Source organism: Melanotaenia boesemani, chromosome 14, assembly GCF_017639745.1.
Source record: "Melanotaenia boesemani isolate fMelBoe1 chromosome 14, fMelBoe1.pri, whole genome shotgun sequence".
In the NCBI taxonomy this organism is placed as follows: domain Eukaryota; kingdom Metazoa; phylum Chordata; class Actinopteri; order Atheriniformes; family Melanotaeniidae; genus Melanotaenia; species Melanotaenia boesemani.
The window spans coordinates 27,334,311-27,622,668 of record NC_055695.1 but is presented as its reverse complement, the minus strand read 5'-3'; the positions used below and the strand labels follow the sequence as shown (position 1 = coordinate 27,622,668).

At 40.0% G+C, this 288,358-nt stretch overlaps 7 protein-coding genes and 1 long non-coding RNA gene across 12 annotated transcripts; 4 read left to right on the top strand and 4 right to left on the bottom strand.

The window, feature by feature from the left end:
• Positions 1-5,645: 5,645 nt before the first annotated feature.
• Positions 5,646-9,044, bottom strand: sgcb (sarcoglycan, beta (dystrophin-associated glycoprotein)). The gene is made up of 6 exons (XM_042007264.1): positions 8,995-9,044; positions 8,103-8,312; positions 7,840-8,025; positions 7,548-7,739; positions 6,926-7,057; positions 5,646-6,827 (listed from the first exon to the last, which is right to left on the bottom strand). The coding sequence occupies exons 1-6, from the start codon at positions 9,007-9,009 to the stop codon at positions 6,630-6,632; spliced, it is 933 nt and encodes a 310-aa protein (XP_041863198.1). The 5' UTR covers positions 9,010-9,044; the 3' UTR covers positions 5,646-6,629.
• An 801-nt stretch (positions 9,045-9,845) lies between these two features.
• Positions 9,846-17,109, top strand: spata18 (spermatogenesis associated 18). Its single transcript, XM_042006705.1, has 12 exons — positions 9,846-10,449; positions 12,357-12,462; positions 12,552-12,667; positions 12,775-12,893; positions 12,964-13,059; positions 13,157-13,282; positions 13,384-13,615; positions 15,142-15,300; positions 15,415-15,590; positions 15,843-15,966; positions 16,058-16,132; positions 16,424-17,109. The coding sequence occupies exons 1-12, from the start codon at positions 10,363-10,365 to the stop codon at positions 16,478-16,480; spliced, it is 1,473 nt and encodes a 490-aa protein (XP_041862639.1). The 5' UTR covers positions 9,846-10,362; the 3' UTR covers positions 16,481-17,109.
• A 12,565-nt stretch (positions 17,110-29,674) lies between these two features.
• Positions 29,675-43,765, bottom strand: usp46 (ubiquitin specific peptidase 46). The gene is made up of 9 exons (XM_042006706.1): positions 43,393-43,765; positions 40,972-41,052; positions 40,413-40,626; positions 36,242-36,480; positions 35,686-35,762; positions 35,492-35,575; positions 35,220-35,417; positions 33,037-33,115; positions 29,675-32,938 (listed from the first exon to the last, which is right to left on the bottom strand). The coding sequence occupies exons 1-9, from the start codon at positions 43,426-43,428 to the stop codon at positions 32,837-32,839; spliced, it is 1,110 nt and encodes a 369-aa protein (XP_041862640.1). The 5' UTR covers positions 43,429-43,765; the 3' UTR covers positions 29,675-32,836.
• An 18,559-nt stretch (positions 43,766-62,324) lies between these two features.
• rasl11b (RAS-like, family 11, member B) lies at positions 62,325-64,725 on the top strand. Its single transcript, XM_042006467.1, has 4 exons — positions 62,325-62,614; positions 62,733-62,789; positions 62,968-63,044; positions 63,505-64,725. The coding sequence occupies exons 1-4, from the start codon at positions 62,500-62,502 to the stop codon at positions 64,000-64,002; spliced, it is 747 nt and encodes a 248-aa protein (XP_041862401.1). The 5' UTR covers positions 62,325-62,499; the 3' UTR covers positions 64,003-64,725.
• A 696-nt stretch (positions 64,726-65,421) lies between these two features.
• On the bottom strand, positions 65,422-179,885 carry scfd2 (sec1 family domain containing 2). Its single transcript, XM_042006466.1, has 9 exons — positions 178,969-179,885; positions 178,628-178,796; positions 165,841-165,968; positions 156,671-156,846; positions 128,613-128,901; positions 86,930-87,075; positions 78,197-78,331; positions 71,157-71,276; positions 65,422-65,844 (listed from the first exon to the last, which is right to left on the bottom strand). The coding sequence occupies exons 1-9, from the start codon at positions 179,780-179,782 to the stop codon at positions 65,752-65,754; spliced, it is 2,070 nt and encodes a 689-aa protein (XP_041862400.1). The 5' UTR covers positions 179,783-179,885; the 3' UTR covers positions 65,422-65,751.
• A 319-nt stretch (positions 179,886-180,204) lies between these two features.
• fip1l1a (FIP1 like 1a (S. cerevisiae)) lies at positions 180,205-207,073 on the top strand. Of its 2 annotated transcripts, none has more exons than XM_042006800.1 (13): positions 180,205-180,335; positions 180,549-180,597; positions 181,906-181,964; positions 182,182-182,280; positions 182,404-182,513; positions 182,679-182,764; positions 186,263-186,362; positions 188,275-188,374; positions 192,271-192,325; positions 194,476-194,531; positions 195,119-195,284; positions 206,708-206,769; positions 206,912-207,073. In XM_042006800.1, exons 1-13 carry the CDS (start codon positions 180,269-180,271, stop codon positions 207,001-207,003), a joined length of 1,101 nt encoding a protein of 366 aa, XP_041862734.1. In that variant the 5' UTR covers positions 180,205-180,268; the 3' UTR covers positions 207,004-207,073. The 2 variants fall into 2 exon arrangements, with proteins under 2 accessions (XP_041862734.1, XP_041862733.1); XM_042006799.1 differs by having other exon boundaries at positions 206,909-207,073.
• Positions 207,074-207,207: 134 nt separating this feature from the next.
• On the bottom strand, positions 207,208-238,325 carry lnx1 (ligand of numb-protein X 1). 4 transcript variants are annotated; one of them, XM_042006926.1, is made up of 11 exons: positions 238,060-238,325; positions 232,091-232,606; positions 218,519-218,772; positions 215,952-216,107; positions 213,691-213,899; positions 213,194-213,610; positions 212,306-212,440; positions 210,223-210,400; positions 208,969-209,215; positions 208,372-208,530; positions 207,208-208,249 (listed from the first exon to the last, which is right to left on the bottom strand). In XM_042006926.1, exons 2-11 carry the CDS (start codon positions 232,498-232,500, stop codon positions 208,114-208,116), a joined length of 2,301 nt encoding a protein of 766 aa, XP_041862860.1. In that variant the 5' UTR covers positions 232,501-232,606; positions 238,060-238,325; the 3' UTR covers positions 207,208-208,113. The 4 variants fall into 4 exon arrangements, with proteins under 4 accessions (XP_041862860.1, XP_041862861.1, XP_041862862.1 ...); XM_042006927.1 differs by having other exon boundaries at positions 218,525-218,772; XM_042006928.1 differs by lacking the exons at positions 232,091-232,606; positions 238,060-238,325 and adding an exon at positions 227,544-227,684 and having other exon boundaries at positions 207,209-208,249.
• Positions 208,489-208,962, top strand: LOC121653443. The gene is made up of 3 exons (XR_006012789.1): positions 208,489-208,580; positions 208,687-208,706; positions 208,836-208,962. It is a non-coding gene; the product is annotated as an uncharacterized LOC121653443 (long non-coding RNA).
• Positions 238,326-288,358: the final 50,033 nt, after the last annotated feature.

Below are 288,358 nucleotides of genomic sequence, written 5' to 3'. Positions count from 1 at the left end.
CTGCTGCTGTCATAAGCCATCCGCCTTCTTAGACTGCGCATGCTGCAGTCACAATGCCACCTGTTTCCACTCAGCCTGACGTCCATCCCAATGTTGCGCAGAGTGATGTACATCAAAGGATGGAGGCTGGTCAACATATTGAAGCTCAGATCAAGAACCTTCAAGAGGAAACACAATGATTTAATATAGCTGATATAGAACTGGTAACTGGATATTTACAACTATAAAAATACAAAATGTATTCATTTATGTTAGTGCTGCACAATATAATAGCATATATATTGCGTTGTCTATATTCTACTTCTGCACCTGTTTCTCTAAATGCAAAAGCAGCCATCTTTAATAAACTTGTCATATTTTATGTATAAATGTCTTGATTTATTGATATTTGTACATTTTGATGTCACAATAATAATACATTTGTTATTTATTGGCACCCTTAATTTATACTTAATTAGAGATTACATCTCAAAATGTGATAGATTAACAAACACATGGCATCACAAAGTTTATTCTCTTCACCCTTTTGACAGGATAGATTATAATGAAAGAAAAAGAACTGCAAATCTGCATTGTCTACGTCATCTAAAAACATCCTAAGCAGCAAAAACCATTCTTACCCTGAGCTGGACTAAATCCTGGAACATCTGTGGATGGAGGTGTGTGATGAGGTTGTGCTGTAAGTCTAGCTCTTTTAGCTGTCGCAGGTGATGAAGCTGTTCTGGACGCACAGTTGAGATCCTGTTAAATGACAGCTGCAGGACCTGTAACGACTCGACAGCATCCAGACCTTGATGACAGAAAGCAAGAGTTGTAATCAGAACTGAACATCATGAAGAGGGACCAAGGTATATAACAAAAATAGATTTTGTACAGCTGGATTATTTAAAATAATTCAACAGTGCTTATTTAAAGCTATGAAGATAATTTGTCTGCAGTATCTTTAGTGCTGGGCTTCTATATGAATGAGGGGTTTCTATTTGTGATAGTAAACTGTGCAAAATGTCAAAATCTTTGAACAGCTTATCAGTCAGATCAATGAAATATTTATCATTTTTAATTTGATTAAATTTATTTTACTGTAAACATATTACTGGGCTATTTTTTTTTTTTTCTTCTGCCTCCTCTTTTCTATTAACCTGAGACTACACTGGTCTGAAATAAGGCAATGTGGGTCTGCTCTTCATTAAAGAGGCACTGGAGGTTTTGTGATCTGAATATCAAACACAATCAGGTCTATGACAGGTCCGGCTAAGTAAACTGACTGGCTCTACGTACTTTAAAAAACATAGTGAATACTTTTTTTAAAAAAAAATAACACTTGTTAAGACAAGCAGAGGGAGTTGTGCGAAACATGTTGATGCAGGGGAAAACCTAAACGTCACCGTGCACATTCACACCTTTCTTTGAGCCTTTGGAATGCCAATAAAAACTGGGACCGTCACTGGGTGTACAATGTCATTATCTGAGACGGTTCAATCATTTCTGCACAGACCAAAGTGCTAAAGATAAAGGGTATCAGTGGGAGAGTTTGTTTATATGAGAACATCATAGGCAGTGCTGTGCACACCTACTAGATTTACCCCACCATGGACCATGGAGACAACCTGAGGCCACATTTTTAGGCAGAACAATATGCTCTGGAGGAACTTATCATTTCTGAGTGACTCATAAACATTACTCAGTTACATTCCATACAGATTGTACAAGACACCCAACAAACTGTATAATCTTTCATCACCCTTACACACACACAAAAAGTTTAAAAAAAGGGAACAATCTTAAGTCATGTATGTGAACCTGAAGGACAAAGCAGGTTTTCGGGGTAATGAGGTCATTTCTGAAGTCCCCATTTAAGTTCTAATACACATTTAGCTTTTTCTTTGTTAGTGATATTTTCTTTGTTTTGAGTACTCTAGGCTCATGTCAGTTTAATATGTTAATAAACATGTACAACAGAAAGGTGTATATTCTGGGTAAACACCATATAACAGACATGTAATATAAATAATTAAATCATATTGGTTTATACAGGTAATAAAATGGTACGCACTGCTGTATTTTTTTTTGCTAGAAATGACTGTGTAAGTGTATAAGGGGTTGGGATATTTATTTATGTTAATGGCTAACGTGTTTGAGTTTGTTATTCCAAGGTGGAAGTCATGCATTCGGCGGCATTGGTCTGTTTGTTTGTTAGCAACATAACTCAAAACTTTATGGATGAATTTTAATGACATTCTCTGGAAATCTCAGACATGAAATAAGGTGATTAGAATTTGGGGATGAACGGATCATTGCCTGGATCTAGGAATTTTTAAATGTTTCTTTACTATGGGCAAATAAGGATAATTTTGCCATTGGAACTTAAAAGTAAAAAATAATGCCCTCAATCATTGGCAGAAAGAAATTACGATGGCTTGGCGGAGGTCTCCGCTCTCTGAGTGCTGGTAGGTCTACATATTTAATACATTACACATGTTGCTCAAAGCTTTGGAAAAGGACACAAGTACAACGTCAAATCCACTATAATTTAATTTTTACTCAGATTCCACACCTTTAAATCATTACTACTATTATTACTACTACTTCTACTAAAATTATTCTGCTTGGTCATCCAGCACAACCTATATCTTCTAAATGAAGTTAAGGTCTGAATTCTGTTAGAAAGTGTTGCTACCTGAACCACTCTTTCAAAACTTGAGCTTGATGAATCTTGGTATTGTCATACTGGAATATGCATGTGCCTTGGCCCAGTGGTTATCTGAAAATACTGAATGGTCCTTCAGCACCTTAAGTTAATCAGCTGACCTCATTTTAAGGGCAGACGACATTGTTGAAACTAGAGCTGATCAGCTGAAACAATATCAGGCTATAACACTGCCCCCAGAGGCCGTGTTGAGTGCTCTTCTTCCTGTGACACTCCCATAACTTTGGAAGAGTAAACCTAAACCCATCAAACCACAGTATTTTCACATCTTTTGTCTGTGTACTCCTCAGGCAAGTGAACCCCTTTTCTGGATTAGCTTCACTGATAAGTGAAAGGCCACACAGCTTTTTAATCCCCACACCTTGATTCTCTTTACATGGTGAGTGTAGAAATGCTTTCATTCTCACTGTTAGACAATTCTGTGAGACACTGATTTTCTTCAGATAGATTTCACCAAATTTTTAAGGGATTTCCAATGATCATCATTCCAGATCATTTTCCAACCACATTTCTTCCTTGAATTTTTATTTATGCTATATTTTATCAGGTAAAGTCCCATTGAGATTACAAAATCTCTTTTTTCAAGGTAGCCCTGGCCCTGGTCTTGGAGTTCATGATTCATAACTATCCTTTCAAGCTTTAATAACACTTTAGACAGTTCTTACAAAAATTTTAGGGGTTTCAGTAATCAATTTTAATCTAACCTCACTGCATCAGTCAAGGTTAAATATGTAACTGGCTTCTAAAACATTATATTTACTACAGTCCTTTTCAGTAGGAGGCTTTTACCTATTTTCTTAAACAAAACCAGGTGGTGATTTTCTGCACAAGACATGCCTTAATGCTGTACCTGTACATGCAAGCACAGCATTAAAACTGCACTTTGGGAGACTTTTACACTTTGGCCATCCTAACGAAGGCTAAAATCTGTCCATCTCGCATCCTGTCTCTTCTCTGAGATCTCTCCAGCCAGTAAAAGTCAGTCAGTTGACTCTTGTCTTATTTCTTGCTCTGCCACTTCTTCCCCTTACGGTCACCAATAATGTCCTCTTGTGTGTATTTGCTATCCAGTTGCTAACTTGTGATGCGGGACTATAGAAAAAAAACGCAGCTGTCGCATGATATCCTGTGGTAGCAAAGAGCCTCAGGATGCTGCTGGGCAATGACGGCTCCAGTAATGTGCATAACAAATGTCAGTTTTAAGTTGGAAACGTGTGTCTTATGACTTTAATGTCCTTGTTATATTGCATCACCATGCTTCAATAATCATGTGACTCTAGTTTGTAATGGTATCATACTGGTGAGGTTTATTCTGCCTAATGCGTACCTTTTGTAAAATCCCTACTTTAAAGCAATACTACATAACTTTCCAACATAAAAACTCTGTGTTTCTGACTTTCTTTTTTAGAAAGACTAACAATAATTATGCACATTCCTGTGGCCATAATTGCTCTGCAGGATCCTGAGGCTGAGAAAACACACTTCAGAATTTTTTTTTTTATTTTTTCCATCTTGGAGCATCATATGCACCATGGCTATTACAATAAGGAAACATAAGAAGAAATAATCAAGCAAGAGAGGAAAAGCAAAAGAGAAAGTGACAGAACAAGAAATTAGATGAGTCGACATAAGACTGACTTTTATGGTTGGAGAGATCTCAGGGAAGAGATAGAATGCAAGATGGCTGCCAAATTAACCATCATTGGGGGGTGCCAAATTGTGGAGATCTGACAAAATTCAGTAGTGACACTTTAAATGCCCTTCTAGAATACTGATGTACCTTTACCAAATTAAATGTTTAAATACTTCCACTACTGACTGAACAAGCAGACGACACTCTTAGTGAAGAAAAAGAAAAAAACTGGCTGATATGGAAATGTTTGGAATCTGTTAACTCACATCATGCACCAGCAGACAGTGAGAAAGTATAACTTTGTTTTCACATTTTTGAAAAGCGCTGACTAAAAGCAGTGGTCACTCATGCCCTGTGACAATGTCTGATTTATGGGTATATGACAACAGTAAATTATACCGACTCACCCTCTGGGAGCTGTTCTAGCTGATTCCTCTCAACAGACAGCAGCTGCAGGGTGGGGGCCCAAGTCAGGCATCCCTCTCTGCTCCAAGTTCCCAGGCGATGTCTGAGATATCGACCCACAACATTTCTCTCGATGCATAGAGAAAAGTGTGTAATGCTGTTGTTTCCCAGCCATATACTCCTGAGATTGTGATGTGGCCGGTGAATTATTATAGAGCTGAGGAGGTTATGAGACAAGTCTAGCTCAGAGACAGAGTCTTGAATGAGTTGTGGCACTGAGGACAAGCCAGATGAGGAGCAGTTGAGCAGTGAAGCTCTTTGACAGGTGCAGGCAGGTAAAGATAAGGAGCAATGGAGACCCGAGGATGCCAGGAGCAGCACAGTGGCCAAAAATGACACCTGGGGTAGTGCCATCACAAACTGCCCTGTAAAACACAAACAATCCAGAGTAAACATTAATAACAAGATCATTGTTTACTTCTACATCTTCATTTGACAGTAAATTGAGATTAAAATGACTTTGTTGTTAAACATCACTCACCTGTTTGTGGTCTTCAACAAACTGGTAGGAAAACTTGTGACTCTTCTACCTAGAGCGCACACTCCAGCATGATCTGATCAAAGTCTGAAGTGGATTTCGCTGCGTATAGCTTAACAAAGACTTGCCCACAGATGTCAGTATGTGATTCCTTCAATCATTTACATGTCTAGTTAACATCTTACTGATTGTATCCTTCTTGATATATGACTGATAAGTGATCTTTAAAGTTTATGGTGGAGAGACCATGCCCCGACTGCCTATTTTATTAGATGATAACGCTGCATAATGAGGCGAAGTCTTGTTTTTATGATTTTAAATAACTGTGTAAATGTGTGAGGCATTTATTACCCAAAGATAAGTTTTCACATGGTAACAAGTTTCTTTATTGAAACAAACATACCAGTGACATGTTGGACGAATTTTTAAGTGAGAATGATAGAAATGCACTTCCATGGAGGTGATCAAAAACACAGCTCTGTCAGAAAGGCATCAAGTCTGAGCTCCAAGAAACACAACAAACACTCTCAACATCAATATTGTCATATAACAGACAAGAAAATCCAAAGCAAAAGTCAAATATTGTTTACCTTATTGCACAAAATTCAAACCATTTCAACTCTCTACACTTAAAGAGATTTATGTGTAGCATTACTTGCACACTTACTGATTTACAGTACTGTATTTTATCACTGTAAAAGCTGCTTTTGCAACAAAATTTGAATAAATATATCATGATATATATCATCCCTTTAAATCCGTTGGCAATACATTTTATTCAGTCCAAGATGTGAAGAAACAGAACTGCTTTGCTTTAGCATAATGGTGGACCTAAAATGTATTTTATGTATAAGTTATCTCATATTCAGACATCAGTATTATTATGTTGCCTCTCACGTGTCAGTTACATTGACAGAAAATATACAGCTGCCAGAAACAGTCAACATCAAATAACATTTTATACAAGCCCTCTGTAAGGATTGTGTATTAGTGATAGTCAACCATAAGGCAAAAAAAACAAACAAAACTTTAGTTTCTAGTGTCTACATACAGGCAACATAAAACATTTTATCATTCTTAAGCATAACGGTCGTGTGCAATGGTGAGGCGGTGTGAATTTTAGATAATGGTTGGCAATTCTGCAGAGGAATAGAAGTACTTACAATTGATATCTTTGGCCAAGTGGCGATAATCTGTAACACAGTCTGTTTGGCACTCAGACAGTCCACCTGAATTTGATGTTTGCAAGCTGTTAAAGATATCCATAACTTTGCAACTACACACTATCCAAAATACACATATTTGCAAGTGGTTTGTCAGGTTTCAGTGCCTACAGCACCTCAGTCCTAGTGGGCTTTTTTACATGGGTTGTCTGACGTCTGGCAGCCCATGTTGGGGAATTTCACCAGCACACGGAACAGAGTCCCATCTTCACACATGCAGAGCTTGTACCTCTCCAGACCGTCATTTAAATACAAGTCTCCTGCAGATGGGATGCGCGTAGCATTGAACATGACAGATCCGTTAAGAACGATGCTGTTCTCCTGCAAGGAGGAAAAATTCACATCATCCACTTTCCAGCTCTGGTCTTGATTGGCTTTACATAGATGGAATGCTACATATTACTAGACTTCATACTTACAGCCCTGAGCTCAATGTCGCCGCCCATTTTGAACTCCACAGTCCGGCCCATGATGTTCACCCCCTCATTACCACGAATGATGGCCTTGCTGTCTCCCTTAATGTTCAGGTCAGATGATGCACTACTTGTGATCTAGAAGATCAGAGATTAAATATTTGATTTGAAAGTATGGCAAAGAGCTCACACAAAGGCTCGAGCTGTAACAATAACACTGACAAAAAAAAGTTAGTAATGATACAGAATGCCCCTTTATCATGATATGAAAGCCAGTCTCCTTCAGTAGCATTCCTAATCTTTAGCTAAGAGATCCCTCTGTAGAAATGAAAGTTTTTCAGCAAATTAAGAATATTCTGATATCTTTTTTTTAAAAAACAAACAAACAACAAAACATTTCGGTCTGCATCATAAACACTCGCTTAAGTTTAAACCTGACTTTTCACTCAAATCTAAACTTTCTCTTTTTTTAAATAGATGAGGCTCAAGGTAACAATGTACTTATTAATGAAATAGATTCCTTTTACTATTCTGGATCATCATGTGACAACAGCACCTTGTGAAACAGGCATTATTAATGAATCACCTTTTTGTTATAGCTATCAGAGTCAGATATTATAATACACACCCTTTCTGTGGAAGCCTTTTTAACACTCAGGACTTTGACTCCTTTGGGCAGATGGAACTCGTGGTTTTCAAAGTCTGTACTGAAGTAAGTGTTCTGTGTCCGAGGGTCTGTGAAGGATATGCCAACGTCACTGACGACTGAGGTCTTGTCTTTTTCTACACTCAGCTTGGTGGAGCCTTGCTGGAATACTACCTGTAACAACACACATGGCATAAAAGACAGAAGCTCCAAAAGAGTGTCCTTTCTTTAAAAAAAACACTAAACTCCATGAGGTAAAGTTTATATTCCTCACCGGGTTGTTGTTTCCAACTATGACTAGGTCCTGATCTTTACGGCCTCCTACTGTGCTCTTGTGCAGTGGGTGAACGATGCCCATGTCTGCTTTCTGCTTGAAGCGCAACAGGCCACTCTCGTGGAACTCCATACTGTCGCAGCCATTTGGGCCGATGCGGATCACTGTCCATATCACCAGTGTGATCTGAGTGAAAGTGGAGTTGAGTCACATTTTTTTAAACAGTGTATGTAGTTAAAAATAATCAGGTGTCAGCCACTTACAATGAGGTTAATTAAGGCAAGGAGGAAGAGGAGAACGATGATGCAAACAGCCATGTTTCCCTTGCGTCCTCTTAACCCTGTCTTATGAAGACGCTCCTCTTCAATGGGCACGTAGCCAGCTTTGAAGTTACTGTTGTGTTCCTTGTTAATGTTGCGTCTTTCTATGGCCTTCTCTCGCATGGACTTCTTAACAGGCCCATTGGAGCTTTCCTACAAAACAAAAACAAAACAAACTCTGAGGAACAACACTAAAACCGAGGGAATTAAACAGAAATAAACCCCACAATGAATCAGTATTTGATCCTACGTATAAATTAGAGATGATCTTTTCTGATACACTCAATTTAAAAGCTTTATTGCACACAGACTTGCTACTAATATCCACTGTAATCTCAGATCTGATCAAAATTAAATACAGAGGTAGGGTTTTCATGCTTCCTTGCTTTCGCTACCCATCTCCAGTTAGTGTTCACTGGCGCAACTAACTTTCAATGCTCTCTGCGTCGGAATGCACGCGACAGCCTGTCTGTGGCCACAACTAAAAATAAACTGCACCCATTTCAGCAGCAACTTGAAATACACTCCCATTCACATTTATATATGGTTCATTTATTATTTTTCATAGCATAATTCCTTCGTTGTCAAAGAGCAAGTCTGTAAAATTAATGACATTTTCTTTCCATACAACACCAAAGGCGAACGACGCGGAGGCCACTATTTAATAAGCTACACTGATATTATCATTCGAGAACAAAACACAGTACGTGTAAAATAATCATTTTAATCCAATCTTTATATTATTTAAAATGATATACATTTGTTATCTTAATATGAAATAGGGAAATGGCACTGTAAATTGCACGAATAAAAGCAAATAGAGTAGATAACGGACCTGCTCGGACGCCATGTTGACCCTCCCTCCTCAGCTGGCGGAGAGACGGGGACTGTACCACTCTGTTAGCTGGGGTGGAAACAAACCATAAACAAAAACTGGTTGTGTGGTATTATAGACAGAATGATCCATAGCTCTGAAATAAAAAGGTACATTTAGAAAAAAGATGGCTAAACGAATGTGTTTTATCAATAGTTGGACGGTAGATGGCGCCGCGGTTATTGAAAGAAAATTATGGTCCATTCCAAGTTCGGCCCTCGATGACAGAAAGGTCCAAATATAGAAGAACGCCTCCATTCATTTTCCATAGGTGTTGTGGTTTAGATTTACAAAGAAAAGTAAACAAACAAACAAACAAACAAATATATAAATAAAATACGTTTGGATAGAAGTATTCTTATTATTAATGTAGTATTTATAACATTAATTTACAGCTGTAATATTTCAAATGTAAAAAAAGAAATTTCCCAACCAACAATTACAGAAAATTTGAGTTATATCAAACACATTGCACATACAAACATTTCCAGACAATGTTCCTTATTGTTATTCTTTTTTTTTATTTATTTGTTTGATTTACTTTTTAACAATGGGTTTATTAATTGCATTATTGAATAATTCCTGAAAAATGTAAAAACTGCCCTGCAGATTGTTGAATGTGTTTTTTTATACATCTCAGTGCAAACCAAACCAGGAACCCAGTGTTAGGAAAATCCTTACGGTATTTATTTATTTATTGTCTGAAACACGTCATACTCATCAAGTACTAAATACTTGCAGCTTGATTATTTCCTTCTGTACACCGAAACTGAACTAAATGTCGGGAAATTACGGGCTGTATTATATCGTGTTACAATCCATTTTAAGCTATTGTTACTTGTTACATGCGCGTGCAAATAAGTTACTTCAATTATTAGTTTATTAGTAGCAATTGTGTGACTAATTAGGTTTAGCATGTCATACTGCATATTATAATCGGATTTAATTCCACAAAGCAGGGACAGAAAATCAGCAGCGTGTTCTCGGAGCTACTCTGCGTGCATCGGGTTTCGTTTGACGGTATGATATTACAATCGTAATTACATCAGAGGAAAACAGAACCTACAGAGGATCAAATGAGGGGGCAGTGCTCACGCATCCGTCGCCCTCACCAGTAACTGAGCTATAACACTCTTCCTTATGGGACGCGGATTGGCCCATTTTGTGTGGTTGGGTTGTCGGCTCGTCTCTTCGCTTAGTTGGTTCTGAGGCGGTGCTGTGTGTGTTATAGGTGCAGAAAGTTGCCAAGACAAGAATTTATTCTACGCCAGACCAAACACTCCTCCTGGACTATTTTAAATACCAAAGGATTAGTTATTTTGAACTGACATGGCGGACAATTTAAGGAGACTGACCAATACATCTTCCTTCAGCGTCTTGCAGGATAAGCTTGAGAGCTGGCTCAAAGACTACCATGTAAGTTCATCAATAAGTCATGATCGACCTAAATCTGACCAAACCACTTAACGTGCTCTCGGGTTGAAAAATTTATTTCACGGGTGTTATCCCATAATAACAATAATTGACATTTCGGTCATGATTGGAGATAATATCACCTTCTTTCGCTTAAAATGATGAGTTGCTTTGTTTACTCCTGGCGACTTGTTCTCTAACACCCACAAAAGCCACCGACTTTATTCAGTTAGTTCTATTTTGTTTTATTTCACATTTACAATTTTAGTTATTTAAAATGCATTTTTTAAAGACTGGAAACTATACAGCAAAGGAATGTATTTGCTCAGATTACATTGATTTCTAGTAAAGTTTGGTTGCCATGGACGCCGGTCGCCATGGCTACGATTGGTCTTGTCCAAAGATCTTTCGCTCTACCGTTAAGATGGTTCACTTCCAATTGCTTCCGGGAGAAATATGCTAAGATGGCTATCCGGAACTAGCGCGTTTCATAAAATATTTTTCTAAACTTCAAATAAAGGAAAATACTTGAACTTGCTCTGTGATAGAATGACTCAAATTTTAGACTAAAGATTTTTCTTCCGGTTAAAATAGCCTACTTAAAGGTTTTAATTACCCAATGCAGCATATGTACATAAAGTAAAGGGATTCAAATGCTCCTTCATACTAACATCCAAATGAATGAATGAATGAATGAACGAATGAATGAATGAATGAATGAATGAACGAATGAATCATGATATGTGCTACATATCCAAACAAATGAAAAGTTGACAAACAACAGGAAACATTATCTTCAGATTTTGAGATAATGGAGATTTCACAGTTGGTGTACAGGATTCCTTAAATTAGATTTAACATTTGTGAATCCTAGAATCTCTCTCTGTAAAGTCCAATTAATTGTATAAAGTTTTTTTTTATTTTTTTTATTACTATATAACAAGGTTTCTAGTAATATGAATGACAGTGAGGAGAGAAGAGGCAGAATCAGTTCGAGTTCTAGTGGAACTGAAAGACAATATGTTAAGGACTTGACCAGACATTGTATAGTGTAGCTTTTGGCTAAAATTGAACAGGCTGAAAGTTCTTTAGGTTGTCTTTGGATGCCAATTCATATTAGAGTAGACAGGAAAAGGGTAGAGGTTATATCTATTAAGGTAATCCTTAAAGCTCAAAAGCTGTCAGTGGCAGACGTTGAAGTTATATGTTTTTAGTATAAATCCACCATTGAAAACACACAAGAGTACGTATGTATGTATGTGTATGACAAATGGAAGATTAGTCAAAAGTTCCTAATATAGCCTAATAGAGTGTGAAGTCTAGGCAGTTACATTTTCCATGCTTTTTAGTATTCTATTTTTGAGTCCTATAGCTTTAACATTACATGCAAGAAGCCTAATAATGCAGTTGAATGTATGCACACTCATATAAGTTAACAGGTTTTTATTACAGCATGTGACTGTTGTTTCATTTCAGCCAAAATTGTCAGGACAAAATGTTAAGAAACCTGGATAAAGAGCCTACATACCACAGTAAAGTTAGATAAAATCTTATCCAGGTTTCTGAAAACATAAGATGTTCATATGTGCAACACAAGACTAAGACAGACTAAAGATCCATTAAATGGTCTATATATCATTACAGTTACTTTAGGTAAGGTCTGTTTTATATATTTGGTCAGCTACCGCTATTAGATAAATTATTACTTTTGGTTTAAGATAAATTAATTTGCCCTCATCTTTTTTTTCAAACGATCATAATAAAGGTTTTTGATGTTTTATCGTTTTTTTTCAGGTCTTCATGATAAACATTGAATATAGCAGTACCAAAACAGATACCAAAAAAGTCTAAATGACAAATTAAGTTAAATTTTTATGGTTCTGAATGTAGGAGTTTGTTTCTGTCCCCAGGTGATTTCCTGTGACCAGAATCTGAACAGGTGTTGTGAGCTCATTGAACTTACTGCCAAGATCCAGGGCCAACTGTTTGCCATTCTTAACCTAACTGCTGCTGAGGGTAACCTTCACACCTGCAGTTCAGGAGTCAGATTTTCTTTAAAGAGCAAACTTTTTGAAACAATCTTTATATATTTTGTTATGAATCAGGTGGGCACTATGCTGGAGTGGACACTCTTAAAACACGACTTCTACCGTGGCTTGGAAGCTGTTTCTCCATGGCGAGGCCCTCAGTTACTGATGACACCAGTCTACAGCTCATCCAGGTGCTACCATCTGTCATATCTATCTAATGTCTATTTCAACCAGTGTGATAATTAAATACATGGAGTGTTAAAGTTGGTATGTATCTCTCATCATTTCCTACCATCAGGATTCAGTAGAGAAAGACAGAAAGATCAGAGAGCTCTCTGTTTTCCATGAGAGTGACATGCAGAAGATGGAGACTCAGCTGTGCTCCACTCGCCTACAGCTGGATTCAGTCAGAGCAGAGTGAGTCTTATAATGAAAGCATGGAATTGTTGTATGGATAACTGAATCGATCAGCCATTTGTTTTAACAGACTTATGGGTGCTCAGAAAGAGCTGGATGAGACAAAGAGCAAATCAGCGACCACCCTGCTCGCCACCGAAGATGAAATCTTACAGCTGAAAGCAGAGTAGGTGGTAGTTATAAACCCTGTCATATTATATATTTTTTTTAAAGCATTGTGTGTGTTTTTTCTCACAGTTGCTGATGTGAACTTTGTGTTTTAGTCTGCGTTCGGCTCATGAACAGCTGGAGATGTATAAGAGGAATCTGGATGACTCTGAGCGACAGATGCGCTTGTTAAGAGATGAAGTGTCTTATCTGAACACAGAGAAGGCCATGCTGCAGGGGAGGTACAAGCAAACACACTCCAGCACTGTGTGCTCACACAAAGTCACTTTAGAGGTGTCTTACATAATTGATGTGGTTTTATGTTTTTGTGTCTGCTTTTCAGGTTGGTGAGGAGTCGCTCTCCGAGCCCTTTGCCAAGGCTCAGCCATTCGTCCAGCCCAGTGAGGAGTGAGTCGCCCACCAGAGCTCAACTCACCAACTCGTCCCGCCACGCACGCCTTGTCTCACGCTTCAGTGACCTGTACGCTGTGGAGCGTCTGGAGGCTCAGACCCTGCTTCGACGCTACATCACTGACTTGGAGATGGTTCAGAAAATTATTTTCATCGCTGTCGTGGTATGACTGAAGTTATCGTACTGCTGCTTGTGAATAAAAGTGTAGCAGAAGTGTGTGTAGATACTATGAGTAGGGCTGCAGTATGTGATTACTTTAAGATGTGCGGAGGTCTTGAGATGGAAAACACAAGGACATTTAATGAAAAACAAACAACACCATAACAAATAAAAACACCTCATGTAAAAAATACAAAATATTTCATTTAGTAAAAAATATACATCTTCCCTTTATGAAAAGGTGCTGGAAACATTCCTCAGAGGTTTTGCTCCATATTGACATGACAGCATCACGTAGTTGCTGCAGATTTGTTGGCTGCACATGCATGATGAGAATCTCCTGTTCCACCACATCCCAAAACTGCTCTATTGAATAGATCTGGTGACTGTGGAGCCCATTGGAGTCCAGTGAATTCATTGTCATGGTTTAGAAAGCAGTTGGAGATGATCTGAGCTTTGTGACATGGTGAATTATCCTGCTGGAAGTAGCATCAGAAGATGCTACACTGTGGTCATAAAGGGATGGACATGGTCATCAACGACACTCAGGTAGGCTGTGGTGGTTAAACCAGGCTATGTTGGTACTAAGGAGCCCAAAATGTGGATCCATGTTTTCATGTTGCTTATGACCCTACCATCTGAATGTGGCAGCTGAAATAGAGACTCATTTGAACAGGCAACATTTTTCCAATCTTCTGTGAGTTTGTGTGAACTGTAGCCTGTTTCCTGTTCTTAGGTGAGAGCAGGGGCAACTTTATCAGTCAAGAACTGCTATTATCTCCAAGCGACAGTTAGTTTCACAGCCAGTAGGAACAAACATGAATGACAAGAAAACAAACATATCAGGTCACAACAAGTCAGCAGGTGTGGTTTTCTGCTGCTTGGACGTGTTGTGTGTTCAGAGATGCTATCCTGCAGACCTTGGTTGGAACTAGTGTTAATTTGACTTCCTGTTGTTTTTCTATCATCTCCAACCAGTCTGCCCATTCTCCTCTGACCTCTGACATCAACAACACATTCTGGTCCAGACAACTGCTGCTCACTGATATTTTCTCTTCTTCAGACCATTCTCTGTAAACCCTAGAGATGGTTGTGTGTGAAAATCCCAGTAAATACTCAGACCAACAACCATGCTACGTTCAAAGTCACTTAAATCTCCTTTCTTCTTCATTCTGATGCTCAGTTTGAACTTCATCAAGTCGTCTTCACCATGTCTACATGACTAAATGTTGCTGTCATGTGATTGGCTGATTAGATATTTGTGTTAACAAGTGATTGAACAGCTGGGTCTGATAAAATAGTTGGTAAGTATCAAATGGCAGTTAATTTTCTGACAGTATTTCTCTGTTATAATTGTAGCAACAGTTATCTTTTGTTTTCAATTGATTCCATGATTTTTCTATTTTCCAGATCTTTCCATTTAAATGATCTTCTCTATTTATGAATAAAGTGTTGTGTGTGTGTTTCTTCTGAATGCTGGGTCTGTTCCTCAGTGCCATTGTACAAATGTGTGTGTTTTTACGGTTTTAGGAATCCTTCCAAACAGCAAAACTGGCCTACCGCCAGTTCAAGCTGCGAGTGAGAAAGACACTATCCTCTTCCCACTTTGGTCCGGAGAGTCTTGAGGATGCAGCCGTGGACTACATTGTCAGAAACTTGGACCTCTATGATGTTGAAGCCAGCGTCAATGTAGGACAAAACTAATCTTTTTATGGGACCTTTACAACATTTCTGAATCAGTAACTGTAGCTGGATACTTAGTAATGAAGAAGGCGGTTCTCACAGAGGATTTTATCTTTCCAGGATGTGATCAATGCCATGAATGTGAACCCTCGGATCTCCTTCCCACCAGAGGTGGACTTTGCCCTCATTAGTGCCTTGATCAGAGAGACATGCAGGGTGGCATTCGCCATGCAGACGCTGGATCAACCTCTTGACTTGGCCTTTGCAAGTGATGGAGAACTATTCAATGATAGCAAGTCAGTCCTGTGTTGATGCACATGAAAATCCTGTCAGAAGTCTCCAATATGTTTTCTTAACCAGGAGTTTATCTGCAAAATTGTGATGTTTGCTTTGATGTATCTGGAATTATAGTGTTTAAACAAATGAAGAGTTATTGTAGATCATTCTGTGCACTGCAGCTCATCACAGCAATACAATCCCTCTGCCAGTAGATGTCAGCCTCAGCAATCAAATGGCTCAGCCACCCTCAGCTTTCCTCTCTCTGACAGGTACCGTCGGAGCTACGACTCTGAGTTCTCAGCTCCTCTGGTGATGTACCATGTCTGGCCAGCTTTGGTTGAAGGAAACACTACAATTGTAAAAGGCGATGCCGTGACCAGAAGAGGAGCTCTGGTACTAATTTTATGCCAGAATGAATGCAAACATGCTTCTACAGAGACATGAGACACTCATGGATGTTGTGGTGATGTGTGTGTTTTTGCAGTGGAGCAGAAGCCGGAGCCGGAGCAGGAGTGTTAGCCCCGTACGCTCTCGATCTCTCAGCCCAAGCCGCAGTCTTGTAAGTCCTTATAATGTTTGAGTGCCCAACCAGACACAAACAAGAATGGACAAAATTTGGGGTTTTGTTGACTTATTTGTTTGCATTGCACACACACATATATATTTATATAATGTACATATATATTAAAACTCACCTTAATCACTTTTTAAAATGACCAACATGCATGCACACACTTGGCCCGAAGGGTATGTATTCCAAGATCATAATTTTAATTTAAGTGCACTTATATGAGAGTAAACATACTAAAGAGCTGCTGAATTAATGCACATAATCATTTATTTTGTTTAGGGATATAAAAGCAAAAGAAGCCTGTCTCCTGAACATCTCACAGCTAGCCACCTGTAAGCTTGGGTCTCATCATCAACACACCTGTGTCCACCTGTGCTTCACGTGCATGAAGGAAACTGAGATATTTTCCAGTCTTATTCAACTTCAGCTGTATTTGAATTCTTGTGCTTTCATCAAATAAAAAAATGAAATCCTTGATGATGTTATGGATCGAGGTTGTAGAGCAGTGTTACAGGACATAGATAGATGGACTTAGAAGAGCCATGCAGTTACTAACTGAGCAGACTGTGGAGCACACAGTATGGTGCTAACATGATAAGTGCTAACCTCACATCGTTCAGTGTTTCAGTGATAGATATTAATCAGTTCTTCTAGGGTTAGGGGTTGATGTGGTGTTTTATCACTTCTTATTTTTAACTTGTTAGTGGTGTTGTTTTTATCTAAATTATACCAGAACAACCTTTTTTGTCATGCAAACTTGTGAAATCAGGAATTAAATGTTCAGTTTTTTAAGCAAAAATATTTTCCAAAAGTTTATTTCTTACTGCATTCAGGAAAAGGACGAATAACTTTTTACTGCAGTTATGTTTAAATGTAATAAATAAGACAGAGCTATTTATATTATCTCATATTATCAGTGTCAATATTTTGGATTAAATACAACTACATGTACTTTTCCATTTATTTTAAAGGCTTATAAATAAAATTATGTTCTGATTTTTACTGTTTTCATTTGTGTTGTGTGGTGTGTATGTGCTAAAAAAAAATGTGCATTCTATGAGAATTTTTTTAACCAATAAAAACCACACCTGTAAATTCTTCTAACTCCAAAATGCTTTTTTAAACCATCTTTTTAATTCTTTAAAGCCTGACCCAAAAAACAATGGGGCAAAAAAAATCTAATTTTTATAAATATTAAGTCTTTATTTGGTTATTCATCAAAATGTAATATGATATTGTTGCTACTACTACTAATAATAATTAGTAATATGTTCTTTTTTTTACTATAAAGCAGAATATTGTAGTGCAAAAGGTCTCCAGGGGACAGAAAACAAGTATCAGATGGTCAGCAAAGGTTTTACCACAAAGTGCTGCAACAGGTCTCAGAAACTATATGCATAAAAAATGATATGCATGAAGTTAGAGTTAATGAGCTTCTTTTACTACGATGTACATCAGTGCAGCAATATAACGCAGCCTGAAAACCTTGTTTAAAAAGCTATTTCAAATCCTGAACATTTGTACAGAACATAAAACACCATAAAATATTCACCTCTGTGCACTTTTAAATGGCATTTATTTATGCCAAAAAAGAGAGCTATTTTAAAAAATGAAAACATTACATTAGTATTATAGTAATTATAACAATAGTATAGTATAAAAATATAATATGCATTATATAATAGTATAATGCATGTGAGCACATCTTTGCAGCTGACAAAACTCAGAGAGGGAGTCCCAGCATCAACATCTCAGCATTAACTGTTTTTGTGTTTTTGCCACATTGTTAGACCTCCTTAACTGCTGGTCTTGTCTAAACTAATCTGCTTTACCAGAGCGACCAATTAGACTGTCAGATCCTAAGATCATATCTATTATTTTAAATCAAGCATTTGCTTTGCTGAACAGAAACTAAGCAAACCTTCATGAACTCACAGTCCCCTTGAAGATTAAAACTAGTTTTAACAGGATCTCTCACTGCAGCCGGTGTACTATGGGGCCTAATTATTCATTTGCTCATTCAAAGGCACCAATATCAAGTTTTTAATTAGAGGTAAGGGGCTCAGATGATTAGTTATAAATCATATTCATCCATTGCTGGTTGAATTCAGCTATCTCAGGTGTAGGCATTAAAATCAAGTATATCTTTATAAAATGCAAAAAAGCCTTGGTTAACCCTTTCATCAGCACTCCTAAGAGATGTGGTGAGCATACATAGGAGAAAAAATAAATAAAAGTGAGAGTGGAAACCCATGTCATGGAAACTTCCACCATGTCTCTCCATCACATTCCCACACAATGAGCATCTTGTCAGATCTGCAACAGTTCATGGAGGTCTTTACTCCTGGGACACGGAACTGGTCCTGCTACTGAGATAATAGTGGGAAAAGCCTTTAGACTGTGTCAGTTGTCCTCCTGTGATGCCGAGGAGGGCGTTGTTTACTCAGGTGTGCTGTGTTGTGGTCCAGTGTGGTCATGGAGTAACCACAGGCTGTGACTGGCTAAAGAAGAGAGGATGTTGCAAACGGTTTTCTCTGTCCTGTTCAATACACTGCAGATTTTCAACGGCTCACACATGCTGTCACTTTATTTAATCTTTCAGAAGACACAGCAAGTGTTGACATCTTAATTTTGCCACCAAAAATGATGATACACTGTTTGCTTTGTGACCAGTGGACAAGATTTCAGCAAGTGCTACAGATGAAATCCTTATACTATAAACAGTTGTAACTGGAGCTTACGCTTACTAAACTGAGGATGAGATAAACTTTCCAGTTTGGTGGAAGACGGTGATGTTTCCTTTGGCTTTTCTTAATGGGCTCTGCACTGGCATTTCTTGAGCATGCTGAGTACCCAGCCTGCTCCTGAAGCCAAACCAGCGGGGGGTATTAATGAGGCTGTACATCACTGCACATGATGACACGGTTACGGGTGACTAGACAGCTGTGTGTAAATCAAAAGAGACAGAGAGTAGAATGAAGGAATGAAATTAAAGCTACACCTTCTAAATATGAGCCAATCACCCTTTAACAGAGAGGTCAGTGAGCCACTGCAAGTCCTCGAGGCCTCTATACTGCCAATTGAAGTCGGCTATCCGTGACCCAGAAAGGCCATTAAGCACATCTGGAATGAGGCAGAATGATGAGTTTGCAGAGGAGAACTTCACAATTTATGACAGCAGGGACAAAACAGTGGTCATGTGCAAGTTTGCCACATGGACAACCAAACCCCACCCTCTTTTTGCTCATTTTCAACCACACTGCAACACCCAAAGGCAATGTCCTTGGCACTGTCTGGTGTATGAGGTAATAGTGGTGGGTTTGCTGATGGATGCTGAGCAGTAAATAGGCGTGACTGCTGATCTTCCTCTCAGTCCCAGTGCACTCAGACATCAAGTGGCCAAATCCACTGCCAGAGGCAGTATGACAACTATCATATAAAAAAAGAGAAAAAACTTTAGATTTGGAGTCTCTTTTTCCCAAAGCAGACATTTGTTCAGTCTCCTTCCTGCTCTGTCATCTTTGCACATCTGGGGAACTATCACAAGCGAATATCAGGAAGTCAAATGATTTTCTCCAGTTTGTTGAAATAAAATTTATACAGAGAATGACACCATTGCTGATGAACTTGTAATTTCCTGGCATCAGCAGTGAAACAAGGATGTTGAACTATCTAAGTTATGGTTCTGAATACAGAAAACATTCACCTCTGTTCAGAGACTAACATGGTTCCCGTGAAATTGGTAAGACTGCTTTCACTGGGTTCCTTCTTTTATGATTTTAAAAGCACAGTAACACAAAAGCATGACGCTCAGTGAGGTGGTCTGGTTCAGGATTTTCCACGGAACAGTTTTTTAACAAGTCATTAAACCCCAGAGGTTGCTGTGACCTTTTCTGTTAGTAAAGGCTGGAGATCAACTAGATGTCAACGGCTTGACAAAGAGTGATCCATTTAAGTTTCAGAGGGACAGTCTCACAGTTCTTGAGTAAAGGTGTCAATCTGGGCTGTAATCACACAGTCTGCTTTGTGAGGAGGTACACTGCAGTGACGTTAACCTGCTCCTTATCCTTTCCCTGGCTGCTGGTATGCTCTGTATTAAAACACATCTGGATGTTGTGATTAATGTGAATTAAAGCCATCCATTTATACTACAGAGCTGTAGTGATGGGGTGGAGCATGCTGGATGCAGGTGTGAGCTGCAAAGGTTACTGCTCTGCTGGGGCTCTTTACACTCAGATTTGATACTCTCAAGGAAACAAGCAATCAAACCTGGCGCCAATCTTGCATCTGACTGGCCTTAGTGCTGAACAACCCCCACCCCACCCCGCCATGAACAGGGATGGAGGAAAGGAATGTTAGTAAGAGAGAGAGAGAGGACAAAAGACTAAAAGATGTAGTGAATGTGAGAGCGGCTGGAAGTTTTCTTGTGAACTGACCTCCTGGAGTCTTTGCAGCTTTTCTTACACTGACTATACATATCAGTCTTCCACAGATGTGAGAAGATGAAGAGCGATTTTTCAAAGCAAACAGAAATAATCTGCTATGGAGAGAAAATCAAATGCTGTTTAAATTCAGATGGGAAAGATCAACCAAACCAAATAAAAAGTGAGGTGACACTTTGTATCAGGAATAAATATCAAATTATGGATTTTAAATATGAAAAGGAGAGCTGCATGGTGGTGTGGTGATGAGGGCCATCGCCTCACAGCAAGAAGGGTCCTGGTTTGAACCTTGGCCAGGACCTTTCTGTGTGGAGTTTGCATGTTTGTCTCATGCATTCTCTCACAGTCCAAAACTATACATGTTAGGTTAATTGGTGTCTCTAAATCCTCTCTAGGAGTAAGTGTGAGTGGTTGTTTATCCTTCTGTGCTTGCCCTGACATTTCCAGGGTGTAACCTGCCACTGAATAGACTCTAGCCCCTCGTGAACCTGCATTGGAACAAAACAGGTATAGACATTAACTGGATGGATGGAAGGTGATCCATTTACATGCAGTAATCTAATAAGTTTTTATTGTCCTCACAATTTCTACCACTAGATGGCAGCTCAGCACTGTAGTCTATTACACAGTGACATGCAAATTAGTGGATGAAGCATTCAGATATTATATTTCATGGGTAAAAATTCAGAAATTAGTTTAACTTTGAGCAACATGTTAATATGCAGAAACAAACATTTACCCACAAATTTCAGTGTTGTCATATATTCCCAAGTTTTTTCTGTGTTGTAGCTGCTTGAAGTAGTGCTGGTTAGAATGGTAAAAATGGTAAATGGTCTATATTTATATAGTGCTTTTACTGTACCTGGAATGATACCCAAAGCGCTTTACATCAAACATCACATTCACCCATTCACACACACACTGATGGCGGAAGCTGCCACACAAGGCGTTCAACCATGACCCATCAGGAGCAATTTGGGGTTTGGTGTCTTGCTCAGGGACACCTCGTCATGAGCTCAACAGGCCGAGGATCGAACTGACAACCCTCAGGCTACAAGACAACCGCTTTACCCACTAGGTAGAGTATTAAATGCTCAACACCAAACAGAATACTACTTGGTGTTAGACATTAACTGGATGGATGAAAGGTGATGCATTTGTAACTGAACACTGTTTGGTGTTGTGCTTTTAATATTGCAATGTGGAAAGAAGCCAGTGTTTTATACTTTCAGAAAAAATGCAGGGTAATAAAAAGAACAGTAACCATGGAAATAATTAAACCAGAGATCTCCCACCATTGCAGTCTTTAAAGTATGCAGAATATTTTAGGAGATATAAACCTCTGACCTTCCTAATTGCACCAGTGGATCAAATATGCTCCTGATTTCCTGTAATATATATGCAGACTTATCTGCTCAGTCCCTCAGAATAAATCAGACCACTGTGGTATCAATTTCTGTGTAGTTTGTCCCTCTGTTTCCTTGTGTGAGTCACAGAGAGAGGCAGACTGGTGGAAGTATGACTGTCCTTCTACCTAAAACTAAGGACAAAATCCCTGCTCATGACTCTGGGCATCCATATCTTCATCCATTCAACTAAAATGGTTGAGTTCAGTAGAATAAAAACATAGGAAATGCAATAGCAGACATTATTTAGCTATGGATGCTTGAAAGAAGTTCTTCCTGTCTACAGAGAAGACATGAGAACAAGTGGGGTGATAAATTTGTCAGTAACTGCACCTTTGTTTTAAAAGAAAAGTGACAAAAGGATAGTTGGAGATCAAAGGATGCATCATTTATTTATTTGAACAAATCTATCTAATAACTGGCCATTGAGTATATGTGAAAATTCATTATAAAAATAATTGTTAAGCAAACAGCAAACACTGTTCCAGTATCCATACAAGACATGAATGGACACTATATTGTGTGTGTGTGTGTGTTCTAATTTCTGGCAGATTATCTACTTTGGCCTCATTCAGCATTTCATATACTCAGAAAAATAAATCAGTGTTTTCAGGATCAAAACATACTATTGTGAAAAAATCTGCATTAAAATATTTCCAATCTTAAAGATATCTTTGAACAATCAGTGTTTTTCTAAATTTTACTAACAATCATTCACAGAGTGACAATGTGCCATTACTGCTAGTCAGGAATAAAAAGAAATGTAATTCTAAATACCACAAGACTCAAAATGTGATGGAAAAAAGTGACTGACAGATTTTCAATTTATCCTTTTTATCCTAGTTGTGTGACTTCATTGCTTTCAGAACCATGTTCACCCACCATTCTCTGCACTCATTCATTTTGCACATAAGTGACAAACTTCCAGTATCACAACAAGTTAGCTGATGCTGAGTTTAAAGATCAGAACATTCAACAGCTTGAGTGGTTGTGTACTTTAGTAGGTAACAAATATCTCCCTGAAAATGTAAAACTTTTAACAACCCTGGTTTAAATGAGTAAATAAATAGTTGTGATGCTGTGTACAATCTAAAAAATAGAGAAATAATAAAACAGAATGAAAAATCTGTTTATTTGCAAATCTCATAAGCAATTTTTCATCCAATCAAACATAGAAGCATAAAATGCTCAAAGTGGGATAATTTACTGTTTCATGAAAAAATATTTACTTATCTTAAATTTGATGGCAACAATAAAACTAAAAAAGTTGCAACAGGGCAACAAAAGCCTGGAAAGTTAAGTTGTACTAAATAGCTGGAAGTACGTGTTGCAATAAATACCCGGTAAGTGACACAGTTGGCTAAGAAAGGCAGAGTCTCAGCGGTAAAGATGGGAAGATGTTCAGTAAAAAAAAAAAAAATCTAAAATTGTGACTCAGCTTAAGAATAAGTTTCCTCAACCTAAAACAGCAAAGACTTTGAATATTGTATCATTGACAGAACATTATATCAAGACAGAGAATGTGGAAACAGTTCTGTGTGTCTTTGATCTTTAGATCCTCACATTGAAAACAGTCATAATTTTACTATGAGCTCAGGAACACTTCCAGAAATCATTGTAAACCAAATTTACTGTGTGATCCACAAATGCAGGTTAAAGTTCTTCCATGAAAAGAAAAAGCCTCATGTAGATGTAAACCTAAAACTCTGGATCAAAGCTTGATAAAAAAATGAACTGGGCAAAATGGAAAACGAGTGATCTCCAATAAGAGAAAAGAGAACATCTGCCTTATTATCAGTGATCAGCTAGAAAGCCTGTTGGGATTAAAGTACATTAGTGCCTTTGGGACTGCAAACATGCACAACTGGAAATGCACCATCATTTGAAAAAGGTACATACAGGCTTTAGAGCAACATATTCTCTGATCTGCTGTATTTTTTCATTTTTTTATTTTTTTAGGGAAGGACTTGCGTATTTCAGCAAGACCATACGAAACCACATACTGCATCTATTAAAACATCATGGGTTCATAATTTGAGAGTCCAGGTGCTGGACTGGCCTTACCAGACCTGTAACCAAACAGCATTCCAACTTTTTTCAAAACTGGCATTGTGTTAAAGTGCCCTGGCCAGAACAAAAGAAGCATTTAATAATCCAGTATGTAAAATTGTTCACATAGCAGCAGTCAACACACTGATTTAACTGCTGTAGAATATACATTGATTTTCCAGATGACAGAGATGCAGCTGCGGTTTTCTGCTCTGCTTACACTTACTTTCTCATGAATACACAAAGAAACAGCTACTACGTTACTGGTCCCCACAATATTACAGCGATTTCTCATGTTTTCAGTCATTCTTACAGTGTTGTGTTGGCTTGTTTAGGACAACAGTACTGGACAAAAAACAAATAAATGCTTTGAAAAACAAACTTGCTTTAACCTTGGAATGAAAACAAAAGGAACACTTCATGCCACAAAATGGCCTTTCCTGATTTCTCCATTAACCCATTAAGCCCTGAGGCACTATGTAAACACAGGAACTGGTACACCCATAAGCTACATCAGGTCTAAATGGCTTAAGGCCACATTTCCTGTAAGTCTCATCACATACAGTAAAAGACAGTTTGCCACAGTTCTCAGGAAGACCTTTTATGTTAACAATTACTTTACAATACTCAAGCTGAATTAAGGAAATAGTTTGTTGATGTTGTCCTGCTCTTTGGAGTTTGTTTGACTAACACTCAGCTTGCTTTGGCATCAGATAATGGGTCTCCAGAAGTAAAGTCTTGCATCCCACTGTTTTTATATTAACTAAACAATAAGAAATTATATATAAAAAATAGGATATTTGTCCATTAGACTCTGCACCACTTTTCTTCTTATCCAACCCAGTCCACACTGTGATCAGCACCATCTGTTTTTTGTGTTCACACAAAAACAGGAGACTGACCAGATTTCAGTCTGCTGCTCCTGACACACTTACAGTCATCGAGCTGTGGATGAGAAAACTAGATCAATGCACAAGAGAGACAAGTGTTTGTTAGTGAATGACTAAGCATGTGGATCAGGACAGCATCTGGTACTCAATGAAAGCTTATATAAATGCTCCACTGCAACAGTTTTATTCCATGCTATACATTTGTTTTAACCAATATCTGTGTGGACAGAGAAGTTTTTCAGTGTGGTAATCCTTATTTCTGTTTTAGTGTGTCACACACTGATGAGCTGTGATGTCTACAATCTGTCTTCCCAAATGTTTAGTGCCTTGTGTGAGGGTTTCAAGGGAGAGTGGACAAAAAAGGCAAACAATGAGTTCAGCATTAGACAGTTGTTTACTTAGCAGCTAGAGGTCTATAAAGACTTTCTGGAAGTTATGACTCCTTGTCCTGCGAAGGAATTCAGCTATTTTTAGAGCACGAGTCTATTAATTTCTAGCTTTATTTTTAGCATTTTCCGATACAGCTGTCACCAAAATAGCCATGAGTAAGTACTAAACATTGTGCTGTGTGGCTACATTTGGTAGAATGTCACAAGAGTAGACTTTTGCATTTACTCTTCAGTTATTTTGAGCTGAAGTGTGATTAGGGGTAGATACTGGAATTTTTGTTATCTATAAGGGAAAGATATAAAATTAATGTTTCCAGATCAAATTAATAACTTTTTAAAACTTTAAGTCTGAACTGTCTTTACCAAAACATCTGCAGTCTTCACTTATAATGTCCACACACTGAACTATAATTTAATAGAGGTTTAGAGCTACAGCTGCATCACTCCAAAGGATCTTCATATTCATCCTAAAAATGCTTTTTTGTTTGCAAGCCTGGAGCTTTTTTCACTTGTGCTATGTGTCATCTTCATTTATTCTTTACCATTTACACATATACTGATAACAATACATCTTAATAGATGTGCTCCCTTTGCAATGACTCCAAAATTATTTAAACAGACCTTGTAGTTTCATTATGGGTCTACAGTTTTTGAGCACAGGCCCATAAAATAGCCTCATGGCTCAAAGGATTAATGGAATTAAGATAAAAGACATTGCACATAAGATTAAGCCACTAAAACTGAAAGATGTGTGTCCACAGTATAAATAGAACCAACTTACCGTCATCCAGCAGAACATTTGTTTCTCAGAATGAAAGAAACAAAAAACCTTCCCTAATCTTCTGTTTGATAACCTTGGTAAAAGATAATTGACTGAAGTAAACATTGTCTCATTGTTGTTCACATTGTTGTCTCTTTTTATTTTATTTTTTTTACACACCCAAACAGCTTTACCAGCTGTTCTGAAAAGGAGCTTGCATTTATTTCACTTATTGTGAACAGGCTAACCCTAACTTTAATCTAACCTCCATTCACACTTCAGCTCTAACCTGAACCTGAGAAGAAGGTCTCCATGAGGACAACTGGTGCCAACAAGGTCATTGATAATACCAGGAATGTTCCCAATGAGGTAAGAAAAAAATATAATACACACCCACACATATGCTCATATCTTCAGTTTCTGGGAAGATGCAGAAGTAGTGAGGACACTGTCCTTTTAGCTACAAACTGTGTGTGGTGCCTTTCTGTACAACTCTCTGTGGTAGGTGAAGTGTTTCTGAGAACTGCCTGGGATGTTTTCATAGAAACTGAATAAGAGGGTCAGAATCATGTCAGGGACCACCTGTGTGGTTTAGCTGTAGCTTCATTTCTAAATCTCATAACAATTAATAGGAGAAGACAAACAACCTCAGTCACCTTTCTTCCGAACACTCATGACAAGTGGTGGTTTGATCCCATTTTGTGATTGTCACTGAGGCCACCAAACCACCTACACATTTGTGTGTATCATCTGTATGATGAAAATATCCAATGTCCCCTATAATAAGTGGAGCCTTCAGTTTATATGCACAGTGCATCTCACACTAACACAGTATACATCATGTTCACCTCATTCCCAGTCAGTCAGCTCAGTTATTTTCTGTGATAGCTGAAGATAGCTATAGATGCTCTGATGCTTTTTCTCAGAGCTTGTCCTAATTCACTGTTTGGATAACTCACTCAAAACAGCTTCAGACTGAATGATTAAAGCAACAACTATAAATGCAAATATTATAGTTTATCAGGCCTTTCATTACAATAAATGCTGCCAAACTCTACCTCCACTGAATGATTTTATCCCATACTTAGTGCCACTTTACAGCCTGGCCATTGGCCAATGTCTCTGTGCTCAAACCTGTCGAACAGCTCTACAAAAAAAAAAGGTATTGGGTAGAAAACTTAAGTCATGTGATATCTGCATATTAGAGCAACACTGCTTTCTAAATTTTGAGAATTTTAAATAGTATAAAATACCTGTGCCATATATAAATTAAGGAATGTAATTTATGAAAAAGAAAATGGGTGTAAGTGGTATCAGGTCAGCTTCCTGGGAGGATTGTGAAGTATAAGTCAGAAAATCCACCTTTTCACAGAATGCTTTATCTGTTAAATGATGCACGAGCTAGAATACTTTGTGGCCGTTAGAGACTGGCCTTCCTACAGATACTAAAATCTAGTTGCAGAACCTTTGCCAACAATGACAACCTTTCTAGTTGCCTATAAAAGCTTCTTGGACCTATCTCCAAATAGCAGGTAGCCCTTTTCATAGTGAGATTTTTGACAGTCTTTCCCTTTTCAATCACTCTTTTGTGCTGTTGGATATGTTGCTTATTGTCCTACAACTCATAACTATTATTGTTTACTCTTGATAACACATTCAGTTGTGAAAAAACTTGGTAATATCCCCATTTATTCATTCATTCATTATATTAAATGTTTCCATTAAATATACCTCCACTGCAAAACTTTGCCATTATTTGTTTTTAATAATGATGATATAAAAATAAAACAAACAAACAGAAAAAAATAAATAAAGTACGTTTTAAATGAAGTTAATTCAAGTTTCCATTCAAAGAGGCAGCAAAGCAGCCCCACCAGCCAGTTCTCATGCAGTGCTTCGCAAGAACCTCTTGGTATCACAAAGCAATTCAGAGATGATTCTTTAACTACCATTATCAACACACTGGGTAAATGTAGGGAGAAAATATCTGAGCCATTAATGGACATGTTAAGAAGACTCTTTTAAACAAACCTGTTCAGTCTGCAAGGATATGGAAACAAAGCAAAGGTTGTGCCAAACCAGTCTCACAGTGAGGCTTTGTGACTTGTCATCATTCCCACTCCAGTGTATTTATAACCACTTTTGCATACGTTAAAAACATTTTCTTTCAGTGTCTACTACGGCCAGTACATCAGTGCACAGCGGCCAAAAGACTCCTAAAGAAACTACAGACTGTGACAAAACAGCAGTAGTTTAAGGAAAATAAGAAAATGTTGAAGCCCCTCTACCCTCATTTCATTGTCTGAAAACAAACTGATACACTTAAAGTTATTTTAGTGACTGATTTCTTCTGTATATTAACACTGTATAAGATTATAAGTTTCACTTAACACGCAGTAGAAACAAAGATTTTGCTTACATGTTCCAAGCTGTTTTAGCCATGTGCATGTACTCTTATGTGCATATCACAGCATGCTTGAGTGAAGGTTTGGTACAAAAGGCTGACCCTCAAACAAAATATCTGTTAATCCAATGTACAATATGCCTTTTTTTATTAACATTCTATTAGTCATGAGTCTGGATTGTGCAGTCGATGTGTCAAGCCAACGATGCAGATAATTGCCATAATTACATGTAATTAAAATCTTTTGTGATTCACTGGTGTCCCTTACAGTCCTGAAAAGCTGAAACAATATTGCCCATGTGACATAGAGGAACAATAGCTGAGGTGTTTCAGAATATTTGAATGTGTGTTGATTAGTTTCTCTTGTTTATATATTAAATGTTGCACAATTTAGGCACAACCTTTTTTCCCTTTATCTTTAATTGTAGAGCTGTAACAAACAGACATGACAGTCCGCTGCTGCTATCTCTTTAACAGCATGTCTTACAGTTTGGTAGAATAATATAAAAATGTCCATCTAAAAGTTTAGACACAGTTGTTAATTCTTTGTTCTTATTTTTTGTATTAAAATTTTGGGGAATTTATTGAGCAGAAGCTAAACAGGAAAGAGGTCACATACAACAATGTTCCCTAGACTGGGATGCAAACCTGTAGCCTTTGTATTGGGTGTATGCACTACCACTTGAGCTAAACATCACCCCAGTTGTCGCATTAACTTCAATGAAGACGTGTCTTCGAACTTTTAAATGTTATTGTATGTAAACAAAAGTCAATCATTTCCATGTGATTCTTGATGCTTATGCTGCCTTAATTTACCATCTTTCCTCAGCAGATGAGCATTGTGAAAAATGAACCTCAAACCAGATTTCAGTCTTTTCAATCACTGTGGGAACAGGAATGTCTTTCCAAAATGTAACTTCGATCCAAGACCACATTTCGAGTCCATGGGAAGTCAGAAAAAGTGAGGTAAACGCTAAAAACTAGTTAGTTTGACCTAAATATCTGTAAAATATCCACCTTTGTTATGTTGGAATGTGGAACAAAGTGCTGGACCTCTTAGCTGATTCTGCCATCTTTACACAAACAAACAGACTCTGAAGCTGGAGCCATTTTGTCTCCAGCAGCTTTGTTTATGGCCCATCCTTCAACTATCAGGGAAGAGCAAAAATAAAACCAAACCCTCCAGAAAGTCAGTTGATAGTCATTTTATTGAACAGAAAAAAAAAAAAAAATTTAACATGAGTGTGTTAGGCTGTGGTTCGTCATGTTAAAGCATTGAAGCTCATCACTAATAAAGTGCACTTGCAGTTAACCGCCAATCGGAGACCCCTATCCGTCTCCTCTTTCCCTCACAGAGACTCGGTCAGGTCCCACCTGCTGCAGGACTTTCTGCACCTGAGCTCCCCTCTGGTAGGACACCATCACAGCTAGAAACACAGGAGCAAGTGCAACCACTGAGCATCTCAGTGAGGGCGATTGCATAATTTTTTAATGGAAGATCAGTGCAGTTGAGTCTCTTCCTTCTCCCATTTCTCTCTATGCTTCTGTTACCGTTTCCTTATCTGGCGCAGGTGAGGAAGGAAAAAAAAAAAAAAAAAAAAAAGACGTGACAGATGGTGGTGTCTGCGCATTGCTCTGATTATGTAGTTATGATTGTAAGACAGCACAGTATTTCTTCAGAGATGTCAGCGTTTAGCTGAAATCTTTGACATGTGAGTCTTTACATTAAGATCTTCACTTTAAAAAAATATTTTCCTATTTCCAGTTTTGTTTTCCCCTCTACATAATATATATGTACAGTTTTATCTTTACAAAGAAAATAATCTGTGAAAAGACTGTTACTGATCAGTACTGGATCCAGTTTGGCACATTTCCCCAGAAAGTTCTTCCATTCACAGACAACAAAACAAGTGCATTCAACACCCCAAGTTTCCCAATTCATTTTCAGTGTTGCCTCTTGTGTGTACACACACACACACACGCGCGCTAACCCAACAAATAATCCTACTCCTACCTTTTTTTTTTTTTACAATGAGATGTGTTTGAAATGGTAATTTTCTCTGATGTGCAGCAAACAGGATCGTCACTCACATTAAAAACACGTTTGATGTTGAGCTATTCTACAGGGAAAAGCCAAAAAACAAAACAAAAAAAAAACAAAAACACAAGCAAAAAAACCCCTGTGGGCCAGGAGGAGACATACAGTACAAAGATATTGTATTAACAAGGATGCTTGAGTTTTAACTTTGTGGGATTTCATAGATTAAATGGGCTTCATATCACACACTTTACATCAAAGAAAAATACTAAGCTGTTGTTCAATGTGGGAACAGAAAACAAATTAATTAATAAAAATACAAAATTATGTATGGTTGAAAAAAAGTTAAAAATCACAGGGAAAAAAAAAACAACTAAAACCTCTTTCAGGTTTTACATATTAGGACATAAACAATCATTTCTTCCGTCTCGAGTCTTAAAATGTGGTAAATACAACGTTGGTGTGAAAAACTAAGCCCACCCCTACTATATGAGACGTTTGGCAATGCACAGCAGCGTGTTCGGTGAAAACCAAACATATCAGCACAAACACCTGATACCGACTGTTGAGCTCAGAGGTGAATGGAGGATGATTTGAGCTTGTTTTGCAGCCACAGAACCTGCACTGACATAAACTCCTCTGGAAATCAAATGTAGAGTCAAATGTAAAGCAATTTGTCCAACAGCTAAAATTAGGCTGAAACTTGATAATAAAACAGAAATGTTTTCCCAAAAATAGCAGCAAATCTACAACAGAATGACTGAAAAAGAAAAAAAAATTATGGTGTTGAAGTGACTCAAAGTCCAGACCTCAACCTGATTGGAATATTATGGTGGGACCTCAGGAAAGCTGCAATCATCAAAGAACTAAATCAACGTTGTAAAGAGGAGTGGGCCAAAATTCCTCCACAGTGCTGAGAAAGATTGATAAGGTTTTACAGAAAACAATTAACTCCAGTTATAGCAGCTAAATGAGGCTCTACAAGCTACTGAATCGTAGGTTAGACTTGGTTTTTCACACCGCTTTTTGCCGTAGTTTTCAGTGATACGGTGTAATATGCCATTTTAACTATTCCTAAACATTATCATTTCATAAATCACATCCTAATAAATCAAATTGTATAACAGTGAGAAGGTATGTGTTGAAGATGGGGTTAAACTGTGAGACCACAGCCACACATCACTGAGAGGACCAGCTGCTACTGACAATTAAATTAACATCTGGTAATCCAACAAAGAAATTTCACACTGGACAACTTCACAGCATATCGCCACATTTTTACTCACTTGTAGGATGTTTACTTCCTGCAACATATAAATCTCTTATCCTTTCATTTAACATGCATACTATAAAACCGAACAAAGTGATTTGCGTGACCTTTTAAACCGTGTATTTCATACACCATGTCCTTCATAATGGGAGCTTAGACAGCGTTTTACACACACCTTCATTATCGGTCAGTCAGCGTCAAAAAATAACTGTAATAAATATGTTTAGATTAATAAATAGGGGTTTTTCATTTGAATAAAAATATAAAGATTCAGCTGATTTAAGCGATCTTTTAGACAAGACTTCTCATGTGTAGTGTTAAAGACTTTGCACTCAGTTGGATAGTGTTAAAATTTCTGATTCTATCTGGTCAAACTAAGGTTTTACAGTTTAGGTAGTTCCTAGTGTGAGTTATCTTTAATTAAAAGTTCAGATATTGCTTCAAACCCTTTAAAAATGTATGAAATGTCTCGCCTGCATATTATACAGTGTTTGTCTCCATAATCTCATACATCCATCAGGGACATAAACACACCAAAAAACTAGAGATTAATGGGGGGGAAATAGCCCTAATGAATGGAATTATGACTGGGTGGCACATCATGGAAGTAGACCTTATAACATATAAATGATATAGTAAAAATGGTGACAACTGCCTGGATGTGCACCAGACCGTTGAGCTTATCCTGTTCCTGGCAGAGAATCACCTCTGTGGGCTTCTCCCAGCAGCAACGTCAAGCTCCTGCTTGAACCCGCCCCCTTTTTTTTGTTTCCATCATGCTGTTGAGCATTTTTGATTTTGTTTTAAAGTGCAGTCCAGATGCAGGTGACTAAAAGACAGGAGTCAAATTACACAGGAAAAGAAAGAGAGATGAAGCACAGATAAAAGCCAGACGTTCAAAGGATTGGCACATACGTCAGAGAGACGGCCGGAGGGGGGTGGGGGGCACAGGACAGGGTTGAGATGGAAGGAGTCCGAGTTTGTTTTGTTAAAAAGTAAAAAAAAAAAAAAACTATAATTTTCCCTTTTCAGTCTTCTCCCACATCACTCCCTGGACTGGTAGAAGAGGATGTATCCCGACTCAGAGTTCTTGGAAATGTCTGAGGTAAGCCCGTAAAACTCCTCGATGGCCTGGGCGTCGATTTTCTGCACAACAGAGGTCAGATTAGGTTTACTGATATTAGTGGAAGTAAAGGATGTACAAACAGATGAGTCAAAAAACCACAGCGGGCTGAGTGACCCACCTCCACAATGTCATCATCAAACAGCAGCCAGAAACCATGACTCTTCACGATGGTGATGTAATGACCTCTGTTTGGACCACTGGGGAAAACAAGAGACAAACAATGGCTCTATTGTACAAATCAAGAGAACACCCATGCTCTATGCTTCCTGTCAAAAGAAATGCAGAATCTAGTTTACATAAATACAACTACTGACCTCACGGCAGACGGTACTTTTGGTCTGGGAAATAAGGATCGCATTAGGCACTAAAAACATAGTTACATTATTTTTGCAGTTCTGAGCAAAAATGCAGCAACTCCTTGATAAGAATCAGGAAATTAAACAATCTTAAAAGTGAGTCTGAGCTCATCTTTGAGCTTGTTTGCGTGCATCTTGGGTGATCCGATCATCAGTAAACAGTGTTGCACCAAGAACAACCTGAGGATGCATTCAGATCCGATCAGTGGGGCCACATTTTGAGGAAACATTTATTTACATTTTTATTTATAATTTTACTATAAGTTTGACTCAAAAAAACATATGAAGCATGTTAATGTCTGAATAATGATGTAGTTCGGGTCACTGTTTATATTTGTGATTTTAGAGAAACATCAGCTGATGTCATGTTGATGCTGCTCTGTTGACAAGTGGCTGTGTGATGCAGACAGGACACTAAATTAAAACCCACCAAATTCATTTTGGCCAGTATTAATGAAGACTTATTCACCAGTTTGGCAGGTGATGAATGAAGTGGATTATTGTGATTATTTATCCTGGAGGTGCCATCATTACATTTACCATAAACACTGACCCATGATAATACATCCACTGAGTGTGTGCTTACTTTAGTGTGTGTGATGTTTCTTATAAGCTACTACTTGTACAAAGTGAAGCTGAATGAGGAATGAAATTACACAAAGCCACATGTAGAAGAAAAAAAACATGTGGTGGTGGCTGGATGGTGGAAAGAACAAGGTTGGTTACAAGGGAAGAAAGGAGGTGACACAAAAAGAGGACGCCAACTGAGGTTGGATCACAGGTGGTTTGTCAGGATGCAAACAGGGAAGTGCTGTACTGTCAGGTACATGGAGCTGTTCAACTGTGATCCTGGGTGCACGTTAGCACCAAACATGATACGCTATTTGTGTTATATTAGGCTAACCAGCTGCTGGTAGAGGTTTGTGTGTTACACCTAAACATAAGAAAAGTATAATTTCAAACACAGCAAACTGCACTTTTAATAGTATAAAGTGAGGAGTAATGGGACTGAACTCAACAGACAGAGAAGTTTTAGAGAATTAACTTTCCATTTCTAGTTAAATCAGGGTGGGGGAAAGTCATCTTTTAGATGCATCGCATGCATCCACATGGTATTCACCACTGGACAGCTGAGACTCTTGAGATGTGAATGATGTATACCATTCCAAGCTACAATCGTAATTCTACATTCAGTAAACACTTATTTTTGACCAGTCGCCAACACAATGTATCTTTGAATCCATACTGTACTTCAGTAACAGATGATACTGCAACCAAAACGCTTCTGTTACATCAGCAAAGGTCCAGTAAAAGTAGTTGGCCCATAATTTTTATCCACACAAACCTGTTTTAGGGGAAAACTGCGGGATTTTAAGGTATTAAATGCTAGTGTGGAAGTACCTCAGCTTATATGGGTTCACACCCGTCCTTCCAATTCAAATCCCACTTTGTTTGCTCGGAAAGGCCGGTTCATTTGGGAGGTGTGAATGCGCAAACTAACTCAGATGTAGATTTAAGAATGGAACTCTGGTCCACCTACAAACATAGATCTCAGTTTGCTTCAAGTGAACCAAATACAGGAAGCAGAATACAACGCAAAGGTCATTGTGGGTAAACACAACCAAAACAACTGCTCGAGTAGGAAGATAAACAGCTCTAGATGAGAGAAATGCAGCTCGGTCAGATGTAGAAGAACACGGTAAAAGTGCTGACAGAAATATGATCAACTTATGACAGCTACAATGTGATGCAGCGCCATGTTATATCGGATGTGGTGACAGAAGTTTTCCTGCATTAACCAACAGATGAACAAAAATTCTTCACTATTTAATACATAATCGCATCACAGCCATTTGAATTGTGATTGAATAGTTAAGTGTCGGATGATTCCCATCCCTAGAATCAAGAAGAATAGAAGTGTGAGCTGTTAAGCAGAATACTCTACCTTCCACAGTGGACCACCACCGCCACCAAGTCGTACATGCGATCCAGGTTGACTGCATCCCCAGACGTGTTAAACAGGCGCAGTTCGAGGGGGAAAACCACCCGGTAGGATAGCTTGGTGTAGCGATGCAGCTGCTCCATGTACTTAAACCTCTTGAGGTGGAGCGCCAGGATCATAGGAAGCTTCTTCACGCGCATCCTGCGGAGAAGCAAGCAAGCTTAGAAAAGTGTCACAAACATCCCAGCTGGGATGAAATTCTGCTGTTCACTGACCGTTTCTGTGCTTCTTGCTTGCTGCAGCATGTTTCACAGTAGTATTTGTATTCACTGCACAAAGTCTCTGTGTTACTGAAGTCCCTGGAGGAAAGAAGATGCCACAGGAGGCTCAGTTGTATACTCTTGCTCAGAACAAAGGGAATACATCAGCCTCTTTGGCTGTGACTCAATCTATAATGAGCTAAAACTACCTGAGACAGTGTGTTATTGATGTGTTCTGCTCCACATCCACAGAAAGATCCAGGAAGTCCTCATCTTTGCTGCTTACCTGTAAGACACCCAGATGTCATTTTCTTTGAGTCAGTGAGGAGAAGCCCGCTACGCTGCGGGAACATCCACCCGCCCACACCTACGCTTATGTGTGTAAACCCACTCCGCCAGTCTTTGAAATGCTTATTTAACAGAGAAGCTTTTGTCTTTGCACACTGCAGCGTCTTTGATGTTTACAGGGGTTGTTCAGGGCAACCCGTCCCACTCCCCGTCATTAGGAGTGCGAGGACAAAGGCTGCAGCAGCCCTGACGTACGCTGGGTGGTTAGAGCTGGCCCCTGCTGTCTCACTGGACTTTTCTTCTTTTTCTTTCTCTCTCTCTATAGTCCTCCTTTTTTTAGATTCAGGAGAGGTCTCTCATTTAGGCTGACAGGGACAGACTAAACAAACAATCACAAAAAAAAAAAAAAAGAAAAAACAATAGTCTAAATAACTTCAAACACACACATAAAATCCAACCCAGCTTAGCATCACACACCGTTTCACAGTTGAGGCAGCGCGTCTCATTGGTCAGTGTGCCTTGGAAGATGTCGTGAACCCATGTGGGCTCTGCCTTGTTCTCAATCTCGCTCTCAGCGGTGACAGCGGTGCCGTTGTTCTTGAGACGGCCGTTCTGCTTTTCCTGCTTCTTCTCCTCTTGCAGGATATCGGCCACCGTGTTCAGCAGGTAGTTGAGAAATTCGTGGGCGTCCTGTTGCATGTAGTTGTCAAACAGATCTGGAGATGAAGAAAATGAAGAGAACTCACATAGAAGTACAGCTGTTCTATTCTATTCTACAGAAATTTAGCAGATGCTTTTCTACAAAGCGACTTAGATCTGGGAGTAAGAACACAAGCGAGAAATCAAGCAGGGGACATCATAGTTAAGTGGTAGTCAGACTGCTGTGAGTCCAGTAGGACACAGGTACTGTCGTATAGTGCTTGAGGCAGTACGTTTTTTTCCCCTCCCTACAATAGTCATTTCTTTAATTACGAGATCACAAGTTCATCACACAAAATCATCTTGGGCGTAAGTGCACGCAGCTTCTTCAGGGCTGAGTTGTGCCAAAGAGTTGGACAAATCTTTAACTCATTTTGATGAGTAGAAGAGTGTGGAAATGCTCCTTAAACAACTGAGTCTTTAGCTTGTTCTTAAAAGTGGATAAGGACTCTGCGGATCGGACAGAGTTTGGTAGATAGTTCTACCACCGAGAAACAACGGAGGAAAAGAGTTTAGCTACTGATTTTGCACCATGTTGTGGTGGGAGCACTAGGTGTCTTTCGCGGGCAGAGCATAACTTTAGAGAGGGAGTGTAGCTCTGAATTAAGGAGTGGAGATAGACAGAAGCAGTTTGGCTTATTGTTTTGGAAGCAGGAAGCATAGCTTTGAATTTGATGAGCACTGTAACTGGAAGCCAGCGAAGAGCAATTAGCAGCAGAGTGACATGAGCTTATTTGGGCTGGTTGAAGACCAGATGTGTGGCTGCATTCTGGATCATCTGCAGAGGTTTAACTGAGCATGCAGGCAGGCCAGCCAGTAAGGAGTTGCAGCAGTCAATTCGTAAAATGACCAGAGCCTGGACCAGGAGCTGTGCCGTGTGTTCAGTCAGATAGGGTCTGATCCTCCTGATGTTGTACAGAGCAAATTGGCAAGACCAGGCAAACAATGCAACATGGTCCATAAAGATCAGCTGGTTGTCTACCATGACACCATGATTCCTGGTAGAAGACGTAGACACTAGAGTCATAGAGCTGAAATGCACGCTTATGTGTGGAGGTAAGGAAGGATTGGCTGGACAGACAATAAGCTCGGTCTTGGATAGATTTAGCTGAAGGTGGCGATCCTTCATCCATGTGGAGATATTAGCAAGGCATGCTGATATTCGCACTGAGACGGTTGTGTCATCAGGTGGGCAGGAAAGGAAAAGCTGAGTGTTGTCTGCAGTGGTAGGAGAAGCCATGAGAGCTAATGACTGCACTGAGTGAGGAGGTGTATAGGGAAAAGAGATAAGGGCCAAGCACAGAGTCCTGAGGGACCCCTGTTGTCAGCCCATGTGAGCTGGCCATTTCCCCTCGCCAGGATACTCTGAAGGATCTTCCTGTGAGGTAGGACACCACAAGAGGACAGATCCTGAGATGCCAAGCTCCAAGAGTGTGTAGAGGAGGATCTGATGGTTGACCTTGTCAAAGGCAGCAGACAGGTCCAGCAGTATAAGGATTGAGGATTGACCAGCGTATCTGGCAAGCCGTAGGGAATCAGTAACTGACAGGAGAGCAGTTTCAATAGAGCAGCTTTGCCTATAGCCAGATTGATATGGATCAAACAGGTTGTTGTCATGGAGAAACTCAGAGACCTGACTGAAGACAGCATGCTCTAGTAGTTTAGACATGAATGGAAGCAGCCGGTGGTTTCCAACCTGGGCTGGGTTGGGTGTGGGTTTCTTCAGCAGCGGGGTAACCCGAGCTTGCTTGAGGGAAAGACACCGGATTTAAGAGAGGAGTTGATAATATGGGTTACTGCAGATTTGATTGTAGGTAGAATGGTCTGCAGGATGTCGGTAGGAACAGGATCAAGAGGACAGGACGTGGGTTTTGAGTTGACTAGAAATTTAAAAACTTTGTCCTATTTAGAGAGCGTAAAGAGTAGAGTGAGGCCCCAAGATCCTGTCTTGGGTCGGGCTGAGTTGGTCAGGCTCAGTGAATTGGTTACTGATGGTAGCAACCTTTTCAGTGAAGCAGGAAGCAAACATTTCTGCAGTCAACACACTGGTTGGCTGAGCAGGTGGTGGAGATAGAAGAGAGTTAAATACCATGAACAGCTGTGTATTGGGAGTGTTGTGGAAATCATTTGATAGGGCAAAAAAACAAAACAAAAAAAAAAAAAAAAAAAAACTTTCACATGTCCAGTAAATATAAAACTACAGCCAGCCGCCACAGGGACTGGGAACTGAGGGAGAAAAGCCAGTTGGCTTATAGTTACAACAAAATAAGAGAAAATATTAACTTCTTTTCAGAAATTAAATGCAAGCACTGTAAAGTTACTGTATTATTTATTGTCAGACAGAACCAAGCTAAACCAGGTCCATCTATCTTAATTTCAAACTAAGAGTCCCAAATAGGAATCTACAAGTCCCAAGTGGAAAAAAAACATTTATAAGAAGTCCTGTTTCTGACTAAATAGAATAAATAGTTCACCCTCAAGCTTAACTTCAAAATCCAACATGGCCGATCCATGCAAAGGTGGCGATAGCTGCAGTTGGTTTTAATACCCTGTCAGGTTTCTCATGAAATAAGTCAGACTCAGTACGGTCTGGCTGTGAACGAATCGCTGCACCGTTTGTTTACCAAAAATAAGCTTACATAGCCAATAACAGCTGGTCCAGTCAGTGAGCAACAATAAGCAAGTCCTGCTGATTTTCTGTCTGTAACATCATCATCACCTTGGGTGTGATGTCATTCCCAGCTACGAGTACTGACGTCTGACATAAATTAAACATAGCACATCAGGTTAATGGCTACACTGTATATAAAAGTCTGTTAACACTGGATGCTATCTTTTTATCTGCATTAAATGGACATATGTGATCTGATTTTTATCTGTCACATGTGCAGACATGCACAGTCTCCTGGGAGATTTTCAAACTAGTCCTCCTCCTCAGGTCTGGGATCTAACTGGTCCACTCAGAATGGGGGAATTTCTCTCAGGTGATCTTTGGGATGCATGTCTCATATTGGCCAGCGTCCTTTTATTTACCAAAAAGCTCCATTAGTGGTAGACTCCAGGTGTATAAGCCCAGGGATGAAATGACACAGAAAGCTCACGTTTCATTTCAGCCATTTGTCTTATGGTTTTAATACAATAAGGCTGCAGAGAGGATTGCCTTTATGGAAACCCTCCATTGTTACATCACGTTTCACTGCTTCAACTGGTTGTGAAGCTCATCAGGTTACATCCAATGTAATTTAACTGTTCATTAGCCCTTAATGCTGCTAGGAAATTGAGAAAAAATATGAGATGTTACAGAAAAATCTATTTATCTGGTCATTCCAGGTTGCAGGTTTGTTAAATCCAGACTTTTAAGATAAATATTTGCATAAAAGCAGGTCATATACTGTACATTTATTTTTGCATGCTACTTTAATAATGCCCACATAAATTCAGACAGCATTTCCTATAATAGCCAGAGAACTGACAGTGTAAACAACTTTTGTTTTGACAGATCTGTATGTGAAAGATGGAAAATGAGAACTGGTGGTGGTGGGGAGCAGAAGACAGAAAGAAAAAGAGAGGGAAGGGAAAAAAAAGGTTCAGAGATGAGGCAGCTGACCAAAGCTGGCTCCCAACAGAGATGGCATTGTTCATTCGCATAAAGAGCTTCCTCAATATGGACAGCAGAGAACAGTCAGCCCTTCTGTCAGCCCCACTCTGAGTGACCTTACCACCAACATGCACCTGCCCTTCACCTCAAGCATTCACCGCATCAGAGTCAATGATGCTCTCAACACACAAAACAAACCTGCAAATCTCAGCTTGCTTGCGAGCAACAATGCAAATGACTAAATTTACTAACAGCTGCAGCAAGATCTTGCAACTAGTAACCCAAAGTATGTTTCAGTGCTTGTCTGTCTAATTCATTGCCATTTCCTATAATCAGATTGCGCCCTCTTACCGTTCTCCTTCCGAAGCCGGGAGATGAACTTCTTGGGCGGGATGACGCCCACTTTCTTCTTCTGTGTGGCGATGGAGTGAAACAGGTCAGCCAGGCATGTGAGCAGGTTCTCCTTCTTCTTCTGCTGGGCTTTGTAAGCCAGGACGTTCTCCCGGAAAGGCCGGCAGAAGTAGAGAGCCTGCAGCACTGAGTTGCAGTAACATGTGTTTCCAAACTGGGGTAGGAAGCGACACACAAACAAAGATTGGGACAAATAAAGAGAAACTATTAAAAATAAGAGCTAAAACAGAATATCTGGGAAAATATCAAGAGTTTTCTTGTTTTGATCCATTTGGGACTCATATTGTGGGGAGATGTGTGTATTTATGCCTCATTAAAAAAAGAAAATTAAAAAAGTAGAACATCCCTTGACTCACAAACAGCAGTGTTGCCTTCATTACCAGCTTTCCAGAAGCAGACATGACTCACCTCTGTCCCGTGGCTCTTTGTTTTGAAAATGATACCATAGTTGTTTGGCCATGACTGCTGTTTATGAACGAGAGGATTTAGTGCTACTCACATTGACCAATCCAAAGTAGTGTTCATTGATTGGGAATTGCTCCGGGCCGATGTCTTTCTCCAGAGCAGAGGCATTGGTGCCCTGAGAGAACAAAACATGAGAAATGCTGTCAAGATCATTGCTGCACCTTGTGTGGCACTTCAGTTATTTCTGTTGGAGCGAAGTTTGATTTAAGCACCTTCATGCAGTCAACAAGCACCTGTTGAGGCTTTAAAGCTGCAGCAGTGAGATGAGCCCCTTTTCTAACAGTGTATCTGACATAAAAATGCTTCTCTTTGCCAAATTTCAAAAGGCTCAGTTTCCCAAAGGATGTACAAAACACATCCTGTCAATACAGGAAATGGACACCGTCTAAAGAGGTAGAGCCATGTCAAAAGTCAGGAGTGTTTAGCTCCTGATTGCTGAGACAGAGCACTTATCTCTTGTCAGGGGCTTCTCACTTGTCTGAGCTCAAAGCTTTTCCAAAATGAACCACTGCTTTGTTGAGCGAACACAGGGGACAATTTAGATAGGGGAAGACTTTGACTTTTTAATGGCTGTCATTTCTGTCTGTCACAGCACAGTCTGAATACCCTTTTGTCTGATCAACTGCTTCTGGTCTGAGATACTGCAGATAGCTTAATAACTACTGCAGATTCAGGGAAATCATCACTGAAATGAACCTGATATCTGATCCAAATCTAGACATAACCTTTATAATGGGATGGATGGAAGATCCATGCAACTCCTGACTGACTCCTGATGCCACATTTCAGCATTTAGCCTCAATATCAGCAGCAAGTGGTGGCATTATTCTCACACCTTTGCTGTAACATTTGCTTTGCATTGTGATCTTTGCATGCAGAAAGCAATTTTGGTTGGATGTGGTGGCAAGTCCCAAACAATATATTGCATAAAAAGTGATTCCCTAATTATGTTTTTTAAATAAAAGAAGGGAAAAAACCCTTAAACTCTTGTAAGTTCAGTCATTTCTCTTTTACCCACTTTTCTCTTTTACTTTTACTCTTTTTGCCCAGTCCATGCACAAGTAGACTGCTCAAAGTTGGTGTCTAGCATAAAAATGCATCTCTGTATGCAAACATGCACATCATCTCTCTCTGTCAGAGGACCAAAATCCCACATGGATCCTGTCTTGCAAACTTGCACCCTCCTGCTTTGTGCAGGGACCAACCCATTAGCCATAATTATCATCAAAACTATACATGATGTGGTTTCCCACCAGTAGGAATGAGGCATGTTAGCTGAGTGGGCACTAACAGTGTTGCCCAGGACACATTAGGGTTCAAACTAATGAAACAATGTGTCCTTATGCAGCCCAGGATACTCAAAGGACAATCTGAAATATCACATCCTGATGTGTTTTGAGTGCATATGCTCAATTCTGAACCACCCTTGTTTCTTTCCATATTGTCAAAAAAGTGTGAATTAGGTGCAAAAAATATATTTAGATTTTTCCGAGCATACATACTGTGTCAAGACTTTTGTACAGTAGAGGTCATGTGTGACTGAAAACATCAATTACTGAAGATACAATGCATTAAAATGATGCAGAAGTTATTTGCATCATCGTAAAAGTGAATTAGGGTGCAGTTGTGACAACTGGCATACAAATCTCCTGCCTAGCAGTCATTTATATATCATAAGCTGAATACATTGTACTGGCAGAAAGGTGGATTTCTACTTAGCTTCAATCTTGTGCTGAAATATGTTCATGTTATTGTTTGTATTTTAAACAAGACAGCATGCCATGCAGCCAACTGAAGGCACTTTCCATACGATAAAGCAATAGCTGTCACAGATTTGTCTTTTTAGATATGAGACAGTATCAAGCAACAGTTAAACTGACATTTGTTTGAAAGGCTTCATTTTCACAAAATAGATGAAAAATGCATCACATATAACGTCATGCAGGGATACAGCACAAAGCCACAGTGCAGTAAAGCAGGCTTTGGACATCAGATTCTAAATAAAGCAAGGGCCACTGGCATTAAGTCTGTTCTTTCCCACTCTTCACTGCCCCTGAACACAACGTAAACACAGATTAGTGCAGATTCCTGCTCTCTGCAGCAGCACTGCATTATGCAACCAGGACAATCTGTCACGGGTAATGCTGCTGCTTCGGCCCCCTGTCAATCACAGGTGACAGCTATACAAATTGTCCATTGTGTCCTCTCGCTGGGTTGCAATGCGATGTGAAAGCTGATGGGGAGGAACAGCATAACACACTAATCTGACGGGCCTGTCTGAGCACAAAGACTGTTAAACTGGGAAGTGATCACCACTGGGCTCATTGTGCATCCCCATCATGTGGAGTCTGGGTGCAGGTGGGAGGCGACTCAACCGCGAACATCATCACACCTTGTTCAACACAGTGGCTGCAGGCAAATCAATTGCAAGGCGGATAAGCAGAGAGATACTCACCATATTACAAATGGAGGCGATGTTTCTGACAGTCATTTAGTTTACAGTGTCCCCCTTGCAGCCATCTTCATAAAATAAACAGAGCAAGGCGACGCTAAGAAATTAGTTAATTCGCAGACACGGCTGGAGGCCAGACTGCAACCCCAGGCGTCAGAGAGCAGGCAGAGACACACGGAGCACCATGCAGCCGGGCCAGCGCGGAGCCGAGGAGGGAGGGGGGTCACGCTGCGCTCAGTGTCGATACGGCTTCATCCTCGCGCACATGTTGAAAACAACACAATTAGAAACTGTCAGTGCATAAGAGAGATGAGGACAAACGAAGTTACAGGCAGCAGGTTGCTAGCAACGACCAGGAAACAATCCTGCTTTGAGGAAATGCTTTAGTCCCGCCTACTTGAGGAAGTATCAAGAGGTGATTGGTCCAGATTTACCAGTTTGATTGACAGAACAAGTTGGCCAATCACAAACCTGCACGGTGAAGTTTAATTGAGCTGCAACCAATCATTAAGAATTTGAAGCAATGCATCGAGGGAGATGTGGTTGAGTTTTGAGAAATAGTTTTCTTTTGGGACAGTGTAGGTTTAAGGGAAAGTGAATCCTGCCACTGTGATGAAAGAAATAAAACAAGGTAAAAAGATTAATTTTATATCAAAAGTTTGGCACAACAATTTTAAACTTATTTTACTTTCCTAGTTTTACCCAAAATAGGCTACAAAAGAGTATTTCTCACTTCAAAAAACAAAAAAACTAGAGGAAAACGTTTTAAAGAGATTTCATTTTTTGAAAATTAAAATGGCTGAGCATATAGTCAAAATGTTGAGAACAAAGTTAAAATACTATTAAAACTTAAATCTGTGTTCCTTAAAGGTGCAGCTTATAACCAAATCACAGGTCAATGACAAAAAAATTAGCAACTGTGTTTCTATCTGTATCCAATTACTTAACTAGAATTACTATGCTTGTATTCTCTTGGAATGAGCAATTTATATCTGCCATGGGTCCACATACAAAAAAGCTGTCTTATTTGTGACACCATTTTTACTACGGTGTCTCAAACGAGTATGAGTACACAACTCATACTTATATGAATCAAGAACCCTCTGAGCTTTTAAATTGCAGTACCAACTTTGTCCGATAGCTGCTAGAGCACCGTTTAGAATAACACTTTTAAAAGGACCATAGAAGACAGTAGACATGTGGTGCAGTCATTGCTGCACCCAAGGTCACCAAATCAACTCAGATTAAAATATGCTTCTCTAAAAGAAGTTTGGCCACTGATGGCCACCATCCATTCACAATTGTGCTTGGCCTTTGAATTTCTATGCCCATCTTTACCACTAGATGTCAGTAATTTGTACATGCTGTACCTTTAAAATTCACACCTGCAGGATAAAACTTGTTTGCCTGCCTTGTTCTACGTTGTGATAGAACAAATAGTCTCTGTATTGCATGCAGGTGTAACCACTTGTGGCGTAGTGGAGTGATGAGTGATATTGTCAAGAAATGGAGATGAAAGACTAAAGTTACTAATGCTTTATTTAAAATGGAGACTTTGACAGACATCGCTACCTGGGGTGTTAGGCCCCAGGAACTAGTAGGACGCGGGCTTGAGCCTGTTGAATCAGCAGAGACGTGGAGTGCAATTAAATGTTTAATACAAAAGAATCTTTAAAATTGAAATTATACAATTAAAATATTCAAGCTAAACACAATGACTAAAGCTAAGTAGCTAAACAATAAGACTAGTTGAGGCCACAAGGAGAGGGCAGCCTACAGGGGGAAGTGCCCAGGTGTGCCACCACTCAACTCGTGAAAACAAACGCCACCAACTTAAAATGTGGAGCCCTCATTTACCAAACACACCAAACCATGTACAAAGTGGGGATCCCCAACCACAAGTGCCTAGCTCATCCACCTTATGGCTCCCAGCAGTCTAAAAAAGGAAAACACTAGTTAAAACCACAACAAAATAAATAAATCCAACTTAAATCAACTTATACAGAAAAAGAAAACTACTATAAACTAAACAATTCTAACAAATGAAAACAAAACCAAATAACCAATACAAACAAAAAGCAGCAGAAAACAGCAGCAGGTAACCTGCAAGTAAAAAGCAACAAATTAGTGCAAATCCCAAAAGGTTGCTTTTATAAATATTGCCTGCCACCCTACTCACCACCCTTAGAGGCAAAACGAGACAAGCCAGGGAGCCAAAAGGCAGCCACCACCACCAACAGCAATTACAGGGAGCAGAGGGAGAAAAGAGGTCAACAGGTGCCTTATATGCTGCTGCTCTAATTAGGGGGAGGAGCCTGTTCTTGAGCTACATGCAGGAGGTCATGTGCTCACCACTACACACTCATCTTTTCTTCATTGGATATTTTAGCTTGCAGGGATGAAACTACTTCTTCCAAATTTGCGTGGTACCCTTTTCTAAACAGACACAACTTTTGTGTTTTGTGCTAAAATAATAATAATTCCCTTGTTTCTAAAATCTCTTCTGAAGTAATCCTTACCAGTGTCATCTGGTAAGTTATACAAGGGATTTTGTAGCCAAAATTGTAGGTCTATGCACTGACTTAATTTTATATCAATGGTTTTACATTAGCCTTACATTGCTGAGTTGATTCTGAATATTTCTATCTATCTATCTATCTATCTATCTATCTATCTATCTATCTATCTATCTATCTATCTATCTATCTATCTATCTATCTATCTATCTATCTATCTATCTACCTATCTATCTACCTACCTACCTACCTACCTACCTACCTACTATTTAGTTGTAGATTTGCTGCGGTTTAGGATCATTGTCCTGTTTCACAATTACAGCCAGGTTCGGGACTTTATTATCATTTCCACTGCTGTTTCCAAACAAGCAAATGTTCGTTATTAGTTCAAGTGCAGTAATATTAAATTTTTTTTAAAAAGAAGAGAGAGAAAGACACAAGATAGCACAATCAAATAATCAAATCAGTCATAAATAAAATAAATACAATGATAAATGCATAAAGACAAGGATATAAATGCATAATAATACATCTTACTAGTGGGGGGAAATAGATTGCGCTTGGGAGAATCTGTGTAGCCCTGCAGGTGATGCTTCTGTACCTCTATAGGGGGGATGAATGTGGTGGAAGGAGTTCTTGATTATTGAAGTTCTAAAGATGCAGTACCAAGCATAGCTTTAACATTTAGAACTATGGCCTCACCTTTAACTAAAAAAATTGGTATTCAAAGGAGTTCAGGGTCGACTCAATGGCTGCAAAACAAGCCCAAATCATCTTTTCCATCCCTCAGTGTATGTCTGGTTATACTATCATGAACTTTAACACCCTGTTGTGTGAAGAGTCTAAAAGCGGATTTATGCTTGCGTGGTGTCTGCGTGCAGTTCTTTTGATGGTTCACTTCAGTTCGGTAGGTATTTTCTGTTTTAAAACAACAATGGCATTCAGTATGGTTCAGTGTCTTTATTAGCTTTTGGAAGAAAACCAAGAAATAATTCTATCAGCCTCTCATCAGCTTGATCTACTGGTTATTGTTTTTAAAACCAGTGGTTACCACACAAATTCAGCGAGAATCCAGATATCCAGCAACTTGCAATCCCAAACGGACCAATAACAGTGAAGTACCTCCGCGTATTCGTCTCCGTAGCAGGGGTGCACCAGGTCTGGAGGAGGTGTGCATTGAGTCTCTGTGGAGGTACGCCAAGCCTGCAGCGTTACCATAAATCCGCCTTAAGATGTTATTATCATTATTATTTTGTTCTGATTTTTAAAATCTTAGAACTGAAAGAGGATATAATTCTCCTTTTACCATTAATATATTTATTCTTAATAAATACTTAATAAGTAAATTGAATCCAGTATATAAACAATTTAAATAAAATAATGATTGAAATGCTCAAACTCCATAAACCAGGGTCGTTATACTGCCCACAATTCAACTCTTTCAGCTCATCCTTACTACTCCCAGTTACTTCAATTTAGGGTTAATGAAGCTGGGGAAAAGCAGTCCTGATGACATCAGAAGGATGTTTTTATTTCCATTTTCTACTTTAAAGTTTAAAAGAATTTGCAGTATGTTCCTTTAATGCCTCCAGACAAGCCTCAGGACGAATGTGGGACCCAGGCCACCATTCTTCTGCTTGATGCCTTTCTGCATACTTAATTACAAACCATTTCATTTGCAGGTATTCTGCACTCTAACCACCAATTATCTGAGCAGTAGGAAGAGGGAGGACATTATAAGGTGAGTGTCCTCTCTGCAGGGCCCTGCAGGAATCCTGGGCCCTGAGGACGCTCTCATTCATGACCAGCTTTGTTTGTGCTTTCACAACATTCCTCTGACAATTATCCTCTTAGCATTTAAATGTGAACAAAAAAGAAGGTAAGAAGGAAAACAACAAATAATTATGATGGACAAACTTCAAAAGGAATGGGAAAGGAGAAAGGGATAAAAGTATTCACAGAAAAACAAATAAGAGAATAATTAGGTTGCCAGTTTGGGCTGTGGAGGAAGGGAGAGCCTCATTGTTGATCTGACAGCCAAGCTGCTTTTGGGAAAGTTACTTATTGGTGTGCCGTCATGTTTATTTATGAATACTTTAATGGGCAGAGAAACTATTACATGTAGCAGAAGCTCGAGGGCTCTTGACAAAAAACATTCCCAGACTTACTTTCTATTTCAGTCCAGTTGGTATTAATAGGATTGAAGGGGTGCAGATGCTCCCTTCCTGACTCACGCTGCTTTTATTATCAGTGACACTGCTTCTCATATGCGCACTCTGAATGAAAAGATAATGTAATCACTACAAAAACAGGTAAAAAAAAGGAAAATGCAGTACCTGTTCTAGATGGCTGATAAGGCCTAAGATATTAAGATAATGCACTTTTTGTGTTTATTTGGAGTTTTCTTCTTAATATTTGAATGAAATTGATGATGCATGTTTTCACCAGCTACCACATAAACCTTATTAGACCTTCTTTGCTCACCTCTTGTGAGACCAGGAGGACCATCTCAAATAATTTTGAACTGGACACAGAAAAATAAATACACAGGGAGGGCGGGAAGAGTCCTTAGCTCAGAAAATGCTTTCAGTAAATGGGGGTGGCTACACTACTAACAGCGTCGATGGCCTTCCTGTTGTTCAGCTGCTACAAAGACAGGCAAATGAATTATGCAAAAATTTCGTGCCGCAGAGAAAATAATCCCCCAGATTTGACTATATGATTCACAGCAGTCTTGTGATATTTGGCACAAACATAAGGGAGAGGAATATTTTATTCCGACTGCTCTGTAGGAGTTTTCTTGCCACAGAGAGGCAATTCCTCCCAACTGTATCAGTACTAATGTACTTCATGGTCCAGGGACTGGGAGTCTTGTGATAGCTGCAAGGAGTCAGTTTCTGAACAAATGCAATAACTCATTTATTGATGATGTGGTGACGGCTGGCTCATGCAATTATATCACAGTTTTTTATGCATTATGCATGTAGACCAGTGATGCTTTTTGCACCAATGACCTCTCTAGTATGTGTTCACCTTTCTAAAGAGATGTTTATGTGCTGTAATGTGCTTCTCAAAGCTGATATTTCTATCATCAAATCTCACCAAAAAACTGTCCCATTTTCACTTGCTGATGAAATTCAAGGATCCCTTTGTGTGTTGAGAACACCAACAATCCTTTGCACCCAGACATAGGATGGAAATATGTTGGAGTAATATGAACTCATTTAAAGTTTTTCAGCTGCAAGATGTTTCTGTCCCCCGTTTGTTAAGACTGGGGAACAAAATGTGGGTTAAAATAAATTTTCCAGGTTTAAATGAAAACTTGCAGGCTAGTTTGGCTGGTGAGCAAATCCATCCATCCATTATCTTGACCGCTTATTCCATTACGGGTCCCGAGTGAGTTGGAGCCTATCCCAGCATTTTAACAGGTGAGAGGCAGGGTACACCCTGGACAGGTCACCAGTCTGTCGCAGGGCCAACACAGATAGACAAACAACCATTCACACACACACACTCTCTCCTAGGGAGAATTTAGAATAACCAATTAACCTATCATGCATGTCTTTGGACGGTGGGAGGAAGCCGGAGAACCCGGAGAGAACCCACGCATACACGGGGAGAACATGCAAACTCCCCACAGAAAGGCCACCGCCCTCAAGGTTCGAACCTCCCCCGCCAAGATTTGAACCTGCGACCTTCTTGCAAACAGCAAAGCTGGCAAGTCCATCTTTGAACCTTTCAATTGCTGTGTAGTTCCTGTCAATTATATAATTATATATGGTGAGCATTTTTTTTTTGTCCTGGCAGAACTATCACTACATTTCCCATGAACACTATTCTGTGATGTTTCATGCATCCATTGGCTGAATGCTTACTTTAGCCTGGTGTCATTTATAAGCTACTGCCTGAAGGAAATGCATCTGAATGAGGAGGAGCCAACTTTACACTTATATAAAATTTAAGTGATGTGTAGAACAAAAAAACAAAAATATGGCTGTGGTTGGATGGTGGAAAGAAGGAGGTTGATTACAAGAAAAGAAAGGAGGTAGAGGAGAATATCAAAAATGAACAAGGAAGTCAAACAAAGAAAAGTAGGTGTATAATAGATAATGGCTTTTTGGTCATGAGTGACGTAATGTATTGTCATGACTGCTGCATCTACACAAAAAATAAATAAATAAATAAAATAAAATGATATAAACTATTTTATTTTTGGGACAAATAACATTTAAAGTGGAGACTGTGAAAGACTACAAAATGTCAAAAATCACCTGGATGTGCTGAAGACAGACTTCCAAGATGTGTATAAAAAAAGAGCATTAAATGAATGTGGTTTGGCATTTTTTATAAAAACAAAAATCATGTAAAGAAACATGATTGATTAAAATCAGGCTTATTTTCCCAGAAATAAATGTGTGAGTAGAAATTCTGATTGGCCTGTAACTTTAGGAATCTACCAACTTCAGAGGTAGGACAGTTTCTAAATCCTACCCTAAAGCTGGATTTATAGTTGCGTGGTGTTGGTGTAAGGTCGGTTACGGTGTTACTCTCGTAGGCTTCACTTAGGTCTGCAGAGGTTTGACGCACACTTGCTACAAAGCACAATTACGCAGAAGTACTCTCTTATGGTTGGTCCATTTGTGCTTACGTTTCCGGATTTCTGGAGTTCTCTCTCTGAATTTGTGCAGTAACTGGAAGAAAAACTGCAAAAGGACGTCGTAATGCTAACTCAAGTTGAGAGCACATTTCACCACCATCAGATACGCTGGCCCTACCGTACGCTGTAACCACGCGAGTATAAATTCAGCTTAAGAAGGATGTGACTTGGAAGGACCATCCTACTGTGATGCATCCTTTGAGAAGCATTTAGTCTTCTCATGTACTCAGATCTCTTCACTGACAATATCAGTCTCCTCTTTTAACATTCGTATCACACCACAGTGGGACTCTATTCAGTTTGTAGGTGTAACTTTTTTCCGGACAGAGTTTGCATTCACGCTGCACTTCTCAAACAAATCGGGCCTGTTAAATAATGTATTTCAGTATAATGTCACATTACAGGGACAGGGGAGTTGCATCAGATCCTATCAATCTTGTGTTGGTCATATTTCTTTCAGAACTTTTACAGATTTCTTCCACGTAGAAACGCAAGCCATTTCTCCCAGCCAGAGCCGCCTATCATCCCACATGTGGGTATGTTTTGGTTGTGTTTACCCACAATGTCGTGCGCTGAACTCACAATGCATTTTGCTTTGGATTCTGATTCCTATATTTAGTTCACTTGAAACTGACCGAGATTCGCATCTTTGATTCAAATCAGATTTGAGCATTCACAATACACCCAACAAAGTGGATTTTCCAAGCAAACAGACTAGGAATGCAGCCTTAGAGCTTTCCCTTTTACAGCCTTGATATAAAGTCAGAATCAACTTTGTATGGTAAGCATATAATGAAATGATAAATACTTTATTTATCCGAGCAGGAAAATGCAAAATTGTGTTATGATACATGCTGTGAAGGTATTTAATACATTTGGTGCACTTATGGAGGCGTCTGCTTGATTAATGCCTCTCAACTAATTACAAACTCTTTAAGTAAACATTTAGTTTTTTCCTTTAATTTGTTTTAAAGTATTTAGGTGATTGGCAGAATTTGTATCACCTCAGAGAAGATTTTTTTAATTCAACCCAACACTGCTGAACTTTGGCTGCCCTAATAAAGGCTGATTCAGCATCCGCCTTGAATCCTGTCCCATCTCCTGCCAGTAAAAGCCTGTCCAGTGTTGACTCTTGTATTATTTCTTGCACTGTCACTGTCTCTTTTTCTTTCCCTCACTTCCCGTGATAATGACCAGATCCATCTCTTTGCTGAATCAGCCATTGTTTGCTGTGTGCCTGTGCTGTGGTGCCATAAAGCGCAGCTGCCATGTGGTGCTTCAAGCTGGAAAACAAAGTTGTGAAGTGTGCTTTTTCAGCCTCGGGATGCTGCAGGACAGCAACATCTTAAGGAATGTGCATACTGAATGTCAATGTACCATCAAAACCAGTCAGAAGCAGATAGTTTAAAGATTGGAAACTCATGTAACGTTTCTTTAAATCAGTGTAACTTCAGAGGTCCAGTGCGCAGCATGGGCTCATACTTTTGCACCAGTTGCAATAAACCAAATCCACCCCATCTACCCCCAAACTAGAACAGCAGTGTATAAAAACTCTGAAGGATGTTTGGTCTGTCCCTTCTGAGCTACTGTAGCAACACAATGGAGGGAAGAGGAACGCAACCTGCAGTCTTTGGATATAAATGATTAATTTTGAAGTAATAAAAACACAAATATTTTTTATTTCAAAGTAATTTAATTTCAATAACAACACAATTATAAATATTATAGTTCATTTCTGCCAATAAATGTTACACATTGGACAATACACATTAACACTGCTTCCTGTATTATCATGAGAAGCAGATGGGTAAATGACATTACTTGTACTGCACTCCCACTTCAAGTCTGTGCGTGTTATATTATGGCAGGCAGGAAGAAAAACAATAAGGACTTGGCCCGAGAAGAGAGAAGAATGAAGACAGGAGGGGGGTGAATTAAAGGTTTAGCACACAGGCTTTGGCATATTATTGGATTTTGGTACAAACTGTTCCAAACAGTCTCAGTTTGCATGTACAGCACCCCTGCTTCTATAAACACAGGAGCAGAGCTCTGAGAGACCACAGCAGACTCACCGCAGTATGAGCACACTGGCATGTAGTCCATTTTCTATGTCATCAGTGATTGAACATGTGGAAATAATATAAATAAGTCATTTAATGCTGTAAAAGACTCAAGTAGGCACAAAAAATGTCATGCCTATGTGGTTTTTTATACAAATGTTTTAGCTGCTTGAGATGAAACTGGTTTGAGCTTCTTTATACACACTTTCATGTAGAAACATCTGATAATCCTAAGAGCTCCCAGATGATTAATAACACAGAAAAAACAAAGAACAATGTGTTTTCAATGTGGATTTCTTCTGAGATGTGATCCCAACTCTTGAGTACACGCTGTTTCTTTAAAAACACAGTGCAATACAAAGACTGTAAAACAGGGGTGTCCAAGTCCGGTCCTCTAGATCTACCATCCTGCAACTTTTAGATGCAACCCTTCTCCAACACACCTGAATCAAATGACTGGCTCGTTACCAGGCCTCTGCAGAGCTGAATGACATGCAGATGACATCTGATTCAAAAACATCTTCAGGATCCCACAAGGCCAGTTCCATGAGGACAAAATGTCCAAACAATAAAAGCTTTGTGGATACACCTAAACGCATATCTGTGGAAAAGATCCCCCCAAAACACACACACCAGTTACCAAATGAATGAATAATTTTTCATTGTCTTTTCCCTCATTTTTCTTTTTCTTTTTTTTTTCTCTGAGCTGCTCAGAAGCTTTTGGAGGTATCACCCTTGGCCTTGATCTTTGGTGAACCCGCACAATAACACAGTGCTGGCTGCACTTACAAGGCAATTTGACAAGTAGGTCACAACATCTGATTGTTGATTGATCCTCATACATTTACGAACATAAATTTTCACTTGCCTAAACATAATTGCATAATTAATTAGCTAAGCTGTTCTTCCAAAAGCTCTGGAAATAGAAGTTTCTGTTCCTAAACATTCTGGGGGAATAAACATGATTCAGCCTGCAGTTTGACATTTCTATCAAAAGCAAGAGCTAAAAAAAATAAACAAATAAAAATATAAAAATACTCCTTACAAAAGCAAAAACATCCTAAAAATACACCTTTCCAAATATACTTATCCAGGTGAGAAATGTTGTCCACAGCCTTTTCTGCTATCCCCAGCACCACAATCATTTACAGCCAGGGAAACAGCAACATCAATGCCTGCATTGTTCTCACAGCATAAAGCAGAGAGCAGGGGATCCTCTAACACAGGTGCCCTGCTTTTATACATGTCTGCATTTGAGTGGCTCATAATGAAATTATATTGGTGTATCACATCCAGATGAACAGGGTCACACATGGCATTTATGTAATGCTCACTCATCAGTGAATTTAAACAGAGAGCAGAGTGCCAGTGGATAATCGGGGTGGGTCAAGCTATGTAAAGTGCTGGCCTACTTTTTATGAACTTTTCACTAAGTTGACATACACACAGCTGACATTCACAGACGTGTTTGCAATAAGGTCACGGCTGAGTCTTGGTGAGAAAAGAGCTGGTATGATCCCTATTCATTTGGACAAAGACATTTTTTAAGGAAGCTTAAAAAAAAGACAAAAGCATTGATTAAGTATATTAAAAAAAAATCAGCATACCACTTGCAGCACAATGCACACATGAACATGTGTACATGTACTATATATCCCCCTACATATTTTCCACATCTCTTTAGCAGCTCCAGATTCCTGGGGTGCCCCTCATCCCCTCTGGAGGCTCAGGAGCATCTTGTCTTGATCACAGTCAATAACAATAGATCTGTTTGTATAACTGCATGTCTGCAGTGGGATGAAATGGCAGCAGAAAGCACTGGAGCTTGACCCACTTTCCAGTGTTGTGAACCGCATAAATTCATTCTGCCAGGTGCTTGGGAGGCTGGAGGTCTGCTTGGTGAACTTACTCCAACCCTTATTTCTCTTCACACAGCCTAAGTCAGTGTCTGTAATGTTACAGGAGAAGATTCAAGAAGAAAACAAAGGAATAACATGAGTACAGTAATGCGTGACTTGAAGATGCCGTTCAGGCATATTTGTGTAAGATGTGAAAATGTTGGAAGTTCAGCTACAGCTACAAGCTCTTTCTTAGATTGCTAAAAGCATATCTGTATGTATGCACATTTTATCCCAGACGAGGACAATCCACATGTAAATATAATAACTTTGGGGATATCAAAGTGCTGAATCAACATGAGATTATTAGAGTCAGTGGTGAATGCACAGTGTGATGGTTTGGCACCTGGTACCTATAGAGCCAAGGGTTCATGTTTTCCTTTAATTTATCACAATCTCTAGTTTCCAACTGTAATCTCTTACAGTAGCTACTAATGAAAAAAGTAATTGCATTACTATAGCAGGTTAATGGTCCTGGTTATGACCCTTGGGTTTTTTGGATCACAAGTGGACGGCTCCAAAGTGAGTCACAGTACACACACACAGCATCTGAATGAGTCTGTACATGCCTCTCAAGAGTATGAACAGTGCACGAAGAGTATGTCTGTTTGCAAAACAAAATGCTGCAAAACCAAATGCATCACTGTTTTGAACTGGTGTTAGACAGCAGTGCACTTCTGTGCTACGTTTACTGGATTTTAACTGCTCAGAAACTGTCAGTTGCACTCTCTCTCTCTCTCTCTATATATATATATATATATTCATTAGTTAGTGCATACATATATATATCATATATATATATATATATATATATGCACTAACTTTCAAAAAGTTTTGAAAAGTTTTTCATAAGTGCAATCAGCTTTGCAGCAATCTGCTGGGGCAGCGGCATCAGAACCAGAGACTTGAAAAGAATTAACAAACTGATCAAGAAAGCTGGTTCTGTGCTTGGAGTAACTCTGGAGCCGCTGGAGTTGATCATCAAAAAAAGAATTCTGTACAAGCTGACGAAGATAATGGAAGATCCTTCACACCCTCTACACAACGCCGTGACGAAACAACAGAGTGTGTTCAGTGGGAGGCTTGTTCAAGTCCGATGCAAGACAGAGAGATACAGAAGATCCTTCCTTCCAGCAGCTATCAGGCTGAAGAACAAAGCCCTTAATTAATTAATGTGATTGTTTAAAAAAAAAAAAAAAAAAAAAAAAAAAAAATACTACTACTACAATATTGAATTTCCCTTTGGGATTAATAAAGTATTTTTCATTCATTCATTTCATAAACCTTTGTGCTTGCTCCACAAAGCTCACAGCTCACTTTGTCTTTAAAGAAGCAAACTTTATTCATGGTAATATCTCACGTGGAGGTCAATAAACTGACAGCAACAACTTGCAGACTAAAAGAGATTAATTGATGTTATCTAGCTGCAAAAAAACAAACAAACAACAACAACAAAAAAAAAACAACAACAAGAAAAACAAACAAACTGTGAGCTAATTTTAAGTAAGGCTATTTGGGACAGATGCCAAATCAAAAATAATAAGGTAGCTTCAAAATGTCAGAAAATCACAGTTCAAGAAGCTGCGGTCCAACACAGCCTTAATGCTGCCACAGCTCACAGGTTTGTCCCCTGAGAGGTTTCTCCAGGTCTGTGTTGTCGCCTTCAGCACCTTGAGTACAAATACACAACCCCCAGCTATGGGAAAGTAATTAATGGGTGTTCTTACATATTTGCTCCACTTTTGTGTAAAAAATCTATTAGATGCATTTCCTTCTGTTCAAGTTGTCCGCTTGTGGTTAAATGATGGTAATGTTGGGTGTGGACAGGTTCTAAGTGACACTTGCCTCAAAGCTCGTTGATGTTTTAACATTCAGGTGTGATTTGTAAAGTTTAAGCTGTAAGCTGTAAGCTGGTTGGAGTTTTCAGGCATACATTTCAAACACATTAACACAATTTTTTAAAGAAGCCCCCTTGCTAAGATCTGCATGAGTTTATTGTACAAACTCAGCCTTAGTGTGCAGGAATCTCCTCCTCATATAGAAGATGCTGCACTCCTTTCTGATGCAGCTGCTGAAATATATTTCATAAAAGTTTTTTTTTTTTAATCTGCTGTTGCAAAGGAAAAAAAAAAATCCTTTGAGATAGATAATTCTGCTCACCTTGACATTCTATCCTACGTCAAACCAGGTGATGTGCACCACAAAGAATAATGTGTGAAGCATTAGGAAGGCACAGCTCCTTGTGTATGTATTCAGTGGTTTAATGAAGGGAAGGTGAACATCACATGATGCTGTAGAGCTCCTTGCTTCAGAATGTCTGACGCACGCCTTTCTTCCTTGTACATGGGGCGGCCACTTTTCACATCAAGAACAGTATGTACCCTTCAAGAACACTGACACGTATCCTCCATTATCGCCCGCGGCTCTTTAGCTCGTCTCTTTTCCCATTCTCAGTCTGTGGCATCCCTCTAGCTCTGCCATACCACAGCGGCAGATACACAGTGTGTTTCTGAAAGGCAAAAAGGAGTGTGTGCTGGAACAGCAGCCACCTGTGTGACGTTTACGAGAAGACCTGGGCCCTACTAAAAGTGGGGTGATAACCCTAAAGTGCAGATTATTCTTTAGACAGGCATAATCATGAGCAAATGCCTTCAGTTCCATCTGTCACCTCGGAAATTTACACAGAAGTTGAAAGCTATAATGTGCCTCTACCTACCATTACACACACTGATGAAAATGGCAGCTTCTCTTTTCTCTCACTATTGAGCGCCTTCACACAGAGAGTGACCCTGAGAATCCAGAGGATTCATCTCAGTCTGTGTCTGAGTCACACACATTCATGTGGAAATGCATTATGTTTTTGTGCGACATCCGTGAGCTGGCAGCATAATCACCGAGAAGCACGGGCGCCCTGTGGGCGTGCATATGAATGAAAGCGGGACGTTCTGTCAAGAGTGTCTGTTGTCAGACAGGGAACGTGTTTAAGCCCAGAGCGGATTGCTGCATGTGCCCAGGTTTGAGGGAAGAGCAGATTAATTCATAACAAACAAGTAAACTTCCCCATGAACAGAGAGCATGGCCTGAGCACAATTTATAAAAGAAAGTGAAGCATAGTCATGAAAAGAATTGCAGGTTAATTGAGGATCATGAATCTCAGGAAGAAGATGAATTTAGATAGATGTGCAATCACCTCTCTGCCACTCCAACACCACCTCTTTAAACCTTTTCTGAGTCAGAGTGGTCACTAGAGTAAAGCGACGAGAAGTATTCTCAGAAATTAATGAGGCTTGAGCCCTCTGAAGAAAACACTTCATCTCATCCAAACACTTCCCATGTTTCATTTCTCCACTCTCTAAACTGGACAAATGTGAAAAACATGCATAATTAACTAATCACAACAGGCCTGCTTGCAGGCGTAGAGCTCCTTTTGTTAACTTATTCTCCAGGTGACATTATTGCACCTTAATTGCCCTAAAATGGCATCTTAAACCACTGCTGCTGCATTTATACTCATCTCATCTACCTCTCTGCCTCTGCAATCTTTTAGAGTTTCCTTCTGGGTGCAAAATTTAAACCATCAGACTTGTGTTTGCATGTGTCTGATCCACCTGTATTTCAGTCCATTCATTTGTCCTGCGGGAGGCAGTGACAGTGCTGAGACCGTCTGTCAATTTTCATGCAAAGCTTTAATCAGTCTCTACAGGCAAAGACAAAAGATGGCAGATATACGAGAGAAAGCAGTGAAATAATGATCTGATTAAAGGTAAACAATTTACATTGATGGTTATGATGGAAGGTCAGTGGTGCTGCAGCTGTTTGAACAATATAGGTGTGTTAGTGAAGGCTTCGCCAGAGTAAATATTTACAGGATTATTATCTCTTTTTCATATTTAATTTCATGTAATCCATCACTGAATCAGGTTACTCATACACTATGCCATCTTTTTTTTTGGCTTGCTTATCCCTATTTATCACAGAGCTCTTGTTACTTGCGTGCTAATAAGCCAACAGGTCACCATGTCCTGTCAACTGTGGTAACACATCAGGGAAAAAGCCAGACTTGCGTGCGAGATTCCCATTTCATTTCCTCTTTATTACAAATAAGAGAAGAAAAAAAATTCCAACTCATACCTGACAAGTTATTACAGAGTGCTACTATGCATGGAGCTCTGCTAGTACTACATAATCACCAGTATGTGAAGCAGGAGTTGGCAATCAAACAGTTCAGAGATCCAGGCCTGCCCCTGAATCAGCCCCCAAGGAAGCTGTTTGTCTTCATCAAACCACTGCAGAGGCTGCACTTCGGACATGTGCCTCCAGCACAAGCCGCTCAGTTCAGGGTGAGCAGTAAACCAGGCTAGACGCACAAACGGAGGCCTCCAGGGGAAAGTCTGAATTACCGACAGAAGCCCACAAACCATAAATCTCAACCAATAAACGCTGTGTCCAAACTGGATCTGTCCAGATCAGAGTGTCCCTCTCTGCTTGTATGCCTCTGTCATACTCATGATTATTTAATTTTACTTCAACTCAAGACTTTATATGGAGAAATTACTTTATAAATCAAATTGTGAGTGGTAGTGATAATTATTCAGACTATAAAAAGATAGATGTTGTTCTGTATCAAAATGAAAGAATGACTCTTGCTTTTCCACAACCTTTAACCTTGTTTTTCCTCTGTTAAACCCCGAAAAAACATCCTGCAGGATAATCCTTCCTACACACTCCACACAAGTAAATGTAGAGATGGATAAAATGCAGAGGCTAGTTTCCCAATTGGTATTAATAAAGTAATTAATTAGTAAAAATTGTTATTATAACAGACAGTGTCCTCTATCAAAATATAAAGCAGCAAAAATACTGCCCTACTTCCTTACTTGCATCAAAACATACCTTTAATCTTCCACTTTGCAAGATTACAAACATACCAAATATGCAGTCATGAAGTGCAGTTTTACTGCTTGCTCAGTCAAAGGTTTTGCACGTGAGGAAAAAAAACCTTCTCAATCAGCAAAAGTAGGATAATCCCAGAGTTTAAAGTCTTACCTTAAATACACATACGGTCATATGAATGCCAGACAAAAACACCCCTATGCTGTGCTATTCCTGCACCACCTGATGTGTTTCTCTGCCTCTTCTACAAGCACACAGCCCAAAAAAAGGAAGAAAATGGGATGACGGGTGTTTGAGCATCAGTCTACAGAAAAAAAAGTGGAAGTCAGTTATCCAGTGTTTCACCAGAGCTCAACACTGGAATGAAAACAGTGGTAACCATGAAAGGGACAGAGGATAAAGATTCCTATATTTTCCACAGCGCTTTCTTACAGGTCTAAATGGTTAACTTCAATGCAAAAGCTTACAGCTGGCATTCCTTGAAAGGGAGGAGGTGGTGGGGGACTATTGTCATTCAAAGCCAATGCTGGAGCACACACAACTAGCTAAACGCATTACTGCCACCCCCTTGCTACCACTGCTACCATTCAGAGGCATGCAAATAAACATGAAGGTTTACATTTCAATAAGAAAAAAAACAATCTCTTTTCCTTTGTGCAGGTCAGAGCTGCTTGTGCCAGCAGGTGAGAGCAATTTCCATTGGTTAGTGAAAATGCAAATGTGTTGCAGATATAAACAAAAGTGCAGAGATCTATGACAGGATGCGTGTATCGATTTGCATTTCAGGGCTACAGAAAACAGGTAAATTCAAAATGCAGGCACAAAAAATTGCTACCATTTTGACAAAGTGCAGTTTGTTGGAGGGGTAATCAGGGGTTTCTTTGCATCACAGCCTTGAAATAATCAAATTGTAAAACTAGGGCTCAGTGCAAAATAATTGCATCCTAATAATCACCTTTGCAGACAATGATTAAAGGCAATGAGAATGATAAGCATCTATCATGATGCTGATAAACACATGACTGTGGCTCATGAGACTTTCCCCTCGGGGAAGTCTCTAAAGTGCCCAGTGTTTCTCTGATATCCCAAATCACCCTCCTTTGTGGGGCTCAGGACATACTTCTGAGACCCCCCCTTGTCCCTCTCCAGATTTCACCTGCCCCTTGCTCCCTTCTCTCCCCAATTAACTCGACATTCCTGTGTTTTTGTGAATCCCTTGAATTTCCCTTGACAATAACCCACACCCCAGCTGAGGAATTATCCCACATTTTACCCTCTCTAACCATCTATTGTCACCTCTGTGTGAGTGACACCTTCATCTCTCAGCTGGCCCTTGTTCTGCTCTCCTGTAGCTGTTATTGTTTTCACTCAAAGACATTGTGGTGATTTACCTGCAGCCATCTTTCACTGCCACTGAAGGCACAGATACACAAAGCAAGTGGAGTTTATTGGAGTTACTGTGCTGTTTTTCAGACATTAAACAAGTTATGTGTCACTGCATCTGTCACCTTTTAAAGTTAGTGTTGTCAACCTGTTGCTTTCACCACTGATGGATGTGTTACTCACATTTCTGCGTGTGCTGTTGTGCTCAGTTAGGATATCCTCCTTTTGTTATCTGTCATCATTAGCCTTCTCGCCTGGCTGCATGAGGAGGGAACAATCGTAAGGCCTTTTATCTTTCCTTGTTAGTATTACACTGAGGCGTGGGTTCAGATTCTTAAATGGTGACTCCTCACTCATATAATCTATTACAAAAGGCAGAAGCTTCAGCTTAATGTGAAAAAAGAAGCTCTGTGGGCAAACCACAGTGGCTCTAGTTAACATGTCATCAAATGCAAGAATGTGCAGTCTTTACTTACTATTAGCAAGAAAACAGGCCAAGACCATCTGGGTGGAGTTCAGTGTGTCAGCTGTGATGTGGTTAGAGAGATATCTGTGTGTCTGTGTGTGTGTGCATGCAGCACTCTGTGTCTGCATGTGAATCCCGGGTTCTAATTTCATATTTCAACACAGTCGCCTGTCATCAGCACTCTTATCAAAAATACATACCAGACCGTAATCACGAGAGGACTGGATGCCAAAATACCTCAGAGTACATGAGCACAAATGAAAGATAGGGGAGGGAGGGGGAGGTATGTGGGTAATGTGACAGAAGGGAAAGAAAGTGGGATGGAAAGATAAACAGCTGCTAAACCAATTTCTCAGGTAAAACAAACAAAACTCTAGTCACTTTGATATTAGCGTCCAAAAAAGCAGTTTTACCCTCCTGCTGCCATTAACACAGCTGTAATGTCTCTGTATTTTATTTTGTACTTGCATGCAGTTTCGTAAGATGATGTGTGTCTATGTGTGGAGAGGTGTACTGGCGAAAAAACAGCAGCCATTAACCCCCCTGTGTGGTCAGGTCACAAGTCAAGGGGCATGTCTGAACAGGTCACCAGCTGCAACACAACACTGGGAGGATGAACAGAATCCATCTGAACTTAAACTGTATATATTTAATGAGAAAACAACATGGGATGAGCTAAAATGAAGGAAGAAAAAGAAGAATTAAAATACTCACAGTGATGATAATATTTAAACAGATACAGTACAAGCAGGATAATTGAATTTAAGGGTAAAAGTGTATTTTTTTCAAGGGTAAGTGTATTTCCAAGAGTCCAATCTAATTGTAAATACTAAATAAATTATAATCTAAATAAAAAAAATAAATGATAAATAAATATTCACTCTCCAAAAGTAAGCGCGTTTTGTCTGAACAGTTTCAGGTCCCACCTGTTGCAACAGCATTTCTCCTCAAGATACCTCGCTGTATCCACGTGTAGGCGGGAGGAGCGCACGAGCAAACGGGGGAACTTAGCAACGTCCAATCAGATGTGAGCATGGCTCGAGCCCTATAAAGTCCGCCTGCGCTCCCTCAGCAGCAGCAGTCAGCCTGAACGCTGTCAGACGCTGGTAGTTTCAATCTCCGCTGACTCTTTCAGGAGTTAAACCGGGTTAGGTTCAGCCGCTTTATTGGACACTAGATTATTTTGTCTTTTTGTATTTGTTTTCTCTCCTAAACGGAACCGATAAAAGTGAAAACAATGCGACTCATCCAGAACATGACGACCATTGCGGAGTACACAGCATCTGAATACTCTGTTCTGAACCGGGTCATAAAAATAGCTGTTATTGGAGGCAGCGGAGTGGGGAAAACAGGTAAGAAAATAATTAAATACGCGTATAATAGTTCATTTAAGGCCTGCCAACATAGTTATATATATTTTCGACTATTAATGAATGCAATTATCTAATGTGTCGCGTTTGCTTATTTTAGCTCTTGTGGTGAGATTTCTAACGAAGCGCTTCATCGGAGACTATGAGAGAAATGCGGGTGAGTGTGATATATATATATATACAATACAATACAATACAATATATATATATATATATATATATATATATATATATATATATATATATATATATATATTGTGTGTGTATTGAATAAATTGAAATCTGTCTAGCAATTATACTTAGTGCTTAAGGTTTTTCTTTTTTTCTGTGTGCAGGTAATCTCTACTCCAGAGAGGTCCAGGTGGATGGAGAGCAAGTGACCATACAGGTTCAGGACACTCCTGGTGCAGAGGTGGGTATCCTTCTGTTTCACTTACAAAAATCCGTTTATAAAAAGGGATAATCCCATAGGCAAAAATAATATATAATTCACCAGCTGACTTAAAATAATCCAAGCCTTTCTTGTGGCTGTACCAAAACCAAATGTGTTGAAATTTTTCCCTCCCAAAGAAAGCCCTTCATTCTGGCTGGTAATCTCCCATTTAGGCTAATGGCTGTCTGGGGCCAGAGTAAATGATACCCTGATCTAGATCCAGACTTCTCAGTCACCCACACCTTTCTGTTCTGCAAGAGTAACCCTATAGCTCTCGTCTGCTTCAGTCAGCATTCCAGTCATTACAAAAGTTCAGCTGCGTTAAGTCAGAGGACTTTTAAACAAGCCTGAATTCAGTCTTTCTTTGTTAAGCTGAAGAACTGCTGAAGGAGGCTTCCTGATTAAGGTGCGATTTAATCATTCTGTTTTTCCTCCTTAGATGACTGATAACGGTATCAGTATTCCTGACCATGTGACCTGCTCCATCCAGTGGGCAGACGCTGTGGTGCTGGTGTACTCTGTGACAGATCGTCGCAGCTTCGACTTGATTGATCAGCTGCATCAGCTTGTTGTCCGTGCCGGCACTGCCAGTATGCCTCCTGTTATCCTGCTTGCCAATAAGGCAGACCTGCTGCACCTGAGGCGTGTCGACTCGCAGCAGGGACCTTTGCTTGCAGGAACGCTGGGCTGCTCCTTCTATGAAGTGTCTGCCAGCGAGGACTACAACCAGGTGCACGGGGCCTTCCACAGATTGTGCTGCCAGCTAGCCAAGCAGCCGCCTTCTCCGTCCAGCCCACCACACACCTCTGCCAGCTCTGCCCCAGAGAAAAGGCGCTCGCCCCTCATCCCACGGCCAAAGTCTCCCAACATGCAAGATCTGAAGAGGCGTTTCAAGCAGGCGCTGTCGGCAAAAGTGAGGACTGTCACCTCGGTGTGAAGCAGACCAGAAACTGGACCTGGTCACAGATAAAAGAAGACAGAGAAGATGAATGCTTCTTTGATAAAGTCCTGGATCAGTCTGACTGAAGAAGGGCAGGTGGAGATGAACAGTAGTAGCATCTTTACAGCTGGAGGCTATGAATCTTTGATGAGGTAACAGCCTTTTAGTGGGCAAGAGTCTGCCATGTCAGATAACTTGTAAAGAGAAGCAAGGACAAAGTTCATCATCGGTTTGAGAGGAAAAAAAAAACCTTATATCACAGAGAAAGTCGACTGAGGCTGAATGAACTGAAAACTCTGTATAAAAAAAGAAAAAAAGTGTAAATGAAGCTCTCCTGGCAACAGCAGCTCTGAAGGACAGCTTATTTTTAGCTGTGCAGCCCATTCTGGCAGCTCTTTATTCAGACTGGTACTACACAGCACTGCTAAATGCTGATATTATACCAACCACTTAAGCCAGAACTCTGTGGAGCTTCGTGCTCAGTCTTTATGTCAAAATCTGCAGTGAATATGTATATATATATTTTTTTTTATTTGCAGCTTTCAGAACCTTGACTGTGCATGATGTGATGGGGCGGGGGGTTTGCGTGGGGCAGCAGATGGAAGATGTAGCATGTGTTGGTTATGATCACTGATGCACTTTATGAAAAGTCCAAAGGGCCTATTATTTATTTGTTACAAATTCACATTGTGCACAATAAAATGATGACTTAAAGTGAAATGTCTTGATTTTGTTTTTCTGCACAAAATCAGATGAATTTAAAACTTGCTTTTTTGAACCTGTGTGACGTCCTTGACTAAATAACACTCCTGGGAAAGGGAATGACGCACACAGAAGGTGTTAGATCCATGGATAAGCCAGCCTTTATTAAAGGCGTCAATAAAAACACACAGCAGTGGATAGCATGAAAACAATTGAGTGATGATTGAGTGAATCTTGTGATCTGACCTAGCTAAAAGCAAACACATACACATACATACACACGTTCACATAGTTTCCTCAGCTAACCTCGTTTTCTTAGAGATTCTTCTAAAAATTGAAACACTGAAGATGAGGAGAAAATCATGTTAAGCACTTTTCTAATAAAACCTCACAGTATGTGTGTAATTACGTTAGAAATCTATTTGCAACTCACAACCTAATGAGTGAATCCCGAAGTAATTTCTTTCAGCCACTAAGAGCAGGATTCACTGGGTTGTAAGCCTGTTTGTCTAAATGAGGAGGACTTTTGTTATTCGGAATCACTCCAAGTTGTGGAGGTGGGTGAAATGACTGAGCTCTAGCTGAGTGATTCACAGCTAAAACAATGAAGGAAGTGGAGGTGGGAACTGAGAGTGAAGGTGAGCTGAATTTCTGGCCTCAGCAGACAGTGAAACAACTTGTTAATCGTTCTTTTTGTTTGTGTGATGATGTTAACACTTTTTGTGTATTAGCTGCAGCACGCCCTCCCATCTCCACACATATGGCAGAAAACCAGCTAATAAAGACATCACACGTGGGTGTCTGAAAGTAACGGACTTTATTGTTTTGTTTAACATTCTGTTTGAAATTTTACACTTTGCGCTCAGAAAAGGTGGCTTTTGTTGATGCACGGGACAGGAATGTTACTTCACCTCCTTGATCTTCCTCCCCTCGCTGATTTAAACACAATCTAATTTCTCAACTCGCACCTGATTGTCCCGACATTTGCCAAACATGTGCATCCGCATGCTCATGCTTGTGTTTTTCCCATGTGACAACCCTTTTTTAGACGCCGATATCAGGCGCTAGTCTTAGGGTGGAGAAGAGCAACATGGGGATATCTGTTGGTTTTAGTAAGCGGGTGGAGAGAACCAGCACCTGGAGGGGAGAAAACACAGTCATTATGGTTACAAGATGGCAGCGCATGCAACATAACACTTAAAATTTAAGCAGAAATGAATGTCACAGGTGAGTAATGTACAAATTGGTAGTTACAAGGAGAAGAACAGATATTAATTTTAATTCATTACTTCTGTTATAACAACATTTAAAAGCTGTTTATTTCCCTCATTTGGTGTTTTTCAGGTTTTAAAAGACACTTTTTGGTAGGTGGCACAAGCTCCAGTTAATATTATTCTGAACAAAAGTAAAAATAATGTGGATGCTTATTCAGATTTGGGACCAACATGACGAATTCCATCACATTTACATTTTAAGTTGACTGATTAAAAGAGCTTCAGAATACATCGTAACCACCTGTGAACTCAAGCTGGGTAGTTTGTTGTTTATGCAAAGAGGGAAGTTGCCACCACAGACACCTGACGAAGCTGCAGAGGATGAAGGATTTTCACTCCACAGTGAGATTTTTGCTCAACTGATCAATGAGCAAGTGGCAGAAATGTAATGCAAAGGAAGAGGAGCTTTATTCTTTCTAAATCTAAAATATTTTTCTGTCTTTTTATGTCTTCTTATAGGTGCTCCTGGTGATTGTTAGCTTTGTTTTTCTTGAGGATGCTGTGGGCGGTTTTCTGTTTCCTTACAGGTGTGGCAGCTGGTTGTCTGGTGAAGAAAACAGCAAAGTATGTCTTGCTTTGCTGTTTGTTTAAGATCTAAAAGTCTGGATTTCCACTGGGGTTATGCACATTCTTTAGCCCTTTTCACACATGAGACAGAGAACATTAACCTGTTAAAATGATGGTATTAAATCTAGCAATCACTCTCTTTAATGTTGAGGTTCCTCTCAGCTTTCTCATGAAGAAAGCCTCTGAAAGCATATGATCTGTCATGCGCTTTAGACTGGACAGCACGGCAAGTGAGACATAACATAAACACAGTCCTCATGGAGTCACAGTTTTCCCACATCATGTACTGTATTAATGAGCCGAGCAGGTGATGGATGGAAGCAACTGAAAGTATCACTTTTCTACATGTTTAAGCCTAACAGATAGTATTCTACTCATGACAACATAGTTATCAACTTCAGAAAAACAATCTTTTATTTGTCCAGAGGAAACTGTCTCTACCATCATCCTCTCTAGAGTTATGGTTTTCTCACAATTCTTTTGTTTGTCATGAAAATTCATACAAAGCTAGAAAACACAGAGCTTTGTGGTAGATGGAAACTGACATGTGGTTAAATGGAAAGCAGAAGCTTCATCTGCAGCTCAAATGCATTCAAACAGGTTTCTTTGATTCATTTGGCTCTTTACATTAATTTTACTGCAGCAGTTCACATTTGTGCTACACGGAGGCTCAAAAAGCATTGGGTTGCTTATTTAAACTTACAGAGGTAATGCTGTTCTTCCCTACCGTTATACAAAATTAAAACTAACTCTATGCATAATACATGTTGCTACTATCATACTGGAGAAACTACTTTATGTAAACAAATGAAATAATGTTGCAAAGCCTCCAGTTTTTAGTGTCTCTCCTCCAAGCTGTCTCTGAATATGTTCACCCTTTATCTAAAGTTTAATATCAGTGAATAAGACTTGGATTTATACGAGGATAAAAAGAAAAAAAGGTAATAATCATCCAAAGTTTTTTAAACACCTGAGTATGCATGGAAAAGGCTAAAGAATGCAAGTAATTGTTTTGTAAGACTGATCTGATAAGTGAAAACCAATCCTGGTGATGACCTCACATAATACCGTCAGTATGTAATGAAAAGGGAAACAGTGGCCATTTTAAGGAATCTCAAACATATTTAGCTTGATCTTCTTAGTTTTTTCTTTGTTTATTACATCTTTCCCTTCTTTAATTTAAAGTTTTTGTCAACATGTTTGTCCAAACTTTTATCTGAAATTGTACAGCTGACATCAGTGGCCGTTCCCACAATTAATCCAGAGTTCTTCTTCGTGATGATTTTGGGCAGTTGGCAAAAATCAATTGGTGAACAACGCACGCACGCACGCACGCACGCACACACACACATATATATATATATATATATATATATATAATATTAAGAATTAATATTTAAACAATAGTATTAAGTATTATAAGTTCTATTAAGTATTATATTAAGTAAGTTCAGTTTATAATAAACCAACTCTAAAGTTTATGTGCTTTAGTTTGGTAAACCCTGATTTGTGTTGTGTTTCAACAGTTATGCTGCAGTTCTTCTTCTTGATATTTTTTGGTGGTTGGCAAAAACTAATTGGTACATTGCTGCCACCAAGTGGTCTGGAGTGTAGACCAGACTGAGCCCTAGCTGTCAAAAATTGGTTCATCTGCTACCTTTTCCCAATCCCATGTGCCCCCCTGTCATGTGGCCCTGAGAACCTTTTGATCTTTTAAAGTCTGGGTCTGGTTCATGTGCCTCTGTGCGTTCAAGTCGCTTGATCAACGCACAGATGATGTCGCTTTTTTCCGATGCAATTACAGAACTGGAGCCTCCTGCTGTGGAGTTACACTTGCACGGAAATGTTGATCAACTCCAGTAAGATGTTAACTCAGTATATTTGGATATCTTAGATACTTTTGCCCTTGTCAGGATTAAACGCTGTAAACCAGCTACAGAGCCGTGACTCAACGAACACACTTGTGTACTCAGATGCATCAAGAGAAAATGGAAGGACAGTCTCTACGTGTCTTTAGAGATGTTAAAAAAATGCTTTAATTGAATATCAGGCTGCTGTAAAACTGCCAAGACCCACTTCTTTTCTAACTTTGTGTGAAAATATTAGCAAGCCTAGAATTCTTTTTAATTCTCTGAGCTCTCTTTTGAATCCTTATGATTCCTCTTCTCTGACTTCTTCTGTTTTACTCTGTGAAAGGATTTAAATCTTTTTTATTTTATTTTATAAGGGTTTTACCCTTATTTTGCACCCCTGATCTTGCCGTTTCAGCTGTATCTTCTGCTGTCCTAGAACATTTTGAACCTCTGACTGTCTCAGATTTCTGAAACAGTACTGTCCAGGTGATACTATTCCTTCCAGACTCTTGAAGGAGGTCTTTTGTGCTGTTTTGGTCCCTGGGTAGTCATTTTTGCTAATGCCTCTCTTCTCCTGGGTTGTGTTCCAGCTGCCTTTAAACATGCTGCTGTGCAACCTCTTCTTAAAAACAGCTTGGATCCTAACGTTCTCTCAAACTTTAGGTCAATTTCTAAGCTGCTTTTCTTTCTAAGATGTTAGAGAAAGTTGTTTATCTTCAGTTACAAGACCATCTAGAACTATATGACCTCCATGAGAGGTTTCAGTCTGGTTTTAAGTCATGTCACAGCCCTGAAACGTCCCTCTCAGGGTTTGCAATGATTTGATTTAACTGTTGATTCTGGAGCCTCTGCTGTTTTAATTCTCCTTGATCTCACTGCTGCTTTCGATAAGGTGGATCATGACATTTTATTACTACGTTTGGAGTTAATGGCACAGTACTCAAATTGTTTGAGTTCTATTTGAGAAATAGATTTTTTCTGTATATCTTGGGCAGTTCTCTTCCTCAGAGGCCTCACTTAATTACAGGGTACCTCAAGGCTCCATCCTAGACCTTTTCTTGTTTTCACTTTATTTACTTCCTCTGTGGTCTATTTGTAAAAAAAAACAAAAAAACAATGTGTCATTTCATTGTTATGCAGACAACATCCAGATTTATCTGCCTTTAAAATCTGCTGGAGATCAACGCAAAGAAAATCTACAGAATTGCTTACGGGGCATTGAAAAATGGATGGAGATGAATTTCCTCTGCAAAAATGAAACTAAAACAGAGGTCATTACTGACCTGTGTGCAGGATGCAGCAGTGCTGTTGGCTCTCTGGACTCATTTACCTGCCTTTTTATTAAAAATCTTGGGGTTGGTTTTTGATTTTAACCTTAAATTTGACAGGCAGGTCAGTGCAGTAGTCCAGTCTACTTTTTATCATTTGAGGCTTATCCGTGAAATCAAGCCTTATTTTCCTCGTGATGCCCTAGAAAAGATCATTCACACTTTCATCTTTTCTAAACTGGACTACTGCAACTAGTAGCCCCCTTTGTACTACCTTTTGTCTTTTATTGTTTATTTTATCGTTGTTTTTTTTATTTTGTATTGTTATTTTACCTGTGCAACACTTTGGGTACCCCTTGGTATGTGAAAAAGCTATATAAATAAAGATTGATTTGAGAACCACTGCCTTACACTCAATTCTGCCTATATTGATGTATACCTGCATTCAGGTATACAGCGTTGGTTGACACATTACTCTCATAGTCTTGAAGTCTGAATAAGAATGCAGCCCTCTTCCAGCATATAACAGAGGAGCTCTGTTTCTTTGCAGTGTTGATTTAACTCTAGGTCAGCATATAAAATTGGCAACAGTCCTGTTTGTAGTGGCAGACTGAGCATGTTTCAGAGGAACTTTGTCCAAGCGCAAGACCAAAACCCTGCACTTTCTTTTTAGCACAACTGCATACGAACATCTGGTCTGCAGACATCAGACACTGTGGATACATGCATTCACTTGTATACAGTATGTTGCACATATATGTATGGTTAGAGTGCATGTGGGCCAGCAGATTATTGTATAAGCTCTTCTTTATTCAGTTTGCCTGATTATACGTGGAAGGCTTTGATCGTTGCCAACCCTTTCATTGCCTCTGGCCTACTTCTCCAAGCCTTTTATTAAGACAAACCCACATTACCCAGCCCAGTGTCCCTTTCTGTCTTGCTTACAACCAGAGGAAACACATTCATCTGCATGTTTTGTCTGTCTGTGTGGACTGCATACATAATAAGCACTTAGACCACCCAAACATGCAGACAGGCTGGCAGATACAAAATCCCATATATGTGATCACAGCATTAATACGTGTAAAGATCAGATGACGCTCTCACCTTTACACCTGATCCGAGCCAGCTGTGTATGTGGGTCAGAGCTTATGTGCGATCATGCAGTCATGTTCTATGCCATTATTTTTTATGGCTAAAGAGATGATTCAGTTCAGTTGAATATTAGTTCAATTTAATTGTGTATGAATACTCATAATTGCTTTTTGGGGTTAAATTTCTACACTTTCACATTTCTAAAAGGAACATAGAAAAGTAGAGCTTTCATAAATTTGATATTTTCTTTGAACAACATTATGCCACTGCCCACTGTATGACAGGGAATCAAAGCCTAAATATATTGATCAGAAAAGTGGAAGAAATTTGCCATTATCTAAAAAAACAACAGCTAGATGAGCCTGGAAAGTTTAATTTTTCACCATACTCACCTGGGTTCCTGGTTTGTGTGTGTTAATGGTCTCTTTGATGAAACGAAGCTCTGAGGGTGTGATTCCACCGACCAGGAAGAGGAAGAGCAGAGGGTTGTCGCTCGGATGGGGACGGCTCACCTGGGAAGATGGGACACAAATCAGTCGTTTTATTTTCAGGCCATCAGGGTGGTGAGTAGTTGACTCTGCTTCCAGTTATGGACCACTCTCTTTTTTCTGTCCAGGAAACACTATAAATAAATTTCTCTCTATTCCATGGTGTGCTTCACTGTGTGCATTGTTGTTGAATCACTGCTCAGCTGGAGACCTGCGTTATTGTGATGCTGAGGACTCGACCAGTCTTTGTGCCTGCAAGCTAAGCTCAGATGGTGAAGACGCCTCACACTGGTGTCATGGTGGCTGACACGTGGACATGAAAGCAGGTGTGTGCACCTGCTTACACAACACATGCAGACACAAACAAATGTTCCTCATCCCGTGTGTGAAAACGCTCCCACAGATTCATACATTTGGTAAACTGTCATTGAAAGATGGCCTTTAACAGCAGGGTAAGTTCTAATGTTTCTGCTGAGCGTGATTGGCTTTTGAGAGATAAGGCAGGGCGGTTTTGGTTGGCGAGCGGCAGTCAGGACAAGCCTGTGAATGCTAACCGAGCAATCAGAGCCACAGGGGGTGGACCTGAGGAGAGAGTGGCTGTACACGTGAAGCGGCAGCAGGCTAGGGTGAGGCATGTCAGGGATGGTTCAACATGTGTTTCGGAAAAAAGGTGTGAACTAATGTTATTTAGTCTATTCTGCTCATGTTATGTTGAATACTAAGATGCACTCAGTGGCACATAGAATCATAAAAGACACAGCGATTCCATGTGAGGGCACATCACCACCTGTGTAGATCTAAAGACACGCTGTGTGAACCATGTGCACTGCCATGGGCTTTACAAGGAGGGAAGAGCTGTGAACTGAAATGTGCTGTGGACTCTGTTAATAAGAACAAACAGAGACGCTGCTGATTAGCAGGTCTGGTGGCAAAATCTTTTAATAAGAAACCTGCTTTCATCTAAGAGCCAGCAAGTTACTCGAACTACTGAAGCTTCAGTGTTCAGATTTTTCCTTTGACATCAGTTTCCTTTCACATTTTAAATACAATAAAACAAATAAGATAACAACCACAAATCTGCCAGGGGATTCAAACCAGTGAGGACTGTTGATTTGGAAATCTCATCAACCAGTGTTTTATCATGGAAAACATGTCAAATATGGAACATAAGACATTTTACCATTTCATTAAAAATATTAGCTTAATTCAAATAAAAATTTTGAGACATGACACAAAAAACTTGGGAAAAGGGGCAACAGAAGGCTGGAAAAGAAAAAAATGGTACTAAAAAAACAACAACAAAAGAAAAAGAAAAAGTGAAGAGACAAATAAAATACCCCAAAATAAACTATGAAATGAAAATACAAAAAAACTGATAAATTTATTTTGTTACAGATCAGTAATGTGATTGGGTATTAAAAAAAAACAACAACATTTAGAGGCAGAGCCTCAATTTGTTTACATTGGAATGATTTTCTTTTTCCTGTTTTTTAAAATCAGTATGTTACATGTAGGTTTTCCTTATAAAAAAGAAGAAGAAGAAGAAAAAAGTAAATTAAGAAAAACAAATTCATACTTGGCTCAACACTTACAGTATCCACCCATCTATTGTTTATACCCACTACCAAAATAGGGTCGTGGAGGAGCTGGAGTCTTCAAGCAACATGCAAGATACACACAGAAAGGCCCCTAGTGAAACTAGTAGATTTTTTTATTGTGTTCGTCTTTGACCAAATATTACTTAATATAAAAAATTATTACACTTAACATGTACATAAAGAGAACCTAATGAAGCAAATAGAGACAAATATTTTTAATTGAATTTAATTAAATGATCAAAAAATGTTCACATCAGGTAAAATTCTGCACAAATCTGCACAAACATCAGTGGAAGTGAATTATGTTGCAAACTGAGAACCTCAGAATGAGAGTTGCTGCTCAACAAAAATCTAATTTCTGCCCATACGATCACACTGACAACTAGAAGAGTGCAGAAAAGAAATGTGTGCCAGATAAAACATCATGTAGAACATGGTGTTGGTAGTTTCATGACATGGGACTGGCTAGCTGCATGGGGCCAGACTGGGTTCTTATCATTTATGGATAAATGGATCTTTTACCAAAAAAACTTGAATGAAAACACCAGGCAATCTGTCTACGAATCTCAAAAGTAAGCGGGTCATGCAGCAAGACACTGACTATAAGTACTCAAGTTATTATACTAAAGAATACCAGAAGTGAGCAGTCCATGGGAAGAAGCTGACATCACAGGTTGAAGTTGTTTTTCTTGTTGCATATCTTTGCATATCAAATACCTGCCACTCACAGATATGTAATATTGGATAATTATCTTCATAAATGGATGAAAAAATAGAATTAATTTGTCTGATTTCTTAAATGTGATTACCCATTTTGTTTTCAGGGGTGTGGAAATCAACTGATATCTGTTAGATACATTAGAATAGACTTCTGAGGAGACCCAACAATACAACATCCAGCATCCTTTAATATAATTTTAGTCCAGATCTGATTTATAACAAGCTCCTTTGGTTTCCTGTGTGTAAACATTAGCAGTCATGTTTGCTGACCCACATAACTCTGAATAACTAAAGGCAGACCTTCATGCCAAAAGCTACTATTATCTTCTGGAATAAGGCAGATATAGCTTTCTCAGGAAGATTTTCTTAGTTTGTCATGCTGCTCAGTGAAAAAACAAAATAAAAAACCAAACATAAGCAGGTCCTGATTTCCTGATGTGCAAAACTCCAACACTTTCGAACTATTTTTATTAATTTCTCATATCATCATAAGGAAATTGTGCCCAAGAAATTGAACTTTAATGGTGTTGGTTATAAAGAAGAACCGCCTGAATTCATCTGTCAGACGAGCAGGAGCCAGATCTTTTTGACAACTGGGACTTTATTTAAACAAAGACTAAACACAGCAGAGCAGAGCAGACACACACACACACACACACCTTGGTCAGACAGTTTGAAACGACAGTCTGGAGTGAAACTGTTCCTGCTTTCAGAGGGTCATAATCCAGACAGCAGGGTCCAGTGTGTGTTTAATGATATTAACTGTGTTCACGTGGGGCTTGTGGTTAAAAATAAATGTTTTATTGGGATGTTTTACTGCAAAAGAGGGAGTGCACTATGCTCCTACAGAACACCCCAAGTTTGGGTTTATGGGTTTAGTCTGCCTGAGTTGGTGGTTCGTGGGCCAAGTTTCTTAATTTGTGTGAAACCAGGCCATGGTTACACAACCTGTCTAATGCTCCCCCTCGGGTAATCATCAGTGTAGGAAGGCCCAGATGTGGGATAATCAGGCTGCAGTTACTGAGCTTCTCTGTGGTGGAAGCACTATATCCAGGAGTAAAACTACATGTACGCTGAAGGAAAAGCTTTTGGACAAAATAGCACCACAACCAATGCATTCAAGTGTTTGTGTCTGCTTTTCAGGCTTTTAAACCTTTGAAACGTTAATCTCCAGCAGACAGATCGAATATGACTGACTGAAAGGATTAACTGATTTTCAAGATGATTTAAATAAACGGTGTATTATTATTACAACTACAACTTAAATTCTTTGCAAATCCAAATTCATTGTTTTTTGTTTAAAGTAGTGTTGAAGGTGATGGAAACATTCTTCAGAGGTTTTGCTCCATATTAACATGACAGCATCACACAGTTGCTGCAGGTTTGTCGGCTGCATCCATGATGAGAATCTCCCGTTCCACCACATCCCAAAGCTGCTCTACTGGATTGAGATCTGGTGACTGTGGAGGCCGTTGGAGTCCAGTGAACTCATTGTCATGTTCTAGAAAACAGTTGGAGATGATTTGAGCTTTGTGACATGGTGCATTATCCTGCTGGAAGTAGCATCAGCAGATGCTACACTGTGGTTGTAAAAGGATGGATATGGTCAGCAACAATATTCAGGTAGGCTGTGGTGGTTAAACCAGGTCACGTTGGTACCAGGAAGCCCAAAGTGGGTCAAGAAAGTATCCTCCACAACATTACACCACCAGCAGCTGGAGGTGTTGATACAAGGCAGGATGGATCCATGTTTTCATGATGTTTCCATGAAATGTGAATGTGGAGCTGAAATGAAGACTCAGACCAGGAAAGTTTCTCCATCTTCTATTGTCCAGTGTTGGTGAGTCTGTGTGAATTGTAGCCTCACTTTCTTGTTCTTAGCTGACAGGAGGCAGCCGGTGTGGTCTGCATACTTTGGTTGGAACCAGTGCTTATTTGACTTCCTGTTGTCTTTCCATCATCTCCAACCAGTCTGCCCATTCTCCTCTGACCTCTGACATCAACAAGACATTCTGGTCCAGACAACTGCTGCTCACTGGACATTTTCTCTTCTTCAGACCATTCTCTGTAAACCCTAGAGGTGGTTGTGTGTGGTTGTTCTTAACATTACTTATGGATTTTCTATGACTGGTTATCAAAGTCAGGAGGTGTGACTCACTGATGAACATGACTGCAACCAGATCAGTGGAAATATGGACACTACTTAAGCAGTCTATAAAGTTCAACTAGTCTAAAATTTCAGGGCACGTCACCCATATGTGCCAGGGACAAGACCAATAATAACTGAGATGCAATGGTTGATAAAAGCTTCATGCTTGGTATAGAGAGGCCCCCAACACTTGTTTATAGCTAAAGATAAAAGGTTTTCACATAACTTGCTACCACTGTCACTAGTTAAAATATGAAACCAAAAGGTAATGGCACACCAGCTATTGAGGTTTTGGCAGAACCAAACTGTTCAGGGTGTGCTTTCTAATCAGACTCTTGTTGAGTTAAGTGTGCACTGGAGAAAGGACTTTGGCTGTGACTGTGGACTGCATAGTTGTCATGAGGAGTAAAATGATGTGGAACTTTTTTCCTTTGGTCTGAAGCCATGTGAGTCCATCCAGCAATGAAGCTTGAAAAGAAGCAGCTGGCGACTCCATGTGGAGACACGTGGCTGTTTGTTCTATAAACTGGAATTTTTGTGAAAACAGTCCAGGTGTGGTGCCTTTCACTCAGCATCTATTTACAGTTTTGTAAGAGAGTCTGGAGCCATGCCATGCTTCTTTATGAAAAAGGTAAAAATGTGCTGAAATTTATTGAAAAATGCAAACACAAAACAAAAATTTCAAAGATATTCCTTTTGTTCAATTATCAAGATGATCCCACACTGTTTCCTGCTAATATTGAGGTCTGGTTCAGGGTAGGATTTAGTCAGGATTCATAAAACCTGTTGCCACTGATTTTCAGTCCAGTTCTTGTGATTTGGAAAACTTATTTTTCTCTCTGTATTCCTTCTTTAAGAACAGCTTCTTGACAGCAACCCTTCCATGGCGACCATATCTGGTTGGCTTCAGCCAACAGTGGATGGATCAACTGAAGGACCAGGGTGTCATTTATTTACGTGATATATGCATGCAATGGGGCCTGAAAGTGGCGTACACCACTCCCCAGGCAAAAGTTGTAATCTTTTAAAACAAACATGATGGGAAAATGTGCAGACCTGTATGTAAACTCTGGCGATGCTTCACACTTCACAGCAAAGTTCAGTTATAGATCCACGTTATCATAAACATTCAAACCAGCAATGTTATCTGTACTGCAGCTTGTAGTTAGCCATAACTTTTCCATAAACATCTTTCAATATAAAACATATATAAAACAACTCAAATATCTAAAGAGTAACACTCCAAAGCTAGAGCAAAACAATGCATGCGCAGATAAAGGCTCACAGCGTGTTGCAGGAAGTTCACATTGGAAGCAGAGAAGAGAAGACAGCTAAGAATTCACTGCGAGGCAAAAGAGAAACATTTCTTTGGACTAATGAAGAAGTTGAGCTTCTTCTTCAAAAAATGCTTGACTATAAAGCATAACAAACGTGAGGACGGAGGGATTGGGAATTGGCACGCGTTCATCACATTGATGTCATATCCTTGAGTTGTATGGCTTCGCTGTACGCACATTACAGCAGAAGGCAGAGGACTCAAACCTATCCACTTTAGTACCTGGCTTCAGACATGGTCGGTTTCATGGAGGCTAATCCCTGGCTTCGAGGGGATGAAAGGGTGGTTTGCTAAAATACTTTTGGGGTTTTGCTGCAATCCGGCGTCGTGGGGACGGCCCCATAATCATCAAGGTTTGTAGCTTAAACCACTGATATTATCATTTTGCCAAGGTGGGAAGCAAACAGACTTTTACTATTTTTTAAGGTCCTCACTTTCAGATACTGTTGAGTTTGTTTTATCCCTGAAAAATGTGCATTTTTTTTCTGCCTGTTTATTTTCCTCATATTTTTTGCAGATGCACTATTCACCATGCTGAGATGTACCAGGTTTTCAGTAAATTCTTTTTGAGAATCACCTTGATGGCGCGAAAATATCATCTTGTGCCCTAAAAACTAAGGCTGTTAGTCACTTCGTTACTCAACGTACAATTTGAAATGGTTTCTTTGTTTTGTGTAGACACACAACACTATCCACGGCTTTATCATTGGTGGGTTTTTTTCTGTTTTACTTCATGATTCATAGGTTTGTTTTAAGTGGGTCAGTGTTATGTGTGACTGAAACGTCAGACACAAAAACTGGACTAAAAAAAAGTAAACAAGAAACCAATGACTAAAGAAAAGACCTTCAGAAAAGTCTGATTGTTTGGAAGCAGAACATAAAGAAATGAGAGGAGGATCACAACTTTTGGTGCCGTACAGATGCAGGTAATGTGATGCATGACATGTTTTGTGTAATGACACATATTACAGTCTCATAGGTTAGGTAATTTGTATGTACGGACGTGAAGTGCTTACTCGGAAAACTCAAATCAGGTCATGTTCAAGGAGTAGAAGAAGTGTCCTCTTCAGCACACAGCAGGTGGTTGGCAGAGATGACCTGATTACATAGAAACATTATCGGTGGGTAAACAATAACCCACCTTCATGAACATACTGAAACCGGTCTTCAGCAGGTCTGTGAGGCCTCCTGACATGTGTTCGATGTCGGGACATTCCCGTCGGTCCGGGTGGAAGACTTCCTCCAGGATCTGACGCAGGAAGGGATGGTAGGCAGCCTGTAAAACATAAATACTAAATGCATGAGCATGATAGTTAGCGTGACAACGCAGTTTTATTTACACCAACAGAAAAGCTAGATTTCACTCTTTCAATCTTTATTCTCTGCATGCTTGTGTGAATGAGGATATATTTGAGACACAGCAGAGTTACAAACTCATGCAAACAACTTATTGACATGAGTCACTTCAGGAAGAGGAGCTTAAACACGCCTGCAACCAGGGCAGAGGAATCCGGCTCCATTTAATGTAGCTATAAACAGCTGTAGTGGGTCACCAAGGAGATGAATCAACTAAAATACCAAAACTTTGCAGCATGACAAACACAAACTACCATTTTGTCCTTATCCAAAAACCTAGAACTTCTAAGATAACGCTGGCTTATTTAAATGTACAGATGTGCTCATCAGCTGTAGCTCTGTAGTATCATCTGTCTCTGTGTCTGTTGGAAATTTGGTTAACACATTAATGTCCCTCAGAGGGGTGTCCTTTAAAGCAGCTTTAGGAGCTGAATTTTGCTTTGCTATTAACATCAGTCATTACTAGCTATAAACTTTTCTTCACTGAAGAAATCACTGAGCTACTGAGGCTCTCCATGTACTTCCATGTTTTATATCACAAGGAAATCAGACTTTCTGAAATCAGAAATTCTGATTTCCAACTGGTCACTAAATGCAACATCAGTACAGTTGCCGTCTTTGCAACAAACACACACACACATTCATATATATATATATATATATATATGAAATATTAGCCTAGTATAAGCAACGGTTCTTAAAGACACACTACAGAACCTTTGCTTGCAATTTTCTCATTGATGTCTCCCCTATTGACGGGTAATTCAGCATCCATCTTACATCCTACCTGTACTGTGAGATTTCTCCAGCCGGTTTCCTCTCTTCCTTTGATAATGTCTTTTTGTGTTTCTTTGCTAAATCAGCCACGGTGTGTGTTCAAAACGGTCAGTGTGTTTATATTCACTTGCTAGCCCTTGATGTGGTGCGTAAAGCAAAACTCGGCTACATCGTCATCAGTGTTGGGCACGTTACTTTTAAAAATGATTAATTATAGTTACTAGTTACTTCTTGCAAAAAGTTTGCAACGAAGTTACAGCATTTTAAACGTACTTAATTACTCGGAAAAGTAACTACTCTGTTACTTTTTAAAAAACATGTTCAAATATGTTCCCTTCAATGGAATTTCAAATTCATCTGCATGTTCATTTATTCATAATAAAACCGAATCTGACTAATGATAGAAATAGAAATCTAATGGAATAAATTACTAACAGAAAAATCATGGACACTAATCTCCATCTCCTCCTCAGGAGAGAATCTTCACCTAATTCTAACTGCTTACAACCGGTGGAAAGATGCTTTACCAAAAAAAACAAAAAAAAAACAAATATGGGGAGAGCAAGAGATGCAAGACAGATGCTGAATTAGTTTTTTCATTAGGGGTGCAAAGTGTAAAAATCTGAAAAGGTCAGTAGTGCCGCTTTAAAATGATCTTTTCTTTAAAATCAGTTGCTTTTAAGTCTTAATTACACTAACTGCATTTTTTGCCTTAATGATCTGCACGGACTTCAAACCTTTCCATTCACACAATCTGCACTTCTTATGAAGAAGGTGTCAGCTGATCAACTTATTTTGTGCAAAAGAAGTGTCACGTAACATGGCAGCTCTTATGTGAACATGCCCAGATCTTGAAGATCTGGACTGGCAAAGGCATATAATTAGTGTTGCAGTACAGATAAACTCTAACTCAAGTTTTTGACACAAAGAAAGCCAAGCTCCATCGAATTCCCTTCACAGTATACCTCTAAGGACAACTACACACACATTGAGATCACTATATGACATAACGCGCTCCTCCAATGCAGACATCTGTCCCACTTTAAAGTAGTTTTGAGCTGCCTTGCTTTCACAAATGCAGCAATTCATTTCTTCGCCCACTCAGTCTGACAATGAAAAGCAGGAGTTTTTATAAAATACTTGTCCTTGACGGAGCTGAACTCCACAACCTGACCTGAAGCCTCATAAATGCCTTCAAAAATTCTTAAAAGGTTATCCATGGGGAACAAAAAAACTCAAGCAGCAACAAGGACTGGGTTTTTCTGCCCAGCCCCAAGACAAAATGTACCATTTATAGCCCTAAAAAGCTAGCGGATCAACAGTCTAAGGCAGGTTTGATTTATTTATCCATTTATTCCATGAGAGTCAGGTTTGCTGTCTAAAAGAACAATAAAGCCCCAGATAAGAATTGTCAGGGCATGATTTGAGTAATCTGAATAGAAGAACAGTTTATAAAGTATGTTCTAGTACTGAAACACTACATATCATTCCTAATCTACTGTAGATGAGGCAAAAATTAGAGACTAATCAAGGCTTGATGCCAAAATAAGAAGGAACAGCCAAATCTCATTTGGATGCTGTCAAAAGAAACATCTGACCACATCTAGTAAACTGTTGATTCATGCATTAAAAACACACACCTACACATATAATGTTGTCCAAATGCTAAAACACATAGATGTTTTTGCCCACATCCCTTCTATCTATCTATCACTGACAACCTCACAGCCTCCCACTCCTCTTATCCCGGAGGAGCAGCCAAATCAGGGTTGGGGAAATCCTGCGGTCCATGTTATGTAAACTAATATTTACCTCCATCAACATCACTCACCTCGATGGGTCAGTCTTAATCAACAAACCTCAGCGTAAACAAAGTAATGACTCATTTCATGCGCATACACATCAGCAATGAAGGTATAAACAACAACTTTAACCTACTGGCACACACCCTCCATTTTCATCTGATTTCCAAAAAAGCTAAAATCAGTCCCATTAAATCACCACCTCAAAACACCCACATGGTAAAAACAATATTAGAATTAGTCATAGGATAATGGCTGTGCTTGCATATGCTTTTGCACACACAAGCCTGCATATAAACACACACACTAAAATGTGACTATCAGGTTCCCCATACATGTTTTATTGATGCTGAGGTGGATGAACAAATTATTATGTTCCAAAACATCATAGTGACAGACTGAAAGATGCAAATGGAGCAGAGAAAACAGAGTGGAATGTCTTTGGGAGTAATCCAGTTAAAAAAATAATCAACTTGTACTCTGCATCTCATTTCAACCCCTAACACAATAGCTTGTTCTATTTTCAGGTTAAACACAAAAAATATTTCTCTGGTTGAAAGATGCTAATCGCTCATGTTGATTATTTAAAGGGCTCTTATTATCCCAATTTACAGGTTAATGGTTTTTTTTCAGGGTTATGCTTGAACTGGTTTATATGTTTTAATGTTTTAAAAGCACTTAAAAAACCAACTTTATACAAGACATCTGTGTTTTAGGTGACCAAGTTGAGCCCCACTTCTGAACTTTGTCAGATTTTGCACTGTGGTGCCCCCTAACAACAGTCAAGTAGGCATCCATCTAGCTTCCTACCTGTATTCTGGGCTCTCCCCAGCCAGTAAAAATCAGTCCGATGATGGCACTTGTCTTATCTCTTCGTTTGTTACTTTCTCTCTTTCTTCAGTAATGTTCTTTTGGGTTTCTTTGCGTGCAAATCCACCAGTGTGTTGGTATCTAGTTGCTGGCGTGTGACACGGTGCCGTAAAGCAAAACACAGCGGTAATGTGATGCTCCAACACAGAAGAAAAGATGTGAAGTGTGGTTTTTCTCAGCCACTGGAATGTGGAATGGCTTCAGGATTGTACACAATGAATGCCAGTGTGCCATCAAAATGGGTCAGATGCAGTTTTAAAGTGAAAAGTTATGTAGTGTTAGAAAAAAAAAAGGTTGGACTGCAAATGAAGGTAATTCAGTTGCAGTGTTTTCTTTGGAAGGTAACGTTTTTTTGGGATTTGAAACTTTACATGACACGTTGCAGTAAGTATTATCCAATGACCAGGAGAAGTTTAGCTTAGCTTAATTTTAGAACTACACAAGAACTGGAAGGGGTGAAAGCTATCCTGTTCGTGCCAAATGATCCTATCAGCACCTTTTAAGTTGAACATTTAAACTGGTTTAGTTGTCAAATGCTCCTCCAGTTGTTTTGGATTTGTGCAAATGACTTTTCTAGCCTTTTGTTGCCCCTCTTCCAACTATTCCTTTTAGATGTGTTGCTGCCATCAAAATCAAAATGAGCTCATATTTTCCATGCAATTTAAAAATGTTTAAACTTCTAATATGTTGTTTATGTTGTACTGGGAAAAAATATTTGTTTGAGATTTGCCAATAATTGTATTATTTTTGTATTTACATTTAACACAGTGCCCCAATGTTTTGGAGTAGGAGTTGTACTTTTATTTGTAAATTATGGAACATAATAAGGAGGAGAAAGCTGTTATGAGGAGAGAGAAAACAAGTCAATACTTCACATAGCTTCAGCAGAAATTCCTATCCAGGACGGAATACTCACGTATGTGTTTAGCCATGTACAGCAACCTGCTTAAGTGTGGACTTGAATGAATTGTTGTGCTGTTACTATAGGTTTTGGTTAGTTATGCAACATTCCAAACTTCGGGATTTTCCTCTGAAGACTTTAGTATATTGGATCAAACTATTTCTGTTACAGGCTTGATCACTCACATTTAATAGATGTAGTTTTTTTCTTGGATTTTCACCAGTTTTCTGCAGCACAACATGTTCTCAGGAAATTTGCAATTTTGATGTGGTTCTAAAACGAGGACTGCTGCTGTCTGTTAATATGATAAATTACACCTCAAAAAAACAAAGCATAGCTGAAGCTGACAGCAATAGTACAGGGTGCTCCTTTGTTTTAAAAATATTTCTGCTTGAGCCTTTTTCAACATTTACAACACGAGACAAATCATAGTTCAGCCTAAATGTACAAAGACATAAAAGCCTTCGACAAATAAATCCTTTCTTAAGTGACAACAGCTTAAATTAAGGATAAAAAGCCAATTATTGAGGTCAAAGATACAGAGTGTTCAGTGGTATGTCGATGAATATGCTTCTGAGATGAAAACATATTATCTCACTGACTCTGTGCAGTATCTGACAGGGTCGCATTTCAGCCTTCGTGAGAAAATAAATTAACATCTTATATAACTGAGACTGAAAAAGAGAAAAGAGCAAGAGGTTCTGACCCAGGCGTAACCTCACTATTTCTTTCCGTATACACTTTATTTAAAAAAGAATGCCATACATCATGAACCTGGAGTAACATTTGCTAGCTGTTAGCATCATATGCACACATTAAAGCAGCTCTTACCCACACAATAATAATAATAAAAACCCTTAAACTAAAAAATGTAGAAACAATGTAGAACAACTTGACTCCCCTGAAAAACATTTTTATCCATGAACCCTTGAGAGGGGACCACTTAACAAATGTAAGAGGTGCATGCTGAGTGAGGCTGATGGATTTTTGATGTTTCTCAAAGGAAATGCAGTAGCTGGCAGACGTCACGCTGTTCTTCTTTCACAATAAGTCATTTCTTTAATTCAGCTGAGACAAGAACAGATCAATCTGCCCTAACAGAATCACTAAGCTGCTCATGTGCACTGACGCATTCTGACAAAGATGAAATTTTATAAGACGAAATGTTGCATAAGCATCTATTTTATAATGCTTCTCTCTCCATGTCCCAATTACTTGCTTAGTATATCTTAGCGAAGATAAAATGGAAAAATAAAAAAATGATCCGTTTTGATGCCGATAGACATTTTCTGAATCAAGTTTTGAGACTTATCTGTAAATTTTACTCATCATACACATCTAAGCACAAACAGCTGGATGTTTGTAATAAGTGTTTACAGCCTGTGCTAAACACCAGCAGCAATAATGTGGTAGTTTTAAGGTCCAAACACAGCTGCTAAATAAGAGCATGCAGCATCTCCTCATTCATGGCTGTCTATGAAGACAGAAGGTCTATTTACAGAAATTGTGACTAATCAATAAATTTAGTTTGATGTGAGACCACAAACAGCTAAGGCAGGGGTGGGCAACGTCAGTCCTCGAGCACCCTGCACCCTGCACTGACACACCTGACTCAAACTAATGAGTCATTGTGCAAATCCTCATAGGCTGTTGGATCCATTTAATTTGAGTCAGGTGTGTTGATGCAGGGATGCATGGAAAACCTGCTGGATTGTGGCTCTTGAGGACCGACGTTGGCCACCCCTGACCTAAGGTCTCTTGTTACCTGTGAATGTTCACTCACCATGTCTATAACACGTTTCATTCTAAAATTTTCATACTCCTTGCCTAGGATATCTTCTAACATAATTTTATGCAGCAGTGATGGCCACTGTATTATATGTTACTACATCATCTTCTTTCATTATGGTTGGAATGTTAAACATCAACCACCATGGCTGGATTCACTATGTGTGTATTCAAGTAACATTTTAATTTTAGAAAACCCAGAGAAATCTTAATGTTTGCAGGGGTAGAATATGAATGTTTACCATCTTTGAGCCCTCAGACAGCACTAAAAACAGGCACAAATCCTTAGTGGAAATTACGGCCAGGGCTGAGAAACAACCAAAAATGACTGTGTGTGGGGTAAATGGAACATCTATGAAGGCACCATTAATTCTGAAGCTTTTCTGAAGGCTCTGGAAAATATGCTGCCATCTAAGTAAGTTTGTTGCAAGATGGATACTTCATATTTAAAAACCCATCTCTCTTTTTTTAAAATACTTAAATAATTAATTGTCTCATGATCAATTATTTAAAATACAAAACTTAAATACAAAATAACCTCTTCCATGAAAATGAAATGCATTTATTATCTGTGGAGAAACAAATCAAACCTCAGCTGAAACACGGCCAAAAACAAAATGGCCACTCGTTTTTTATGATTTATTGTATTGTGAGCGTTATCATCACTAAATCAGAAGCAAATGGTGAAATAAATTAGGTAGGTTCAGAAACAAAAAATAGCGGGACCTCACATGGTTTATTGTATTAGATGAACTGAATGTAATATGGTCAAAACCAAACCACTGCGGAGATTTACAACCAAACAATGGCTGGGAGCCGTCTTTAAAATTAAATAATCACATTTTAAAAGGAGGAACTTTGTGTGAAAAGATATCAAGGAGTGGTAAAGGTACACTAAGGTACACTGCTAAGTCAAGCTCTTGCAGTCCCATTCACAATCAGTGTCCCTGCTAAGCCTTTCTCACCAAGAGCCCAACGTGGAGCTTCTCCCTGGCAAAATCACTTACCAAGTCCTTGAAGTCCAGCTTTCTATTCTATCCAGCTGTTCTATTATATAGTATCTCCAATATCTTGTTTTACTTAAAGGTGCTTTCAGTGATTTCACCAAAAATGTCAATGGAAACTTATTTGACTACCAATACTACACGTCATTGTCTCCCTCATGTAGCAACACATGAAGTCTAATTTATCTCCAGACCTGTAGACTCACAGGTGAAGGCATTAGATTAGTGTGGGGAAACATATGTGATACTATATGGTTATTGCTAGTTAATTTTCTGATATTTAGAAAATATAAATATTTCTCTGGTTGTATTGAAAGAAGTCACCCAGTCTGCTGCACTAGAAATGTTCTCTGTTCCTGCTGGAAAGCAGGAGGATGAGTCCCAAACTACTGACCTAACCTAACATTACAGTGATAGCTGAGGATTTTCTGAACCATTCAAATCCTTCTAAAATAAATACAAACATTTTTTTATTTATTTTATTTAATTTATTACTATTATTTACTATAATAGGGTGAGCAAGTAGAAAATGAGAAACTGCTTTGATGAGAAAAATAGACCTAACCTGGAATTTTTCAATCAAAAACCTTTTAACAGCATTGCAGAGCAGAAAAGATGCACAGCATGAAGGAAATAAAATAATATGCTTTACACAAGGACAAGAATGTGCACTGAACATAGAACAATGGAAAGAGGTAAAAGCAATCAGAATTCAAAAAGAAGCTAAATTAAAAAGAAGCTAAACAACAGATTCATGCCATGGATAAATTGAAAACCCCAAAACTGAAAGACAAATTTACTTTTAAACAACAAAACAAAGAACTAAAACTCAAAAACAGTGACAGATAGTAAATAAGAGGCTCTAATGCTTATATGTGTCAAAGATTTTCTGCAGTTCCAAGTAGTCCAATAACAATAGGGTTTTGTACGTCATTACCTTTTGATGGAAGAAAGGACTTATGTAAGCTTTGGAAGGGAAAAAAAATCCAAACAAAAACCAAATCATCTAAGGAGGCGGTTTGAGAGCAACCAAACGATAAAAAACAAAATGAAAAATGTGGAAAAGGGTTGACAAGGACACAGAAAACTCTGCTGTCGTAAATCCTCTGCTAAAGCTACAGTCTACCTCCAAGGATATTTCTTCTCAGTCGTCTGCTTCTTTTATTTATGCCCCCGAATGTGACCAAAGGATAATAACTCATCATCAAAAGCCAGTGTTTAACTTTCATTGATTAACAATGTTCTTTACTTGTAGCTGCCACAGTATTTTTCCCTTGTGTGTGTGGGAGAATGATAAACGGTTGTGGGAGCTGTGATGATGGTTTATAGATAACGTGTGCTATTGAGAAGCAAACACACCAAAGAAGGTGTCTGACCTGATGTACTCCATCACTGGCGGTGTAGACCGAGCGCAGCTGCTTGAGATGGTCTCTGGTGTGGCTCAAACCTCTGAGGGTCTTGAACATCTCCTCCACTGCAGAATGGACTCGCTCTGTGGTCAGCTCTTCAGGGTTTGCACAACCTAAAGCAATGGACAAGAGAGTTTGGCATCCCAGTAAAAACCTGTTAATGTTCATTAACACCATGACAGCGAAACTTTGTATTACAGATTCATGCAAAACATCAGGCTCTGCAAAAACAAATGGGCATGTGATGTGGCATGTTGCTTTTTTTCCTTTTCCCCTCAGCTGGGTATGCACTGAAACCAATTATTTGGGTAAATGCATGGGAGTGAGTACAAGAGCCCCTTTATTTGACCAGAAAGTCCTGCAGTCTAATCAGAAGCTAATGTTCCCTTCTTTCCGGAGCAGTGTATTAAGAAGCCCTTCCTATGAAACAAAGCGGGAATGACAAGGCATAAGACAATAAAAGATGAGGTAAAGAGAGAAAGCAAGCGGGAGGCGGAGGGAAAAAAAGGCATAAGAATGTGACAGGGAGGTAAATGCAGAGAATGTGAGAGGACGGTGAGACTATAAGGGAGGAGGAGGAGGGTTGCCAAGAAATTACAGCAAAATTAGCAAAGTAGGTCTACTGGCACCTGCACATCCCCCTTCAGTTTGCTCAGAAATGTGTCAGCCCTGTGTTTACAAGGAAGTCAGCTGTGCTATAAAATATAGAAAGAGAAATTCGAAAACTGAATCAGCACACCAGACTTGTAAAACACACATCATTAACTCTGATGGCTGCACAAACAGTACAAATCCAAATAAAATTGTGGTTTTCACACAGCGGCCTACCAACCATGCTTTATACTCTTACAGGGGCATCTTTAGCTCAGGTGGGAGAGTGGGTTGTACGTTGATTGTAAGGCTGCCAGTTCTAGACGATTTGTTTGAGCGTTCTTAGACAGAAAGTTGGTCCTGATGGCAGGTGAGCGCCTTGATTCCACAGATGTCTGAGCATGTTTGTGAATGGTAGGATGACAACTGCATGGCTGGCTAAGATCAAAAGATGCTTTTTAAGTGCAGACCATTTATCATTTTCTGATAAATTTTCATCAACTGGAAGCGTAAACTCAGACTACCTCACAGTCATTAGACAAGAACTGGGTTTATTTTTCTTTCTTGGACCACTTTGTAATGTTTTTAAAACGCAGCTCATGTCATAAATAACATTAACTGGATGTTGACTGAGGTAAAAACAGTCAAAGACTATGGTTAAAACTCAATATGACCACTGTCTTTGTTCCAGAACAACTGTACTGGAGTGTAATCCAGTTTTTCCACTTAAGTGTATAAATCTAAAAACTACCGCCCAGTTTGGCAGGTGATAAATTAAGTAAATAATTTTGATTACTAATACTAGGAGTGCTATCACTACATTTCCCATGACCACTATTCCATGATCTATCATACACCTACTGGCTGTGGGCTTACTTTAGCTTGCATGGTGGTTATGAGTTACTGCTTGAACAAAGTGCAGCTGAATGAGGGGCGAAATTTGAACAAAATGACGACTAGAAGTAAAAGCAAAATGTAGGGACTTGGGAGGTGTGCACGTCATGCTGGGTGGAGTGGAGGGGGCCATCTAATGGGCTTTGTTGGGGTTGGGGGTGGGATGTAGTGCATGGTGGGCGGGGCTGCTCGTGTGGCCGCGCTCCCAGCACGATGTGGTTACTGACCCTTAATTTTAATTGCAAACAACACACACTTCAAAAACAGTCAGGAGCGGGGAAGGTGAGGGCATTGTGGTCCTCTCACCTCCCTGTTTCCCATGCATCAGGGACGGAAGAGAGAGGTGGGTGCCCAAGGGGCAGGGATCCAGGCTTGCTGCACTGATGGGGTTCTGCTATATATACACACACACACACACACACATTCTTTTTCTAGTGACAAACACCTCAGAATTCCTACGACTGTGAGGGTCAGTTTGCTGCAAATTATGTCCCTTATTTTATGACTTTCTCAAGATCATTTCAAGATGCTAAACCAAATACAAAACGAAGAGCAAATAGATGGAACTGAAATAGGTACAGAATAATACGAGCATCTGCTATCTATGCTCAAATCTCCAAATTAATCATCTTTCATTTGAAACCTTACCTCCAGGTCAAATGTACTACACCATCTCTGGTTTTTGTTGCAAACTTTGTAATTACTTTCAGAAAAGACCACATGCACTAAGACATCAAGGTGCAACAGTTGTCCCAATTATTCGTCCATACTTTGCCACTTGAGCTATTTTTTCATGAAGAACAAGCTGTGCAACTTGAAAGTTGGTATGTTTTCATGCTTTCTTGTCTGCACTTCAAAAAAAACCAACAAAAAAAACAAAAAAACAAAACTTCACCCATTATTATAAATATGTACCTTTATACCCTAGTACAAAAAAAACTGTCTGCATAAAAAAACAACACACTTAAGAGTCAATTACGAATCACCAGTTAAACTAAAGGAAATCCCAACAGACCAAGAATGAAACAGGGTGACAGTCCAAACTAACACATCACCATGCAGTCCCCACATATCTATTGAGACTTTAGCCTGTACTATTATGTACTGTTAGTACTGAGTTTGCACATTTAAAATCAAATGCATTTAAATCCATTTATTTAATGGACCATTTTTGTGCCTAAAAGGCCATTTTTCCTGAAACTGCACATGTGGGTACAGAAGTGAAACCCTAATTTCTTTGTGTGTGGTCTGCTGTGAGGCTTTTTGTAAAGGGGAGGGGATCTCTAACTTTCTGCCTATAACTTTCAACAGGGAGAAGGATGAAAACAGCTGCTTGCTGTTTGACACTGAAAGCTATGAGAGTGGATCAAAACAATATAGCTGCATTATGGACACCTAACCACCAAGCTTCAAGTATAAACCTGTAAAAGAGGAGGCAGTAAGGTTAACCAGCACTGATAACAGTACAACACAATACTTCTTGGATATAATGTAGAGTACAGATTATACCAAGAAATTTCAACAGCCCTAAAACACATGAAGGAATTAAGACTTTCAGATAACTTATTAGGCTTTGCATGACTTCTGCCCACCATGGTGTTAGAAAAGCCCTGAAACTCGATTAAAGCTCTGTTTTGAAATTACATAAGAAAGAATGAGCTCACATGAACAAGAGCCTGTTTTTTTTAATGAAGGTTAAGGCAGAGACGGATGCTGAATCTGAGATGTGAGTTTAGAAGATAAGATCTAACACACCACATGTGGTAAGAATCTTCCCTTATACACACTGATTATACTGACTGTAATCTACTTTAAAATGATGGAGTGAAAGGGCAGCTTTGCCACTCCCCGCTTTTACCACCACAAGATAACTCTTAAAAGGATTAAAATTGACCTGCAAAAATATTTAGCTTTATTTAATTTGGCACAGGGTACTGTATATGTTGAGGAATACGTCAGTGTTGGTATAGTTAGGTAACGTAGGCTGAGCAGCTTGATTTGGTCAGGGCTTAGTCTCTGTTTTTTTGTTCTCTGTTAGTCTCCCCCCAATGTAGATGATATCAAATTTAACACAGCAAGTCTGTTTTGAGTTGCTGTCTTCAGGAATGTGAAGTGTCTGGCTTACTGGCTTGCTTTTCTGTGCTGCCTGGACTGAGAGGTAAACTTTTGGGAAATACAGAGGAGCTGAGAGTGATGACTCAGTGAGATGTGGGTCTTATCTTTTCAAATACCCACAGATGGAAAAAAAAATCATCTTTAAAAACATACTGAGCATTTATACCAGTAGAAAAACACATGCAAGAGAAATAAAGCAATTCTTTGCAGTAGATATAGGCTATTTTATTTGCTGAACTGGGCCGTTGAGGATGTGGCCACAGAATGAGTTGGTAACAAGAGTGCATAGGAGATGCAGAAATCTATCCGAGTGATTGCGTGCCTGCTGCACAAGAGCCGGTTGACTTGCTGCCAAAGCATACAGTGCAGGTCCAGGGGGTGGGTGTGGGGCTGTTGCAGGCTGGTGGATGCAGGTTTCCCCCTGAGGCAATCTGTGGTTTGGATGTTGATCGTGGCATTGCAGATTCTGAGGAGGAGCAGGACCAGGTGTTAATCTCCCAACATCCAGCTTGGCTGCGAGGACGAACACCTGCGTCTGAATTCATGTCACGCGGCACTGCTACACTACCCACCTCACTGGCACCGAATCACAATGGGATGTCTCCCACTTAAAAACGTGAATCAAGATCCGGTTAAGTGAATCATAAATGTTTATTTAGCCATCTGACTGGTTTCTCATATTCATATTAAAGCTTTTGCAGGACTAAGACTCATGATGAGAAATGAGTGTGCAGCCACTTGTGCAGCTCTTCAGATTGCAACTGCTGTTTCTATCAATGCACTTATTTCCCAAAACTGAGTTTAATATTCACTTTCTTGTTTAGAGAATTACAAAGTAATGTCTACTGACTGACTCAGCGCTGCTAGGAGACAAAGAGATTAGGAACAGAGAGAGTTTTGTCCTAAAAACGAGTAAGAATGCAGGAAGGAAACGGCTGATTGAGGTCTGTTTTAATTAGATGTAACAGACTAGGAGGTGAACAATAGTTACTAAGTGAGGTGTGAGTGTAACCTGTGATGCTCCAAAGGTGAAAGAAACCCACCAGAGGAGCCCAGAGGAATTCCTCACAAATTATAATAAATAGAGCAGTAGAGGGATTAAGCATAAATACTTAGATAAGATGCTAAAAATGTACTATGGGGACTTCCAGACCTATGAGAATGAAATAGGACTACAACTATCAGGTCAACAAATCTGGAATTTAAGATCCAGATATTTTTGAGAACACATAAGATGATGGTCCATATTCTGAATCCTAATCCCTCAAACCACAACAAGGTGTGGAATGTAAAAGCATCTGCAGGAGTCATTCTATACTATTATTACTCATAATGGATCCCAACAAAGAAACTATGTGTTACACCAACTGTCAGAGGTTTCCACAAATAGCTTACCACCCTGAAAAATTACACTAAAACCTTTGGAAAAAAAAAACAACCACAAAAAAATAAAAAAACAAACAAACAAAAAAAAGAACAAAAAACAAACAAAACCAAAAAAACATGTTTTCAGTTTTGTAGAAAGTCCCACACCAGCAACTGTTATACGACTGATCTGTGCTCCTCTGCACACGCTGAAGTTTTGCCATGAAGGAAAAAAAAAAGTAAATTGTTTTGGCATTTTATTTTCATGGAACTGAACAAATTCCACAGTGAACAAATCTGAAAACACCACTGTTTCTTTTCTGTGTTTATAACCCTTATCTGTCTTTTCTGAACTGATGACACCATTGCTCCACCTCTTCCTTAACATGCATGTGCAAACCCCGCCGACAACTACAACAATAGTAGAGCGACCACGCGTCTTCATTCACACGTACATGTCATTTTTTTAAGAACTAAAAAAAGGGGGTCTGTCTGAAATTAAAACCATCCAGGATTTTATTTAATCCTGCAAAATCCTCAATGATGTAAGCCAGTATAAAATATCTTTACATTAGACTTGAAATGTGATTAATTCTTCACACTCACTTATGATTAAACAGTCTTATGGCTGGTGTCGTGTCTCAAGAACAACAGATGAGGGAGGGAGAAGAGGTGTTCACTGCTGAACGTCTAAAGGCCCATTTATGCTCCCTTACGTACGTAAATAGGGACATCTGTTTCAAATGTTGTTGTATGTCGCTGTCCTCATTCTTCCATGTATCTTTAGCATTGCCATGGTTAAGTCACTTCCTCCACTAGTGGGCAGTGCTGAGTAGAGCCAACCGTTTGACCGATTAAACTAGCCAATTATAGCCCTTTTGAAAGGACAGAAAAAAAAAAGAAAAAAGAAATTGACCGGAGTTTTGCCGATGTAACGCCGATATGTTCTTAATTTCTTATAATATGATAAATTTTGTCAAGTGTCGGAATCGTGCAGAATGATGTCGTTCTGCCGTTTGTCCACTAGATGGAGCTCTGACTCCATTCAATCCTTAGTCCTTCAGCCAGGCAACCATACAGGAGTGGGAGCAGACAGGTAACGTTTATAAGACGTTGAGAAATTAAGAATGACTCAGCATGTCTCCAATTGTAGTTTACCATGGGTCATGATAGTGACACGTGCTTTTTTGTGTTGATCATGCTTGTGTGCTAACCTGCTAAATTGTGCAAACCCAGCTTAAGTTGCTCCCTGTAGTTATGCCCACATAGCATAGTGTTAGCTAACAGCTAAAAAAACAAGTAACTACAGAAATAATGTAATTGTACAAAATATCTGAGAGTACAGAATGAGCGTTTATCACTTCATCAGCAGCGTGTTCAGAGGAGGAGCGATGTGAATGTAGTGACGAGAGAAAAGTTAAAATGATGAACATTACTCTCTGTCTTCAGCAACTGTCATGATGTCCTTTCACTCTTAGTTTTACTTTGTCAGAAAATACTATAACGTGACTCAGGCTGTAACAGCAACGTACCGTGTGTGTTGTTGTAGAGTAACACGAGTGCCAGACTATTTGTGATCATTATATGTTTAAAATGCAACTCTGTTAAAGACAACAAGTTTTGACATCCGAGAAAAGAGTCTCTGGTTTTTATTTTGGTTGATGAGTCATGACTTCATGGCAAAGAAAATATTGGAGTAGAGAAAATCTAATTTAATGTTAAAGAGCATCAGAGGGCTGCATGGATAACGTTTTTCCAGTAACTTCACTCATTATATTGCTTATTTATACAGAATACACAATGGTCTAAATTTAAAGATAGATTTAGTACATCTGGTAACATTATGAATGCATACTACATAGAAAGAAAAATTCACAATGCAAATAAATAAAATAAAATAAATGAAATAGAAGTTATTTTATTCAAACATAATTTTTAAATTAATCAGCTGATTAATCGGTTATCAGAATTTTTTTTTTTTGCCAAATATTGGAATTGGCCTCAAAAAAATCCATATTGGCCGGATAGTTTCAGACACCGTTTGGCAGCAGCAATGCATCCTTAAAAGGTTTTTTCCAACCGCCCAACAAACCCTAAACACTCACATACAATCTTTCTTCAAAAGTTTGCACAATTTCTACAGTTGTACTCGTCTGCTTTTTTGTTTCCTTCCTGATCCTCTTCTTCTTCTCGGGTTTGTTTCTTTCGCTGGCCACATATCAGCTAATCTGCTCAGCACTTCCCCCGCGATATCCGGTGGTATTGACCCGTCTTCTGCGTCAAGCAATGAATAGCTAAGCTCCCTAAAAAAGGGACCAAATTATGTGCGTAACCGACGCAGGAAAGGGATGAAACTGTCCATCCGGCTGCATATCCATCTTTTGCGTCTAACAAAAAAGGGCCTTCATAAGTTAAGAAACTGTGTGTGTAAAACCTTCTCAAAGTGAGCACCAATGACTGCCTCCAGCACATGTTTATGAGTTAACAACAGCACCACATTTCCACTGAGGTGTCTTCAAATCTGGTCATCCTAACAATAGCAGGTTACAGCGCTGAATTTGTACTGCAGAAGCCACTGAGCATGATGCAAACAGTAGCTAGCATCCGCTCTCTTAGCCCCAATCCTGCCGGCTACCAGTTAGCATCTGCTCACCTTGCTCATGTCGTACCCCACTAGTTAACATCTCTGCTTTCTCATCCAGGTGGAGTCACACCTGCTAGCCTCTGAATGCTTATCCAACTCCAGTGCTGCCATCTAGCGAGTCGCACCTGCTAGGTCAGCAATGACAAGCAGCTGCTAGCCTCGTTGGTTTCCAGGCTAAACATGTCCTCCTAGCTTGTGCTAGCTTCTCCAATCATCACCGACCCCCTAAGTAGTCATAGCTGGTTCCCTAAATGTTCTACAAGGAACGTACGGGATTTTTGACCTCACCCTTCTAGGCCAAACGTTTGCTCATATATCGTGTAATACAGCTAAGAATAAATAAGAATATATTTAAAGAATAAAAAACAAAAACATGTCACTTGTAATGGAGACATTACCATGGTTAAAAACTTGAGTTTTTATTAAAGGTACACAGGAAAAAGCCTTAATGCCACCCTTTAATAACTGGTCATTGTAGTTTCTAGTAAATCATCATGCTGAACACTATAAAACAATAAAAGGAGAAACAGTGAGCCAGTAACAGAAAAAAAAAAAGAATCAAAGTAACTGGAAGCATTTGTGGTCATTATCATTGCCACACGGTTCTGCACAGAGGAAATAAAGCTTCCGCTAAAGAACACTGGAACATTAAATTAGAAAAACAGTCGGTTTCCTCAACAACACTGAAAACACTGCAGCAGTCCAACATCAATGCCTGACCCCACAATCAAAACTAATGGCTCTGTACATATCACTGGAATGCAGACAACTAGACGACTTAAAAATATCCCTGCTTATGTTGAAACCCGATCAAAAATTCTATTTTGGTTTGAAGAAAAGAATGAGCGTACGTGATTTTTGGAGCCAGACAAACAGAGAGAGGAGTGGAAGCAGGCATGCAGCAAAGCACAATCTTTTACAAGGAATTTATATCAGACAAGGTAATCCTGTGAGGAATGCTGGAGAGGAAAACCTCTCTGCTACTGTATGGTTGGATGAAAGAGGAGAGCCGGAAGTGGTGGGATTTCAAAGGTACATGCTAGTCATCCCCCTGTTCCCTTACATGATGCTGACTGTCACCATGGGAACCACATTTCTTATGTCACAAAGTTGCACATGCTGTCTATGCACATGCTGGTGCAATGGACAGCTTGACTGAGTTGATGTATGTTTGACTATATGGAGCTATCATATGTTAACTATAACTTTTTATTTCTATATTTGTATTATTTTGAGTAATGACTGAAAAGGATTTCATGCTTAAAATGCTTTTCTTATGTAAAGCTTTTTGTACTGCAAAGTAAAACCATCATCAGTGAAAGTCTAACTTTTAAAAAATTAACATATTTAAATCTTTTATTTCATTCAGTTGTAGGGGTATTAAATGTACATAGTGTTGCCATGAACTTAAAGCAATGCTACAAAACTTTTTGATCTTAAAACTTCATGGTTCTGACTTGTTATGATAGGACACTGACATTCATTATGAAAGTTCTTGGAGCCACCGGTGACTTGCGGTGTCCCCGCTTTGGACCCGTCGTGGCCGATTCAGCAAAGAAACACAAGATGACATTATCGGAGGAAGCATGGAAAAAAAAGAGAGAAAATAAAAGAGCAAAAAATAAGACAAGAGTCAACATCGTCCTGACTGAAGAGAGCTCAGAGAAGAGACAGGATGCAAGACGGAAGCTGAATTATCCTTTATCAGGGTGTGAAAATCTGCAGTAGTGGGGCTTTAATACAAAGTGAGGAGAAATTTCTTTAAGGAGAAGCAAAGTTGATGGTTGGCTTGCTGTGTCAGCATCAAAGAAGTTGGGCTCTTAGTTGTTTGAATTCCAGTGTTACGGTTTTATCCTCCCTGGAGTGGCCTATTTAAGACAAAACACAAGACCTGTTAATCTGCACAGGAAGTGCGGAACAATACCTCTTATAATGTTTTTACACAAATACACGCAAAGCTCAAAGCTTGCTCACTTTTAATAAAGATTGTTGGACACAACACAGGGCTTAATGTAAATCTGTGTTAATTGGAATGGAGGTGGATAGAAATGTAAAATGAAAGGAGCAACCATGTAAGTAAACTTCAGACTGCTACTTGAGGAATTAATTACAGGTTGAGGATGGTGTGGTTGCTGCTCTGCTACTTCTAGATAAACTATCATGGTCAGAGAAGCCAACATGCTGCATGACTGTGGAGAAAAAGAAGGACGTGCATGAGTAATGCTGCCTCATGAGTGCTTTCATATCAGCAGCGTGGTTGCATTAGCGGTTGGGAACGTTGGCTGAGTGGCAATAAGATGTTCAGGTGGTCGTACCGTCAGCTAACAGGCATGAGCATATCAAGCTAAATCCCCTGATTCTTAAGAGCTGGTTTTAATGAATTTAGGGACATTTTTAACATCTTGGTTGGTTGGCTATTCTGTCTTATTTTGGCCTGCAGTCACTGTTGTGGTTAAATATTCTGAGATGTTTTATATTTTTAGACCTTTGATGGTTAAAATGATGATGTTTTTAATGACAACTAAAATTACATGAGATTTTTTATTTAAATAAATGTGCCATTCTGTTGACCTAAGCTGCTGCATATCTGGGCCAGAAAACCTATGGAAGATAGAAAGTTTGAAGATTTAAAACCTTCTTCCTGATTAAAAAGTTTAATATTCTATTTGTAGGTATAACAAGTATTAAAATAAACATTCTAGTTTCAGAAAGTGGGTCATAGAGCTGTGTGTGAGGGATGAATACGGGGGCAGCAACTTAAATCACAGGGTAGTATATCAAAACGCTCAACTAGAGAATGGCAGCCACTAATTTCCTTATCTAACTATACAAGTTTTGAAGCAGATTAAGGCAGTAGTATGACATACACATGCAAATATACACATGCAAAACAAATTTTAACAATTAACAATGATTTATATAGTTTCTTAGTGGCACACTATGGTTTTCTATGTCAAAATCATTACTTACATTTTTCCTTTTTCTATTGTTTGGGGTAAAAAACCCAAAAAACACTAAATTAAAAAGCTAGTAAAACTAATTTTCTCTTTAATAATGTTCTTTATGATTTGCATCTCCCCTTCCTGTCACATACCATTAGGTCAACTATAAGAAGAGGTGAATTTGACTCTTAGCCACTGTAATTACAGTGCGGTGTATTTCAGTGAGGATTTTTGTGTGCAGTTGTGGAGCACATTATAATTACCATGATTTTGGTAGGTAAGGTAGATCAGTGAAAGCTGGCGAGGTGCAGAGTATGCCACCCATTCCAGACTGAGACGAAATTACAACTCTGCACGCGATGCAACATGATCCCTGTCCCTCATAACGGATGACGAAGAGAAGTGTGTGCATACAAAAGTCAAACAACCCCCCCACCCCACAACCATCCCTCTGTGGCCGTCTGGCTCAGTGCACAAAATGTACAGAATGTTAACGCTTCTGTTTCATTAATTTCCCAGTAGTTAAATAGCTACATCCCAGTAGTGCTTAAGCACATGTCTACAACTAAAATGCCCCGTGGCATTGGCAGAATTAATACACAAGTGATGCATATAAATACAACTGTTACAGTGAGTTTCTTGGAATGAAATAATTGTTGATTAGATGTTGAATATTGCATGAGTTATGTAACCACTGTGACCACAAAGTATGCATTCATTTCTGTCAAAGCTACATTATTACTAAGTGCTGTAATGAAGTCCAGGCTTTGTGTGCAGAGCTACACAACTGCATTACAGATATGTTACAGATTGTATGGGTGCAACAAAATTTACTGAACTGGTTTGTAGTTAAAGCAGTCATTACTGATTTTTTTGGGGGATCTGAACGGCAGAGGAAACAAGTTATAAACGCAAATCTGATATTTTATCACCTAATAAAAAGATAGGGGATAATTGCTGGCATTCTTGGCACCAAAATAATGAGCTGAAAGTTCTGCAAAGTTAAAACAAGGACTGAGTAACAGTACCAGAGACCTTTGCTAAACGTATATAAACAATTTGATCAGAAGGAAACTCAAAACTTGTGAATATGGACACTTACATTGTATACTTGTAGTATTAGGTTTCCAGTAAAAAGGAAGAAGAAGAAAAAAGAGAATGAATTATTTATCATAGAAAGAGGATGCATAGAAAACACCAGTGGTTGAGATAGCATTAATCCATTGGCTCTCTAAAGGACTTTCCCCTTGATGCGGGCATTAAAGAGTCAAATGGATCCTCAGAAAGCCTATAGTACTTTATATAATTGTATGCACTCTAAAAGCAGATCCAGGTATATATGCTTTCCAGTAGAGACATACAGTGCTCATATAACTTTGGAAAGAGACAACATAATACAGCTGGACTTATACTTGTAAGGGGTCTGCGGTACAGCATAGCCACGCAAGTATAAATCCAGCTTTAATGTGTGCATGCACCTAGTTTGCATGTTAAAAACAGAATTTGCTCTCATTATGTAGAACGTCCTGTCATCCTCTCTCTGAAACACTCTGCTCTCATTGGTCAGAATTGGTAGAGCGAAGAGAAGCATTATGTTATTTGTGTTGTGACAAACTAAGCCAACAAGAAAGCATTACAGAAGTGTTTTATTGTGATTTATGAAGCCACCACTTCTGATGTGGGATTTTTTTTTGAGCTTTAAAACTTTGCAGATCCTTTACGTGCACAAAAATGCTCCTACAACAGCGACAAAATCTCCCAATCTTGAAACTATACTGGGTGAGAATAACTAAAGGTTATAAGTGCTTTTTTTAGTGAAATACTTTGTCATTATTTGTGTTTGCATCAGTGCATCTGAAATTTAAAGTGACAGAAAAATTGAGCTAAAGTGAATTCATCATTATAAGTGAGAAATTCAACTTTCATAGAAGATACATTAATGGTTGATGGTTCTGTGCTCCAGAATTTGTTTGACACAACAGACACGCCATCATCCTGCTGTCATGACGCTGGACAGGACAAGGTTAAAAAAAACAAAACAAACAAACAAACAAACAACTTTCATAGAAGAGACATTTTATCAATATGCTATAACTATAGTCATTTATGTGGCAAATAAGGCTGTTTAAATCTGACATGCTCCTGGATATTTTGACTATCTGAGTTCATAAAGTGTGCCACAAGGAGCTTATCAGCCAGTTTGTAGGATTTATGTTTCTCTGGTTGAAAAGGTTGACATGGCAACCCCCCTCACACAGGCCTACTTCTACTGAATAGGTACAGTATACCTGAGAAACACTCAGGTACTCTCTTTGTGTACTAAACTGTATGTGGGGTAGTTGTGCATTTCTGTGTGTGTATGAGCAGCTGGCATGTTCAGCATTACCGGCAGTGGCTTCTCCTCTTATGTGAAATAAGAGAATTTTAATTAACAGCAAACATTCAAGGGAGATCTGATTACGTTTTAGGAGCCAACAGTATTTTATAACGCGACTGGTTAACCGTGAAAATGTTATGTAAGAGTTGCCATATAAGATACGACTCTTTACTTTCCCTTATTGCATAAGTATGAAAGAATTTTATGACATAGCTGGATGTGGTCAACATCTTCAAAAGTGAAAATTTGGACTTTCACTTGCAAAGTCACAGTGCAGTGAGCATGTCAGAGTGACTGGCTGACAGCGGCGTAGCATTTTAGTGGAAACATCTGTCCCCAGCAGATTAAGCAATGAACCTAACTGAACCTGCAGTGCGCTCCTCTGTAATCATACCTGCATGTGTGTGAAAGAATGTCATTAACACTGTGATGACTGAGTTTGTGCATGTGCCAAATCAGATGAAAGATTGCTTTTTTTGTTCGATTTTAAAATGAGTGAAATATGCTTTGCTGGTATGCCTGAGTTTGAATAAGCACTCTGCACACTCCAACACAGGCATGCATGTGTATGTCTTAGCTGGTAAGGGGCAGTTTTCATCACTCCTCAATTCAGGATCATTACTGAGGCTGGGCGTCAGCCACTCTGCAGACATCAGGTCATTCCACAGAAAAAGTGCTTGCAGTGTTTTCTTCTTTTTTTTTGCTGGCGAGCACACCTAACTGCTGACAAACAAGTCGACCTTGGGATGAGCTGTGAGATTACACATCTAGTTTTAACAGCAACTTTGTAAAGACAAAGTAACTCTCTGGGATATGCAAACAGATGCAAAAGGCAATGCAAACTTTGGACACACTGGAAGTAAAAGTAGAGCTAGACTGCCCTCTGGGGGCCAACAGCTGTGGTGCAGGCAGTGAACTGGTCAGCGCTGGCAGCTTACAATGCAGAATAAGCAGTCTGTTATGGTTCCATGTCTGTAGGTCCCTCATTACACCTAAACCATTGATACAAGGCAGGATGGATCCATGTTTTCATGTTGTTTTTCCACCTAATTCTGAGCCTAGCATCTGAATGTGGAGCTGAAATGGAAACTCATCAGACCAGCAACGTTTTTCCATCTTCTATTGTCCAGTGTTGGTGAGTCTGTGTGAATTGTAGCCTCAGTTTCCTGTTCTTAGCTGACAGGAGGCACCCGGTGTGGCCTTCTGCTGCTGTAGCCCATCTGCTTCAAGGTTGGAAGTTTTGTGTTCAGAGATGCTATTCTGCAGACCTTGGTTGGAACCAGTGCTTATTTGACTTCCCGTTGTCTTTCTATCATCTCCAACAAGTCTGCCCATTCTCCTCTGACCTCTGACATCAACAAGACATTCTGGTCCAGACAACTGCTGCTCACTGGATATTTTCTCTTCTTCAGACCATTCTCTGTAAACCCTAGAGATGGTTGTGTGTGGAAAATCCCAGTAATTACTCAGACCAACAACCATGTCACATTCAAAGTCACTTAAAATTCTGATTCTCAGTTTGAACTCACCAAGTTGTCTTCATCATGTCTACATGACTAAATGCATTGCGCTGCTGCCATGTGATACGAAGGCATATCTTACCCAGAACTAAAATATGAAAAGAAATATGCGTTCTAATGTTATATTATCTGTAGATTAGCAGGCAGATCCATGTAACACTTATATTTGATTCTTTAAGCTAAATGGCTGCCATTATATTGAAGAAAGATGTGTTTGTGATGTAACTACTCATACAACAGCTTCATGTTGCATATTAAAGCTTCAGGAGCAGTGTTTAACTGATGACGAGCTGAATCAGGGAATTAAAAAAGAAAAGCGAACCAGCAAGCAACACAGACGTCACACTTTAGACATGTTGTGTTATTAATAATGAAGGTTCATTGTAAGTTAATATATTGGGAGGACAATAAACAAAGTCAGCCCTGCAAAAACCTGTAAAACACTCCACAGGTCACTTTGACTTTTCAGACATCACTGCCGAATATCTTTGTGTTAACTAATAGAGATGGTTGTTTCTCATGTATTTCTTGGTGTTCTATGACTTAAGAAGAATATAATGTAATCATTTTTAGTGTCAGCCTGAGACTGGAACAATACTGTGCTTCTTGGTTTTTGTTTCAACCCTCATCTTTTTGTCCGAACATATAAATAATAATGTTGTCTCAGCCAGGATCAATGCATCTACAATGTCAAAGTCAACATGGCAACCTATTGAACCTCTCAACATTCTCTATAAAGGTTTGACTTCAATGGCACAATGTCTGCAGGGTTTAAAACCCTGAAAAAAGGGGAGGTCGGAGACAGGGTTAAATATGAATAAACAAGGACTTCCTCCCCGAGGGTAAAAATCTGCACCTGGACTTCTCATTACTACTGCGCTCAAGAGTCTGCTCAGCACCAGAGAGCACATGTGGCCCAAAGGAAACGAGCTCATAGCAACGCAAATCTCCAATATTGGATCAAACACATACTAAAACAAAGAGTTGTGGGAAAATGCGGCAGTGAGGGTTCAACAAACCAACTCCCCAGTTTTAATGAGTAACCACAGCTGTGTTACCTTCCGTTAAAGTACCGGGAGTGTCAGAAGAAAGTCTGGACGTAAAATTGGAGAGATGCTGCTGTAAGGTTTGTGATGCTCGTGGTGGAATTAGGATCAGTGTAGTGCAGCAACCACTCCATCTGTCCACAGGGAACAACTGGGATTTATTTATTACCCACTGACACTTTGATCCTCTTCAATTTCACAGCTCAAACCCCCCTCTGCTCCCACTCTATTTCATCTCCCTCCTTCTATCAGCTTAGATACAAACGGCTCACCTTCTTCTGGGCCAGCGTGCAGTTTAAGCGTGTCTTGACTCGTGTTCATTTTGCACTTTAATGTGCAAGAATGATGCGAGTGTCAGGTCAAAATAACCAACATCATCGTGACTGGCCTCAAGTATAACAAAAAGCCAGACAGCTTGTTGTCCTTTTTCTCCTCTTCTCGGCCCTCACCTGGGGCCCTGCAAGGCCCCTGTGGAGCTCTGCCTTGCTGTGGGGAGCAACATTAATCAATGGTGGGGCAGAAACAGGAAGGCAGGCGGTAGGAGAGTGTGGCAGGGGTGTTCTGCTCTCTAAACACATTTAATCTTGAGTCTTTTTTCAGGATCTTAAATCTCCTACAGTTTTAGGAATCGCCTCCCTCTAACATGCAAAAATAGTGCAGAGCAAGCTCGTCTAACGTGCTGACATGCAGGTTAGACAGCGTTAAAGGAGAAGGGGGGGTTCTATTTTGACAGTCCTTGCGTCCGGGGAGAAAATGACCTCTGTTCTGTTTGTTTTTCAAGGAGAAACATCTGAACATCTGCAGTGTTCCTTGGAGCAACATGCTGGGCTCCAGTTACAAACTGCGCCGGTGGATGAGAATGCATAAACACATGTGCGCTGTTGGACACATTAAAATGGACACACACATACAAACACGCGTAATGGGGGAAAAACACACAAAAATGTAAGCAGAGACTGAAGATGATGCATCGCATCTCTGTCCTAACATCTTCTGTCACTGAGAAGTTGTGTGGAATCGACAAATATTTGTAATCAGATGACGTGGGAATATCACTAAACTTCAAAGGCAGCCTGAGGAATGTCGTCCTGTCGGGGCACTGCAACCAATGTGAGTGTGCGTTCACATGTCTGCATGGCACACATGAGCTTGTCGAACAACATCGTTGTCTTCTGGCTGCAGCTCACGTTTTATATTGAACCAAGAAATCTAAGGCTCAGAAACAGTTCTTAAACAAACATAACTCATTTTTCTTGGCAAGAATATTTGGGCTTTGTGACAGACCTTCTGTGTCAATAAAAAGACATGTCTCTAGGCTAATTCTGTTCTGGCGATGGCAATAGTTCAGTGGGAAAAACAAAGCTGAATATGTTATATAAAGTTTCACCTAAAATATGGAGAAAAATTTGGTCTCTGAACAATATTTTCTATTGAGTTTTCTCAGTTTGACACAATCTCTGATAATGTAGTTCTTACCATGGCCAGTAGAGCGCACTGTTACACCGCTAGCTGAGGCCCCGGACTCCCAACACACATGTGTAAACACACACACATCAGTCCCCACTTCTAAACAGGCTGCTGCCACGACTGAGCTGTTTTTTCTCGTTCTCTTGAGGGAGATTAGCCTTTTTTTTTTTTTTTCCCCTTTCGTTTTACTTTCTCTCTTTTTTTTTCTTTTTTTTTTTTTCTTACCAACTTCTCCATTTCAGATAATATAGCAAGGTTGTGGCCCAGATGTGAGGCACTAACTCTTAGCCTGCTAAAAAAAACAGTCCCTTTCCCTCTTTTTCTGCCTTTCTATGTTTATTTTCTGCATAATTCAAGTCTTACTCCTACTTGGACCATTCCGTGGTAATCCTTTTCTCCCTTTTTAGCATGAATTCATACTCTAAGAGCCACAAAACCAGAAATTGAAGTCAGATTTCTGTTTTTGTGGTTCTTGCAAATCAAAGTGCATGTATGCATTTAAAAATATTCACTATAACATGAGGCAGAGGAGAGGAAACGTATATTAGTATGGATGGGGCAGATATATTTGATGCAGTCGGAGGACAACTTCCAACTGATGCAGTTTTAACTGCTTTTGTTTTAGTGTCATATCACAGCATACGTTTAACTTTGTTCTACGACACAGCCTCAATATGCCCACATGAAAAAAGAAGCATCCTGTTTTCAAATCTAAGCTCTAATGTATGAAGAAATAACATTCAGTGGCTTGTAGAGCCTTCTTTAGCAGCAACAACATAAATGAATAATTTTCTGTAAGACTATATCAGTCTATCGCATTGTTGTGGAGGAACTTTGGTCCAGTTTAAAATAAAAACAGCCCTGCAGACATCTGTCTATGTACAGCTCTCCTACAGCTCTACCAAAGCATTTCACTGATGCTGAGATCTATGCTTTGGCTGCAACACCTAGATTACTTTCTGTTTCAGCTACTTTGTTGTGATTTGTTGTTGAGTTTGGGATCATAATCCTGGTGCGTGACTTGCCAGACAGATGGATTCACATTCTAACTAAAGAATACTTTGGTATTTAGAGGAGTTTGTGGTCTACTCAATGACTGAAAGGGGTCCATATCCTGTGGCTTCAAAACAAGCCTAAATCATGACTCTTCCCCCAATATGCCTTTTAGCTGGTTTGAGCATTTGTGCTTGGTTTTAACCAAATTTGGCCTTCTGCATTTTTACCCAACATCTCCACTTTGGTCTGGTCTGTCCAAAGGACATTGTTCCAGAGGTTCTGTGGTTTGTTCAGATGCAATTTCAGAAACCAAAACAGTGTTCTTTTAGAGAGAAGAGGATTTCTCCAGCAACCCCTCAAAACAAGTCAGCTATGTTCAGTCGTTTTCTAATTGTGCTGTCATGAACTTTAACATTTAACATGCTATGTGAGGCCTGTAGAGTCTGAGATGTAGCTCTTTGGGTTTTTAGGAGCTCAACTTGGTAACACCTACCAACCCCTGGGAATACTGGCAGCTGAATCGAATGTTTCAAACTTCAAAATACCTTTCTCACTATAGAATAAAAGGCTTCCAGACTGACCAGCAGCAGCGGTTGCTTCTCCAAGATCACTGCTGATGTCTTTCCTGTCAAGACCAACATTTCTCAAATGGGGGTAGAGGTACCCCTTCGGGTACTTGTAGACACTCCAGGGGGAAAATATAAAAAAGTAAGATAATTTGATAATCTTTTATATTGTTCTTACTGCATAGATCTGACTTCAGTTTGTATTTAAACATGAAAAAAATATAAAAAAATATTCTAGAAATTTATATATTTGCATAAAATATGAATACACACACACACACACACACACACACACACACACACACACACACACACACACATATATATAAGGCAAAGTATCATTGAAACAGCTTTTATTTCTCTCAATAATAATTAAGGTTGTGCATAATGTTTTCTTAAAGGATAGTTCATTAAATGTTCTTCTTTCTACAAAAACAAAGGGAGGAATTAGGAGTTTTTATAATTTATTATTATGTTATTTTACTGGACCAACCCACAAGACCAAATGTGATTAGCAGCATCTGACTGCTAATGCTAATTCCTCTGAAAGGAGGACTTTTCTACATACTGCGTTTTTACTTTAGTTTTTAGCTTAGTTTGTGTTAAATTAACGACACAATGTGATGTCGTATGTTGATGTACACACAAGTTTGTATTTTGTTAAGGACTGGTTTATGTTTCCCCTCTCCCCTTTCTTTTTCTTTTTTTTTCTTTACAATGTCCCAATAGGTAAACCTTAGAATTAAAATTGGGAGTATTTTCTTGTTTACCCTGACTTTACACAGACATAAACACATATTCTCTTTTCAGAATACTTTTCTTTGAAAATCACAAGGGACAGATTACACTGCACCAGTACTTGGGTGAGACATTTAGGGTGGGTCCTGTACAACCGTTCGCAAACCACAGAGAGCAACTCAGAAATTGTGACCTGTAAAACAGCAATGATGGTTAAAATAGAGGTTTGACCGGCTTTGAAATAGCCTATTTAGTACTAATAGACTATCATCCTGGACACAGGTTGACATTTGAGACAGACACTGAGGTGCAACAGCAGGGCCCAGCTTTTTGAAATAAAACGTGAATGAGTGGTTAGAAAACAAACCAACCAAATGTCAGGCTGTTTATCCAAATTCACGACCTGCTGGTCGTCTGAAATAGACAACTTCTACAACAAAGCCTTGATTCGACCTTTATGATAATAAGAGAATGAACTGTATAATTAGGAGAAAGTTTCGGTGACTGAGAAGCTAACAACCCCTCTAACAACGTATCATGTCTTAGTGTCATGTGATGTGCTGAAATTATAAGCTGGTTCCCACAGAAAAATGCCCACAGAAGGCCAAGATGCAGATTTCTCATATTGGATAAATTAACACACATCTTTACTTGAGCTGGACACAAGGGCTCACTTGCTTGATTCAGAACATATACAGACCCAACAAAATATAATTTATTTTCTATTAATTCATTTTAAAAGACTTTTGGGCTCTAATGGCCTTCATTTGGCAGGAGCTTGACAGGAAGGGAGGTTTGAAAAAGCTGTGAATGAAATGCAGCAAAGGGCCCTAGACTGGGATTCCAACTTCAGCCACTGGTTCTCTGGTTCATTTTTATCCCACTTTAATAGGAAGAAATGGTAGAGGTGTGGAAGGAGTACAAGGTGTTCACTCAACTTCTTGGCTGGATTCTTCATATTTCTCTCAGTCTGTCTTCTTATAGGTGCTCCAGATGATTGTCTGCTTTCTTACAGAGGCCTTCAAGTTTCCCTACAGGTGTAGCAGATGCTTTTTATCCCCCTGGTTTGGTCGTATAGCTGTTGACTTTTGCACCATTTGTCTACTTTTTCTTTTCCTAACTCTCTCCTCCTCACATCCCCCTTACATTGTTTCCCCTGGTCAGTTCCAGCATTAAATGCAACTTAGCCTTGTATCCTGCATTAAGCAAAGTAAATTTGCTCAGCCTAACAGAGCAGCCAGACCATCTTTCTGCTGTCATTATGGCAAGTTAGGAAAAAAAAGAAAAAAGAAAAGTTGTAAGGATATCGTTACTGTAATTTTCAGTCTGTTTGGGGAGTCAGAGGTTACATAAAAACTTTCTTCCTTTAACAGACATGGCAGCAGCATCACCACCGTTAGGGGTGGGGCTTGTCACCTTGGTGTGAAATGAGCATAACTTACAGTCAATATAAGACAAGTTTGATGCCTTCCTGCTGATTTGACACATTTCTGTAAGACCAGGAGAACATTTCTTCACACAGTGAACAAGAACCAGAAAGGAGCCGATGACGGCAAATAGCAAAGAAATTTTACTTTCTTGGTGCATTGTTTGAAACAAGTTAAAAAACCTGCAGTGATTAATGTTTTAGGACGGAGGAAATAACCTTGACATGTTTTGCATTTGCCGAATAAGCAGCAGATAATGATGATGATGATGTTTTGCAAAAACAGTTTTTATAAAATAATCAGAATGAATAATAACTGCAAACCTGACAACAAACCAAAACTCCAAATAGTGGGTGGCACAGGTAACCAATTGTTCAATTTGTGATAAAAGCACCAAATTTGGTAAATATCTTCAAAATTTTTGTTTGAACAAACTGGATGTTGGGTCATTGCATTTTTTTTATTCTGGTTACAGTGGCAGCCATTTTCCAAAATGTTTAGCACATTTTGGCCACCGCAAGCTGCTGTTACATGATTTACAGACCAGACATACAATTAACATGAAAGTGCAGGTGAAAATATTCATTATTACAACATAAATCAATAATAAACATAATAACCAAGAACATATAGATAATGTGGCATAGTGAAAGTTGAATTATATCCTAACAAGTGCTGTTCAGTTCGGTTTGCTATTATCAGGGTACAGTATGCATGTGGAAGGCCTTAAAGAAGAGGATGTTGAGCCTGTTGGACAACCTAGGCCTTGCAGGAGAAATCTTTTAAACATTTAAATTAATCACCACCACAATTAATCTTTTTTTAGAGTCAACTAAAATACCACCTTGACTGTGCTGTGACCTGGAACAAAACAAACATTACAGACCTCTTCTTCACTTCTTCCTCTGTACAGGGGTCTGCATGAGATCTGTGCAATACAGGAGATGTTTGCATACACTATGAAGCAGCAATCCTTACATATAGCATACCAACGTTATGGGGAGAAACTCAGCTAAAAGATTCTACCACGCATTAACCAAACCAAACACAGTTCAAACCCAAACAGTTATATGTTAATGTAGCAAAAACATGAGGACAGCTGCTAAATTCTAGCAAACCACACAAACAAGGCGTCGTATGAAAGCAGAGACCCTGCTGGTTACAAAGATTTCTGTCTCATCACTTTGGGGGAAAAAACACTTTGGCCAAAATCATAAATCATGCCTCATTTTGCTGTTTTGTGGTCAAAAGGTTTATTGTAGCTCTAAAAACTCTGCAAGTCCTGGCAGTTTCCATGGAGATGAACAAGGTTTTATAATGAAGTATTCACTCTTCATATAATGTCTTAAGCTTCACTTCTTTCTGGATCCTCATGGTATCTGACCACTAACAGCGAAGCCCATTCAACAATGGCTGATGGCTTCCTGAGATATTTACCTGCCTAACAACTATATTAAAACACCTGGAAACCTGTAAAGAAGTTTTCTTTAAGGAGTAGATAACCTTTTACATTTCAACTGTTTCAGGTGAATTTACTTTGACAAATAACACATATCTTGACTCTGACATTTCTATAGTAATCTCACCTGTCTCAGCTTTCTTTTGAGGCCAGGATTATACATACAGCTCATGTAGTTGTAAAGATATACTTCCTTTATTTTACATCAGGTTATTTCAGATAGGAAGCCAAAAAAGATAAGTGTTTGACAAAAAGAGGTTAAGTACAACATAAGGTAGAGGTAGATAATGGGATTTAAGGCCATATAACCATGCCAACCTGAGAAATTTTACTGCTTTACACAAGGACCTATTACCAACCTCCTGTTTGTGCTACTGTCCTGTCTCTAAACCGTGTCTAGCTTGTCATTAATTAAAGATTCAGGTGATATTTTTAAATTTCTTGATGTTAGCTCATGTTGGTTAGTACTCTTGTAGGTGAATCAGTAAATCAGTGTTACTAGTGTCTAGATTAAGCCTTAAATCATACACAATATGGCAGTTAACCAACTTCTAGCAGTCATATTTAAATATTGCTGTTGCTGCTACCAGGGGATGAATTTACGATGTTCCAACATCCAGTTTTGTTACACGAACATCTTTTAACCTACACAGAAAATTTGGTACTATGACAAAATGAATAATTGCTATGATATTTTGAGCTATGCCACCCCACTAATAAAAGACATAATCCCACACACATCTCAAACACTAACTGTTTTTTTTTTAAATATATAAGATTTGAAGTAATTAAATATTTCACAATAGCTCACAGTTTGATTTTGGGGCTTGTAACAAAACCTGACTAACAGCTCACCTCTTGTATTATTGATGTTAATTTATTTACTAAGCATGACAGTGATATGACTTTCCCTTCTACCACTACGTTATTAAAGGGTAAGGTGACTCTTCTTTTGGGGATCAAGCTGTAGTCGTCTCACTCTTGATGGTGCAAAAGGGAATAAGTAGGGTCAAGTGATAGGATTGGTAGCACCCTCCAAGAGGAAAAAATGGGTAGAAACTTCTTAACAAAGGTTGCATTTGATGTAGTTGTTATAAAAAGTTTACTGTTAACATTAAATCTGCTATCATAAACACTTGAAATATTTGCAATGGACAACAATCCACAAACACAAGACTACAACATTTACATTTAGATTTCAAAGACATCAAAATCTCTACAAGTGTGTGTAAAAAGTGCTTATAAGCCTTTTGGCAAGTGTTCAATCCCACACACCAAGAAGCATGATAATGTGATGATGTGGATGGCAGCCCAGACTGCCCTGAGCACAGCCTGGCTGCTCCCCAGCTCCATCCCACAACACCAGGCTAATGAAGAGCTGAAGGAGTGGCGTAGCTCCAGGCCAGCCTCCCTGCCAGGGTTATCATCAATGAACTGTGGAGCAGGGCTGCTGTAATTCATGGCAAAATATCATGCGCTCTTCCATGGCTGCTTAATTTCTAGATGAAAATCAGCCTGTTACACTAAGAAACTGCCACACAACAAAATACAGCAGCTAGGACTGTGTGTGTCTCAGCATAGATCCTTTTTATTCTAATTCTACTTCTAATTATGAGAAAAAAATGTGTAACAACAATCTACTCCTGACAAATTCATTCAGTGGCAGAGGGATTTGCTGGGTTTTATTTTCTCAACTCCGTTCCAGATGATCCATTATTTTCTATTTATTCTACTAGCACAGTGCTTGAAGTCTTCAATGTTTGCTGTTCAGGCTGCAAGATCACACCATTTTCAGGTAAAAATGCATGAACACTGACAAGGATTCTGTTTTCAATGTAGCCAGGCTTCACTGCCATTTTGTGCCCTTGAACCATTTCAGATATCTCCATTTTAGGGTACACACAGTTCTCTGTAAATGTACACCTTCTGAATGAGTAAGCACTTCCTGCTTCAGTCGAGACTGGGGTTCATGCACAGGAGGGGTTTCTTACTCTCTCCATCTTTCTGAACTCTTAAAAAAAAACCCAAAGGATCAGGGGGAGAATTTTCATTCAAGCTGCAGACTCTTAAATGTGCAGCTAAACTCTGACATCATAGAAAAAGCCCTACTGCACAGACTTTTTGTTAGAGCTTACACCAAATTAATACAAATTTTACAACTACAGCAGAAGTACTTTGTTCCCAATAAATCATCAAACATAAACAAAGAATTGCAGTTTTTAAGAAAAGATATCTAAGAGATGAAGAAGAAAACAATGAAAGATGAGGACAGAACTGTTTATTTACTTTGCAAGGACAAAAAAAAAGTCCAAAATGTCTTTTAGTGAGGACAGAAATGATTCCACAACCGCAGAAACACACACATAAACAAAACCATTAGACAGGAGGAGGACAGATAGAGGAGAGGGTGGTGCAACTGATGAAAAGACGTGATTAACCTTTGATCTTTGCTCCACAGTTTGCAGATGTGTGTGTGTGTGCGTGCACGCTGTATTTGTCGGGGTGAGAGGGAGAAAGAGAGAGTGTGTATGTCTGCTGAATGATAACTGTGCTATGTGCTCCGCTGATCCCGTGGGAGACGGACAGATAATGATGACGCTGTTCAGATGGTTTGATAATGGCAGCAAGGATGGAGGAGAGGAGGAGGGGCTGAATTTGTTTGTGAAAGTGTGTGCGTTTGATGGGTGAGTGACGCTTTGGTCAGGGTGGCTGCGTAGCCTCTACCCTGCGGTGGTCTTCTGGTGCTGCTGGTATGAATTACACGCTGTGGATGAGAGGACAGAGGGGTGGGCGGGAGATGTTACTCAGCTGATCCAGGACATGACTTTGTTTACGCGGTGTGGAAAAAAAAAAAAAAAAAAAATAGAAGATGTGAGTGTCGGTGGGAAAGCAGAGAAGAGAGATTAGTTTCTATAAGTGCTGGACAGCGAGTTGTGTATTTGTGCAAACAAGTTCATGCATAGCTGTTTGTTGACTCTGTAAAGCCATTACTGCACGGTCAGACTGAGGGAACACACATGCGACTCTGAGACAGCGTTGCGGGTTTAATTTGATACCTGGAAGCCAAACAAACAACTCCGACCTAGCCGATCTGAACCCAAAGTAATAAACTCCACTGATATTTGAGATGCTGGGTCTGTTTACTGCCTGATCAGTCAACTCACCACGAGGGCAGATACACAAGGACGAGCCTTGATCTGGATGGTCTTACCACACTTGTTTTTGAACATGGCAGTTTATAAGTAGATTCTTATGCTATGAGATATTCACAGCTACAATGGTGTAAAATTGAAAAAAAGGAGAGAGGGTAAACTCTCTCCAGTGAGGAATGACTTGTTTTTAACCAATAATATGTCCTCAGTGGTCACAAGTCTCTCTGAAGGGTAAAATGAGGGGTGGGACGTAACAGAAGGCAGAGATTGAAGCCACATGTGGAGGCGCAACACACATTACACACACGCACAGATTGATTGATTAATCTGGATTGTTTTTTCTTTTCCATCAGAAAGCTCTGCAGCAAAGCCAAGACAGACAATGTGCTGCTCACATTTAAAGGGATCCATCCTCCCTCCTTCATCTCTGGCTTTTGTGAGCACTTATATACGCTTTCCTATGACTCATGCTCATCTGCTCATTCTGATGCAGACAGTTGCATGTGGAATGACTCACTTCGTCTCCACACGGCAGAGTGATGAGGTGAAACAAAAGCTGCAGAGAACAAAGAGGACGACACCAAAGTCTTCATCTTCGAAGGCTTTAGACTCGGGTCTCAAACAAACCTGCAGTGCCACAGTGACTTGTTCTCCCCGCCGGCGAGCGCTTTCAGGTCAGAACAAGCTTCTGATGCTGTTCGCCGAGGTCGGACGGAGAACAGGTTGTATCACTGAGAAATCCCACAGTGAGGAAGGCGAGGAGGTAAAAAGGGAACGAGAACAGACAAGAAATCTAATTTCTGCAGCTACTTTTCTTCAGGAGAATACTGATTTGTTGGCCTTGTGAGTTATACAAGATGAGTAATCAAGTTTCAGCAAGGACAAAGACAGTGTTGCTGTGAAAGCACGTTGTCTGGATGAAAAGAAACATCATCAGAAAGCAAAACCAACTCATGTTCCAACTATGAAAAAGAAGTGAAATTTAAAGTAACTACCTACGTGTCATTTTCAGCTTTGATTATTTTCACTTCCCTTTAAACATACAGCTGGTTTTACTAATATCTAATAAAAAAAGGAATCCAAAAAAAGGTTATTAGGTAGAAATCTTGATACTTAACTGCTTTCACACACCATTTATGCAGATTCACAGCCTTTTTTCTCATCAAAGAATGCAATCAATATAACATTTTTTGTTCCTGCAGTAAGAATGCTTTTTCTTTCTTGTTTGTAATTTCTTGCTTCCTTTATCTAACAAGTTTCTCTAATTTTTATCATCCTCTTTCATGTAATAAATACAATTTAAAGTCAGTTTCATGGTGATATTATTCTGAAAGGATTGGATGCAGTGTTAGAGTTCTGACCAGGCTTTGCACGTCATTATTAAAATGCCTTTTTATTATACTGCAATGTAAACTAAAGCATGTCAAGTAAGGACATTTCTGTTTTGTTGATTATTCTTCCCCTTTAATAATACCAGTTTGTGTTTTACAATACATCGTTGGAAAGCTTGATTAGTCACCTTAACAACCAAGTATAACCTGTAAGGACTGTGCATTTGTGGAATGAACAACACAGCTAAACATGTGGGTAGTCACAGATGTATGACTGGTACTTGACTGATAAACAGACACATTAGGATGAGATTTTGGAAATCATAACATAATCTAAAAAACATTATGATAAACCTTTACTATCACAGCATGAAGCAAAAACAAACAAACAAACAAAAAAACAAAAAAAAAAACATCTAATGCTTGTCATTCTTCTCTTAAAGACAAGTCTGTCTGTCGATGTGTGATTTACTAAGTTTTCAGGCCTTTTAAGTACTATGACATTTTTTTAATTAAAAAAACTGTGGAAATGATTCCTGTTGAGCAGCATGCAGGCTCTACAGTGGAGCTACCTGATGCTACATGTTTTGCAGCACAACTACTGCGTATGTACACATTACAGTGTAAATACATAAAGAATATACAGGGAAGCCCTAATTCTTAAACTTTTAAATGCAAAGTATGCACAGTGCATTGATGTACTAAAGAGATGGGTACATCCAGTTTTTTTGGGTTAAAATCACCATCTGAAAAGGTCAATGACGATAATTTTACACAAAAAACTATTTGTATTGGTATTTAATCACTTTACTAAAAAAGCTTGTATTTTTATTCTCTTAGAATGAGCCATTTAAATCTACTTGCTGTGGGTCCACATACATGGAAGCTGCCATTTTGTGCCACCATTTTTTACTACGGTGTCTCTGAATGGACAAACAACTTTGTGTGTGAACTGAGAACCATCTGAGCTTTAAAACTGCAGCACCAGCTTTGTTTGATTAGGTAGTGCCTTTAAAGGACCATAGAAAAAGACAGTACAAACAGTACACGTGCACAATGTTGAAGTTACCTGCAGTCAACGCTGCACCTGAGGCCACTGGATCCACTCACAATTGAAAACATGTTCACGTCTAGAAGAATTTTGCCTACAGATGGCCACCGTCCATTTATAACTGTGCTTGGCATTTGAAGTAATCTCTTGATCCATTTATACCACTAGATGTCAGTTATTCTTACACACTGTAATTTTATATATAAATTGTATTTATCACGCAGAAGACAATCACAAACAGGTAAGAAATTCCACTGGTTTTTAAAACAGCTACAATTCATGTTATACATTTCTTAATGCCAAAAAAAGGCTGTAAATTAGCAGGGATCGCAAACTTTCGTCATTGAAGACCATTCTCCTGCAGGTTTTACATGTTTCACTGGTTCAGCACACCTGACTCAGATTAATGGATCACTGTGCAGAACTTGACAACAATCTGTTGGATTCATCCAAGTTTAATCAGCTGTGTTGCAGCAGGGAAACATCTAAAACCTGCAGGATGGTGGTCCTTGAAGTTCGGCATTGAAGATTATTGATATAGGTTGCATGAAAGCAGTTAAATAACCAGAATTATTGCCAGTGGCAGCCTCATTTTAGATGCATTTATAATTAAATTTATAATTTAATTTCCACTTCCCTTTTCCTTTGAAAAGGGAAGTAGAAATTATGGAAACTATTTTAAACTCTAACCAAAATTGAAGCACATAAATAGCTTCCATAAATTTCACTTCTTTTTTCTTTTTTTGTAAGTTAGTTTATGTATAATGTCTCCTCTCATCCTGATGGTGTGCTTTCATAGCACTGTTTATTTTTTAACATCATAAAAACCTGGCATTTTAACAGGGGTGTGTAGACTTTTTATATCCACTGTCATGAAATTAAAGTAAAAGCTGTAAAATACAGAAAAAGAACATTTTTTTGCAAAAAGAAAGAGGCTGAAGAGGCAGGTGGATTTATTCATTTGAGCGATGGTAGAAACTTCTGTTTGATCTGATATTTGTTCTGCAGAAGCCCCTGCAGCCCTTTTCAGGTTCACCTGAATCTCCTTCCTGGTGGTGAGCCGGACTGAGTAGTTGAGCTCAGTAAAGTAGTTTTTATTCATCTCATTTATTCATTTTTTGATATCATGTAGCTCTACTTGACATATCTCATACGGCAGTTGAATTCTTCTTACATCAGAGGAGAGTCGTGTTATCCAGGCTTCAAGCCGTGTGTGGCTACAGGCAGGTTTCAGGTGAGACAACAACCTAAAGGCAGTTCCTAAAGAGACTGGTGAAAATGCTGTTACAGCACCACTTATATCTGAGCTAGTTTTTTTCCTTTAAAATAAGAAAGAAAACTACACTGAATACTTTTGAGAGGAGAGGATGTTTTCCTGCTTCTTTCAACAGGATTGACCTTTCACCAATAATGTGAGCAGAAACATGGTGACTCTATATAATGTTATGGTTAAATAATAATATTTATTTTTATTTATTTATTTTTGATGTGAACAGCTGATCTGTTTAGCCAACCATGAAATACAGAGGAGTAAAAAGGAGTAATAAATACTAATAGATAAAGAGTGAGGAGGGGGGAGATAAGGATGTGAGTCCCACAGAAGCAGAGGAAGCCTCCTATCACAGGAAGCTCCTCTTGCCAATGTCAGATCCTCCTAATCGTAGCTGTACTTCCTGATTCAGTCCCCCGTGCTGGACAACATCACACTGTATATGCACCCACTACCAAGCAGGATCACACATATACTTTACCCATCCAGGCAGGCATCCTACACAAACATCACATCCTGGTAGGGTTTAGGTCCACATCAAAAGTAGATTACAGGGTGGATGAGGTCGACGCTACAGTGACCGCTCGCAGACGTGCCACTTATTATTCCAGACTCGATGTTTTAAATTCCCACAAAAATACTCAAATATGGAATCGGCTCAGTTTGAATTTGTGAATTAATATTCCAGGCCCAAAAACCTTCCCTTCATGAGCCGCAGAGCACTATTTACACAGATAACAGACCACAATGCTGACCACACACACTCAATAATGCATGCCAGCCACACAGTATTACAGAAACCTCATAATCTTGTGGTTCAAGACACAACAGGCCAATTCTCTCTCACACGTCCCAGCAGAGAGATGTCACGGACGGCTTGGAAACTGCAGGATTGTGTATCACAACTAAAAACATGTAGACTGCAAGACCAGAGACACTTTCAGGAATATTCAATTTGAGTTTATGTGAGAGTGTGAAGCAGCTGCTGTTGATGGTGCAGCGATGCAAGGAGGCCTAACAGAGGTCTGCGGCTCCCACCTGAGAGGCAGATGTTTGTGAGTGTGTGTGTGTCCATGTGTCCACAAAGGCGAAAATATGTGATCTCTTGTAGCGCTTCAGCATGAAATAAAAGTGACTTTTATGATTATGGAAGGAGATTCATGTGTTTTTGTCAGCGTATCTAACACACCAACTCACTGTTTGCACATGACACTTAAAGCTCTGATGTTACTTTGTCAACACTCTGGGACAAATAAGTGAAGGTTTCATTAGAGGCGAGAGGTTGTGTGCAACTCTTAGACTGTGATGTGATGTTACTGAAGAGCGATTAAACCTTCCAGCAGCAATATGTGAGGAAACCGTCTCAAAAGGGCAGAGAGAAAAACAGGAAAAGGGGAAAATTAAAACCACACATCCCATCCTGGAAATAACACTCTTCCTACACTGGATTTTCTGAGGATTTGCTGTAGCTACAGTATGAAGAGGGAAATTAAATGCAGCTAAAAATAGTGATTGCTTTCAATGCAAAGACTGGAGTTTGTGTGTTTTAGGTTAAGGACGCTATAGATGGAGCTGGGGGAGTATACAATTGTGATAGGGAGGGCAGCTCTGGCCTAAAGGCAAGGGTGGCTGTTATAAAAGAGGTGTGTGTGTATATGTGCATGGTCTAATGTGTTTATTTTCTGGGGGGCTGAGTTTACACTGGCCTCACAGCAGCCGTCCCCTCTGCAGACGGTCATTATCACTGTCTATACGCCCATGCTATGTGGATGCCGGTGATAACGGCAGCGCTCTGTGAGAAATTGTTCAAGACAACCGGTTCATTCATCCCTTCATCTCAGCCCTTCAGAGGGAGATGTCGACCTGGACTAAGAGAGGGCCGAGTCGGATGCGATAATGCTGATCTGTCAGATGCAACACAGACAGTCGAGATTGTGCATGGTTGAGGAAAAGGGGTGAGGGGTAGGACCAAAAACAGACTAATCTAAGAGAAGATAGGAGGAAATAATGGAGAAGGAGAGGATAGAAGGAAGAAATGGACACTACAGAAAGCAGGATTTTAATGGTAAGAGGTTTCTCCTGCAGCAGCCTGTACTGAGAAGGAATACTCTCCTAACAAGGAGAGGAACAAGAACTAGAACTTTCTAAAGTTATTTGAGTAGAAACCAAGGGTTAAAAGTTTCACAATATGATTTAGGCCCAATGTGCATCAACTAAATGTGTCATATGCTGGTTGATGACCAAGTTGTACACTTAAAATTTGATTGAGGGCTTTTATAAACCAAACTTTGGGCATGAATAGCCTAAACAACGTTAGGAACTGTTTGAGGGGAGAACATTTTTTACTGCTGCCATGCTAAACATGCATGAAGCAGAGAGGCTGGGTTGTTGGAGATGTTGCAGCTGTAGCAGACATTAAAGCTGAATATGATGACAGAGAAATAAGCAGCCGTATCTGTTGTCTGGAGATGCTTTAGTTTTAAAAGGTAAAAAATGTACCAAACAATCATTTATTACAAATGTTGTTGAGATAAAGATGTCACTGCAGGCGGCAAAAAGAGCAATTTGAGACACCCCCTTAGCTACAAACATGCTTTGGAGTACCAAGAAAATCTGAGATCTAAGATCTGCATCCTCCACATCTTCGGGTAAAACTGAAAAAGCTGGAGAACACTTGAGTCAGATCTTAATTGTAGAGCACACAGCAAAAGCCAAAGTTCTGTGGAGAAAGACAAATTCACAGCTAAGATCAAGACACTGTGGACATTAAAGTTTTTTTGTACAATGTATTTTTCATGACAATAAACTTGGTTATTCTCAGGCAATCTAATGCATTAATTTGTCTCTCATTCAGTGGAAAATGTGGTCAACACCCAGTTGTATGTGGGTAAAAAAAATAATACCAAATACCATGAAACCGGTACCCTTTTGAAAAAATACCATGATGTATAATTTTGGTCATACTGCCCAACACTAACCAAGCCAATGTGGAGGTTCAGTTTTGCACAAGAGACCCCCTGCATAGTTTAGGCAAACAAAATAGCACTTGAACACACCACCGGGACGAGTTTCAACTGCTGCCAAGAAGACCACATACTGTAGATTATAAAAACATAAACATGGCAGTGTGTGCTGTTTTGTGGGAATGTCATTTAGAGTTGGTCCCTCTTAAATCATCATCATTGTTGCTTTGCTCATTTGTTGTAAAAAGTTTCATTTGAAGAAATGAAGGTGGCAAATCAGAGGTTATTGCATGTGAGGTGTTCAGTTAATCCTCTGCTTTGTCAGTTCTCGTGGTATGTATCTGCTGGGGAGAACAGCCAGAGTGAGACTTTATATCTAGATATTAATTGAAAAATCTAATAAGGAGATATAAGGAGAAGAACCCCCCCAAAAAACTTAGTGCTAAAAGCTAAAACTAAATGCTTCTTAGTCAGTTTTATTTGGCTTTTCATCAGCTATTTCCAGATGAAATCTTTATTTAGCACAATTTAGATTTCCCTTTGTTCCTGAGTTCAAAGCTGCTTTGTGTTCTTGCAAAATCCAGCAGAAAGTTCACATCAAATATGCACAATTTTTCCTTTCGATCGATATAGATTGGTTTTGTTAGGATTCTAAAGATTTGTAGATATGAGATAAAAACATCTGCCTTCATTCACAAACAATAAAACTTCATGGCACTCAGCTTGTGGTATGCAAAGCATAAAAAACCCCAAAAACAACAAACATCTGGATATGTCGGTGGCATTGTCTCCATCAGGACACCATGACTTAGTTAAAGCCCCTTTTTCTGCTTGAGCTGTAGCGTCAGCTGTTATTTTTCTTTCCAAAAGAAGGAAATATTGGAGTATTGTAGTATAAGGAAGCCTGTTGTGTTCAATCAGACGTGTTTGAACCAGAACACAAATTAGTATTAATGGATGAAAAAGTTCCATCTGTCCTGAATGAAAGATGATCATTTCGGGTCAGCTAGCTGACATGAACATCCAGTCCCACTGACCTCCACTCAACACTTAACTTGGCTTCGCTCTCTTCTTGCTGCACAGTAATACAGCTCATGTTTTTGTTAAATACAAAGTAAATAATTCCTCTGAAGCCGTTATTTTAGCAGTCAGGTTAAAAATGTCTGGATGGAGACATTACTATCATGTTCCATTATATTCAGGTGATGGCAAACATCTCTATAGCTGCCATCTTCACAAGTCTGCAACTCAAATCCAAACAGCCTTGATGGATAAACGGCACCACAGGCCAGAGGAAAAAGGTGAACTTTGCCCTTTAGATTTAAAATAACACAAAACTCTTTAGCCTGAAAGAGACTTCAAGATTAATTATGTGGAAATGACAGATTATAGATACTTTAGTGACACTTCAAGGTAAGTTTGACATTTGTCCCTGGTGAATGATGAAGATTTTAACGTGTTTGTTAATTAAAAAAAAAAAAAAAAAAAAAAAAAAAAAAAGGATAAAATACTGCATCTGAGAATACAGCAACAACCCCCCCCCCCCCCCCGCCCCTCCTTAACTGAATTCTCTCTTAATCCATCATGTTTCTAGGACATGCATGGATGAGCCTCCTGGCGTGTCCTCTAAATGAATCTCCAGAAAAGCCTAAGCTACGTCTCACTGCTGAACACTGGAGATGAGGCACGTACGCCGTTAAGTTATTGACAAAAATATAGCAGTACACAGGGCAGGAGGGCTGGAGCCAAACTGGTGGCCCCCCTCAGTTTTAGGGGCTATGTCTGGTCAGTGGGAAGGTCAGGTGAGTAGGTGGAGCGTGGAGATAAGCCTATCTCCGACTCTGTCCATCATAATCCTGAAGACGCAAACAGACGCAACAGAAAGTGACCAGACACCAGACCGCCAGTAAGGAAAGACTCCTTTTTTACTCATTCCTTATTATCTCCTCCTATCTTTTGGTTGAGTCTTGCAGTTCTCTGTGGGGACACTTTGATAACATAGACCCTGATTTACAACCACCTAAATACCCCCAATGTTTATGGAGTATGTCATACACTAAACAAAACAGGGGTACAGTATGGAAGACAAAAGAATATAAACTTAAGAGGGGAAAATAGGGGAGGGGAGAAAAAAATGTGTATTTCTTTGTCTCTCTTCTAGATGAGGGGGTGTAAGAGGAGAGGGGCCATAAAAAAGGAGGAGGAGGTGGTGGTAGGGGAGTTGGGGGGGCGTTCCTCCTGGCTCAGGCCTTGATTAACACCAGGCCTCCTGACAGGAAATGACCGGGCCAGCTCATAGCGCCAGGAGAGCTTCCATCTGGTGTTGAAGCCATGGAGGAGTTCTTCACCCAGGAGAGCTGAGCAGAACTGAACGAACATGCTTCACTTCCAGGACTTCCAGATAAGTCCCTCTGCTTGTACGGGACACAATCACAGAGATGATCGTTCTGTTGTTTAAGGGCGGAGACGCAGAAAGTGGTGCAACAAGCTGAAGCTTTTTATTCCAGACCTCAGAAGAAGAGCAAAACCACTGAAACTGTTTTTACCAACAGTCAGGGAGACCAGGAAGGAACATTTAGGGTGAGGGCGAGGTGACAGTAAATTAGAGAGTTTAGCTCATTCATAAAAATAAAAAGAGTATGGAGGAAGTTGTATGGGGTGAGTTGTAGGATATGGAGTTGCACAGAGAGAGAGAAAGGGGACAGTTTGGGGAGGAAAGCGGGTACATTAGGACAGGTCATCTTTCACTGCTGACTGGAATCCCAAACGTAAACAAGTTCTTCCGCACCAACAGATAAAACACAGATATACCGTAAAACCAAGAGGGTCTGGTAAAAAGCAGACTCGCACACAGTCGGCTACACTTCTCTAAAGATTCTGTTCAGTGCAGAGTTTGCAGTGAGCATACTGATTATTACAAATCAGCTCATTTGTTTTTATTTATTCTGCAGTTGTATATCAGGGTGCCGATAATTTGACCAGGATTATACACAGATTTATTCAGTAATATCTTTTTAAAAATCTATCCTCCATTAATCTAAAAGCCAAGCAAGTTAACTGTTTGTAAAGCACATTTCATGCATAAAATCAGTTAAATGTGCTTTACATAATAGAAGATATAAAGAAAAATAGAAACAGTGCAAAAAAATTAAAAAATCATGTTAAGATTAATTAAAAGGGTGTGCGAGTCATTACAGAATCATATAAAACCATATAACATAACTAAATTAGAATAATTAGAAGCAAGCAGCAGTCTAAGTAAGTTAAAGAATACCATGCAGATTTCCTGCATATGCACACGAGAAAAGAAATGTTTTTAACATTTGTCTACATTTGGTGAAAGTTTCATTTCTAAAAAAAAAAAAATCCACAAAAAAAAAAAAAAATCCACAAAACAAAAACAAAATCTGAGAATAAAAATGGATGTTTTCCCAGAGGAGTTGACGAGTGTCTGTGCTGAAGACGAGCGTGCTGGCCAGACTCCTTCTCTGACCCTCTGACCAAGGGTCACCAACTGACCCAGGCCTGCACCGACATGTGTGTGGGGGTCCGGGGCTGCAGTCTCAGTTAGGGTCCCCCTGGAGCAGGCCTGTATGTGTGTCTGGTATGTATTTCTACCACTGCTTTTATAAGCGAAAGTATGTATTTGCAAGTCTGCGTGGGATCGTGATAGTGTCCTTTTTTCATTCTACAAGCCTAATTCCCAGCAGAGATATAAGTGCTTATGAGCCTTTTACGATGTGCATTTCCTGTCATAAATGAGAAGCAGTGGAATTCTCTGCTGAGCACTAACACACTCCATAAAGAAAACAGAGGTGTAAACACACACTGGGTCAGCTCTGTGAAATCTACTCAACAAACCGTGGCTACTGCTGACTGGACTTGTTTTACAGACGATAGCTCGCTTCTGGGTGACAACACTGCAGGTATCATTTTCGCTCCTGCAGCCTCACAACAAAAATGTCTTTAAAACTATGATGCAAACGTATCCCTCCCTGTGAACAGAAAGCTCCTTTGTTTCGGGCATTTTACAGCCTGCTGAGAAAATCATCATTTCACAGATTTTGTTTCAGAGTCAGTTTCATTTTGTTTATGTTACCTCAGGCTATAAATATAGTGTATCCAGCCTGAAAAAAGTCAATGATTTTCACTTGCCTCTAAATCTATGAATCAATCATTTATGTGTCTATTGTATCTGATTAAAACCTCCAAACTAATCATAGATCATTACTCTAACTGTTGAGAATATAAGTTGCACCCAATACCTTTCAAAGCTCATTACAGCTTTTGTTGTGCTGTAGCAAAAATGTAAGGTACACATATGTATTTTTACTGACTGAACGTCTGCAGGACAGCCTCTATGTGCAGCTCAAACACACACAGGTGAGTTTGGTAGAGGCTGCTTTTGTTTGTGGTAAAAGAGGATGCAGCTTTTCCTATTGTTTCTAGAGGAAATCTGATTCTGCACATACAGCTACGAGTCGCTTCTGCTGATGGAAGAGTTAGCTGAAGTGGTAAACTCTGCTTGCCTGCATATTCTCTCTGTTTTTGAAATGAGCTTTCAATTGTAAATGCTCATCACATGTATACTTTCAGGTCCAGTCAGTCATGTAGTGGCAAAAATCTCCTGATTCACAGATGTTATTTGGATATTATTTTGCTCTAAACTTGGCAAACGTATAGGTGTTTCTGGCCTACATATGACACGAGAACTTTTACATTTTCAAAAAAAAAAACCTTTTTAAATATTTTATATAAAATCCTAAAATGATCCTTTTCATGGTACCTTACTTTATTTTTCTGCATTCCTCTTGTTAAAGTAGCACTATGTAAATTTCTGACCTTAAAAAATATGCATTTCTGACTTGTTTTGATGGCACAGTGGCATTTATCATGTACAGTCCCTGAGGCATCGTTGCCCAGCAGCATCTGGAAGCTGAGAAACCACTCATCACAACTTCCACAGTGTTATGCATCATGTCACACGCCCCCAACTGGATATCAATACACTGGCCGTCTTGAACGTGCACTGTGGCTGTTTCATCAAAGAAATGCAAGAGAACATTATCAGCGGAAAGAAAGAGAGAAAAGCAATTTCTCACCCCCAAACTTTTCCTAAAAAAAAACACCCAGTAGTGGCATAGGACTTTTCAGATTCCCTGGATTTCTTGATGGACAGGGCTGTGTGCTGAAGAGCTCTGATTGGTGGATCATACTTGCAGCGTTCTGCACTTCTGTTAACCGCATACATATGATGGTGTGTGGATGCAAACATGTTTACTTTACTTCTACAAATTTAACTCTTTGTTTTGACCATTGACATAATGGAGTAATGACAAGTGGAACTCAAAGCGAGAGTGTGTATTGAAGAATAACCAGCAAGTTGGCAGAGCAGATGTAGAGACACAGACAGAAACAGACTCGGGGAAAGTTTAAAAAACTGAAACAACTGAGCTGAAGTGGGTCCGACCACCTTACCAACAAGTGGGATCAGCCTCTTTATAATAAATTTTCTGGAATTTTGCAAAAACCATGCAGATTACCAGAATTTCTGCTAAATAAATCTATTTAAAATTCCTGGAAATGTTGGTGCAAAACCCTCCCAAAGTGACAGTGCTAGAGAAAAGACATGAGTAAAAATTAAACTGACTTTAATTCGCTAGCGAGAGTACTGGTGGGATGCAAGAGGTATGCCATCATTAGGGGGTGCCTCACTGAGAAATTCTATTCAGTAGTGCTTCTTTAAACAGTGTTATCATGTTCATTTAACTTTTTGGCCTTGGTTCATATTTGGCTGGAGTAACAAAATTTGAAATGTGCTATCATAAATATAAAAAACGGAGGTGAAGGCTGACATCTAAATGTTGTCAACTTATCCGTGTCTATAAGTGCTGGGGTCTTCATAGACTAAGGTTGGTACGGAGCATCCAGTGGATACTTTGCCTTGCTTCAGGCAGCTGCAGAGGTAAGGGAGTGCTGTTGACCTGAAGGCTGCGACAACCATTAGATTGTTTGAACTTGTCAAAAGCTACTCTGACACATGAACTTGTGAAATTTTCAGGAGTAAGTCCAGACAATTTGGTCTGCTCGTCTTCAGTAGTTGCTACTCATCTAAGTGCATCGCACTGGGAGGCTTTCTGCAGGAAATGTGCTCTCCCAGCTGGAATATAAAGAATATGAGGGATGCAGGATGCAAAAATATACTTTGGTAATTAGAGTGCGTGTGTGAAAGCAAAGAAGTAACATTCACATGACTAATGGAGCACAAACCTACACACAGAACACTTCATGTGATAAGACGATCAATGTTAAACAACCCATCAGTGGTTTTGTGGCCTGTCTGTCTATGTTACCTGCTACTTAAGTTACCACAGAACAAGGGGACAGTCCAAAGACACAAACTCAGTGATGACTTGGGAGAACACTGTGGGGTGCAAGACTTGAGGGGAGGTTCAGGTCAAAGCTGTGTGTGGCCTGCACTGCTCAGCAGAGAGGAGCTGATGAGATTCTGTTAATTAAAGCCTGAACTCCTTGTCATCAGCTAATCTGATGAAGAGACCCGTAGAGAACGATGCCACTGGCTGTTCTGGTCACCCCGAGGTCTACTGTTCTCTCATCATATATGTATGAGTGCATATCAGTCTGTGTTTGTGTTTGTTTAGCAGAGGAGGAAGTAAGGAAGGACAACCAATTAAAAATAATTGGGACTAATTTCAGAAGCAAAGTGCAACAGGGGGAAATATATTTAATAAGGAACAATCATTGGACTCACTTATGCTCTATTTCCTTTGCTACCAGGCTTGATGCTTCAGGGCCTCTAAATAAAGGAGAAACGAAGGAGGCAGAAAAGAAAATGAAAAAGGAGAAAACGAGACATGGAAACATAAAAACAAAAAAAAAGAAAAGTTGAAAAAGTAGGGAAACGGAGAGCTAGTGGACAAAGTTATGTGTGATCCCTTTCATGTTCCCTGACTGGTTCATGTTGCTGTGCCAACCCAAACAGTGGCATTGGGGAGGTCCAACACTCCAGCTCTCCTCTTCCATACACACCCCACTGACAGGATGAATAACAAACCCGATGAACGACTGAACATGACGAGAAACCACCTCGATTCCAGTAAACATTCCTGTTTTGCTCAACAAGTCATTGAAACCTTCTTTCCTTCGTCTGTCATTGCAATGAGTAAATCATTAGCATCAGCACCAACTTCCCATTTTTACTACTGGAGCTGTACACCCACTCACTGACATAAGTACAGAAAAATTATGATCCATTATCCTGAGGAAACTACACATCCAAGGGTGGAGAATTTGGCTTGGCCTTCCGTTCTTGGTCTATTCTGCTCCAATGCTGAGAGGAGAGCGGAACAACTTTAGAGGAGCGGGCGGATGTTTGATTCTTTACCAAAGAAAACCAAGATTCACCAGGGCTGACCGGAAATAAATCCATAACACAGTCTGAAGAGCCTAATTTTTACCTTCTAACCAGCATAAATGTAGATTTTCCAACAACTGAACGAGGGATTAACTGTAACCGCCCAGAGCCATTTACAACCTGCACACATCATGCACACATCACACACACCGCGCCCACGTACACTGCAGACAGTCTGCCAGCAGCCAATAAGCCTCGAGCTTTATGTAGCGTCTGGGTTCCCTGTCCAATCCCGTCATTTGCTCTGGCTCTGCAGTGTTGCCCACAACCAGCTCGGCTCTTCCCACATGTGGTGTTAGCTGTGGAGCGTTTGGTTTAAGAGCTCATTTCCCAGTCTGCAATAAGCGGAACCATTTTCTTGGATAAATACTGTTCTGGCTTGTAATCAAAGCCATATCCTAAGACAACAATAAAACAGACACACTGAACTAGATAGTATCTAAGTTCATTTCCAATGTATACACACACTGAGTGAAAAAAAAAAAAAAAACTGGCCTGTATTACAAAAATAAAAACTTTAGTTTTTTATTTGGACCAACCCAAATGGTTGGTTTTGTGTCCCTCTAATTTCTTTAATGCTGCTAAACTCTATATCAACATATTGCTGATGCAATAAATTTCCTATGTTTTACTGTGCTAAGTCTTATAAAGACTACACCCAGCCTGAAGGCCTGGGCCCAGCAGAGTTGGGCAAAGAAATTAGCATTGCTAAATATTTGGCTATCTAACAAGAATTTAGGCTCTCTAACATTTTGCAATATTTTAACAAAAGTTAAAGATATATTAGTGAAGAAAATAAAATAAAATAAAACGGCACGTCTTTGTGGGTGGTTATGCTTGTTAGCTTAGCTCGCAACAACAAAGTTGGTTTTAGTTTATTAAATTTGCAACTTTGCAAACCTTTTAAACATCAGTCTGTAACATATGTTGCACTAGGCTGTCCTGCTTACTAACCTACTTTTTTTCCCCAGCATGCCTGTGTATATTGTTCTTGTGTCTGTGTACCCCGTTTGCACATACACTGTGTGTATCTGAGTATCTGCAGTGTGTTAACTAAGCTTGCTTTGCTGTAGCCAAAATGAACAAAATAGAAGAATTTGTAAAAACACTCTTCTCATGGCGACCAGGTTTCATTCAACGTCTGGTTTCCATTTGACCCCTTTAATTGGGGAGAATGTCACAATCAATGTTTTGCTCTGGATGCTGAGAAAGACAACCTCTTCCTCATGTTACCCCAGCCAACCACTTCATTGGCTGCCATAAAATCCCTCCTGCAGACGCTCGTGCACGCATAAATACATGCTCCACCACACAGAAAAAAACTTCACGCACAGTCAGACTTCTCTTAGACATGCATGCACATATAGTTTTTTTTCTGCCTTAAACACACCTGGCACACCGTGACAGGCTTATTTTCAATGAAGTGTTTATAACAACGTCAAGTTTTTTAACTTGGGCCACATCTCTCAGCCTGCGCCTGCCAGGAGGCCCCTCCATTCTGCACTGCACTCAGCCAAGTCGGACAGGAAGAGAATGAGAGAAGGAAAAAAAGGGGAAAGAGGGAGGTTAGCTGTCTTTATTGCAGATTTACAAACCCTTTGTACAACACAAACCTTTACGCAATATTAGATGAAACCTCAGTGTATTTTTTTCAGGGCGTGTGCTAAGGTACCCCATGGACAAAAAACTAAAAGTAGGACTAATTATGAGCTATGTGGCAGGGGAGGAGACCGTGTGTTAAAGGCTCAAGGTTAAAAGATGCTATTACTCTGGGAGGTACAGCTGGCTGTGGTGTGGAGGTAGACGGCTCATTCATTTCATGAGCTGGCCTTGATCTCCTCCACCACACACAAACCAGCTCAGCTCTTAAAGGAAAAAGTCTAGTGTTGCACTGAGGAGCCAAAAAAAAAAAAAAAAAACAGACCATGCAAACACACACAACCATGAATGCTTATTAGGTATATGATGGAATAATGGGTGTTCTTACAGTAAGGCTGCATGGTTGGCAGAGAAATCTTACTGTCACAGCAGAGGTAAAAGTGAGGGATTATTTTTCTCTCTCACACTTATCCATGAGCACTAAGTTCAGGCAAGTTCCCACACTCGACTTTTCGTGTATCAGCTTGCAAAACAGATGAAAAGTGTGTGTGCACCAGAGTGTGTCATAAGGAGAAGGATGAGGTGTGAGGATTTTGATAGAAATTCTCCCATTATCAGAACTAGAGGCAGATAGAGGGGAAACTAACAGTTGCTAACACCATCTTACAACACATCAGACAGAATGTGTGCACATTTTCTCACCGGTGAATTTCTGGAGCAAAGGGCTGAGTTTTTTCTCTCGTGTGATGACCAGGGTGAGCGCTCCTATCAGCTCCCTCTCCAGCTTCTCCAGCTCCTCCTTGGCATCCCGCTCCATGCGCTGGGCCTCGCCAGCCAGGGAATAAAGATAGACCAACAGGAGGATCAGCTCATCGGGCCCACACTCCTCCTTGAGCCTCGACCCAGAGGACGAGCTGTCCTCGCCTCTGCAGGGCTTCATCAAGGGCAGCAGCTGCCTCAGCACAGCAGGGAAATCAGAATCCCCGAGAGCCTGCAGATACAACACATAAAAACATATAAAACAAGTGGTCAATGAGTAAACTAAAACTTACCACTCATCATAAGAAAAGTGAGGGCCTGCACATGGATATGGATGATGGAATATGAGGCTACAAAAAGACAGATTTCCACTACATGTTGTCTGTTTATTCCTAAATGATTCAACAGAAGGTAGATATTCACTCATTGTAAGTCTCCACTGCTTCTTTGATGACCTCACAAATAATAATAAAAAAAAAATCTAAGTTTTATGCACCCTATATCCCTTAATGGAAAGCATCACCACTTGTAAACTATTTACCGCCTTCAAAGTCATTTAGCTTTTGATTTTGGAGGATTTGTCTTTGTTCTTCCTGCAAAACTCTTTAGAGGTTCATAGTTTGTCATGTTTTGGTCAAGGAACTATAAAGGTCATTGAAAAACCTTCCTCTAGTGCCTCCAGAGGTAGTCCACAGTGAATTATAGTTACAATCATTATGTTCTGGAAGCCATCACCTTTAAGTTATCTCCTCATGTACAAACAGACTGGTGTTTACTTTAAAATGGTAAAAATCATTTTGATATTCAGCTGAATCCATCCCTTTCTGTGCCACTTTAATATTCCATGGGACACTGGAAGCAACACAACAACGCAACTGGAAGCAACATTTGTATTTGTATAATTTTGTCAGTGTTGGAAAGATGCAAGAATTGTTCTTTTCTGATGACTCTTTCATGAAGGTCATATTTGTGCAGGTTTTCAGTATAAAGAGCAGAGACTCGCTGCCAAGGTTCTTTGCTACAGAAGCCTGAAACATCTCTAGCAACCCCACATGAAGATCTCTCAGCTTGCACACCTCAGCCTGACCTCAATAACTCCTCTAAACAACCTTTTTGGGAGTCCTAAACTAAGGAAACTATGACATAAAAACACTGTGTTATTGATATAACTTATCTTAGTGTTTTGCTACAAATTTGCATAAAAAAGAACCCTCTTACACATTTAGATCATGTGCATGTCACCACTGCCTTTTTGCACCAGTAAAACAACCCTCATGGGCAGCTGCTTGAGGATCCATGACTGCTGATCATTGGGAAGGAGCTGAGGATTTACTGTTCATAAAGCTTAGAAATCTGCATCTCCCAGTCTTTCCTTATGATTGTGAAGACAGCCCTTTTCAAGGTCATTAAAGTCTGAGACCTTAAGAAGTGAAATGATGCAAAATCTGAATTCTGCAAAACAACATTTGCATGTGGATTCCACATTTAGCCAGCAAGCCTGGAGGCTGGTTTGTCTCCAACACATATCCACTGACATGCAAGTCTGGATCAACCTTTGCACAGAACAGAGGAGTTCCATTTATGATACGCACAGTAAAAAAAGATAGCTATTTACCTCAAACTTAGTCTTTTATAGGATAAAAAGATAATTCATCTTTAACTTTCATTCCTTTCAGGTTTGACTGATTTGTTTTAGAGGTTTTTATTTGAGTTTTTATTTCTTTTATTGTGTCATAATAAAATGTAAAGCAGTTATAGATCAATAAGTGTGTGGTAGAAGTAGGAAAGGTAGTTGCCAAAAAATGGTGCCAAAAACAACATATTTATATTTTTGGCTGTCTCAGTCTCTCAGTTTGCTGGGACTGATACATTTTTGTGTTTTACAACTTTCAGCTCTACTTTTGAAAATGTTCCAAAAAAAAGGATGCAATCAGTTAACTCCTATAGGTGAATGTTTCTGTAAACATTTAAATAAACTAAACATAAAAAGAAATTAAATTTGGTTTTGGTTGATTATTTCTTTGTTGTAACAATGCTTCTTGGTAATAAATCTTATATTGTTGGAAACTGTTTATTTCCATTTAAATGTAAGGGAAATGCATATGTGGGATGAGCAGCAGAGTTGAGTATGTGGGATGGACCCATGCAAAATGCCATTGTCGTTGGGCATGCTGGCTGGGCTAGAAATCTCTTTTCCAAATATGTAAGCTTTCAGCTGCAGGCGGAGAGCTGGGTGGGCTGTCCCTCTGGGTTTTGCAGGTTGGCAGTGCCTCAGCTGCTCCAGCCATCCTCTTCACACCTAACCAACATCTGGCAATCAGAAGTAAGGTTTATTTGACTGGAGACTGCAGCAGTTCCCTGCCAGATTGTCGTCTCTGTTACTCTACCAGAAGACTGCTCTCGCAGAGCCACAGTTGCCTTCCTGGAGTTTTGATCTGCGCAGCCTCGAAACCTCCGGCTGGATCTGGCAGCTCACCTGCTTGCCTATACCTGCCGGCTGCTCTCATAGCCAACTGCCTCCCGGATCCTACTTCCCAAAGACTAAAAACCCTGTGTGAACCCAAGGTGCTCCACCTGCTGCTCCACTGAAACAGCTTGCTTGTCACCACAATAAATTCCCGTCTGGTGTTTCAGTTATAGTCTGCGTCTGCTCTTTGGGTGCATTATGACAGGTCCCAGATTGTGAAGATAAGGGATTGCCACTGGTTGCAGAATCTTCTCTCTCTGCATTGAGATTTCCTCCAATAATAGCAGGCCTTGTTTTTCCAGTGAGAGAGATGCCAAAGTTTTGCTCATAGCATAGACCCTATCCGTCAAACATGATATGCTTGGAGCAGACACAAACTGAACATGCTCACAGGTGGTGCTAATCAGGCAACTGATTGTGAACACCTGGGGAACCACAAGCTCAAAACAATATATATAGTTAACATCAGAAAAAGCTGTTTGGCATTGCCCAAGTTTTCCATGGGCATGACCCACATACTCAACTCTTCTCCTCATCCCACAAATGCATTTTCTTTACAAATGTGACAACACTCAAAAGGAAAATAAACAGGCTTTGCAACAGTATAAGATTTATTGCCTGGAAGCATTGTTACAACAAAGAAATAATCAACCAAAGACTAATTTTCTTACTTTTTGTAGTAAGATCAACATAAATGTTAAAATAATGGGCTTCGTGCGAGTGACCTCATTATTCCATTTGCTAATTTTACAGCTCTGTGAGAAGTTGAGGTAACACTCAGTGATGTTTCATTCTTATGTTGGATTAACATGGGTACTGAAGTGTTATTTTCCCTTCTCCATCAGTCGCACACACTTAATGAAGCAACGTTTGGAGCAATGTTTAGGTGCAGTGACCTGTTTTTTGCGAGCCTGTCTGAGTAGGTCTATTCAGCCCATCTGGATGGTTGAACGGTGCTGTGGTCCAACATACTGTAGATCACAGGACCCTTCACAGAACACTGGCCACTCACACAACAAGGGTGAGCTCACAGACCTATAAAACAAGGGTGTGGAGCTAATCTGTCTGATGAACAGCATGAAATTCAAAGACTGAGAGAAAGAAAACAGGCAACAGGGTCACAGATTGATGGGAAAAGTGAAAAATAGAGCAGTGAAAGAAAAGGAGCCGAGAAAGACACTCAGATATTACAAGAGCGGTTAAGCTTCAGATGATGTTATAAAGAAAATTACTGTTGACAAAAGAAAGTAGGTTCGTTTCAGATGAAGTTATAAAAGCCCCCATGGATATGTTTCATTTTATAGAGGATTTCTTTTGTGAAGAGTTTTGTGTTCTTTTCATCATTTCAGTTCAGACAAACAGCCTCAGAGAATAAGGGGTTTTAGACGTTGTGGTGGGCCCATTGGGGGGATGCTGTGTCTGACCCAGAGAAACTCATCGCTGAGCCAAAGACGCAAACAGTCCAAAAACAGAGCCAAAGCCACAAATCTTCCTTTACTGTAAAAACGACAGTCTGGAGAGTTAACACAAAAAAGGTCAAATTCAGTAACTCTGTTCATGTCATTAATAAATGATACAAAACTCAACACTGTGAATGGTCACATTAGCATCTATTGCATCCTTATCATCTGAAAACAAACTTCCAACGTACCCCGGGCACATGCTCTCCCTTGTTTGTACGCTCCAAAGAAGCCTTTTTTTTCTGCCTCAGGCCTCCAGCCAACAACTCACCCCCTGAGGACTGTTCAAACTCAATCTCACTACACATTTTTCTTCTTAAACGTTGTGAAATCAAATACCTCTCCAAGCTGCACTCATTTGAACTGCCAAACAATATTTGGGATCTTTTCCTTTCTCATTCTGCGAGAAAGACAAAGGACATTAGGGGGTGTTGAATCGCAACCAACTGAGCTCCTTTTTTTTTTTTTTTTTTAATCTCTTAATTTATTGATCACCAGCACCTCTGTTAGCACAAGTTCATTAGATACTGTTGATCTCAAAGAAGTGTGCAACACTCAGAAATTCACACTTTCATTTGAAAGGTACCTGTTGCTATGCAACTTTGGCATCAGAGGCTGTCAGTATGAATGAAAGAGCAGGAGATCTAGAGGGACTCAGGGTATTTGCATTATTTGTGAAAACCAAACCCCCAGCTTTTGTTACCTCCTGAGCACAGTGACACTACATGCTCACATTTTTTTTCTTTCAATTTTTGTAATTGCTCATTTAATTAGAGAGCCACAGCAGAAACTTGACATGTATGGTTTTGAGGCAAAGAATTACATTTGCTCATGTTTAAAGTAATATTTTTAACTCATAAAGCTTAAAAAAATGCAGTTTCTGAGGGGAGTCAAGCATATGCTCGCCAACTATGGCAATCATTTACTTCTGTCATAGATCTCTCCAGGTTGTAATCAATTTACTGGCTCTGAGTTTAGTTGTGTAGAGTCAAACAGCTTTTAGTTTGAACTACATGTTGTAATCTCCTCTTGCTTTTACCTTCTACAAATACACCACAGTATGCTGTCCTTAGCCATGTGCACACTGCAATCTGTGTATGGTGTGGTATGTGAATATTTTTTCACGTGCTAAAGGAAGCACGCAGTGTAACTGGGTCCCTTCAAGAGATCTGTAAAAGCTGCTGTCAGCTGCATGCCATGGCGCCAGAGCAGGAAATGGAAGTCTTCAGCGCAGAATTGAGACTGAGCTGAGTGAAGCTGAATGGGAAGACTTAGGAAAGCTCTCTCCAGCACTGAAGCTAAACTCAACAATGCCCGAGTCACAGCTTTGGCTCACTGAACGCTGGTGTACTACGGTAAATCTCTTTGATCAGAACAGAGTGGAATACAGCCTGCTTTAAAAGGCATTTTACTGTAATCGGGGTGTTTTGCTTCGATTTTGTGTGTTTTCATTGGATTCGTTGGACTCCAGGTAACTTGCTACTGTTTGCAGCACAAGCAAGGCTTAATGATTAAAAGGCAACTGAACATTAGGTGCAAGTACAAGTCAAAAGCAGCTGTCCAAATGGGCAAGCATGTGATCCCATTATTTAATTTTCCCTGTTGAAAAGGTTATTGTTGTTACAGTTAACCAACTACTGGCCTCCATGAATCTTTGTGCCAAGTCTCTGCCAATCATAGATTGTATTCACAAGTTGTGGACCAATCTGAGCCTGTTGGCATGTTTTGGGCCTCAAATGTTCCAAACACTCATGTTTTGGCACCATTACCAGACAATAAGGGCCAATAAAAGAAATCAGAAACAATCAAGAAACAGGAGACACAGCATGGCACGACTATGAAGGGAAAAGACAAATTCCTACAGAGTTGAATGGAAAAGTTTCCCTGAGTCTATGAGGATCAGCAGAATGACACAACGCTACTGTTTATTACTTATCTGGATTTCCCAATGAAAGCAGACACGTAACCTTAACAAAACCCCAAATTATTTCAGGGCTTATCAATTTCATCAAGATTGTTAAGAACCAGGGTGCTTGACTCAGGCTTTCTCCTGAAATCAGAAAGAAACTTGCACATTAAATAAAAACTGAAACAGTCTAAACTAAGAAATATATTCTACAAGTTTAATATGAGAATAGATGCCTTTGCTGTGTAATATTAACATTGCTACAAAATGTTATTAATGAACGCTGACAGTTTTAGAGACCACAGTAACGTCAGTATAACTTCAAATATTCAAAGAGCTGACATCTGTAACAGCACTGATGCTGCGCAGATGAAATCAAAGATCTTTTTCCTTTTTAGCATTTGGTAGATAGATCCAAAAACATGAAAAAATTATAATAACTTGTCAAAGTACAGTTTCATATACATATTATTAGACAAAAAGTCTTGCCATTTTAATATTTCACATGTACAGAAGCTGCATTATGATCATAAGAGGAAAAACAAAGTAAAACCCATTAGTCAAGTGGTTGAAAGAGCTTAACGTCAAGGCCTCATAAGCATTATAATTCCATTATTGCAAATCCTTCCTATTAGTTTGCAAATTAATTGCAACGATTTAATGGCCCAAAAGTGAACTACTCAGGTTCTTTTTCTGCTTAGACAAGTTAAAATAAAACTTATTTTTGATATGCTTGATAAAAACAGTTCTCCATCTTTATTAAAACACATTTATATTTCCCTAAATAAATCCTGAAAAAAATACACATAGAAAAAGACGGATGTTTGCACTAAGAGCTGTGCAGATTCTGGGGCAGTGCTCCTTCCATATGCTGCTGCATTACTAGCGTAATAACAGGAAGCTAATATTAATATTATTACAATTACTGAATCGACTGGCCTTGCTGCCAAGTGCTAATGTAACTATTAAACAAAATTACAGAACAACAATAGCACGGTCCTGAGAAAATAATGCTAATTTTGGTGCTCGCAATTACTGAGACAAAGCTATTACTTTAAATTACTTGAGAGTTTCTTGTCATGACACAATATTTCCCTAAGAAAGCCTGACTGTGTAAAATATAGAACCCCTCTTTGTTCTCTGGTTAGACTGAGCAGATTGGCTGACTGATGGTGCCAGTGGATTATTGGTAAAAGGCTGAAGCGTCACCAGTCCCTCCGTCAGGGTTTTGCACCAATCATAAGCTCACTCTTGCATTATGTTCTGGTTTGAATCTGTCTGCTCAGTGATTGACAGATTACCGTTTGGCAATTCCAACCATCCTGGGGTCCGTAAGGGCTCTACTTCGTCCAATAGCAGAGCTGTAGCCAAACTCCGCCCAGCCTGAACAGGAAACCAGCTCCAGATGCAACCCCTGGAGGAAGGTGAGTGTTTTAGATGCAGTGCAGTGCTCTAACCAGAACCAGGCCTCGCTTGCATTGCTCACTGCCTGCACAATGAACCTTTTTCTGGGGCCTGGGGGCAGTGGGAGGGGTGGTTATTTGAGGTGTAGGTATTTGAGGGAGCAAGAACAAAGTTGGCTGTAGGTCTCTTCTTCTTGCTGACCAAAGTCTTTGTCCAGCCAGGATGATGCCAAGCGGTTTGTATTACCACAGCAACCACTTAAAACTCATTGGCATTCTTTCGGAAACACACACATGTGCTTCATTTGCAAATATATAATCACATCCAATTTGCACTGACGAATAACAACACGCAAAGCTAGAAGAGAAACAAGCAAACATCCAAAAACAAAATACATAATTCCCGAAAGCAGATGACGGCAACTCAGTTTTGATTTGCAGTAGAACAATTGGAAGACACTCAAGTATGTTTTCACACTCTGTGATGTAAACACTAGTACTCAGGGCAAAAATCACAAATGTTTTACCAGACATTTTGTTAACGAGTGTGCCTTATCTCAGCCTAGCTGCACAATTGCACATGTACAGTATCTCAGCAGAGGGGCTCACTGTAACCTGCGGCGAAGACAGAGACAAATCCGGCCATTGGCTCACCGGAAAGATTTCTGTTTATTGAAAGTCGGAAATTTGCCTAAAGTGGAGCAGGAGTGGAAAATAAAGTTTATCTCTGGATCTCGTTTAACAGCCACTATTCTGTCTTGTGTGAAAAGTGTGGACAACGCAGCAGGTCTTTATCGAGGAGAGCGGAAATGTGACTCCAAACATATGAAGACAAAGTGTGCACACAGGCCCAGGTGCACACCAAAATCAGGACTTGCAGCCTTAAAACTCTTCCTGCCGTCGTCAGCTAACACTTGCTTCAACATATTCGTATTTGTTCAGTATCATGGTGTCACAAAATGTAAACAAATCACATTCTGACAGGTTAATACAGTCACATTTTATTTGCTAGAGGTTCTAAAAGAAGGTGGGAAACTGTTCACACTATAACATCTGCAAACATCAGTGTTTACTTGCCCTCACTTGGCTACTGCTTTTCAAAAGCTGCACTAAGTTACTGATAATGCAAGCCAAACATTTCTTCCTGCTGCTGCACATCAAACCAAATGCAACAGAGAAAAACAGGTGGCTTGTATTGTGAGGCGGTTGGGGGGGGGCAGCGCAAGGTCGCCAACTTCACTGCTCACACCGTACACTAAGCGCATTTAGACGATGTCTGCAGTAATCTTTGGCTGCTCAGGGAGCCTTTGTTTGGTATGATCTCACTTATGTCGTTACCACAAGCGACCACAGGTAGTGCCAAATAAACTCAGCCTGAAACCCTGAGGATTAACTTTCTTCTCTAAACTTTTCATCACCCAGGTGATTTGATGACTAAGCAAAACACAGCTTGAGTGCAAGGGGAAAACAGAGCAGGATTTTCTTTACAACAAATCTATTAGTACCTCGTAGAATATGGAACAATACTGCCCAGCCAGTAATTTCTGACACATCCATAGCTAAAAAAGAAAGACGACAAAGACAGACAGAATGACCGAGGAGCCAAGCTGGAACCCAAATACAACAAAGGAGCAGGAGAAAGATAAGACTACTTGATTGATTGGCTGATTGGACAGACTGTTGTAAAGTACAAGATTTACGGTGGCCCTGAAAGCCTGGTGCACCGGCTAAGAAAACACATGAAAACAGAAGAAACACAAACAAATCAAGTAATAGTCTTCAATTATCTGATGACACAGGAATAACTTTACGAGTTATTTTTTTCTTCAAGTTTTCTCGAGTTGCAGGATTGAAAAGCTCTTAGACGTAAGGTGACCTGGGCTCTGGTTCCATCAGCCTGATGTCTAATCTAGCAATGGGAACAAAGACATATAAATCTTTGATTTAAAGATGGGCTAGATTACCATGCAGAATGTGAGCTGGGTGCGTTTCATTTCTGATCATCCAAGCAGCCACCGGTCGCTGATCTGCATGCTGGGTTGTTGGGAGTGAAATCAATAGTGAAGTGCAGAAACAGACACACAATGGAAGGACAGCTCACTAGAGGGGAGTTGGACAAGGAGCTGCCTCTCTGCCATTACATGAAAAGGCTTTCAATAACTTTTAAATCAGTCCTCCTCTCTTCCACCTTTCATCCTCTTTAATCCTGTCTCATCATGCTTCTCTGTCTTTTATCTGCAATCGTTTCTTCTTTTACTCTGTGTTAAAAGTTGGTCTGGCTCTGAGCCTGAGGGCTATAATTTGGAAGAGATGTGGGGCAGAAACAAACACACAGTCCATGCAATCCACCCTGACAGCGCCAGCCAGCCACATCCCGGTCACTGTGGTTGGAGTCTGTCTCCCCGGCACACGACACTCTGCCTGCTTATCTCATTTAGGTTAAGATCTGCAGTTCTGTCAGTTTGTTGCTGTGTGGAAAAAGAAGTGTTTTATGTGAATATTTGCATTGACATACAACCCTCTAAGTGTTTGGAAATGTAAGAGAATTAAAGAAGTCCCCCCCCAAGCATTTGGCTGCACATGCTGCAGTAGATTATGGTGTAATTTCAAAGATGAGAGTTGCTCTGTAGCCACAAACCCCAGGGTCGTGTAAAATCTCCCGCACTTTTCTCACACTGAGAAGAACTGAGTCATACACATTTACGGGCAGACACATGAACACAGGCAATCACACAGAAACACACACTTCCCTCTTTCCCTGCCAAGGATAGTACATTACATCTATTACTAATTGATTAAGGAGGCTCCAGCAGGGAGAAAACATCCTGAGGTAAGATTTGTTTGTAGACAAAGCAGAATGAAGCAACCAGATTTATCTGAAGGAGCTCAAAGAAAAGCAGCAAACTTTGACATTTCGTTGTTGTTCAGTTTTACTTTGGAGCACAGCCACTCCGAAACTGTTTTGATATTGGAGACCACTTCTAGTTTCACCTGTGGCAATAGCGTATCAGGTATTGTATGTACCTGTGCATCTATGTGTGTGTTTAATCTTTGCAAAGTGGAAGCTGCACAAAAGTAATGTCTAGTGTTTTGGTAGGTGTTTATACTGTTCATCTGTCAGTGGACAGATTTAGTCAACAATACAACATCCCATCGATACAATGATGAAAGCCACTACGGCCATGAAAGATCAATACGAAGGCAGACTTCAGATCAGCCTGATCATATTAGTGTTAAAATCTAGTCTCATCAGTTATAAGGTCAACAAGCTGACTGACATTGTGGCTCTAATTACAAGATTACTTACAGTCTTTTATTTAAATGAAAGATGGAGACAGACTCAGTGATCCCAGAGTCTGTCTCACACATGGAGGGGAGGGTGTTGAACACATGGTGATGGGGGTTGAACACATAAAATCAGCTAAAAAGGTAGTAGTGGAGCAGGGGTAGACTAAAAAACAATCTTGTACATCATGATAATTGAGTTAGATGTTAGGAAATACATTCTTATTTTCATACACGTGTCTGCTTTAGAGACAGGGAAATTGTTTTATGACCAATGTTGCTCTCGTATTAAGTTCTAGGGCTGGAAGAGTCATGCAGAAAAAAAAGACCATGGGGGGGCGCTGTTGCACTACAGCAAAGTCCAGGGAACCTTGAGCTGTCTCTGTCTTTTTCCCTCCAAAACTCCATCCTGAAGAAGGCTTCAATGCACAGGAACTCTGGCTGCAGTTAAAATGCAAACATTGGTGCATGACAAGGTGGATCACAATCAAAATCGTTACAAATCATTACAGCTGGTGTTTCTCACAGAGAAGGGGGGTGGGTATGTTGTGGATGCGTATTCTTGTGCCACATATGGCAGGAGGCAGGGCTTCTTTTCTAACCTCACATTAACACATAGGTGGCAGAGGTCTACCTAGAATGATTCTAAATAAGACAAAAAAGGTGATGTATACATCTGTTTTTAAGTTAAGGGAAGTTATACCTTGCAAGAGAGGTTGTGCTTTGCATACTTTTTTTTTGTTCAAATAATGTCTTCATCACAATCATGATTTCCCCCCCAAACCTGAACATATCTCTGTGATAGACACTGACAAACACGCCCATGCATGGCTGCTCTTCCCTAAACATTTACAGAACACTAATTATGGAGAAGGGAAATGGAAAACAACTCATCTCCCTCTATTTCCCAACACATGCACACACCTGGGTGGATGTTCAGATGTAATGGAACGTTGTTTATGAAATCTGACTCACACAGATGAAAAAAGAAAATCTTCTGGAGGACAAACAACAAAAATACTGAAGAGAGACAAAAGTTTGAGAGGATGGGAATGAAAAAACATCCACTGAGATGTTATCAATGCAGTAACGGTGGTATGAGTCTGCTGGCTGAGTCAAATTATATCCCCTGATGACCACACTAATTTTGTGACTCAGCCTAATTCTTTATTTATCACTCAGCTTTGAGGGCTAACTTGAGAGGTTTCAATGTTAAAAAAAATCCAAAGAGGTTGAAATAAAATCTGTATTTTAAAGCATGCATGTAAACATGTATGCTTCATTGGCTTAGTAATAACCAGCTGCTGACAAATTCTCCCATCTGTTTTAGTAGAAACCCATTCTTAACACATGAAGGAGGAAGAAACAAGGGTCAGAAAACTGAAGCTAGTCAAAGAAAACCAATATCATTTGTCTATTATTTTAAAGTTTTTATCTAATTTAGAACTTTCTCAAGCAACTACATGAAAAATTTAATACTTCAAAACTTAAAGAGGAACTAATCCTAATTGTTTTTTATGTAATTGTGCAATACTAAAAGTGCAATACTTGCAGCATATGGATATTAAGGTATCAAGCTACCAGCTAGCAAGCTACAAGCAGTAGTCATCAATAAGCAGGGGTTAAAATGGGCGGGAGCCTTCTGGAGCTTAGGGATGTGTGAAAAAAATATTTAATAGATGGAGAATAACATCAATCAGTCTAATTTATTTATTTATTTATTTTATTCTGATTGATGGTTAACTGAATAATTGTTAATGTAGGATAAATAGATGCTGAGGTGTACGTCCATGTGCTGTTTAAAACAAACTAAACTGGCTGGTCCCAGTCCACCCAGTGTAGCTGCTGACCACAGAGAAATGTGTTTAGTTAGTCCAGAGGCATCTATAGAGTCCATTTAACAGCAAAGAAAACATCCGAATTGTGTACTTGATGAAAAATATTTCAGTGGGTCAAATCTAAAATGAACTCAGACATAAAGAGGAACTAAGGAAACTGTAGAAAACTTGACTATAAATATTTTTGATGCCCTGTGGATGAAAAGACAGGTGATGAGAAGGAAGTAGAAGAGAGCAAAGAGGAGAGGACAGAGTTGAGGACATGAGAGAGAGGAAGAGGTTTATGTGAAACATAAGTTGCTTCCATTTTAAGATAAATTTTGGTTTTTATTTTGGTGTCTAGAGTTGTGCGAGTAACAACAGTCTCTATTGCTCTGTGTGTTTAGCTTTTGCACCTGCTGCAATTCACGGCCCTTTCATAAAGGGAAGTATGAAAGCATGGAAACCAATTTCTTTCATTTTTCTTATAATCTGCTTCATTAATACAGCAAATTATGCTTTTAATGTCTTTATATTTTAACAAAAAAAACTACAGGATTGGAGGTAGTGAACAGGTGTTTTATTTATCCAATTTACTCCACATCAAAAAGAGGTGGGCTGGTCTTAAATATAAAACTTACAGGCTGAAAACTGCTTTCACTCCGGCCCTGGTTAACGTGATCTCATCTTAAAGGTAGAACGTGTCTAGGCTAGCTATGGCTGTTATATTTGTTATGTTTATGACTATTTATTTAGCCCAGGGGTGGCCAACGTTGGTCCTCATGAGCCACAATCCTGCAGATTTTCCATGCATCCCTGCACCAACACACCTGACTCAAATGAATTGGATCCAACAACCTATAAGGATCTGCACAATGACTCATTAGTTTAAGTCAGGTGTGTCGGTGCAGGGATGCATGGAAAACCTGCAGGATTGTGGCTCTCGAGGACCGACGTTGGCCACCCCAGATTTAGCCGTTGGAAAACCTATTGTAAATGTTAATATCTGGTAATTTTGTTGTTACAGATGGAAGAGGATGTAGAAAAATGAGGGCACAAACAAATAATCACTTATTATTTTCAAGGGTAAGGATTGGCTTGGAAGATTGATCAGCCAGTAAAAAGTCCATGGAGTCAAAATAGAGTTTAAGTAGAATAATGCTGTCATTTGATAAAAAATACCACAAATGAACTCTGAATAAAGCAGACATATAATCCAAAATAAAATCGGCAGAAACTATTATGTTTATGTTTATGTTTACTGATGTGTGTCAGGTAGAACTGAACACAAGATGCAGGCTAGTATGAGACACAGTACAAACAGCAATCCATCTGCAGACAACATGTCTGCACACTAACACCCATCTCTGCTTAAATTACATTCCTGCTTTACTGGTAACTCATTTTATTGCTGACCCACATTTCAAGAAAAGGGGCAAAGAGCACTGGCTACAAACAAGGATGGGGCAAAGGAAACCATGAGTGTTGGGGTCAGGATGGATTCAAGGTGGTGAGTGCAGGGCTGGCTTTTTCTTTACATATGTTTGTGAGTTGTATTCTGCTGACACTGGTTCAGCACACAGGCTGAAATAGAACAATAAAAGATAACATCATCCAGGGTTTCTACTACACAAACATTCCCACCACTTTAAGCCCACAGCTCAGCTAAAAAAAACCCTATGAGGAGGGGCATTAAGACAAGCTGAAACCACTAACACAGGCTAACACTTTTTCTTTTAAAAATGTTTTGCTTTGTTTTGGACACAGTACATAATTCTCTCCAATATTGCCTCCTTTTCCCAGATTTCTTTACCCTATCCCCAGCGTATCCCATTATTTTCCTCCCACTGCTTTACTCTGCTCATGCCAAATCCCAGAGTTTCTTATCTGATGTGACATAAAAAAAATCCTCCTTGACTAATATAACTATGAGCAATCATAACTTATATCTTTGACAAAATTACAACAGTCAGAACTCCCACATCAACAGCAGCTGTGTCAAAGTTTTGCAAGAATATTTTGACTGAGGTGCTGGGAGTCATGAATGACTGAACTTTACTATCCAATTATTCTATTATATTTTATCCTTACTTTACACCATTTAATAAAATCAATCAAGAAAACCTTCACTTGCCAAAATCAAACATACTCCCTAAAAGAAAATAAAAAAGTTTGAAAAACAGCTTGGTGATGTTTCTCACACTTTCAGACTACTTGTATAGATAAGTTCTCTACAACAGTATCATGTGTTTAGACGTTAAAACTTGTGTTGAATTTTTCTACTAGCTGAGAGTCTCAAAATACTGACAGCCATCTTCCAGCTGTTTCTTTCTCACCTTTAGGGTTGGTGGCTCAGGTCAGCTGCAGTGATGACCTCTAATCTTCAGAGTACAACACTGTTTGACTGACCTCTCGGAAAAGTAACGGCTGATGTCTGCTAGTAAATCCTCAACCATCCCCCACCACTCAAAAAACAGTCTTTTCGTAAACCATGAAAACGTCTCTTTTCCCCATCCTCTCCCATCATGTCTGCTCTTCCTGGACAGATGGTAAACACATCACCGATGCCTTGTCTGTCTGTTTGTCTATCCTGTGATGCAGCGCAGAGCCTCACCATATAACAAAAAGTGAACATGTCATGTTGGTAAAAAGGTGCAGCTTCTCTAAACACCATTAAGAACATGAAAGTTATAATAATGTCACTCCACGCTTGATGGCCACAGTGCTAGAGTACCCTGTGTATACCCCATTTAAACAATATAATCCATGTATTTTGATTTTCTAAACTGAATTTTCCCACAACTCTTTTATTCACTAGTCTGCATCAGTCAGACAGTGACCACAAACGACACTTTGATTAAATATTTCTAGAAAGCATTTACTGTAGGCCATAATTTACTTTATTCACTCCATGTACACAACTTGTTACTCATCCAATATTAAGTGCAACGTAAGGTAAATATATTGGTTGATTAATGGCTTTTAGAAACTTGTTAATGCTGTTGATAACCAAATGTTAACCATTTTCTACTACAAAACTGCAAAAGAATTATTATTTAACACAAGAGGCTTATTTGCTGCTTTTCTGTTTAAAATTTTAGCAAACTGAAGCTGAGCTTTGAACTGTCGATGAGATAAATATGATAGACATTAAAAGCATTTTATAAAACTAAAATGAAGCACTAACATTTAAAAAGACGAAATACTAAGAAATAATTTACTGAGTAGATGAAAAGATCTTCAGAAGATATAAATGCTAAACCTTCAGTTCAGAGATTCAAGCACCGCCTGTTGTTTTTCTTATAATCTTTTAACAGAAGGAACAGGAACACTCTGCAAAATTTTGGGCATCCTAAGAAACTGGATTTAATTTTTCATCAAGATCTCACACCTTAGTTTGTTAGGGCTTTGCAGTATTCAGAAGTTATCAAAGTATTTTCAGGTTGTTAACTACTTGTAAAGCACCACCTTCATAAATATCACCATCAGGAAAAGGCCATAAAAAATAAAACAAAAGCTTTTCTTTATCTTCACTGCAGAATTCAGGGTCATAGGTTTGCCCATGAAAGCAAGTCCTGTAGACTGATAAAGTTGACGTAAAACTTTTTGGCCACAAGGACCAGAAGTATCTTTGGGTTGGACGGACTAAACGTCTGGGATGTGTTGCAGCCAGAAGCACAGGGAGCATTTAACTATATTGAGGGAAAAATTGATTAAACGAAATGCCAGATTCCTGTAGGTAAACACCACAAAATTGGAAGATTAACAGAATAATGACCCTGAGTATACCTCAAAATCAACAATGTGCTGCCTCAGGGGGTGAGAATTGAAGATTTAGGCTTGGCTCTCACATCCCCTCAACCCAAACAAGGGTGGACAGACCTCAAAAGAGCAGTGGATGCAAAATAGTCCAAGAATCTCAAAGAACAAGAGGCCTTTTGCAGAAAGGATGGACAGAAATCCCCCAAATAAGACCAAATACACCCTTAGCTGATCACAAAAAGGGTTAAGATGTGATATTTGCCAAAGTGAGAGCTACTAAATATTGACTGGAGGAGTGGTGATGCAGTGTTCTCATGTGTAAACTGCAAGTGTGTGCAACAAAAGCTTGAAGTCTTACAAACCATACACTTCTATTTCAAGAATGTACAGGAACAATCAGAAAACAAAGTTAGGATCATATGAATAGGACCTGAAATTAAAGATTATATTAATCGTTCAGCTTAAATGTAAAAAAAAAAAAAAGGAAGGTTAGACTTTAGTTTATTGGACGGCATAATTGCGGACACCCTATTTTTCTCAAGTGGTTGCATGGATTCATTTAAAATTTAGTTTTTGTTTGATTTAGGGCCATGGCTCAGTCAACCAATAAAATCTAGTATATGAAGCAGATGTCAATTAAAACAAAAACAGTCCTTGTACACAAAATGGGTTAAAAAAGAGAAAACACCCACATAGCAGCAGCTGATGACAGAGGAGAATGGGCAGACTGGTTGGAGATGACAGAAAGGCAACACGAAGTAAAATAAGCACTGGTATCTCTGAACACACAACACGTCTAACCTTGAAGCAGATGGGCTACAGCAGCAGAAGACCACACCAGGTGCCTCCTGTCAGCTAAGAACAGGAAACTGAGGCTACAATTCACAAACACTCACCAACACTGGACAACAAAAGATGGGATATTTTCTTGGCACACTTTGAGCCCCTTAGTACCAACATGGCCTGGTTTAACCACCACAGTCTACCTGAGTATTGCTGCTGAGCATGTCCATCCCTTTATGACCACAGTGTAGCATCTTCTGATGGCTACTTTCAGCAGGATAATAAAAAAAAGAAGGTGAAATAAAATTTTTACTGGGTATGTGCATTTTCACTTTTACATACACCACAGGTTGCAAAAAGAGGAAGCCTTTCATGACTGCTCATTTCTTTAAAGAAAGCAGAAAATATAAAAGCAAATCAAATCTAATGAAAGGATATGTAAATCATAAAACAACTATCAGTGGACATAATTACAATCAAATAGTTTTATTCCAGATCAGATCATTTCATCAACTGCTTTGAGCCAGAGGTTTGTCTTTTCTCAGAAAGGGGAAACATTAGCGTGTAGGTAGAGTGGACTAATTACAAACTGTTACATGCAAACTTGCAAAATAAAAATTAGATTCTGCAGTTTCACTACTAGACTGTTATGTTTTCAGCAGGATGTGGAGATGTGGTTAGTGCAGCGTGAGGACGGCTGAACTTCTGATCCTCACATCCAGATGTGCATTAGGAATTTGAAGTGTTATCTGAGTAAAAAGCTTCACTCTCTCTATAACCAACTCCTAATAACCACAATAAACAATTGACACTTGAGCAAAAGCCTTTGACTACTTCAACACAAACATGACCACCCAAACAGAACACACATCATCAAATCATACGTAGCAAGGATTTATGATGTCTCACAAACATACAATAGGCACTGCGCGAAAGGCCCATAAAGCTCGACAAATGAGCCCCTCACGCAGACATTTCTGCTGTGATGTTTAGACGTGGCGCTCAGAGCACAGACATCACTACTGCTAACATGAAAGGGACGACACACAGCATCTTAAATAACTCAGAACAAAATGAAACAAAAGACAGTGGGGTGGAGAAGATGATGGCTTAGGAGACTTCAGAGTGGGACAAGTGGGGCACATGGTAGGCGAATGAGCAACCATTCCTCTCCTCCTCCTTGCTCCTCAGACCCCCCCACCGCCCTTCCCCACCCCCCTCCATTCCTGCCACCCCAACCAGCTCATAATTAGCGGTTGAGCGTCTGTGCTCGTTTTGGGTTACTTTTATTCTTTTTCCCATTTCCATGAAAACAGCAGAGGGACAAATGGGCCCATATGTGCCTCAAAGTACAGCTAGCTTAGAACAATAGAAGAGGAGAAGTGGGGCATATGAGTTCACTCCAGATGAAAAAGCTGGAGAGGGAAAACTCCCAGGATTGATGAGGTTTTCTCTCTCACATGTATTCAAATCAAGTTTTCCTGTTGAATCAACTATAGTGTGGAGAGCTGGAACGGCTCAGTTTTGGCCTCAACCAGTACACACAATGACAGGCAGTGGAAACTTTTCAACATGACTCTGTCTTTCTTTTGCAATGCACCATTGTCCAACAGCCCACATATTCCATTTTTACAATACAGTTGATGCATTTACGTCATGTATGGGTCACTGAAACATCTTTCTGTCAGTTGCATCTATCCAACATGTGGGCAAAATGTCTCCATTTGTCATAATTCCACTAAACATATCCAGTATTTTGGCCAAGGTTCTGAAGCATTTCTACCAAATCCATTTACAAATATTTTTGTCGGTGTGTACATGCTCAAACTGGCCACTCTTAGAGGATGTTTAAGCATGTGGCTGCAGTTGTTCTTACTCTTTCTGCTCCACATAAAGCCTCTAAAGACATAATAAGATACATTTGTATGAATAAACACACGTGAAATAGCAATAATAATGAAAGATAAAAGGATTACAGGGAGGGGAAAGACAGATGCTGGAGAAGTGAAACCAAAAACTTAAAAAAAGTACTAATACTGTGGAATGAAGGGGGGGAGAAATGGCATTAACTACCTCCAGATCCCAGCAGAGTCCAGGGTCTTCATATGACATAACTGCACCCTGATGCCATAGTACAAGAATAAAGGCACACTTGCCCCCCTAAAAATCTTCCCACAGATGAGTTTTATTTCTAATTCATTCAAGATTATCTCAAACTCACAAAAGACAAAAGTGAGCCGTGTTGCATTAAATTTTTGTCTTCCACATGTTGCATAACAAATGCAAAAATCAGCTCAAGGTGAAAATCCAGACACAGCTAGCATTGTCGCAGCTTATAAACATGAAAAGTAAGCTCATCCTGTGGGGTCTGTGCGGTCTTTTTCCTAAAATCAACCAAATGCCCCCTCTGAAGGAAATAAAAAAGGCTCCCACGACTAAGAGATGCTGCAGGATTTATTTCAGATTCCTCCACTATTTGCTTTATAGACGTTTAATCAAATACAGCATTCCTTTAAAACCAGAGCTCATCACACAGATCACAGGACAGATCTGAGCTCTTATTACTAACATGGTGTATATATTAGACACTGGTTTCAAAACTGTTGCCAAGGTGGAATCTTTCCTTCGTTGATAATATAGATTATGCTGATGCAGTCATAGACATGAAAAAACAAAAACAAACAAACTAAATAAAAACAAACTAAAAAATGAAAAAATTAAAAAAAAAAAACAAGCAGGGTATTTCCCCTGATCACACACTCAACCCATTTGGGTCCAGCTTGTTGAGTAATATGGTTACATATGGAGCAGAGCCCCAGGGGAGTATTGATAATTAATGACAGAGGAAGGGTGGCAGGAGCCTGTCCCTGATTGACCTGATTTGACCCTTGCCGCTTAGTTACCATGGCGATTCAGTCAGTCTCGTTGCCTCTGGGTGACTGGGCCAATCCCTGGTGTGACAAAGTAGTCTGCAGGGTGGGCATGATCGAGCAGCAGAGAGGTGGGGGATTTAGGGTGTAGGTGCAGATGGGTATAATTACACGCTATAGCAAAGAGGGATCCTTGTCCCACCTTTGTTTCATGATGTAAGGGGAGGGGAGGAGGAGTCAGTCATTCCTCAACCTTAGCTCATTCATCTCTGTTTACAAAATTCAAGCCTTTTCCCATCCAACACAGTAGAGGGCACAACTAATCTGCGTCCCCAAATGTGTAGGTTAGGAGGAACTGAATAAGCAATTCATAATCAGTCAATCAAGCAGAAAGAAAGAGAGCCCTCATTTATCAACCGTCCGTAAAAAAAAGGTCCAACTCCACCCTATCAATGCAATTTAGTATGTTCGTATGTACAAATAATCTGTATTTGCTGAATGTGTTAAAGGCCAGTCCACTGCATGTTAGTAAGCCTTTTTTTGGCCGTTTGCATTCAGAAAAGCCTTCTGTTAACCATACCCCATTAGAAGTCAAACAGAAATTGCTTGTGTTCCTTCTGGCAGTGATGGAGAGGAAGAAAGAAATAAATTCTACTGAGTTTGGAGCTAACCAAACATTGCTGTTTATCTCACTCAAGTTCAGGTAACATTTATTTTAAAAGATAGATCTAAGTACACTTGCAAAGACTTTAAGAGCAGGAGATAAATATGATTCAACAATCCTCTGAAACAATATACTGCATAAAAAAAGTGAAACAAAAAATAAATAAGCCCTGCAGACAAAAGGAAGTGCAGTTAATTTATTTAAGATTGAGGAAAGATCTCAGTCATAATTTTATTTTATTTTTTAAGAGATAGTTAAATCTTCTGATATCAAACTTAAAAAAATGAACAGAAAAAGGGTTGGGGTAAAAAGATCTGAAGCTGGAGGACAGAACGCAACAGAACATCCATCACTGGATGTTGTGATTTAATCCTGTGAAGCTCTTTGGTTGACCTCGGTTGTTTTTAAATGTTCTGTAGAGATGAAGGAGACTTGATTCAATGCAACTTGCATTCACATTCCCAGCATCACTGTGGCCCTCCCATTTGATTTTAGTCTGATATGAATTTATTTAGGAAAAATAAATGTATTTTGGTCTGGAGAAAAGACGAAATGCAGCATGGATAGTATGATTCAGCTCCGACCTGTCTCATGGATGTGACCAAAAACTCAGGATATTCCCCAGAATAGTAGTTAGTAGCTGGGGAACCATCTGATCAGAAGTCCCTCTGATCACATCGAACGCCAGATCTCACCTGTCTGTTACAGGTGTCTTTTAAGTTTTGAAACCAATGTAGGTATACGTTTGTTTATACTAATTGAGTAATTATTATTTTGACTAAATGAAGAATGCACAAGGATGCTGATACAGCTGTAAAAACAGTTTGTCTTTTCTGCCACTAGATTAAGTTTGTATGGCCGGAAAACATTCTCAGACTAAATATGCACAGATCTGTGAGTAAGCACGGTTGATAAATGAGGGCTCTGGACTGCTGCATCCAAGGATGAGTTTACTGTCTGTGAAAGTCACATGAACAAATCAATCAAAATGAGGTCTTCAAATTGATTAAAAAAAATAGAGAGAAAGAAATCTTTTATCTGACTTTAAGTCAAACAGTTTCCAGATAGGACACCCAAAGGTCCTGGAATGTTCCTCTGTCTCCATTTCAGATCAGACATATAGACACAAAGACGCATGTCCTGTGGGCTGTGACCTTCCCTGGCCTCAGCCCAGCAGGTAGTGACAAATGACCTGATAGTTAATCTGTCCCGAGGTGGAGCTTTTCTACGGGGGAAACAGAAAGCCAGTGTGTGTGACAACAGGAAGTGGAGACAATGTTTCCGGAATAAGCCCATTAAAGGATGCACATGCATGAATGCTTGCATGCACAAGTAGATTTACACACATCTCCTTGAATACACATCTGGATATAGTTTCAGATGCAGAACATCATGGAAACTTAACATGAAGAGAGACGAGTGGCATGTAAAGCAGGGGATGGCTTGTGTGCCAGTAAAAGAAGCTGAAAGGTATGAAGCGACTCACTGGTCAGCTTCATCAGGGACAGTGGGTCATTGTTGGGTTTTTTTGTAAATACCTGCTGACTTACTCAATGGTCAGCTTTTTCTATGGCCTTCCCCTGTTAACAATCCAAGTGTGAATGTTGGGCATTGTGGTACCCCCCCCCCCCCCTTCCTGTCTGTGGTGTCTTGCTGGAGCATGCTCAAATGAAGTCTGACGCCAGGAGGCCAAGTCAGCAGACCACATTGACCTGATTTACCAGAGATGGAGAGGGTGAGTGGGAACTTCAAGGGACCCCACCCCATCTCACTGCAATCCTTAAACCACCTCAACTAAAACACAGTAAGATGACAATGCAGCTCAGTACCAACAGATTTCTGGAACTTAAGGTTTTTTTTTTTTTAATGTGTAAAAAAAAAAATCAAAGATTTTTATTGTGCAAATCTGAGCAAAGATGGGGGTCCTTTGGATATAAAAAACTTAAAACTCTACAGAACCCTCAACATACAAACATTCGTGAGGGAGAGAAAAAAAGTTTACACCACATGAAAAGTCCTCCGGAAGTAAAGGGCTTTGACTGAGCCTGCAGTTTAACAGCCAGTTAAAAAAAAGAACAAAAACATCCACAGATGTACGTTTGCAGCAAATACAACTTTACAGAGCGATACATGGGAGCCCTTCTTATTCTCCATGTCTGACATTCAGGGAGGTGCAGCGCTATAATTCTAAAGTTATTAGCATCAAAGCAATTCCTAAACGGTTTCAGTTCACTGGGCTGAGATATAGATTTAGTAGAAAGATGCTTAGTAGAACGCTTAAAATGCAGTAGATGCAAATTACTATTGAGCTGAGAAGTGAAGCCAGGCAACTTTATTGTGTTCCTTGATTTTCCAGGAGAGACAGATTGAACACAATCACAGCCAGCAGGACGGGTGGGCGATTAAGGATAAGTAATGCAGAAAGAGGAGTGAGCCGAGCACCTATCTGTCTCAGAGAGGAGAGGTAATGATAACAGGAAGTGAGATGAGTTGGTGTTGCCCTCTGGCCTACCAACCCATCACCTCTGTTAAAAAGGTCCATCTCTATAAACAGGCCTCTCTCTGCCTATTAAACAGATAGTACATTAGAACTCAGCTCTGCAGAATAATGTAAACACAGCCGTCAGGGTATCGTCGCTGAGAGAGAGGGGGCTGGGTAGAGGAAGGGGGCTTGAGATGGGGACTATTCCTGTGTCTTCCTGGGAGTGAGCTCCATAACTGCTGTTCTCTTCCACTGTAATCCTTCTCAACTAAACACAGGAAGGAAGAGATAGATAAATAATTCACATTTTTGATAAACCCAGCTCTTTTCCAGCTATGCATTCCCTCTGGTTTTAAAACACTTCTTATGCTAGAAATTAGAGGCTTGTAGTTTAGCAAAGCACAGGAGTTCATGTGGACCACTTGAGTGTATGTTATAGTGAGGCATATGTTTGGTGAGTGCATGACAGAGAAAGAGGGTAAACATAATGTATCTTAAAGAAAGTTCACAGCAGAGCATAGTAAAAAAAAAAAGAAAGAAAAAAAAAGAAAGGATGAACAGAAACAAGAGCGGAAACAAAGGGGCTACTTTGTTAAGACGCAAACAGGAGATGATCCCGAACCTCCTGTGGCTTGTTCTGTGTAGAGATCTGCGTTGCTCCAGGGCTGGAAGAGGGAGAATGTGGTATAGAAAGTGGATGGATGGGGAGACGGTCAGTCCAGGTCAGTTCAGATGTGACGCTGTTAAACAGTAGGGAACTGGAAGAGGTCAATGCTGGACGTTTCAGGGCAGTGCCCCAGAGTCATTCACACCTCTTTGTTACAACTGCCAGCGAACTACATGAAGAGGCAGAGATGCAGCATAAATGGGAATGTCTGGGATGTGGGGACAGGCTCCATACCCCAGGGAAAGACCAATTACTGACTAGAAGCCCCCTGTCTATCTGTGGCATGCAGCTCAGATAAGATGAGAGCTACACAGAACCAATAACAGCATTTTTTCTTCGGTCGCCATAAGAAATGATACAATCCAGATGTTGCATTAGTATAACTGCATAACAATCAGCATTCTGGGGGCTGGCTTTTTTCAGCTTTGTACTGGTTTATATTGTCACCCCAACATACTGCAGATCTGCAAGTTTAAGCCTCTGCAGGTCAGTTTGTGTCCAGAAAGGGTCAAGGGATGAAGGTGAAGGGTCAGGAGTCTCCACACCAGGCATGGGCAACTCCAGTCACTGGAGGGCCACAGTCCTGCAGGTTTTAGATGTATCCCTGCTCCATCACAACTGTTTCAAATGAAATGTCCCTCCTTAACAGCTCGTTGTCAAGTCCTTCCCTAGCATGTTGACCCATTAATCTGATACAGGTGTGTTGCAGCAGGAAACATTCAAAACCTGCAGGACAGCGACCCTTGAGGACTAACTTTGGTTATCCCTACTCTAGACTGTCCAGGGGTTGTTGGTTGAGGACGCTCCTGACTCTTATTACTGGGAGTGGTAATTTATAAACCAGACAGAAAAAAAAAAACCCCACAGCAAACACTGGCCAGAAACTTTGGTTGCACAACATTTGGAGAACAATATGCAATATAATTGTTGTATTTTCCAACAACAGCATCATTTGCAATGTAAACACTACCAGTCAAAAGGTTGGACTCACTTTCCCATTAAACCTAATGGCAGAATGCATTAAATCTAATGGGAAAATGGGTCCAACATTTTGACTGGTATTGTATACAAATAGTCTATAAATGAGACTAATGTTAGATGTATTAAGAAGGGCTGCATTCTGCCTCTGCACACATACATGCTGGTTATTTGTTTAACCTGCACAAAAGCAGAAATTCCTCTAACTGGAAAGCAGATGTACTTTTTATCTTGCCACCCCAATAGGAGATCAAAATTGTTTAGCTCAATTTAAATATAAGTAAATTTCTCAATATAGTGTACAAGTAATTATTTGTAAAAACTAGTATTTAATGTTTTTTTTTATCTTCTTTTTTAAACTGTTTGACATCTGCCAAAGATTAGCTAAAATAAGTTTTTTTAAATTGCTTTTTTTCTTATTTATCTATATTTTATAGAAAAAAAAACATTTATTTCTAATCAATTACAGTTAATTTATTAATTATTGTAACTTCATCTTCTAAAACTGCCTGGGCCAAGAAAAAACAAACAACAAAAAAACAAACAGATCTGATAAGACCTGATCAAAACTGCAGTCAGCTCAGAAAAATCTTCAAAAAAGGAGCACAGCAATTACACGGCCGCTGCAATCAAAGAGTGGCATTACATCCAATTTATCTTAGACTTCAAAGGTCACATTATTCTTCTGAGAAAGAAAAAAAGGGATTTCTCTTTTCCATGTATGACTGACTGAAGATGAAAGCTGACAGTAAATCCACTCAGACGTCGCACCTATTGACATCCAGATATTAGACTCACATCAAATCATTACTATCTGTTTAAACTTTATCATTCTGGTCCATTTTGTTACATTATATTTAGACAAATGCAAACATCTTTCTTTAGATTTTGTTTATCTTGTGTGACGAGTTACTGTAAATAACAAGGTAATTTTTCTGTTTAAACAGAATTATTCTATAGCGTATGACCACTTTAAATTGATGCTAAGGTCACAGAGTTTGGATCTCCAGCTCAACTTTAAGTCATATTTTCACCTCTTTAGACTTAAACACAAACATGCAGCGGAGACAGAGATAAGAACCAGGCAGGCAGTTTGAGCGACCCATGGGAGATGGGGACACACGGCCGAGTGCAGCTTTCTGTCTGTGACCAGTAATAACTCTGCGCTTGAATGTTTGCAGAGGCGTGCCCTGATAATCCCAGCAGAGTAAAGCAACAGGCCAGGGGTGAGGGGGGTTAGCTCATTTCTGCTGTGCTGCTGTCATCGCGACCATGTGCGGTGATGTGACAAGAATTCTCAACAGTGTGGCTGAAAAGTCTGCGATCCCAAAAGATGGAGCATGTCCTAAAGTCTGCTGTCTGTGTGAGGGATGTGCAGCATTAGTGTGCATGTTTAGTTTGGTGAAGGCTGGTGGGAAGGTGCGTCTGTGATGTTCTGGGAAGCGGTGAAAGAGTAAGTCTGTTGAGTTTTGCTTTGGCTGCGCCACCCCTGTCTAGCACTGAGCATGTCTAGCGCGCACATTCTTCAACTGCGGGCTGGAGCTCAACCAAGTCTGCTCAATCTGGCCCATTCAGAGTAAACCCAGTGGCATCCCAGACAGCCAGAACCCCGGGTAGCAAAGGATAGTGGGAGGGTGTATATGCAAGCAGGGTGGCAGTGCCAGACAAGATGATATCTGACTGCCTCATACAAATGTTAGCACTAAATTAGAGGTGATAAATCCAGTGAACACCAGTATCATGCTGACCACATTTATACCATAGTCCAACTAACATGTTAACAGCAACAACCACATCTGTGTACTTTTCTTAACAAGTATATTTTCTCTCAAGTTAAGGTTGCAGAGTTAATTTCCTGACAGATTTTAATCTTTTTTTGCTATATTTAATCATTTTTACACTGGTAAAGTGTTAGGATGGACAAGCCCTGAACTAAATAGCCCTTTGCCTCAATGCCGCCCACTCCGAGGCCTTAGTGTACCACTGAAGTTGACCCAAGTGAACTCAAACTTGTCCACCAGTGATGGGGCATCCAGCTCTGTTCAGTCACCCCCACAGCAGCCCTCACACACACTCAGGCTGAGCAAACACATCTCGACCACTCGGCTGCAAGGCATTTCATCCCGCCATTTTGTAGCATAATTAACTTCTCTCCCTCCATGGCGAGCCAAAGCAAAAACCTCACTTGGAAATTAAGCAAACAGAAGGGGGCAGAGAGGACACGCAACTCATTTCCCTTAATACCTCAATAAAAACTCAGGGCCGTGCTGATTTTTTTACTTATTTCTTGAAGAATGTACTTTTGAAATCAAGCCAAGTGTTTTAATAATAGTAGAAATATAGTGATGCTAAATACAACTATTATTATGGTCTCCATTAGTTACGAAGAGTAATAAGAAGGCAGTCTTGTTTGTTCTCACAAGAGACTAAGACTGAAAAGGAGCGGGGAGAAAGGTGGTCTGAATTATCCAGGTATGGTGGACGACCATGGGGAAGTGGATCAAAGTAGAGTCATGAAGTAAGTGGCTACTGGAACTAAAAGCCCTGGAGTCTTCCCTCTATTTAATAAACGAGTGGTCCTAGCAGAGCAATGAGGTTTAAGAGGTTGTTTTCAAATTCCATTTTGGCATAGACCATGGCTGAAGGCTTGTTTAAGTTTTCCATGACTTAGTTTAATAAGTTCCTAAATACTCTGTTGTCCTACCGCTTGTCTTACAGCTTAAATAAAGAGGCTCAATGAAAATAGTAAGGTAAGATGAGGAAGAAGAGGAGAAGGACATGGTACAGAAAACGTGCTGATCACTTGCTGATGAGATAAAATAAAAGGTGCATTATTAACTATGTGCGCTTTGGCTTTTGATTAATTCTTATTACCCCATCTCCATCTCATCCCCTCTCTCTCGGTCCCCTCCATCAGACCTGCTTTCTGACCTTGTAGAAGTCAAGCACACGTGTACATCCACTTCTGCCCTACCCTGTAAAATAGACCTCTTCCTCCTCCTCCCGACTCTAAAGCCTCCAAACATCATGATGGAACTAGCATATTTACTGTGTTTACAGGATCCGAATGTTTTCCCTCCAAACAGAACTGACCTTGTTTATGAGGTAGAGGGAACTGTGTTTTTGTTTCCCCCGTTTCTGTCAGTTTAACACAACATTCTGGCCACCATCACGCAAACCACCCACTTACCTGTGAGCATTAGAAACAAAATACCTATTGATAGGAGGGAAATGAAAAGGTTAATTCCAGCGGAAAAATCCAGTTTTCCTATTTAGTACTTTCAACTATTCAACCTACATTTCCCTAGAATTCAGTTAACAGATGATTTTCTCCAGTAAAATGGCTCAAAGAAAGTATCTGTCAGTCACAGCAGGTATCCTATGTTTAACCGAAGGATACTCCCCAGTTTTCACTGCCTGTAACGATGGGATACTTTTGTGGAAGATGAGTGCGCACCTGCAGCAGCAGCCTCTCGAAGGCCAGGCAGGCATCCCAGCGGGGCAGGCTATGGTGGCGGATTGCCTGGGCTGTGGCCAGGCCCAGCTGGAGCACCCCACAGTGACTCTGTAGCGCCCCCCAACTGCTCCGGAACAGCTTAATGTAGGAGCACAGCTGCTCTGGGGTCACACGGCCTGAGGAGAAGGAATCAGAAGGGGAGACAATTTGGAGCCATTACAATAACTTGTCAGCCAGTTTTCACTGTTGGAGCAATCATGTTTAGTGTCCCATCTGTGTGGTTGTCAGTCTGCAATACATTCCCCGTGTGGAGGAGTGTTACAGTTCTCAGTTACACATGAGTCACACGGTATATATTTGTGTGTATGTGTGAGCATTAGCATGTCTACGTATAGCCGAGGTGCAGCGACACTGATAAGAGCTCCTGAGAGCACATCCTGAGTGTGACTAATAAGTGTAAATCTTAGGATTTCACTGATTATTTATAGAGGCAATAGAGGGAGGCCAGGTTGCTCACACTGTTTAGGATCCTCTGAATCTCCCCCAAAGACCCACCAAACAAAGATTTACAGAGATGACACAAAAGAAACAAAAGCCAATGTAAAGGATGTAGAAGCTGCTGGGGGTTGGGATGCACAGGGTGGCCCAGAGCAATGAGTGGGCTGTGTCAGGGGCTGGGACATAGAGAGGGCACATATTAACTCTCCATAGAGCCTACTTCTCCATGTTGATGTTCAGAACCAGCAACAGATGTGGGAGTATTTCCTGTTGGACTACATGGCCAGTGTTTGCTTTACTGGGGCCAAACACATGACTAGAAGAGAAACAGACAGGCAGAATTTAAGAGGAAAAGAAAAAAGAAAAGAGGAGAAAGTTGCAGCATACCAAAGATAAAATGCAATGACAGCAGCATGTTATGTATGAGAAACATCTATGGATGTGTGCCATTTTCAGATGAAACTTGGGGTAATCATCTGGGGAGGCCAGAAAAGAAACTCATTTTAGCAAAAAAATACATTCTGGCAGCGCCGCTGGATGGAAATCCAGCCTTCCAAAGAACAAAGCAATTGTACAAAAGCAGAGTCAAATGTCTTTCTGGAATCAAAGTTTTTTTTTTTTAAAAAGAAAACACTTCACTCTAGACATATTCAGAAAACTGAAAAGTTCTATTGTGAACATATCCAGCCGTAACTTAAGTTACCTAAGTTTGATGTGCCAACCATAATTCAGCGCAGAACCAGGAAATACATGCAAACCGAAGACCAATCACCAAGTTAAACCCAACATAGACAACCAAGAATGGCACGGCAAAGGCCAAGTGTAATCAGACTTCACAGCTAAAGCAGACCAGATGAGTGCAAGCAAGAAAATGGAAGACATTGGGGGGGAAAAAAAGAAGGAAAAACAAAGTTAAGCCAAAAAAAGCCACACAAAAGCCTGCTCTCCACTACACACTCAAACAATCCTGGCCGAGCCTTGGCTCTTATCTATGTCACTGAACTTCCCTCAAAATAGTTATGCGATTCCTCAGGCATCTTGTTGCCAGATGAAAAATTAATCTAAGGGCGATGATCTGTGAGCTGAACCCTCATTTCAAACTGTGCTTGTAAGAGAAGAGCACACAGCAATATGCTTTCATTCTTCAATTTAATTTCTTTGTTTTTATAGTTTTCTGGAACTTATATGTTTTATGTATTTGACATATTGTCATATAATGTATACATGCAAAGATATTTAATGGACTGGCAAATGCATGTATGAAAACCAGATATTACAAATGAACCAATTACATTAGCATGTGTGCTTTTGTTCAAAGGCACCACAAGCCTGATGCCTCAGGTATACACATTACTACACGTTTTGTTGCTTGTAACCTAAAATGGGAGAAACCTAAACCTTGAAGCCATTTTAAAGTTCTTTTGGGTGCATTTATTGCAGGAACAGCTATAAAACAAATTGAATTTTGATACTCATGCCAGAAAGGAATTGAGCAGCGATCCGTTTTGGCTTGATATACAGGGGTGACCGCTGAGACACAGCCATGATCAAAGTCTTCAATAATGCAAAAAAGGGTAAGAGCAAACAATAATTTACTTCCTTTACCAGAAATTGACTTTCATTCTAGGTGCACAGGGTTACACAGAGGCTAAGTGATGTCTGATGTCAGCGGAGAGCTGAGTGGTAACTTGCCTTAGCAGCTGGACAGCCTCACAAGTAATTCTACAAGCACGAGGGACACAGGAACACTGAGGGACACAGGAACGCTGAGACAATTCTTTATGTACTCCCAAAGTGAGGAATGTCCTGGAACTTTTATTTGTAGATCATTGTTGTGGCCCCTCTCAAGACTCTACTGTAAATTAGAGCAAGCGCTGCACCTGGGTAACTACATTACTGCATAATTCAGGCCTTGACTAGTGTTTATGTCAAAAGGAACTTTCATCTGCCATTTCTCTTTACCACAATAAATGTTATTGATGTTATTTCAGGATTAAAATGCCTGCTAGGAAAGACTTTACACATATAGCTACAATATAAAATGGACACAGTCAAAGATTGTTGCCATTTCCTTTGTGTTTTATCATAAAATCAGTTCAGATTTATCACATTTTATTGTGTTATTGCTATTTTTGTTTTGTGTAAATTAACACAAGACAAGGAAGAAACAATCATGTCAGTGGAAGCTAGCCAAACACCATGAGGGTGCATTCGATAGAACAATGTTGTTTTGAACTAAAAGCAAATGTTAAAATGCTAACATCCATATGATAACCCAATGTCATGCTAACAGAAGTTAGCTAGCTGCTTTGAGACTGCACTTGATAGCACAATGTTATTTTTAACTAAAAGCAAATGTTAGCATGCTAACAAAAAATGATAACCCACAGTGATGCTAGCTGAAGCTACTTAGCTAGCTGATAACAGGATGTAAATGATGGTACAATACTGTTCTGAATTAAAACTAAATACTAGCATGCTGACACACAATGTCAACACTATTGTGAGGTGCTACTGTTACCGATGCTATTGGACAAATATTTATTTTCTGCATCATTATACAAATAAATTGTTTAAAAATCATACAATGTGATTTTGTGGGGTTTTTCCACATTCTGTCTCTCACAGTTGAAATGTACCTATGATGAAAATGACAGACCCTCTCATCTTTTTAAGTGGGATAACTTGCACAATTGGTGGCTGCCAAACACTTTTTTGCCCCACTGTATATATTTACAGCTCAAAAATATTAGTTCACAGATAAACAAATATGAAATATGTTCATATTTTGATTTAATTAGGAAAATATATATACATACTTTCAAAATGCACTAGTATAATATGTATATAAAATGTATTATCTTTGTAGTTCTATCACACCTATGGTCACACTTTATTTCACACACTGGGCAGATAAAGTTAAAAGGACTTTGACCCCTTTCAAGGATGCTGCTTGTATACTTCTTTTGTTTGCCTTACATATTATACCCCATTTCACACTTTATTCACCATATATCACACCTACTGTTTTGAGTATTGCTATAACATCATCACTAAGCTTTGGTCCTTTTATAAATGATTTGCTGATGATAAAAACATCTACTGAGTAGTTCTGGATAATCAGTGTGTTGAGTACTTTTGAGCAGTTCCACGATGAAAGATGAACAGGTGGTCAGTCACACTGACGACTATCTTTTAAGATCATCATTCATTTATCAGGAAGATGTGATAGGCCTATGTGATATATCTTATGTGACATGCAACAGAATGTTCAGTTCAGTTTTGTCTTTCTGAAAAATAGAGATTGTAATAGAATTTGAGCATTGAGCATTTGTCTGCACACCAATGACAGCATGTGCTGCTTCAGGACGGCAAAAGAGTATGATTAATTAGCAGTCTAAAAGGCCTTTTCAAACAAATTGGTTAAAATGTGGCTAACAATGACCACACTAAATATAATTACCAATCCCTTTTGCCTCAAAATGGACAGTGTTTGTTTTGATAAATTATGAAACTGCATTCACTGACAAAAAGACAGAAAATGTTCAATTATGAATTCACATTATTGAAGTTAGGATTTAAAAGTTTCTTTAGTCAGTCATGTTAAAATAGTCTTACTATTTTTCCTCATCAATCACCATACAGCTCTCCTTAATGACTAAACACAAACAACTTGATAGAGTGTTTTATCAACTGCTTAAACAATAAAAATGACAAAAGTCTTCCATTTACATAAGTATGTAGGCCCTTCACTTTGTAGTTGGTTAAAACACTTCTGGCAGCTTCAGATCTTACTGGGATTATGTCACTAGGAATATCATTCTTTTTGGGAAAAATGTTCAAGCTCCATTAGGTCAAACAGGGAGTGTAAGTGCACAGACATTTTCAGGTCTCTCTAAAGAGACTGCAACAGATCAAAGTCTGAATTTTGGGTGGGTCACCTTAGGACTTGGGATTCATTAAAGCTTGTCTTGAGTTTTCTTAGTGGTTTCATTTGGGATATGGTCTCGTTTTTTACGTTCTGCCTGAGTCCAAGACCCCGGGCACTCTGGAAATGGTTTTTACACCAGGTGTTTGCTTTGCTCCTCATCTCTATTCTGGCTCATCTTTAAGCCCTTGTCACTGCCACAGTCATATTTTGCTGTAAGGATAGATTTATCAGGTGATGCTCAGTGACTGGTTTTCTCCACACACTGCTGGAGCTAACCGCTAAACAGTTCCAACTTTACTTTATCAGAAAACCTTGTTAATGTGGTCTTAGAGTCATTTAGATGTATTTTAGTGAACTCAGGTCATGTCATGTGTCTTTCACTGAGAAGTAATACTTCCATTAAAGTTCTACCATCTCCACCATTAAATGGTCAAAACAAAGCAGAGTCTTTGTTTAGATGATCTTTCACTTTGGCTGGCAAGTCAGACCCAGGAATTGTGTTGCTGGTTTCAAACTTATCCCATTTTAGAACAACTAAGACTACAACGTGTTTGGACTCTTCAAGCTACACTTTTTTTTGTATGCTTCTCAAGATTTATGCTTTTGTCTTGCAGATTTAATATTTTTATTCTGATAGCAGCAGCTGGGAGGCAGACAGATGTACACACGTCTTCATTAGCTCCAACAAATCCAGATAGGTAAGGGTGGTCTCTGGTCTAGTTGCACAAGTATTTCTAGGACCATTGATGGAAGTAAGATCCAAATAATTCAACTGCAAAAAGTCTGAATACTTACAGGTTTGCATAGTCTTTTATCTTTTGGATTTCCTCCTTCTGTAATTTAATTAGTGTTGCGGGGAGCAGCTGCCCACGCAGGAAAGCCCAGACTTCCCTCTCCCTGGCTACATTTATCAGCTCATCCGAGGGGATCCCGAGGCGTTCCCAGGCCAGCCGAGAGATGTAGTCCCTCCAGTGTGTCCTGGGTCTTCCCTGGGGTCTCCTCCCTGTGGGACTTGCCCGGAAAACATCACCAGGGATGCCAGGGAGGCGTCCCCGATCAGATGCCCAAGCCATCCCATCTATCTCCTCTCGATACAGAGGAGCAGCGACTCTACTCTGAGCCCCTCCCGGATCACCGAGCTTCTCGCCTTATCTTTAAGGGAGAGCCGGGTCGCCCAGCAGAGAAAACTCATTTCGGCTGCTTGTATTTATTATCTCGTTCTTTTGGTCATTACCCACAGCTCGTGACCACAGTTGAGGGTAGGGACGTAGATCGACTGGTAAATCAAAAGCTTGCCTTTTGGCTCAGCTCCTTCTTCACCACGACAGCCTAATGCTGAGTCTGCATCACTGCAGACACCGCACCTGTCGATCTTCCACTCCATCCTTCCCTCACTCGTGAACAACACTTGAGGCAGGACCTCATTCACGACCCGGAGAAAGCACTCTACCCTTTTCCAGATGAGGATCATGGTCTCGGATTTGGAGGAGCTGATTCTCATCCCAGCCGCTTCACACTCGGCTGCGAATCACTCCAAGAATCACTTTAAAGCATTCCCTTTGCCGACCCACAACGTCCCGTGTTAACAAAATAGAAAATAAAACTACATTTAGAAAATGCATCTATCTTTTTAAAATAAATGCTTATTTTATTAAACACATTTGCAAATTTGAAAACAAACTTACATCTTAGGAAACAAATTTCTTGTACAAGTGCCAAGACAAATATACCAGAGGAAAAAAAGATACGAATCCTGAAACAAATTAACAAAGTCTGTGGTTTGTTTTTGAAGTTTTTGGTAACTGAACAATGTTTGCCCTTTTGGCAGAGTCAACTTAGCCAGTTTACACCTTTCTGATCTTTATGGAGACGATCCCTGGAACTTTTTCATGAAGCATGTTCTGTGCAGTTCTTGCCTTCAAAGAACCGCGGCTGACACCCTGCATGTAGCTGAACTAGAAATGATTTGTTCGAACTACAAGATGAGGTCATCGCTGCATTAGTTTTTTGGTATTTAGGACATTCACTTTCCCTTAAGAGCCGTTTTTTGTTGATTTGTTTCTGGATATGTATTTTGCCACTTGTCTCTGCACTTGTTCAAGTGTTTAATATTTTGTACACTTGTTTTCTAAAATGTAATTTTGTTTTCAAATTTGTTAATATGCTTTGTGAAATGTAAATATGTTTTGCACTTCTCAGTTGGGCTGGGTGGATTGATCTAAATATTGATAGTATCAAGGCTAGTATCAGTATTGTTCGATACCAGCTTGATGAGCAATATTTTTCTTGTGAAGGCCAACCAATAGTAGGTTTTGCTTTTGTTTAGCCTATTTGCACTGATGACTTTATTTTCTCAAACAAGTGTGTTTAATAAAAAGGAAATAACAGTTATTTTATTGTTTGTTACATTGCTGACTTTATTTTGTATCGTTTACAAACAAAAAAGTTTAAATTTAAATTTCTCAGTTGTTAATAAAAATGTTTCATTTGACAAAAATCTTTGTACTGCGTTTTATTTTTATCTTAATCTTGATCAATAAATAAAAGCAAAACCATTAAATGATTGTGACATTTCAGTCAAGAAGTATTGGCATCAGTAATACAGACTGAGTTGGTATCAGATCGATACCAAAATCTGAAGTATCGCCCAGCCCTACTTCTCAGCCACCGTACTAGCAACGTTTCATCTTTCCAACCTTGTAACTGGACCCACTCCTTCCAGAGCTCTGAGATCTGCTGATGAGAAGTATCTGATTTTTCTGTTTTTGGCCCCAAACTGTGGAACTATTCCCCTTCACATCAGGGCTTCAACAACAGCGGACATTTTAAAACTTTGTTTAAAGTCTATTTTTTGTATTCTTTGGCTTGTAAGTCAGACTGAGCTGCTGACATTTAGCTATTGTGTTGTATTCTTGTATTTTATTAATATCTTTTTTATTACGTTTGTATTATTTTTAAGATGTGCAACACTTTTTTCAACATTCAACCTGCTTAGAAAAAAGCTTGGCTTGACATCCACGGTTCTACATCACTGGTTTGTCTCCTGCCTGGTTTCTTAGTGTAAACTGGTTTGTTTTCCTCATTTTTGCTTCTCCTTTGTACTCCTTTTAACATATAGTTAAAAATATCAAATGTGCATAACAAAATCCGGAAAACCTGTAAAAGTCTGAAACTTTATGCATACATTGTACTGAAACCATTGATGTTACCTTAATTCACACATCCCCCCCACCCAAACATCTTCTTAAATTTAATTTCATGAAATGATGAATACAATCAATTGTCTGCTTGAGTCTAGCTCATCCCTGCTGTTGAAAGCTCTGCCTGCACCACAGGAAGAAAAGCACTGTCAACACATCTCATTTACACTCCAGTATCAGGTCGCACTGTAAGAACACAAACCATGCAATCATGTGACACACGTATACATGCATACATACACACACACACACACACAGACAGGCACACAAACACATGTTTATACACAATGAAACCAAAGCCGGCAAACTAATTCCCCGTTAAAAGCAAAAACACTCAACACAAACAGGGAACAGCCTCATCCTGTACATGTCCACACACACACACGGAGAGTGTTTCATCATCCCCTCGTACTATGAGAACTCAAGCTCTGAGAAATGGATTATTTTCTCTGCCTCTCTCTGGATGATCTTATCCTGTTGAGAAGCCAAGTTGGGTCTGAGAGTATGTGAGAATGCTGAGCCTGTAGACCAAAAACCTACCAGAGTGAGGACGTGCTCAGATGCGAGTGAAGAAATGCTACCCTCCTACCAGTAGGGTATAAAGGTTCAGTGTGAGAGGGGGTCTTACAGTGCCCCCTTCTCTCCTTGCTCTTCCCCCCCATTTTTTTTTAAATCTCTCTCAGCAAAGACAAAGTCAACAGAGTGTTACTCAGTGGGCAGGAGCGGCTTTTATGCTATAACTTCATTAATTCTTCATTTTACTATCAAAACTCTTTAACTAAATCCAGAAGTGAACAGAAAATTTGCAAGTGTTCTATCACAAACCAAGAGAAAGCAACCATAATGCATAGATTTAAATGCATGACAACTTGGGTGTGTGCATATATCCCAGTGTGTGACTTCTACCACTTTACAACCTGCAACGAGAGGACCTTCTTTACCTCACAGATTATAGGAGCTAAGGGACCACACCACCCCTCCCTTTTAAAACTCCCCTCTCTGCCAGATGTTAACCTGCATATTACGCCTGTGTGTGAGTGTGTACTACACCCATTAACTTTGTGAGTAAGAGGGCAGCATAAAGGTGAGCGTGCACGAGGGCAGTGCAGACTTGTGCGTGTGACAGCTTTATTTTTGCGTGCCTTCACATATTTTTATCCCTCGCTGCTTCAGCCCCCTTTGCTTCATTAACGAACAACAAAACGTTTTGGAGAAAAGCAGCGTGTGTGCAAAGGGGGGGGCATGTGTGTTTGTGCGAGTGCGTGTCACGCAGCCAACATGTGGTTCAGATTTCCTCTGTGGCCACATGGGCAAATATATGGCGAGGCAGAGAGGCTGGATCTCAGTAGGAGGCGCTGTGGTCCCGCTTCAAATCACTGCAATCCCAACACATGCTTCTCCTTAGGCATTGAAATTTCTACATATGATGCCTTTTATGTGACGCAAATGTTTCTGTTTAATTTCCAGTGTAATGTATGAATTTGTTTTATGCTTCATGGGAAATACTGCTTCATGCACATCTGTGGCATTTAGAATCTTACCCATGCTCATCTTGACTGGCAGCTTCTCTTTGCTGGCTGCCTCCACCAGGTGCCGACGAACCTCCATCACCCCCTCTTTATGTTTACTGGTCAGCATTGCCTCCCACAGTGACCTTGCTGCAGCTGACCTGATGGGTAGAGCAATCAAAGAGGAGAGTCTAGTCCCGAGGAGGAAAAAAAATAAATAAAAAAATGCAATAAAGGTTGATTTTTAGCACAAGCAGGCTGAGCAACTGTTGCTTTTCCTGTTTGTTTATTCAGATTACACAAACCTCAGAGTACAAACGTGAACACAGACGTCACTGAACACTTGTTTTGCTGATAGAGTGTGGCAGCTTGGAGAGGAGGGTGAAGACTCCCCAGTGGGATGCCTCACAGGAAAAGGCAGAAATTAGAGGGAACATTAGGGATGTTCTCAATCCACCTAAAATATGTGTGCGTGCCAACATTCCTCGGGAAAGATCGGGGCTGTCCTTACATCAGAGGCAAAGCATAAGAGTCTGGAGACTGAGGCTCCTCTTGGTGCAATCGTAGGGTACATCTCAGTCCCTCATCTCATTATCCGCTAGGTTACAAAACACACTGATCCACATCTCTAATGGGAGAGGCTGACAAGGCTTGTGTGTTAGACCATTACCATCTGCTGCCAGCAGAAACAGCTTCAAGTGTTTTGTGCAAAAGAATTAAATGGGGTCACAAAAGAGCTTCATCGTCATTAAATTAGCAAATAATGGCAATTTTTGTTGAAAGTGGCCCCTGGATCTGACTTCAAGCTACGTACAGGTTTTATATCTAGGTCTTAATTGATCTCCTTTCATAACTCTTTCCCTATTAAAGGCACTTGTACTTTGTTGGTTGGTTAAAAGGGCACATAAAGCTCAAATCTCTGCCCTTGCTTTTTGACTGCTGGGCAGAAAAGTGGACGTGATATCTGTACTCTAACAAGGGAAAGAGACAAAAGAAGAAAATGGACCGAGGACAGAAAGAGAGAGAGGAGAGTTAGGAGGGACCTCTTTGACAAACCCAGTCTGTTTTTCTTTTCTTTGTCTTTTTTTCCTAAGCGTTTTTCTTCTCTCGCCTTTTCTCCTTTCTAACTGCTGCCATGTGTTTAATATCAGATGTAATCTGTTCCAGACCTTGGGCCGGGGCTAGCTGGGGAGGAGTGGGGCTCATACTGGGACGCCCGCCATCTTCATACAAGAACTAGACACTAGGACCTGCAATCACAACTCTGCGCAGGACAAGTTTGGTTTAATGATAAGATGGATTTATGTTAACAAAAAAATAAATCAGGCTTTTAATGACTGTTTGCTCAGGTTGTAATTAAACCCTACATATGAGTTAGTGCACTGCAGCTGTTGGTCAAGAGCTATGACAGGGGGCCCATTTCTGGAAAACGCCTCTATATCTTTTAGACAAACACCTCCCATACTTGATGATGTATTAGAACAACTACAATTACACAAATCATGAAATCCCACATGCTTGCAATGGCTGAAATACCAGTAATGTGACTTGACCGGGCCACATGCAAGCAGCCATGAGTGGGTTTGCATCTGAGGATGTGTAAGCATGCATCTCTCTGTGTTTGCACACAACCTTGCGTATCTGTGTGTGTTCTTGGGAGCTGGGGGGGTTTCAGAAAAGTGTGGATGAAATATGGTTCTCATTTGGCTTTTTGCCCCCCCGCCCCTTTTCCATTCCCAATCCCTTGTTGCCTTCCTTCTCTGGGCCATTTGGTCAGACAAAGGTGGGGGTGTGAGCTGGGTTTATATTGGCAGGGTGTGAGACAGGCTCCATAACCAGTTAGAAACATGTTGAGTAACAACTCTACTATGGAACAGAGGTGGGTGGGCGGTGTGGGAATCTGGAGTGCGTGTGCTCGGTTATCTGTGTGGCTGAGAGTGTGGAGAGTGGAGTGAGCCTCATTAATGAGAGAGGAAAAAAAAAGCTGCTCTAATGCAAACTGAAGGGGGTGCTCTTGCACTTGACGTGTGCTTGCCATGGTGGACGTCTTCTCTGGGTTGAGTTGACAAGCTGAGTGGGTGTGTTTGGAGAGTGTGGACAAACTAAATATAATAAAATGTGTAATGAGTGACATACCATTAAAAGGTAGTTAAGAATCAAATGTTGGAGCTTATAAAGGACAATGTGTTTACTACTTTAACAAATGAACATATATGTGCTCATTTAAGTGCCACCTACCAGGTCTAGATCATTAGTAACTTGGGGTGAAGATGAAGGGGACAGTATTCCAGGAAGTGGATGACGCAGAAGAAAAAAATGGATAAAACAATTCTGACTCATGATTTCATCTATTTACTCCCCATCCTGTAGCCCCTTCGAAAACCAGTCCAGCATGTGCAAGATTATTTATTCAATATGACTCTCTCTTACACACAGACTAAGTTTGCACTGTAACATTCTTTATTTATGTAATGATTCAGTCGTGAGTCATTGTGCTATTGAATACAACCTGTGAGGTGTCAGTTAGTCAAATTTCGTAACCTATTTTAAGTTATTTCTCTAGTTTGTAGGCCAATAAACAAGCTTCAGGGATTTCAGATGCTTTCACAGCATATGAAAGATGTGAATTAAGTTTAACTGGTAGTTCTCAAAAGATTAATACAAACAAAATAATTGTCTTGTTTTAGGGAAGAATCCTTATTACTGCTTATAAGCTAATTAAAATACTGTTAAAGTATTTCTTTGTAAGTACTTTCACACTGAAAAGTAACTTCCAGGCCTGTATATTACATTACATATGAATAACCAAGATACAGTTTTTATGAAGGAATGTAACAACTTGTGAAAGGTTAAGGACCACAAATAAAAATGAACCACATTTAGCTGTCTTGGATAAACGAACATATAAAATTTTCTGACAGTAAAACTATCATCACTAAATCCATCAAAAAGTTATAAAAACATTATATCTGAGTTCATTTGGCAGTCATAACTCTCAAAAATAAAAAGCAAAAAGAAAAAAAAAAGGACCATCACAGTTTTTAAAGTCAGCGCAAAAGGAATTTAGAGTTCAAGTGTTGTTTTTACTCAAGATTTTTTTAGGGGAGGTCTAAAATCAGAGCCCACTCCTGGCAATGTTATGTGAAAAAAGGCCTGCTACAATGCGCTAGTCTCCAACAAACCAATGTCACCTAGTCAGACTACTGAGTAACTATTCAAAGTTTTAGGAGTAACTGCAGTCAGATGGATTTTATGCAACGTCCCGGTGATGGAAAGTTGAGGATCCTCACCAACACCTTCTACCTTTTTCACCTAATAGTTTTTCAAAAAGAGAGCTGGGATTCACAGATACACAGACACACCAATGTAACTGCTGGAGTAAGCTGAACCATCAGCAAGATTTGCCTACCGTGAAAATCTAAGTTACTCATTTACCTATGCCATTACTTGGTCCACAACTGGACAGTGACCAAAATATTTGAGTAGTCTGGATTTTTGATATCATAGCTTTGGTTCAGTAAAAACAACAACAACAAAAAGACAAAACAAAACAAAAACTGAGTAAATCCAAAATAATCTAACAAAACTGCACCGTTTAAACAGTCTAAAAAACACAGCCCAACCAGCTGAATTTGGATTTAAAATGTTTACCACATACATTTAACCAAGTTTGTTGAAAAAAAGCCAAAAACACTAACCAGAAACATATGAAAAACGTACACGTCATGAATACTAACACTGCAACAAAGTGAAGCTAAAGAAAAACCCCTACAGAGTTGACTGAAAACGTTTCCCTGGGTCTGCTACAATAAGGAGAATCACACAAAAATGTCAATTTCTTTTGAGGCTTATTGGTTCAACCGTGGTTAACTTTATATTAAGCTGATGTGTTAAGCATTAAAAATGTTGCACTCAACTGTTTAAAAAAGCCTTTCTACAGCAGTGCAAAAGAAAAAATACAGATAGAAACCTAACTGATGTTACAAAACCTTAGAGACTTCTATTCATTTAAATAGTTTTTTCTTATCAAATCAGCCCTCATCTTCTATTTTGGAAAAGTAATCTTGGCTATTGGGTAAGTAAAACATATCAGTTCCTTTATTAAAGGGTGAATAGTTGAAGTAATAAATCTTGTACAGAGGTTGTTAAGGGGCAGAATCTATACATATCTATAAGAATGACACACTGTGGATTAATTTAGTGAAATGTCAGCACTGTACCAAGAAGGTCAGATAACTCAGTAATTACTATGAAAACTTAAAATATTTTGGAGTAACTACTATCATTTAACATGGTGGATTGATGCTTCATAGAGCCACAGTGGTGGAGAGTTGAGGATCCCCATTAACATCTGCCTCCTTTTTCACCTAAAGATCACTATGATTAAGAAACACACTGCTGTGACAGCCGGACTAAAGACTCATTTACCCTTCCTTGACATACGTAAATAGGTCCATCCGTTTCAAACATCCCTACCCACAGTCGTCCTTTACATTGGCATGGATATATCCATTAGAAGAAGGGGGTTCAGAGTTCAGAGTTTCCCCCCTGAGTTCTGACATCAGTTTTAGACAACAAACATGGCTACAATGGAGGAGCTGATGATCAAGTACATTCTCAGAGAGAAACATAAAGAGTGCTCAGTAGACGGGAGTGGTCTGTGTGACTATTAAATACGTTGCGGTTTCGTCCTCTGTTTCTATTGGCTGGTTGAAAGGCAGCTATACTGCACAACGCTGCTCCTGCAGTTTCGGTTGGTACTGCTCCACTTTCTGTCAGAGTACGCATCTGCCAGAGCTCTGGAAACAGACTAAATTATGCACCTAATGGATGCAGGATATGAATGAAGGTCTCCATACTCATCCTTAGCGCAATGGATAAATGGACCTAAAGCTGCTCCAGATGCGACCAGTATCAATTAATGATGCTTTCAACTTGTCCAGACCAGTTTTTAATTGATCAAATTCTCCTTATGTAGCTGGAAAATGTTGATGCAGTACCAATAAAACCTAACTGACCTAACAACTGTTCAAATTGCATATGCTTGTTTAATTTCATTCATTCATTTTTGCTGAACAAATCAACTCAGCTTCCATTCTGGAAAAGTAAGCTTGGCTAATGGGCAAGTAAAACATACCAGTCCCTTGCTGGAAGGGCAAGTAGGTGAAGTAGCTTAATGTCAAGGCCCTAAAACTGCAGAAGTGTGTACAATAGTTTTGCTCCTTGGTGAGTTAATTTATGTAGTGTGTTTAACAAAAAGAAAAAAAAAACAACACTTGGTTTCCTGTAAACATCCTCATGGAGGACAGAACATAAAGAGAGAAAGGGAGGACGGTGGAGCAAAACCAGACCTGGCCTTGAGTGTCTGTGTGTTCTGGCAGGAGGGACAAATGACCCGACGAGTTTCTGCAGAGAAAAGGAGGGAGAGGAGATCTGCAGGAAGTGAGGAAGCAACCGAAGATGTGCATCAAAAAAGGAGATCATAAGGTCCAGTTTTCTATCCTTGGGGGGGCAGTTCTGTGGATATAACGCTTAACATCATTTGCCCTTTTACTTACTAAAAATGACAATAAAAGTAGCTTTAGAGAAGTTTTTTGTTTTTTGATTTTATACAGCACAAACTGCAGGTTTTTTAAAGTACTGCAGCTTGTGGAAGAATCCTGCAGCTTCAAAGTAAGCCTCAGGGGATGTTATCTGAGTGTGTAGTGTTTGGTGCCTGAATGCTAAAAGAAAAAAGAAACAAAAAAAAATCCCCAAAAATTGTAGATTAATCAAGAAGTGATTTGTAGTCTGCTCTCCATCTGCTGGTTGCACCACATCTGCTTTAATTTCCCTGCACAATATCAGATAAAATCTTCGATTACTCTGTTAAATATTCATTAATACTTCATAGAACATGTTCTCCCCGTGTATGCGTGGGTTCTCTCCGGGTTCTCCGGCTTCCTCCCACCGTCCAAAGACATGCATGTTAGGTAAATTGGTTATTCTAAATTCTCCCTAGGAGTGAGTGTGTGTGTGAATGGTTGTTTGTCCATATCTGTGTTGGCCCTGCGACAGACTGGTGACCTGTCCAGGGTGTACCTGCCTCTCACCTGCTAAAATGCTGGGATAGGCTCCAGTTTACCCGCGACCCGAAATGGACTAAGCGGTTAAGATAATGAATGAAGGAATGAATGAATGAATAAATGACTTCATAAAACATAAAAAAAAAACTATCTATAAGCATCTTTAAAAGGCATGTATGAAATGATGGAAAGTTCTAGTTAGAAATATTTCTGCGGCGTGGACAGAAGAAAATCAAAGGATCAAAGGGGGAGTGAAGAAGTCGTCCTCTTCCTCCTCTCATGTGTTTTGGCTATTTTACCATTTCAACTGAAAGTCAGCAGTAGGCACCCTTTGAAGAAGAGGGGCTGGAGGACGTAAAGCAGCACCTTTGGGGGCATTTTATCAACTTGATGAATAAATCCACACACAACTCTTCCAAAAACAGAATGTGTGTTCTGCAGTGAAAATCCAACCACAGGGAACAGAGACAAGACAGAATAGCTTATGTTATCTTAGTCTTGATGGGAACATGGAGTGCAAGCTGTTCAGGTGAAAGTAATCTACTTGATTTATGTACTAAGAGTTTCAGCTGGAGAAACTTTCCACAGTGAAAGAGAAAGCAGAAGTGGGCAGCGAATGAGACAGACAACATGAGAGGGGAAGCTTCGGCTCGCTGATATGGATGAATCTCTGCATCTCTAAATGAGATATTCCTACTGATATGAAATTTATTTCAAAAAGCAGCAGCAGCAGCAGTTAGAAAAAAAGCTGATAAAAATCAGTTGGATAAAACATTAGATCAAATCAAACTGTGTCCTGGTTAAAGCTCAGACTGAGAACTTGTTCCTTTATGTCAAAGGGACATTCCCGAGAGAGCTACTATCTGACTAGTTTAGTTTGATATTATTGTGACAAAAGATACGAAACTGGCTTCCACTCTCTTTAGATGAAAAACCAATTTTCCATGTCTAGAACTATAACTCTCTTCTTCCAGCACACATCCTGAATACTGATGATTCATCTCCCCACAGACCAGGTATATGTGCAGAGAGAGAGTGCCCCATTGCCCTCTGATGTGCACCTTTGTAAAGATTTAATTTATTTGCCTCTTCTGGCTGGGGTAGGAGGTGAGGTGAGAACCTTTCTGACTTGTTTTAAAGTACATGCCAAACTGCTCGAGTGTAGAACTCTGGAGTTGACATTTGTTGCTTTTTGGTATTGCATCACAAGCCAACAACTAGATCAAAACTAACTTTTTTCCTAATAAATTTAGTTCAAAAAACACTCATTTATTTCTTCTGCGAACTACAATATCTACAGACCATATTTAAAAGAGGAGTGAAGAGGCTGTGAAGCAAAATAATAAAAAAAAAAACAGCATGACAAACAGATCCTCTTAGCTTTCTTGTTACCATCAGTAAATAACTGATTAACTCATTTGTTGTATACTACATTTGCTTTGCTTGGTCCTGTTAGTAAATGACTAGATTAGTAATCATGGAAAGAATCAGATTTATTATTTTTAGTTGCAATACCATTATCCTATGAAGGACTGGCAACCCAGTGTACCCTGCCTGATAGCAGCTGGCTCCAGTCTCTCTACCACCCGCCACCCGTTTTTCACCCTGCTTTGAAATAAAAGGTGTAGAAAATGGATGGATGAGGTGTATGTTTAACTTTGGATAAGAGGAATTTGCAGCAGCATTATGCACACATCTTTTAGTGCAAGAAAAGTGCACAACAAAGAACTTGGCATGATTTTTTTTTTTTTATAGTTTGCAATTTCCAAGCTTCCTTAGCAGACATTTAGCTGCTTTTATGAACTCAGTCACCATGAATCTGTATTCTGTGTTGCACAGTTCAACAGCTGTTTGTCCCCAGTAAAACAAGCCTTCTGCTACATGTGATACTCTAATTGCAGCCTTGAATGGCAAGTCATGATATATGGTGTAATGAAAGAGTAAAGTTGTTGTTTCTGAATCCCTTACAACAGTTTATCTCCACTTAGCTGCGAGTGTCATTGTTCTATGTCGGAGAACAGAATGCAAAAACCGTCTATGCTCCGTAAGGAACCCTCAAGAGTGAAAAAGGCAAGTTTTCATCTTTCCTTCTTTTTCATGGTGGGGTAAAAACAGGGTTGGCTATCCTCATCTGTCTTTCATTTGTCCTGTTCTGTCCACGCTTTAATTTAAGTCCTGCTTTTGTTAACTTTCCAAAACAGCCTCAACTCAAATCACAATGCATGACTCTTTTATTCATGCTCATATTTCCCACCCCAGACAGAAATAGGTGTTTTCCCTCCCCTCCTGGTGGTGTGCATACGGGATCTGCAGGGCAAATTTGAGGAGACTGCAGCCTCACAGTGTTTTCTCATGGCAGGGTGCGGTCACTTTCTCTGCCTGGCACAATCTCAGCAGCTCCTGAGGCAAGCCAAGAGTCCCCTTGGCCACCCGTACTCCAGTTCGCCCACACTGCACACGCTCCCACCGCAGCATCAAGGTCCGAGGCGTCCAAATGACGGGGAGAAAGCAGGTTTCAGTTCGAGACTGAGGGAAAACTCTGTGCCCTCTGCCAGTGGGGTTCACATGTCTCACTCAAGATCAAAAAGGGCTGTGAAGCCAAGCACAGCAAATTACACAGACTGGGCTGGAAGGCACTTGACCACAAAGACACACACACACACACACACACACACATATTTCTCTTGCCACTTTCCAAAACATTGTTTTACTTATAACAAACTGCACATCCTGACACTATTTAATTGAGGAAGAAGAATGCCATCGTTCAGAAGTGGAATAACAAAATATATCCAGAATCAAAATGTGTGGATGTCCTTTCAAAGACTCACAAAGTTTACTTTCTCCCTGGCATAATCACTGCAACCACAGAGCAAATAGTCAGGTTGTAGGATATGGAATATTCCCACCAGGTTATGAAAGACAATATAACAGTAATTGCAAAGTAACTGTGGGGTCTCGCCGATAGAGCTAGAATCAACAACCACCCACAGAATGTTTAAGACACAGTAATCTAAAAAAATATCCTGGAATTACCGAAGGATATATCAACAAGGTCCAAATTAACTCCACACCTAATACTTAAAGGTTTGAGATGGTTCACATAATTAAACCAATCAAAACACGCTGTGGTCCAGGCTAAAAATAGCTCAACAAACCATAGGTGTATAAACATGCAGAAGGAGGGAACTCATTATCTAGACAAGCACCACGTGGTGCGAGCAGGGTCTAAGTACACACTTCACATTACGCAACTAAAAGATTTCATTTTGGAAATTTTGAACTTTTATTGAATTTTTAGCATATAAGATCATGCATATGCAGAGCCCTGTCTTAAACACACCGGAGTGGCTGACAGGAACTGTGTACGTGTTGAGCTGTGCATTTTAAAGCTGTTATATAGTAGCAACTCCAGTCTTTCTTGTTCTGCCTCGGCAGTACTTCAGTCTCCTAAACATCAGTGATAAGACTCAACTGGGCCATCTGCTCAGAGATAGCACAGGCAATAAAGCTCCTGCTGATCCGGCTGGCCCCGATCACACACAGACACACACACACAAGCACAGCCACTGCACTCGCTCGCTCACTTACTCCTCTCAGCTACCCTTTTCTTTGTCTGTATGTTTGTGTTTGAGCACCTGCAAGTGCTTGCACACGGTATCTGAATCAATCATCTGAATGTTGTGAGATGAAGGCGTTTGAGACTGGTTGTATTTGGTGAAAAGATGTGGAATGATGATTTCAAACCTTGCTGCAGCAGCCTCAGCTTCTTTTCAGCGATCAATCTATTCTCAGAGTGCTCTGCTAAAAATTTAATCATGTCCCTTTCTCATCATCATACAAGTCAATTTTTCCTTTGAATAATTTTGCAAGTGCCTGTTGCAGGTTCTGTCACACTGCAAGAAATGCCTGATCCAATGCGTCGGACGTATTTTTTATAGGACACATGCACTGAAAGCATTGACTGAAGAGATCTGGGATAGGCTCTATATGTGTGAGTCTAAGGTGATCTGGCATACTGCATGACCAGTCTCAGTCCAAGTCTTTTCCTCCTGCAACCACATAAAGAAGCAAAGCCCAAGTGGAACACATGATGTAGAACTAATTCCTGCCATGAACAACAGCCCCACCGCAGGCGCCTAAAACAGGTACCTGCACAGCCAAGACCAGAGTACTAAGCTCCACCAAACCATTGGCACCCAGTGCTGGTCATGTGCCATTTAGCCCACTCAGTGAAAGAAAGCGAGACCCTCCTAACCCTAACCCCAAGGCGTGGTAACTAATATCATCCTGGGTGACATTTTAGCAGTTGACAAGTTACAGACGACCAAAGGAGACAAGATTTTTTTGTGGGCTCATACAGAGTATCGAGTAATCGAACCCACATGTTTGAAGTGTGGTAAGAGGCTGGATCACCGAGAAGAAAGAGGAACACAATGGGCCATCTTTGGCTAAATCCAGATCAGCTTGTTTTTTCTTCTTTTCTGTAATGTATATTGTTTTTATTTATAAGGTGCAAGGTTAAAATGATTTCTTTAACAATATCAAGAATGCTGGACACATGTTTCTATAATAAGAACAGAGATGGATTAGACAAAGAAGATATTACCCATGACATCTAAAACCAGCAGAGTGTTTTTATGTAGGTGACTGTACAAAAACTGTTTCAGCAAACTTTTAAGATCTTGTTGTCTAAGTGTAAAAAGGGGATTTATTGTCATTATTTGAATTATTGAGAAATGTTAGTGGTAGAGAAGTCAAACATTTATCATTAGTCTCATAGCATATTTGGCCAAATTCTGATTTACCTAACTCTTAATGCAACTGAAAACTTGAAGTACCATTTTAGCCACTGCGTTGACAAAACAATATAGCAATATACAAGCCTGTACTGGCCTTTTTTTTTTGTTTTGGTCCTTGTAGGAAGTAGAAAGAGAGCGAGAGAGAGAGAGAGAGAGAGAGAGAGAGAGAGAGAGAGAGAGAGAGAGAGAGAGAGAGAGAGATTAGTTGTCACAATCACTGTATTTTAATTGGGGATAAATTATTGTTATCCCAATAATATTACTTCACATGCCTTGCACATCTAGCCTGGTATAGGTTTATTAATCCTATGTTTATAACAAATCAATGTAAACCAAAAGAAGCATGTTTTTATAAGTGAACATTAATTAATATACATTAATAGAAATGACATATTTCTGTGCTTTTAGGCTTTATGGACAAAAACTGCACAGTTAGATCAGTTGTAATTCAACTGTGGCTGTGCTGCCTTCCCTAGTTCCTTTTTGAGTGACAGGGCAGAGACAGAGATTTATTGATAAATTGTTGGGGATTTTTTTAAAGATCGGCAGTATTAATTGGACTAACATTGTTGATACATTTTGTACCAGATGTTTGGCAATCTTTTCTTTCTTTCTTTCTTTCTTTCTTTCTTTCTTTCTTTCTTTCTTTCTTTCTTTCTTTCTTTCTTTCTTTCTTTCTTCCTTCCTTCCTTCCTTCCTTCCTTCCTTCCTTGTCTGGCTTTGGAACTACACTCTCTGGCCACTTTATTAGGCCCACCTTGCTAATATAGGGTTGGACCTCCTTTTTCCTTAAGAACTGCCTTAATTCTTGGTGTCATGGCTTCAGTAAGGTGATGGAAACATTTCTCAGAGATTTTGCTCCATATTGACATGACAGCATCTCATCACACAGTTGCTGCAGATTTGTCGGCTGCATCCATGATGAGAATCTCCCGTTCCACCACATCGTAAAGCTGCTCTACTGGATTGAGATCTGGTGGCTGTGGAGGCCGTTGGAGTCCAGTGAACTCATTGTCATGTTCTAGAAAGCAGCTGGAGATGATCTGAGCTTTGTGACATGGTGCATTATCCTGCTGGAAGTAGCATCAGAAGATGCTACACTGTGGTCATAAAGGGATGGACATGGTCAGCAACAATATTCAGGTAGGCTGTGGTGGTTAAACCAGGCCACGTTGGTACTAAGGGGCCCAAGGTGGGCCAAGAAAATATCCACCTCACCATTACATCACCAGAAGCAGCAAGAACTGCTGATCATAGGCAGAAAGGTGTCATGTTCTCATGCTGTTTCCTCCAAATTCTGAGCCTACCATCTGAATGTGGAACTGAAATGGAGACTTATCAGACCAGACAACGTTTCTCCATCTTCTATTGTCCAGTTTTGGTGAGTCTGTGTGAATTGTAGCCTCAGTTTCCTGTTCTTAGCTGACAGGAGGCACCTGGTGTGGTCTTCTGCTGCTGTAGCCCATCTGCTTCAAGGTTGAACGTGTTGTGTGTTCAGAGATGCTATTCTGCAGACCTTGGTTGGAACCAGTGCGTATTTGAGTTCCTGTTGCCTTTCTATCATCTCGTCCAGTCTGTCCATTTTCCTCTAACCTCTAACATTACCAAGGTGTATGTCCAGACAACTGGTGCTTACTAGATATTTTCTCTTCTTCAGAAGAGAAAACCCTAGAGATCACGGTGTGAAAATTCCAGTAGATCAGCAGTTTCTGAAATACTCAGACCAACCCATTTGGCTTCACCATACAACATTGTTTTTACTTTCATCCGAAATAATTTTGTATAGTGAAGAGAAATATTTGTTAAAATTTTTTATGGTCAGTTCAGAATTTTGCAAAAGTTCCATCATAACCACAAGAGACATAACTATAGTAAGTCGTTAAACGAGAGATAAGAAGGAGCTGTTGCTGTAAGTAAACATTACATGACTTTGTTGAGATGAGATACACTCACTGAGTCTGTGCAAGACAGCCTGGGGCCACGGTGTTCTGGGAGTGAGAGGTTTGCTGTAGACTTGTCAGTTCCAGCATGTCCACCTGCACATCTGTCACATGGCCAGGTAAAGGTTTTAGCACAGTCAGAATCTTCTCAACCAAGTTGTCACCATGGTGGCCAGCAGCCCCTGCAAATAATCAATACTGTGATTTAAAAACCACATTAACACATATTGATGATGTACCAATATGAACACAAGCTTTTTATAATAATCTCAGAACACTCTATCAGTCTTAAAAATAGTTATTAATGAGCAGCAACATGTGGATATGATCACAGTTCTCTAATGTAGGTATCACCTGTAAGATCCATTGTTCGGTCCACAAAGATGATCGATGCTTTATTAGGAGCAGTCTTCCTACGGCTTTTTGCTTGAGGATGATTGGCCAAGTCCCCTGCTATGATTCGGCTCAACGAACCCACAGCAAAGCTCTCTTCTCTCGTACCAGTGGCTTCGAACATTGAGTTCAATGCTGAAACCAGGGATTTGACTTCAATCTGCAGTTCAGCAGGGAGAGCGTGCATATCTATGTCATTGAAGTTTACAAATCTCTTCTTTTCCGGTCGTTTTGCATTTATTGTGTCCAGGTCTGGTGACAGAAGAGGAAACAGGTGTGAAAACGCTGGCATAACGATGAGCTGCTGTGACACAGGGGCGAAGACCACAGGCACATGCATGACTTCTGCAGTGTAGTTCATGTTTCCCATCCACTCACAGAGTTTTTCTTCGAACTGCTCAAATACCGGATTACCTTCCATTTCTGCTGTGACATTGTTGGCAAGGAGGTGCACGGAGTGAGCAACAGTGGTGAAGACAACACAGTACTGAAAGTGACTTAGAGATATGATGTCTTTAATTATGTCGACAGTTCTCCCTTTAAGCAAAGTGCTCACCACAAAGACGGCTTTGGGCTCATTTACACCGCAGGCTTCGAAGCTTGAAAACTGCTTGACATTTCTGGCTCCAGCCTCCAATAAGACGGCAGCCCCTCCGCTCCAGTGAAGAGCCTCTGCACACTTGTCATCCATGAAAACAACAGCTTTCTTTACCTTCGACAACACCCTTTCCCACATCTGGAGCGGAAAGTGTGAAAATTCCTCAACCTTTAACATTTTGACTATTATAACTACTAACCTAAATACAACGAAACACAAAACACATCAGGAAATGTTAGCTAAAGTCGCTCCAACATAACAAATACACGAGTCTCTTAAAGGTGACGTGGCACTCGCGCAGCATAAAGACGTCACCAAAACGTTGCTATGGTAATAGTAATCAGACACAAAGATTTATTTATTTGTTTATTTATTTGTAGAAGCAAAGACACAAACTGAAAAATACGACAAACAGCTCACTCAATTTTAAAAATATGTAATTAAAAATATATTTTTGCCTTTCATGTAAGTGGGTAAAATGTAGTTTGTCCAATTAAGTGCGAGACGTTTTTTTTTTCTGTCTCCATGGAGTTCCCCAACTGACAGTTGAAGGAACTGCCACTGACAGGTACAGATTCAGTGGCTAATAAATTCTTATAAGTACCTATCTTTAAATCTGAATTCTGGTTCGTGCTTTTTTAAAACGGCGTTTTCTACTCGGAGATGTCCGAGTCAGGGTCAGAGTCGACGGCTGCGGCCGAGAAGAGGGAGGAGGAGAGACTATACGAATGTAGATAAGTTTAAACGGGCTGTTTAATCGTGAATTTAAATCTATAAATGCATTTCAAATACTTATTAGTTTATTTGGTTTAATTAACAGTAGTGTGTTATTAATTTAATTATTTAACATTTTATAAAAAAAGTCCTTAGAGTGCTTTAGGGATACACCTGGAATTATTATGTGGAATCAGATTTCTTTGTGGGTCACGTTTGCATTTTTCAGGGTTATTTGATCTCCACACATATGACTTGAAGGAGGAATTCCCTTACAGGTATGTTATGTGATACAAGAGCAGACAACCACCATCTTTCTAAACATAAAGGTGTTACACAGTTTGCGAGACATGTGAGGAGGGGGGTATTTTAGCCGAGGTTAGCTGCATACACAGGTGATAATTACAGGAACAAACCCATTCACATGACCCAATATCACCTGCCAAAATTAAGTACAAATCCAACAAGGTATCTTTGAGGTAATTTGATTTTGAGTTGGGAATTCTACATCGAAATAATGATGAGGTCAGAGTACTTCCAAGCCTCATTTTTGTGAAAGCAGTGTTGTAATGAAGCGTTCAGGTATAATACAGTTTTCACAGCACAATGATGGCAGGGATCGTTATGGTTTCACAGTACATGTGCTGTGCAGTCAGTCATGTGGAGCATTAATAAGTATTTGATGCTCATTAAATCTACTGCCTTGAAAAATGTGTGTGTGAGTTAGAAAATGTGAATGCTTCAAGAGTGGAGCCTTAATGCTATTTGTGATCTGCATTCTCAAGCCTTTTTGCCTCAGAATAAATGTTGCATGAACTGCCAATTACAGTAAGGTATCATTACATACATCAACTATTTCTATGTAATTGTTTTTCTTTCTTTTATGCCCGAGATTGAATATAAAAGTTTGAGGACACAAGTTTTATGTTTGCTGTTGCCTGACATTAAGCCCTGATGGTTAAGGTTTAGAGGGACACAAAGAAATTAGCTGTTACCAAAAATTTTACATACATTTCTATGCTGTTTTCATTTTTATTAACTTTTTTTATGCTGTTACCAATATGATTTTTTAAAACCATAATCCAATATTGCTTTTCTAAGAATTTTTACATGTACAAATTCAGGTGCACTTTGAAATATTGGTGAACATTATATTATTTTCATATTTCTCCTTTGTTTTATGGGAGAATATGACGTCCAAGAAGATGACAGTAACAATTACACTACCATTTCTCTGCAAGCATAACTGTGCATACAGTATGAAAAAGTAACTGTTTACTATTTTTCAGCTGACAAAGATGAATTTCTAGCTTTTAATTGTGTTTTTCTCCCTTTTGGGCATAATATGAGGAGCATTATTTGTCTGGGACCTACTTCTGTCAAGGCATAGCTTTGAGATATCTTCAATTTTCCTTCTGTTTTCTTTCTTTCTTTATTTTTTTACAGGGTATGTGACCTGTTAGACTTTTGTGTTGAAAGACCTTTCTAAATTAGGCTATGAGCACTCAGCCCACACAAAAGTGTTTCTCCGAGATCAAATTATTGACATGATTGTGGAGATAACAGCTGCTCTTGATTTCTTGCAGCACTGAGCACTCACCTGTGCATCCTGAGATGTATACTGAAATGGAGACATGTGCAGCTGGTAAGGAGGTGTTCTGATAAACCTTTTTAAGGATAGCCCAGAAGACCACATGACTCAAAAAACAACAACACAAAAACAAAAGCAGAAAACTGATTAGTGTTCATTCCAAAACCTCTACTTCTAAATCTTCATCATTTGTTCACATGTTCATGAGGAAAATTGCATTACAGTTTGGTTGAATGATGTACTTAAGATGAAACATGTGAATTATCTACAGACCCTGCAGAGAGACAAGGAATGACTGTGTCAAAAGAAAACACTACAGGAATGAAACAAGAAATTAATTATTTTGATACAAAGCCCTGGATGAGACCTGGTGAGTTGTAATCAGTGAGCCTATAGATGTATGTGACTCTTCCAATTCAGTTGCCTATGTATTCAGTATGAGTTTTGACTGATATTATTTTTACTTATTTGCAATTTCATATCTTGATTTTAGGTGCTAAAATCTCAGATTACTTTAACTATGGTTTTGATGAAGCAACATGGAGTGCCTACTGTAAGAAACAGAACAAACTTCAAGCATTCAGAAGAAATGTCAAAATCACAGTAAGACAAGACATGATTGATGTGGTCTTTTTAAAGAAACCACAAACTTAAGAGCTTAATTTTCAAGATGCATCAGAACAGATGCTGCTACGCTTGCTTTAATTTAAACTAGAAGTGAGCTGTGAGTAAATAAGATGACTAAGAGTTTGTTGTTATTCCACCCAGGCCCAGAAGATGCCGATGAGATATAGAGAAAAGGAGCCTTGCTGTTCTTATTCTTCCTCAGCTAGACCATCTATTCCAGCTTCTAGGTTTGTATTGTGTTTTCTATTAAAGCTCACACTTTGTGTGTCTCTAATGCTCCACTGTACAGTACACCCTATTCCATCCTGCAGCTCAGAGCCGAGAGAGGCTGGCAGCTGGTTGTTTCTCTTTGTAAGTGACACAGCAATTATCTGACTGATGCCATCTGTTTTCTGCAGTTCTAAGATGGGCTCAGCACAATAAAGTTGTTCTGGCAATAGCTGAAACATACACAGATCTGTGTTCTTTTTGTCAAAAGTTGAAGGAAATTTTCTTAGAAGGTTAGGGTTTTTTTTTTTTTTTTTTTTTAGACATACAGACACTATTTTACTCAATATAATTAATTCATTTGGGTTTGTTTTGCCAGCAGTGTCTTGTGCTCATTACCAGTGTTGAGCAGTGAATTTTTTTTTGTATTTTGTGTTTTATGTAACTTGTATGTGATAGCTCTGGCTCTGGTTACTACTTATAAAAAGCTATTAAACTGTTAATTTTTTTTATTTATTTATTTATTTTTTATTGAAGATTCAAGTATTTCACTGCAGAATACTCTTTTAAAAAGAAAAGGGTCTGGGCTCTCCCACTGTCCTTCTCCCTCCTCCCCCCTTTCTCTCCCCACCAGCATGTGGTGGGGGTGTGCCTTCTGGGGTTGGTGACAACTCATTGGTTGCAGTCGCTGTGTGTCCTGGTCAAAGGAACAGGAACTAGGGTGCCGTCTAAGTGGTGGTGACTTGCCTCTCAGTTTTAATTACACTTAGTCAAAACAAAAGAAACACAACACACTAACAACTTTTGGGGGGCGTGCCAGGCAATGCATGGTGGGCAGGGCTGCTTGTGTGGCCTCACTCAGCACTGTGTGGTTACTGCCCCTCAATTTTAATTGTAAACAACACACACTTTACAGACAGTCATGAGCGGGGAGGGTGAGGGAAATGGGGTCCTCTTACTCCTCTGTTTTCTGGGTGCCACCAGGGGTGGGCAGAGGGAGGTGGTTGCTCCATGGACAAGTGTCTGGGCTGGGCTGTTGGGGCCCTGGGACCTGCGCTCTAACCGCCCTGGATGGCCGGTGCCTGGAGAGTCGGCAGCTGCTGATCTTGGCTCGCCGGGCCCTGTGCCCCGTGCCCTCAGGGTTGGTCCACGATTTTCTTTGTGGTGGGATCGCCCAGGTCTCTGGGCCAGTGTTCTGTCAGTTTAGCATACGCATCAGAGTAGCAAACATTACGTTAATGCGTATGCGGGTTAAGGTTAGGGTTAGGGTTAGGTGCAGTCGTCAGTTTGCACTATGCGTATGCTGACCTGACAACGTATGCTAAACTGACAGAACACCGGCCCAGGTCTACCTCTGGCCTCTGTAGAGGCATAGTCGCATTTGCACAATCACACTCATCTCTGCTCAATGCTCATTCCTCATACTCTACATACTGATACATTCACTGAGTTGTCAAGTGGGTTTATACACCAAGAGCTACTTGTATTTAGGTTTTTGTTGTGTGTGTTTCTGGTACTTAGGTTGTTGTTGTGATACTTTTTTTTGTCTTAGTTATTTTTTTGGAACTCCTGATGATTATCAGCTTTGTTTGCCTGTAAAAGGCATTTCTGTACAGGTGTAGCAGTTGGTTGTCTGGTGTTAGTTTGGATTGAAGGGTCTGTTGTATCTTTGTCTCCTCTTTCTTTTTCTACTTTCCTTTTTTACTTCTTCTAGCTATTCTTTTCACTAGTCCTCTCTGGTCATGTCCAGCAAGATTACATAAATTCTATCATTCAAAATAAATAAACAAGATTAAAATAGATAAATAAACAAATCAGATTATCAAGAAGAGCCTTATACCCATAAACCTCCCCTTGGCAAACCAAATTTGTTCAGCACAACACAGCAGCCAGACCATCATTCTTCTTTCTTCGATGCTGGACAAGACAAGTTAAAAAGAAAAAATAAACAAAAATAAAAACTCAGATTTTTACATATATTTTTCAGTAATAATAATAATAATAATAATAATAATAATAATAATAATAATATGCATCCACAGTGGTGTCGTGGTTAGCACCACGGCCTCACAAAAGAAGGTTACTGGTAGGAGGAGGTTCGAACAGTGGCCTTTCTGTGTGAAGTTAGCATGTTCTCCCCGCGTATGCGTGGGTTCTATGTACTATAAATTCTCCCTAGGAGTGAGTGTGAGCATGAATGGTTGTTTGTCTCTGTGACAGGCCTGTTCAGGGTGTACCTTGCCTCTCGCCTGTTACATGCTAGGATAGGCTTCAGCTTCCCCACGACCCTTAAGTGGACGAAGCGGTACAGAAAACGAATAAACGAATAAACGAATAAATGAATGAATGAATGAATGAATGAATGAATGAATGAATGAATGAGTGAATGAAAACACTTTTGCATGCATTTTTGCCTCTACATTGACAAGGTGCTTACTGCCTTATTACCAAAGCAGATATTGTCCCTCACTCCTTGCCATTTGGTCTAATGGTTGATGATGATGCCCACCAGAAGCATGACTTTCAGCCAGGGCTGACTCGCAGAACATGCCACTTAATTAACGATCCGTCCCTTGATGATGTCCTCCTCCACCGGCAAGGTTACCCTTCAGGGGAGGTCATTTGAATCTGAGTGCTGTGTGGAGTCATGCATCTCCCTCTCTTCTTGTGACAGCTGGACCAGAGGGATAGTATGCAGGAAGTAATAATGTAGCATGTTGGAACATACATTTACATGCTGTAATCCAAAAAACTGTTTCTTAATTTAGGTACAACCGCAGTGTTGGTATTGGAGAGCCTGCTGCTTGCTTACAGAGGTTTATCTTGTGTTTGTTGGACTAACCTGCCATTTAAAATTTTTGACCATTGGAATATAATTGAAATTTTGTCACTTCACCCATTTGATATTTGCCTTTTCAATATAATATAATAAAAATATTGTATTCTATCTGAACAACACTTTGGGTCAGATGTGAATGTGTGTGGGTGTGTGTTTTTTAAGCTAAAGAGACATTAAGGAGCTGCAAGCACTTCATTAATGTCTTATTATTAGATATGGCTGTTATTCTCTTTTTTGTATGTGCGTGTTTTTTTGTCTTACTTCTGATTAAGTCTAAGTGACATAAAGAGGTTAGTGTCCCATCTGTGTGTGTGAGCGTGTGTCTGTTTAGTGAGGGCTAGGGTGAGGAGGTGGGGGTGGTGGGGGGTTAGGACAGTAAAGGGCTGTTTAGTGAAGAAAGCCAGATGACCCAGATAAGGAAGTTTAATGCATTAATGGATCTGCAGAGTTGAACTAGGGACATGGGCGCAGAGATTAGGTCTAACTAATGTCCTGTTTTAAAATATTCTAAGTGCACATCAGCATAACATATGCTCATATGTTAAGCATGACAACTCACAAATGTTTTAGAACCCTTGATATGCCATTTCCTGCTAGCGTGTCAAGCTATTACATAAATGTGATGGATTTATATTGTTGTTGTATATGCAGGGTGTTTATCATATTATCTGAATAACAGAGAGTCAAGTGCTGGCAATGATGTGAGCGGAGGACGAGATGGATGTAGCAGCGCAGCAGAAGAGCACCCGTGCCTCAGTGATGGAGCCAACAACACTCAGGTAGCATGTTTATGTGAAACAGATGCAAAGACACAGCTTTTGAAGCTATTAATAGCTATAAATTGGTGGCAGATTGAAAGAAAAAACTGGGATTCTTGACCCTTTCCCCATTCTGTTTCACAGAAAGGGGATGTAAAGTCCCTGTTAAGTAGTGAGAAACATTTTGCTGGAGTAGCATAGACCCATTTATACTCTTAGAGGAAAAGGCCACTAAAAACATCAATACAAAGTATGTTTACCTCTCTCACCTGTATCCCTCTCTATAAGACGTGTGTCACTGATGGGTTTCATGGGTATGGAACAAATGTAAATAATAAACTCAAGTATTTAAAGTCACGAGTGGAAGACTTTAGTGTGATTTTGAACCAAAACATGAGACAGCCTCATCTGCAATCAACATCAAAAACCAAATGAGGGAAAATATTTTGGGAAAATGGTATTCCAAAAAAGTCCTAGATATGTATGTAAACCAAGAGTGGACAGATTTTTTAAAGACACTGTTTTGTCATAATAACGGGATAATTAATCTCATTATCTCGAGAAAACAAACTTTGTTTTCTCGAGTTAACAGATAATTCAAGTGCTGTTGTGAGGGGGCTTGAGCAGCACCTGGTCCATCACAGAACCAACACAGAGAGACAAAGATTCAAACTCGTAGTCACTCCTAACGATAATTTAGAGACTCAAATCAGCCAAACAAACATGTCTTTGGACTGTAGGAGGAAGTCAGAAGAGAACCAATTCATTTATGAAGAGAACGTGCAAACTCCACACAGGTTCCCCTAAGAAACCTACTTGTTAATATATGAGACATATAAAAATAAGATATATTAAGTGTATACATTAATAAATTATTTTGAATTTTATTGAGTGTGTTTATGGTCCACTGGGAAAATCACAGACCTCCTCCCAGTACTCCTTCATGCTTTAAATGCAACAGTGTGCTTCAATATCTTCAATGCTGTTTCAATTATCCTTTCTAATTCTCTCAAAATAACCAGAAAATGAACTCGTTATCTTGAAATAACAATTTAAAAAAAAAAAAAAATTGCTGATAACAACTGCTCTTAGCTTCCGTAGTACAAGCCATAACAGTCATTTTGGAAATACCTCCTAGAAGTTAATGAATGGGGAGAGAACTATCATGCCTACAACTTGAACAGAATCAGAGTCAGACTTTGTTGTCAAGTAATTTGCACACACAAGGAATTTATCTTGTAGGAAGGAGTCGGTTATGTGTATTGAAAGGGGCCTCAACAATGAGGCCAAGGAGATGGGAAGAAGCTCTTGGCAACAAAACAGTGTGCACCAGCACACCGAGCCAGTCATCTTGAAGGCTAAAAAAAAACAAAACATGAAAAACAGTCACCAAGATATTAAAAACAAAATCCTCAATCTGGTAGAAACTGCTTAATAATTTAACTGGTTTATATCTTCATCACTTTTTTGAGTACTGCGAGTTCACAGAGCTGAACATAATGTATGGGTTGGTGATCACTACTAAATGACCCACTTATTAATCCAGTACATGATATCTTTTTTTCATTGTTTATTCCCCTGCCATCCCAAAGATATTGCTGTCATCACCTCAATTCTACACTTGCATCAGTACAGCAACATTATTGTTGTGCTTCTTAGCTCGGCAGGTAGTTGGTTTCTTGGAATGGTAAAGGACATGAATCATATGACCATCCTCTCTGTTGTTATGGAATTCATCCAAAGACTTCTCTTCAGGATCCTTTTCAGCGGCATCTCTGTCTCTTATAATATCCATCCTGTAGAGTTCCAGAATCTCATAGAATCAGTGCCAAAATTAACTAAAGCCGTTATGGTGGTAGCCCAACTTCTTACTAAGAATGTGTCTGTTTGCTTTTCCTTGAAACTGTCACATTTCTATATTTTTGCATTGCAGGTGGTCACTGAGATGTCCCACAAGCATAGCACCACTGCTTATGATCTCATGCCACCTCCAGTCACCAACAAGTCTCTGTTTGCATTTTTACGTCCACCAGGTGAGTCACTTTGCTCCTGTGTAAAAACAGCCAGCTTGCCTTCTGTCTATAGTGTTTGTGTCCCCTCTTTCTTCTTTCTGCTTTCCCTTTTTACTTCTTTTTGCTGTCTTCCTTCTATTTCTGTCCCCTCTGGTCAAGTACAGCAAGATTACATAGATTCCATAATTCAATTCAACAGTAAATAAATAAACAAATGAATCAGATTACCAAGAGGAGACATATACCCATAAACCTCCCCTTGGCAAAGCAAATTTGTTCGGCACAACACAGCAACCAGACTATCATTCAGCTTGCTATGATGCTGGACAGGACAGGTTAAAAAAAAAAAAAGCAGCCAGGTTATTTTTGTAAACACTCATTTATATTATCTCTCTGGAACTGACTCTCTCATGTCCTTTATATTGTCCTCTTTCAACTGATATAATCATTATGAACAGATGTTCCATTTTATGAACAAGGGTAAGACTGTTTAGACTGAAAACTGGGATTTTCAGGTGGAAGAGCCCCCAGGGGGACATCTTATTGTCCATGGGACACACCATGCAGCTGCAAAAATGACTAATGGCAACTTGAGAGTGTGTTTGTCAAGCTGCAACACGTGTCAAAATATATAATCCTGTGGAGTTCAAGGACAAGAGGTGAACACTGCTGAAGAAGTACATGAGTGTGGGTGTGTGCAGGTTCTCAAATATGTTTGAACACACTGCATGGGTATATTGCATGTCTGGCAGCAGCCAGGTGTCTTTAGTCCCATCCAGGAGGGAGTCCGTCCTGGCTGTCAGTCATTAGACTTCCTGTTGGTTTTTGTAGTGAATCAGATAGAAATATGAAAGGTCTCTCTAGTGCAAGAACGCAGCTGAGCACATGTGGTATCTTCATCTTCAAAGGTTCCAAAATAGACGCCAGCTTAGACCTCATTCTTACCCCTCACCCTATCAGCCCCATATTGTGCAGCAAACCCATGCCAGGGCAGCTATTACAACCAAAACATCAAACATCCTGTCAACTGCAGCTTTGAACAGTCAACACCAGCTTTGAAGTGTGTATGTATAGCTTTTATCTAAGCAACTCCCCTTCTTTAAGTCATAAGCCCTACCTCCTTTTGTGATGCAAATGTGTAACATGATAAAAATAGCCCTTAGTATAAAAAAACAACAACAAAAAGTGCTGGGTCTGCAGATTGTGGGATGAGAAATGTGCTGAGCAGACTGACCGTGGGGAACAGGGCAGAGGAGAAGAGGGGGCTGTTTTAATTTTTCGTCTGTTTTTCAGTGAGGTCACATTAGATGTCTTGTGTGTTTTGTAGGTGCAGATTTTGGAACAGAATTGTGTCACTGCAGGGTTGCACTTGTGTCATTTATAAATGCAGCACTACTCAAACCAAGCTTAGGCTGCTTGCTGCTGTTTGCTGCAGCTTATTTTCCCTCAGCGGTTAGTAGGTCACTACAACGACAGGAGCATTAGAGTTAGAAAAGAGCAGAGTCAAGCAGATGTTCTTTCTGAACTAACAGCACCATTACCAAATGCACTCTGACAAGACCCATTGATGAGAAGTACTGACCTCTAAACCAGGAATGGACAACTCTGGTCTTCGAGGACCACTGTCCTTCATGTTTTAGATGTTTCCCTGCTGCAGTAAATTTGAATTAAGTGAGATGGTTTGTAAAGTTCTCCACAAGTCTGTTAATTACCCATTCATTTGAATCAGGTGTGTTGGAATAAGGAAACACTTAAAGCCCGCAGGACACCGGTCCTCGAGGACCGGAGTTGCTGATCCCTGTTCTAAACTGTAGATGTTATTATTGCAGAGACTGTTTAATTGAGAAGAGTAATATAAGCACTGAGTTAAATATCCAGGATTTAGCAGATGACACTGGATTCTTTTATCCTATTGAAACATACTTTGAATGCATGAATTCCATTGTTTCCAATTAAGTACTGTACATCAGAAATCTGTGCTCAGTATTGATTATGTGGTGCAGACTTAAAATGCTAGCTTCTTTCTTTTATTTTATGTTTTTTTTTTAAATCAAGGAAGAATGATTACAGAATGTAAAGGCTACAATAGAATGCCATAACAAGAATCAGGAACATCTGTCCATGCATATTACCCTAAATGTGGGAGACAAGAGTTTTTACCCTCAAAAACTATACTCTGACCTCTTTTGTTGTGCAGAAATGCAGCCAGCAGTCCAATGTGAAATATCAGCTCCATCTAAAACTCTGCAGCCTGAACCTCTGTGAAAGATTAGCGTGAGACAGAAAGCCACGCAAACACAATCGGCAGCAATTAGCCTTCAGCCATTAGCTCTCCTATCTGCTGCCAAGCATGGAGCTCCAGCCCTCATCAAATACTCATGTAAGATTACTGCAGGTAGAAACAATTTCTTACTCACGGTAACATTGAAAGCATGTGTGTGGATAAGCTGGTGTTTACATCAAATGCATATTTACATCGGCATGCGTGTGTATGCACCATTGCTGTTTTGTCTTGTATTTTCTTTTGTTGTCTCATGCAGTGACCTCATGCTGTAATTCGTCATATCAGGTGTTTGTTTGCATGCAGCGCTCTCCTTGTTCCTGATGAATCATTCTGTTGTCTTTTGGTTTGCTTTCTTGAAAGAAATTGCCTGAAGGCCTTCAGCACTTCACTTTGAGGCTTGGTTGTTTGAAGTTTGTATGTGCATTTTCAACTCTGCTCTTCCCTTGGGTGTCCACATGTCTTAAGTGTCAAGGCCCTGCTGTCAGTCCTCCATAGTAAGCAGTTTAAACTGTATAGAACTTCTATTTGAAAGAAAATGTTCTTTATTTCTTTCACGAGGCAGAGTAACTTGATCCTTCCTCCTGTTCCAAGCACTTTTGTGGTCTGCATCTTGAAAACTGCTTTAGGCAAGACCATTATTGAGAAGAAGAAGAAAAAGGTGGGGATGGTATCCAGATGTACATTTGTGCTTTGATTCTTCAAAGGTGTCTCTGTACAGTATTTGTATTTGTGTGTGTGCTTAGTTCAAGCTAAGTGTGTAATTTAGAACTGATTGTCTTGCTTGGTCACGTAAAATTTGAGAATTATCACAAGTGGGATCATTAACTGTGAACTCAAGCGTTCTGTTTTATTGATGGAGGAAAGAGCACATAGGACTTGCTGCATTTGTTGTGTTGACATTTTGAGGTTGATCTAATTTCTGTGCCCTAAAAGGTTTTGTACATAAATTATTTTGTTATTTTGGGAGTAGGTAGTGTTTTGGAAATTTTGGCTTGCAATCCCTTTATTTTATGTATGTAAATGAAAACTAGTCCTTACTGATTTTTCAGATTTTCCATCTCCCATTTTATGCACCTTTTTTATTTTTATATATTTAATCAAGTATTGTTTTGGACAAAGTTTATTTATTTATTTATTTTTATTACTTTTGTTTGTTAAGTCTCATGTTTTCTGTGTAGTACTTCTAATTTGCACATTCCCTTATAATATTGATGGACAGAGCCTTTGACATGCTGCAGTTTTTTGCATGAATTTTCACAAAGTACTTCTTCTTTTTTGTTTTTTTGCATTTTATAACACACAAATAAGAATAAATCCAAGATAAAAGATAATTAAACCCTGATTTTTCTCTCATACCTAGACTTGTCTCCACATTGCTGTGTTAGCACCTTGGAATTGCTGAAACCCTAATTACCTTCCATACAAACACCTGAAGTATTTTTGCTCAGGCTGCATTTACTTTGTTCTATAAAGTGAAACATGTGGTGCTTTCCTCTTGCATTTTTGGGGGGCAAAGGATACTGGTAATTTTTAATAAATATAGTCTCAGGTCCTAATGGATATGTGTGAGACTGTAAACTTGATAACAAAACCCAGGCATGATCATTATGGCCTCTTGTTTTCTTCCACACAGCTTCCCTTTTTCAACCGCAACGTCCTTCTCCGTCCTCCTCTGCAGCGCTGGGCAGGTGAGTCTATGTATGTGTGTTATAAGTGGTACACACACAGGGTGGAGTGCAGATGAAACAGCAATATAATCAGGTTAAGAATAAATAGATCCAAATTTAGCAAAGTTTGATGTCAGTAATAGAAAAAGTTAAACAAATTCAGAAAAATATGGAAAGGAGAGAGAAGAAAAGCATTTTACAAAATATGAATGATTTTTAAAAGCTAAAAAATAAAAGGTGATGTGTCATTTTTGAGGTAAACTAGAGCCTTTACTTGACACCAAAGGAAAACTGCGATTTAGGATTTCTGGAATGGCTGCTGTCCTTACTTAGTTTAATGGGGTTTTTTCAGTGTACGCTGTTGCTCAGCTTGCAACTGAATCACTGGCCAAATAAGGTAGAGAGTCAGATCAAAACCTTGTTTATGCCTCAGTCTCCTGTTTATCAGTATCCAAAGCATCCCCCACTCTGCTCTTCCGATCTGTCACAACCTGTCTGCAAACTCCCACGTTTTACTCCTAATTCACACAACTAAGGTCACAAGTGGGACACGCTGTACCCCAAGCTCCTACATTTTTTGTTTAGTGATGTGCTTGTTTCCTTTGAATGTTGTGTGTCCAGCTCGTCTCAGCCTCTGTTTGTCTGTCTCCTTAACTTCCTGTCCCTTCATCTTTTTTTTTTCTCTTTCTTGATCCTACTCTCTTCCTGTCTCCTAATTTGCCATGTCCAATGTGTGCCTGAATTCACTCAGAACTTTGTCCTAAAAAAGATCTTTTTTTCCTCACATCTCAGTCCATCTACTAAATCCTCACATTCTTCAGGGACCTGCTGTTCTTATGGACTCTGCCAGCCAGCTCCAGTGTTTTTTATCAATCATTTCCTTTTTTAAACATTTTATTAATATCTTTTTTTTTTTTACACACACATTTGTGCAGCACGGAGAGTCTATGCCTCCCTGTTGCTGCTCAGCTTTTCCCTTGAGGATATTAGGAACAGCAGGTATTTCTGGCATGACCTGGGCTCTGGCTCCCCATGCTGTGTGGAAGGCCAAGTGCCAATTGGGCTTTCAAAATCCACATTTAGGATTTGATTGAGTTAATTTTCCCAAAGCATGACCTCTGGAGAGACTAATGGCTTAGCATTGTGTTCAAACATCAGTTTTCAGTCGTCCACACACTCACATTTAATTTTAAATCAAAATCCTGTGTTCTTTTGTTGTAGATTTTTTAAAAAATAAATCATATTTATTCCTTCCAGAGCATGTCCCTTTACTTTAAAAACCACTCATCTAGAGCCACAAAGCAGAGGGCCAGAGTGAGAGTATTATCTATAGATATCACCTGGGCATTAGTTTGCATCATAAATCTATAAATAAAAGAGGAAAACTTTAATTGGTGGCACATGAGTACTTTCTCTGAATCACATTATCACGCTCTTAGTGTTTTGCTGTCAGCCACATGCGCTCGAAAGCAGACTCTCTTCTCCATTCATTCATTTTGCTCCATTCATATGGAGGCCTTTCTCCATCTCTGTATCTCTGCTACACCAGAAATAAAACTCAAGTGAGATGGACTGTTTACTGTTGAATTGATGGTGCCCTGCATTTGGACTCGCACCTCTGGATCAGCTTCAGACAAATACAGTTTGCTGTCAGCACACTCGGAAGTTTTCAGTTGGAAACAGTGTGTGTCCAAGCCACATGGATAAGCAAGAAGATCCAGATAGCATCCGTAGTATGCCCTCCATCCGTTCCTCATGGGCTGGCAAGCGCACACTGCGTTCTGACAATGAGCCATTCACTTCAAACGCTTTGAAGGCACAGCTGCGTAGTCGGAAAAAGGGCTTTGATCATTTTGCAAGCCGATCCATTTGTTTTTCTTATTTATTGATTCAGTTGTGAATTTGTTTGCTCACACTGTTCCCTTTGCTTTTATTAGAATCAACAGTCTTAAACATTACATTAAGCTAAATTACCATTTGCAGTGCAGTCTGCCAAGAAAAAGACTGGACAAATACTAGAATAAAACAGCTAGTATTGAATATCTCTACATGCAAATGTGTAACACCCTTTCCTTCACATCCTAAATCCAGTGTGGATTATTTTATAAACTTCTACTAATTTACTGTTTTTATTTAAGTCCGTTCACCATTTCTTTAATTTTCATTTTCAGTGAACACAATCAAGGCTTTGATGGCCCTTCAACCTCACTGTACCAATGTTTCTCAGGTAAGACTTTATGTAAAAGGAAAATATGTTACTAAATTATGCTACATATGTTTTGAATAAAAAAAAAGGCTTCACTGCTCATTGCACCATTATGACTTGACAACTAATCTTGTGAATTTATCCTGCCGCTGCTAATGTGGGCGGGCGCCGTGTTAATTGGCTCCTCTAATGCAGCCAACCATTCTGGATTTCAACTGCTGCAGGTGTTAGAAAGCTGAGACACTTCCTTATGCTCACGAAAACATATGATTTAGACTTGGACACCGCTTTTGAAAATTTGATTGCTTCCAAACAGCACCTGCCAAACATGTGTGTAATATATATATATATATATATATATTTATATATACACTACCGTTCAATATATATATATATATATATGGCTATATAAGTATGTTTCAAATAGAACAAAGGAAAAAAATGACAAGTGCCACACTTAATGATTTAATGAATGCTTCATGTATACACTAAGTAATTAAAAGTGATGCAATTGACTGCATCTGCTGTTGTTTTTGATGGTAGTCATCTGTCTCTTTTGGCTCTGTCCTTTCTGTTGAGTATATCGTCTTTAATCCCTATGAGTATAGCAAGCAGCCCTGTTGTGAGTGATGCTACCAAGTCCTGGAAATGCGACATAAGTCATGGAAAGTGCAGCAAGGACAGAAACAGATCCAGATCTGGTGATCATGATAAAGAAAAAAATAGCTGCAGAGACAGAGAGAAGCAGCAAAGCTCCTCTTCCTCACACAACAGGTGGGTCTCTGTGACTTAAATGTATGAATATTTATGAACATATATTAGGTCAGTTTATTTGATGTATAGAATGTAAGTCTTAATTTAGATTGCCGTTTACAAGCCAGTGTGATCAAGTACAAACTAAAGTTTATGCTCTAGTCCCTCACTTCCCCTTTTCCATTGCTGGGTGTCTTTGTAGAAGATAAATGCAAATCTGCTGAGCAGCTGTGGCCTTCTGGATAAGATAACATATAGCCTGCTCTAGTATTTTGGTTCTAGTCCATGTATTCATTTTATTCTTTCCTGGTTCAGAGCAATTGCATTCCCAGTATGCCTCTTTCTTTTTAAACACACACATATACACATAGATATAAGTGCAGCGAAAGGAAAGTTTGCTGAATAGTGACAGAAATCTAGAACAGGACAAAAAAATGATTTTACTCATTGTGGTATGCATATTGGCACCAAAGCAGCATAATATATCCCTACAGAGACTGACTACAGAGAAGTATATGCTGCTACTTTCTGTGTTACACTGACTGTGCCAAGTGGCCCAGAACCAAAGGGCCAAAGTGTCTGAAAACACATGAACTTAACAGATCCAACTTAGAAACTGATATCGTTTGAGCTGTCCTGCACTAATTTCATAGTCCTCTGCAAGTATCTAAAAAATTCATTCAGCCAAATCAAGTGTTTGACAAAGATTTATAAAAAATGAGCTACAGTAAATTGTTTCAGAATTACATAAATAAGGAGATTGTACTTTTGTTATAATATAAACATTAAGAGAGGTTTGAGGAAATGCCCAGTTATTGTGAAGAAATGCACACTATTGCAAAAGCGCATAATTGTGACACAAATCAAAGCTATTGCAAGACCAAGGGAAATTACTGCCAACATAAGCAGAACTATTCTAGGGGTTCTTGTGCCGTGTTTTCACCACTTATTGGCCAGATGTAATTATGAGTACGCTCTTCTGGATGGAGTTTGGGCCCTTCCTTAATATGGCTCACAGATAAAAAGAGCCAATCTTATTTCTACTTGAGATTTCACATAGTGCCCTACTACCCTACAGCCTGACAGTCAGAGAGCTACTGTACATGAACTCAAACACAAGCTCACACGTGAGCACAAGCCAAATCCTGCCCTACATTTCCTCTGCACACTGGGTGATGACCATTAGCCAGATGTCTATTTAATTATTATCTACTCAGACAGCTGCCAACTATAATACACACATTCGTATTTTCCTCTTCCTTGCACAATGCTCTGCTGACCTGAAGCTCATGCATACTGTATAAAACATTGACTTTGGCTTTTTCTTTTCTTTTTCTTTGCACAAGAGCATCAGACTGAGCATTTCTCACTAAAATGCATGTAGTTATATACATCTGACTCAGTCATTCAACCTTTTGCCCTTACATTCTTGCAGTGCAACTAAAATTTTGACTAACTTCTCAGACTGTCTATGGTCTATGGTTTTATAAGTTACCCTCCCTCCAACCACAGTTTTGCTAAGTGGGTAAGTGTTTTCTGGAATCAGTCTCTGGATAAGTGCATTCAGATTTCTACGTAAAGCTCAGAACAGTCTCAGGTCAGGCAAGGGAAGTGGGACATGGGGACAGCTGGGGAGCTGCAGGCTAACTGCAGAAGACAGGACGAACAGAATCACATGTGTGTGACAGGCACTCAGGGAATGCTCAGGAGATTTAACTATTCATGCTTCCTATTTATTTCAATGTAACTGTCACACAGGACTGTTCCTCTGGTCCTGAGAGTGCTGCTTGTATATTCTAGGCTCTGCTGATGCGTTTGCCCTACATTCAGGTCACATGATCAGGTTTCACACTGTGCTCATCACGCATGTGGATATGTAAAGGTCCTATGTTTTTTTTCTTACATTGATTTATAACTGTGCTCTAGATTATTTTTAGTCCGAGTGTGTGTGTGTTTGTGTAGGTGATAGAAATAGAAACAGATGGAGCCTTCCTCAGCTTTGTTTTTAGCCATCCTTATTGGTCATTGATGGGGTCAGTGAGTGTTACATTGCAGATTTGTGCTCCTACACACACACATGGGCGGTCAGCTACTGGTTATCAGCTGCGGTTGTGACAGCATCGTTCAGATTTACCACCACCACTAATAGACTCCATGAGGCAAACCCTCACATTTTCACCCATTTATTTATTAAGACTGAGTGATATACTGTTTGTTTCTGACAGCTTTTACCTTTTCTTGAGGATAGAAGCTGAGGGAGCCGACTGGCCATTTGGTCAACACTTGTCCCCTGGTTGTAAATCTCTGCTCCACATGATAAATGTAGCTTTCCAGCTGGCACCACCTCAGCCTCTTTTATGATTTCCTCCATGCACACATCTGCCCACATGTGCATAAAACAGAGGCGACAGGCAGTATCAGCTTTTCATTTTGGTCCATTTCTACATGTGCCATTTGTTCACACTGGGAATTATAAATCTAATTTAAATTACTGAAAAAAACAAAACAAAACAAAACAAAAAACAAACCCCCCCCCCAAAACTGGGATATATGATTTAGTGACTTCAGCAGATCAGATCTTAATGAAGTCTCAGTGAAATGAGGAAATTAAAATGATAATTATCCTCTTTCTGAAACTTGCAGTAAAAACATCATTAAAAAGTGCTGTAAGGATACAGAGTATACAGCTGATTCTGAATTATATTATAAGCTGATAATTTAAAAACAAAAGGCCTTTGTAATACAATGTTCAGGAGCCAAACCAGGGCCTTGCTAATTTAGAAGCATGACAATAACATTTCACAGTCTTAAGCAAATTTGTGCAAGTCAACAACAGCATTTTCAATACCTGAGGTATTTGCCTTCCTTTGCTGAAAAGATTTCAGGAATTTTAGCTAGGGTTTAAATAATCCTCTGCTAAAACGTAGCAGCAGCTTTATGATTTGGAGAAAGACAACTCTGAGATTTAGTTAAACATTTAGGAGACAAAGACTGAATCAAAATCTAGCTTTCTTCTACTGTAACCAGAGAAGGGCAGAGTAAAACGTTTATTTTTGATTTTCTCAGCTGCTGTTGTGCCTGATGCTTAATTTTTTTTTTCATTTTAGTTTGTCTTAAGCCCTTCACCCACATCTGTTTTTATTTTCCCTCCACCCAACTTGTTTTAGCACTTAATATGACACACTTTTACTTTCTGCTTCAGTGCATGTCCTGTTATTCTATAACTTTTTCTTTGCTTTCCTTTCATAGTAGACATAATGTTCCTTTAGCATTTTCCTTCTTTCTTTTCTTCATTCTTCTTTAATAGCCAGTAACACTTACTTGATTGCTTTAAGCAAGTTTATTTCCAGCTGAGTTTCACTGCTCAAACCACTGATGAGGATTTTCTGCATGCAGGTGTTATGACCATCCAAATCCCCAAGACCTGTATGCCAGGTTAATTAGCAGTTTTACTTGGCGGTAGGTCTACTTAGCGGTAGATATCTAGATATTATGATTACATGATTTGCAGACTGTGTAAACTAATGTGTGTGTGACTCTGGGTAGCTGTATGTGTAATACATTGTTTGTAAACTGAATAAACCATTTTGTGGGCGACTTTGAGTACTTGTAAGTGTATGTTCAAATGCACACACAAATATTTAGAAATTACACACAGACATTTTTAGACATGCACAAATGACAAAAATGTACAGCTTTTACACACAAATATTTTACCTTCAATCTCATAAATCTAATAGTTTCATGTTCAAAAAGACTCAAGAGGTTTTTGAGACTCTTTTCACGCTTCCAGTAGTAACAGCTTCGAGCGTAGATGGTGCGTTGAATTGCTGGTGGAAAGCTGGGTCATCTGGATTTTCAGCGGATGTTCTTCTCTGGTTATTTCAAAGTGGGAAAGACATAACTAAGTCTATAACAAAATAGTTCACCCTTCATGATGGATGGATGGATGGATGGATGGGTAGGTGTTTGGATGGATGGATGGGTGGGTGGTTGGGTTGATGGATGGATGGATGGATGGATGGATGGATGGGTGGGTGGGTGGATGGATGGATGGATGGATGGATGGATGGATGGATGGGTGGGTGGATGGATGGACAGATGGATGACAATGATATTGAGTCAATTTTACGCATTTAAAGTAAAACTCTGGTTTTTAAGTAGGCATTTATTCTGCTTGGAATAAATAAATAGACAACAAGGCCAACTACGGTACAATGGAAAATAAATTTCTGCTAAAAAATATACACAAAATAGAATCAAATATAGAGAACTCTGTATGTGAAAGAGATCTAATTTTCCAAATACAAAATAGCTTCTTCTTTTTTTTTTTAACTGAATAACCTCATGTATATCAGTGTTTTCTATTATAAGAAGGTTCTCGTCCATTACTCTTATTTATATCACTTCTGATTGTCCTTGTATACAGATGTTCTGCGCTGCTTCTGGTTATCATTTTATTATTCACTTTGATTCATTTTGAAAGAAAGAATGTGTATTTTGATAGGATGGGGACAATCTGCTTCTTGGTATACCTGAATTAAAGGTCACACCTCACTTGTTTTATATGCACACACTTAATTGATATTGGTGTTACTGATCATAATTCTCTTATATCTCCAGCTGCCCCGATGATTATCACAAACAGAATTAAAGGTCAGACATGATCTTGCATTTTAATTCCACTTCTACCAACATTTTTTTTTAGTTCTACTCAGAGTTGGCCTCTGATTTCAAGGCATTTAAGAGAGAGTTTAAAACAAGATCTTCTATAAATACATTTCAGCGTGCATTATGTGATAACACAGAAAATATATAATGATTCTGCATGATTTTCAGTCAATACAGAGGATGTATAAAATGGAGTAAAGAGCTTTAGAGTGTAAGACAATAAAGCCAAACAAGATAATGTTAAGTTACTTTGGTAATACTCATACAGACTTTTAATAAAATGTATAATTTATTCTCAGTAAGATTACTGAGTTGGTTTCTGCTAACCCCAAAGTACTGCCTGGTACAGAGTGTTTGTGTTGTATTAACAAAAAATTTCCCTTATTATATATATATATATATATATATATATAGTAGGGCAAACAAAGTATTTGGCAGCCACCGATTATGCAAGTTATTACACTTAAAAACATGGGAGACGTTTGTAATTTTCATCGTAGGTACATTTCAACTGTGAGAGACAGAATGTGAAAAAAAAAAAAAAAAATCCAGAAAATCACATTGTATGATTTTTAAAGAATTTATTTGTATAATGGTGCAGAAAATAAATATTTAGCCAGTAACAAAAGTTCAACTCAATACTTTGTAATGTAACCCCCGTTGGCAATGACAGCTATCGAATCTTTCCTGCACACACTCTAGCTGGTGTTTTGGCTCACTCTTCCATACAGATCTTCTGCTGGGATGTCTTGGGGCTGTCGCTGGGCAACACAGACTTTCAACTCAACACAGATTTTCTATTGGGTTGAGGTCTGGAGACTGGCTAGGCCACTCTAGGACCTTGAAATGCTTCTTACGGAACCACTCCTTAGTTGCCTCGTTGGTGTAGGATCATTGCCATGCTGGAAGACCCAGTCACGTTTCATCTTTAATACTCTCACTGATGGACAGGTGTATTTGCCCAAAATCTCAAGATACATGGCCCCATTCATCCTGTCCTCAATACAGACCATTCGTTCTGTCCTCTTTGCAGAAAAGCAGTCCAAAGCATGTTTCCAACCCCATGCTTCACAGTGGGTATGGTGCTCTTGGAATGCAGCTCAGCATTCTTCCCTCTCCAAACATGGCGAGTGGAGTTTATACCAAAAAGTTCTATTTTGGTCTCATCTGACCACATGATCATTCTCCCAATCCTCATCTGGATCATCCAGATGGTCACTGGCAAACTTTAGACTGGCCTGGACATGTGCTGGCTTCAGCAGGGGGACCCTTTGGGCATTGCAGGATTTTAATCCATGACGATGTAGTGTGTTACTATGAGTAACCTTTGTGACTGTGGTCCCAGGTCTCTTCAGGTCATTAACCAGTTCCCCCCATGTAGTTCTGGGCTGATTCCTCACCAATCTCAAGATCATTCGTACCCCAGGAGGTGAGATCTTGCATGGGGCCCCAGGTTGAGGGAGATTGTCAGTGATCTTGTATGTCTTCCATTTTCTAATAATAGCTGATCTCTTCTCACCAAGCTGCTTGCCTATTGTAGACTGGCTCATCCCAGCTATGTGCAGGTCTACAATATAGTCCCTGATGTCCTTGGATAGTCTTGGCCATGGTGGAAATTGGAGTCTGACAGTTTGAAGGTGTGGACAGGTGTCTTTTATACAGATAACAAGTTCAAAAAGGTGCCATTAATACACATAACGAGTGAAGGATAGAAGAGCTTCTTGAAGAAATAACAGGCCTGTGAGGGCCAGAATTCTTGTTTGTTTGTAGGTGCCAAATACTTATTTCATGCAAGAATTTACAAATAAATTGTTTAAAAATCATACTGTGCGATTTCCTGAACACAAACTGACCCTTCAGTAGCTTTGGGTATTCTCTAAATAGTGTGCTGCTCTGTCAAGCTCATGCACTAATCATGTAGAAACCTGTAAAATATGATAGGCAGTCCCAAGGCTTACAAGTTGGACTTTATTCTTACTAACTCTGGCAGCTTTAGAGCTTTTTTTATTTAAGTTCCTGGTGTTATGTGATGTGTTTGTTTCTGTGTTACAGATAATGGTTCTTAGCAGGAACAAATGTGAGCCTTGGGACCTAATCTCTGCTTCGAACATAAGAGTTTTCTTTAAATATTTAATATATTTGGCTTTGTACTTGGAACAACATCGCCCCTTGAGGCTCTTTTTGAGTGTGTGTGAATGGTAGTAATCACTCTAGCCAGGTCTGCGTTAATTCGTCTGTATCTGTAATTTTTCCCTGAGAGGTGATACTTTTGCAGAGGGTTGGAGAAACACTTGTAGAGGTTAGGTGATTATTTTTACTGACTTCACATTCACCTGCAGCAGTAAGTAAGGTCACTTTTTAAGTGTTCAGATTTTCTTTATTTTTATTTTTTTTTTCCAGACCAAGACTGAAACTGGGAAAGCAGTTATTGCCAGTTCCAGTTCCAGTCATCCATAGAGTCATTATGACAATCAGTTGATCTGCAACTATTTATACACAAAGACTAATTTTTTTTCCATTTCTCATTTTTCTTGTCAAGAAAATCAAATTAGTACGAAAAAACTGCCTCTCTTCCAGCATCAACTTCTCATATACAGCTTGTATCTTCACTTCTTCATGATGTGCAGTTTTTTAATTTTTTCATTATGAGTAGTGTTGGGGGAAGTGGTTTGACACCAGTTTGTTCTGTAGCCTGGAAAATGGTGTTGATCCATTCATAAAATGATGTTATGTGTCTCCAAATATCAGAATGATTTGATCTCACTATTAGTGGTGTCACCTATGAAGCTGCTATATAATATAGAACAGAATAGAAATACTTTATTAATCCCTTCAGAGAGCCCTCAGGGAAATTTGGGTACCAGTAGCAATACAACACCAACAGTAAAGCAGGACAAGCACAAGACACAATATATACAGGTACAAAGCAAAATAGAGGCAAATAGAATGCAATAAATATAACAATAATAACAATAAGATAAGTTAAATAAACAATATAAACAAGCATTGCACACAGTAGAGGTGGTAAAGATTCCCAGTTCACTGTTGCACGTATAAGTTATTGCAACTGTTTGTATGGGTTATTGTGCATGTGTTCTATCAGGTGGACTGCACACCTCCCTCTCCCCCCTCCTTCTCCCCCTCCTGCCTAATGCAGAGTTGTACAGTTTGATGGCTCGGGGGACAAATGAGTCTCTGAGCCGGTTGGTCCTACTCTTGGGGAGGAGTAGCCTGTTACTGGTCAGGCTTGTCTGTGCACTGATGACAGTGTGCAGAGGGTGACTGGCATCATTCACAATAGCCAGTAGTTTTTTTAGTGTTCTCCTCTCTGCCACTGTCACCAGGGAGTCCAACTTCATGCCAACCACAGAGCCCGCCCGCCTGATGAGTTTTTCCAGCCTGTTAGCACACCTTTTTGTCATGTTACCCCCCCCAGCAGACAACAGCATAAAAAAAGCGTACTAGCTACCACAGACTGGTAGAACATCCACAGGAGTTTCCTGCAGATGTTAAAAGATCTCAGTCTTCGCAGGAAGTACAGACGGCTTTGGCCCTTCTTGTACAGGTGATCTGTACAGCATGTCCAGTCCAGCTTGTTATCCAACCACAACCCGAGGTACCTGTAGTTGTCTACAATCTCCACCTTATTGTCCCTGATGGTCACTGGACGTGGTTGTGGGCTGGACTTCCTGAAGTCAATAACCAGCTCCTTAGTCTTTGAGGTGTTAAGCTGGAGATGGTTCATCTGACTCCAGGAGACAAAGTCACTGACCAGATTCCTGTACTCATCCTCACCATCATCCCTGATCCACCCCGAGATGGTTGTGTCGTCTGCAAACGTCTGGATGTGACACAGCTCTGAGTTGTAACAGAAGTCTGAGGTGTAGAGTGTGAAGAGGAGGGGGGCCAGCACCGTCCCCTGGGGTGCTCCTGTGCTGCTAATAACAGTGTCAGATGTGATGTCCTTTACCCTGACGTACTGCGGTCTCTCTGTGAGGTAGTTACCAATCCAGGACACCAAGCAGGGGTCCACCTGCATCTCCCTCAGTTTGTCCAGAAGCGTCAGGGGCTGGATTGTGTTGAAGGCACTTGAAAAATCCTCACTGTGCCCCTCCCCTTATCCAGATGAACTTGGACACACACCCACACCTGCACGATAGGCAAACTGTAGGGGGTCCTGGGCCTGTTGCACTTGGGGCTTGAGGAGATTGAGGATGAGCCGCTCCATCGTCTTCATCAGCTGGGATGTAAATGCCACCGGTCTGTAATCGTTCAGCTCACCAGGACGTTTTTTCTTTGGAACTGGAAAAATACAGGATGTTTTCCACAGGGTTGGCACTTTCCCCAGCTGTAGACTGTGGTTGAAGACATGCTGGAGTGGTTTCCCCAGTTCAGCAGCCCAGGTCCTAAGCAGACGAGGAGGCACTCCGTCAGGGCCAGCTGCTTTCCATGGGTGGAGCTTCCTCAGTTCTCCCCTCACCTGTTCTGCTGTTATGTGTGGAGGGTGTTGAGATGGGGGGAGGGGTAAAGGTTTGCAAGGGGGCTGCACAGGGGATGAAGTCAGGGAGGATGTGTACTGCAGTGGGGGAGCGGGGACAGTGGGCTGGTCAAAGCGGTTAAAGAAGATGTTCAGCCTGTTTGCTTCTTCCACTGTCCGCCCCGCTGTTATGGCCTTGCTCTGAAGCCTGTGATGGTGTTGACACCATCCCAGACCTCCTTCATACGGCTCTCACTCAGTTTATCCTCCACCTTCCTTCTGTTGGTGTTCCTCACCACCTTCAGGCATTGTTTCACCTCCCTCTGTGCTCCTTCTTCCTGTTGAGGGCAGCTTTGACATCTTGTGTTATCCAAGGTTTGTTATTTGGATAACAACGGACAGTCTTATTGTCTTACTAATATGTAGTGAATTAAAAATTTACAGTTATGATCAGGCTCATTGGGCTGCAACATTCTCACTCAGTGTCCTTGAATTTGTAGTAAAAACTGAACTTTAGTCTTTAGGTTTTTCTTTGGGGTTAGTGAAGGATGTTAATGAGCTTAAATAGTGAACATTTCAGGAGTCTGCAGTGTAATTTGCACAAACTTTTTAGTTTTTTCCATGTCTGCTACTGATGGCCTTGTGTTCAGGGAAGATTACGTACATTTCATGACAAGAATCTGCTAAGTTATTTTGCTGTCTCTCGTCTGTTAATCGCTGGGATAGGCTCCAGCTTCCTCGTGACCTCTGAATTGGAATAAGCGGTATAGAAAATGCATGGATGGAAGAAAGTGAGTGCTGCGTTGTGTGAATGTGCCCTCTGTAAGCATGTACATGTACAGTTCTGGACTGTTATGTGGGGACGAAGTGAGTGTATTGTGTTTTCTCTGAAATGATCTTAGTGTCATTGACCACTCAGTGATGTTACTAGCTGGGCAAAGGCTTTAAACCTCTTGCAGTTGCAACACTAGTGATCATTGTGTGGGTCTTGCTTTCTTTTTTGTGGTTGGTCACACGTACTGTAGTTTTGCTTCACAGTCTTTAAATCCAAGGAGTTGTTGTATTATAAAGACATTTGAAATCTTTTTTTCTAGTGGTGACAACATTTTGTATTTGATTTGGTTTACTCATAGTGACTTTTGGATTGTACAGTAACTTTCTGTGAATAAATTATTAGTTTTTTGACTGGTACAGTTCATTTTGTGGCAGTAACATGTTACTTTAGTGTGCAGTGTAGCAATTTTGTGTTTAGATCCTCATGATCAAGCCCCTCTTTACCTCTGATTTGCAGGTCTGTGAACTCATCTGTGTAACATTAAATTCTAATGAGCTTCTGAAAACTTTTTTAGGGGCAGAAGTTTTATTATTTCATTTTTGTATTTGGATCTTTTGTTTGTTGTTGTTGTGTCTCAAGAATGAATAAAACGAACTAAACTTATTCACACTAGCCTTGCTATGGCAGTGCAGAGTCTTTGGGTGGTACATGGGCTTAATTGACATCATTGGCTGCTCCTCTGTAGAGCACGTGCTTATTATGGCTTGCTGCAAGGTGTCTGTAGTAACAATGGCTGTTTTTGATAGTCAAGTCTGGTGTTCAGTCTGTTGTCAATGAATCACGTAGCAACAGTAACAACCAGTCCTCTGTAACACAGCTCAATGTGTCCCTGCTCGAACACACCTGACTCAGATTAAGTGGATCCAACAGCCTATGAAGTTCTGCACAATGGCTCATTAATTTGAGTCAGGTGTGTTGGAGCAGGGAAACATGGAAAACCTGCAGGACCGTGGTCCTTTGGACCAAATCGAATAGCCCTGCTCTAAAAACTTGAACCATTCATGTTTACAGGTGCTTATTGTTACTGATATTTCTTCACGGTCATCTTCCCTCTTAGCATGAATAGGTTTCTGCATGTGTGTTTTCAGAAGTAATATAAAAAGGAGAAAAGTGTGGCAGCAAGACAGATCAGTCCTGTAGTCTCACGAGACTGCATGTCCGACGGTGACGTTTAAGAGGATACAGGAGCATCACTTGGCTGTAATGTGAAGGACATGCAGAGCTTTTTATTAAGGACAAGGACAAGGGAAGGCTAAAAATCTAAAGCAGGCAAAGAGCAAGGACTGTAGTCAAGGGTTTTTGTCCCTTCAGTCCTCATTTCTTTCTCTTCCAGTGGATCAAAAAGCAGTCTCATTTTTAATTCATAACTTTGTGTACCTTTTGTGTTTCCTCCCAACATAAAAACATACAGTTCCACCAAGAGTAAATTAATTGAGATGGGTGGGACTGTTTTTTCTGTAGGGACAAGAAGCAAAAGAAGCGGAGGAAGGCTACAAAGCATGAGCACAAACATCCTGGTACAGGTAAGGGACAGAAGGACAAAAGCAAGGGAGGACAAAAAAAAAAAAAAACCCTAAAAAACATCACAAGGCATTCACAGACAATGAAAGACAAAATGACTTTATAATTATCTCTCAGATGATTTTTCATCTATATTCTCAGCAGCAGGAAGAATGATGGGGAAGACAGGGACAGAAGATACAAAGACAAGCAAGACAAATAAAAAGGCAAAGAAGAGAGTCAGGAAAAGAAATTAAAATCTGACTTTCCAAGTCTTACAGCCTGTTCAAAAGGAAGAATTGCCCTGTGTCTTATTACAGTACTTTGCATCAGAAAAATATTTGATCTTTAACACATTTTTAATGTTTTAAATTAATTTTAGAGAAAACCCTAATAATTATTTTATGTTTGTGCTAAATGTATCTGTTGAATTCTTTGTGACTCCATGTGCTATTAATTAGGGTTCTGCATATTGAACTCTTTTTCAAACAACTTTATTGATCATTTAACCAAATGTACCATCAGATATACTACACAGGCCAAAGCGTGACAGACAGAGCCACAGTTGATGAGCCTCAAGCCATCCACTGATACACAGAAACCGAGTCAGTTTTTTTTTCTTAAAAGTAAGAAAATTAGTAAGGCCTCCACAATGTCACCTAATAAAATGTTATTTTTTAGCATGTTATGAACACATTAATCCTTTATTTATTTTTTCATATATTATCCTTGCCAGTGGTTTTGATAATTTAGCCATAGCTTCTGAGACAACAGAAAAAACCTCACAGACTACTACTTGGCAACGTGTCTTCAGGTCAACGGATGAAGATGACAACCACTGTCAGTACAAACAGAATAAAGCCTACATTTAAAGGCCATACAACAAACAAAAGAAACATATTACAAGTGCTTGGATCAATATTTTGTTAGACACCCAACATTGATGTAAAGAAATCTGAGTCCAGCTTATCCTAATATATATCTACTGGAATTGGCAACATATTGTGTCTGCTCTCGATCCTCCCACCCAACTCACTGGATGCTGTTCCAGACAACGAGTACGTCCAATAAACAGATAACGCCCAATGTCCTAGCTAGAAGTGGCTCAGGCCTGGATCCTCCCAATTCAGCATTCCAGGAGGAACAAGTTAACTTTACTGGTAACAATCCAGTCTCATGTCTGTCTCCCTCCAAACTCCTGGAAAAGTTTCAACTGTCCATCAGAAGTGAGGTATCCAAACAGCTACAGCACTAAACTAAGCTTCTCCCACACAGCAAGCTTAGGGTGGTTAGTCAGTCTAAAGCTCTGATTTCCACATTCCTTGGTCAGTGCCACCTAAGCAGTGCTGGATGGTTCCGGAGCACCGCTACAGCAGGCTGCCTGGCCAAGAGACGATGGTCAGGGTGATTCTGCCTCGAAGCTCCTTTAGAAGCCGAACTAACGCCGTGTGGGTCATGCCCCATGTACTCTTCCCGTTCACCTCGAGCAGGATGTCCCCACATCTACATAGAGAGAGGTGACCATTAAAAATATTGCACCAATAATATTTTACGCATAGTTTTTGCATTTACATTTTGTGTTCAAGTTTTTGGGCATAAGTAGGTAAGATGCAGTAACTGAATACCTTATCCTTCCATCATTGTAGGCTGGTGTTCCCTCCACGATGGAGCGGATAAAAAAGGATTGATTGCAATTGACCTCCTCCTGACCCCCCACGATACTGAAGCCCAGGCTTCCCGAAGTGCTCCGCCGCAGGACGATGTCTTTGCAGCAGTAGAGATGTCTGCATAAGCCAAGAAGGAGATTAAACACACTAATCTCTCAACTGCAACTGTAAGTTGCATACTATACTTCTATAGTGAGTATGTGTCCAGCAGCTGGACTGCTAAAACCAGTTTTCATTCCAGTAGCTGAATAAAAACTGTATCCGTTCTTTTAGGTGGAGGCAACATATCCATGGTAACTCTTCTTAGTTTCAACTATTTATTAAGTCACTATTTTAGGAATTCATTTAGTTTTACAAAAGCAAAAGCACCAATTGTTATTTAGTGTTAGTTCTGAAAGTATAATGAGCTTTCTCTTCCCCAGTGACCCTGTCAAACTTCAGTTGGCACCAGCTGGTGGAGATCAAGGGTGACCAGCGTGAGCTGTATGAATCAAACTGGACTCAGAAAAGGTATGCACGTTCATTTGAAGTGGCTGCAGATATAAGAGTGCTCACCTGGGTAGCTGCAGCCATGACACCCACTGTGGGGAGTAGTCATCATTAGGCAGCGGGCTCTTAGTGCTGTCTGTGGGGGAAGGTGTGAGACAAGGTGGCAATGCATACTCCCACAGGCTTTCATCAGGAGGACGCATCTCCAAGACCTTGAGCACAACGGGAGAGGAGGTATTCTTCAAGTTGGCCACGGCCTCACCTCGAGTCACCCCCGTCAGATCCACACCATTCACGTTCAGCAAAATGTCACCTGTGGAGGAAGAAGTGGACAGCACAGCTCATCCTCTGCACAGGCGTTGCTGCTCTGATAATAGCTTTTAAAAAGACATCACAGGGCATGGATTCATCATTCACTTATTTAATATTCATCAGCCTCCGAGCTGCAACACAAAAGGATGGAAACCAAGTACCACCTGTGCTTTAAAAAAGCCTCGGGGTGATGAAAGTGGTGTAAAGATAGACAGCATAGTCCAGCTTGCTAGCAAGCAACTCAAAGGACACATTTGCCCTGAGAGGATATGCAAATTAAAATGAATGCTTCATTACAATACGCAAACATGTTTCATAAGCATACAAACAGAGACAGCTGCTGCTGTGTCCCAGATGAATACAGTAATATGCACCTTGAACCGTACACAAGACAACAGACTCAATTTAATTTTATAAAACCTTTATACAAGTGTTATGCAGCACAAAAATATTTCTCCCACTTCTCTCATAAACAGTGATGAAGGATTGGGGACTGAGTGTCATGAAGGGCTTAATATGGTTATCTCTTGAGATGGATTGCTGGAATCAACAGCTGAGATGAAAACTCTCTTCAGTTGCATAATATGACCTCAGGGCTGCAGCATTTGAGTCCAGTTATTAGTGTGCCTCTTCTTTGCTGTTTCAGACTTTACTGAATGCACATAACAAAGAACTACTTACCTACATAATGAATTATTTTCCATAACGCTATATGTCCTGAACACTGTTTGATTGTGTTTTTGTTTAAGCGTGTGAGAAAAAATCTGCAAAGCATTGAAGCAAATAACCTTCATAATGAAACACGAGTATTAAGTGTTCATCAATCATTGTCTGTGCTCATCACCAAAGGCACATCCATGACAGTCTAAATTTTCCGCTGATTGGAAAGACAGTAACCAGACAAAATCAGCAATAATGAGTCACTTTTTGCACAAAGACACTGAATGATAAATCTTATGAGTAATATGTTGATAATTATATGATTAACTGATATGACAATCATTCTACCTTTGCGGATGGAGCCCTCCTGTGCCACCACTCCATCAGGATCCACATTTGTGACATAGATGGGGAGGTCCCACCCTCGACTGGACATGCCACCTGCCACCGTCATGCCCAGGGAGTCATACGGCTCCTTAGTTAGAGTCACTGTCTTTTCATAGCAAGCAGGCTTCTGACAAGAGTCCTTCACAGGGGGGCGGAAAGCAGAGAAAAGAGAAAAGTGAAGAGTTTACCGACGTGCTGTCATTGTGGCATCATAGGCTCTTCCCTTCGTGTATTCATGCAAACACAATAACTCAAAACATGTTATGAACACACACCAAGGGCACCTTTTGTAGACCGCATGGTCTAATTAAGTTTTGAAAGAGCAAATTTGCATAATAATAATGACTATTTTCTCTGAAACTTGAGATAATGGTTGGAGAAGTCACACGAGTGCCACCCATGCTGTGCTGTGGGAACACGACTCCAATAATGCAGTCATGGCTGATAGCTAATTGATGAATGACCTCATTAGCATAACTGGTAAGGTATAGAAATTTCAGTGATAAGTGGTATAGGACATCGAGCAGCTAAAGCACCTCCTCATCCACGCTCAGTATAAACTGATTTATTCACATATGTCATGATGCACCATTTGGTGTGGAGAACGAGGCAGTGTGTGGGATGAAGTGAGTGAGACTATTTATGGTGTGCATGTTTGTGAGTGAGATGGGGGAGAGATGTGTAGTAATGACTAACACATGGACACATTGAGGTTGATGGGATATAGCTTGCGCTGCTTCGCTAATGTGCTGCATTCACACATTTCTGCTGCGCTCACAGCGGATCACTTGCAGTCACGTTACTGACCTGAGGACACAGCTTTGACTGGAGCCGTGTCAAAACTGCCCGTGTGCTGTCTTCCCGCACATCACACTGTGCATGACTCATGGGTTCTGCTCTTCTATGGGGTGGCTTTTTTTTAATAAACATTATTGCTATTTATGAAGCATTAGAGGTTTCAGTCAGCCTTCTGGCTAACAGCCAGGAGGCTGTTGCTTAGCACTACTTCTTTCCTACTATCTGTACTCACATACACAGTACTTAATTTTACTACATCCAAATTCCTAATGAAGTCGTTCTAAAGTCACATATTTTATGTTGCATTTCAGCTTTATTTACATGTAAGATGAGCTCCCAGAAAGTATACTGGCGAGGAAAGAATGTCATAAACATTTTTTTCAGGCAGTCTTAACATGCCACAATAACAACACAGCACATGTGCAGACAGTTACTGGTAACAAGTATTGGTAACTTTGATGAAGCAGAGAAAGAGATACATGTCCTAAAGTGGGAAAGAGACCTTGTTCTAGCAGGGTGTGACTGGGTAAATTTTGTCCTATACATCCTATTGAATCAAAGTTGCTAATTCTGATGATAAAATTATCATGTTAGCAACAGTGGTGGTGTCAGGTGGGGTGGTCCACAACTCCATCAGTTGGTAGTTTGTTTTTCTGTGTGTGAAAAAATGGATGTATTTGTGGGATCACAAATTGTAGAGCAAACATAAGCCATAAGCTAAGTTCTTTCAGCTTTCAGTAAAACAGCAAATTGGAATATTTGGAACATAAATTTTTTTTTTTAAAAAAAGGTCTTGAATTTTTTTTTTGCCACGTTGATTTATAGAGATGTGCCAACTAAACTTTAAGGCTGCCAATTTAAAGATTCTTGAAATCAAGGATTCAGACTTTAGATCACAACATAGTAATCCATATCACCTTAGCTCTTTATCTGGAGAAAACAAAATAGTGAATTGGTGAAGGTGGTGGAAAAAAACGTAAACCCTGCCATGTATGGTGTTTTATGTGTTATGAAATAAAAATGGCTAATATGAGTGTAACAATATCAGAAAGGAGACACTGGACTCTCCTGCTGTATTGCTTGGATGATATGCTTCAGCTTTGATGAGAAGAATAATACCTCTGTGGATCATTTGCACCTGAAAGGAATTATTTATCATGGGAGAGGAGATGGGGAACAAAGCTGCTCTCTGCATATTAGCACTGCTAATTTCTCTTGTGTACATGCATCAGTGTGTGCTGCTCACCAGCAGTGTTTGCTCTATATCCACAGGGGAATATGGTGGAGGGCCATCCATGCCCCACGGAGCTTCTTGTAGGATATCTGGGGTGGGTAGGCAGATCTGGCGAGAAACTATGAAGTGGACAAGTTGCTCGCTTGCCTAAAGAAAACAACACACAACATGAGACCGTTACATGATGTGAGAATGAGTGTGCAAGTGGTTGTATAGAAATTATTTTTTCTTAATTTGGGTAAAATTTTCAAACAGGTCACAACTTCTACAGTCCTACTTTGCTGTTAATCCACTCATTCACTTGTTCACATGTGAGTGGTCTCACAGCAACAGGACTGGATGGCTACATCCCTCCCCACTCTCTCACTTCATCAAGCCTTCCGCTGAGTCCTGAATTAGCCAGTCCAGCCCATTATTGCTTTAATTGGACTAATTTAATTTTTTCCCTGCCAGTTCTTAATCGCTAACAGAAAGTGAATGCTCTGAGAGGCCATCCTGGCTCCTCGGAGACCTAGAAGAGCCAGTCAGACTGCTCAGACAGGAACTTAAAGCTCTGAGACCCTGCACAGTCAGCTGCAAATGCTCGACAATTAACCAACATTAGCCAAACGCACGCCATCGCTGACTGGCATCAACCAGGAACCAGAGGCAGCTGCATGGCCAGCTCCATAAGGGAGTCACCACAATTAAATACTATTAACTGCAGTGAGTGCAGACACAACAGTGCAACACAATTAGCTTGAATCACCACAATTATCTTTAATACCTAAGGGACACAGAGTAAGACCACTGCTCAGTTGTTTGTGGTCTGCAGCAGATTTTGGTCAAATTTGTCACAACTGTGAACTTTCTGTGTAATACTAATGCTTGTTGTCTTTCCTGTCGCCCCTGCTGACTGACCTGAATAAGCAGAGCAGCGTGCTCTGGAGCCCCGTAACGAAGATCGTGCCCGTTGATGGCCAGCACGCGGTCACCTACACACAACTGTCCGTCCCGTGCTGCCAGGCCGCCCTCCAGCAGATGAAATATATAAACCCCATGTTCTTCTGGCCGCCGCACCAGCTTAATGCCCAGCTGTTCCTCTGGAGTGCTTTTATTCAGGACCACATGGATGCTGTCATCTCTCATGGGATGGTGGGCCAGGGCATGAGACTGGTGGCCGCCAGCAACATCATGGCCATGGCTGTGTGGGTGGCCATGCGAACGGTAGCGGTGGTGTTGTTCTCTGAGGACAGTTAGCCGGAGGAGCTGGCAGGGCTGTTTTAGGGTTGCCACTGCAAAGCAGTGAGGTACATTGCTGATGTCAATACCATTCACCTGAGAGGGAAAACAGAAATGCTGTTAAAAAGGTTGATTTAAATCTAGTCTTCTAAATGTTTCTTAAAACTTCTTTTTACCTTCAGGATCATGTCCCCAGGCAACAAGCGCCCATCTCGAGCAATGACACCCTCTCTATAGATATCCTGGATGAGGATACGGACCAGAGGAGTCTCGTTGCCACCAACAATGCTGATGGCCAGCGGATCTGCAGGATCCACCCGTGTGATTTTAATACTGGTAAGTTCCCCGTCAGGGATCAGGTGATGCAGCTGAGGAAGAGCCAGCACTAAGAGAGAGGATTTGGGGGAAACAAAAAGGCTGACTTTAGTTCAAGTGCTCAGTAACAAGGAAAAGCCATTTTGAGAAACAGCCAGATAAAACAGGAGAGGAAATGGGGGAAAGAGAGTCGCATCAAGGGAGAGAGAGTGGTAGACCATGGTGGAGAGGTTCAGCAGTGGAACCAGCTGTCTCTACTCCCTCAGGTTACTAAAACAAACTTGTACAAGCCAAGAGGGAAAATTTCCTTGGCTGATTATCCTGTTCGATGTTTGTATCATTAGTCACATAGAGTACATCTGCAGCAAATATGCTTGGGAAAACCCTCCATTTCAAATTTCCACAGACTAATGACTTGGGTGGGGGTGTTAACAAAAGTTTTAAAACACTCAAACTTCACTGACTCGGTCCAAACACTCCAAAATGAAAATGTTATCGTAAAAGGTATTCAAAGGATTTCATAAAAGTATGGTTTCAAAATGTTGCTTGTTTTCACCTTAAAACTCAGTTAACATAACCAAGCCACGGGGTTGTGCTCACACAAAACTGGTATCATTCTTCGTTTCTGTAAATTTGGATTTTCCTTTTAGTTTCCCTTCCCTCCACAGCAAAATGACACATCCGGAACTGAACCTTGTAGAAGTAGGTGGGGACCTTCAGTGGCTATTTTGGCAAATAGCTTTGCCCAGTCACTGACAAAGAAGATGTAGTTCTTGCCTTATTTCGTTTTCTTTGGTTAAGAATAATGTCTCCCTCTCCTCTTATTCCTCGGTGGGCTGTCGCCCTCTGTGTCTCTAGCACCACAGCCTTGGCTGTTCATTCAACTCAGCGCAGCACTTTCTCTATTCCAAAGTCAATATTTTGTCTTTATCACAGGAGATTGCTGTGGGTAAAAGGTGAAAAGCACACTAACAGAGTCCTACAGCTGTTATATAACCTTTCTTTAATGCCATTACACACCCTTTCAGTCTTTCTCAATGCATCTGGTCATTTCTTTAGTCCCTACTGCATATTTCCATACATATAGTAGAAACATTATAATCCCTACATTTAAATCTTTATTTTCTTTACTTTTTTAATATCCATCTCCTCTTTCTCTACTTCCTTCTTCCCATCTATCTTTGTCTTTCAAGCAGCAGGCAATAAATATTTAATCTATTCACTCAGCCTCCTCAGTGATGGCCTCTGAGAATAATCCACTCCCTGATCATTAGTCAGTCTTCATTCTTACGCAATACCACATTTCTTCTCCTTTTCCATCACACCGCAGCTGAGATTCAACATACGTTCTGTTGTAGTTCTGTTGGCAGTGTCATCATGAAGACAGGTTACTCAAACACACTGTGCTGGTGGTGTCATTGAACTGGTCCGGAACAACTCACCCCCCCCCCCCCCCCCCCCCCTTTGTTTCCATTGTGTATGCTCATCTTCCATAGAACATGGGTTCATAGTGATGAGAACAAGCATCATCTTTTCTCATAGACTAGGCTGACTGTATTTCCTTCACTTTATCATTACAAGGCTTCTCTCGAAGATATTATGGCATTATAAGGTTTTTTTTACTGGACACAGCTCATGGATCTGGACACTGTTCCCCTAAGGATTGTTTCATGTAACTCTGAAGGTGAAGAGTTAAGGGTGAAGGGGATTCAGGAGTTCTTAAGGATGGAGAAAAAGAGGGGGAAGACTGGGAGAAGAGGGATTAGTTAGAAGAGGAGAACAGGAGGCAGAAAGGGGAAGGGGAATGTCATCGGCCCTATCTCCAGTGACCTCTGTAATCCCAACACTATCTGAAGTGCCCCAGGCAGCCACTCCTCCTCAGCCCTCTGATCTGTCTGTTGTGATGCACCAGTGAAGTTATGCAATCTGCAATTTATAGCTGAATTATTAAAGGAACATATGCTGCTGTTACACTACGAGGCCCAAGCCAAGTCACCTTCCCTGTCTATCTGAGGGAACATCACAAATATGCACATTTTTAACATATATGTTGAGTTCTCTCTCTTTTTCATCAGAGATATTGTTGAATCAAAAAGATTGGAGTAAATGCTTTGATCCAAACCTTCCTGTGGCACACTCGAATTCCTGGCATTGTCTCTCTCCTCAGATGTCTCATTGCTGACTGCATTGCCGCTCTTGGTCCTCCGTAGGACGCTGAAAGCCCGGTTCAACCTCCTGAAGGAGCGGCTCCTCACTGAAGAACGGTCAAAATTTCTGACTGCAATGAAAAGAGGGGAGGAAGAGAGGCCCTTTATAAGTGATCTAACTCTCAACATGCCCAGACATGTCTGAGTCTGGCTGTTACAGCCAGTCACAAACCTCTGCAGAAAACACCTTTGTTCGCATGTTGCAGTAAATAGTGTTGAAAAGCTGAAATAACAATACGACAGTGCAAATCCAGTTTGAAAGCACCCATTTCCTTTAACAGCGCTTAGTGACAGACTATGACATGAGATTTTCATACTGTATGAAAAAGTTTTACTCTTCAGATTTGTTTTGATGACTGTGGGATGACCTGTTAAATATTTGACAAGCTGTAAGGCAGATTTTAATTTCCTTCCTGTGCATCAGAGGGTCAGGGGCTTTCCGAAACCCCAACACAAATGCATTTTTGGCATCTTAGTCACCTTATGAAGCACCCACACACTTTTCATACCTTCCACCTGTTTATACAGCAGGGATGAGCAATTCTGGTCTTTGGGGGCCACTGTAGGCCACTGCAGGTTTTCTCTGCTTCAAAACAGCTGATTCAAATTTATCATTATTGTTGAGAACTTGACAACAAGTTGTTGGATGGTTTTAGTTTGAATCAGGTGTGCTGGAGCAGGAAAACATTTAAACATTGAGGACAGTGGCCCTTGAGGACTTTCAGATCCCCGTTGTACAGATTTTCAAATGGAGCTCTACTGGGGTTCTACTTCTGTGGAGTTTTAACCCAAATAACTTACTACAGATCATTTAACAAAGCCTGTTGCAAGGCAGGACTCAGGAGCCCTGGTTGTGCATCAATGTCCTGTGAGTAGGTACATATGTGGAAAGTGGGGGAGTTGAAGTCCATGTGCCGTGGATGTGTCTTTGAAACGGCGACATAGATAGATACAGAGGTGAACTGATGCATTTGTGTAAAGATGGGCAAACAGCAGAGCACACCTTACTTACACATTTACCTTTTACCTTCTCACATTTTTTTAAACTGATGAGGCACAATCTTCTAAGTTGCAGAGGTTAAATTCAAGTTAGACTTTGGCACCAAGCCAACTGTTAGCAGATTGAAATGAAAACAATTCAGATTTATGATGTGGCCAGACACCATGTTTTACAAATGAGTTCTGATATTGTAAATGACAAACATGACAAACGTCAGACTATGGAGTCATGTTTTTGGTGAATAATGTTTGCATTTTGCAGGTCCAAGGTGCACATTCCCACTATAGATTTCATATAAACTTGACTGACTAGTGATTGGAATTGACACAGCAGCCTACCTTTTAACAAGAAACTATTAAGGATGCACCAGGCAGCCCTTTTCTTTTCTAATATAGATTATAATTTCACAAATAGGCTAAACATTTAGACTAAAGAATTTTTTTAGACTCCATCTTAAGTTTTATTTGCTGACAAACTTTCAGCAAGCTGAAGTAATGCATCTTTTTTATGCACGGAGGAGCTGCTGTCAACAGATGACTCTTTAATTAATAAACTCAGTCTGAGTGCTGAGGATAGTTACGTGGCTGTGCAACTGCAGCAGTGATGTAACACACTTTGGACTCTAGTGACCAAACCCAAAGCAGACCTGCCCAGAGAGACTCATGTCTGGTAGTTGCTTTCAAGGCTGCAGGATGATGCTCTGAGCATGGTGGTGGTGGTGCCGGCGGGTGTGGACCTCTGTAGCACCATTCCCTCCCTTTGCATGCCCAGGAAGATGCAAGGGCTTCTGACAGTTACATTATTCTTTAAAAAGCGCCAGTGGCTGCTGGAGCTGACAGCTTGTTCAGCAGTAGTGGCGCTCATGGTGGTTATAGTGGTGGTGGGGGCTCAGCTGGCTGAGCATAAAGTGCTGGTGCAGCGTCATTTGGTGTCCTGCAAGCTCACTTCACCGATGAGATAGAGAGGAACTTGTGAATGCTTCCTGGTTTCACATGCGAGAGAAATGGTGGGAGAGATTCAATCACGTCACCAAGCAGCATCGCAAATTTGCACTAGCTATGTTTAACCTGCCTCTCCAGCCAGTTCTCCTTCACTGCATAGCCTGCTTGCCCTCCCTGACTTTCTCCCTTTGTCCCTCTACTGTTTTCGACAGAGAGATTTTATGGATTGGTGGGGGGAAAAGAGGAGTAGAGCTAATTTGTTAATAGGATTTCTATCAGAGACCATTAAGCAGAACAAAGACTGTATTCGAGGTTGAATGGGCGCCTGGGTAAACCACAGGTGTAAATACATGTTTAAATACAGATCACAGACATCCACTTTTGACAACGTAACTGTGACAGAGGATCTCTCTACTTGCTATTGATTTTCAGTCCGTCATTCTGGCTTTCTGTTTTCTGCCAGATGCCTTCAGAGGAACATCATGCAGGACTGAACATAACCATGCACACAAAGCACACAAACAACCATTCGCTCACTCACACTCACTCTTCTTGGTGCTGCTGCGAGCCGCCAGGCTGGTCATGCTGCCTGACTGGCTGTTGTCCTCCATGCTGGGGTCGAAGGCGGGGTTGACCAGACCGGGTTCATCTGACAGGAGGGCCACGGCAGCGGAGGTGGGGCCATCATTGGGCAGCGTTGCAATGGTGAGCTCTGATGTGCTGTCGGTGCACTCGCCCTCCTGTGAGCGTCGCTTCCTGTCTGCTGAGAGCCCATAGTGAGAAGCCCCTTTACACCTGAACACATGGGGGAAAAAAAGGTCACAAACTCCGATTAAGGAGCCGCTGAAAATTATTACTGGAAGTGTAGATGACAAAGTGAGACTGATGATGTTTTATAGCATGCTCAAATAATGAACTACATGTTGAAGGTGTAACAGTGAGAGTAAACAGAATTATGTTAACATTTATTGAAAAGGTCAGATTCTTAATGCTAATATGAGCAGATTTCAGCATATCCTCCAGGCTTGGTCTTGTGCAGTGGGACAGCCTCACACAAAGACGGCTTATCTGACCTTAACGCTCAAACTGCAGCTCTGTAAGATACCACACAGCCTGTACAACAAACCACAAATGCTGTGGCAGGACACGTTATCTGGCACTCTTACTTACAATATTCACAAAGCAGCTCCTTGTGAATCTACCAGAAGAAAACTTTTTCTACTTCTGAAGAAAAGGAAAATATAATTTTCTACTGCCTGTACACCATCTTGATGACAGTATATGTAATCACATGTAGACTGGGTTGTTTCTGTGGCACTGAGCGTGAGGATCACTGACAGCTGATTCAATACAAATGCCAGAAAACACCCGCTGGTGAAGAGAGGGTGGGGAACTGACACAGCATCTGAATATAAAACAGAAATCGTTTGATTGTTGTTTTTCTCAAAAACAAATGTAATTCCTGAGACCCAGATGTCTTCTGGCTGTCAACAACAGCACAACCACTGCTCATTTCCCCAGCATCCCTCTCTCACACACACATACAAAGATACACTCATGCCCATAATATGCTACAAGCCATAAAAGGCTTTCCACAATAACAATATTAAATTGAGAATGTTTGTGTGTGAATCAAAGATATCCCTGTAGAGCAGAGTGTTGTATTATTGGAGAATTCTCCTCCATCTGTAAGCCATAAAAGCTTCATCAGAGGCAGGAATAACTCTGGCTTGTCTCTCCAGTTGTCTCTGCGGAGCCATCAGCACAAACATTAACTGGATTTTAATGAGCTGGATCAGACCCAGACTTTGCTTCAACAGTAGCTCAGAAAAACACTGAAGGTTTATTCTCATGCGTTAGGAGGTTTCATGATATCAAGACAGAGAGGGAAGAAAGAAGCTAAAGTAAAAGCAAGGTAAAATGGTTGAAATCAAATCAGATCACAGTAAAAGAAACAAGATTACACACCGGTGAGCCATTTGAGCCCAAGGAGGCCATCAGCCCCTCAGGGCACTGAACCATCAGAAGCTGCATTTTGTCTCAATTACAGAGCTGTCTAGCAGGTTGTGCACTCTGTCCATATCTCACAAGGAAAATCATTTCATCCAAAAGAGGTTTCCACAGCTCACTTGCAGCCTCGAGTCAAGACAAGACTGGCACAAATCTGAAGCACCTATTGATCCCAAACACTAAAGACACTGTGATACACAGCATGTGTGCGTACCTGTGTTTGGGCAGTGCCACTGTGAGTTATTTATATTCATTCAGTAAATAAATTAAATGCTACAAAGCATGTCTGTGCAGCAACATACCACTCAACTGAGTGAAGTGGTTGAATAGAGCAATATTTCAATCAGCAGCAGAGGAGGGGGCAGCACTGCAATCTCAAGTGGGCAGAAGATTTTCTTATGTCACTCACTGTCAATTAAAGAAATTAAAGTTGAACACAGGCACTCACAGCACTGAGAGCATAAGATGACTTTGCTTTTGTGGTGGTAGTGCAGGGTTGACTGTTGATCATTTAATCATTTGTTGCTTAGTTTCAAATATTGTAAAAACAAGAGAACCTAATCAGGAGCTATCCTTTAAAAAGCTGCAAAATGAAGAAAAATGACTCAAGCAGCGTTGCTAGAAGTTAGCTGCACAAGCTACATTGCTTTTCCTAGCTGGAAACACAACACAAACACAAACACAACAGCTGGGGTGGACATCCGAATAATGAAAGTGAAAAGAGCTTTGTCTTTTTTTCCAGGAATTACTTTAATCTCTAGAAATATCCAGGAAATTATATCTGAGAAGACGCCCGTCAGTCACATAAGTTTATTGTTTGCTGGCTCAGTCCAGAAACAGCTGGTGTGTCAAGACATTTTAATCTTTGCTGGTTATTTCCATTCCCTAATGCTTACAAAATCATTTGAGCCTGAAGATCTTCTGTGCATTTTTGCAGGATTTTTATGATTCTTATTATTCCCATCTCCCATTTTTATATCACATTTTCAAAAAGTGAATGGCAAAAACCAATAATGAAAAACCTGCAAATATCCCATTTAACATGTATTCCTCCCAGCTAGAGTTAACACATTAATTTACAGATTTACTCTATTAAAGCTGTGTGTAGCAGCACTGATGGCTCTGTAGATCCTGACTGAAACATTTCACCCCTGTTTTCCCACACAAACACGCACACGTTTGCAGTTTCGATAGACTTTTGTGTGTCTTACAAGTTGCACGGACAATGTGGAACTGATGTTTAAGATGACATTTGTAGAAGATGGAAAACATGAATCTATGCCACTCACTGTAGTGAGTGGCATAGATTCATCCAGTTACCTAACTTTTAAAAGCTCTTTTTAAATGTGTGTACCCTACACACAGATTATAAGTATGTGAGCTAAGGATCCTAAAGCATTCATTTCTTACAATGTGATTTTAAAGCCCAGACAGATTTGAAGTGTTGCACTAGAGGAAACAGATACAAGTCATAGGTTTTGTTGAGATAAAAAACACGGAGGCTAAAGCAACACAGAGTTTATGAGACAGAAACACATGGCTATTGTTTAGTGTGTGATTGCCTTACTTAAGGCTTTGTCTCCTATTAATTAAAACCTTCCTACTTCCCTTAAGCTCTAGCTATATGCTTTGTGTTTAATGTCTGAGGTTGAAAGTTACGGCCAAAGTCTGCAGTGTTGGCAGAGGTTGTGAGAAACTGGAAAATGTGACAGAAAGTCCTTGTCTTTCTAATCATGGTGGTCCAGGAGCCAAACAGCCAACATGTGCTAGTCAGAAAGGTGAATATGTTCATGTATCCCGTCACACCACCAGTCTTCTTTTTCTGCTAAGAACAAAGATGCTTTTGTGTATAATGATGAAACTTTGAGTGCTTAGGCAAAGCTATTTTAATGCTCTCCTTTTTCAGGGGATGATCACCGAGCTTAGAGGGGGCTCATTAGCACTGCTGTAGTCCTGTCTCTGGCAAGCCTGAGTTATCACATCATCTCTCTAAACCCAAGGATCTGTGGCATGATAAAGAGTGCAGACACACACTTATACTTGCTTGTTACCTTATGCTTCCCTGCCTCCTCCTCCCCTTTTCTGTCCTCTGTTATGTGCAATAACAATTACCAATAATTCCTTTGGGGGACACAGTGGTGGTACCAAAGCACTCTGGCTGCGACACAAACAGCCCATTCTTGGGATGTGATATAAACACCAGCTCACGACTCATCAAAGCCCATGAGATTCTCCAATCCTCTTTAGGGGTCAGTGGATTATCCTTCCTAACCCAAATACTCTCTCCACTCCCTGACTGCCACAGACAATCATGCTGTCTTCCCATATAATATAAATTACCCCCATTAAGGTGACCATTCCAGGCCAGACAGTCGGATATAAAAGTTTAGTTTTTACTGCATATTTTTATACATGGGTGTTTAAAGCCACAATATTGTGTGTACTTTAAAGCACTGCAAACTCCATGTGACCTTTTTGCCTCTTGTCACTCCTTTATGAGAATAAAAGCAGCATCAGGAACCTGTTCCTCCAGGTGACTTTCTGTTGCCTTCTTTAAAAATATATTCCAGCATCACCTGATGTGTGAGAGGGGAAAGGAAAAGCATGAACACTATGAGCCTTAAGGCAGCCTGCAGGTTCTTCTCACCAGAGAATGTGATGAATAACAGTGTGTAATAACAAAAATAATGAATGTGGGGATGCATGGTCACAGTTGGTGATATATCTACTTCTTAGTCAGTTTAAAGCTCAGAGAGACATGCGCATCTTCTGCTCAGCTAACTCTTAGGTTTGATCCAACTACCCGCAGCTACTCCTCACCGCTCTTATAATGCAGTACAGAAATGCAGTCAGAAAAGAAAACCTTTAAAATCAGTCATACTTTATGGACTTGGCTTTGCTGAACACCAATCCAGCTGATTCAAGGAAAACACTATCTGTAACAACTTTAGGCTCAAGGCCCAAGCGTACCTTGCTCAAGAGAAGTGAAAAAAAACAAAACAAAAAAACAAAAACAATATAGAGCTCTGGGGAAGCACCTGTGGCCATAATACACAGGCATACACTCATAAACACAAACAGGTATCTAGTGAACAATGCTTGTGGAAATTTGGGAGGGAATAATAGAAATGAACTGAATTTATGTTGATAAAATGTAAATAAAATATCTTTCCTTAATTAGATTAGTATATCAATTACTTCCTTTCCACAAACAAGGGCCACATGCCAAACCCATAAAGTTAAGTTTGAGTGGGGGCAAATAGACAGATTGATAGATAGATAAATAGGGAGGGAGAGCGGCATAAAGACAGAGTAATCCAGTTAATGATGAACTAGAGGAGTGTTAATCAGAGTATGCACTGGTGTGTTGATTGGATCCGCCTGCTTTGAGGGGTAATCCCATCTGCTGCATGAGGAGGGGATGAGGCCGCAGCTAGAGGGGACAGCTTTTCAGAGACTGATCTACTAAAATTCAAATAGGACGTCAGGGTTGGGTGTTACTTCTCAGTGCCTTTGAAGATTAATGAAAACAAGAGGGAATGTGTGTAGCAGCAGATAAACCTGGGCGTTTTTTCGCTGTGCTCTTGTTCAGAGGCCGGGCAGGTTGGGCATGCTCAGTGCATCTGAGTGTTTATGAGCGCCGAGGAGAACGAGCTTCACGGGCAGCATAATGTCAGTCGAGTCAGCCGGTTAGAAGCAGCCCAAACTCTGAGTCATGCTTTTTCTGGCCAATCAATATGTGTGATCATCAGTTGAGCCCTAACCCCATGATCAGGCTGGAAGAATATTTATGCAGCAGTTACTGTGTCAGTGTCTGGTTTCCACTAAGAGGGCAATCTCTCCCTCCTTTTGTCAGCACAGAAGAAGAGCAGAGGAAGTAGTTGAGCTGATTTATTTTTTGCTACCTGGCTGAGCTGGATCTCAGCTTACTAATGCACCTTATGTATGTCCACCTCAACAGTGGCTGCTTTCCAGTCCTGCAGCCTTATCGCAAATGCTTGTTTCTCTCACTAAAGCACTAGCAACTCCAACTGTAATCCCCTATACGCTATACGGTGCCTGATCTTAGAGAATCCCCACAAGGCAGCTGTCCCACATTGCTATATGTTTTCTCTTTGTGCCACACTACCTCTTGGCAGTGTTCTGGTTTTATCTCCTTCCATGTGCCACGGTACAACAGCCTGAACCACAGCCAGCACTGGTCTGCCCGACCCAAAGCCCTTGCACACGCCAGGCCACCGCTCACATGAGAGATTAACTCCACACCGCTCTCCTCTCTGCTGTCAGTTACGCTCTGCTGTCTGACAGGCCGCTCATATGGAACCATTCCTACAGATTAGCTTGCTGCAGACAGGAGGCTGAAGATGTTACTTCATGTTAAACATGTCAAGCCTGAAAAGCCCATAAACAGCAGCTTCCCAGTCACAGGCAAAGGTTAACAAACACCACTTTTCACAATGTCTCTATCCTCAGGGATGCAAATATGTAGGGCAGCGGATGTAAATGATTCAGCACAGATATGAAAGCACCCATTTTAAAACAAATTTAAATTAGGTACAATGTTTTATTTTATTTTATTTTTTTCATGATAAAGCAAACTCAGTCCCATCTCTTAGCCTTAACCTGTTCACTTTGCTGTCTTTCTGCTTCAACAATGACAAACCTGAGAGGAAGGCGCTCTGACCTGCAGCTCACTTCCCCTCATGAATAAATTAATACATACATATTTCAGCTGTTCTTTGTGACTGTAAAAATGTGCACATAAATCTTGCACACTTCAATTTCCCCAAGTAAAATGTGGGTTTTTGGTGTGTTGTTTAACGCATGTTTGTTTTATGTGACGTGTAATGTGAGATTTAGGCTTTAACTATTTTGTATATATATATATATATATATATATATATATATATATATATATATTCTACATCTTTAGAGCATTCCCTCCTTGTGTCCTTGCCCTGTGTTTCTTTTGTTGTTTGGCCGTGCTGTTGCTTGTAGCCTGCGTGCACCGATGCATAAAAAATACTCCCATGATAGATTCATAGAATGTGCTTCAGACCGAGCACAGGAATCATTCCCATGATTTTCTTTCCAGGAGTGGTTAGTGAGGGTATGAGAGCAGTCAGATTTATCAGTCTTCAGCCACTTTCCCACTGGCCTTCAAGTATTTGGACTTGCTAAATACAATATGACAAGAAGAGCTGTCTCACACAGAGCAGGGATTAATATTTAATCCAGACAAAAGTCTAATTAGTTAAGCCTGCCCCACACTTACAGCAGACACAAGGCCAAAGAGGGCACTGCATGATGCTTAGCCTTTAACTCAAGGCAGACCTGGTATAAACAAATGATTGGTATTGTTAAGACTCAATGAGTGTGCGGCGGCCAGGTGGGTAATCCTGTTAGAATGCGTCCATGCTAATGATGTCCGGATCACTGGGAGTGAGCACAGCTCATTGTGATCAAACACCTACTAGATTAGGGCTGAAATGACGGAAGCTAAACTAATCGAGGTGTTTAAGAAATCTCAGCTCAGGCTCAGCAATGAACACAGATTTATCATGAATGCTCTACAGCACTTCACTATCATCAAGGGAGGCCATGTGGACTGGGGGAGGAAAAAAAAACAAAACCTAGTGGTGTACATATCTGCTAGAAAGAAAAATATGACAACCTAGTTTCTCTCCTCTTTGCATCAGAGCTGTGTTCGTGGCAATAAAGACATTCTATTTAGCATTAGAAAGAAAAATGTATCCCCTCTCTGCAGTGTTAGTTACATCTAGACATAGCAAGTACAGTGTGCATACAAATCAAAGTGTGCACACTGATGTGTGAGCGAGACAGATTGCAGCCGCTCTCATTTTCCTCGCGCATTATAAACTAACTGGAGTAATCACATAAATTGAAAGACATTGCTGAAAGAAAGAGGGGGAAGGAGAAAAGGCAGGCGGAGCTGGAGGCTGCTCCTGTCAACAGTGTGGATAAAGACAAATGGTGTGGCACTGCTCTCTAGTCAGGCAGAAAAACACCACGTCCGCGTTTGTCTGCTCCTGGTTTCTCTCTCTGTCATGTCATAATCAGCAAAAAAACCCTCACTGTCACCAGCACAGAAACACTCTCCAACACTCCCTGTCAATATTCCCCACTTTGTGGGCTCAGTGAGCTTTAGCAGTCTGATCATTTTATTTACAGGCAGACCTTCTCTGAAAGAGCTTACGTACTGGGCGTGCTGGATGCCATCAGCATAGCAGCCGTATGTATGGCCAGATGGAAGGCAGGCACAGGAAGTGACCTTATACCCTCCTGTCTCCTCTCATCTCCCCTTTCCTTTTGCCTCTGCAGCACCAACACATCCAACTTTTCTTCTCACACTGTCCAGCCATTCTCTCTGTGTATACACGCAAACATCTCCCAACCATTTCAGTTCATTTTCCTGCATCACCCTTCTTTCATTTCTCTCTGCTCCCTTTATGGTATTGTTGTCAAACACAGACTCCTGGTGTCTAGAGCCACTAAAACACCAGTCAGTGGAAAGAGAGCATACAATAAAATGAGGGGATTTTCTTGGTTCTCCATTGTTCTATGTTTTCGTAAAACATAATGAGACATTTCTGTCCGAATGGACAAGGCAAGCCATAGACCTGCTCGGGGAACAGAGAGCTCAGGCTTCATATGGAGCTGTTGAGTGTTGCCAATATTAAAACGTGTAATTAGAGTCTGGGGGCCAATACAGAGCTTAAAACACTGTTTGTAGAATGAGGAGCCAAGAATGAAGGCTGTGTGATGTACTGTAGGGTATAGAGTATAGTTAATCATTCAGGTTGATGAGAGGCATCAAATTTCATGCAAAAAATTAAAATCTCCATCTTTCTACTAGTACAATATTAAATGAAAGGGATAAATTTGTATTTTTTGTACAACAAGCTACCTTTTAAATTGACTTTGTGTGTGCATAAAGGATTGTGTGACTTTCAGTGATGCAACCCGAGAGAAGACAGCTTTACATTTTTAATGCCGAGGTGAGAGTTAATTCCACCAGCAAACACACTGTATTTACAGTCATCCATATGCTCTGGCAGACTCAATGTACACACAGTGTTTAAAGTCTACAGTTGTCAGCAATGCGAGCTGACATTTTGCTCTCATCAATACACACTAACATGCCGCTGAATAGAAACAGAGAAAAGGAAAGATGCCCATGCTGCAGTGTTGCTCTGTAGCATCCAAACCGTCCTGAACAACGCGAAGCACTACCTGCTGGTTCTGCTGCATCCCAGTGGCACAGCCACCAGTTACCAAAGCCTTGGGATGCCATTGGCTGCTCATTTTCACATCAAAGAGGAGTGCTCTGACTCTACATGTGATGATCCAAATGTAAACATTGCAACACACATTACTTGGCCACATGAACACACACATACACACACAGATGGCTGAGAAAAGTGAGAAGAAATGCACAACAGTACATTAACAGCTGCACAGTGTTTTGATGGTTGGAGAGGGATGAGGTGATGCTAGTGGAAAGGATGCAGGAGGAGGCTGAGTGGTGTACTCACAGTTCGGAATAGAGGATGTGCAGGTTACCCAAATTGTCTGTGTAGTTGGCCGGGCTGAGCCAGGGCAAAACCAGCAGCAACAGAGCCTTCATGATCAACGCTCAGCTCTTTATTTTTTCTTCCCTTCCCGCCCCCCCAGCTCCTTGAGCCCTCGTTCTCTTCTCCCTGAACTGTGGCTGTCTTCTCTCCTGTTCCCCCCCTCCTCCCCCTCCCCCTCCTCCACCTCCAATTCTCCGACCCTGGCCGTGCTGACCCCCCTCAAACCCACCCTCTTTGTCTTCCTTCCTTTCTTTCTTTCAAAGAAGTGCTCTCAGATGCAATTTAATCCTTTGCTTCCTACCTTTCCAGTCTCTCTTCCCCCCCTCTGTTTTCCACCACCCCTTGTCTACTGTGAGTCTCTTCCTCTGCCTCAAGCCGGCTGCCTGGTCATCTCAGCTGCAGAGGCAAACGGGCTGGTTGCCAGAGGTTGAAGACGGAGCGAAAGAGGAAGAAGCAGCAGAAGAAGGTGCAGAGGAGATGTCCTGTTGTGGCACAGCAGAAAGAGGAAAAAGTGCAGGAAGAAGAGGAAGCAGACCCATGCAAAGGTGGCACATTTGGAATACAATTTGAGATGTGCAGCCCCTTAATCTGCTCTGGGCACTGCCGAGTTGTAAGAGGATTTATGCTCGTATGCGTGTGTGTGCATGTCGGTCTCCCTCTGTGAGTGTGTGCGTGTGTGTATGTCAGAGAGAACAGCGCAGGCTGTGACTTATACTGCAGCAGAAACCACTGAAGGGGGGGATGGAGCAGACCAAAATAAAAGAGACGGGGGTAACTGTACCTGGAGCTGCTCTGATTGGCTCTGCCTTTTCCACATGCATGCACACACATACAGTCTTAGACACATATACACACACATACCACCTCTGCATTCACCTCCCCTTCCCCTGCACATACACTGCCCTGGATGGGGAGGATAGAGTGGAAGGAGAGAAAATGTTGCCTTCCATACCCTCCACCTCTCTTTAACAATGGACTGCTCCCAGTGCAGCAGATTGGTTTGATCACTCAAAAGAATCTGCCTACATGGGTGGAAAAAAAGGGCAGAGCATGACCAAAACACACCGGCAAATCAATATTCTTTGCAGGGCTTGGAGCTTGTTGTTTTGGGTGACATGAACGTGAAAGATGAGGATAAAAAGAGGAAGATTAGGAGTAAGTCTTTAATGCACTAAGAGAACGTTTGTAGTTGCTTACAAAGTCATTCATCTACAGATCCATTATTTTTTAGAACATGCAAGGAGAGAGTGAAAGATAAAAGGTGATAGGTGATTTATTAAATCAAAGGTTAAACCCATACAACATCACTGCTTGACTGTGCTGGAATCTGGGAACTGGGTAGGGACTGAGAAAGAGGTATGCGTCAGGTGTTGGTGGCAGCAGCCAGCTTTAACTTCAAGACAAGTTTTGATTATAAGAGCATAATAGAGATGCTAATTGTAAGGAGGTTCCTTCAAGTGTTCACAAGATTGCTTTAATCCTGTTTTGTCTCTTATATCCACCTGTAAACACACAGCAGAAGGGGATTAAAAAAACTTTAAGAATGAAACTCTATTTCTTTGTCTATTTTCATATAATTTTATCTTAATGTAACCATCAAATGCATCCTTTGATTACTTTTCCTCGTCTTTCCTTTTTTCCTTTGCTGTTATCTGAATTTATAACTGTTTTTTGCCCTCAAGAAAGTCACTTAACTGGTGTAAATACCTTGTCTGAATGAATATTTCATGGATGGAGGTAGCATGATTACAGGCCTGCTTTGTTTGCGTGTGTGCATTTGTGTTAATGCATGCATGCAAGTTTGCTGTGGCGTACCTTGTCCTGCGGTATTTGAACAGAGCGTACATCAAGACCACAGGGCATGCAGGAAATGGAAAAGTAATTGGATTGTGACAGGATGCAGTTTTGTGAACAGAAGCCAGTCTGCCCCACAGGAGTCATTTCATGCACTCACATTAACTCGATCGCACAAACATGCATCATAATGTACACATATGTGCATACTCTCATCCGATTATTCCTTTCCCTTTCCTACTAACAACAGCCAGCTCCTCTGGTTGATGAAAAGACTAAATATTTATCTTTTCAATTATGTTACATAATTTTATGTATTTTTCAAATTCAAATGTACAGAGACAATCTAACAAGAGAGGTACTATGAATACAAACCGAGGGGATTGTCTGCAAATGCATGAGTAAGGAAGGAAGAGGAGGTTTTGACAAGTCAAAAAGAAGTGGTATGCTACAAGTGTCCATTGTCTCTTCCTGTGTTTTTGTAAACAACTGCTGTAGGACCGCTTTGTGTATTTCTGTCTACCACTATGGGAGGAAAATATGCTCAAACTTAGAGAGCAAAATAAATGGAGGCTGCACCTTTACTGTGCTCAAACAGTCATTCAACAGTATTCAACAGTTTCTTGACAATTTAGTTCATTTTTGGAGGGAAGTTAATAAAATAGTTTTCGCAAAAGAACAAGTATGAACAAGCAGAAGGAAGCACCAACAAGTTCAAGGCAAGAATGTTTATCGACATATATATGTGAATAAAATAACTAGACAAAACACGAGAGCATTACAGAGAGGTAGCTCATTCACATGCACATACCTGTAAGTGCCTACAGAAAAGAAGAAGAAAAAAAAATGAAAACCCTCAGCCAAAGAATGGAGCTCCTTCTGAATTCATTGCAAGTCCTTACAGCACAAACTAACAAAGCCAACAGAAATACCACAGGTCACACACTGTAGCTAAGATTTTACTCTTGATTGCAGTAGATGCATCCAGAAAGTCAATTCCTCCATCCAAAGGCCAATAAAGGTCATGAATGATTAGATTAGTATGAAATCAGCCCTGACCAGATGGTGTGGCTGTCTCAGTCATTACAGCTCCTGACCTACTGCCAGACTTTGGAGAAGCAAAAAGCCAGAGATGATCTACTGGGTTATCATTATAACTAAAAATAACAGCAGAGATTAGTGTGATGTAATGTACACAGGCTGTAAAAACCTATTTCTAAGGCTTTATTCCCATTTTACCTATTCTGACTGTGTTTACTATTATTGAGATAGAAAAATGTTTTTCAACCAAGCAGCTGAACTGAGATTTGCTAGAGTACCATGGTTCAGATTCTGCAATAGGAAGCATTTTAGAAATAAATGTGGTTAAAATTAATGTCAATATGAGATCAGTGATTTTAATTTATCAGACGCTAACAGACAGAGAGGCAATTAACAGAGGATCCTTACTAATGCTGATGTGTTCCACGTGGCACACAGAAAGGATCACTGAAGGGTCTGAAGTGTGTTTTGACCTTAGTTAATAATCAAAATACAACTCACTGCTGCCAAAAAATAATTGATAAATAACTCGTTAGACTTACAGTACTATTACATAATAGTGGAAGTTAGGTTTCCATTGTATTTATGAGAATTTTCAAAGTCAAAGTTCAAATAATAAACCTTTTTGTTAATGCTAATAGCTATACAGAGAAGAAAGCATTGGGATGGTAATCAAATGCAATAACTAGTCTCCTGTGCTTTTATCTGACATTTGCTTGATAGATTTAGCCACTCTGACCTTTTCCTGCATACGCTCACACTATTTGCTCCATTAATCTGACATCAGTCTTTACTTAAAACTGTTTTAAGCTCAGTATGTCATTCCAAACATCTTTAGCAGCATTGTTAAGCAAAATCTGTTTAACTGAAGGTGTGTTAAAGTCACTGCCACAACCACAGGAGTATGATAGAAAAGCTAAAATGGGTATTTCACTGAAACCAATCTTAGTCATCTCCCTGGACATGGCCCCTTCACCTCTACAGATAACACTCTTAAACTATGGGAGAAGGGCCAAACCCTTCTGGGAAACGGCCTCAGAGATCCACACCTCATTATAACATTCACACCACATGTGGGAAAGGAGTGGGGGAAAACTGAAAGAGGGAAAGATGGAGTAGAAATGATGATGTAAAGGGAGAACAGCATGGGAAATGGGAGTATGTAAAGCTGGTAGGTAAAATGAGAGTTTGGAAAGAAAAACTTACTCTTTGATAGATTTCAGGAGCTTTAAGCAAACTGTGTTTAGGTTTTAGATGCAAGTGAAAAGGAAACACTATGGTACTTGTGTGTGATGATTAATCAGATACTCTTATCCTACAGCATTTGAGCTAGAGGAGTGTTAATGAGCATTAATGAATGTAGACTAACACTGAGGGACACTAAAGTAAAACCTTTTAATGATATATAAGCAGAGGAACTGTGCCTGGTTAGATGAAAGCCTGGTTGGAGGAGGAGTCCCTCCCAGTTGGGACTGGAGCTATGGGTAAATGATGATGGGCAAAGAAGGGTGGGAATCTCAGAGTGGGTGTTAACTGTAGGTCATTGTAGTTTTTGCAGACAACAAGAACAAATAGAAACAGTAAATTAAAGACAGGCTGAAGTGCATGCTTACATGTTTATTAAGGTCACCTTATTTTCCAAAACAGTAGTTAGACTGTTTCTTCCAGCCTACCTGCTCTTGATGTGGTCTTCCAGTTCACCACGAGGCAGTATTTCAGTGCAATGGTCAATGAAGGGGCAGGCTACATTCAGCTTGTCCAGCAGCTTGTGCACCAGCAGGCTAGGCTTCCTGCAGCTCTGCAGCATGAGGGGCGTGCGGCACACAGGGCAAAAATCGCTCTCCAGCAGGAAGTTGGTGAGACACTCCTGGCAGTAGGTGTGTCCGCAGGGTGTGTCCAGAGGCCTGATGAGAGGCTGCAGACAGATGTGGCAGACAAGTTCATCATCTACCTCATCCTTGTAGAGGTACTCATGGTTCTCCTCCAGTTTGTGACTGTGGCCACATGAAGCGCACAGGTCAGGAGGTGGTGACAAGATTCCATAGTCTGATGGGGAGAGGGGAGGAGCTGATGCTTCAGCCATCACCGTGGCAACTTCAGACTGTATACTTTCCTTCTGTGGCTCATTTGGAAGGCAGGAGGTGGGAGGTCATTTTGGATTATTGAAGGATATCATTAGCAGGGGAGATCTGTAAGAACCAGAAATACAGTGGGCAATGAATGACAAGTGCAGATTAGCATTTTGATGTTAGTACTGTTAGTACTGTTAGTATGTTAGTAAGTGGAGCCAGACTTTATAACTTAATCCTTTGTTATTTAAGCCCTAATCTAGGCACAAGAAAAAATAATTACATTCTTGCAAACCATGGACACATATGACACATGTGTGTCCATGTGTGACACATATGGACACAAGTATATCCACATCTGTGATGTGGCTGGCATTATGCACTGGCAGTATTTGATGCAAACAGCGAACTGTCTAGATACAAGCACAAATGACTGACTTATCATCTAAGTGTTGAAGCATTGGTGGAACAATTGGAACTCTGTCCTGGACACCCGAGTTCAAGTTAAGTTTAGGCTAGGTTTATGCATCAAAAATCCTTGGTCAGATTTGGTCAAGCAAAACTGTAGCTAAAGTTTTGCTTTACTTTAGCTGCAGTATTCAGTAGTCAGAGCAATTTGACCATGGAGTACCATACCTTAGCAACACTAGTTACTTTGCATGTCAGAAGAAAAGGATATGGAGACTATAATTATTACAGACTGAAGAAGATTTATAGTTTTAGACATTATAGTTTCTTCTTGTAGGAGGGGAACAAGAATGTGAATATCTTCTTTTCACACATGCCAACAACTGCAGCAGTTAATGAGTGCAGCATTCTCCAACTTTTTTTTCTTTGTTTTCTAGATTTTCACCACTGGCACAGAAAAGAGATATCGAACTAGAGAGATTTCTACTCTGGATGCAGGAACATCAATATTACTCATCTCAGCAGCCACTACAGACACAGATTCACACTGATAAGTCTGTAGCTCTCTGCTCAGTGGGCTGCATGACAATCACTCATCACGGTCAATCCATAACAGGATGCAACATGATTTCAGTCATGCTAAGTTATTATTTACTGCTATACAGGCTTACACTGTGCTCTCCATTACAAGCCTGCCAGCGTACACGTCATATCCAAAACAGGCAGGCTCCTCGAGCACATGGACACAAACAGATGGGCTCAGTCAGGCACTTGTCACCTTGGCAACAGCAATCTTGTTGGCGCTCCACTTGCTTTGTTTCTGGACCCATTACTGGGTCTTGGCTGCTTAATGAGACACTATATATTATTTAAAAAATACCACCAATAACAAAACTTGATAACTATATTTAAATGTAATGTGATTGCTAGTTTTATTCTAAGTGAGCACACAGTCTCCCTTGATTGAGTTTTTGAAAAGCACAGCAAGAAACAGACTTTGATATAAAACCCTTGCATCATAGAACATACAGTACTGTATCAGAGCATGTGCAGTTATAATTCTATCAAGTGACCACTAAATTTTCAAAACTGTCTTTATTTTAATATAATCATTAAGAAGCTGATGGCAGTCATTAAAACCTTGGTGTCTTTCAGCATGTTTGGGAGGGGAAAGCTAATAAGAAAAGACTGAGAAGTCTTAACAAAGATGAACTTTCCCTCTGAGAACTTGCAGTGACATGGCTGATTCATCACACACTGTGGCACCTGCTGCGTCTGAGGCCTGACCTGATCTATGGAGCTAAGTACTTTCATCACAAGAAAGCCAGAGAGAGAAAATGAGAGAAAATGAGAGAAAATGAGAGAGAGAGAGAGAGAGAGAGAGAGAGAGAGAGAGCAAATGTCTACTAGGAGGAGATGAAAACTTGAAAAAGACACGATTTAAAGAAAATAAAAGACGAAAGTGGTTTTATGCTCTCCAGGAATCCATAATTTAAATCAGTTTCAACACATGTACACCTCCAACTTTTTGGAACCCATCTATCAGTATAATGTTTTGGTTTTAAAGAGATTCTTGTCCCACCAGTCTACAGGAGGGAAAAGATCAAGCACCTTTTTTCAAGAAAGGGGAAAGCTTAGGAAATGGTGGAAGAAGGCCTTTGGAGTGGAAAAGGAAGGCATAAATGCTCTCCAAGATGACATAGGTCCTGGTCCTCGGGGGCTACTGCCCTGCCTCTTTTAGAAGTGTCCATCTTTAACACACCTGACTCAAATGAAGGGCTTGTTAAGCAGGCTTGCAAAGAACTTGACAAGCAGTTCAGTTAATCTGAATCAGGTGTACTGGAGTTGGACAGAACTAAAACATGCAGGGCAGTGGTCCCTGAGGACTAGGATTGAGAAACACTGGGTTAGGGTATATAGTGTGAAAGGCCGAAAACACCCTGTGATCAAAAGGAGCACTACAGATGGTAACACCCCCCCGTTTATGAGTCTATGACTACAATTCACCATGGTAATAACTAACATCTTATCCTGTGTTTGTGAATCCATCATAATCAGAGTTTGGAATGAGGATTATGTGATAACAACCCTTTCCCACAAATACGTGCATCTACAAGTACAGACTAATGCAAATATACACCTCCACACCCTCTTTTCAGAATGGCATATTCAGAGGACACACCTGCACCTGAGGAGCATCAACCCTCTTAGGCTATTTCCTAATCCCAGAGGTGAAAGCATGGCTGTGCTGCAGCAATCCTGTTAGACCACTGCTCATACTAAAGACAACGTAAGAGAGTTGATGAACCTGAATTTCATTGTACCTCTTTCCCCTGTGGTAAGTTCTTAACAAGCACAAGTGTGCATTATATCTTTATGCTGATAACAGTTAGCTCTATGTGCCCTTTAAACGTAAGGACTCCTATTCCCTAAAATCATTATTAGTTTGTCTTGGTGAAGTCAAAGGCCGCATGACTTTAAACTTTCTCTATTTTAACAAATAGAAGATAGCTGTTATGGTTTTTGGTCCTGGTGCCAGAGGGTCCTCTCCTGTTGACTTGGGCCCTCTGGCACAATAATTTAAACCTACTGTCAACAATCAGGGTGTCAGTAGGGACAATGATTTGGATCTAGACAGGCAGATCAGTGCAATGGTCAAAGTCAGCTTTTTCCAGCTGAGGCAGCTAGGAAAAGTTAAAAAGGTCTTTTAAAACTCTGAAACAGTGATACATGCTTTTATTTTCAACATGGCTAGTTTATTGTAATGCATTGTGTTTTGGTGTCTCTCAGAAATATTTGCCCTTTCTGCATCTGGTGCAAAAAGCTGCTGGACATTTTTTGACTGTTACACAGAAAAGAGAGCACATTTTTAGCTTTTTTAGCCACACTGCACTGGCAGCCTCTTCGTTTTAGGGTTCATTTTAATATAATTTTATTTGTTTTTATGTCTTTACATGACCTTGCCCCACTCCACCTCTCTGAGCTGCTACACCTGTACTCCCCCTCCCAGTCCCTCAGGTCAGCTGATCAGCGGCTACTGAAGGTGCGGGGGAAGCAGCAGAAGCTCACAAGAGACAGAGCTTTTTCTGTGGTGGGGCTAATACTGTGGAAGTCACTACCACTGCAGGTTAGACAGGCCTCGTTACTGCCCAACTTTAAATCCCTTCTTAAAACCCACCTTTTTTTCCACTGGCATTTAACCCAGTACTAAAGTTGCTTTTATTGCTTTGATTGTACTATTTCTTATATTTCTGTTTTATTTTTGTTTTATTTTTATCCAACAGTTTGTTCAGTAGCTGCTGTTGTAAAGTGCTTTATAAATAGAGATGGCTTGGCTTGGCTTGGCTTGGCTTGGCTTGGCTGAACCTGAACCATGACAACCTGCTGATGCTACATCACTGATTACACTAGAAACTCAGTATCCACAACAAGCAGGAGAAAGGAGAAGCTTTTAGGCTCTATAATTCTTCCTCTTAAGTCTATACAAATATCAGTAAGACTCAAGTTTTTTCTTTGACTTCGGAATGTAGTCAAGGCTTGTTTCAATAAGCTGTTCCTTTTGCCTTTCAGTCTCTGAGAATAGAAAGAATTGTTTGTTTAAGACGGTTCATTCTTCCCCACACATTTTATGTAAACAAAACTTTTTATTCAATCTCAGTTTTTTCTCGTTTGAACGTTGATGATTTGACATGTTATTAATGATACAAGACTGAGTCAGGTCAGCTCCCTTTTCGAATGATTAACTGGGAAAACCAAAGCAGTGACAAGATAACTGTTCCTGCGTCAGGATTCCTGCTGTCCACACTGAGTTAGCATGTTGTCATGTATTCATCTTTTCATTATCAACTAGAGAAAATGAATAGTATCTGGATCAATCAAACAAGTCCTTCAAAATGAGAAGTCCATTTTGCCAATCAGACAGAGAAGAGTGATTCCATTGATAAGATCTTATTTTGAGCAACGTAATGATACATCTTTAACTGTCACGGAGTAGACCTGCAGCAGAGGTGGCGTCACATTATCGAAACCATAAACTGCTCTGTGAGTCAAACAGAGGAAACATCTTTAATAACTGACGCACAGTGACGGAGCCCACACTCACAGAGTTTCTTATGAACACACCAGTTATTAGAGCATAAAAAAAAATGCAGGTTTGCAGTTATTACAAACAGCTTCATCATAATGGCCCCGAGCAAAAAATATCACCAGGCAGCCAGGAGTTAAAGGCACTAAGTGTATATGTCAAATCCAACATGCACAGATTCCAACATACTTGGTTGTGTTCAGACTTGCCCCGGAACAGAAAAATTCCAGTAAGCCTTTTTTTTTTCTTTCTCCAAACATCATAATTGTAATAGCATACAACTAAATAATAGGTGAATAAAAACACCAGATACTATTTCAGATACACTGATGAGTGACACTTTGTGTTAATAATTAAAAAGGGATTAATGGATGCCATATTAAGAACCTTGTAATGAATCATTTTGTGATCGAGTGAAAGTAGTTTTCATTGAAAATGAAAATATTTTATCTATTTATTTTCTGATAAAGATTTCTGTCATAAGCATCACTCATTATGATCTAGACCCAAATTTAATATAGCATAATATTACAGAACACAATAGTATTTGTGTTTCATAATCTAGCACATTTTGTTCCATATAAAGTGAGCATATTGGATGTAAAGCAACATTTTTGGCATAGTACTATAATTCCTACCCTTTTGCTAATTTCTACATGAAGCCCTTATGTTTGTGTGGTGGCCTGTGTCTTTGTTAATAGCAACCTCCACAGTTTAAGCCAGACCTGACACCTCAGTCTGGAATGAACAGCTGTAGGCAGATGTGAAGCTCTGTGAAGTGTTTCTAATATCAAAATGGTTGAGTGGCTCAGAACACACTGTACAGAACATAGACACACACAGGTAACAGAAAATCTAGATTTATCGCTGCCCTCTATTTCCTCCTTAAATGTAAAGGGAGGGTGATAATACGCAGACACACAGATTCAGTGCAAACAACTGTCATGCAACTGACACAGACCATTAACCTGTTCTGCAACAAAGATTTCCGACACCTAAAAATAATCAGTTTTAATCTGTAAAGTATTTTTAAGACAAGTAAGACGCTTCTGAAAAAAATGGAATGGGAAAGGTTACTTACATAACTTCATCAGCGAAGTTTACTTTCAACACTGCAGCTCACCTGGACAGGTAAAGTCAGGCAGTGGGTGTAATGTTATACCCACTATAGAGAGGAGGTGGAGTGGGAGGAGAGACTCACGAAAGGGGACTTTGTCCCGGCCAGGGAGCCTGCTGATTGGCTGCTTGGTCTTCAAGTAGAGAAATTTTATACTGCAGCTGGTCTTTGGGGAATTCTCCAACTCCAGGCCAATATGAGAAGCCTTGCTCCTGTGTGAATTCAGAACCTGCTCACCTCTAACAGCCCAAGGTGATCAGGAAGTGGCAGAAAGCAAGGGCGGGGTCAGGAAAAGTAAACAAGAGAACTGCCCGAACCTGCTTTGGGAGATTTGGGAGAAACTGGAGTTCTTGATTACATGGAGTCGAAACCTAAAATGAAGGACTGAGAAAAGCAGCTGAAATGTCTTTCAAAAGTCCGCCTGTACTACTCACAAACAAGAATATTTTTTGATAAAGGAATGAAATGTCAAGCCAAAGGGCACCACTGGTTTGAGCTACAAGTTCTGACAGGACCTCTTGGTGAAAACAATGAAGATGTAATAACCTACAAAACATTTTATTCACATACTGATTGAATTCCTGCAGACTATATACTAAAGTAGTAAATAGTAAAACATTTTCCAAAAGGAAACCTATAATATAAAGGACTAACAAATGTCTCAGTTTTCAATAATGCTGTCATGCAAAACAAGTATTTAAATGTGTATACAGACACTCAAATCCTTGTTCCTTGTTTGAAGCTTTCTTTTTGTGTTGTGGTTTGCTTCTTCTTTACAATAGCTACGCTCATAAAGCCATGCGTGTGACTAGCCTTGCACAAAAACAGTGGTTATCTTTGATTTTCGGTGTGGCTTCTTTAATGTTTCCTACCTCACACTACTATTTAAACCCAGAGGCAGTGAGGCATAGGTGCTGCTGGCAAGCACATGACAGTCCTACACAAGTCTGTGATGTAAGCACACACACACACGCACACACACACACACACACACGCACGCACACACACACACACACACACACACACACACACACACACACACACACACACATATATATATTTATATATATATATATATATATATATGTAACACATATATGTAACACATAAATGTGTGTGTGTAACAATTTAAGTGCTACAGTTTGATTTAGACAAGGCAAGGTAAGTTCATTTATAAAGCACAATTCCATGACAGGATGAGTCAAAGGGCTTTACAGATTACAGGAAGCACAAAATAACATTAAAAGTAAAAGAGAAAGTAAATAGAAAGGACAGTGGAGAAAAAACAGTATTAAAACATGATCAAGTTTAAAAATTCAAGCTTAAAAGAAACAGATGCAGATTTGGATTTTTAAATAGAAACTATTGAAATACAACAGAGAACAGGTGGGTCTTAAACTTGCATTTAAATAAACTGAGTGTTTCAGCTGATCTGAGGCTTTCTGGGAGTTTGTTCCAGACATATGGAACATAAGAGCTGAATGCAGCTTCTCCATGTCTGGTTCTGACTCTGGGAACTGATGAGAAACTGGAACCAGATAACCTGAGGGTTCTGGTAGGTTCATACTGGGTCAAGAGGTCACTGATGTATTTTGGTCCTAAACCATTCAGAGCTTTATAGACCAGCAGCAGAACTTTAAAGTCTATTCTCTGACGAACAGGCAGCCAGTGTAAAGACCTCAGAGCTGGACTGATGTGGTCCACTTTCTTGGTCTTTGTGAGGACATGAGCAGCAGAGTTCTGAATAAGCTGCAAGTGTGTAATTGATTTTTTTTAGGTAATCAATCAAACAATCAAATAATAATAAAGCCGACTAAAGATGAAAGCATGGACTAGTTTTTTAAGGTCTTGCTGAGACATCAGATCTTTTACCCTTATTTATATTCTTAATGTGATAGTAGTCTAACTTTATGATTCGTTCTATGTGCATTTTAAAGTTTAGGTCTTAGTCCATCAATACACCCAGATTTCTGGCCTGGTTGGTGGTTTTTAGGTGTATAGACTGAAGCTCTGTGGTGACCTTTAATCGTTTCTCTTTGGCTCCAAAGACAATCACCTCAGTTTCGTTTTTGTTTTACTGAAGAAAGTTCAAGCACATCCAAATACTATCAGTCAATACCATATAAATCCAAAGTTGATGTTTGCATTTGGTGCTAATGTTAGCATGATGTTAGCCCATTAATCCACAGTTATAGTACGGGTTTGGTCCTAGTGTCAGCTTGTTCATGGCATCTGTGTTAGCACATCAAATATTGCTGAAATGTGAAAACATTGAAGAAAGTGTTTTAATAAACTGTGTAGTTAAACTGTTCTTCATCTTTACTGTTTTCAGAGTTCTTTTGAGCAGCTCAGAAATCATGATTCAATGATGTAGCCAAATTTACGTGCGTTTAATAAGGAAACCCTTATTGCCTTGTGTTATGTCATTTCATCCTGCCATCCTTCATCTCTTTCTTTTTCTCACACTGTTAAACTCCTCATTTTTTATTCTGTTATTCTGGCCCCTGTGGCCTTGCCTGCTACTTTTAGAGGCCATCAGTCTGAGACCTGTTCTTTGAAACTCTCATCTGTTCTGTTCTCCCTACAGATTGACACAATCTGCATCCTCCCTATCTCAGTCTCTTCCTGGTGCCTGAGGAGTCTCATTAGAAGTCTCTTCCAATACTCTTCTGTCATTCATTTTACCGCTTTAGGCTCCTCATAAGATGAAGAAGAATTGGAACAATTTTGTTAGAAAGTTTGTGAGTGGCCCAGGACAATCAAACTTCATGCTCAGTGGATTAAATTGTCAAGTTTAAGAGTTGTGCCATGAGTGTTAGGAGATTCATACTGGAGTTACTTTATTGAGACAACTAGGGTTTACTGACAACAGTACTGCTACTAGTAAGCCTGGATAAACAACTCAGGCCTTTATTTTCCTGGTCTACTGACATTGGTGGCTGCACTGACAGCCTGCTTAGCTTAACATATTAATTCATAGCTGGAAATATTCTGTAGTCTGCATCCCCACCACAAGCAAGAAAGAAGTTTGTTCTTTCAGATGCGTGGGAAACATGTCTTTATTTGGTATGACAAACTTAGAAGTCTTAATTAACATTGCTTTACACTGATTTCAGCCCAGCTCCTAAATTGGCTCAAGAATTTCCTTGTAAATTTTAATAGCTAGTCAGTATTTGAGGACTTTTTAACACAACGTGACCTGTCACATTTGTTTAATTTACTTGTGATCTTAAATGTACCAGATGTTCACAGAACTTACAGCTGTACTATATTCATAATTTTCACCTTTAAGTTAATTTTATACACAGGACAGCATCTCACTTTTCAGTTCAGTTTCATTCCTTTTACCTTTTTATTCTTTGTGTTTCTCAGGAATCAGAGTTGACTACAGCCAGTCCAGCATTTTCATGCTTACTCAAAATCCTCTTTATTCATGAGCATGAGCATTACTTAAAAGAATAATACTTGGTGACCTTTACAGTTTTCATATTACCCCCACTTTTCTTTCACAATAAACAGTATAATGTGACAGGATGTGATAAAAGCCAGGAAAAGCCCATGAAGAACTTCTTTTGCTTGCTTGTACAATGTGGATTTCTTCAGTGATTCTGAGATTCAGAGTTTCTTGAACTCTTGAGTTGTCTTTGAAGTGCTGAGTTAAACCTGCATCCTGTTTCAATTCTGCTGACTTCTCAGCTCCCTGCTGCTGGAGTTTATCTAAACACTGTGGTGCAGGTGAAACCAATCTCCCCCTTCACTCTAGGACACTTTCTTTACTTCCTTTTATTTTGCCTTGTCTCTCAGACCGACATACATACATACACACACCAAACCCACTTTCCTGCCTGTTCCATCTCTTCTCAGCCATTATTCACTTTACTCTGACACACTTTCCTCTATATTCCCTTGAAAGATTTTGATTCAGATTGCAGGCAAGAACACAAAAGAACATTTTTATGTAAAATCTGGGAATATTTTCCTTTAAACTCACTATTTGAAACACCCTTCATCATTTTCTTTTTCTATTTGGTCTTAAGGGGCTATAGAATGCTGGGTGACTGTCTTCCTTTCACACAACATCCATACTGTATTTCATGGCATCAATACAAATGCCCTTCCGAACATGAATATTGACAAGCAGCTATGACAGAATGGGGGTGGGGTGATTAAATAGACACAGCTGAACCTGCACCAAATGGGCGCAGAAAAGGCATCACTTCTTGACTTTGTAATGTGATCACAGACAGTGGGTGGGTGCAGAGTCAAGTCTACAAAGATACATCTCCATGTATATTTTGAGCATTCATGCACTCTTAAGCCCATTTTACTATATTGATCATGCTGATGGCTTGTTATGCAGTGGGATAGGGGTTATGAGATTTCTCCAGAATCCCTGAATCCTTTCTAGTGTTTCAGGCTGTAGATGTTAAAACTGCAAAGTTCTTTGAAATCTTGTAGACAAATCCTTTTTTTTGTGAAACTTATAGATGATACACTTAAAGAATTTGACACAAATTGCTGAGCAATAACCCATCCTTGCTTGGAAACACTAAGCCATGGTAGATGCTACTTTTATACCCAACCTTGACACCCTCATCCATCACCAGTCAATCTGCTACAGAATGATCTTTGTTATTTTGGCTGTATTTCTTTGCCCCTCTCTCATGTTTTTATTTAGTATTTTGCTGGCATCACTTTTTAAAAAATGAGGTTGCTTAACTCCTCCCTGAGCCGCCACCTTATCCTGGTGGAGGGGTTTGTGCGTCCTGACGATCCTAGCGGCTATGTTGCACATGCCCTACCAGGGGGTAGGGTCACCCATGGCAAACAGGTGTCTAGGGGAAGGACCAGACAAAGTGCGGCTCAAATTACCCCTATGATGATGACAAAACAAGGACCAGAGTTTCCCTTGCCCGGACGTGGGTCACCGGGGCCCCCCTCTGGAGCCAGGCCTGGAGGTGGGTCACAGAGGCGAGCGCTTGGTGGCCAAGCCTTTGCCCATGGGGCCCGGTCGGGCTCAGCCCTAAAGGGTTACATGGGCCTCCCCTCCCATGGGCTAACCACCTGCAGGAGGGGCCATAGGAGTTGGGTGCAGTGTGAGCTGGGCGGCTGCCAGAGGCAGGGACCCTGGCGGTCTGATCCTCAGCTGCAAAAGCTAGCTCTAGGAACGTCACCTCTCTGGCGGGGAAGGAGTCTGAGCTGATGCGTGAGGTTGAATGGTTCCGACTAGATATAGTTGGACTCACCTCAACGCACGGCTTGGGCTTTGGAACCACTGTCCTTGTGAGGGGAGCTGGACCCTCTTCCATTCTGGAGGTGCTCCCGGTGAGAGGTGCCGAGCAGGTGTGGGCATGCTCATTGCCCCCCAACTCGCCACCTGTACGTTGGGGTTTACCCCGGTGGACGAAAGTGTAGCCTCCCTCCGCCTTCAGGTGGGGGGACAGGTCCTGACTGTTGTTTCTGCTTATGCACCAAACAGCAGTTCAGAATACCAACCCTTTTTGGAGTCCTTGGAGGGGGTGTTTGAGAGGACTCCTTCCGGGGACTTCCTTATTCTGCTGGGGGACTTCAATGCTCATGTGGGCAATGACAGCGAAATCTGGAGGGGCATGATTGGGAGGAATCTGAGTGGTGTTTTGTTGCTGGACTTCTGTGCTCATCATGGACTGTCCATAACGAACACCTTGTTCAGACATAAGAGTGCCCACATGTGCATTTGGCACCAGGGCCGCATTTCAATGATTGACTTTGTAGCCATATCGTCGGACTCCACATGTTCTGGACACTCGGATGAAAAGAGGGGCGGAGCTGTCAACTGATCACCACATGGTGGTGGGTTGGCTCAGGTGGTGGGGGAGGATGCCGGCCAGGCCTGGCAGACACAAGCGTGGTCTGCTGGAAACGTCTGTCAGAAAGAGTTTCAACTCCCATCTCTGGCAGAGCTTCAACCATGTCCCCGGTGAGGCGGGGGACATTGAGTCCGAGTGGGCTGTGTTCCGTACCTCTATTGTTGAGGCGGCCAGCCGCAGCTGTGGCTGTAAGGTCGTCGGTGCCTGTCATGGCAGTAACCCCCGAACTCGTTGGTGGACACCGACAGTAAGGGATGCCATCAAGCTGAAGAAGGAGTCCTATCAGGCCTTTTTGGCCTGTGGGACTCCAGAGGCAGCTGATGGGTATTGGCGGGCTAAGCAGAGCGCAGCTTCGGTGGTCGATAAGGTAAAAACTCTGGCATGGAAGGAGTTTGGAGAGGCCATGGAGAATGACTTCTGGATGGCTTTGAGGAGATTCTGGTCCACCATCTGGTGGCTCAGGAGGGGAAAGCAGTGCTCAGTCAACACTGTGTACAGAGGGGATGGGGGGCGGCTGACCTCGACTCTTGACGTTGTACGGCAGTGGAGGGAATGCTTCGAAGACCTTCTCAATCCCACCAACATGTCTTCCGATGAGGAAGCTGAGTCCTGGGTAGGTGGTGCTGGCTCTCCCATCTCTGGGACTGAGGTCGCTGAGGTGGTTAAAAAGCTCCTCGGTGGCAAGGCCCCGGGGGTGGATGAGGTCCACCCAGAGTTCCTTAAGGCTCTTAATGCTGTAGAGCTGTCTTGGCTGACACGCCTCTGCAGCATCGCATGGACATCGGGGACAGTTCCCCTGGACTGGCAGACTAGGGTGGTGGTCCCCTTAAAAAAGGGGGACCGAAGGGTGTGCTCCAACTACAAGGGGATCACACTCCTAGGCCTCCCTGGTAAGGTCTATTCAGGGGTACTTGAGAGGAGGGTCCATCAAATCATCGAACCTCGGATTGAGGAGCAGTGTGGTTTTTGTCCCGGTTGTGGAACAGTGGACCAGCTCTACACCCTCCTCAGGGTCTTTGAGGGGGCATGGGAGTTTGCCCAACCAATCTACATGTGCTTTGTGGACTTGGAGAAGGCATTCGACCATGTCCCCGGGGACTCCTGTAGGGATTACTTCGGGAGTATGGAGTGCCGGATCCGCTTGTACGAGCTGTCCGGTCCCTGTACGACCGGTGTCAGAGCTTGGTCCGCATTGCCGGCAGTAAATCAGAATCGTTTCCAGTGCTGGTTGGACTCCGCCAAGGCTGCCCTTTGTCACCAATTTTGTTCATAACTTTTATGGACAAAATTTCTAGGCACAGCTGAGGTGTTGAGGGGATCCAGATTGGTGGCCTCAGGGTTGGGTCTCTGCTCTTTGTGGATGATGTGGTTCTGTTAGCTTCATCGGGCTGTGATCTTCAGCTCTCACTGGAGCGATTCGCAGCCGAGTGTGAAGTGGCTGGGATGAGAATCAGCACCTCCAAATCCGAGACCATGGTCCTCAGCTGGAAAAGGGTCGAGTGTTCTCTCCGGGTCTGCAATAGGGTCCTGCCCCAAGTGGAGGAGTTCACGTATCTCGGGGTCTTGTTCACGAGTGAGGGAAGGATGGAGCGGGAGATCGACAGGCGGATCGGTGCGGCGTCTGCAGTGATGCGGACTCTGCATCGGTCTGTCGTGGTGAAGAAGGAGCTGAACTGAGCCAAAAAGCAAAGCTCTCAATTTACCGGTCGATCTACGTTCCTACCCTCACCAATGGTCACGAGCTGTGGGTAGTGACCAAAAGAACAAGATTACGAATACAAGCAGCTGAAATGAGTTTTCTCTGCAGGGTGGCCGGGTTCTCCCTTAGAGATAGGGTGAGAAGCTCTGGGATCCGGGAGGGGCTCAGAGTAGAGTCGCTGCTCCTCCACATCGAGAGGAGCCAGATGAGGTGGCTTGGGCATCTGGTTAGGATGCCTCATGAAAGCCTCCTTGGTGAGGTGTTCCGGGCACGTTCCACCGGAAAGAGGCCCCAGGGAAGACCCAGGACATGCTGGACGGACTACATCTCTCGGCTGGCCTAGGAATGCCTCGGGATCCCTCTGGATGAGCTGGTGAATGTGGCCGGGGAGAGGGAAGTCTGGGTTTCCCTGCTTAGGCAGCTGCCACTGCGACCCGATTCCGGATAAGCGGCAGAAAATGGATGGATGGATGGATGGATGGATGGATGGATGGATGGATGGTTGGATGGAGGGATGGATGGATGGATGAAGTTGCTCAATGAGCACACTAAAAATATCATTTTTTGTATTTAATAAAGCCTCAAATGAATAAAAAAAAACTACAGATATGACTTTTTGTTGCATTTTGAAGACAAATGAAAACGGAAAAATCTCTAATCTTTAGAAATTGAGGTTTTTAAGATACATTTACAGGATTCTGACTGAATACAACAGACCTCAGTCTTACTGCTAGTTTTATTATAAATAGGTTAAAGCTGTAGTCAAAAGAAATTAATATTATAAGTTTAGACTTGGTCTCTAACATATTCTGTAAAACTGCTGTACAGCTCGACTGGAAAATATTTTCAGTAACATTGGCACATGATGCACGATCATTTTTATTTTTTTCTGCAATTCCACTTGTCAATGATCTTGCAATCTACTGCTGCATTTCTTTCTCGTACCTTAATTTCCTCATGTTATTCAATTTAAAAAAAAGAAGGTGGTCTGAGTTTTTTTTCCTCATAAATCCATTTTCTGAAGCAAATGCTTTAAGAATTTCTCCAGGTAACCTTCAGCTTCCAAGCCTAATTCAAAGTGGCACCTGAAATATAGAAGTGCTTCTGTCTAATATTGTTTGCCTCACCCTTTACTCACAGCAGTAATAGAATGTGGCTTTCCATCACTTTAAAACCCACACATACGAGCAAACACACTTTACTTCACACGTATATGCACTAAAACACCACGCATCAGACAGGAGCCCATCTATTAGTCTGTGCCATGACACAGCTGGCCAACTGCCATCTCAAGCACACAAAGGTTAAATTAAAAGGATTTTTCACTCTACATTTGCACTCCCATTTTATTACAGCTAGCCTAATTTGCACTAAAAGGCATGTTGATAAAGTAGGACAGTCGATTTTCATTTTTCCAGCCCTGATAACATGATATACGGAAATAATGATGTATTCAATAAGTCATTAGTCTAATATCAGAAGGAGCTTTAGTTTTTTCGTGTATGCCTACAATTCTGAAAACTGCTCAGTAATCGCTGGTGTTATAACATCATTCAAAGTGCAAGGGATGCATTGTGTAATTTGTCAAATGTCACAGTGACACTAAGCCAGATTGCAACAAAAGAGGGAGACATTTGTACATATGGGACAACAGGGACAAGTACTAAGCAGAATACAGAATCAGAGGTGAGGAAGCAATGGGGTGCAGAGAAACAAAGAATGATGGAAAGAAAGAGAGAGACAGAGACAGAGAGAGAGAGAAAGAGAAATAAAATAAATGGCAATTCTGGTTCACTTTTCAGAGGAGAATCGGTGGTCAAAGCCTCAGGGGGGAAACAGAGCGTTGCCGTTCCACCAGGTAACACACAGCCAACTCCAGCCAGCAAATGAAGATGAATGCACTTAATCTCTGTGCTGCCAAAACTACACCTTTGCTTTGAGAGATACTTTCACATTCAAGCCCCCCACACTCTCTCACATACTTACACAGACAGAATTAAACACAAGTTTTACCACTAAAATGTTTCCACTTCAAAATAATTTTAATTCATCTTCGCCTTCAGGAAATAAAATCTTCTATATGATCCTCATAAAGCCCGCCTGAGTGTGTGTTCATTCAGTGTGTGTGAAGTGAAAAGTGTATTGAAGAAAAACTAGAACAGGGCCACAGATGCTTGACAGCGGGACAGTCTCATTATCCTGGTCCAGTGTGAGAGGCGACCAGTGATTCCTGCCAACCGCGTATGTCACTTAGAAGTTGCCTTTGGCAGAAGCACATTAGCCTGATTGGCTGCGGTCTACCGGAGACTGCTGGTTAAAAATGTCCTCTAATGTGAGAAATAATACAGTCAATATGTTCATCTAAATAGAGGTTTGCATTTAATCAAGATGCAACAATGTACAAACACCTGAGCGAGGCGTGTGAGAGACCATACAGAATTATCATTTAGTTTAACTCCACATATATATTACTGCCGATATGCAAGCGTTTGACATGTCCCAGCAGGATCTGCTACCCTTGGAAAAGCTGTGATAACACATTACAGCCCTCCGAGAATAGATGGCAGGTGGAAAGCATTCACAGTCTAATTTTCCATGACATTTATATCAGGATCTGGGAGGTGACTGCCTCCCTGTAGCACCTTAACGTCTTCTCCTATCAGGAAACCCTCACCTGGAAAATGTCATGTCATGGCTTTCAGTTCTTATGCAGCCCATCTTTCATAACAGAAGCAACCATTACGTAAATCTGAGTCAGGTTGCAGAGTATGAGAAAAAAATAAGTCTGTCAGTGTCTGTATTGTTCTAGCTACTATCATTTCGTTGTATTTTGGAGTGATTAAATTGGGCTTATGATGCAACAGTCCAGATGACCAGGACTTACAAGAATGTGAACAGACGGAGTCATTCATCACAAACATAATCCTCTCATCCTTTTATTAGACAGTCAGTCCATTCAGCCTGCATCCACACAGAAGCACCTAACATGCAAACACTGTGCAGTAAGTGATGCTAGAGGATGGTGCAGGAAAGTGCCAAAGCTCTGGCAACAGCACAAAGATGATGAGGTTTGAGGGCCTGTTTCTATTTACTGTTTCTGAAAGCAAACATCATTTTGGGAAGAGCTGCAGAGCACTGAGTGAATTAGGCTTTATGAATATTCACACATCTCTTCTCCTCTTTCTCTTGCCTACTGTGATCACTTAGCAGCACATCCAAAAAGCCCTAGATCTCTGCAGACCCTTCCAAAGAGGCTTTAAAATCTTATTAATATAATGCAACTCAACATGTTTATTTGTTGGGAATATATTATTATATTCAGGGTGAAACATAAAACCAAGATAGAAATGCTTCTCCACATCCCATTGATACAAAAGTAATAATTATGAGAACAGTTGTTTTTTGTGGCTGTTTTAACATCCATGCATGAGATAATTCCTCTCAGGCTGTAACTTCTACTTTAATGCCTTTCTGCTGCAATCATCATGGTTGTTGTCTCTACTCATATTTGACCAGGTTTGGGTTTCTGCTCCCTTTCTGATGGGTTATTTTAAATTTTTTCTTTTAAACTTTTTGCCGCTTGCCTCTGCTTCTGCAGTATTTCTTGGTTGTATTGATTGTCACAATGCAGTGCTTGTCTCTACATGTTGCCAGAGTGGAGTCTGATGTGTTGCTCTCACCTTATACCTTACTGTTCCAGTCACAGCAGCTGCTCTGCTCCTACGCTGGCCACCAGTGGATAACTCAGGCTTTGTTGTGAAGCATCTTGATGGCTGTCACTCAGCCTCAGGACGTAACATCAGAGCTTCACACTGATACAGATCTGTTTGTCAGCCAGTTTTTATACTACAGCATCTGCATTGCTATAGTGGTTTATTAAAAGATTAGTTGTATTTATATGTCTTAGTTAATCTTGGAGGCTTGTGGTGTAGGGTTGTCTGTTAGAAAATGATCAACACAACATTCGCTGTGTGCTATAACAGTCAAGTTGCCCAAGTTGATATTATGTGATGAAATCATGCACTTATGACCTAGTTGATATTGTGTGATGAAATCGTGATCCTGTATTTAAATAAAATGACTAAAAACAAAAACAAAAAAAAAACAAAAAAAAAAAAAAAAAAAAAAAACAATTATATGCACTGCACTAGCACTACATGACAGCACCTGGGTCCAACTGGACTCAAAAGCGGTCTGACTATCACTTAATTATGACGTCCCATCTTGTTTGAATTCATGCTTGTGTTGTTCTTCCTCTCAAATGTAAGTCGCTTTGGATAAAAGCGTCTGCTAAATGACTGTAGAATAGAATAGAATAGAATAGAAGTCGAAGGCTAATATTATTTTTGTGCTCTTTAGCTTCAGGATTAGCCTCGGTGTCTGTTTAGCTTGTCATTCTGAGCTGTTTAGCATGTATTTGTGTCTGTGTGTGTCTCTATGATGATAAACTGTAGGCTCAGCTCCTCTAGTCAAACCCGCCACAGTGTATCCCTCCCTCTGTGACACCCTCAGCCCTGAGGTATGTCATCCTCTTTGCAACACATGTTCAACTGTGATCTGGAAGCAGAGCATATTTTCTCCTTCAACACAGTAATGTCTATCACAGGGAACAACAATGATGGAGTTTACTTAAGCAGACAAAAGTGCTGTCAGGAAAGGGATATTCGGGGTTGTATTAGGAGGTAATGGTGAATGTCTTATCTGCAGTAGACGGGGTTATGCATTCTCTAGATTTAGAGAGGCAGGAAGGGTTGCTGATGGAAGAGCCAAGCTCGTGGCTGCTCAAACCAAGTAAAAAAATTATTTCACCTGTACAAATATTCTCAAAGTTTTTTGCAAAAGTCTTGAAAAACTTTATAATTCTCATATCAATAGTAATGTGTTAAAGACTTGGCACTAACATTGCTTGAGCCAGTTCTGTAAAGTGAATATTTGTCATTATCATTAAAATATCCCGTTTCTAGGAACCAAAGTGATGAGTCCCACTGACAGTTGTGATAAACTTTAAGATTTGTATTGGGTGTCACAAGGTAAAATAAAATAAACCTTACTTGATCTATGTTTTTTTTTTCCTTTTTTTTTTAATGGACCTAGGCATTTATCATTTCCAGATTTCCACTGGATTTCAGTATGACTGTCAAGTCTGACTTTATATAACGTAAGATAATGCAACAATATTACAGAAGGAAAGAAAATCAAAGTATACATTGGTTGCTTAAAAAATTTAATATAGCACAAATCTTGCATATCATGCATAAACAAGTTGAATAACTCACATATTTAGCAAGATATTGCTCATGTGAGCATTTAGAGATAGAGCCCATTAGAAATTCTAGTCCACTGGTTCCAGAGATATTTATTTGTACTTGTTTTACTGCAACCACTATATTTGATATAGCAAGCTTGATAGAAAAGCTTTGTTAGAAAAAAACAAAAAACAGGTTTTTGATATATGACAAATATAAATACTTGTTTTTATATAGTATATACTTTCTATAAATTATTAATTTATTTAATCTAAACAGTTGTCCTTTTTTAATTAAAGTTTATGATCTCAGGCTTCTCCAATAATGTGATAGCTTTGTGTCCCAATCAATGCATAAAGTCTTCCCAACATCCACAAAACACACTCAGTAGATATGGTTTTCATTATATAAAGATGATATAAGATCTTCAAGTATTACTGCACATACCACTGACAAATGTTTACCAGAATAAAGGTCAAAGTTAGACAAAGAATAATGGTTTTTCAATCTGAAGCTATGATGAGTGAGAGACAGCGGGGGAGAGCTGCCATGTACTGTAAAAGCAAAAGACAGCTGTCTTGTCACAAAGGATGGAGAAAGCAGACATGAACAATGAGGCGATGTGTGGGAGACCGGTAGAGCAGTGAAACTGAAAGCTTTTCAGCCAAATGGTTGGTTCATGGAATGTTGGAAAGAAAAAGAAAATGATTAGCTCAGACAGACGGACAGTTTTGTCCGTCTTCTGCGTCGGTATCGTGTGTTATTTGGTCCGTTTTCAGGGAGCTTAGCTATCTGTCACTTCATGTAGAAATACCACCGGAAATCGCATGGTAAAGTGCTGGGTAGAATAACTGACAAGCGACCAGTGATAGAAACAAACCAGAGAAGAAGAGGATCAGGAAGGGAACAAAAAAGCAGAAGAAGTATGAATACAAGGACAACAACTTTAGGAATTGTACAAGCTTTTGAATAAAGACTGTATGCCAGTGTTTAGGGCATGTTGGGTGGTTTAAAACAACTTTATTGCGCTGTATTACTGCTGCCAAACGGTGTCTGAAATTGATGTTGGCACACAGGAGGTAACGCCACACTCAGCACTGCCCACTAGTGGAGGAATTGACTTAACAACCATGGCAACTCAAAACATGCATGGAAATTTGAGGACGGCGACGTATGATAACGTCTGAAACAGACGTCCCTGTTTACGTACGTTTGGAAGCATAAATGGTCCTTTACCGTCAGCTTAACTGAGCATGATGACCCTGATGTTTCAGAGGACATATGTCCTTTTTGTCAGTCTCTTCTTCACTGGACAAGTGGAGGTGTCTCACATGTCAAGTTTGTCAAGCATGGTCACATTCTGCCTTATCTGCTAGCAGGCAGATCAAAGTTGATGCAAAACTAAAGCGTTCATCAAAACCACTGGTGGAAAACATGAAATCTATTTTTCCTATACACACATACAGACATCAGAGTTCATCTGCAATGGACAAACTGAGCTTTAGCTTTTCAGAAACCTTCTGCCTTTAAAGACACACTGCAGAACTTTGGCATATTTTTTCAGTGACGTGCCACCTATTAGTTGCTAATTCGGTATCCATCTTGCATCCTACCTGTACTCTGAACACTCCAATCAGAATAAATCAGTCTGATGTTTACTTTTATCTTATCTCTTGCTTTGTCCCTTTCTCACTTTCTTTACTACTCTTCCTCCAATAATGTCCTCTAATCAGCCACGGTGCATGTTCAAATCAGCCAGTGTGTTTATATCCGGGTGCTGATGTATGACGCGGTGCGTAGAGCAAAGCTCAGCTTAGGCATCACTCAGCATCCTGGAAGCCGAAGTTGTAAATTTCGGTTTCTCAGCCGTGGGAAGTTGCTGGGCAACAGCAGCTCCAGAAGTGTACATAATAAAGGGCATTGAACCGTCAAAACAGTCAGAAATGCAGTTTTAAGTTGGAAAGTTACTTTAAAGTGCATCTTTAAAACCACTTGGAGTCAAACTTGAATTTAAAGTAGTCTATAAATCAGAGTGGTGAAACAGAGAATATCAAAAAGTTTCTTAGACTGGTGGTAATCCCATTCATGGGGCGTCTAATCCTGTGCTATAGATGGCCTAAGCGCAGAAAACTGTGTTACATGCTAATAACGAGCTGCACTGATTGTGGCCATGGACTGTCTTTAAACTGTAATTGTTACATAATTAAGAGTGGATCAATAAGTTAGTTGAAGGAGAAAGAAGAACTACGACACACCCCACATGTTAACAAGCCCCATGGGGGCTGTGCTCATGAACTTTCGTCATTATGAACACTGTCTCTCAGCACTTGCAGAGACACATCATAACAACCATTACGCAGAAATCCCTGCTTATTGTTATGCGCTAAGAAAGAAGACAAAAAATTATTTAATTGCTGCGTGTAAATATTGACTGGCAGCTTGTAGAAGCGTAACAAAGATAGGTCTCAGAACAATCAACACACAGCCGTGAAACAGTGAGCTGGGAAATTATTTACAGATTCAGTTCATTTCATTCTCTTTTGTCATTTTTATTACAAGAAAAGACATCTGTGCACTCATTATGCTAAATTATTTAAATTAAAGCGGCAAGAAGCTCAAGTCGGTGCTTTGTAGTTTTCCGTTTAACTCCCCTGAAAGTAATTATTGGCTTATTCCAGTCAAATAGACTACAAGATGATTGCGTAAGACAGGCAACGAGGAAATTGTAATGCACAGCAATTTGAAATGACATGTGATTTGCTTCGAGGTGCATGGACTAATTGTTTGCTGCTGATCTGACACTCCTGCAACTGAAGCTTTGATGAAGTTTTCATTGCATTCTTCTTTATATGTTTAGCTAAATCGATTTTTAGCTACTATGAGCCTAATGCTGCTGCCGGGTAGTGTTTGTTTTAGGGCATAAAACTAGCGGCAAAACCACTGCTTATTCAGCTTGGAGATAATTTGCTTAAATTTCCACAGTTTCCTGTCTGGCTTCCTGACCCAAGCCTTATTTGGTCATGTTTCCTGTTGCTTCTCTACCCTCTTTGTTCACAGCAATCAGCCACTAATTGACAGAACCAGTTTCACCTGTCCCTCTCTCTTTATAAGAGTGTCAACCGCAGTCTCATGTCAGATTGTTTGTACAAGCTGTTTTCAGCTAGCAACATGCCAGCTAATGTTAATCTGATCTGACTTTTTCTGCCCCTCCTCCCTCCTCTGATATTATAAATTTTGATATCTGACCCCTGAACAAGGATTTTGGATTTGTGGATTTTCGGATTTTGACTTCATGTCAATATTGTTGTCCTGTGTGCAACCTGGCTTGATTTCATTCTGAGTCCTCTATTATTTGGATCTGGATCATCTGTTTCTGTCTGCTCTGGCTTCTGGACCTAGTTAAATTTAATGGATTAAGAATCTGGGTCTTGTCTTGGATTTTGACCTCTGTTCTGATACTATTGACTATTTCCTCTATATCCATTACCCCTACATCTGTCATTATCTACTTTAACTGCTGCAAGCTTATTTCCTTCAGTTCTCCCTGCCGTCTCACTCTACCCATCAGCCACTGTGCCTGCTTACCTACTCTGTCTACAAGAATCACTACCCTGTTGCTGCTGCATCATTTGCCTGGTTCTTCATTCTTCATTTCCTGTACTGTCCTTTACATTCATGATGCCAAGTTTAAAATTCAAAGAGGGCAGAACTTTATAACATTGTCTAATTGTTAACATAACACAGGAATTAAAGCAGAAAACTCAAATTTATAGCACAGCAATAAAAAACAGGTTAAATTTCAGCTGAATCTGCATCTTCTATAAGCCTTTGCGGTCGGGATATGTTGAGTTTTGAAAATAGCCCCGCCCCCTCTGACAGAAATGTAACATGTTGAGTTTTCTTTGCTAATTATTATTATTACACTGCACAATGTAGAAAACTATCAGAAACAACTTATTTGTTTTATTAATGAAACACTGTTTATACAAAACATAAAATGATAATTAGTCACTACTAAAAAGTTTATGTTCAAACAAAATCTGGGCTAAGAGTGTGGAGTCACTGTGTTAAGTAAAACAAGCGCACCCTGAAGAAGGCGAGGAGGATGTGCTCGATTTATCTCATATTCTATAGGCTGGAGGAGGTTTGACAGACAGCTCTTTCAGCAACCCAAGAGAGAGGAAAAAATATCCATAAGCAAAGTTTTCAGAGAGCAGAGAATGTGTGTGAGTGTGAAGAATAGAGACCTGTTTGAGAGCAGAATTTTGAAAGAATGAACAATATATTTGAAAGCAAGAGGGGACTTTCTGAGTGTGAGAGCAGAGTTTTGAGAGAGAGCAAGATGACATTTGATCATGAAAACCAGAAATCTTGCTCTCAAAGCAAACACCAGTGCTCTTGATTAAAGATAGAAAAATACCCTCATACTTTCTGTGCTGAATCAGGAACGGTGCACGTTCAAATCGGCCAGTGTGTTTTGCTTACGAATTTATGACGCGGCACGTAAAGTAAAACTTGGCTGCAATGTTACGCGGCGTCCCAAATCAAAAAGTTCTATCGTGCGATTTCTCAGCCTCGGGATGCTGCTGGGCAGCGACGGCTCCAGAAAGGAAAATGTCACTGTGCCATCAAATGAGTCTGGGACGTGGAGTTTATAGGTTGGAAAGTTACGTAATGCTTCTTTAAAACAACAAACGGCTTGGACAAGTGTGACTTTGTCTGGCCTGGATTCTTGGCTGGTTGCTTGGCAACTGCTCAGAATTGATAGTCCTGTGCATCAGCCATAAAACACAAATCTTTACATCGTTTTTTTGTGTAGTTTAAATACTAAAAAACTGTGATAAATGAGACTTCATGTGAAGCTATGCTAAATGGCTCCTATGCATTGATATGTTATGGAAAGAGCTGACAGTAGCGTTTCATTCTCAATGCACATTAGTGTGTTATCTAAAATATTAAACCTGTCCTAAGATGCAAAATATAAAAGGTGTCTTAGAAAGGAATATTCACATTAAACATGCACTTCGGTTGGCACCTCTGCAATGACACACATCCATGTACAGCCCACACATGCTGTCTAGACTGTACATACATGTAGGATATTTGCTAAGTCTCTAACACACTGTTTTTGAAATGGCAACACTACCTGTGGCTGCTGATGCAGTTTTATCAGATCCAGGATTAGCTCAGTGTTACATCCTGGTTCTCCAAAGAAATTATCTCAACACGATTATATAAAATTTTTAAATGATCCACAGTGCAGTTTTGTAAGGATGCATGTTGTATTCACTTTGAAAAATAAATAAATAAATAAAATTAAAAAACTTAAAACCTTTTTCTAAATTGAGCAGTTTCTAAAATTTTGAAAGTACAATTCAGAAAACTAAACATGTTTATGTGAAACGATCTTGTTAATTCAAAATAATGGAAAAAATTAAATTATTTTTATTTGGAAAACGTCTGTTATTTCAGAACAGAAAATATTTTTATGTAAAATGATCTTTTGAAGAAATGATTTTGTTAATCAAGAATTATATAACGAATTCAGAAAACCAGAGGATAAAACTTTTTTTAATGTATGCCAAATATTCAGAAAAATTTATTTTTCCAATTTTACTTTTTCCTTAACTAAATATAACACACTGGTGTAGTTTTGTGATAGAAAATGTATAACCTATACAGCATCCCTAAAAGAGTCATCAGTTTACATTGTTTGTCTGTTATATGCAGCATGCCAGTCAAGCTGCAGCCAACGCTTCAAAGTGAAGGAGTTAGGACATAGTGGAACGGCTGTTGGAGTCATCAAGATGCAAGTGCAGCCAGCACACAGTATTTAGCTCTAATGAGTCTCTGACTTTGAGGCACTTCAATGAAGCGCCTCATTCATAATAAAAAGCTTCAGTCCCGCGGGCAGCAGCTAAACGAACTGGGACCAAATGCAGGCAAACAGTTTAGTCTGCTCCCTCAGCTCTGTGGGCATCAGCTGTGATAATTAACAACACGACGTTCGGAGAGTCTGAAGGTAGGTAACTTAACAGACAACAGATTTATGCAGGGATTGGACAAATGTGGCATAGGACAATTATGTTTTAGGATGACCACTGAATGTAAAACCAGCCTATGAGTCAAACTGTGATCAAAGGATTCAAGATTAAAGACAAAAAAAAAAAAAAAAAAAAAAGTACAAAAACACTGATTACATCTCGCCTCAAGCTGAGGAGTCAGCTCTCAAGATCCAAGAAATAATTTAGCAGTGAGAGGCTTATTAAGAAAGAATTCAACATGTAGCAATTAAATGAGAATATCATACAGCACACACAACTTGTATACAACGCTTAATTGGACCCTAGAATAAATTCACAAAATGTGTTTCATATTCTCTCCAAATCCTTTGACAAGTGATCACAACCTCAACTTTGCAATTCCTGTATCTGGAACAAAGCACACACAGGGATTAGTCTTCATTATCCTAATGGCACTCTTGCAAATAAAATAAATTCTAGGAACTGGTTCATGGCTCTTGAAAGTAGACATATGGTGCTGAAGAGGCCGTCATAAACACCTCTGAAGCAGCCGTGATGGATGATATCCCTGCTGGCCAGGACTGCTGGTGACTGATCAGCCTCTGGGGCCAACCGTCTGAGCCACAGCCAATGTGACAGAAATAAGGGAAGATGTACATGGAGGAACCAAGAAGGTGCAGGACAGGGCATTCATTATATGATCTCTTTCATTTGTGGTTATGTGTTGGTTTAAATATTTATTTACAGGAGACTATCTGGACTATATACTACTGACAGTAGATATAATCATATAAAACAGTCTTACCTCTGCTGTATGCTTGATGCTCTATGACTGCGTTGCTGCTGGGTAAAAACTGACAAATGTTACCTTCACAAAGATACATTAAGAAATGCGAGTCCTCAGAATTTTGTATCAAAGTGGCTACATCAAATGGGAACTGTTGTTAGTGGCCTTGATCTCTGGTGACTGCAGTTTAAAGTGACAGGAGGATACACAGATTTATTATCATTCATTCAACATGATTTTATATGACTGTAATTCCATTAGTCATAAAACGTCTTGTGTTGTGAGTGGAAAGAACACCGACACAGTCAATGGTTGAGCTAGCCACTCGTATTAGTCAGTCTGCAAAATTTTTGTTTCACTCATTTCACTCTTCTTCTGTTGTTACATTCACCTGTTCAGTCATAGAGCCTTCTGGTGGCGAAGGGGATTCAGATTCTTACACAGTTCCCAGTTTGGGAGTCCTTCACCTGAATAGAAATGTCTGTAAACGCAACACGTCTGAACTTCTGTCTGTGAAGTCGAATCTGAGAATTTAAAAATTGTTACTGATCCACAGAGCTTGTGCCCTGATTTCTTCCATGTTTGTGAGTCATAAACATAAATAAAGAAGAAGAAGTATAGTATAAGAGCACCAGAGTTGAATCTGAAATTATTTGGTCATTAGACTGATGTTTCACCCCATGCACTGCAACAATCCAAACTACAAATTTGTCTTTTTCTTTTACCTTCCCTGTCCAGCATCGTAACAGCAGAATGATGGTCTGCCTGCTGTATTGCGGTGAACAAATTTGCTTTGCCAAAGGGAGCTTTATGGGTATAAGGCTTCTCTTGATAATCTGATTATTTATTTATTTATTATCCTATTTATTCTTATTTATCTTAATTATTTACTTATTTTGAATTATAGAATGTTTTAATAATGCTTGACCTGACTGGAGGGGAGAAAAAAAAGGAGAATAATGGAGAGAAGTAAAAAGAAAAAAAAAGAAAAAAAGGAAGAGGAGCATAGGGGGTTCGCGTCGTTTTGGTGTCGTGTTGCAGTTTCTCCTCCTAATCTGAAGGTGGCAGCAGGGGTAATATCGGCTGGTAAACTCACCAGGTCGAAGTTCTTTTGATGGTTCACTTCAGTTCCAGCATGTATTTTCTGTTTTAAAACAACAATGGTGTCCAGTATGGTTCAGTGTCTTTATTAGCTTGTGGAAGAAAACAAAGAAATAATTCAATTAGCCACTCATCAACTTGATCCATTTGGTGTTATTTTTAAAAATGGTGGTTACCACACAAATTCAGCGAGAAGATCCAGAAATCTGGAAACTTGTAATCCCAAATTAACCAATCAAAAGTGAGTACATCCGTGTCTGCAGACGTTGACTCTGCCAGGCACCGCCCATCCAGTGCGGCCAGGGGGAAGGGCCCAGGCCCCCAAGAGCCTAGAGGCTCTCTCTATCTATCTATCTATCTATCTATCTATCTATCTATCTATCTATCTATCTATCTATCTATCTATCTATCTATCTATCTATCTATCTATCTATCTATCTATCTATCTATATATATATATATATATATATATATATATATATAGATAGATATAGATCAGATTGATTAGCTTCAGATGAGAAAATCGTTGGGAGCAGAATTATGAGAATGTGAAAGAAAGCACTTTCTCTACTAAACTCGCACATAAACTTCATTATCATCAAGACTTATTGAATGGTTCTTTTTTATTTTCCCCTTTTAATTCTCTTTTTTTTTTTCTTTTCATTCCCACCCATCCGAGTTCTTCACTGCAGTGACTAGGGCTGTCATTCTTTTTCAACCTTTTTCTCACTAATTGATCATATTATGCAGTGTGGAATCAAGCTAAAAGAGCTCCATTAACATTTCTGCAAATGGCAACCCTGCTGTGATTAGTGTTATTTTGGGCAAAAAGGCATGAGAGGACGGGATTTCAAAGGTTCTCAGAATATTGCTCACATCTCAGTATGGTAATTCATGAATGAGAGCTGAAATAAATCAACTTTGGCCTTGGTTGTTTGCTTTAGGGCTGTTGTCGTGAGGACAATTCAAACAGCTGAACAAACCAAACACAGAAAAGGTCTGGAGCGAGTTTGGTAGAAGTGATCATGCAAAAATGCAAAAATGAGAAATTACCTATTTACCTGGCTTTGTGGGACCTTTATTTGGCTAACAAAAATCATAATTTCAATGAGATTTCATTTGACCTTAAGTGCTGCAGCTAAGAGTTCACCATCTTTCAGCTCCAAGTAGGGTACATTTAAATCATATTTGCTGGCTTGGCTGCATGAATGTTAGTCATTAGTGTTATCTTGGTTTAGTGTGTTAGCAACTGCTGCTAACCCGCTAAGTAATACACATAAGACATCAAACACTGAAATAGTTATCATTTGTGAGCTGGTCATAAATAAGAAACCTGTAATTTATGCAAATGGAAATGTATGCTTTCAATTTCAAAGGAATAAAGGATATTTTGAAATTTTTGTTGCGTTTTGTGATTCAAAATGAATAGAAGTGATTGTGTTAAATCAGCATATAATATCATTTCAAATCGATTGTTAATGGCAGAATTTCAATTTACTGATGCTTAGTTGAACAGTTTAACTAAATAATGATCCCTTTGTTCCTTGTGTTTCTTCATACCATAATTCATTAGACTCCACACCTATCATACGTAGTTAATAAGATACAGATAAATGTTGATATTACAAGAGTAATGTAATTAAATCAGTAAGGGTTAGTAGCATCTAAATTATCTTAATTACTGACTGATGTTGGTTTGTAAGTATGAATACTTGTTAGGTTTCCCTGTAAGGCATTGAACTGATCTCTTTCCATGGTAATCATAAAGAAAAACATGGGCATATAAACCATGCACATACACACACACAGAAAAACTATGACTCAGCAGCTTTGACACAGTGTACTACTATTCTGGTATTGTAACCCTCCTCTGTTAGGATGGTCTAGAACATTTAGGACACACAGTTAAACAAAGATGTTAAGAACCTGAAAGATTCAGGTCAGAACTGCAGATGGTACAAGAAGCTCTGAATCTGAAATATACAGGCCCTGTACCAGTGTTCACTTTTACTAAACCAGTCAAGTCATTGCAGATAACCAAAATTCCTTATTTTGGTGTTTGCTGCTGTTTTATTTTATTTTATTTTATTTTATTTTATTTTCAATAATTTAATTCGATTCAATTTATTTGGCCTACCTGTTATCATATTTTTTCTGTGCTCATATTTCCAATGGGACAGCTTGTCCAAACTTTTGACTGGTAGTTTGTGCATGATGTGTGATAATGACTCGTATCTATTGCTGAACATATTTGCTGTCATATAATCGCTTTACCATTTAATGATAAGATCAAAAGGCTTAACTCTGACTTAGTATTATGTCTAACAGCTTTATATTTCTTTTCTCTCTTTATGTCTTTTACACAAATTTCTAAACATTTTTTTTCACAAGAAGTGGCCCAACTATATAGACATAAACAAAGGGATGTGAACAATCACAGTCAGGTCTTTTTTGGCCACTTATGTGTGAATAAGCATGAAATAGGCAGCAGCAGAAGATTTATGGAGCCCAGGGCCATCACCATCCTCAGGGCTGGAATATAAAGTGAATCCCAGTTGAAATATTTGAAAACTGGATGATGCATGGTCAGGTCTAAAGGACCAGTAGGCATCGTGATGGTATAGGGAAATATACATCATAATATATCTTTATAATGTATGTGACATAGAAGATCAGCCCTCACAAAGTAGGACGTTTGCACTTTTGTTCCTGAAGTTGTATTTTCCTATAGAAAAGTGTAAGCTACTTTTCTGTCTTTTGAAAATAAAGTTCAAGTTACCCCTGTTATGGCCTGGTATGAATCATTTTATTTCTGTTTGTAAAGCTAGCTTTTATCTCAGCCAGACATATGAATCACCCTCAGCTTGCATCCCCACCAAAATTCTGTTTTTATCAGCCTGTTGTTTCTCTACTTTATTTTCCTTCATCTCTCCGGTGCTCTCTAATCTCAATCATCAGAGTTCTTAGTGTTCTTCCTTCCTCCCAGTCATAGCTATCCCCTAAAGTATAAGCACTGCTTGTAGCAAAAGGTATTTCAGGGCTGTCTCTCAGCTTTCCCCACAAATGTCAGCCTCTCATGTTGTCACGTGGCATTTAGAACGAGTCCTCCAGGGCCCGGCTGTTTGAAGTATTGATTGAAGTGCCCTTGTCTCCTGAGTGAAATTATGTAACAGAGATGCAAAAATCCACAAAGTCACTGGGAGGGTGGGACAGAGAGAGAGTGCTAAGGGAGATAGAGGAAAGCCTGGAGGGTGAGAGATAATGTAAGAGAGCAAAAAAGACACAAAGGGGGTAAAGAAAAGATGGCATTAAACGGGGGAAAAGCGTTAAGTGTGGAGGAGAGCAGGCAATCTCTGAATGTGTGGCCTATCTTTCAGGACGGGGTATAAACCTGGACAGCTTCAGCAAGTTTGATAAATCACGAAGCTGAAAATAAGCCTGGAAGGAAGCTATCTTCACTCTAACACGGTTGTATCTCATTGGGGTCTAATAGAGATTCCTGATGTTTTCCAGAAATAGTGAAGAAAAATGAGAAAGTTTGAGTCTGTCTAATGGATTCTTTTTCCATTCAACTACAGCACAGGGAATTAATTATTTAAGGTTTTTTTTACGCTTTCCTAAGAAATGTTTAGTGACAGCAGCACAGTCCAGGCTCCTCCAAAACTGCTGCTCACAGGAAAGGGTGCAAAGATGATGACACTGTGGACAACTGAGTCATCTTTGTGTTGACATCAATAACAAAGCAGGTGGCAAAAACCTGTAAATATTTATCTCTGAGCATTTTACTCTAGCTGGGAAGGCTCACCGTAAAGAACAGGTGCGCGCCACTATAGTGGGTCTATAAAGCTGCTTCTCAGTCATCTACAGTGTGGGAACCATTCAGTTATTGCCACGTTGGTGCCTCTGGAGTCAGATGTGACCATATTTGGAAAAAAGTAACCAATATTGATGGATTAAGAAATATTTTTCAGTGACTCTTGTCTTATCTCTTGCTCTGTCCTTTTCTCTCTTCTTCCTATGATGTCCTCTTATGTTTCTTTGCTGAATCAGCCAGGGTGCGTCTTCAAAATGGCTGGTGTGTTTATACCCGCTTGCTAGCGTGTGACAAGGTGCATAAAAAGAAACTCAGCAGCAACATCACGCAACATCCCAGAAGCAAAAGTTGTAAAGACTAGTTTCTCAGCTTCGGGATGCTACTGGGCGGCGACCGTTCTAGAAATGTACATTATAGATGTCAATGTACGATCAAACAAGTCAGAAATGAGACATTTTAAGGTTGGAATGTTATATAGTACATCTTTAATTAGCAGCAGGTTTAAAATCGTGGCGATTGTTGCGTTATATATATGTTGCATAGAAATCACCAGACTTTCCAGTCACCTTACAAGGAAACCATCCACATTGAGAGGGGTCTCAGTTGTAATGGAAAGCCACTTAAACCAAGGAGTTGGGTTGAGGAGGTACTAGTGAAAAAAAGTGGCTAGAGGTTGGATCCTAATGACTTTAAGAAAAATGCCTGTCAGTGGTGTTGCTTTTTAAAATCGGCATGTCTGACAGTGGATGACTTTGTCCAGCATTTCTACATTTTGTCTCCAGTCCAGGGAGACTGATGTACGACTCGTCTTCAAAGCTTTCAGAGACACACATGTTACTGTGAGTGTGAGCGTGACTAGTTGCCTGTCTCTTTGTGTGGGTGCTATGATGGACTGACAGCTTGTCCAGGTTGCATCCCACCTCTCCTTAAATGTCAGCTCTTATCGTTTTCAGTTAGAAAAAAGTTTTAAAGCTAAGTACTGGATGGACACTTTGTCTCAGAATATATTGTGTACATAATGATTTAAATTTAATTAATCTATAATGTCATAATCATTCCTACATTTAACATGGTTAAACATTATAACTTTAGAATGCACAGCAGCCATGGCTGTATGTGTACATTTGCAGGAACAAAAACTGGAACATGCTTAAGAGCAAGAAAGAGAAAAACTCATATAACACTGAAATAATAGATGAACAAACTGAAGCACAAACAGGAAGGATGGACCTTACTCCACAAGGTCTTTGTTTGACACGCAGGACTCCCCTCCATGATGTACGACCCGTCTTCAAAGGTTTCAGAGATGAACGCTGGTGCAAGGACAGGCTCAATATGTGACCTTTGATAGAAGTCAGACCTCTTGAACAGCATATTATTCTCCTGTTTGCTTCAGAAGCACATGCATATGTGTGAGAGTGTGAGAGTGTGGGTGATGCCTGTATCTGTCTGACCCCATTCACCTGCCTTAAAAGCCTTCAGTGCTGTTATTTTTCTTTCTCTAAAGACTCAGACTGACCCCTTAAATGTGTACCAGACCTCTCCAGACAAATGCACATGATCACTTACACATTTTCTGAAGCAATCTACTCAAAGGCTAAAGTATAAATATATTCAGTCTACACTGTTGTGAATCATTACTCAATCTTGCCTTGTTTCCACAGTCATTACAAACTTTTCTAATGAATCTGGTGATTCAGACTTTAGTTTTGTTATGTCTTGTCAACAAGTTGTTCTCTCACTGATGTTAGCCTAAGTGTTTACTGTTCACTCTTTTCCACCATGTCAGTGCTTTACAAAGCTAACACTAATCTAAGATCGTTAGTTCAGCTGTATTTCATTAAAAGATTTACAATTTAATCTGTAACACAAGCATTGGATTTTGTTGTGCAGCAGCCACAAGAAACAGCTGAAACCCTGCTGGAAGCACAAACTGCATTTGCACAATGAGACTGCATCAGCATGGATCAAAGCCAAAACTAGCTGCATGTTACAAAAGTACTCATGTTTGTAATTTGTGTGGGACTGACTTTAATCTTATGAATGCACATTCAACTATATTAACATAATCTCACAGCTGTTTATCTAATGTTCCTACTGGTAATGTGAAGATAAATGGGCTTCTTAACATTTTTTTCACAGCACACTACAGTGTTTCTGTCCCTCTGTTGACTGTATTTCCAGTATGAGTGCACATGCATGAACATACATACACAAGCATGCCTCAGCTGGAGGAAACAAAGTTCTAGCGTTCCCCTGTTTTATCTGAGAAGTTTAAGTTTCCCTTTCAGTTTTGGATGATCCCACAGGTATTCTGTTGGGTTGAGGTCTGTACTCATGGCAGGCCATTCCATCCTCTCCACTCCCAAATTCTAGATGTGCTCTGTTATGATCTTGGTTCTGTGAGGGCAGAGATGTTTGTGTGCCAATTAGGTGCCAATTAAAGGCCAGTCATACATCTGTGATAGCACTTGAATCTCATAAGAAGAGTAAATATGAAGACATGGACATAGCTGGGAATTTTGGCATCGTTTTTTGGGTCACTACCCACACATTTAGCGATGTTGTACATTCAACAAATACACGATCATTACAACTTATACCTACTTGTAAAAGTGACTGACCCTGTACAACACAACATCAATTTGTATTATCAAAGGGGAGAAATAATCAATCAAATGGCGACATATTAAAAGCTACCAGGTTAGGTTTAGGCATCTAAACTTTTTAGTTAGGTGACGCTCAGAGGTGATGGGTCCATCTGCTTATGACACATAACTTATTGAAAGCACATATGGAAGCTTTAAATTACATATACCTCTCTCAGAGTTGCACTGCATATCAAATAAATAGCAACAGTTTGTGTCCACCTGCATCCTGCTGCTAACTGCTGCAGTGACTCGTTACCTTTCCTCTAAAGCGAAAACAGAGCTTTCTAATAATTAACTATAGTGACTTTCTCCAGTGTTCTGAGAGCCAGCATGAGTAAGATGACCAGGGCTAGCTGAGTCTGATTTTACAAGCCCGACTGTTCTCTAAAAGACATTTATAAGATGAAATAAAAGCGGAATGCTCTCAGCCTCCAGCAAAGCTAAACTTGTTGTGATTAAACGTCATTTGAGTAATTTCCTGTGTGATGGCTGCATGTCAGATAAACCATCAATGAGAGTTTGTCATAGACCTAAAAGCCTTTTCCACTCTGCCACTAAAATCAATTAATCTGCCTCCCTGTTTAACTTTGTGACTTTCTCTCTGGAGAAAAGAACAAAAGGACTGCTTTCATTTATAGGGCATTTAGAGCAGCCTGCAGTCTACTTTTACCAAAGGAAGTATCAGGAACTACATTAAACCTTTAAAAGGTGGACTTTTCTTTGTTCAGTGGGTTTTTAGCAAAGTCAGTCAAAGCCAGCGCTGTAACATCTGCTACATTGGGTTGGGATGCTGCTGGAGTTTAGTAGGGCAACTTGTACGCTGTTCAAGCATACTTCCTATTATTTCATGAGTTTGCCATCAGTGATGTATATGTGAGCATCTATCATCTCAGACAGCTGTCATCTTTTTTTTTTCTACCTGACAGGTTAGAGAAAATACCATTTACAAAATAATCTCTCTAATAATGTAACATTCACCGATTAGTCAGGACTGAGCTTCTCTTTGAACTTGTTTTTATCGTCTCAGTATCAAAGTGTCTTTAAGCCATCTCCATCTGATATCTGCGATAGGGCGAGCGAACCAGCCAGTGTTCCCATCTATCAAAGAACACTTATGTAACAACTCCACCTCCCGTATGTAAATTTGCATCTACGCGCTTGTGACAGAACAGGGAGGTGTCAAAGCTGGAGCCAAGGGACGTTTCCATGACTGTCAGGACTCACTTTGAAGATTAAGAGGGGAGATATCATCTCTGTGCTGCACACATCGGAGAATGGAGCCACTGCAGTAAGATTACACGGACTGAACTCAAGGCCATCAGCGGTATACTTGGCACACACAGAGGCACATGTGGGTGTTTGCTCATAGTTGAATGTTGCTTGTCTTGCTTAAAATTTAAGAAAAATCATCTCTATATAGAGTGTCCTTCAAACGGCACAAAGAATTTAGCAGTCTCTGCTTGTTGCTAAGCAATACCCACCTGACACCTGCTTTATTCAGCCTTTGTTTATCATCACTGACTTACACATAAAAAATCATTAGAAGAATTACCAGCTTGGACATCCACATAAACACATCAGTCTTAGTTCAGCCAGTCAACTCTGTGTGGGGCCGACTCAGCTGACCTCGTGGCTCACGGGTTTCCATCCACCACAGTCCATCATCCCGAAGGTGAGTGTTAGTGATCAGGCAGCAAATAGAGCCACAGAGATGACCAACCATAGAGAGCCACAACGGTGAGGTCAGAGGTCTGAGCTGTTCCCACAGTAGCAGAGGGGACTTGTCTCTGTTCACCGTCACCTCATCAACATACTCGTGGCATTTGACCCTCATGAATCACAGAGACAGGGTAATCCTTGTTTCAGTCAAGCGTAAATAGAAGAATGCCTTGTAAACACAAGACGATTAATTCCAATTGAAGAAGCGTTAGATAATGTTTGCAGCTCTGTCAGCCCACACAAATTATTGAAGTCGTCCAACATGTAAAGACTGTTATTTTTAGTAGAAGAATGACACTGTTTCAGTCTCTGACACCATTCAATCTAATAAATCACTGTAATGACTAGATGGTTAATTAGCTCTCTAATTAAGTCTGAATTACCAAAACTCTGCGCTGAGCCTCACTTTTACCAGCTGCAGACTAAAGAGGAAGCATCTCACTGTCAATGCTGAAGTCTGCACAGCTCTAACTCCAGGCCTCCACTTGGGAATTAGTTATGTGAGCATGATAAAGTCTGACACATGACTGCGATTGACTTGGGACCCCACTAAATATTTTAGATACTCTGGAGTAGCATAAGTTGTTGTTGAGTGGGAAGAGCAACAGCAGTTACTGCCCCATGGGACACTCTGGACGGCTAATCTACAGAAAGTGTCAAAGCCAATGTTGAGGGAAAACACACAGAAAGAGAAAAGGTTTCGGTGTCCATAACTATTTTTTATTTTTGTCCAACTTTTACCTTCTTTTTTCTTTAATCCTCATAATCACTACTTAGAAAGAGGAAAGTCAGACCTTTAAAAAAAACTCACTGCTGTCACACTTGATATTCTGTAGAAGCCTGTGTGTATAGCCAAAATACACAGCATTATTAGATTTGTTCAGTTATCTTTGTTACAACAAAAGAGGACATAAAGGTATGATGACATCTTTAGATACAGTAATTCCAGATGAAATTCTTAAATTTGTTTTTTAAAAAACCTGTGTTGTAGCTGCTTTCTCCCAGATGCCATCTGACCAACTCCTACAAAGTTCTCTGTGGAGTTGATGCTGAAGCTACTCCAGACATTCCCAAACTGGCTGTTTTGTCCAGTTCACTAAAACATATCTGTCTGGTCAATTTTTATTTGAGAAAAGAAGATGAGTCAGTTTTCAAATAAACCCTCCAGATCACCTATCTCACCACCACATTGATGAAACGTGCAGTATAAGCCCAGAAATGATCCAGTCTCATAACAGAGCAACACACACATAACAGTGCTGTCCTGCAACCGATCTAGAATCTCGTCCTCTCTTGGTTGAGAGGGGGGAAAATCGGGACAAAAACAGCCCGATAATCTTTATGTGTGTACCCAGCTTTAGTCTTTTTTGCTGGGTGTGATCACATTTGTCTAAATGAGGGAAGATGGAGATTTATTCTTCAAACCTGATTGGATAAAAATACATTCAATTCATTTAATAATGGAAACAACATCTAAAGACCTTAAATGATTGGTTAAGATAAAGGCACACAGCAGATGTATTTGTCTGTGTTTTTAAAGGCTATGCATCAACAATCACCACTTTGAAAAGGATAACCCAACACCCGAACAACTTAAGTTACAGTATATGGCAAATAGCAGCAGCAGCTATTTTGTATGGAATTGCTTTTCTAACTAAAATGATATTTGAATTAAATAATTTGAAGCCTGTTATGAGTCTTTATTACATAACAATCAAGTGACCCTGAAATCCTTTTTCAGACTTTAAGGTGTGCTACTTCAATGCCTTTGTTTGCTTGAAAAAAGGCTTTTGATATTATTCGAACACTTCACTGAGTCGAGGGAATCCACAGCAAGAAGAAACAGAAATTAGTGTCACAGAAAGAGGGCATCTGCAGATAATAATACTGATTTATGGGATGTTCCACATCTTTAGTCACAAGCCAGACATTGTAAATAGTTGGGCATCCCATTAAGATGAGTGACAAATCAAGCAACCTTCAGTTAGGAAATACAGGGCGAATAATTTGTGTTCGCCTCCAGAACATTAGCTGGTTTGCATTCATGTAGTTTTTCAAGATGCATGATTTGTTTTTTCTTTGTCCTGACCTCCCCGCCGCTGCTGTCCCTGTCTCATCCAAACACAAGCACTCGGCTTCCAAACTCTGTGCTGAGGACACAGAATCTATCAATTCCATCAGTTGAGAGAAGTCCAGGAGTGTTATTACTTTGAGCCAAGCCATTAAGCTTTTACCCCGAAGCGATCGATGGCAGATGCTGGAGGGGTTGTTTATCTTTTGTCTTCTTATCAGAGTTGCAAGGAGAGGTGGGAGCTCTGAGGGGGAGGAGGATAAGGGCGAGGATAAGTCCAGGAGCCAGACTGACAGAGAGATGGGAAGGAAAAAGAAGGGAGAACACCTTGTTCCAAGAGATGCATCAACTTTGACTTATAATTCAGCACACAATCCACATGCCACCTTTTGATTTGCCAGGATTCATGTGAGGAGCTTGACAACTCTGATGTGTGAGATCAGTGATTGGACAAGGTTATGTGAAAGGCTCAGAGTCTACTGGGAATGACTTGAGATGATTATCAAATGATCTGAAACCTGTAGGCTCACCAGCTTAACAGGCTTCTTTAATTTATGCACAACTCAAAGTACTTGTATGTTTTTGGTTTAATATTTCATCAGATACACCCTTTGTTTAAAAAAAAAAAAAACTCTGGCTCATAAAGCGATATAGAAGGTGACTTATGAAAAGTGTAAATTATACACACGAGAGAAACAACTTTTCCGAAGTCTGAGATGTGAGAAATACTGATGAAAGCCACGTGACTTGCCCCTAACAAGGAGAATAGACCAAGCATGAAGCATAACAATGAAAAACAGCTGTCTGGAGATGTTTCCCCCCCTTTCTCTCTCTCTTCCTCCGTCTGTCTCTTGTCTCTGTCTTGTAAACAGCAACTCTTTCCCATATCTTTCATCAGCACTAACTTCAAAGCTCTCATAATAATGTGCATTTCTCCTCATAAATTGGAAAAAAAAAAAAAAAATTAAATCAAATTACAGTGAATAATCATGATTATGCAACGCATGTTTCATACCTCCTTACTTTCTAAATGAATTTATTAACCTGACTCTATTCCCTTCGGGTCCAAGTCCTGAATAAATGTTCTGATTCATCCTCCATCCTAAATGCCTTCTCTTCATCTCCTTCTCTCTGTGTCCCTTACCTCATTTAATTTTGCACTATATTCATTAGAATTATATAACAACCAAATTGGTTCTGCATACACTTATAAGGGAAAAATTACTCCCAATTCAGATAATTCCTAACAAGCTAGTGAGTTGTTTTTTTTTTTTTTTTTAATGTGGCTCCTCTCACAGACTGGCTTAAAATGGTGCAGTCTTCTCTGACTTTTACATAAAATCATTGTTATATTTTTGTCAGTTTCTGCTAAAACAATGTATGTAGACCATGCATGCAGCAAATAATTAAGAACATGATCCTGAGATTGTAGATTTTGGTTTAACTGGAGAAGTGTGAGTCTTGCTTCATTTACCTGGCTTGAACACAACTGGTGTGTGCCTGTTGAAAGGGCCTATTGATAGGCCTGAAACCTGGGCATTTCCTGCTGAGCGGCTGCTGACAGCACTAACGGTGGTCTTGGGAACTCCCTGTCAGCAGCTTCCACTCTCCATAAACCAGCAGCTCTAAGTAGCCCAAGAATCAACAGCTTTAGGAGGTGACCTGGGGTCACTGTAAAGATAAACTGGCACCAGTGCTCATCCAATGGAGCACTAATTTTCTTCATGTAATTTTCCATTCTGCAGTTTGACTCTAAGTCATTTATCATTTTGCTTTTAATGACAGCCCTCAACGGACTCTTCCATAGCTTAAGGTGGCCTGTGTGACTTATCAAAGGAAATAAAAACAGCTTTGCTCCAAATATGTTGTAATTTTTATTGATGCAGAATATATAAAAAAAACAACTTTCAACGACAGAAAAATGCAGTATATATATATAAAACAGTGTTCCCATAGGTTTCTAATCACCTCATTGAAAATAACTGTTATATTTTTATTCTCCCAGAATGAGCCATTTATATCTACTTGTAGTGGGTCCACATACATGGAAGCTGCCATATTTGTGCCACCAGTTTTACTACAGTGTCTCTGAATGGACTCTATATGCGAAGTTAGAACCCTCTGAGCTTTTAAACTGCTGTACTGGCTTTGTTTGATAGGTGCTAGAGCAATGTTTGGCATAAGTAATGCCTTAAAAGGCAAATGGAGGAAGGCGGTGCATAATTTTACTTGTAGTCGATCCATTTGCAACTGTGCTTAGCGTTTGAAGTCATTGCTATGCCCACCTCTACCACTAGATGTCAGTGATTCTTACACACTATACCTTTAAAGTTTCCATGTTCTCCTACCAACTTAAATTGCATTTTACAACAAACAGTTTGTTACGCCAAACCATCTGAAAGCGTACAAACTATTCTGACAAGCAAACTCAAGTTCATAAAAATATATCAGGTGATCGAGTGAATCACCTGTCTGGGACTAGCAAATATCAGTCGACCTAGGAATGTTTTAATGACAGAGAAGGAAAACCAAGTCAAGATCTGATCAGCTTTTCAAGTTAGCAAGCAGTCATTGTAGCTAGCTAAATAGTTATTATTTCAGTACAAAGTTTTGCTGCCTTTTTCAGGATAGTTTAAACAGGGAACATACTTTAAAAAAATTACATAGCAGGTGACTGGATGACCCATATTATTTCCTCTACACCACACGGTTCACTGCCATAGCGACACACAAAGTATTTTAAGTGCATATCAATGGGTGTATACCCTGATCAGCTCAAAACATAAACATCCACCTTTTGGTTAATACTAGTATGACTGTTAATCTGAATGTTTTGCAAGTAAGCAAACTTAATAAAGTCTACAAACGTCAGCATCTGAATTTTTTTTATGCCAGAGTGATTATTTACTAGCAGGTGTTTGGTATCACTGGTCACCTTGAGAGATCAAAGCTTTGACCTTTTTATGCTTTTTCCAGTGTGCAAATCAGTTCCCCTCCATTTAAGAGATTCACCCTTGCTGCTTGTCATTACTTCTGGTTAGCTTGTGCGGGTCGGTTTGATTATGAACTATATTATATTCTGGCTCGCTCTGACTTTTGCTTGTGCAGACACTAAATTCTAACTTCAGAAAAGTTCTTCAAACTGTAAAATCAGCTTCTAAAATCATATCTCAGACTATTTCTAAACCTCTAAACCAAATGGCAAACATGTCTGTCTACTGTATGGTGAGAAACAAAAAGTAATGGCACAAAACTTGCTTGTTAATAAGCAGATCTTACACTCCTCAGTGTAATTCAGCTTCCAGAAAGGTCCATTTTCTTTTCCCTGCTGTCTTCTCTTTTCCATTAGCTTTGACCATTTTTAGCCGAAAAAACTAAATCAAACCAGGCACCAATGTGTTCAAAGAGGATAACAGAAGAGCGTTTGTTACTAAATGGGTCTCCAGTGCTAGCTTAGATCACAGTGTGATGTATCTTCACATTATTATAGTTACAATGTGCACAAAGCTGCTCATAGTTCTTTCTCCTGAGGTGCTGACTGGTACAGCCAATTGTGATGGAGCACAGTCTCACAGGTTTATTTCTAGCACGATAGAGTCTCTTGTGATTGTAAACCAGCTAAAGTAATGAGAATCCAACTGTTTTGTGAGATAAAATAAATCAGTAACAGATCTGTCACCATAGTGACCATCACCCACATATTTTCAACATGAACCTATTTCATTAACTTACCATGTAAGACTAGATTAATGTCATTCTTATGGGTAGTTTGAGGCAACAGTCCGCAGGATGGCTTAGCTTAGTGTAAAGATCTGTGATGGGCGAAAACAGCTGGCCTTTCTCTACCCTAAGCTAAATCAGCCTGATGACATCTATGGTTTATTAAACAGATTATTTTCTATCTAGCTTGTTTAATTTTTAAGAAGACTGCCATGTAAAATAGGGAGCATCCTTCCCCAGAGTGTATTCTGTTGAGTGCTTTTAACAAACATGAACAAAATCAACTTTAAAGTCAGAAGCTTCCTTAGAGAATGAGAAGCTTTTTGAAGCCACTTTATAGAATTAACATGGTTGTTTAATAATTGCCAAGTTTGCTGTACAGAACATGTTGTTTCCTTTCGATGAGGGCAAAACAAAACCAAAAAAAAAAAAAAAACATCAGTTTCCTCTCCTGTTAAAGGGGTCAGCTGAGGATTCAGGACCCAAACTATGGAACAGCCACTTTCTGCTTTATTCTGTCAAAGCTCAATCATGCCATTCCTGCCAGCAGGTACCCTCAGAGGTTCCCCGCCTCTGTTAAATCACCTGACTGCACTTGTGGTCAGCCACCTGCCTTCACAGCTGCTGCCTGCTTGCTCATTAGCTCCTCAGGATATATAGAGGGCAGTTAGCATGGTAGTCTGTCTGGTTGTTTATGCTGCTCTGCTGCTTCAGGATTGGGGGCAGCTTAGCTGAGCTGTACCTGTTGTTCCTGATATCTCTGTAATTTGTTTGATTTCGTGCTGAAGTATTACATTTTATCTGACACAAAGAGTAGATGATTGCTTTTTCTTTTTTAAGTTCAATAATATCACTTACCCACACAGATCTAATACACCACGGAACAGCCGTTTCTTCTTTTGCCCAACTGAATGATGAACATGAAAGTGTAATGCAAATTTTCACAAAAAATAAATTTAAATTTTTCACATGAATTGTAATGTATTAATAAAATGTGCATTGTTCAATGTATCTTAGAGTGTATATGATGTTTACACTGATTTATAAATGTATTCACATGCCAATTCTGGTGTAAAAATGGCATGTGAATACATATTTGAATATTTTGAAAAAGAAGCATACCCTCTAATATGAGGGTATGCTGAGTCTCCTTGGTTTTTCTGAGCACAATGAGGGCTGCACACATGTTCTCAGAACTGGAGCTACATCCAGTTTCCTTTAGGGGATAACCCTGTAAAACATTATAACAGGAAGTGATGCCTTTCCACTATGTCTAAATTGTCTGGAGATGGGACTCAGTCATACAGTATATGGCTGGACTGAGATGCAAAATCAACCATGGATTGACCAAGTCCTTCTTTAAATTATGGTTTGGTGCTCCTGTTAGTTTTAGAGCATTTGTTTGAGGTACTGTGTTCAATAAAAATGCGTAGGAGAAATAGGAGGCAGTGCCAGTGCTGATTATCACAGTCTTTTAATGTTGAATACCTTTTCAAAATGAGACAAAAGTAGAAAGTTGTACTGAAAGGTGTTTTAGTTTCACTTAGATTAAGATGAGATATTTTAGAGGTTTCAGTTTATGCTCTTAAAAAGGGAAAGCTGGTGAATGATCTTACATCTGAAGTGAAGGCAGCTCAAGGTGGAGGTGAAACACAAAGCTATGATAATAACCTGCGTTACTGCTGTTATAATTTCTGTCCATCTAGATGATTGAATCCTGCATGGTGTAAAATCCAGCTGAGCTTTTACATTATGAGCTAATTATAATCTAAACACATATGGTTCATGAGAGAGCCATGCACATGTGCATACGTGTGCAATAATCAGACTGGACTATTTAGTTTGGTTATTTGTTTAAATTCACTAATGAGTAATATAATGTGGGAACTTAATTTTACCACCATGACACCAGCTTTGTTTTTCTCTAGTAATAAATAAGGAGAAAAACTACTAAAACCAGCGTTTTATATTTTAATGTTACTTGAAGTTTGAATGTGTGTTATGAAGGCTTTTTTTCTCACTTTGCCACTTTGATGCCAGTCAATTCAACTCAACTTTATTTGTATAGTACCAACTTACAACAAAGTCCAATTTAATACAAATTATGGTTGCCCAATTATAATCCAGTTAGAACAGACACATTAAATGATCCACATTAGTCCAATTTATAATGGGAAACCAACAGACTGAACAAAATCAAATTTTTTATTCAGTCCACCTATCCTGAGTAGGCATGGGACAACAGTGGATTGGGAATACTTTAACAAAATGGAAAAACTTCTAACAGAACCAAGCTCAAGAAGGGTGGCCATCTGCCTTGACTGGTTGGTGGTAGAGAGGACAGGACAGAGGGGTCAACAACAACCATAACTCCAAGCCAGGGATACCTGCTGAGAAATAAAAGACAGGCACAAGTTGATGTCATTTATACATGGTGATTAAAAAGCAAAAATGGAGAAGTGGAGCTCAGTGCTCAGTGCATCATGGGATAATATCTATCTTCTCAGTTTTTAACTCAAAGGAGTAACAACTCAGAAAAGCTGCTATAGTTTTTAGACACTGCTACAGCCAGCAGTCTAAGCTAGCAGCATAGGCTGGCTAATGGTCACCAAAGCCAGACCTAACTAAAAATGTTATCTAAAAACATTGTAATTTTCTCCCTTATTTAGCACAAAAGAAAATTAAACTTTTCTTTGCCCTCCTCACAGACAGGTGACAGATGATGCAATTTCATACAACGCAAAAGCAATACTGTAAAGAGAAAAGAGAAATCCCATACATTATTTTTATCTTTGTTTCTTTATATGGTTGCTTTGAAAAAAAAGTTCATTAAAACGCAAATCTGTGAGTATCTATAGAGGTCAGGAGCATGTATAAATATAAAACAACTTCGTGATACCTTAATTAGTTAATTGTAGTGCTTTAGCAGTACCATCTGGAGCATTAGCTGAAGCTTTATTTCTGGTTTTCCCCTACAAGCAATCACATACAGATAATGTCTATCTTCTCAGTCACCTTTTTAACTTGAAGGAGTAACAACTCCTAGTTTTAAGACACTGCTACAGCCAGCTACCTTGGCAGCTGTGTGCTGAGCACAAGCTAAAATCCTTGTCAGATAACCCAGATTTCAACCCGTCGGAGCGCTGACACACTCTCGCTGGCCGTCCATCTCGTCACTCTCCATGACCTTTATCACTTATCATCGCTCTGGTCCAGGGATATGCACACAGCAATGCATAAACATCTCTTTACACAGATACAGATGGCCTCGGAAGACCATGTGCACTTGTATATCAATTGTATAAACTCAAAGTCAGCCTCACAGGCGCACACAAACACATTTATACTTATACCTGCTTATAATTCATGGTGAATGACGCTCTTTGATCTCACTGGTGTTTACTGAACCATCCAATTTCTCGGCTCATTTTCAAAGTATTATGTTGAATGGAGGAGAAGTACAAATGCCTCCTGGTTTAATCACTTAGAATGTGCAAGTGAATACATTGAGGCGATTAGTGTTAATATGAGGTTGTGCTCTGCACCACACAGATGTGCGGTAATGAGAGACCAGCATTTAGAGACATCTCATCCCTAAAAGGATAAAGATAGTCTGTGATCTGTTGCAGAGACTTGATGGGTTTCTGCCTGCTTATGTGCTCATTACTCTACACAGAGTGGTAGGGGGTGATGGGTGTTTGAGGATGTTGGTGCATGACTCCGTCAGTGTATTTCGTGTTTTCGACAAAGTTATTAATAATGCACCACAGCTAGCAACCTCCTAATTAATACAACCCAAAGCCTATTATATAAGCAGTAAAAGTTATACAGTGATGCATGTGTGCTAACTTTCAATAAACAACACAGTTGTTTACATTCTTTTACCTAAAGCCACAAGAAAACCTGTGAAGTTTCATAAATAATCAGTTCCTTCATCCATCCACCTCATCCCTACCGTACCCTGCTCATCCCTTTTCAGATCTAACATTCTTTCTTCCTTTAACTCCTGTTTTTAAAGCATCATCTGGGATGTATGCAGTCTGCTTGAGTCCCAAGTCCTCCAAAGCTGCTGTCAATCCATACCTTTTTCTCCCCAACTCCTGTGTACTATCAAATTCATCCTTAACCCCTTCTTAAATGAGGCCTTTTTTTCTGCCTCCTGTCAAAATGACATATCCAAAATGAATTAAGTAAATCTGCACAACTACAAGAATTGTATACGTAATCTTGGTCAAAAACAAGGTATGTGTTATTGTGTGAGAGAAAATTTACCTGGAACACAGTAGAAAATGTAAATTGTTATCTCCTGCTAAAAAGAAATCCACATTACTTTAAGTGAAAACCAGATGATAGCAGCTCAGTTCATTTAGGAATTAGTAAAGTAATGTGCGATGAGGAACTGTGCAAAAGTAGAAGCTAAAAAAAGTGAACCTGAACAGGTTTCCAGATGTTTTAATAGAGGTGTTATGCAGGTAAATATCTCAGGTAGCCACTGGCGATGTTGATGGTGTACGTCTCTATTAAGGGTCAGAGTCAGGAATGGAGGTATGGCCTCCAATTACCATGAGGATCCAGAAAGAAGTGAAGCCCAGGATAGTTTATCATAGTGAATATTTCACCATAAAACTTTCTTCATCTCCATGGAAACTACCAGGAACTTCATGGTTAAAAGACAGAGTCATAGGAGAACACACATAAGTAGTTTTTATCTATTTATTTAGGTGAAATAGAAATTTTCACCACAAAACAGCAAACTAAGACATGATTTATGATTTTGTAATATTTTTTGTTTGCTACTTTTTTTAGTGATGAGCCAGACATCTTTGTAATAAGCAGAGTCTCTGCTTTCATGTGACACCGTGTTTGTGTGGTTTGCTTGAAGTAGAGAAATTATCAAAAGGCTTTAAAGTGGGCAGGGCTGTTCACATGTTTTTGTTACATACAATGTCCATATAATTGCTTGGCTTGTGAATTGTGTTTCATTTGGATACCAATGCCCAGTAGAGTCTTTTAGTTTCTTCATGTAATTTTGGTATGCTATGCATTAGGATTGCTGCTTCCTAGTATGTGCAAAGGCCTTGCACGTATTTCATGCTGCCCCATGTACAGGGTGCGATTGTCAAGAAAAGGTTAAACCACTAATCCTACTCTGTTGAGACATGGTCCTTGAAAGTGAAATGCCTTCTGGCTTGAACTCATATTGTATGCACAAACAAACGTGAGGTTAACATGTGATGGGATCACAGCAGTAGCGGGGACAGGGATTTCTCATTCTCACCACACATCACAAGCTGAAAACAATCATGGCCACGATAATCCAGCTGGTAAACACTGTGGATGAAGTTGTAAGAAGAATGAAAATAGAGACGCTGAAGGATCAGTTTAACCCCTTAATGCCTGGTGTTGCAAATTTGCATCACACCACTTCTGGACTGGCTGTTATTTATTTTATTTATATTATTCCATTTTTTTTGTTTGTGTTTTTGCTTTTATTCACTCAATTTTATGTATTTATTTAAATATTATTCATTTTTTTAATACTTTATATTTATTAAATGTTATTACTATAAAATTAAACTTGATTTTATTCCAGTCTTTTTCTTTTAGTTTTTTTTCCTGATTTTTTTCCCTCCTATACCTATTATTATTATTTATTTATTTTTATTGTAAATTAATTCAGGTATTAAAGGGTTAAGCCCTGTCTTTTTTTCTCCCAGCTGTCCACTCACTGATATAGTGTCCAAAAGGAATGTGTGTCTGATAATCATTAATAGAAAAATAAAAACAGCCAGGCAGTTCAAAAACTTCTTGAACCTGATACTGCATGGGAAGTTGCTCAAGAGACGGTTTTCCCATCCTTTTTGTGATTGTTGAGAAGACAGCATGTACGCCCTAAAACAAACAAATTTATCTGTTGAGCCTGTCGAGGGTGAAATCTCTGAACCTTTTAGAAGAATGCAAATGTCTTGACTGGTGCTTTTCAAGTAACAATTTAAAGGGACAGAAATTGTCATTCTGGTCACCAGGAAAATTGAAAAGTGGTTCTGGCCACGTCTGTTGACGTCAGTTGGCTCAGGTAAAATGAAATTAATGTGACATGCCAGACAGAAATGATCTCAATAAATGCAGAGATGCCAGTTTGTAGGAGGAGCTGGCCTGAACGCATGGATGTTGCCAGTGAGTTTTAAGGTTTTGATCACTGGATGAGTTTAACGATTACTGTAAAAATTCTGAGATTGAATGAACTTTTTTATGTTTGCTTTAAAAGTAAACTTGAAACTTTTGGGGGGAGGGGGGTGTGATGGCTTAATGACAGAACACACATCTATGCACCCTGCACACATGTAGATAACAGTTTGTTCAACACACTCGTCTGTGTCGGAGAACGTGCACTGGTTCTGTCCCTGTAGTGGTGGTGGGCTTTAGATAAGAATGTCTGTAATCTCAGCTCTTCTTATCATGCTGGTACAATAACATGTCCTTAATCCTACACTGCAGTAAATACATTCTTTAAAATCTATATTTGTACTGAAGCTAAGCACAGAGTTCTCTGATCAAGTCCCTGTGAGGAACCTCAGGTTTTTCTTTCCTTTCTTTCTTGTCACAAGAACTTCTAGAAAACGTTGTTTTATCCTGTGCCTGTGGGCGATGCTGAGAGCAAGCAGTCTCATCTGACATTTCATTGTCTTGTCAGCTTGTGCCTGACTGCTTTATTCATCCAGGTTACAAGAAAATAGCTTGAGTTCGGAACATTTTTGACATAAAAAAAAAGCATGCGTTCGAAAGGTCAAACCTCTCAGCCATCTGAAATCAAAGTATGTGTGTGTCTGTACGTGTGCAGATACATGTGTGTGTGACTGAAATAATTCCTAGCATCAAGCTGAATTCTTAGACTTGAGCTACTCTGCATTTGAAAGACGGTTCTCTGTTATGGTCAACTACAGATTCTTCTCTATAAGGGCTTAAAAACAGCCTCCTCCTACTCACACTCCGTTTCCTCATCCCCCCTCCCTTCTCTTTCCTCTCAGATGTGCGCTTCAAAGTGCGTCACAGATCCGGCTGTTTATTCCAAGCCTTCCTCCAGGCCTATCTCCTCCTGAGCATCACTTTCATTTACCACAGCAGTTCTGACGGCCTGTCAACTCTGCCACACATGTTCAGACACATGGCTTGCACACGCATGCTCATGAAAACAGGCAAAACCTAAGGAGTGTGGCGTGTGCAAGTACATGATCTCACCTTTATCACCTAACAATTTGCACACATGCTGAACTGGTAGTGCAGGGGAGAGGGATGTGACAGAGAAATACTGCACATTCAACAAAAATCTGAAGCTGTACTTATTGAGGCTTTGAGATTTTGCTTGTAGTGGACGGCGGAGCGCCTTGGGCCCAGCTGAATGTATTAATTACACATGCACAGCCATAGATCCATAGTCTAAAGCTGCTGATTGCCTTCACCCACCACATGTCAAACCTAACTGCAATTGTTAACCTTAAAGTTGCTCTCATAAACAAAATTGACAACCTGTCAGCTTTGATTAACTTGGGTAACAGAGTGGAATAAGTAATTTCCTTTATACCTTAGTACACTTTTCACAGTCTACAAAGCTGGCATGCAACCACTGTGTACAGGCAATCCATAAAATGATTAATAATTTGGTATTTTTCTTAAAGTTTAGCTTGGCAGTGGAGCTGAGACAGCACATTGTAAAGGTTCTCATCTTGAATACAAGTCAAATATTAATGACTTTTTCTACTCTTTTCCCGGGTGGCGTCCTGTGACCAGCAAGAATGTCTGAATATAGCACCAGTGATCCTAGAATACTGCATTGCGCAATAAGGTCCAGAGTGTAATCACTTTCAGGATTTAATCATTTATGAACAAATGTTACACAACGTGCAAAATGTGTCTTCAGATAGACTAAATACATACTTATTGCACTCTGTAGTTAGACATGTGTTGGGGCTCAATCTTGAGTGGTGAATTTGAGTTTTCCCTCATATTTCTTCCAACTAATGAGTAAAAAAAGCTACTTTGATAAAAGATATAGCTGGTACAGGGAAATGTACAAGCACTCCCACAAGTTAAGTCCTCATTCTGCAGATTGTTACTTATCCTCACTCTGGGTAATATGGATAATTAATCTTGCAAAAACCTGTTTCATTATGTAGATCGATTACAGCTTAACCTAGTGGAAGAAGATCTGGGTCAATACAAGATAAAAAGAGAACATAACTAATGATTTGTTTTAAAAATGCTCACTCAGTGTTTAACCTTCTGTCTTGGCTCAAAAAGGCCATGGAAAGAAAAAGGGTTGCAGGTAAAATAAAGTCTCAGAGTTTTTTTTTTATTTATTTTTTCTTTTTAAGTAAAATCTGGGAAGAACTCATGGATCCCCTCAGACTGCTGAGGATGTATGTAGACACCCATCTTACTCATATCTTACGCAGACAGAATAGTAGGACACCATGATATGACGTACAGCACAAGACAAGAGACAAAAAACTGACTGGTGACATGAAATATGAGTCTGTATGGTGCGCCAGAGGTTACTGCTGTAGTTTCATATGGGCTAATGGCTGATGGTATGCTTTTGGTGAAGTTTTTTTTTTCTTTTTATTAACAAAGACTTGTTTTATAGACAGACAATAATAATGGAGTCTGTTATCTTTCCAGACTGCACTGGAGAATATCAGCATTATTTGAAGTTTTAGTCTGTTTTCAGAGCTTTAGTCCACAGCTCAGCTCCAGACTACCATAATAATGGGTTCCAAAAGTAATTAGATTTGTGGACGTGAACTTCTTTGTCATTTTTAACATACAAAGTTATGGTGGCAAATCAAGCCTGAAATTAACTGTTGTTCTGCTAATAAAAGCCCTTTAAATAAAAAGACTTGTCAGTGATTGTATAGTTTGTGCAGAAGTGTACTTCTTCTTCTTTTGAGGGATAATTTCCTGTGAGAATGTTTCTCCTTCAGGCAGCTCACAATAACCAAACTGTAACCTGAGCAAACAGACAAAACAAACAAAATTATCTAAATTAAGGCTCAGTAATGGGTAATTTATGAAAATGGCTAATTCATAGTTTTATTGCATGTTTATCAATATGTCCTTTTAGTGGGATGAGTAAAACAATGGGCGTCGTTAGGCCTATTTTAGGGGATTTGAAACAACCCTAAAATGTTCTTAAGCACCCCTGAAAACCTGTAAAGTTATTGTTATTTCAAAATTGGATTTAATGATTGTGGTGTTAGTGATTGTGTGAAGCTGTGTGAAGCTGTGTGAAGCTGTGTGAAGCTGTGTTCAACGGTATCTGGAACACAGTGCAGGAAAGTCTCCTGTTTCAAGTCCCAACAGAAAAATCTGGTCCATTTATAACTGCTTCATGTTTTCATTTCCACCTTTAACTCCGACTGCAGTTGCAGGTAACACCTCGAGTCCCTGATCAACATGGTTACCAGCTGGAGTAGCAGTCACTAACTCCAGCTAGTTAACAGCAAAAACTTGATTATTATTGACAATGTTGACACTCCTTGTTTTACAAATAAAACACTTGCTAGTTCTGTTTAGTTAAAATCTTAGCATGATGTTGAGCTCTGTTATTGTTGGGTTGGCATGGTTGGCATTGGGTTGGAATGGAAATCCAGAGACTGAGAAGGTAAAGCAGATTCATGGAGAAACAGACCAAACAGATCCTGAGATAGAAGAAGCAACTCCTGCCACTAGTGGGTCTGATTTAGGTCACAAAGCTACAGAACCAGACAGACGATGCTAAACAGCTGCCAACAAGATAGCTTTGGTGCACAGAACACAGCGTTTCACGCCTTTCTGAGGCAATAATGAAGGCAAAGACAGTCCAGATGCTTTTGGATTTTATAGGGAGTAAATAAAGAGTTTGGTCCGTTTCTATACTTCCAGCTGGTCAGATTTCACTATGACCTTTTAAATAACTCTTTAATGGTTATTTTACTGTATTATACATGAAAGTAAAACCACAGAGTAAAATCATATCCTAGCTGAATCAGTCTACAGAGCAGCGATGGCGACCTGTGACAGTTAGTTAGTTTCTTCACACCAAGAAGGTTCCTGGTTCAGTCTTGGCTGAAGACTTTTTATGTTGACTTTGTGTTCTCCCCGTGCACGAAGGACTTTCATCCACTGTCCAAATAAAAAGCATGTCATTAGGTGATTATATATTGACTCTAAAAGTAAATGTGAGTAAACCCAAATAGGAAAAGGAGGTATAGAACATAAATAGATTAACAGACCTGCAAGTTATCTAATAGAAAGTGGAATTAGTTATGAGGCAGTTCTCTTCAAACATTTAGCTGTCACATCACTGTGTCCAGAAGAACTCAGCAGAAGCAAGACGTCACGGTAACTTCCTTCATGTCCCACACAGCTTTGTCACTAAAATAACATTACAGTAACTGAAGATCATTACAATGACTGTTTTTCAGCATTGCTTTTAACTTATTGTTGATTTCACAAAGAAGCCACTTTGTATATCATCTCCTGAGGACCCCTGTATTTAAATCCTAGAGCTGTCTCTGAATGAAACTAAAGCTGTGATGCTAGGTCAAAGACTGTAGGTCAGTTGTGTTGCTGAGAAATCTTCTGAGGTTAGCATGCTCACTGGTTCTGGCTAAGCAAGCACTTACAAATGGGACTTCCAGGTAGTAAGAAAGGAATTTTTTTTTTTTTTTTTTTTTTGTCACAACTGAAGTCAAACCCCCATTTTTAATTCCTCCTCTAAGTAATGCTTTACATATAATTCTTACATACTTATAAATTATTTTTCCTTTTAGATTGTCTTTCAACTACTTGTTTTAAACAAGCTGAAAAGGTGCATGCTTACCACTGAGTTGCAACACCTCTTTCACACAGCACTATGTGTTTTTAAACTATAAGTAAGCCAGTTTAGTACTGAAGTTCTTACCTGAAAAGGATGTAATCTGGATGGCAGCATATATGCCGGTGTGGCATGTTGCAGAAAAATAAATTACCAAGAGTCTGGATGAGTGAAGTTTTACAAAGTTTATTAGAGAAAAGAAAATAATACTTGCACAAGGAGAACATCCATTCAGACTCAGGAAAAGTCTCAGGAGGTTCTGAAGAACCAGGATCAAGGCAGGTAAGGCAGTTATGCAACAGATGCTTCCTATCCTCTGCTTGGAGGGTGATTTCCTTTTTAGTATTTTTACCTGGTTTTTCTGTTTATGTATTTTTTCATTTTATGAAAGTATAAATTTGCATGTGCAGACGCTGTAATTAAATTGTTTCAGCAAAAGACTTTTTATTAAATGTTTCTCCACATTGTATCTTTATCTTATGTCTATACTTCTGAAAGACTCAGCCTTTAAGGGATTTTTTTTTACATATACAGTCATGTTAAATATTAAGGCCAAATAATCTTATTAGATTAGATATTTTCCAACAGGCTTTGAAGAACGAATTTTTGTTTTAGCAAGACCTAACGTTTCTTGTCTTTTGTTTACCTCTCCTGACTCAGAAACCAAACTGATATAAATCTTCCTTCAGACTCCAAACCTGTCAACCTAACTGAATTGCTGAGATTAATAACTGTTGTACACTTGCAATCAATCAAAGATCCCATTACTGTAAAGTGTTACTATCTGTTGCTCACAGAATATAAACCATTGCATGTAATCATAGAAAACATCATCTAAGCATCCATCTTTGCCTCAATTTATGGTGAATCTGTGACAGCTGTTATTTGAGAATTATATATTTATGGTTATGTGCCTGCTGAAAATAGACAGTGTCTGCAGCTTGTGTCTTGTCTAGCATGTACCATTTGTAAGTGGAGCATGCTCAGTTGGTCATGAGCTGATATGAGGTTATGGTGAAGCTGAGCTTATAGTTTGATATCAATAAAGAACCAGAGTAAAGCAGGAAACTATGAAACCCATGCAAATTTATCTAAAAATGGTATTAAATTAAAAATAACTTGCTTGATTAGTCAGATAAGTGCTAAAATCCACTAACGTTGAATTATCTTGGCGGTAACTACCACTGGATTAATGAACACTCTGTGTTTCTGTATTGGAAACACATCTGAGAGAACACTGATCTTAATGAGCAACCACCTCCTTTAGCGCCTAATGCATATCACATGGACCATACTGCAGCATGTGCTCGCAGTAACGGCTCACAGGGTTCTTTTATCTCAGCTGTGGCCATGATTCAGATGATGTAACTGCTCAATTGAAATATCATCACGGGTGAAGGCCAAGCATAAGAAGAAGAAAAAAAAAGAAACACAAGGAGCAGCATCCACAACACAAACTTTAAATATTAATTCCGAGATACCACTTATGTAAGCCCCAGCTCTAGTGGGAAGGAAGCAGACACGTGTGCATGAGGAGGTTGAGACATTGGATTGTGAAAGTTATGTTATAATAGTATGATGATTTGAAACGTTTGAGTCATAATCTTTTATGCATGCTTTGAACTTGCTTTTATTCATTAACGTGAAGTTTGTTTAAAAGGTAAATGCGGTACATTGCAATTTACTTAACAACCTGAAGCATTTCATGTTCCATTATATTATTGTAGCAATTTAAACAGTATTTGTTAAAAAAAAAGACAGAGTACATATTACAGGAAGCATTTAATCTTACAAGACAATGTTACTAAAACCTGCAGATGTCTTAAATATTTACACAAGGTGTGTAAAGACACTCAATCTGTTTTTACTCCTTGCTTCCTCTCTTTTGAGCTGTGAAATGGGTTGCTTCCTCCGTCTGAGGTGAGACTCACAGGAAACCTTCTCAACAGTTTTATTACATGTATCAGGGGAACCTAAATATTTTTGTAATGGGATGGTTGAATGCTAATGTGTAGTTCTTGGGGGAAGGCTGCAAAGAGCACAAAAATTAAATGGACTATATCAACATTTTTGCATTTACTCATTCTTTCTCATACTTTATGCTTTATATGAAACATTTGTTATGTTCAGCTATGCTAACAGCATAGCATCAGATTGTTAAGACATTAGTGGGCAAGTGAAGCTTGTGATTTTTTTAAGTTTTTTTTTTTCTAAATAAAATCTTCTATATTAATAGTACTATTGGGACTCATTTGTTTTGCTTTATACTAATCAGCCAATGTTAGCATGCTAGCAAGACTTGCTTTTTTTTTTTTTGATAGTCATTGTTACTCATTTACATCTGCTGCCAAACGCATGACTGTCAAAAAGACCATCCTCTTTTTATTTGATTATGGTGATGTAACTCCTCCCTGAGCTACCACCTTAATATGGTGAAGGAGTTTGTGCGTCCTGATGATCCTAGGAGCTATGTTGTCGGGGGCTTTATGCCCCTGGTAGGGCCACCCACGGCAAACAGGTCTCTATGGGAGGTACCAGACAAAGCACGGCTCAGTAGACCCCTATGATGAGACAAATCAGTGGATCCAGGTTTCCCTTGCTCATACATGGGTCCCCGGGGCCCCCCTCTGGAGCCAGGCGTAGAGGTGGAGCATGGAGGTGAGCATCTGGTGGCCGGGCCTTTGTCCATGGCGCCCGGTCGGGCTTAGCCCGAAAGGGTGACATGGGCCTCCTTTCCCGTGGGCTCAGCACCTGCAGGAGGGGCCAATAGGAGTTAGGGGCAGTGTGAGCTGGGTGGCAACCGAAGGTGGGGACCCTGGCGGTCTGATCCTCGGCTGCAAAAGCTAGCTCTAGGGATGTGGAATGTCACCTCACTGGCAGAGAAGGAGCCTGAGCAGGTGTGCGAGGTTGAGTGGTTCCAGCTAGATATAGTTGGACTCACCTCGATGCACGGCTTGGGCTCTGGAACCATTATCCTCGAGAAGGGCTGGACCCTCTTTCATTCTGGAGTTGCTCCTGGTGAGAGGCACTGAGCAGGTGTGGGCATATTCATTGCCCCCTGTCTTGGCGCCTGTACATTGGGCTTTACCCCAGTGGAGAAGTGGGTAGCCTCCCTCGGTTTTCAGGTGGGGTGATGGGCCCTGACTGTTGTTTCTTAAGGCTCTGGATGCTGTAGGGCTGTCTTGGCTGCCACACCTCTGCAGAATGGCTTGGACATCAGAAACAGTTCCCCTGGACTGGCAGACTAGGGTGGTGGCCCCCCTCTTCAAAAAGGGGGACTGGAGGATGTGCTCCAACTACAGGGGGATCACACTCCTCAGCCTTCCTGGTAAGGTCTATTCAGGGGTCCTGGAGAGGAGGATCCATCGGGTAGTTGAACATTGGATTGAGAAGAAGCAGTGTGGTTTCCATTTCGGTTGTGGAGCGGTGGACCAGCTCTGTACCCTCTTCGGGTGTTGGAGGTGGCATGGGAGTTTGCTCAACCAGTCTACATGTGCTTTGTGGACTTCAACCACAAGGCATTCAACTGTGCCCCCTTGGGACTCCTGTGGAGGGTGCTCTGGGAGAATGGAGTGCCGGACACCCCTTGTACAAGTGGTCTGATCCCTGTATGACCGAAACCAGAGCTTGGTCCACATTGCCAGCAGTAAATCAGATTTGTTTCCAGTGAGGGTTGGACTCCGCCAAGGCTGCCCTTTGTAACTGACTCTGTTAATAACTTTTATGGACAGAATTTCTAGGTGCATCCGAGGTGTTGAGGGGATCCAGTTTGATGGCCTCATGATTGGGTCTTACGAGTGAGGGAAGGTTGGAGTGGGGGATTGACAAGCGGATCGGTGTGGTGTCTGCAGTAAAGTGAACTCTGCATCAGTCTGTCGTGGTGAAGAAGGAGCTAAGCCAAAAGGCAAAGCTGTTAATTTATCCGTCGGCCGACGTTGTTACCCTCCCCTATGGTCACTTAGGCAGCTGCCCCCGTGACCTTCCACTGGATAAGGGGCAGAAAATGGAGGGATGGATGGATGGATGAATGGATAGATGGATGGATGGATGGATGGATGGATGGATGGTGATGTAGACTACCAATATGCATGCAAAGAGAAACGCTTCAAAATCAGGACACAATCTACTACGTTTCTATTTGACTTGTCACAGGTGCTTCATTCAGAACTCACTCCTGTTAGCTTAATTCTCAAGTTGGGCCTTCTTTACATATTCATTGTAATTTTCAGTTGTTCACTCTCATCTAAAAACACTCTGAGGTCATTTCATATCAATATCTAAGACAACTTATGCACTCTGTTGTTGGACAGTTTTTTCCAAGTGCAACACAGTCTTCACATCTTATGTTACACATCCCCAAAACCAAGTCTTGACGTTTGTTCTTTTCATTTGCTGCAGAAATTAAAGTAACAAGTTAATTCTGAATGACACTTGTAAATGTTTCACCACAATTTAACACCACTTATGTATTTCCAAGAGTTAAATCATAAAATAGATTTTTTTCTTGTTTTTTGTATTTTTCTCACCCTCCTCTCCTGACCAAAAGTGTTTTCTGGCACTTACCTGGTCAACACTGTAAATGAGAATTTGTTTATAATGTTTTTCCTGGTAAAATAAATTTAATAAGATTAAAATAAGATCAAATAAATTAAATGAAAAAAAAAAAAAAATCAAGCTATATTAAGATGGTATCCTCAGGATGTTAGCACTGCCTTTTGCCACACTAGG

Bases quoted from the DNA above. Each gene is read 5' to 3' on its own strand.
- rasl11b (XM_042006467.1), top strand. From the start codon at position 62,500: ATGCGACTCATCCAGAACATGACGACCATTGCGGAGTACACAGCATCT. The intron at 62,615-62,732 runs GTAAGAAAATAA...TGCTTATTTTAG, and splicing joins CAGCGGAGTGGGGAAAACAG to CTCTTGTGGTGAGATTTCTA. The intron at 62,790-62,967 runs GTGAGTGTGATA...TTCTGTGTGCAG, and splicing joins AGACTATGAGAGAAATGCGG to GTAATCTCTACTCCAGAGAG.
- scfd2 (XM_042006466.1), bottom strand. From the start codon at position 179,782: ATGTTAAAGGTTGAGGAATTTTCACACTTTCCGCTCCAGATGTGGGAA. The intron at 178,797-178,968 runs GTGATACCTACA...GATTATTTGCAG, and splicing joins CCGAACAATGGATCTTACAG to GGGCTGCTGGCCACCATGGT. The intron at 65,845-71,156 runs GTGAGTATGGTG...TCTCCCCTCCAG, and splicing joins CACACAAACCAGGAACCCAG to GTGCTGGTTCTCTCCACCCG.
- spata18 (XM_042006705.1), top strand. From the start codon at position 10,363: ATGGCGGACAATTTAAGGAGACTGACCAATACATCTTCCTTCAGCGTC. The intron at 13,060-13,156 runs GTAGGTGGTAGT...TTTGTGTTTTAG, and splicing joins ATCTTACAGCTGAAAGCAGA to TCTGCGTTCGGCTCATGAAC. The intron at 13,283-13,383 runs GTACAAGCAAAC...TCTGCTTTTCAG, and splicing joins AAGGCCATGCTGCAGGGGAG to GTTGGTGAGGAGTCGCTCTC.
- fip1l1a (XM_042006799.1), top strand. From the start codon at position 180,269: ATGTCCGAGTCAGGGTCAGAGTCGACGGCTGCGGCCGAGAAGAGGGAG. The intron at 182,765-186,262 runs GTTTGTATTGTG...TCTGAATAACAG, and splicing joins CCATCTATTCCAGCTTCTAG to AGAGTCAAGTGCTGGCAATG. The intron at 194,532-195,118 runs GTAAGACTTTAT...CTATGAGTATAG, and splicing joins ACTGTACCAATGTTTCTCAG to CAAGCAGCCCTGTTGTGAGT.
- sgcb (XM_042007264.1), bottom strand. The intron at 7,058-7,547 runs GTGTGTATTATA...CTGATCTTCTAG, and splicing joins AAAAGGCTTCCACAGAAAGG to ATCACAAGTAGTGCATCATC. The intron at 6,828-6,925 runs GTAAGTATGAAG...TCCTCCTTGCAG, and splicing joins GCGACATTGAGCTCAGGGCT to GAGAACAGCATCGTTCTTAA.
- lnx1 (XM_042006926.1), bottom strand. From the start codon at position 232,500: ATGGCTGAAGCATCAGCTCCTCCCCTCTCCCCATCAGACTATGGAATC. The intron at 216,108-218,518 runs GTGAGTGAGCGA...TTTTCATTGCAG, and splicing joins CAGCACCAAGAAGAGTGAGT to TCAGAAATTTTGACCGTTCT. The intron at 208,250-208,371 runs GTATTCAGTTAC...CTCTCTATGTAG, and splicing joins TACAATGATGGAAGGATAAG to ATGTGGGGACATCCTGCTCG.
- usp46 (XM_042006706.1), bottom strand. From the start codon at position 43,428: ATGACTGTCAGAAACATCGCCTCCATTTGTAATATG. The intron at 41,053-43,392 runs GTGAGTATCTCT...TTGTTCTCTCAG, and splicing joins TCGCCTCCATTTGTAATATG to GGCACCAATGCCTCTGCTCT. The intron at 35,576-35,685 runs GTAGTTTTAGCT...TCTTTCCTCCAG, and splicing joins TCAATAACACACTGTCTCAG to GGACTTCAGTAACACAGAGA.